Here is a 217,808-nt window from a genome sequence, read left to right as displayed (position 1 = left end):
CCTTAAAAAAATTAGTAAGAAGATTTCACAAAATTGAACTAACTCCTCCTTACCCAGGTTAATAAAATATTTGCATAATATTAAAAGAATGCTTAGTTTCAAAACACATTCTACATCGTAAGGTGCAACACAGATGACACTCAACAGAAGTGCTTTCAATCTTTTGGGTTACTGTCCTAATGATAAATGGATGCTGATAGCTGAACTTTCTAATGTTTTAATTAAGAATATCATTAAAACCAATAAGACTTTGTAGAGACCACTTCACTTGACTAATTTCTGCATTTCTTCCAAAGTCAGATTGATCCTGAATCCAGCAACATATAACAAAGCATTATACACTCTGATCCAGTGGCATTCAGCCCAGGAATGTAAAGATCATTTAATATCATAAAATGAACTAATGTAATATACCATATTAATAGATAAAGGAGGGGCACCTGGATGGCTCAGTTGGTTAAGTGTCTGCCTTCAGTTCAGGTCATGATCACGGTCCAGGGATTGAGTCCCACATCGGGCTCCCTGCTCAGTGAGGAGCTTGCTTCTCCCTCTCCTTTTGCCACTTCCCCTGCTTGTGTTCTCTCTGTCTCTCTCTCATTCTGTCAAATGTATAAATAAAATCTTTTTTAAAAATAGAATAAAGGGGGTGCCTGGGTGGCTCAGTGGGTTAAAGCCTCTGCCTTTGGCTCAGGTCATAATCCCAGGGTCCTGGGATCGAGCCCCGCATCGGGCTGTCTGCTCAGGGGGGAGCCTCATTCCTCCTCTCTCTTTCTCTCTGCCTGCCTCTCTGCCTACTTGTGATAAATAAAATCTTTTAAAAAAAATAGAATAAAGGATAAAACCACACAGTCATCTCAATAGATGCAGAAAAAGCATTTGACAAAATCCAATTCATAAAAATTCTCAAGAAGCTTAAAAAAGAAGATAACTTCTTCAATGTGAAAAAGGACATCTATGAGGGATGCCTGGGTGGCTCAATCAGTTAAGTGTCTCCTTCAGCTCAGGTCATGATCCCAGGACCCTGGGATTGAGGCCCACGTTGGGCTCCCTTCTCAGCAGAGAAGCTGCTTCTCTCTCTCCCCCTTGCTCATGCTTTCTCTCGCTATCTCTCTCTCTCTCAAATAAATAAATAAAATCTTTAAAATAAAAAAAGCACATCTATGAAAAATCTACAGCTGACATCATACTTTTTAAAAATTTCTATATAATTAACATACAGTGTTATATTAGTTTCAGGTATACAACATAGTGATTCAACAATTCCATATACTACTCAGTGCTCTTCACTGTAAGTGTATTCTTTATCCCCATCACCTATTCCACCCATCCCCCCACCCTTGTCCCTGGTCACCACCACTTTGTTCTCTGTACTTTAGAGTCTGAACTTTTTTGGTCTCTTTTTTCTGTGTTCATTTGTTTTGTTTCTTAAATTCCACATATGAGTGAAATAATGTGGTATTTTTCTTTGACTGACTTATTTCACTTAGCATTATACCCTCTAGATCCATCCATCCATGTTGCAAATTACAAGATTTCATTCTTTTTATGGCTGAGTAATATTCCATTGTGTATATATACGACATCTTCTTTATCCACTCATGTATCACTAGACACTTAGGTTGCTTCTAGGTTTGGGGTGTTGGAAAGAATACTACAACAAACATAGAGGGGCATATCTCTTTTTTAATTAGTGTTAACATCATCCTTAATGATGAAAAAATAATACAAGAATGTCAGCTCTTACAACTTCTATTCAACATTCTACTGGAGGTTCTAGCTTGTACAATCACAAGAAAAAGAAAGAAAAGGAAGAAGTAAAACCATCCTTATTTGCACATAACATGATTCTGTATGTGGAAGATCCTAAATGGATAGAAACAAATGCACACAAACCCCTATTAAAATTAATAAGCACGTTGAGCAAGGTTGGAGAATACAAGGTTAATATATGAAAAGAAATTGTATCTCTACATATAAGAATGAATAATCTTAAAATAAAAATAAGAAAACAATTCCACTCAGATTATTAAGAAGAATAAAATACTTATGAATAAATTTAGCAAAAGAAGTGCAAGACTTGTACCCTGAAAATTTCAAAACAATGCTGAGGGGAGTTAAATATGATTTAAATAAATGGAGAAACATTCCATGTTCAATGATTGGAACACTCAGTATTGTTCCGATGGCAGCTCCCCTCATGTTGGTCTATAGATTCAACTCAATTTCCATCAAAATTCCAGCAGGCTTTTTTGCAGAAATTGGCAAGCTATATCCAAAATGAATATGGAAATCCAAAAGACAGAATAGCCAAACAATTTTGAAAAAGAACAAAGTTGGGGAGTTTTCATTTCCTAATTGTAAAATTTAATATAAGCTCCAGTTATCAGGACAGTTTGATACTAACATCAGGGTAAATGCAGATCAATAGAAGAGATTTGAGAATTCAGAAATAAACCCTTATATTTATGACCAATTGATTTTTGACAAAGGCAGTTTGAGAGAAAAAGAGTCTTCAACAAATGGTACTGGGACAATTGGATATCAACATGCAAAATGATGAATGTAGACCCTTACCTCACACTATATGCAAAAATTAATTCAGAGACATCAGTGTAAGAGCTAACGCTGGAGCACCTGGCTGACTCAGTCAGTAGAACATGCAACTCTTGATCTCAGGGTCCTAAGTTCAAGCCTCATGTTGGGCACAGAGATTACTTTTTTTTTTTCAAGATTTTATTTATTTGAGAAAGAAAGAGCACAGCATGGGGAGGGGCAGAGGGAGAGGGAGGAGCAGCAGGGAGCCCAAGGCAGGACTCTATCCCAGGACCCTGGGATGGTGACCTAAGCCAAAGGCAGACCCTTAACCAACTGAGCCACCCAGGTGCCCCCAGAGATTACTAAGGAAGGAAGGAAGGAAGGAAGGAAGAAAGGAAAGAAAGAAAGAAAGAATTGAAAAAAGCTAAGGCTATAAACCTTAGGTTTATGTCAAAACCTTGGGTTATGCAAAGATTTTTTAGACACAATCCAAGAAGCATGAGCCAATTTAAAAAAAAAAAAGTAAATTGGACTTAAAATTCCAAATTTGGGAGTGAAACTGGGTGAAGGATAATGGGACTACTCTGCACTACCTTTGCAACTTGCTGTGAACCTTAAATTATTTCAAAATCTAAAATAAATATAAAAAACTCTCACTCAAAACACATCATTAAGAAAATGAAAAGATGAGCCACAGAATGGGAAAAAATGTTTGTAAATCACACATATGGCAAAAACTTATATCCCGAATATGCAAAGAACTTCTACAACTTAATGAGAAAACAATCCAATTTTTAAATAGGCAAAATATTTGAATAGATATTTCTCCAAAGATGTACAAAGGCTCGTAAGCACATGAAAAGATGCTTAATATCATTAGTCATTAGGGAAATGTACATTAAAACCACAATGAGAAACCACTTCCCGTCTACTAGGATGGCTATGGTCAGAAAGTGTCAAGTGTCAGCAAGGATGTGAAGAAAGAGAAATTTTCATACACTGCTGGTGGGAATATGAAGTGGTACAGCCACTTTGAAAAACAGTTTTGTAGTTTCTTTAAAAGTTAAATATAGATTTTTCATATAGAAATTCCATTCCTACATATGAACTCTAGAGAAATAAAACATGTTCACAGAAAGATACGTACATTAACGTTTGTAGCACCATTATTCATAATAGTCAAAATTAGGAAAAGCCCAGATGTTTATCAACTGGCAAAGGACTAAAGAAAATGTGGTATATCCACAATGGAACACCAACACTAATAAAAAAAGGAAAATACAGACACAAGCTACCACATGAATGAACTTCAAAAACACTATGCTAAATAAAAGAGGCCAAACACAAAAGACTAAGTGATATTTACATGGAATGTCCAGAAAAGGCAAATCCATAATGACAGAAAAGTAAATTCATGTTTGCCTTAGGGTTAAGGGGGAAAATGGGGTTTAGCAGTCAATAGATACGAAGAATCTTATTAGAGAGAAGAAAATGTCCTAAAACTGGATATGGTGATAGTTGTACATGCTGGGGAGGAAACCTCAATTTTCTTCTACCCAGTCTAAGAATTAAACTGACCTGAGACAGTGGGACACCTGGGGGGCTCAGTCAGTTAAGCGTCTGCCTCGGCTCAGGTCATGATCCCAGGGTCCTAGCTCAGCGAGGGTCCTGCTTCGCCCTCTGCCTGCCACTCCTCCTGCTTGTGCTCTCTCTGTCTCTCTCTGACAAATAAATAAATTAAATCTTTAAAAATAAATAGATAAATAAACTGACATGAGACATTAAGAGGAGAAAATCAAATTTCCTTGCATCTGTATGAGGAATCCAAACAGACATAACATACCAAAGAGAGTCAGAAAAAACGAGGTATATATGTCATCTGGAACTAAGGAGAAAGTTGTAAGGGTCTGGGACTTCAAAGAAAGCAATTCACAGGCAGATGAAAAAAGTAAATATTTGGTAAACAAATGTTTGCTGGGCCATTCAGAAACAATAGGACATAGGGAGGAATTTTAATAGGCTGCTGAATTCCTCCCTGTGTCCCACCCCTAGTTCATATTATATTGTAGTTATCATGGCGAAAGGTCCCTTGCTGGAGCAGGTCCTCTATCTAAACTCCTTTTAGACAATTGGAGGAAAGTCAAAGTTTCTTCTTGAGTGTTTTGAGTCTTGACTCTTTTTGACTTAAAATAATCTGCAGCCAAAGTGGTACATTTTGGGGTGGCCTGCCTTTGGTCCCTAACCAACTTGCTAAATCTAGATCTAAATAAAAATCATTGAATCGTATAAATAAAATGGGTGAATTTATGGTATGCAAATTATAACCTCAACAACGTTTTTTTTCCAAGGGAAAAAAGTCAGTTTGATCAAATTTGTATATTAATTTAGTATTGTTTTTCCTTACTATAAAATCAAGACTTATTTAGTATAGAAATTTTAGAAAATGTTAAGAAACAAAAAGAAAAAAAACTTAAACCACCCATCCTTCCACCTTCAGAAAACCACTGCTGTTGTAGCATAGATCCTAAGTTTTTTCTTTCTATAGGAATGTAAGCTGAAAAAAAAAAAAAAAAAAAAAAAAACCAACCCAAAATAGAAAACAAAAAACCCCTACTCCTTGCTCTGGACAGAATCTGGTAACCTTGTATACAATCCTTTCAAAAAGGTGCAGCTGAAATGTCAGACATGTGAAAGTAGAATGCGTGCTGGGTCTGGAGGCAGGAATGGAAAGAGCTGAACCACTCTGCATAAGGAAAGAGGGTGCCCTGGGAGGGAGAGTACCTAGAGACCCCCTAGCCTGAATCCCACCTCCCCCACCAAAACAAAACAAAACAAGAAACAGAGCCCCCCACAAGGACTCAAAACAAAACAAGAAACAGAGCCCCCCACAAGGACTCCTGTGCAGGTAATTTATTTGAGAGGGGGGGTCCCAGGGAACAGGACTGAGAAAAGGAAGGTGCAAATGCTAGTTAGTGTAAGGTGTATTGTCCCTGTGCGTCTGATTTGTCCAGAACCTCCTGGGCACCTTACAGAATGCCTCCCTAATTATTCCCATGGAGGAAGGGAAGCAGGGGCGTTTCCCCACAGCTCTGCACGCACACTATTTGAAGGTTGCCCCTGGGGATGCTGACGCCCACACTTTGGAGCTGTGCTCCGGCAAGCCAGATTTATCTGCAGCAGAAAGTGGAAAGACCCGCAGTACGCTCAAGGCAAAATTGTTCATAGGAGCTACCGAGGAAATGTCTGTTGCAATTGTTGCTGAAATCAGAAGTGGGATGAAGAAATGTGATTTGGGGCACCAGACTGAATCCAAGCACCATGGAAGGAGGTAGAACTACTGAATCCAAGCACCATGGAAGGAGGTAGAACTCCTTATATAAATAGTAGGAATCACCAGAGGCCTTATTTTAAAAACAGAAAAATAGAACTCCTTTTTTTTTAAATCTAAGATGCCACTGAATGTAAAATGTACCATTATTTTATGTACCGTTATGAAAGAAAAGACCCTGCCAATTACGTTATGACATGCCTTCAGTGGTAAGGTGCATTCTTATTTCGGAGATATGAAAATGTAAAAAGCTGCACATTTTAGGATTGACAAATTACAGACACAATTTAATACTATTTGCATTATTCTAATGTAAATGCCTCCCGCTCCATATACCTTTAATAGAGTCTGCTAAACACAGAACACTTTGTGCAGCCCCTTTTTTTGTGGAAATTAGGGGGAACTGCTGAATTTCACATCTGAATCAGTGTGAACAGAAGAGTGACAGGCTTTGGATACCAAGATAAGCACCACGAGAGGAAGCAAGAGCTTAGAAAGAGAGGGGGACCCTGAATTTCAGGAATCTGAAGAAGCTTTGAGAGTGACAGGGAGCAGAAGGCTAGCTGAGGACAAAGCACAAGCTCACAGCCTGTGACCTCTGCGCACGCACACGCGCGCACACACATGCGTGTACACACACACACACACACACACACTCTCCTGGGTGGGATAAGCAGGATACAACATTCTTCCTGGAAGCTCCCAACAGTCTTAATGGTTTACTAGAGGGAAAAACAACCCGAACTTGACAATGGCAAGACCTCCAGTATCTTGTAGGTCCCCTTTAGCTTGTGAAAGTTCTTTTGAAAACCTCCATTTTCCTTACCTCCCCCAACCCCCAACTCTATTAATCAGCCACCCCTCACATGCCCGAGGCAGCAGCTCTTTCTGCCCACGGTTTCTGTCTCCATGCTTTAAAAAGAAAAACCACCATTTGGCACCAAAGATGTTTCAAGAATTCTTTCTTGGTTGTTGGCTCTGGACCTTACCCCACCAAATCTCACCTATATTCCAAAACCAGTTCAAGAGCAGCACTGGATTTTCCTCAATTCACTGAATGAGAGTTTGAGCCAATCTTAACCAGATCTTAATAGACATTTTGTATTTTAAAACAAATTACAGGGGCGGAAAGAACCAAGATGCCCTTCAACGGACGAACGGATAAGGAAGATGCGGTCCGTATACACTATGGAGTATGATGCCTCCATCAGAAAGGGATGAATACCCAACTTTTGTAGCAACATGGACGGGACTGGAAGAGATTATGCTGAGTGAAATAAGTCAAGCAGAGAGAGTCAATGATCATATGGTTTCACTTATTTGTGGAGCATAACAAATAGCATGGAGGACAAGGGGAGATGGAGCGGAGAAGGGAGTTGGGGGAAATTGGAAGGGGAGGAGAACCATGAGAGACTATGGACTCTGAAAAACAACCTGAGGGGTGTGAAGGGGCGGGGGGTGGGAGGTTGGGGGAACCAGGTGGTGGGTATTGGAGAGGGCACGGATTGCATGGAGCACTGGGTGTGGTGCAAAAACAATGAATACTGTTTAAAAGAAATTTAAAAATTTAAAAAAAAAATTACAGGGGCGCCTGGGTGGCTCAGTGGGTTAAAGCCTCTGCCTTCGGCTCAGGTCGTGGTCCCAGGGTCCTGGGATCGAGCCCCGCATTGGGCTCTCTGCTCAGCGGGGAGCCTGCTTCCTCCTCTCTCTGTCTCTGCCTCTCTGCCTACTTGTCTGTCAAATAAGTAAATAAAATCTTTAAAAAAAAACAAATTACAAAACTGAGATAATATTAAAAAAGATATTTTATGTTCTTTTCCTCTTAATTATAGCATTGTTTTTCTTTTTTCTTTTTTGGGGGGTGTTGGCAGAGGGTGAGAGAGAGAGAATCCTAAGAGGTCTCCACGCCTAGCACAGAGCCTGGTGGGGGAGGGGGAGCTCCAGCTCTCGATCGCGTGACCCTGAGATCATGACCTGAACCAAAATCAGGAGTCGGTCACTTAACCAACTGAGCCACCAAGTGCCCCCTTAATTACATTATTTGGTCACATTTTTAATTGGCTAGAATCTGAAGTCAGTTTGCTACAGACTTGAGTCTTGGAAAAATAAATCTGATCACGCATTCATTATCTTATGTGTAAACCTTCTTTCAATAAAGTTGACATTCTTAAACTTCGTTATAATAAAATTAAAAAATGATGATTAAGAAAGTATATGATAAATAATCTGAGAACAGTTTGTTTTACAATCCCTGATCAGTTTCTCCTGGTCTTGTCAGGTTTAAGAACTGAAGAACTAAATGGTCCCCTTTTGTTTAAACTCCTTTGGTCTTATGTATCTTTTGACCCCAATAATATATTGTGGATATTTAGAAAGGTAGTAGGAAAGGATGAAATGAGAATGGGTTTTGGAGATGTGCAACCTTATTTTGAGTCTTATCCCATAATCCAAGACGTTCTCCATAACCAAACTACACTAGAAATATATGCTTTGGACATATAGCTCAGTTTCCATATAAACTGGAAATGAAAAGAAATGCCCACCTCATCAGGCATTTGTACGGATTAAATGAGATAAAAATCTCTCAGTGGTATTTGACCCTGTAATTGCCTGCTTCAATTATCACTGAAATCAGAAGCAGGATGAAGAAATGTGATACAGGCACAGACTTTTCCATGTACCTCCACCCACTTGAGCTCACACGTGGGCACACACAGATCTGTCAGAGAGAAACAGGGCGTTTTTTTCCCACTAAACCCAGCCTGCTCTAGGTCATTTTTCTTCCCCCTGCAGTGTATAAACTTTATCATTCACTCTAAAGGAATAGAAACATCACTGCTTTCCCACCACTCTTTCTGGCTCTTAGACATATGTTGCTTTTTCCCTATCTTTTCTCAACACATGGGCTTTATAATTGAATGAGAAAACATCAGGTCATAAAAGCCTGTTGTATTTTGCTTGTTTGTTTTCCAAATTTTAAACCCTTGATTTTGTTGCACTAAAGAAATCCAATTTAACCTGGTCCACAGAAAATAACAACTCACAGTTTGGAATTTTGGTAAATCTACTTATGATTGTTTCTGGACCCACAAAACCCTTATCGCAAAACAAAATCTCTATTCATGTCTGAAGACATACTCAAAATTCAGTCTTTGATTATTTTTCCCCCCAATTGATAATGTTTGCTCATGAATGGGCCCTCCCATGAGTGTGCCCTGTCTTTTATCTAGGACCTAATTTAAGCACATCTCACAGAGCTCAGTTCAGGAAATTAGAACATAAAAGCAGTCAAAGGTAGAGGAAATGATCAAATTTGAGGCAGGATGCCATGAAACTCCACCCACCCCAAAAGAGCTCCCCAACTGACCTATAAAGGAAGAACTTTCTCTTTCTGGCTCTTAGACTCCAAGGCGGTCTTCAAGATATTTTTTAGAATCATTAACTCTTTTTTGTTAAGCCCCTGAGCAAAAACGAAAACAACAAGTGGAGACATTTCCAGAAAGTTCTCAAACACCATATTCTGAATACAGCGCCTTTTAAGACCAGAGCCACACATCAGGCAGAGCCGGGCCTTCAAAGATGCCCTGCAAACATGAAGGATAGAAAGAAAACAAAGAAGGAAAGGAGGACATCTGGTTGGCTGGTTGGTGGAAGCCTTCATAGAAAAAAGTGCAATTTAAGCTAAGCTTTGAAAGGCAAGAATTTTAAAAGATAAATGTGAGGAAGAACTCTTTCCTCCTAGCATGTGAACCTGGATTTGCTGGAAGTTGTCTCTGAAGGTCAGAGTGCTAACAGAGGTAGCAGGTATGAGTCTTGGTCTGTAAACTGTGGTGGGTAAGAAATGCAACCTCATTTTCTATATTTTAATTCTTCTCCCAAGTTCTCACTGTGCTGCAGCAGCAGGAACTTACTTTCAGTAATTGGTGGATGCCCCTTTTACTCCACAGTTGTATCTAAGTTCCATAGGGTAAATAATACCAAGGTATCAGCGATGGGATGGGTATGGAATCTAGTCCTTGATCATTATCGAAAAATTCTGACATCTGCCAAGATGTCCGTCATCCTCTCAGTCCACAGAGTTGCTAGTGAGCAGGCCCTCACTCCTGTCCACAAATCCTTTTTAGGAGTATGCTTTCTCCAACTACATGGTTGGCTTTACTGGTTGCCGCTCCAGGATCCACACGATCCCCTTCCCTTATGAAGCAGACAGGTGACTGTGGTGAGACTGACATAAACCGCCACCTCTCCCGACAAGTTCCCCTGGTGGATCCTGATTGCCTCTGGCATAATCTCATCCTTCTTGTCTTGATGGCAATTCCTTAGTCACAGTGGCTATTTTCAGGGGTAAGCACATGACTGAGGTTGGTCCAGATGGAAACCCAGTTCTATTTCTTTATGACTGGGAAAGCCAAGTTCCCCTTCTGCACAGGCAGATGTGAAACCTGAAGCTGATACACACATTTTGCTCTTAGGCAGGAAGCCAGCCTGAGGGCACAGCACCCATAAGAGAATAGCAAGGAAGCTAGTGCCTAATCAAATCACTCCTACCTCTAAGCTTTATTACTGAACCAATAAAATCTACTTATTATTTAAATCAGTTTGAAGTGGATTTGTTATTACTTCCATATAAAAGCATTCTAATGAATCCAGGCTACTTTGGTGACACTCCTGGGTGCACTGAAAACATTCCAGTTTTCCTGGACGCACTGCGCTCAGAAAACTTTGAGAGGTTGTTCAGGTCTTACCTACTAGATATACCATATAACCATGTCTTTTTTACTGTCTTTCTGACTCCTAGGGCTCTACCCAGAAGAGGAAGAGGCATAGATCCTCTCTATTTCATATCTCTTAAAGACATCTGTGTGCAGATGGGGTTGGGGGTGTCAACTTGTACCCCTCCCTAAAACCCAGCCTGATGGGAAGTCAAGTTTCCATGATCTACTCAACAAGAAAGCTCTCACTAATTCCCCTCCCTTCTTTACCTCCTCCACTGCCCCAGGCCTCCTTCCCAAGTTGGGGAGGGAGAAGGACGGCTGGCTGTAGAAGGGGAGCCTGGCTCATCCTGTTCCTCTATACCAATTGTCCTTCTTCTGGATCCTCTTCCTTTTCTCAGTTGAACTGTTGGTGGGGTGGAAAGTGAAGGCTAAAGGATACTAGGACAAACCAGAAAGGAAAAGGGGAATCATCACAAGACAGTGTTTTCTGGCCAGAGGACGGTCTGGGCCATAAATCAATATCATATAAATGTTAACTTCCAAATGTATGTTTCAAACCCAGAACTCTCTCCTGAACCACAGACTCATATATTCAGCTCTCTACTCACCATTTCTACTCGGATGCCCATCAGACATCTCACCCTTGTCTAAAATGGAAACCATCCCTATCAGCTTCCTCCATTGATATTTGCCCCATAGCCCTGAACGTCCTCCGGACCACCATGTATGGTTGAAAACCTTGAGAGGCACCTTCTGTGGCATGGCCAAGGAAGACTCCTCCTAGAAACAGACCTTGTATGGCGCCCTCAGGCATCTCTGCTGTTCTGTCACCACTAAGCCCTGCCTTTCTGCCAACGTTCTCATTGTCCTTGTCCCCTTGGAACTCCGCCTACAGGGTCCTCGTGTCTAAGAGTGGCCTCTAAATCCAGCTTCTGCACGTGAACTTGCATACAACCACTGACTGACCAGGGTGCAGTCCCTAGCAAAAGAGAAATACAGGCCAATAGTGAAACTCTTACTGTTCAGCGTTGCCCAGTCTCATGTCTGTGTCAGCCCCACAGGGGTAGATTCTCATTTTGTGGGGGCCTGAGGCCTAGTCAATTGGAGCCTCTTTAAAAACGATACAACAGGGACGCCTAGGTGGCTCCGTCAGTTAAGTGCCTGCCTTCAGCTCGGGTCATGATCCCAGGGTCCTGGGATCGAGCCTCACATCGGGCTCCTTGCTCAGCGGGGAGCCTGCTTCTCCCTCTGCCTGCTGCTCCCCCTGCTTGTGATCTCCCTCTCGCCAAAAAACAAATAAAATCTTTAAAATAAAATAAAATAAATACAACGTTATGAACAAAAATCAAGTGCAAAGTGAATGTTTATTTAGAATAAGAGACAAAAGCAAATAGTAATTTTTAAAAGCCAAAAAAATACACAAATATATACAAATAAATATTTTCTGAAACCCCTACATAATATTTTTAAGTATTTTAGTATTAGTTAGGTGGTTTTTTTTTTTAAGATTTTATTTATTTATGACAGAGAGGGATGGCGAGAGAGGGAACACAAGCATGGGGTAGTTGCAGAGGGAGAAGCTGGAGCCCTACATGGGGCTCGATCTCAGAATGTTGGGACCATAAACCGAGCCGAAGGCAGATGCTTAACGACTAACAGGCACCTCTCATATTTGTTAGTTTTTAAATTGACATACTGTAAAACTAACTTTGCTTTGGTGTGCCCTTTATGAATTTTAGCAAATACAGATTGATGAAACTGCTAACAAAATTAAAATGTAAAACAGTTCATGACAACGACATTCCCTCATACTGCCCCTCTGTAGTCAAATCTATGCCTCAACCTCCATCCCCTGGAAAATACTGACTTGTTCATCTTCCATATAGTTTTATCTTCTCCAAAATATCATATGAATGGAATCAGACACCGTATAAATTTTTTAAACTGGGTTTTTCCATTCAACAAAATGCCTTTGTGATTCAACCAAGTTTTTGCATGTATCCATAGTTCAGATTTTTTACTGAATTCTCCCCCAAATTCTAATTCCCATCATAGTTAATGGCAACTCTATCTTTCTAGTTGTTCAAGCCAAAAACCTTTAAGTATCCCGTGAGTCTTCTTTTTCTCTCAACCCTTTACAACCAACATATATACTTCGCTTAAAATCTATCAGACCAAAAATTAAATGGAAGCCCATATTTTTCCAGCTCCTTTAATTGCTTCTATAGAATTCAACATACAGAATAAATCCTGTTTATAATCACAATGCCCCAAGTTAAAAAAAAAAAAAAAAAAAGGTAGAGGCTGTTATCCCCATTGCACAGAAGAGTAAACTGAGGTGCAGAAGAAACAAAAAATGGAAGATCAGGAAGAGAAATATTTTGCCTTAAGATCACGCACTATTCCCTGGTAGTGCCAGACCTCCCTGCTCCTTGTTCGATCCAGTGCTCTTTCCACAATGCCATAAGGTTCCACATAAACCAATACACTACTTACTAAACACCCCTGAGCTCCAAGGAAAAGAGAAAAATGAAGTTGAAGATAAAGAAACTAACTGAGCCCTTAGCAGAGGCACATAAGCCAACATCCACTGTGCTCTCCACAAAGATGGCAGGCACCATCCCTGCCCTCAAGAAATTAAGAAGTGGAGGGTTAGTCATTAGGCACCAACAATGTGGCAGGCATTGTACTAGGTGCTTGAGATACAAAGATGAACCAGACACAATAACCACTTTTAAGAAACTTGCTATCGGGGAGCCTGAGTGGCTCAGTGGGTTAAGCGGCCCCCTTCAGCTCAGGTCATGATCCCAGGGTCCTGGAATTAAGTCCTGCATCGGGATCCTTGCTCAGCGGGGAGCCTGTTTCTCCTCTGCCTCTGTCTGCTGCTCCCACTGCTTATGCTCTCTCTGTGTCAAATAAATCAATAAAATAAAATTAAAAAAAAAAAAAAGAAAGGAAAGAAGGAAGGGAAGGAGGGAGGAGGGGAGGGAGGGAGAGAGGAAGGAAGGAAGGAAGGAAGGAAGAAACAGACAGACAAACTCCACTATTTATAAAAGAAAAAAAATAGGGGCTGCAGGGTGGCTCAGTCAGTTAAGTATCTGCCAAGAAAGAAAGAAAAAGAGAAAGAAGAAAGAAAGAAAGAAAGAAAGAAAGACAAACTCCACTATTTATAAAAGAAAACAAATAGAGGCTCCAGGGTGGCTCAGTCAGTTAAGCATCTGCCTTAGCTTAGGTCATGATCCCAGGGTCCTGTGATGGAGCCCTCCCTGCTCTGTGGGGAGCCTCCTTCTCCCTCTGCTCTGCCATTCTCCCTGTTTATGCTCTCTCAAATAAATAAATAAAATCTTTTTTTAAAAGGGAAAAATAATTTAAAAATTATATATACATACATATATACATATATTTGAAAAATGTTGAAAGCAAAAAAAAGAGACACTGTATACTGGGTCTATACTATACCAAAATCATCCACTAATTCTGTAAGTTCAGCTTTTAAAATCGGTTTATTTGGGTTTTTAAAATAGGCAGGTTATTTGGCAATGTGGAATTGATGAAAAGCATTTGCTTAATTTTTCTTTACTTTTACAAGTTACCCTAATTTACTAGTGATCCTATAATGTGATATTATATATTATTATATGTCATATCATATTGTACTGTACTTGCAGTTACTCAAGTTATACCTTTCAGAGTTAAAATTATTTGTTCTGACAATCAGTGTCAGAAGTAACAACAGAAAACACAAAAAATGCTTCCTGATGATAACGGTAATAACAGGGGAGCCAACCAGCTAAGGCCAAACAGGGAACTCTTCCTGGAATTGGTGATTTTTAATCAGACATAAGGTAAGAGACTTGTTTTGGTAAGGAAAAAGGGGAAACAATTACTACATACTGTCCACTTCTCAAAAGTGTCATCACATATGCTTTGTTTTGTTTACAGTAAGAAGAGTAAGACTGGAGGGAAAAATTTGTGCTCAGTGAAAAACTGCATTGTCTTTTTTTTTTAAGATTTTATTTTATTTATTTATTTATTTATTTATCTATTTATCAGAGAGAGAGAGAGAGCACAAACAGGCAGAGTGGCAGGCAGAGGCAGAGAGAGAAGCAGACTTTCTGCTGAGCAAGGAGCCCGATGCGGGGCTCCATCCCAGGACTCTGGGATCCTGATGAGCCAAAGGCACCAGCTTAACCAACTGAGTCACCCAAGCATCCCTGCATTGTCTTTTATTGATATATAAATTCTATTATTTCCCAGTGTACAACACAATGATTTGATATATAATAAATATACTGTGAAACGATTGCCACAATATGTCTAATTAACATTTGTCACCATACATAGTTACAGAATTTTTTTGGTTGTGATGCGAACTTTTAGATCTACTTTCGGAGCAACCTCCAAATATGCAAAACAGAATTAATAGCGAGAGTGGTCATGACGCACATTACATCCCCAGGACTTATTTATAACTGGAAACTTGTATCTTTTGACTCTCTTCACTCATTTCACCATCCCACACACACCCCTTGCCCCTGCGGGCAATCCCTAGCCTATTCTCTGTACCTATCAGCTTGGTTGGTTTTGTTTTTTTTTTTCGATTCTACACATAAGTGAGATCATATGACATCTGCCTTTCTCTGTCTGACTTATTTTCCTTAGCATAATGCCCACGAGGTCCATCCATGTTGCAAATGCAAGATTTCATTCTTTTTTATGGCTGAGTAACTGTATGTACAGACCACTTTTTCTTTATCCACTCATCCATTGATGGATACTTAGGTTGCTTCCATATCAAACTGCACTGTCTTGGTTGTTTCTTTTTTTAAAGATTTTATCTATTTATTTGACAGAGAGAGAGAGAGCACAAGTTGGGGGAGCAGCAGACAGAGGGAGAAGTATGCTCCCCGCTGAGCAAGGAGCCCGATGTGGGACTCAGTCCGAGGACCCTGGGATCATGACCTGAGCTGAAGGCAGAGGCTTTAACCCACTGAGCCACCCAGGCGCCCCCAAACTGCACAGTCTTAAAGAGATTCCTTCAGTTGTCTGACTCCAGTTCCAAGGGAGCTATTTTACCACTCTAATGACTTGTACATAACTGATAGTAACACACAATAATTCTTATCTGGCATCAGCTCCATCCTGTTCAGTAGAAAAGAAATGGATTTCCCGGGCGCCTGGGTGGCTCAGTGGGTTAAGCCGCTGCCTTTGGCTCAGGTCATGATCTCGGGGTCCTGGGATCGAGTCCCGCATCGGGTTCTCTGCTCGGCGGAGATCCTGCTTCCCTCTCTCTCTCTCTCTCTGCCTGCCTCTCCATCTACTTGTGATCTCTCTCTGTCAAATAAATAAATAAAAAATCTTAAAAAAAAAAAAAAAAAGAAAGAAAGAAATGGATTTCCCTTCTCCCTTCTGGAAAAACCAATTTTGCTACCAGTTGCACATTTATTTCAAAAAATTTTTTAAAGGTTTTTTTATTTAACACGGAGATAGAGAGTACAAGTAGGCAGAGCAGCAGGCAGAGGGAGAGGGAGAAGCAGGCTCCCCGCTGAGCAGAGAGTCCGATGCGGGGCTGGATCCCAGGACCCCGAGATCATGACCCCAGCCGAAGGCAGCTGCTTAACCAACTGAGCCACCCAGGCGCCCCTATTTCAATATTCTTGATCTAAAAATGGCCTGTTCTTTGGATTCTTTTTTCAAACAGCTATAATCTCTGCTTTGGAGATTCCCTGGTTCCCCCATTGATGAGTAGAATAAAATCTTTAATGGGTGATTACCTTGATATCTGTATGAAAGTCCTGACTTTACCTTATTTAGAAAGTGATCTTTTGGGGCACTTGGATGGCTCAGAGGGTTAAGCCTCTGCCTTCAGCTCAGGTCATGATCTCAGGGTCCTGGGATCGAGCCCCACATCGGGCTCTCTGCTCAGCAGGGAGCCTGCTTCCCCCTCTCTCTCTGCCTGCCTCTCTGCCAACTTGTGATCTCTGTCTGTGTCAAATAAATAAATAAAATTTAAAAAGAAAGAAAGAAAGTGATCTTTTAAGACCATGAAAGGGAGACAGGCAACAGAAGAAGGTGAAAGAAACTCAGCAAAAGTGGAAGAGATAAAAGGAAAAAGATAAGACAGCTTTCTTGTAAAGTCTGAGGAAATAAAGTAGAAGTCAGGTCTTCTGAGGGAGTCAATCCGATCCAAACCTTTCTTTTTTCACATCTGTTGTTCTCTTGAGTTGGGGGCATTACTGTGTGCTGGGAGTATATAATTAAGAACAAAATCCCCCAATCCAGAAAATCTCTGCACAAAGGAAGAGAAAGAAAACAATTTTATGCTGAATAAGCATTAAACCAGAATGGGATAAATGTCCCAAGCAAGCCGCTAAGAGATTGCAAAAATGGAACGAAATTCCAACCCCTTCTATAGCCAAGCAGGTACAACCCATCACATATACATTCTCCAGAGAAACAATAGGGAGTCCTCAACTTTGAGGATGAGACAGCACCCTTTATTACACGTAGTTCATCTGAAATTCACGGGATAATTGGGGTGACCATCTGTGGCAGTTAACTGGTTTTATACAAAGAAAAAATAAACTTCCATTCTTATGACAGGCAGTAGTTTTGCAACAGGTAGCTGAACCCAGGCTCCTCCTGGTCCAAAGACACTGGGAGATAGGGACACTATTCCAAAGGGGGCCCAGATCCTTCAGAAAGTCATACTGGGGTCATAAAACCGGCCAAGTTTAACTTAGTTTTAAAACACTTTGCATATGCCTCAAAGAGACAAAGAAAGAATTTACAAGTTTTTTAAAGTAGATGCTCTAAGAAAAGGAAGGATGGAGAATGTCTCTTCCCCTATTTTTAACAGGGAGAAATAAGCCTTTGATTCTAAATGTGTCTTTGCTCTTCCATGTGTAAATTATGACTCAGGGTAGCCGCAGTATTGAACTGCACGGTTGGAGGTGTGAACAGTGCACTCCCCCAAACATGCAATGCCCAACCCCCAAAGGACAAGTCCAGTTCAGTCTCCTTGAGGCCTTCTGCTCCACGTAAGTGTACAGGAACGCTGTGTGTGTGTAGTGTCCAGAGAGAAAGAGAGACTCCAGCCCCCTTGGCATTTGTAGCTGAAGGATGCCTCCGTCCCCACCACGTTTGTGGTTCCTGGAAGGGTCACCATGGGAGCTCATGTCATGGATGCCCTGAGGAAAGTCTGAGGGACCCTTGGTTTGCTGCTACAGTCTAAAGGAGAGCGTTCCTGGAGAAAGGACAAGCTCGTGCGTCACTGTGACGTTCACTCAGCAGTTCTGAGATGACAGCTCCTCTGAGGCACCTCCTTCCCAAAACGCATGTTTGCCCCAGTAAGACCGAATGGGGAGGGGCACCCAGGTGGCTCAGTCGTTTGAGCATCTGTCTGACTCTCGGTTTCGGCTGGGGTCCTGATCTTGGGGTCATGATCTCAGAGTCTGGGATCCAACGCCCCCGTCAGGCTTTGTCCTGAGCGCAGAATCTGCTTGAGATCCTCTCCCTCCCTTTCCCCACCCCTGCTCCCTCTTTCCCTCTCTCAAATAAATAAAATCTTTAAAAAGGGGGTACCTGGGTGGCACAGTGGGTTAAGCAGCTGCCTTTGGCTCAGGTCATGATCCCAGGGTCCTGGGATGGAGTCCCGCATCGGGCACCTTGCTCAGCAGGGGAGTCTGTTTCTCCTTCTCTCTCTGCTGCTCCCCGTGCTTGTGCTCTCTTGCTCATGCTCTCTCTCTCAAATAAATAAAATCTCTAAAAAAATTTTTTATTTAAAAAAAACTTAAGAAAGAGAGAGGAAGGAAGGAAAGGAGGGAGAGAGGGAGGGAGGGAGGGAGGGGAAGAACTGAGTGAGGCCGGGTTCCAGCACTCGGCACCTCACAGACTGAGACGTCTGCCCTTCTCCTGCTCACTTTACCAGCACAGAGGCCAGCTCACTGGTTTCCTCTCCAGCCATGGTGGTTATTCTATAGCAGAGAACTGGAACTCCCAGTCTCCCCTGCCAAGTCTTAGGCTGGGCCATACACTTTCCCTCCTGCTAGACTCCCTACCTGTGAATGTTGGGAGAGAGAGGTTGGACTTTTAAAGGAAGAGGTTCCTGAGGTCCTCAGGTTTTCTACCTGCTCCTCAAAACCATGCACATTATGAAACTGGAAAGGCGGGAGGAGGTGGGGAATATGGTTCCACTATTTTCCTTGGACAACAGAGAAACTGAGTCACAATCCTGTAGTCATGAAAGGCCAATCCAGTGGTTTTTTCCAGTAATTTCTGCTACAGGTGATTCACAGCCTCCACTTACACGTCACAAAGCAGTGTGCTCTTAAAGTGTTGCCTCACCAGGCATCCAGCTGCGCTCAGAATTAACTGGCTTACAGGTCATGATCTCAGGGTCCTGGGATGAGCCCCACATCGGGCCCTCTGCTCAGCGGGGAGCCTGCTTCCTCCCTCTCTCTCTGTCTGCCTCTGATCTCTCTCTGTCAAATAAATAAATAAAATCTTTAAAAAAAATTAACTGGCTTAGAGCTGGAGAAGTAAGTTTTCTGTGTTCTCAGCACAAATTCAGGCTTGAAATTCAAGTTTACTTTTCCTTGGCAAGGAGGAAAAGAAATGGGGTAATTTTTAGAAAAAGGCTCTGAAAGCCTGAGACAGGTAATCAGATGAGTAACTAGTCCTAGTGACACACTGTCTCCCCCTCCCACCCTCCCTTTCTTAAGAACTCAAGACCGCTTCATCCCCAAATACCCCAAATTAGAATTCAAATAGCATTTAGTTGTTGTAGGGTTCTGAGTCCTTTTCTTAATCATCTTCCCTTGTCGTGGGACATTATGAGATTCCTAACAGTTCCCACTTTCTTAAAGGATAAAGGAAAAGTTCAAACTAAAATGGTAAGTACTGGGATTCTTCAACCGGCCGCAGCCATGTGAGTGTACCAGAGGACAACTGCCTTCGCTTTGAGCTGCTATGTTGAGCAAGGGGTGTGGGGATTTCCACTCAGTTTCACAGGAAATGACCTGAAGAGAAAGTTCTATTTGGATTCAGCAGCTCCACTGCCCATGACCCATCTTGGTTCATAAGTTTCATGGGCTCTGCTGACTCACTTCTCTATTTAAGATGTTTATGACCCAGGAAACATCTTACGCCATCAGAATCCATTTCCAGTTTGAAGGATGCCAAAGTTACAGAGCAACAGGGGAAAAGCTTAACTCCGTATGTGTGAGTTACAACACGAATGCCAGCAAAGCAGAGACAAGTTTCACCTTTTACAGGAATCCTTTCCTTCTCTGGCATTACCGGACACAGGTCCAAACTGAAGAGGGGACAGCTGACTGAGCCTTGATGGGATTATCAGGGGTGGTGGAGATGGGCTTCAAGTTTAAGGATCACATCCTTCCATTTGTCCAGTTACCAGCAGAGACTGAGTTCTGGCTGTGCTCTTCAGACTCTACTTTATAAACCAAAATGTCCATTTATTCATGGGTAAACACAGAGACACAATAAAACTGTCAAATATATTCACTTCCGAGTTTTTAAAAAAATCTATTTAAAAACCAAACCAGTGGTAATTGGGTGGCTCAGTCGGTTAAGTGTCTGCCTTTGGTTCAGGTCATGATCCTGGGGTCCTGGGTGGAGCCCCGCATCGGGCTCCCTGCTCAGAGGGGAATCTGCTTCTCCCTCTCCCTCTGCCCCTGCCCTCTCCCTACCCCCGCTTGTGCTCTCTTGTGTGCAGTCTCTAGCAAACAAATAAATAACATCTTTTAAAAAATAAAATAATAAATAAATAAACAAAACCAAGCCATTATAGGAAGTTTACTTCTGAGTTTCATACCCTATTGTCTTCTGTGCCTCCTCACAGAGCCTGTAAGCTCCTGGAGATCGGGACGTGTGTCCCTTTCATCTTTATATTCCCAGGGACCAGCACAGTGCCTGATACTTGGTAGACACTTAAATATTTTTAAATGTATGAGTAAATGAACAGAAACGATGTATGTAAAATCTCTTTACAAAGTATAAGGTACTGCATGAACAAACAATTACAATTATAAATAAGGACTGGAGTCATTACACTACAACAGACAAATGTATCCGCCTTCACATAGAAGCTATGGAAGCATGAAGGCAGATACTGGGAAGCAAGAGAAGATGCACATGTATAAAAGCAAGGTTAATGTTGGGATGCTTGGGTGGCTCAGTGGTTTGAGCGTCCAACTCTTGGTTTTGGAGTTGATCTTGGGGTGGTAAGATTGAATCCCTTCCTCTATCTCTGCCCCCCCCCCACTCTTTCTCTCTCAAATAAAAATAAATAAACCTTTTTTTAAAAAGCTAGATTGGGGTGCCTGGGTGGCTCAGTGGGTTAAGCCTCTGCCTTCGGCTCAGGTCATGATCTCAGGGTCCTGGGATCAAGCCCTGCGTCAGGTTCTCTGCTCCACAAGGAGCCTGCTTCCCTCTCTCTCTCTGCCTGCCCCTCTGCCTACTTGTGATCTCTGTCTGTCAAATGAATAAATAAATTTTAAAAAAAGAAGCTAAATATAAAGTTATCAAATTCCCCAGGCTGCTAAGTCACAGGAAGAAATATACCATGATAAATAAGCCCCTAATTCAGTAATCACAGCGCTGAGGGAGAGGAGCCAGTGACAGTCATAGTTCGGGGATGGGGAAAAGGTGCCCTGGCCACCATTGAGTCATGGCTCAGGAGGCACCATTACTTCAGCGGCAGCCATTAGTCACATCCATCTGCTTTGGGGGAGAAACATTCAGACCTGAAGCAGGACAACCGATGGGTAACAGAAAAGTACCACTTCTTTATTCACAGCATCCTGACTTCCTTTCAAGTATATGGTATCAGGGGCACCTGAGAGGCTCAGTCAGACAAGCAGCCAACACTTGATTTTGGCTCAGGTCATGATCTCAGGGCTGTGAGATCAAGCCCCATCAGACTCTAAGCCGGAGATGGAGCCTGCTTGAGATTCTCTCTCTCCTTCTCTCTGCCTCTCTCCCACCCACCCCTGCCCCCAACAACCACACTCCCTTTCTTAAAAAAAAAAAAAAATGGTATTAAAAAAAAAAAAAAAAACTTGGTTTTGGTGAAATACTGAGATAGGCCAGGAAAGATTTGGATAAACTAATCCTGACATCCTTTAGCAACAAAATCCCTTTCTTCCCACTAGAAGGAACAGTGTTCTTGCTTCTGGCCCAGCTTCCCTCCCCCAAAAGTTGCTCCTCCCCCGACTCAAAAAGGAAAAAAAAATCATACCTGTAACTATTTTTGTTTTTGTTTTGCTTTGTTTACCTTTAAATCACATGAATCTCAAAAAACATACAACCCAACAAAACTATCTGGGCAGAAAGTTTGGGGAGACTAGTCCTTGAGTATAGCCTTGGTGTGATTTAAAGTTAGGGGAGGAAGCAGGGAAAATCTTACTAGGGCAGCATATTTCAAAAAGTCACAAGTCCTCATGTCTTGGATTAGCTGAGACTCACAGACTCCCAGGCCACACCACAGCACTAGGAGAGAGATGCAACATCAGCAGAGAAGCATACAAAGGCATAACTGCGAGGAACTGGGAATACCGGTCGCCCTCCAGATAACACATTCTAAGGAAGGGTCCAACCACCACGCCATTGGACCGAAATCAGAACCACAGGAAATCCTCACTCACTCCGCCTGGCAATAAGTTTTTAAAAAATCTAAACCTAAATAGATACCACTCTGTTCAAAGTTCGGAACAGAGGGGGGGAAAGTCAGCAGGGAGACTAGTAAAACAAAACAAAGGAAACAGTAAAATAAGAGAAAGGGAAAAAGTATTCAAACCCATCTGAATAATTTTTTCTAGAGCTAGAAAAATATTATAGGAAATTGATGGGCATTTTAAGTGGAACTGAAGAAGATGTGAATGTATAGAAGTAGAAAAACAGAAGGAAAAAGACGAGCAAATTTTTGATAATTGTGGAAGATGGGTGATGGGTACTTGCACGTTTTATTATTTTTTCTAAGATTATCCATTTATGTGTCAGAGGGAGAGAGGCAGAGAGAAAGCAAAAGCAGGGGGAGCGGCAGGCAGAGGGAGAAGCAGGCTCCCCACTGAGCAGGGAGCCCGATGTGGCACTCGATCCCAGGACCCCGCGATTATGACCTGAACAGAAGGCAGACGCTTAACCCATTGAGCCATCCAGCATCCCCTTTGTGTTTTCTTTTTTGTTTTGTTCTGTTTTAAATTTATTAGAGATCATAAATTCTGCAAAACTATAGAACATTACTACATCTGCAAAAATACTAATTTCACTTCAATGAGTTTTATGAGTAAGAAAACATGGTTTTGAAAAATCCCATTTATAAGAGTAAGAAGGAGCATAGTGGAATAATCTAATTTAGGTACTAAGAGCAACTCAGACAAAAATGATAAAACTTATGAAGAGAAATAACGGAACCCTAAAACACATGGAGACATACCCATGAATAAGACTAAAACGCAGTCGGGACACCTGGGGACTCAGTTGGTTAAGCCGCTGCCTTAGGCTCAGGTCATGATCCCAGGGTCCTGGGATCAAGTCCCACATAGGGCTCCTTGCTCAGCAGGAGCCAGCTTCTCTCTCTGCCTCTGCCTGCCGCTCTGCCTGCTTGTGTTCTCCCTCTCTCTCTCTCTCTCTCTCTCTCTGACAAATAGATAAAGTCTTTAAAAAAAAAAAAAAGACTAAAACACAGTGACAAGGACAATGCTTTCCAAGTTCATATATAGATTTTATCCAATACCTGAGGTAGTACCATGTGAATGGGTATAGGTTAAAATTTCTCATTCATATACTTCTTTGCCATAACATTTCTTTTCAGTTCTTGAGCCTTATGTACTAACTTTATTTTTTAAATTTTTTGTTTTATGATGTTTTTGCATCTTTTGGGGGGCTTGCTGGCTGGGGAGAGTCTGCCCTTCAGGACTAGGTAATTGCTAAGTCAGTGAACAACTTTTTTTTTTTTTTTTTTTGACAGACAGAGACCATAAGCAGGCAGAGAGGCAGGCAGAGAGAGAGAGAAGGAAGCAGGGCTCCGCGTGGAGCAGAGAGCCCGATGCGGGGCCCGATCCCAGGACGCTGGGACCATGACCTGAGCCGAAGGCAGAGGCTTTAACCCACTGAGCCACCCAGGGACCCAGTGAACAACTTTCTGATGGGTCCCCCTCTCCTATAGAAAACAACCAATCCCGGGTGCCTGGGTGGCTCAGTGGGTTAAAGCCTCTGCCTTCGGCTCAGGTCATGATCTCAGGGTCCTGGGATCAAGTCCCGCATCAGCTCTCTGCTGAGCAAAGAGCCTGCTTCATCCTCTCTCTCTCTGCCTGCCTCTCAGCCTACTTGTGATCTCTGTCCGTCAAATAAATAAATAAATAAAAAGAAAACAACCAATCCCAAGCCCATGCCTCCAAACCAAGTCCTGTGTCTAGCTCTCACACACAAAGGCAGGATTTTCCCTGCCCTAAATCAACCCAGGGCCAGATATCAGACAAGCAGGGGTGGCCCTATGCCCTAAAGCCCACCTGATTTCCCTATACTGCGTGCCCTTCCTGGCTTTTCTGGGCCTTGCCTTTCCTTAGAAAGCAGAATAAAGGCCTGTGCCTTCCCTTGCTCTTTTCTGTCTCCTAGCACTGGGGCCTCCCCCTGTGGCCCTACATGGCATGGCAAGCCTGTAACTTCTTTTTTTTTAAATGTTCAGTTAGCCACTGTATAGTACATCATTAGTGTTTGATGTAGTGATCAACGATTCACTTCTTTTTTTTTTTTTTTAGATTTTATTTATTTATCAGAGAGAGAGAGAGGGAGAGAGAGCGAGCATAGGCAGACAGAATAGCAGGCAGAGGGAGAAGCAGGCTCCCTGCAGAGCAAGGAGCCCGATGTGGGACTCGATCCCAGGACACCGGGATCATGACCTGAGCTGAAGGCAGCTGCTTAACCAACTGAGCCACCCAGGCGTCCTCAACGATTCACTTCTAATGCCATCGTTCTTTCAAGGGCATTGGCCTCTGCGTATTTTCGCTCAGTCATTTATATAAATTAAGAGCTGGGCACACACCATCTCATTTTTCTGCATTCTTTGGTCATGATGTCTAGCTGCTTTGTTTTCTTTTAATGTCTAGTCTTTGTGTCAGAAGCAGCTGGTACTGCCAAAAATGTTGATTTCCAATGTCACAGCTTTGTGGAGCATATGACCCTTCCCCCGCCGCACCTGTGTGGGTTCAAGCACCTCCTTCCGCACAGGTGCACGTGCTCACTTGCTGACGCAAAGGACAGGCTTCGGGAGCCTGCAGTCCCTCGTTCACTCCACAGTGTCTTCCTGACCACTCTGCATGTGCGGGGCAGTGTGTTCACTTCAGGGGTGGGATACAAAGGCACCTGGGACCTGATCCCAGCCCTTAAAAGTGTCACAATGCAGCTGGGTGAGGAAAGCATTTTTATTTTTATTTTTTTTTTAAGATTTTATTTATTTATTTCACAGAGAGAGATCACAAGTAGGCAGAGAGGCAGGCAGAGAGAGAGATAGAGGAGGAAGCAGGTTCTCCAATGAGCAGAGAGCCCGATGCAGAACTCGATCCCAGGACCCTGAGATCATGACCTGAGCCGAAGGCAGAGGCTTAACCCACTGAGCCACCCAGGCGCCCGGAGGAAAGCATTTTTTTTTTAATTTTTTTTTTAAAGATTTTATTTATTTATTTGACAGAGAGAGATCACAAGTAGGCAGAGAGGCAGGCAGAGAGAGAGATAGAGGAGGAAGCAGGTTCTCTGCTGAGCAGAGAGCCCGATGTGGGACTCGATCCCAGGACCCTGAGATCATGACCTGAGCCGAAGGCAGAGGCTTAACCCACTGAGCCACCCAGGCGCCCGGAGGAAAGCATTTTTAAATTGTAATAAGTGTGAACTGAAGTTGTGGGGTCAGTTCTTTTGCTTTCGCATCCTTCTGAGGGTTCTCCCAGAGAGCGGTTCCACAGCCTTAAGGCTGATGCTGAAGCCCAAGCTGTCAAAGTGCCTATTTCTTTTTCCAGAAGAAGGAAAATGAGTTACTTAAATAAGAAGCAGGTGTTTTCTGAGAACGGGCAAAAGAAAACCGTCTATCCGAATAAAATCAAAATGGACTATAGGACTCTCTAGTCAATTAAATAAGTGAGGAAAAGGCAAAAAGAAAAAGATGAAAAGGCACTGGTGGCAGCTATGTGCACGTGCACACACAGTTCTGGAGGCCAGTGGACCAGACAAGAGGATGAGGGAGAGCGGACAGAGAAGATGGGGAAGGCCGTTCCCAGCAGGGGATTAATGATGGACTTACTATACAGTGGCTAACTGAACATTAGAACAAAAAAAAAAAGAAAAAAAAGTTATAGGCCTGCCATGCCATGTAGGGCCACAGGGGGAGGCCCCAGTGTCAGTCCGGAGACAGAAGGGAGCAAGAGGAAGAGGCAATGCCAAAATACGGTAACGTTTTTACCTTGGCCTCTGATGGCTCACACACCTCGCAACCATACACCTCTCACCAGAAGCTTCTCTTTGCTTTCGCTACAACCACGACGGCATCTTTCAATGGGATGGCCTGGGAGTTTTGCTTTAGTTAGTCCATTATTACACTAAAACTGGTGGGGAAATGAACCACTCTGTCAATCCCTGTCTCCCTCCTTTCTTTCTCCTCGGATTTACTTGTGAACTTATCCATGTTACAGCCCTTTAGGATTTGTATCGCAAACTTTCCCTTACCTATTGGTCTCCCCCAACAGACTGTGAGCTCCTGGGGTGCCAGAACTCTCCTTTTTCTGTGACTGTCTACGCAGATGTTGAAAAGAAGAGGACAGGACGTGAAGGACTCCAACCCCGCTTTCTCACAGGGTCCTCAGCAAACTCATGTTTTCAGGTTGCCTGCTTTTCTGCCTGCTTCACTGACACTTCACCCATCGTGTCATTAAGCTTTCTCCTTATTGGTAATCACGAAAGTACTACGGTATCTAAACGAGGTTTTAATTATTATAAGTAAAGACGTTGCTATTTCCATAGACTTAAAAGCCATGGGTCTGGCTGTTACTCCTGTTCATTTTTCTATAGGGTTGTTTGAATTTTCACTGATTCTTTTTTTTTTTAAGATTTTATTTATTTATTTGACAGACAGAGATCACAAGTAGGCAGAGAGGCAGGCAGAGAGAGAGGAGGAAGCAGGCTCCCTGCTGAGCAGAGAGCCCGATGCGGGGCTTGATCCCAGGACCCTGAGATCATGACCTGGGCTGAAGGCAGAGGCTTAACCCACTGAGCCACCCAGGTGCCCCAACTGATTCATTTTCCAAGACAACACTTAGTTAATCTATGAGCCTATTCATTAAAATTATGTTTAACCCATTAAAAGGACAGTTTCAGAGTCAGGTGGATCTGCATTTTAATTCCCAGCACTGGGTATTGGTCATCATCTCTAAAACAGGGATGAAAATAACACCTCCTCGCTCATAGCGATACACACAGAGATGCTATGAGTATGAATGAGAAAAGTAGCAGTGTACCTGGTCTTTAATCATAGGTGACATTTGATGTTTCCTATCATCATTATTATTAGAAATGAAAACAGTAATGGGACGCCTGTGTGGCTCAGTCAGTTAAGAGGCCCAATCTTGGTTTCAACTCAGGTCATTGTCTCAGGGTCCAGGGATCCAGCCCTGCCTAGGGCTCTGTGCTCAGTGGGGAGTCTGCTTCAGAATCTCTCTCTCCCGCTTCCTCTGCCCCCACACCAAAATAAATAAATAAATCTTAAAAAACAACAACAACAGTAACATAGTAATGGGAGATTATATTGCTATAGCATTCTTAAATGTTCTAAGTATTTTAACATCGTTTATAATCTTTATAATGATGCTGTAAGGTAGGTAGGACTTGCTGAAATAATGCCTCACATATTCCTTTTAGACTAAAAGAGTAAATTGAGTTGCAGGTGAGGTTTTTAGGTCAGACAGGAGAGAATATAAAGCCCAGGTAGATTAGGTGTAGGAGCTAATTCAAATCACACCTTGTAAAGATTTTATTTATTTATTTGACAGACAGAGATCACAAGTAGGCAGAGAGGCAGACAGAGGGAGAGGAAGCAGGCTCCCCGCTGAGCAGAGAGCCCGATAAGTGATGGAAAAACCCAATGCATAAGGCTAACCCTGAATGGACAGGGGTTTGCATAGTGTAGCCCAGATCTTCTTAAGCAATAGTACAAGCAATGTGGAAACTCCAAGTCCCTACTCCCTACCCCAAAGGTTTCTGCAAATTCCTAGAAGACACACATTCTCATGGTCGCTTCTTCCTCCAGTGAATTGGTACACAGCACAGTCTGTGGACCATCAAGGCATCTAACATGTGCTCTGCAATAAGGATATTGCTTTGACCCTGATAGAAATTTACTTCTGATACAATTTCTAAAATAAAACACTCAATACTCTTGCAAGACATAGTAAACATTATTGAAAATTTGTGTTGGACAGGGGCGCCTGGGTGGCTCAGTGGTAAAAGCCTCTGCCTTTGGCTCGGGTCATGATCCCAGAGTCCTGGGATCGAGCCCCACATCGGGCTCTCTGCTTAGCGGGGAGCCTGCTTCCTCCTCTCTCTCTCTCTACCTGCCTCTCTGCCTACTTGTGATCTCTGTCTGTCAAATAAATAAATAAAATCTTTAAAAAAAAAAATTTGTGTTGGGCAAAAGAATGAACTACATTGTGAAAATGGAAAAAAAATCTTCAAATTGTACATGGACACCCTTGTCCATTTTTGGGTCAGTCCGCAATCAGGAATTTTTTTCACTGGGTACTATATTCATGGCCCCCCAGATCCCATCCACACTCCATTTTGCCACCTCTTTTCTCATCTATCCCTCTGATCTCTCCTCTTTCCCAAGTCCCTTCCTGGATTAGTTCTATGAACTTCAAATTCTTATTCTGTTTTGCAGAACAATTTAGCTCCCCTCCGTCTCTTGCCCCCAAACTCAGGCTTACATCTACACTGACCAATCCACTGCATGCTCAGAACAAAACATTTTCATGTAACTAATGTTCTCAGAAGATTCCTTTGTGTGTTGGCCTCATTCTCTCAGTTGTGGTTATACAACACATTTTTTCCCCCTCCATTGCATCATCATTTAAAATTTCATAGAGTATCAACACACTTGTCTCCAAGTCCATCTGTAGTGCTCAAATGTTAACTGAGTCAGGGAACACATATTCTAGAGAATAAGGATGACAGCTCCAGATTACAGCACTCTTCAGGCTGAAAACAAAATCTGAGATCCCCAGACTATGTCTACTCATTACGGGAGCCTACCCAGCTAATTTCATCAAAGAATGCAGAACAGGAAGAAGTCAACCCCAGCAGAATGAAAAAACACACACTACCTATGCAGTGTTGTTTTATTTTTTTTAAATCTATTTTTCTGATCAGAATAGGTATTCATTGCCAAAAAACACACATCATAAAAATGTATAATGTAATCACTGATAATAATATGGCAAACACACACACACACACACACAATTTTCCAAGCAAAATTGGAATGAAACTGTAATAACCACTGCATTGTTTTTAATTAAAATGTAGAAATACATCTTAACTTACACATCTTAACTTTAAGGTTAAATGTTTTTATGATGTTTGTGCTTTGGAGGGAAGACTTAAACTACAAAGAACATTCTACTACAATTACTCCTTTAAGCCTGAAGCGTTATATCCAGATTATATCTAGACACATGCTGACTATATCATCATCACTGAGCTAAGGACACTTCTTTAATGAGCTGTGTTAGCCCGGAAAAACAATCCAGACCATTAAGGCATGGTAAAAGACCCACGTGCATTGTCATTTCTTTGAATCTCTTAAATACATCTCATTTGCTAACCTAGCTGAAACTAGGATCTACAATTGAGATGTAAGCCTTTTGCCAAATCTTCCCCTTCTGGGGTGCCTGGGTGGCTCGACTCTTGATTTCAGTTCAGGTCATGACCTCGGGAGCCCTGAGTGGGACTCTATGCTCCACGCAGAGCCTGCTGTCCCTCTCTCTCTGCTCCTTCCCCTACTTGTGTGTTCTCTCTCAAATAAATAATAAAATCTTTAAAAAAAAAATCCTCCCCTTCCTCATATGTACTGTTGTCTAAGTTGGATAGACACCTAGTTCACTGATTTTCAATCTTTCTTCCCTTCTAAGGCTATAAATAGCATCTAAGAGGTCTCTGTAAGAAACAAGTTTTGTTATATATTATTTTTTAACTGTATAATTTATATTATTATCTAATTTCCACTACAACTCATTCTTTGACCTTTGAAGTATTTTAGTGTATCTCCCTTACTTTATAAATACATCACACTAGGGAATTGTTTTGGCTATCTTTATTGTTATGAAATTTTGATTTTAATGCATCATGGTCAGAAAAGGTGATCTGGGGGTGCCTGGGTTGCTCAGTTAGGCATCCAACTCTTGATATCAGCTCAGGTCTGGATCTGAGTCATGAGTTCAAGCCCCACATTGGAGCCTACTTAAAAAAAAAAAAGAAAGAAAAAGTGATCTGTATGAGATCAGTAAGTTCAAGTCCAGCATGGAGCCTATTTAAAAAAGAAAAAAAGAGGGGCGCCTGGGTGGCTCAGTGGGTTAGGGCCTCTGGCTTCGGCTGGGGTCGTGATCCCAGGGTTCTGGGATCAAGCCCTACATCGAGCTCTCCACTCAGTGGGGGGAGCCTGCTTCCTCCTCTCTCTCTCTCTGCCTGCCTCTCTGCCTACTTGTGATGAAATAATAAATTTTTTTAAAAAATTAAAAAAAAAAAAAGAAAAAGTAAAGGTTATCTGTATGATATCCATTCTTTCATATTTATTAAGGCTTTTTGTAGTCTATACAGGTCAGGTGTCTTCTTGAAAAGAATGTGTACTCCCCAATTGCTGGATTCAAAGTTCTATGTATGTCTACTAAATCAAGCTTATTAATTATATTGTTTAAATCTTTTTTTTTTAAAGATTATTATTTATTTATTTGACAGACAGAGATCACAAGTAGGCAGAGAGGCAGGCAGAGACAGAGAGAGGAGGAAGCAGGCTTCCTGTGGAGCAGAGAGCCAGATGTGGGGCTCGATCCCAGGACCCTGGGATCATGACCTGAGCCGAAGGCAGAGGCTTTAACCCACTGAGCCACCCAGGCGCCCCTTGTTTAAATCTTCTATGTCATTATTAACTTGTGTCTAATTGAACTATCCATCTCTGAAAGACACCTTAAATTGTCCACACTTTCTTATAGAATTCTGTCAATTTTTGTTTTAGAAATTTTGAGGCTGTGATTAACAGGTACACACACATTCAGGATTGTTAAATTATTAGTGAATTTTTTAATATTTTATCACGTAATGACTCTCTTTAACAATGCTTTTTGCCTTAAAGTCTACTTTGAATGATATAAATGTAAATGGACCAGCTTTCTTTTGGTTTGTACTATATTGTATTTTTCTGTCCCTTTACTTTCATCCTTTCTATACTCTTATATTTTAGGTTTACCTGTTTTGCAATATATAGCTACATTTTGTGTTAGTTCATCTAGGAATCTCTCTATTTTAACCAATGAGTTTAACTCAGTTATCCTCTGAATGATCAGTGCTCTACCTGGATTTATTTGTACCATCTCATTTGGGACAATTTACCATGCATTTCTTCCTTTTCCCTCCTATTCTTTAGTTAGTGAATTATCCTTGGGCACCTGGATAATTCCTAAGAGGATACAAAACATTGGTTACCAATCACAGTTTTAATATACCTTTAACTTTATATATTATAGACTAACTATTAATTAACATGTTTAATAGAGTGTCCCTACGCCCTTGGGTGATGTGTTTTCTAAGGTACTCTGTACATCAGCTCTGTCACCTGCCTTCTGGTTTTCTGTCTGTAAGGAAATAGAAACTTATTGCTGTGGTTAAAGACTAACTAATCTAACTAAAGTAATTAATATGGATGATCAAAACTATAGAAGATATAGGAGATGCAATAAAAGAATATATAAATTTGAAAACAAATGGATATTATTTGTCTATATATCAAAGGAATTTCTATAGTTTACTAAGGTAGAAAATTCAGTAAGATACATGTATTTGTCTAACATGTTAGGATTAATTACATTTTAAAGCTAAAGGCAAAAGTTTTTTTTGTTTTTTTTTTTAAGATTTTTTTTTAAGATTTTATTTATTTTATTTGACAGAGATCACAAGTAGGAAGAGAGGCAGGCAGAGAGATAGAAAGAGGAAGAAGCAGGCTCGCCGCTGAGCAGAGAGCCCGATGTGGGGCTCGATCCCAGGACCCTGGGATCATGACCTGAGCTGAAGACAGAGGCTTTAACCCACTGAGCCACCCAGGCGCCCCTAAAGGCAAAAGTTTTAAATCTATTACCCATTTGTGTATTTGCATATGTGTAACCATATACATATGAAGACATATTAGTACTAAAGATGGATCTTTTAATCTGGTTTTTGTGCCTCTGTCACTCTCTTGAATCAGTCTTATCTCACTTCAATTTTTTTAAAGATTTTATTTATTTATTTATTTATTTATTAAAGATTTTATTTATTTATTTGATAGACAGAGATCACAAGTAGTCAGAGAGGCAGGCAGAGAGAGAGAAGAGGAAGCAGGCTCCCCGTGGAGCAGAGAGCCCGATGCGGGGCTCGATCCCAGGACCCTGGGATCGTGACCTGAGCCGAAGGCAAAGGCTTTAACCCGCTGAGCCACCCAGGCGCCCCAAGATTTTATTTATTTATTAGAGAGAGAGAGAAAGTGAGCAGAAGCAGGAAGGGGTGGAGAAGTAGACACACCACTGAGCAGGGAGCCTGACACAGGGCTCCATTCCAGGACACTGGGATCACAACCCAAGCTGAAGGTAGATGCCCAACTGACTGAGCCACCCAGCACCCCTATTTTTTTTTTTTAAGATTTTATTTATTTATTTGACAGAGAACGCAAGCCAGGGTAGCAGGGGAGGAAGAAGCAGGCTTCTGGGAACATGACCTCAGCCAAAAGCAGACGCTTAACTGACTAAGCCACCCAGGCACCCCCTTACCTCACTTCCAAAAAAAGCTTTCTGTTGTATAAATGTATGTCATCACTCTAAAGCAAAATGTTTCCTTGTATTTAAGTATCTATGATTATGCCTACATATAATAACAAATTTTCTCTGGTAATTTTCATTTCTTAAACACAAGGTTTACATTCAGAATAACAGAATTGTTAAGAGGCCTTTTAGGGACACCCTGGGTGGCTGTTAGTTAAGCATCTGACTCAGGTCACAATCTCAGGGTCATGGGATCCAGCCCTGCTTTGCGCTCAGTGCTAGGTGTGGAGCCTGCTTAAGATAGTCTCTCTTTCTCTCTCTCTCATTTGCTCTTCCTCTGCCCTTCCCCTGCTTGTGCTCATGAGTACTGTGGCTCTCACTCTCTCTAAAATAAATAAATAAATCTTTAAAAAGTGGGGGGTAGCCCTTTTATACCTAAATGCTTTGGGGAGTATCCCAGGTGGCTATAATTTTCCTACTTTATGAAAGGAGAAATACTAAAACCAATTAGGCATGTTTGGTATTCCTCATATCCTGATTAGCTCAAACTCCTGTATAAGCTGAACTTAAAATGTCCCAGAGATCTGCCCAAGGGATATACATGTTTGACAGGCCTTTCCTTTTATAATAACCTTTATTACAATAATCTCTAACTTTGGGCCTTCCTAACTATGCTAAACTGTTTGTATTGTAAATCAAAGACAGGATCGTGTTTTAGTGATGCTTATTTAAAAGTAGTAATCAGGTAAGTTCATTATCTTCTAAAATATTACTGCATTGTCTGCTTCCTTTATAATTATTAAATGCTATTCTAATCTAAATCTAGCTGCCTTACTTCCCCTCCCTGATAAAGAATAATTCTGATATTGTTCAAAAGCTCTTAAGCTCTAACTACCACCCAGTCCTGGTGTAACTGATACTATCCTGCACAACCCCGATATATTACCATTTGATGATGACTCATAACTTAAAAAGAATCAAGATATACTTTGTGCTAAACATGTTGTAACTTCTGAAATATTGTTCTGGAATCTTTTGCAATCACCATCCCATTCTTGCTAAAGAATTAAGGATTAAAGTCCATACTGTCTATGGATAAGGATTTAGTACTGCTTGAGATTTCAGCATTGATTGTGCAATCAGGAGTGTTCTGGGGCAGCTGCCTGGCTCAGTTGGTAGAACATCAGCTCTTGAACTCAACAGTTGTGAGTTTGATCAAGCCCCAAATTAGGCATGGAGCCTACTTTAAAAAAAAAAAAAAAGTTTTCTAACCTCCTTAGGCAATGCAAACAAAAACTGAAATTATTTTCCTATTGACAACACCCAAAGAAAAGTTTCCATTATTAAAGTTCACACTAAAGTTAACACCATAAACCTTACTATCATACAAAGAGCCCTTTCCAGCATTACCAGCATATTTTAAAGGCTATTGTTCAGATTTCTATATAAGAAGGACTATCTCAAATGTTAACACTGCCCTCAACGCAGGTGAGAGGGTGGGTAAGGGGAAAGGCATTTGCTTTGTAAAGGCTGTTTTGTACCGCTTGGTAATTCCAAAACTACTTCCAGGCTGCTATTATTTGAACCGAAGAAAATATAATAATAACCCAAATTACAGAGACAAAATTGGTTTAAACTGTATAAAAATATTAGTCAAAGGAATTTTTACCCAGGAGGCTCAAGAAGGAGTAAAATTTTACTTATTTTAATTATAATCTAGAAAACAAGAAGATCATTTGAACATTAACAAATGGATTTTTTTAATCAAGTCTTAATTTAAATTCTAGTTAATTAACATATATGGTAAAATTGGTTTCAGAAGTAGAATTTAGTGATTCATCACAAGTGTCCTCCTTTTTTTTTTTTTTTTAAAGATTTTATTTATTTATTTGTCATAGAGAGAGAAGCGAGAGTGAGCACAGGCAGACAGAGTGGCAGGCAGAGGCAGAGGGAGAAGCAGGCTCCCCGCCAAGCAAGGAGCCCGATGTGGGACTCGATCCCAGGACGCTGGGATCATGACCTGAGCCGAAGGCAGCTGCTTAACCAACTGAGCCACCCAGGCGTCCCACAAGTGTCCTCCTTAATACCCACCACCCATTTAATTCAGCTATCCAAATTATAACCCTTTAAGTACTTTTATCTTTAAGATTTTATTTATTTATTTGAGAAAGAGAGAGAGAGAGACCAAAGAGAACAAGAGAGAGAGTGCACCAGTGGGAGGGAGGAGCAGAGGAAGTGGGAGAAGCAGACTCCCAACTGAGCAGAGAGCCTGACATGGGGCTTGATCCCAGAACCGTGAGATCATGACCTGAGCTGAAAGCAGATGCTTAAGTGACTGAGCCACCCAGGCGCCCCAACCCTTTAAGTACTTTTAAATAATAGTTTCGAACTTTCATGCTTAGACTGAAACTTTCCTTAGTTCTAAGGTTTATACCAAGGCCTAATGACACTCAATTTACTTTTTTTTAATGTTCTGTTAGTCACCATACAGTACATCATTAGTTTTTGATATAGTGTCCCATGATTCATTGTTTGCATATAACACCCAGTGCTCCATGCAACCCGTGCCCTCCTTAATATCCAACACTGGTCTAACCTACCCCCACAACTTACATTTTTAAAAATCTCCATAAACTCTCATATGAAGTTGTTATAGAAAGACCCCATGAGGCTGGGCTTGACTCATCCTCTAACAGATTCCACCTGTAGTATGTTGTAATTGTTACATTAAAAAAAAAAAAAATCTCATACACATAGTCTGTATGTCCAACCTAAAAGCTATTTTTCTGAAAGGCTTTTCATCAGACATTTTTGTGCCTCCCTCACCCCAGCCACCCACATGATATACAACTAGGACACTAGATTAGAAGAGATACCAATAAAAGCCAGCCTTGGAACGACACTGGAAGTGACCATTTCAGGTACTTTTAACCTCACACAGAGTTCTCGAGCTGCAGGCCCACAGCCATGGACACATGCTACCCAGGGTCATGTAGGGATATCCAGACCCACTGCAGATGGACCCTGACATCCAGCTATAAGGACTCTGGAGAACAGACAACTTTCCTAAACAGACATCTACTGCCCAAGATTCTCTGGATCAAGAGCACCGGGTGCAGGGCTACCTTCTCCGAAGATTCTCACCCCCGATCTGACTACTGACTTGTACTTAAACTTCCATCTCATTTTGTTCATAGTCTGTCTGAAAATTCTGCCAGGATCTGAATTCTCCGTGGGTTGGTTTCTGTTTGATCTGTGCTGACAAGTCTTGTTCGGGGTGTTTCCTATACGTATTATGATTTTTTGCTGGAAGGTCACATTCATTAGAACTTTGTGGGAATTTTCAAGGCTTGTTTTGGAGAAACCTTCCTCCAGAGAAAATTTGTTTACTTCCTACCAGGGACCTGGGACACCACCAATCCAGGTAAATGTTAAATTAGCAGCATGTAGCCTTGTTATAAACATGTGGATAGTATGAACTCGGGCCACAAACTGGCGTAAGGACTGGCCCTTAGCCACATGCTCTCAGAGATGTTCTTTTCTCCAATCAGAACCACAGCAAGTCAGACAAGTTTCTCCTCTCTCTGCTTTTGAAGGTAAAAACTATTTTTCTAAGTCACCCTCCTTTGAGGGTAACTCTTCAGGGTTCCTAGTTTTAGGGAGTTTCCAATTTAACTCCAATTTGAGCCCAGAGCTTTGCTCCTCACCTCTATGTTACCTTCTTAAATCTAGAGCTCTAGGCCACCTGAGATGAGAAAATGATCTCAGGACAAATGATTTACCTCCTTATGCATGCATATTTTGTTCTGGCTTGAGAGCATTTCCTGGAGCAAGATGACTCATGTTTTAAAAGGTGCTTTGGATTTAACATCCTAGATGCATTGCAGCAAAATAATTTCTAAAATTTAGTCTGTCATATTGCCAAAAATAGAAATCTTTTTTTTTTCAATATTTTTTTTAAATTTTATTTATTTGACAGACAGAGATCACAAGTAGGCAGAGAGGCAGGCAGAGAGAGAGAGAGGAGGAAGCAGGCTCCCTGCCAAGCAGAAAGCCTGATACGGGGCTCGATCCCAGGACCCTGGGATCATGACCCGAGCTGAAGGCAGAGGCTTTAACCCACTGAGCCAACCAGGTGCCCCCCAAAATAGAAATCTCAAAATTCTATCTCTTCCTGGATATCTTATAAATTCAAAGCTTTCGTAGTGACCCATCCCTGCACTGTCATATCTAATTTTCCTCCAAAAATTAATGACCACTTCCCATCCATCTATTCACAACAAAGAAATTGAACATATACTCCCTCCTCTCTTGATCTTTCACACCCCAGTATAGCTCTTATTGATTCTAAGTTCTAAACATCTCTTAAATTTGTTTTCTTTTTCATTCTGGCTACTACTGCCTTTCATCATCTTTTCCGTGTTGCTGAAATAATCTACCATTTCCCTGCTTACCTCCCGCAAATGCATACTTGACACAGCTGCCAGCATAACCTATTTAAAATAAACATGCCCAGGGGCACCTGGGTGGCTCAGTGGGTTAAAGCCTCTGCCTTCGCTGGGATCATGATCCCGGCGTCCTGGGATCGAGCCCCGCATCGGGCTCTCTGCCTGGCAGGGAGCCTGCTTCCCTTCCTTCTCTACCTACCTCCCTGCCTACTTGTGATCCCTGTCTGTCAAATAAATAAATAAAATCTTTAATAAATAAATAAATGAAATAAAATTAACATAACCATGTCATTTGCACACTTAACCATCTTCAGTAACTCCCCACTGCCATCAAGACCGTTTCAGTTACTTACCATGGCTTGGAAGGTCCTTTATATAATCAGTCCCCCCTGTGCCGTAGTCACAAGAAATGATGCACCCTCTTCTGCTTCCTTGGCCACCTGTCAGCTCCTTTATCTTTCAGATACCAGGTCAAGACTCCTCCAGGAAACTTGGAAGCAAATTCTAACTGCACCTCTCGTTAGATCACTGCTGTGCTGACCTATTACTGCACTTGCCAGTGTACTGCCACATACAGTATATAACTTAGCTGTTGTCCCAATGGGACCACGAATTCCTTTCAAGGGCAGAGGACTTCTCTCTTTACCCACAGTACCTGCCACAGTGCCAATTACATGAGGTACCTAATATCTGTCAGATGAAAGAATGTTTTTTCATTTCTACACCTTTAAAATTGAGTCCTACTTTCTGCTGCCGCTAGAGTTCAGGCCCCTTCTTCCTTTATCCTCCTCCATGTCCTGCTCTAGGTTACCAACCTTCCTCATGTTACCTAAGTCCTCTCTAAAGCAGTTCTAATCATGTGTGGCTTAGCCTCAGAAACCTACTGCTGGTAGCGCCCGCCTCATTTCCCCTGCTGTCTCAGCAGCTCACAGCAATCCGGTAATTTCCTACAGTGACAGCTCCGCACCGCCCTTGTTACAAAAACAACTGGGACCTGGAGCAGGCAGTACCCAACCAGCCTCCATTCAAACTTCTCAGTCCCCACCTAAAGAAGCTTACCAGCATTAGACAGCTTTCCAGAACCAACTGTGGTCTGATGGTGCCGGTGATAGCTACAGGATCCCCATATTACCCAGTCCCTGCCCTCCCCATTTCAACTACATGGAAAACTCCACTTTACAGCAGTGGTGTCCTGGGAGCTGGGCGGCGGGGGGGACGATGCGAGGGGGGATCATTGTCTATAGAGAACTTTAAGCCAGTAATAAAACTGACAAAAGGTCTGCTTTTTATCTTCGTCATGAGCCAACAACCCTAAACAATGTCAGTTTTACTACTATTTTATTAGTAATTTTACTACATATGTTATCATATTTCTCCCTGCCAAGGCACACTGGCCCACCACCACCACTCCTGGGTGAGCCACGGCTATTCTGGCATCACCCCCTTTGGGAGCCGTTAACCACCCTGAAACAGAAATAATCACCTTTTCCTGAACACTTAATATCCATCTGAGTCTCCGACAAGGCCATAAGCACATTAAGGGGAGATTATCTTTAGCCCCTACTACAGACATTCATGAACACACTTACCCTCCTAGCCAGCTCCCCTTCAACAGTCTGCCTCAGCTGCCCAGTAAGGTCTTCTGTGAGGGGAACACGCCAAGTCCCAGTTCCTCTATGCTGCTAGGAGAAACAAACCATCATGCCTTACACTCACCCTCAGATCAAACTGACTGCATCCAGAATGTAATTTAAATTCCAAAGGCTGGCGTTTACAGAACATCATAATCTGGACCTCCTAATTCCTACTATAGTTGACCCTTGAACAATGTAGGGGTTAGGGGAACTGACACCTCACACCGTCAAAAATCGATGTGATGCCCCAAAAACTGAACTACTAATAGCCTACTAGTGATGGAAAGCCCTACTGGTAACATAATTAACATATATTTTTATATGATTTATATATTATATTCTTAAATTAAGCCAGAAAAAAAAATATTAAGAAAATCACAAAGAAAAAAAATACATTTATAGTACTGTACCGACAAAAAAAAAATCCACATTTATAAGTGGACCAGAGCAACTGTGTTGCTCAAGGGTCAAATGTATTTAATCTGTATACTCTTCTCATACCAAACTATTCATACTCAGTGTATTTTTGCCTATTACACCTAAGTATTTTTTGTATTATGGTACTTTGTAATTTACCTAACTGCTGAGTCCTAGAAAGAAATTTAAACAGTCCTGTTTTATTGGTGTATATGCAACAGACACCAGGTTCTCCTGAATTAAAACTAGGGACAGTTAATACAGAAAAGAGTAGAATACATTTTTATTATATAGAATTTTATTTTAAAAAAAAAACTTTATTCTCATAGAATACATTTTCACATTAGAGATTCCTACAGTGGGAAAATAACAATTTATTACTTACAGTTTTATTTTTGTAGACAGATTATTTTAGGACAAGTAAAATAAACAGATTTGAGGATTAATTCTTGGTTTAGAATCTACATTACTTTGATACATCTATGAGGGGACCTCTTCCCTACATGGAACTTCTCTATACTCAGAAGCTCTCCAGGCTCTTCTTTCCAGGATTTAGAAATTAATAATGTAAAATATCAGTATTTCCTAATTTTAAAGTTTCCCTTGGACATGTAACCATCAATAACTGGTACTGACTGAACAGAGAGGGAAATTTTCAAAAATTAAACACTAATTTTCTACAAAGTCTTTACTTACAAATTAACAGGCTTTCCCTTTCTCCATCATTCCAGGACAAAAGACAAAAGATCAGGTATTGATAGTAATAAAGCTGAATTCCCTTTAAGAATTTGATATGCTAACAGGCAAAAGCTCATACATAATGGTTAGTTATGCTATGAGTCTTGTGAGAAGCTGGAAGACAACCCCACAAATTCCGAACAAGAAACCCAGTCTCCAAATTTCTTGAATACAATTCCTCTTCAACCTTTTCATCAAAGACTAATTTCTAAAAATAACCAGGTGATTTCTAGAAGAGGTTTGTCTCACCAATGGACTTATCTGTTATTTCCTCCTTATTGTGAGCTGAATGGCATGATAGAGCAGAGGCAAAGAGGTGTACAATCAATTCTCAAGGTATTAAGTCAAAAAGGTCAGAGCTTCCACAGCATGGCAACAGCTTTGCAGATGCCCACGTCATGATAGTTGAAATAACAAAGCCCAGCAAAGGTTAAAGCCGAGAGTGCCAAAACGCCTGCCTTGACAGCTTTCTGCAAAGCATCCCCTCGAACGTAGTCAGTAACCACTTGTCCAAGGCCCCTAAAAAAAAAAACACAACACAGTGCAAAAGAAAAATCACAAGTCAGAAGACTATATGACTAACCTGACTGCAAAAAACTGTCAGGTTCAACATACAACTCATGGTAACAGGAATCCTAAACTAAATGAAGGAACCAAGAGTCTCCTAATAATACAATAAAGACATCTCTATTCTTTAGATGTAATTTTCCAGAGTTATTTGTATCAAAGATAGCAGTTAATTACCACTCTATTTACAAAATCTTGGGGTTTGAGTTTTTTTTTAAACTAAAACAAACGCTCAAGGGGCACCTGGCTGGCTCAGTCAGTGCAGCATGTAACTCCTGAGTTCAGGCTCATGAGTCTGAGCCCCAGATTGGGTGTAGAGATTACTAAAAAAAATAAATAAACTTTAAAATAAATGCTCTACAGAGTCTTCCATTAATTCAAAAAAAAATTTATGAAGCAGATATTGTGTATGAAAACCTGTTACAGATGTTGAAAGAACAGCAAAGACAGCATCTCTGCCCTGATGGGACAGATTCTAGTGAAGGAGGGGAAAAGGTTATGTTTTAAGTAGGGAGTAATCTAAGTAAGTAGTGACCTTATTTTACTATTAGTAACAGCTTATTGAGATGTAATTCACACGCCATGGAATTAACCCTTTTAAGTAATCTCTAAAGCCAATGTGGGGCTCAAAATCACAACCCTGAGATCAGGAGTCACACACTCCTCTGACTGAGCCAGCCAGTTGCCCGCAATTAACCCTTTCAAAGTGGCTTTTAGTATAAGCATGAAGTTGCACAACATCATCACTATTTAGTTCTAGAACATTTCATCACTCCAAAAGAAACCCCCTATCCATTAGTCCCTTACTCAACTAGTTTTCTGTCTCTACGGACTTGCCTACTCTACATTTTAGAGAAATCATACAATATGTGGCCTTTTGTATCAAGTTTCTTTCATTTCACATCTTCAAGGTTCACCTATGTTGTGGCAGGTATCAGTACTTCAACCTTTTGTGTGGCCAAATAATATTCCTTTGTAAGAAGCTATTCATCAGCTGATAGACATTTGGATTGTTTCTACTTTTTGGTTATTAGAACTATTCATCAGGAGATAGACATCTGGATTGTTTTCACTTTCTGGCTATTATAAACACTATGAATATTACGATGCAAATTCTCGTGTGAAGACATATATGTTCAACTTTGAGGGGTATACACCTGAGAGTGGCATCACGGAGTCATACGTACCTCTAACTTTTTGTTAGAACTGCCTAATTTTTCCAAAGTGGCTGTAACTTCTTACATTCCCACAAGAGACATATGAGGACTCCACCTTCTCAATATCCTTGAAACACCTGTTACTGTCCCTATTTTTGATGACAGCCATCCTAGTGAGTGTTAAGTAGTATCTCACTGTGGTTTGGATTTGGGGGTTTTTTGTCTGTTTTAGGGAGGGAGGGCGAGACACTCTTAAGTAGGTTCCATGCCCAGCGCAAAGCCCGACTCAGGGCTCAACCCCACAACCCCAAGATCATGACCTGAGCCCAAATCAAGAGTTGGATGTTTAACTATCTAGGCACCCACTGATTTGCATTTCTATAATAACAAATGACGTTGTGCATTTTTTCATGTGCTTATGAGCCATTTGTAAATCTTTTTTTTTTTTTTTTAAGATTTTATTTATTTATTTGACAGACAGAGACCACAAGCAGGCAGAGAGGCAGGCAGAGAGAGAGGAGGAAGCAGGCTCCCTGTTGAGCAGAGAGCCCCATGCGGGGCTCGATCCCAGGACTCTGGGATCACGACCTGAGCTGAAGGCAGAGGCTCTAACCCACTGAGCCACCCAGGCGCCCCAACCATTTGTAAATCTTTAGATAAATGTAATTTTACCTTTAAAAAGGTCACTGGCTATAGTATGGTAAATGGACAGTGCAGGAAGAAGGGAGGGGAGCAAAAACAGAAACAGAAAACCACTCAGGAGGCAAATAAAATGCCTTGGCAAGTACTGGCTTAACCTAGGCTGGTGAGAGGGGAGATGGTGTGAAGCGACAACTGAGGCAAGCTCTGTTCTGAGGAGAGAGCTAACAGCTGATGGACTAGATGTGAGATAAGACAAAAAGAAGTATCTAGAATAACTCTGAGGATTTTGGGCTTGAGCAACTAGATTTTACTGAGTTAGGGAAGAACAGGAAAGGAGGTGGCCTTCAGGAAAAATCAAGTGAGATATGGGGGAAAGACAGATTCTGGGCCATGATAAATTTGGGAGGACTATCAGACATCCAAGTGGACTGTGTTAGTTACACAAATGGAAATACAGGTCTGTAGATCAGGGATTGTGTTAGTTACACAAATGGAAATACAGGTCTGTAGATCAGGGAAAGAGGTCAGATCTGAGCTCACCTCAGGAAATAAAGGGAAATGAAGAAAGCGAGACTGAGCCCAGGCAGAGCTTTATTATTCAGAGGTCAGACAAGAGGAGGAGCAGGCATCAGGAACTGAGAAGGTACAGCTAGTGGGGCAGAGGAAAGTAGCATCCAGGAAGTCAAATGGAAATTATTTAAGGAAGGAATGGTCAATTAAGTTGAATGCCGCTAAGAGTTCAATTAACAGGAGGACGGAGGACAGCTGGATTTGGAAAAATAAAGGTTTTTGGGGGGACTTTGGTAAAAATGACTTCAGTTATGTAGTTGGGATGAAAGTCCAATTAATGTGGGTTAAGAGAGAATGGATGCTGAGGAATTATAGAAAATTACAGACAACTTTTTCAAGCCATGATGTGTGCGTGTGTGTATGTGTGTGGCAGAGAGAGAGGGAGGGAGGGAGGGAGGGAGAGAGAGCGAGCAAAGGGAGAATTAGTAAGGTAAGTGGAGGAGTATAAAATAAATGAAAAATAACAATACATTACTTTAGAATTACCTCTTATTTCTGACTTTTCATTGATTTAGATGGATCTCCTGCCAAGAACTACATATTAGAGAAAGCTCACTATACTTGTGATCTACATATGCAACAGGAATCCTTCACTTTGAAAGGTCTACCTGGTTAAAGGGTAATTCCCCAAGCCACCTTAGAATAGTAGGTAAGCAAAAGCCCCTTTAACACTAGCTACAAAATCATTCTGACAAGTCACTTAACCTCCCTGGGGTTCAGTTTCCACACCTGTAAAGTAACAGGGTTGGTTAAGACATTCCCATGTCCTTTCAGCTCTAGCAATACAAAAATGCTTCCCTTACCCACAATATCATAATGTCCTTGTAAAACAACATAAAATGAATCACTGAAAGAACAAAAGTTACTCACAAACTTTTCAGAAGGTTCATTAACTTAGAAAATCTAGCAAACTACACTGGATAAAATAAACAGAAACTAGAAATTCATTCATTCAATAAATATTTACTTAGTGCTATGTGTCAGGTATTGCTCTAGGGACTAACGACACATGAGCAAACAAAAAGTCAAAAATCTCTTGAGAAAGGGCAAGACTGAACTGTGGTGTCTCAGGACAAGTGGGTGATAAAACTACGATGAAATGCAAAGAAGTGATTAGTATAAAAATCAGGATAATGGTTCCTGGTAGGAGGACGCTGAGCAGTTATGACTGAGGCAGAACACAAGGAAGAAGCTTCTGCAGTTCTAGTTCTTGACCTGGGCAGTGTTATCCTTGTAATAATTCATTAAACCATTGATTTCAGTCTAGGGCTTCTTTGTATCTGTGCTTTCATTCTAACGAGGGGAGACAAGGAGTATAGAGAATAATAAATACATTATATAGTATATCAGAAGGTAATAAACAATACTGAGAAAAATAAAATCGGGGAGAGAGATAAGGAATGCTGGGAAGGACACCGCAATTGCAATAAGTGGTTACAGAAGGCTTCATTGAGAAGGTGACATTTCAGATGTGAAGGAAATGAGGAACAAGCCAAGTGTGTAATTAGAAAAAGAGGGTATTGGCCAGAAGCAAGAGTAAAAGTAAAGTTCTGTGGCCTGGCGTGTCCCTGGCATGTCTAAGAATAATCAAAGCCCGTGAAAATGTGGAAGAGAGTAGCTGGAGATGAGGGAAGAAACAGGCCAAATTATGTTGGGTCTGTAGACCACTGTAAGAATTCTTAGTTTGAGGGAGGTTAAGAGACTACAAAATATTTTGAGGAGGATGTTTGACCTGACTTCATACTTTAACAGGATCCCTGGGGCTGCTGCGTCAGGAACAGACAGAAGGAGGACCAGTTAGGGCACTACTATGGGAATCAAAGATGATGACCAGGTTTGGGGCATGAACAGTTAGAAGAATGGAAATGCCATTAACTCAGATGAGCCAGAGTGCTGGAGGAGGAGATTTGGGGGAGAGTAAGAACTTAGTTTTATAACACATTATATTCAAAACGCCTATTAGCTACGGAAGTGAAGACACTGAATAGGCAGGTGGACACATAAATTGGGCATATAAATATCTTACATGTGTTTTAAAGTTATCTACAGGTCTGAGTATCTCAACTTCTTCATATGCAGTAATGAGACAAGCTCACAGCTAATGAGCTGAGCAGACAACACTGACACTGAAGGGACTGCTGTACTTGCCAGTGACTGTGGAGAGTGAGGGCCGCGGCCAGGGAGTAGTCCATCGCAGAGCCAGGATTCAAATAAGCAGCTGGAATTAGGCCCAGGAGCAAAACACTGACAACCCTCTCACCAGTCCAGTGGAGAGATGCAGCCTTAGAACCAGCTGCGGAAAGGAGGAACCAGACTTGTAAGAGTTGAAACGGAGAATCACACCATCTCTCATATTCAATATTTGCGACAAAATAACCCAGCTGACAGGACAGCAAACAGCATGCATTTAAGACTCAGCTCTGAGCATAAAGAGAACAAGATAAAGAAGGTACTTGAGAAAGATGCTACCTCCCTTCTTTGAAATTCTTTAACGCAGGGTGCCTTGGTGCCTACATAGACTGATGAGAAGACTGACCCACTTTGTCGAGAGGCAAAAAGATGAATGAAGTACCTTTGCAGAATCACCAATCTCGAACTTTAGTACAATGGACAGATACCTTATGAATATATGTTAATTCCACCTGAGAAATTCCTTTACAAAATTACTTGAATTTATACCTCTAATCTTGAGAATTAGAAGTAAGGTAAAAATAAAAATCCTTCGAAAGCAAAATTAAGCCAGCCAATTCGAAAAATTCTGATACAAACTTTTAGGATTATGGTCCTTCTTCTGTCCCATTACTTATGAAGAGCCCAAAACAAATATGGAACACGAGAACTTCTTTTAAATAAGTGAAAAACGAAATGGGCATTAAACATTTCTTGGGGAGCCTCTATCCTTTTTTGGTTACAGACCCCTTTGGGACTCCAATGGAAGGATGGAGATGATTCTCCAGAAAAATGCACATGGACACACATAGTAAAAACTGTGTTTACGACTTCTGGGGCTTTCCTTCAGTGCACATACTCCAAACTAATTTACCCCACTCTGCTAAATTTAACTGAACTTAGCAAAGGAATGGAGAAAGAAACAAAAGCTTTCCAAAAATAAAATAATTCTAAAAAGCAGAAAAACTATACTTGCCTAATTTCTCATAACTCAGATGCAACTAAATGTAAGTTGTTGACTCAAGCATGAAGGTTAAGTCTTTATCTCTGCAAAATACAGATCTCTCCAGAGTTTAAAACTGGAAATAAGAGTTAACTCATTATTCACCTACAGATTTGCTATAATTCTGACCCCCAAAAATGCTATGTAATTTTAATATTGACCTAAATAAAAATAAGCCAGTCAATTACAGCTACAAATATGTATGACTTTTTAAATTATCTACTATTCCAAAATATTTGTATCTGGGTCCTCTCCATCAGCTAAAAAAGTAAGATTGCCTATATTGTACAGACTCTTCCTACAGAGCTACTTTCTTTTTAAAAAAAAAAATTGAAATTTTAATACTTAGATCAGAAGGTTCTCTATGAGTATAAATGGCATCATTCAACCAGGCTGGTATTGTCTAATAAAGGTGCAGGCTAGGGAGGTCTTCATCTGACAGAGCTGGACATAAGAGTTCTGTTCCACAGATAGGAAATCCTGCCAAAGGCATGAAAATTTGCCCAGATGAAGAGGGCAAGAGCCCAAAAAGCAACAGCAATGAAAAAAAAAAACATACAATAGTGGTTGGGTGATAGGTGAATATGCTGTGTTCTACACCATCCTGGGGCAGACTGGTCCTGAAGAAATGCTGAGACCTGAGCAGGTCTGACCACGGGGATTCGGACAAACAGAGCTGAGGAAAGAGACATTAGGGAGGTCATAAACACTTCTCCTTTAACAGGCCTTTCCTTTTTTTTTTTTTTAATTAACATATAATGTACTATTACTCCCAGGGGTACAGGTCTGTGAATCGTGAGGCTTACACAATTCACAGCACTTACCATAGCACATACCCTCCCCAATGTCCATAACCCATCCACCCTCTCCATACCCACTTCCCCCCAGCAACCCTCAGTTTGTTTTGTGAGATCAAGAGTCTCCTATGGTTTGTCTCCCTCCCGATCCCATCTTGTTTCATTTTTTCCTTCCCTACTCCCCAAACCCCCCACTTTGCCTCTCAAATTCCTCATATCAGGGAGATCATATTGATAATTGTCTTTCTCTGATTGACTTAGTTAGCTCAGCATAATAACCTCTAGTTCTATCCACGTCGTTGCAAATGGCAAGACTTCTTTTGATGGCTGCATAGTTTCTATATATATATCTCACATCTTCTTTATCCATTCATCTTAACAGGCCTTTCTGATAACCATAAGCAAACTACTAGAGCCCAAATAGGGGATGACATCTCATCAGCAAAATGAAGACAGTATTTCCCTGGGGAGCTATGAGTCATACTAAGTTGCCCCTCAAAGATTAAAAAATCAATGAACCACTTAAGTAAAAGGACTACACTTTTACTAATTTTATAAAGTATATTAAAGGGCGCCTGGGTGGCTCAGTGGGTTAAAGCCCCTGCCTTCGGCTCTGGTCATGATGGAGCTGCATCAGGCTCTTTGCTCAGCAGGGAGCCTGCTTCCCTTCCCCTCTCTCTGCCAGCCTTCCTGCCTACTTGTGACCTCTGTCTGTCAAATAAATAAATAAAAATTTATTTAAAAAGAAAGTATACTATAGCTCCTTCCTCTTTCCATGTGTTCATCTATTCATCCAACAAACATTCACTACATGTTAGAGTATGCTCTAGACTGGAGCAGGAGATAAAAAGACAGACTTTGTCCTCAAGGAATTCAGTCTAGGTTGGAAAGAACATCTATTACCATCTTCCTTTTCAAGATCAGTTTCTCGACATGTACTTTTTTGGGGGAGTGGGGAAGGCAGAGGGAGGACAGAAAGAATTTTAAACAGGTTTCACACCCAGCAAAGGCCCAACATAGGGCTGGATCTCATAACCCTGAGATCATGACTCCAGCCAAAAACAAGAGTTGGACACTCAGATGACTGAGCCACCCGGACGCCCCTCTTGAACTCATCCTTTTCCGTTCCCCTTTAGATTCTATCTCTTAGTTAAAAAATAGACCTAAGTTCACACAACTTCACCACTTACTAGCTGTGAAGTGATGAGCAATTAAGTTAATTAAACAGGCTCTCTAAGCCTCAATGTCCTCATCTGCAAGATGAAAACAGTAGCACTTACTTCATAATACTGTTGAAAATTAAAATACCCAAGGTGCTCACCATAATTCCCAAAATGTCATAAATACTCAATAGAAGGTAACTTCTCTCCTGTGTCTTTCACCTTTCCTTCCTTCCTGTTGGCCATTTCCCACTCACTGATGTAATTTATGTGACCCTTCCCTTGACCCTGTGTCCTCTAATGCCATGCACTCTTTCCCTGCTCCCTTTCTTCTCTTTCCAACTATGCTTCTTTAAAGTGTTGTCTAAATTACCTCCACTTCCTCACTTCCCTATGATTCTTCAACTCTGAAACTCATTTTATCTGCACTACAACTGCTTTGTTAAGTTGCCAATGGTCTCCGTGTGGTCACATTCAACAATTACTGTTCAGTCTTCCATCTTATTGGGCCTTTCCTCTCTTCTTTTCTGATGAACTCCCTTCTAGTCCCCCCTTTGATCCTCTGACATCCTATGTGAGTCTCCTCCTGCATCCACTCTTACATGTTTTCCCAACATTCTATCATCTGCCCACTGCTCTCCTCACATCCTCAGCCCACCCTTGGCCATTTTGAGCACCCAGCTTATACTACCTGTAAGCTGATGACGCCTCATTCTGTATCTGCAGCCCTTCTACGTCTCCAGTGTTTCAGAAGTTTAAGTGCCTGCTGGACCGCTCTCCTGAGATACCCTACATGGTCCTCAAACTCACCATGCCAAAAACTAAAACCATCCTTCAACTCACTCTTTATAGCAAACCTGTCTTCCATTTGTATGTTCCCCACTTTATTTAATGACATCCCAGCTACTCTTTACCTAAAAATCTGTGAGTCATATAAAACCACCCCACACCCCCCAACTGTCAATTGCCAGCTCATATTGATATATCTCCTTAACATTTCCTGAGACAATCTGCTCTTTTTTATACCATTTCCCAAGTTCAGGACCTCACAGTCCTTGCCTACACTACTACAACAATGTCCTATCTCATCTCCCTGACTTGTGTCTTAGCCCACTGCCATCTCCTATGATGGCCATGTGCCACAGTGTTACCCAAGGGGCCAATCGAAACTCAACTCTATGTCAAATCTTTCAATGATGCCCTTTACATCAGGTAAACCCATTCTCCTTATCAAGGAACGTTCTTCCTTGATTTGATTCCAGTTCACCTTTCCAGATTCAGCTCTCATTCCTCACCCTGAGCTTCATGCTCTAATCATATCTAGTTTCTCTCCTACCTCGCAGTCCCTACACCTTCATCATCACTTTTGCTCATCCCAGTAGTTAGTTCCCTAACCCCTGTGGCCTTCCTTATCCCCAAGAAACACACACTTCCTCCGGGAACCAAAACAGGGCAATTCTTTAAAAACACCAGCTAAATATGCTCCTCCTCTGGCGTGGCATAGCAATACATGTGCAGCACAAGACTTTTTGCTTTATGTTCGATTATGTTTACCTTTATGTTCGATTACCTTTACTTTACGTTCGATTACGTTCGATTGTGTTTCCCTATAAAAAGGAAAACTCTTCGAGAGCAGGAACTGTTATACAAATATGTATCCCATTCCTACCACGGTGCCTGGTTTAACACAAATGTCCAGTTCAATGATTATTGAAGTGATTTCCAGAACCCCCTCTCCACCAACTCCAGGGTAAATGGGCAAGGCCAGGCATTGAGGCTCAGAGCCTAACCCAATTTTCCGATGCGGGGTGGGCGCATTCTAAGGACAGTGAATGGGGAAAAATCAAAACAGAACATAAAAAGAACCCTTAAGAATAGCCTTAGCAGAACTGTAACTTCCAGGAGCTCTTTTCCAGATTACCCTATCCCCGTGTCGGCCCGGAGCGGGGCAGATACGTGCTCGGGAGGACATCTGGGCGCGGAGACACGGTGGTTATCGCTGTGGTGTAGACCCGGGCCAGATCCGCCAACAGGACGGTGGAGGGATTCCCTGCTCAAGAGGCCTCACCACCCCGCAAACAAATCCTCGCCGCACTCCCTTCCCCGGCTGGAGGTTGCCCTAAGAACCTCCCGCTGCCAGGACGCCTCACCTCGGCCTCCTTGGGCACCGCACAGGACACCCAGCCTCCAGAGACTCGCCATCGCTCTCCTGAAGCCTCAAGGTCACCCAGCAACCCGGAAGCAGTCCCTCGACAACTTCCCGCCCCGCTACGACTCAAGAAAACCGGGAGAAGGAAAATGCTGGGTGAACCGGAAGTTGGGCTCCGACGCGCGCCCGCCGCACATGCGCGCACACGCTCGTCGGAAGGCCGCGGCTGGAGGCAGACGATGGCGGAGCTGGGTGAGGCGGACGAAGCCGAGTTGCAGCGCCTGGTGGCGGCGGAACAACAGAAGGCGCAGTTCACTGCCCAGGTGCGGGGTCAAGGACCAGGGGGAATAGACAGGAGGGTGAGGCACAGGTTGAGTTTTCAGACTTTTTAGTCAGCCGGTGAAGTGACGGCCGCTAGGAAAGCTCTGCGACCTCACCACGGGTGGACTGCCCTGTGCTCGCTCCTGCCGCGCCGGGTTCTTCACGAACAGGCTCCAGCCTCTGGAGACCAGTCGTGCTCAGGCGCCCGCTGGGCACACCCAGCGTGGGGAAAGAGAAAATGTAAAGCAGAGAAAAAAGGTTCGGGCGAGGCAAGGGCACCGGAGCCTGGTTTGGCGGCGAGCGCTCTGGGCTTGGCCTTCCTAAGATCTGGGTTCTGATCCTGCCTCGCCCTTTACAGGCCGCGTGTGGGTTTTGGTTCTGCAGTCGTCTGCTGCCTCGCTGGACTGTCGAGGTCATACGCGATCATGTATTTGAAAACGACAAAGCAGTGGAACGTTCATGGAGAAGGGTGGGCTCTGAAGTAGTTTGGACTGTGGGTTAGATCAAGTGTTTGGGAGCCGTTTCGGCATGGTTCGAAACCCGGCGTGGACCCTGACTAGCAGCAGCACCACTAGCCGCGTGGCTAGTTGCTTCACCACGCCTCAGATGGAGATAGTCGTAAAGTACCGACGGACTGCTTAGCACCCAGTCTCAAAAGGAAGCCCTCAGTAAATGGTCCCCACCACCCCCCCCGCCTTGTGTGGAGGCGGGGGGCGGTGTTCGCGGACCATTAAGTAGCAAAAACGGTTTCTGTACCTCTGTGTGCCTTTCTATGGAGAGTGGATCCATGACCTTCATTGGATTCACAAATGTGTCCATGACCCCAAAAACTTGAGAACTTAAGAACTCGTCTGTAAGGCATAGGTTTGGAAGAACAGGAGAGCAGTTTGGGGAAAATTAATTGGTACCATACTTTCCCCGCTTACACTGGTGCAACTTGGAAATATAAAAGAAGATACTAACCCTGCCTGAAAATCTGGTCTGATTAAGGACTTAACACAATCGGAAAAAATAGACAATGGCCTCCAAGGAGGTTAAAAACTGGAACTATTTTGAAGAATGGGAAAATTCTTTAGGTAGGGCATTCCAGGAATACTAAGTCACATTGAGTATGCTGTGCGTGTACTTCACGGAAGCTTAACAGGTTGGTGGTTAAATAACGGGCTACCCTGAGCAGCTCACAGAGGAATTGTGCATGAAGCACAGGGGGGACTTGATGGAAAGTTATTTTTAGTTACTAAAGAGGAGAAAAACAGAAACGGAGAGGATTAAGGATTACTGCAGTGTAAGAACAAGGATCTGGGCCATACTGATGACAAATTAGGAAGTGAGGAAGAGGAGAGCCCAGGATTTGTTGATTTAAAGAATGAGGTGAGGGGCGCCTGGGTGGCTCAGTGGGTTAAGCCTCTGCCTTCCGCTCAGGTCATGATCTCCGGGTCCTGGGATTGAGCCCCGCATTGGGCTCTCTGCTCCGCAGGGAGGTTGCTTCCTCCTCTCTCTCTCTCTGCCTGCCTCTCTGTCTACTTGTGTTCTCTCTGTCAAATAAATAAACAAAACCTTAAAAAAAAAATGAGGTGAAAGAAAATGAGAAAAACAGGAAGGAAATAAAGTTGGCAGTTAGACCTATATGCAGACAGCAATGATTACTAATTTTCTTTCCTCTTAGGTACATCACTTCATGGAGCTGTGCTGGGATAAATGTGTGGAGAAGCCAGGGAATCGCCTAGACTCTCGTACTGAAAATTGTCTCTCTAGCTGTGTGGACCGCTTCATTGACACTACTCTTGCCATCACCAGTCGGTTTGCCCAAATTGTACAGAAAGGAGGGCAGTAGGCCGTCCCTTGGGAGACTAACAGAAGCAAAGGACTTGTTAAGCAGATTGAAGGGCCAGTGGGGGAAGATCGTCAGCCTGTTGTCAAGTGAACTTGAGGCTGTTACCAAGCCTATTGGTGCTAAAAAGTAACAGATCAAATGTTCAAAAAGTGAAATTTATTTATTTGGAATTCAGAAATTCCATGTTTTATCACAATTACTCAATAAATGTGAATTCTCCAACTTTTTTTTTTTTCTTAATCCCATTTTAGGATTTAATATAGAGATCTCTGATTGGCAGGAACACTAGAAATACGTTCCAAGACCAGTAGTGCAAATGAGAGATCTTGGGTTTTGAAGGGCCATCCTAAGCCATATTTAAGGGGGCTAGAAGAACCATCAAAGACAGCCCAAGGTATAGAAGTGAAATTGGGGTTGAGAAAGGTGAAGAACAGAAGACAGGTTTATTGCTTATACATGACCAAGAAAAAGTAAACACAGCAAAAAACAAAACAGGCAAGATGTGTATTCTTGGGAAAGAAATAGGCCTGCTAGTATGGGAAGAAGGGAAGGTCAAGACTGAAGTAGAATCAACAAACTGGAGATGCCTTATTCCACTGGCCCATCTTCCTGAGTCTGTGCTAGAATCAGTACTTTTATAGCACAGAAACAATGCTTTAAAAAAAAAGTGCTGAAAACTCCTTCCAACAAAGATTTCACCTATTCCAGGAACAAAGTAATTTGTCTTTAGGTTAAGAGGTAGTAATTACAGACTGTTTTCCCCACCTGGGGCCCCTACTAATCCCAAAGGTAAAAATATACACCATGGAACATTGACAATTGAGTACCAAAGTATTAATATTTCAAGTAAATATCCCCAAAGGTAGCACCTGCATATAATCAAGGGATAGGGAACCTCTAGCCAACCATGTATTTTATGACCAAACATTTTATTAGACATCTGTTCTGTAAAGAGAACAAATTTAGTAGTTAGAACTGTAAAATATTACCACCTCATGGAATGTTGTTAGTTATATTCTATTGCTGGTGTCTTACACTGTCATGCTACCATGAAGTATTTCTGTATCATACATGGGGAAAGTAAGGCCAGGGAGGTTAACTTACCTTTTCCAAACCTCATAACTAATTAGAGGCAGAACCAAGACCAAAATTCTGAGTTTTCAAGCTTTCTACTCAGCCCATGAAATGACAACCAGGAAAAGCAGCATGTCTCTTGATATTCTGTCATAATGAAAAAAATCACTTGTGTTCTGCCAGCCTTTTTTCAGTGCTATTTTGGTTTCTTAAGAATTAACAGTAGGGATCACAGTATATAGCAAAGGGAAATAATACGGTCTCTGCTTGGTGCTTTAATTGGAAGGCAGACTGGGAGGGAAGAAGCGGGTACATCCCTGAGAAGCCTGTTTTATTTTGGAACTGATTCAACCTAGTTTCAGGGAAAACCTAAAGTTCATTAATAGATTTAGAAATTAACAAGGAAGATAATATTTAAATGGCAGTTGCTACCCTGAATCCTGTTCAGAGCACCACTAGACAGCATGACTAATTCCTAATTTTACCCCATTTGGTTGAGGACTCACCCAAAACAACTGAAGAATTAATTTTGAACACAAGTTCATTTAGGCAATATACCACAATGGAAATAGAGAACCATTTACTAAACCAATAACCATGTTTAGGGGTATACTGAATGTAGCCACGGACCCTGTCCAGCAGGGAAATTTGATGGAAAACCCTAGTCTCGTAACAGCTGCCTAGGGATATAATCATAAAGGAAAAATGTTTTGCTCTTATACTCATTTTCTCATTAAATAAAAGACCACATCTATGAGGCCAAAATACAGAAAGATCAAAGCACCAAGGCTGAAGACAATAAAAGTTGTGGCACCTGCTATATAAACAGAGAACACGATGTTCCAACATTCTACACAGCACCAATTCCAATCCACTTCTTGATCCCAGCCCTTGCTTTCCCCAAATTCAGCATCCCAACTGGTGTACCCAGGTCATTATTGGGATTCAGCTTTCTGGGTCCTTTAATTTGCTGTATATGCACTCTACCCTAAATGTGATTAATTGCAAAAAATAATCTCTTCAAGAAAACTTCATAACAAAATACCAGATTCCCTATTAACAATCAGAGGATCAAGTTTAACAGGCCAAAACAGAAGACAAGAAGTCTGTCAGAACGTAGATAGATGGCACAGGATAGCTCTGACATCAGGGTCCCTGTGCTGGGCAAGAGAGTCACTGGCAAAACCCAAGGTAGAAGAGCTGTAAGTAACCATTCAGATGGGAAATGGAATAGCTCTCCTCCTCAGTCATCCTCTGAACTCTCTGCAGACCGTTCATCTGTAGCCACTTTCCAATTTGTGCGTTTGTTTGTCCTCTCCTGTATTTCATTGTTAACTATAGGGATATGGACTTCTTTCTCTCTCTTTTTTCTTTTGGTTTTCTTAGTGTCTCTTTCCTCACCTTCCTCAGAACTGCTGGATGCAGAATCATCCGACTGGGAAGTGTCACTTTCTGCATCCAAGAATAAAGCAGATTTTTTGAGAGACTTTTTCCTGGATTTTTTCTTGCGCTTATGCGGTTGTTTCCTTTTCCTGGTACTAGAAGCCCCAGTTTCTTCCGAGAACTCGCTTGAGGAATCTGCTGTTATATCTGTGGCTTCTTTTTTGCTTTTCTTCTGTTTTTTGTGTGACTTTTTTTTCTGCTTTTTTTTGTGAGATTTCTTTGACTTCTTGTGTTTGTGAGACTCGTGGGTAGATGGTTTTCCTTGGGGAGATGTTTTTTTTCCATTGGTGATATCTTGCTGATCACTACTAATAAAAAAGAGAAACTGCTTTACTATAGAAAATAAAAAGTGTATTTATATTTTAGTATTCTGCATTCTAGACAGAAAGTTGGGGTTAGGGGCACCTGAGTGGTTTAGTCGGTTAAGCATCTGCCTTCAGCTCAGGTCATGATCTGGGGTTCCTGGGACTGAGCCACACATCAGGCCCCTGCTCAGCAGGAAGTCAGCTTCTACCTCTGCCCCTCCCCCTGCTCATGCTCGCTCTCAAATACATAAACAAATCTTAAGAAAAAAAGTTGGTGGGGCACCTGGGTGGCTCAGTGGGTTAAAGCCTCTGCCTTCGGCTCAGGTCATGATCCCAGGGTCCTGGGATCGAGCCCCACATCGGGCTCTCTGCTCGGCAGGGAGCCTGCTTCCTCCTCTCTCTCTCTCTCTGCCTGCCTCTCTGCCTACTTGTGATCTCTGTCTGTCAAATAAATAAAATATTAAAAAAAAAAAAGTTGGGGTTAACATCTGAATTTTAACTAAAAGCTCTGACATAGGGTTACTATGAGACTTCTATCACTCAGAGTTGTTTCCTCATCTTGTTTTCTTAAAATGAAGACAAGAATTCTAATCTGCCAAACTGAGTTACTGCACGAAAAACTATTAAAAACCTAAATGCTATATATAAATGCAGAACGTCAATTAGGAAAAGGCAAAATACCAGTTATCTCCCAAATAAATTGCCTATTGTGTTTCTAGTTACATTTTAATGGCAAATGTTACCTCCTTTTTAAAATTAGGAACCCAATTTATAGTTGAGACTTGAAATTAATCTTATAGCTTCTAGCTTTTTTTTTTTTTTTTTCAGTAAGCCTATTTGCCTTACCTGTCTGTTTCAAATTCTTCAGGGTATAACTCTTTATAACCACTGTGACCCCATCTGTAAGATGACATATTTCATTACATGTATTACTAAAGCAATGCATATATTTTTGAAAATTTAAAGAAAATTAGACTTAATGCATGCAGACACAGACATGCACGCAGAGCAAAGAAAATAAAGATAAGGCAGAGCCAACCCCACCTTCAAGCTCAGTAACTTACTTGGCTACATTTTCTGTACTGCATGTTATCATTTCAGACACAAAGGAAACACTAAGGAACTCTTCTACTCTGCTCTTTACCTGTGAAGTACCTCTCCAAAAATAACTTGTAACAATGCTGTCTACAATGGGATAATGTTTTTTACATAGCAATTTTATTGAGGTATAATTCTGATACCATGAAATTCACCATTTTAAACTGTACAATTAAGTTGCTTTCAGTACACAGAGCTGTGCAACCATCACCACTATCTAATTTCAGAACATTTTCATCATCCAAAAAGGAACTCCATCCCTTAGCAGTCCCTCTCCATTCCTCCCTCTCCTGTAGCCCATGGCAACCACGAATCTAATTTCTGTCTCTGTGGATTTGCCTATTCTGGACATATCATAGAAATAGAATCGTACTAAGTGGTGCTTTGTGTCTGGCTTTTTTCACCTATTTCCAAGGCTCACCTATGTGGCAGCACTTATCAGTACTTTATTCCTTTCTCGTCAAATAACATTCCATTAGTTCCCCTCCACTCCCTTATCTGCAGTTTTGCTTTCTGGAAGCAGATCACCCTCCTCCTGCCACACGGTCAGAGGTCAGGAGTAGCCTAATGCTACATCAAAATGCCTACCTCATTCACCTCACTTCATCTCAACACGTAGGCATTTCATCATCTCACATCCTCACAAGAGTACAGTACAACTAAAATATTTGAGATAGGACATTCACATAGATTTTATTTTATTTTATAAAAAATCTATTTTTAGTTAATGTTACTCTCTTAGTGTTCCCAATTTAGAAATCAAACTTAATTATAGGTTATGTTTGTACAGAAAAAAACACAGTATTCAGTACTATTCACAGATTTAGGCAACCACTGGGGGTCCTGGAATGTATCCCCCATGGATAAGGGGGGAAATACTTTACCACATTTTGTTTATCCATTCATCAGTTGATAGACACTTGGATTTCTACTTTCTGGCCATTATGATAATTATGTTATGAACATTTATGTGCAAGTTTTTGTACAGATGATTAATTTGTAAAAGTACACATTCTCAGACCAAATAGTATTAATGGTCACATGAATTTTGTCACAAACCTGTCTGGCATATTAGCTTCATAATCATACAACTTCTTATTCCAGGATTTAGCCTTCAGAAAATCATCTTCCAGTGCCCCAGAAATTTCATTCTTTGGCCTCCAATAGTCTCTTTGACTTTCTTCATCAAAACCATCACTACGCATCCGGCTATAAGGAAAAACAGAAGAACTTTTATATTTAGAAGCAATCTGTGAGGTTCCTTTATGGATGTCATGCACAAAACCCACTGAACAAGCTAAGAGGAAAACAAAATCACCGATTCAGTGTTAAAAAAAAAAAAAAAGTAAAAAGACATGATCTGTTCTTCGCTCTAAGTCTGTATAGCTGTCCAGTGAAAATCTGACCATCACTACCCATCCTATTGCAGAATAAAGACAAAATAACTTATGGACTGTGGCATGCTATAGCTCACTTACTAATTGTCAAGTAGGAGGACACGGAAAGAGGGAAGTAGAGCATAATCACAGGTGGGGACATTTCAAACTAACCTAGAAATATATTCCCTTCCTTAAAAACCAGCAACTTGCTATAGTGAGGTCATAGTAATAGTAGGAGCAAGGCCTAACCCATGAGTAGGCTAGGGTAGAAAAATAGTTGAGAACCACCCTGTGCTTACAAGGTCCGCTAACAAGTCACTAAGCACGCTAATCAGTTATCAAAAATGTTCAAGGGCCTCCTACGTGCTGGACACCATTCTAGCTGCAGGGATGAGACAATCAGAACCCTTGCCCCTTAAGAGATTATGTTTTAAAGATTTATTAGACCATGAGAGATATCAATAATTCACTCTAAAAACAACATTTTGGGGATACCTGGGCGGCTCAGTCATTAAGTGTCTGTCTTTGGCTCAAGTCATGATCTCAGGGTCCTGGGATCAAGCCCCGCATCGGGCTCCCTGCTCAGCGGGAAGCCTGCTTCTCCCTTTCCCACTCCCCAGTTTGTGTTCCCTCCCTTGCTGTCTCTTTCTGTCAAATACATAAAATCTTTAAAAATAAATAAATTAAAATAAAATAAAAACAATATTTTGTCCCTGAAAATGTGGCTTGGAATTGAACAACCAATAGAAGACAAATTATCATCTGCACTAACTTTACATCTAAATCCTCAAAGGACCATCTTCAGCAAGAAAACGACTGCAAAGATATTTATTTTTATATTGAGACTCTGCCTTCTTTACCTTGGATACCCTGAATACTTTCTTGTCTAAAGCCCTTCACATATACAGTCAACCGCACTCCAAAGCCTGAGTACTACACAGGCACATTCACTCACTCTACATATCTATTAACTGCTCCCCTGGGTGACTTTAGAAATCAGCATTATTACTACAGTCATTTCTCATACACACAGCTCTACACTAACAGGCATATGAAGCCCGAGAAATATTCTCAATACTCAGATATTCCTATACCTCCACAAACAAGACAATTAAGCCTGCATTATCCTGCATATTCACACTGAATTATTAAAAAGGTACTCTAAAAGCTGTGTGACTTGGTGAACACAGGAAATAGAAGGGGTAAAGAAAAGCCTGAGAATCAAAGACTAATAGGGGAAAGGAGTAAATGATAGCTAAGTGACCGTAAGACAGCAACAGAGAATCTTAAAAGCCACCAGACAAGGTCAGAATACACAGAATCCTTAACTTTTAAAGTTATTCAAGGTAGAATTTTTAAATTCCCCATTGCAAATAAATGCTAAAAGTTAAACCATATGTATCATAGCCATTACCTTTATGCTTAGGTCTAGATTTATGAAAGAAGGAAGGTTTAAAGATTCACAGAACTGAACTCCTCTATCTTTAGCATACTAAAATGCTTTCGAAGTGAAACTTGATGGTTCTGAACAGGATCTGAATTATTTTGGTTCTTTTTTTTTTTAAGATTTTATTTATTTATTTGACAAACAGAGATCACACGTAGGCAGAGAGGCAGGCAGAGAGAAAGGAGGAAGCAGGCTCCCCACTGAACAGAGAGCCCGATGCGGGACTTGATCCCAGGATCCTGGGATCAAGATCCAAGCCGAAGGCAGAGGGCTTAACCCACTGAGCCACCCAGGCGCCCCTGAATTATTTTGGTTCTTAGAGCTCCAACTTCACCTTGAACTACTGGGTAACATTTTCCTTTTGGTCCCCCGGTAAGCATCTTCCATCTGTTTCTCCAGTTCTCTTATTTTCCACATATCTGATTCCTCCTGAATCTAGATTTTTTAAAAGAAAAGAAATATAATTACTAAAAAAACAGTATTTTATATCAAAAAAAAGTAACTAACAATACACTCTGCATTAATTATTGTATTACAGAATGGTTTATAATCAGGAATCTGGGGAACAAATTCAGGATTCTCTAGAGTAGCTCAACAATGCAACCCAGTGAATCTCAAGTATGTAGAATTCTGCAGCAACAGGAGAACTTTTTAACCCTGCAAAGACTCACTTATCACCTTATTAACTTTGCAACTATGCTGCAATTATCAAATGATAACCCTTTACGTTTAGTCACCAAATCCTTTGGATTTTATCTCCGAAATTCCTCATCTTCATCGCTGCTGTCACTGCTCTCACATGAACTCCTCATCATCTCTCACCTGGAGCACTGCAACTGCCTGAACGGTGTCTCTACTGTTTCATTCTATCTGCTCTCTCCTCCCCTACCCAGCTAACAAATCATCTTTCTACAATACAAATATAATCTTGTCACACCCTGCTTAAAAACATTTGATAGCTTCTTTACTATTTAGAGGAAAAGTCTAATCTCCAAGCATCACAATCCAATTCTGATTTACCACCTGAGCCTCACCTTCTCTCACTACACCCCCTCAGCATTCCCTCCTTTCCAGACACACAAGCTTTCTTGCCACACCCCAAGTGCTTTGTGCTCTTCTTTGTTGCCATATGAGTACATGATGCTCTGTCTAGAATGATCTTTTACACCTGGTAAATTTGAACCTGTTCATCAAGAACTAGTTCAAATATAGCAGCTCAAACACCCCTCGTTCTGTGAACCCTTTCCTAATTTCCCAAGGCCGATTTCACTGTTCCTTCCTCAGGGCACGGAAGCACCTTATATGTGTCTCTATTATAGGACTTACCACATTGATTGTAATTATCTGTTTTGTTCATCTTTGTATCTCCAAACTACCAAAATCATGCATGGCACACTGTATGACTCCAATAAATGTTAAGGAATAACTAGATTGTACCTCTCACCTTATTGTGAGCATCTGTATGCCGGATGACATTCCTCAGGAGGACTTTTCCCAATGGAACACGGGACATTCTTCAATCTGAAGTGAATCAATAAATAACATTTAATAACAATAATTTTCTTTCTTACCTTATCTTTTATTACAGTGTTATAAAGAAGCATGAGGTAAAGGAAAGATCACTGAACAAGAAGTCAGAGGTCCTGAGGGGTAGTTTTCCCTTCACCATTAAAAGAGGGAAACGCCTAGCTACCCTAATGTGCAGATGAATGCACAGTGACATGGTGGGCAACCAAATTCTTTCAAACTGCACAGAATTAAGTGCCTTCAAGAGCACCATTTTATTTAATCCTCAAAACAACCCCCATGTTTTATATGAGGCAAGTATCTTCATTTCTATTTTGTAGATGAAATTCCCTTAAGCCATAACTTGCCCCAGACCAGACAGCCCAAGGCAAACAAGATCCGGATTAGGGATCAACTTTCGAATCTCAAAATTAGTTTGTGATGGAGCAAATACCTAGATCTGACAATGGCAGGACCACAAATGTCAACATTTGACATCAAATGCAGAGACGCCCTAAGTATCTCCATTCAGGGGAATTCTTTCTGTTTTGTACAGAAGCCTCCAAAAAACAGATGACAAGGATATTCAGTGTGTAGCTAGCAGCTGTTTTGTGCAACCACCCCACCGCTCACTCACCCCTCGATCCTGAGGAAATCAGGCATCTTGCTAGTGTGAGACGAAGAACCACTCCATTACAAGATCTCCTCCGACCCAGGAAGCCAAGGAGTCAGGGCTCAAAGGCAGCTCTGCAGCTTCACCCGAGTCCTTCATGAAAATGCAGCCTTCCCACCGGTTATTCTGCCCTCACCCGTGGCCCAGGCCACGGCTGCCTTTCCCCCAGCCCGCACCGACAGGAAGATCTCTTTTCGGACCGAGGCCGGAGGCTGCGCCAGCGCGGAATCCCGACGGCCGGCTTAAGGGGGGCATGCCCCGTTCACGCTCTTCTGGGACGGACCCCGGGATTGGGCTTCGCTCTCTCGAAAGGATGGGGACGGTCTGGAAGGGTACAACCTTCGACTGGGCCCAAGAGACACCCAGAGTGCCCGAAAGGGGAGTGGGGGTGGGGGGTGGGGTTGAGGCTTCCAAGTGGAAGACGGAGAAAATACCCCAGTCTCTGTCACCGGGATCCCTGCCCCCCAGCGGCCACGGAGCTCCCGGTAACCTTCCCTCCAAACGCCCTCCCCATACAAATACACACAAACACACCCATACCGTGCGCCGCAGCTTCGCGTGGCGGGGATTTGGGGGGAGGAATCGGTCTGGGAGACGAGGGAGCGGGCTTCCCTTTCAGGCCGGAAGTCGTGCTCCGGAGAAACTCTTCCCACCCACAGGACCCAGAGACTCCCACCGGGAGGGTTTCCAGCATCCTCTAGAGATCAAAGGGTGCGGAAGGGAGGCGGGCGCCTTCCTGGAAAGGAAGTGGATCGGCCTCAGTTGAAAAGCAAGCCCAACACCAGGAGGGGGAGATTCCGGAACTGGATGTAAAAAGCCTTTCTTCCTGGAGCTTTCCGGACCCAATTAGACGTTGTACCCAGTCCGGTTACCCTGGTAACAGGCGTCGCGGTTTGTCAAGGAACCCAGAGAGGAGGTGGGTTCGCCGACCTCTGGGATGATTGTCCTTTCGTTAAGCTTCCCGTTTAGTTTAACCCTAATATCGTATTCGGGGAACCCAGACCTCCTCTTTTCCTCATTCTGTGGCTGCTGTGGGACGCGTCTCCAGTGGGAGAGGAGAGCGAGGGAGGTTATCTGTAGACACGGATATTATCATTCTCTTAGGGTTTACCAAGTGTCCCAGCCTCTCTGCATGAGCATACTTAATTCTCCCAATAACCCCACGAGATAGGTATTAGCGCCTTCACTTTGAGGAGAATAGACTGATACATAACTTCACTGCTCAAGGTCCCACACCTAGTACATGACAAAGCTAAGACTGGGATCTGGGCATTCTGGCTCCAGAATCCTTGCTTTTAACTCCGAAGCAAGGAGAAGTGTCCTGTGGCTCTCTGGCAGTTTTAGGACTGGATAGGCACTAGTCAGCCAATACCCGTATCCGAACAAGAGAATGGGTCACTAGGTAATCCCGACTTTAACTGACTACTCTCCCCTCGGTGCTGGTGAGAGTCCAGGCAGAGGTGAGGACTTGCCCGGGAAGACAACTTGAGAATTTAAGAAGGTGGATTAGATAATTAGAGAATAAGGTAAAGGAAAGTGGTGCTGAGCCACAGTGTTTTAGACACAGGTGCTAACTTCACCAAAACAACTCCTGACCTGTTTGTTCCTCCTCCTCGAAAAGAAGAGATGAATCATTAATTCCATAGACTTTTCCCCCCTTAAGTCCTATCTTTCCACAGACTCAAGAGGCCTATTTACCTTAATCATGGAGTCTTCCTCAAAGTGTCTGCTCACCCAAGTTACTCAGTTCTGGAACCTCCTAGACGATCTGGCTGAAAGTAATCCTGAGAGCTATGAGAAGTTCATTGAACAGCAGCTGAAAGAAGGGAAGCAGCTCTGTGCCACCCCAGAACCACAGCTCTGTCTACAAACCAGGATCCTAGTATGTGGTGTTGGTACCCAGGGATGGGAGGCCTTGAGTGAAAGAATCCTGGAATAATCAGAGAATCATTTATGTTTGGCTATTGCTACTTTAAGAAAACTTGAGGGGCACTGCCACTCTAAAGGGGGAGCGAAACATAGATGATGATGAAGGAGTAAGAATGGGAAATTCACATTTGATGTATTTTAGAGATCTCAAAGTCATTTTCTACTAGAACAAGAAAAAAGCAATGTAATGACTTAACAGAAACTCATAGAATTGGAGGTTTTTTCAAATAAAGAGAACTTGCTTGGCTGGGAGGTAAGGAAGTAGTGAAATAGGGTCATATTTACCCAGAATCTGCTTAAATCAGTGCCCCTTCCTTCCTCCCAGTTCCTCTGGGAGCAGCAATGGGATCTTCATGAAAACTCAGTAGCTTGGGGGAAATCAGGTAACAGTGTCATTTTCAAACACAGTTTTAATGCATGGAATGGCTTACTTGGAGCCTAAAATTCTCACTCTTCAAATTCTGTGATGAGTTACCATTAGGATTATTATAAAATGAAAAAAAAAACTAGGTTTTGAGATATGCAAAATTATTTGCTTTTTAGAAACCCAAGGAAAAAGTACTTTTTATTAACCTGAGTCAGTGGAAAAGGATCCCAGCTCCCCAGTCAATCACTCATCCAGTACCTCTAAGGGTTGGAACACCAGAAGATATGTCTGAGACATCAGGTACACAGAATTAAGGGAGAGAAAGCACATTTTAAAAACTTTATTGGGAATAATAATGATCAGATTTTACTTGGTAAAAGGCATTACAAGTAAAATATTTTATTTGGTTGTAATGTAGTTAATAATTAATAAGCATACCTTTATTTATATGAATTGAATGCTATTCTGTTTTTTCTAATAGTAACCCATATAAAATGCCAAGAAATGCCATAATTGGAAATGTGTGTATTTAGCACCATTGTGTTTATCTCTGAAAAATACAGGAGTAGAATTTATGCTTTCTAGTTTTATCCAGGATTATGACTTACTATATTACCTGACAATATCATTAGTGAAACAATTTATCTTCATTTCACATCCTCTGAATTACACACACAGATGTTTATACAGTCATCGATGTTGCCTACAATCCTGATGTTCTCCAGGCAGCAGAAAAGGACCAAGTAAAAAAAGATCAATTAATACGGATGGCCATGAAATGCATTGAGGAACAATTCCAGCTCACTCTCTCACACTCTTACAGTATCGCTAAATTTAGAATAAAAGGAAGCATTCAAAGGATGAAACAAAATCTGATGGGAATACAAGGTGACCCCACAGATTTAAGAGAGAAAATGAGAAAGGGTAAGTTAATGACTGTAAATGGAAATTCTAACTGATTTAAAATTGTTTTGCATCCTGAGTACATTTTGCAAACTAAAAATCTTGATTTAAAAAGATTAGAATCTTAAGATAGAAAAATATAAAGATTAGATATTAGAAATATTAACATGTCCTTAAAGATTTTTAAATCCTGCAAACTTTTTAACAAAGTTCTTTGGCTTAAGATTCTTTTTTTTTTTTAAGATTTTACTTATTTTATAAAAGAGATTTTATTTATGTATTTGAGAGAGAGAAACCACAGGGGGTAGGATTGGGGGGCAGGAGCAGAGAGGGAGAATCTCAAGCAGACTCCCCACTGATTATGGAGCCCAATGCAGGGCTCCATTTCACCATCCTGAGGTCATGACGTGAACTGAAATCAATAGTCAGATGCTTAACCTGACTGAGCCACCCAGGTGCCCCAGGTTTAAGATTCTTTTAGATTCCCACACCAAATTAGCTTCAGCTTTAGCTGCCATTTTGGCTAATGCCACATATATTACAGTTCATAGCCTGATGGCATTTTATGTTGTAGATTAATTTTGTGATTTCATCTCCCCCCATTTTTTTTTCCATAAGAACTAACCCTTGAACAGATAAGTAGTGCTGTGAGCAATCCAGATCACTTTCAGCTTTTATTGCCAAAAGGTGAAGTTTCAAGCAAAGCAAGGTGTCTGATTGAGGAGATTTCCAGCTCAGAGACCCAGGTAGAGATGAAGGAACCAGCCTATGAATTAAAAACTGTGGTTGACCAGAATGATAAACCTCTGGAAATTGAAATAAAAGTTGAATTACCTGGTATTGATTCCGTCTCTCTCTGTGATCTTAGTGTTTCTGAGGTAAGTCAATCAGGTAATACTGTAAACTTTGTCAACTTTCACTATATTATGCTGTAGTAAAAAAAAAAAAAAAAACACACCACAATCTCAGTGGTTTATAGCAGTTTGCTCAGGCTGTATGTCAGGTAGGCCTGCTCCATTCCAGGAGTCTTGCCCATTTCAAGATACAGGTAAGATACGCAATTCTCACAGAAGAGAGAAAACAGAAATGGCCAAGCCATGCAATGAATCTTAAAACTTGCTCTCAGGGACGCCTGGGTGGCTCAGTCAGTTAAGCCACTGCCTTCAGCTCAGGTCATGATCCCAGGAAGTCCCATGTGGGGTTCCTTGCTTAGCAGGGAGCCTGCTTCTCTCTCTGCCTCTGCCTGCTTGTGCTCTCTCTCGCTCTCTGACAAATAAATAAATACATAAAATCTTTAAAAAAAAAAAAAACTTCCTCTCGGACATAGTATATATCACTTTTACTCACATTCTATTGGCCAAATTTAAGGCACAAGTTCAAATACTACATCAACAGGGCTGGGAAGAATATACTCACAGGTAGTCACAGGAATTCAAATGGCAAGAATGTATAATCCTCTAACAGAAGAAAAGCAAAAAGTTGGCATAAGTCCTACAATCTACTACAGTCCACTCTCAAGGTCACAATTATTTGCTTCTTTCCCAAAAAAAGGCATCTCCAATCCTAGTATCAGCCTCTGAAATACAAGATTTTGCCATTATAATCTTCATCTCCTCTTGAACCACAGACATATGAGCTACAAAGACAGGTAATCTACTGCCATAGCCACACGCACCATACAATGTGGAACGGAAAGAGGATAAACATAATTAAGTCTCAGTTTGGAAATTAGGAAAATGAGAAGGACACAGCAGCTCTTGGTGCACAGCAGTTCTGAAATCCCATTAAGCAGATGTTGTCAGTGTCCCTTTCCTGGGGGTAGAGTCGTTCTTGGGTAGAGAACCAAGATTCCTTGATTACCTAGCCCCCTAGTTCCATTGTTTTCCATGACTTTCAGCTTCATTCTCTGGGTGGTGGTTCCCTTTATCTTACCCACACTGGCCACATCAGAAAAGAACATTGGAGAATATGTCATCCTTATGTGCTGAGCAGTTTACTCACCCTTTTACACACTTTTGGAATGTTGGGGGTCCAAAGGTCATTTTAAAATGTTTTAGTCAAGGCTGGTACCATTTTATTTCTTTGATTCCAATCAGTGCCATACCCCACAATTCTTTATTTGACATGTCCATTTTTCAATGGCCTGTCTTTTTTTACTTAATTGCTGTCATTTGAGCCAAACATAAGGATTAACTGGGCTCCACTTTAATCCAGTTAGAGGTTTTAACAAAGAGTATAATAATATGTAATTCAGTCTTTACTTCTAGGCTGTCTTAATCAGTCTTTGGAGGTAAGAAATAAATTCTCAATTTTTTACTGGTTTAAAATAAAAATTAGTTCCATTTCTCAGCCTTGAAGTCATAGAATTTCTGGGCTCTGTATTTTTTTTTTTAAGATTTTATTTATTTGACAGAGAGAGATCACAAGTAGGCAGAGAGGCAGGCAGAGAGAGAGAGGAGGAAGCAGGCTCCCTGCCTAGCAGAGAGCCCGATGTGGGACTTGATCCCAGAACTCTGAGATCATGACCTGAGCAGAGGCTTCACCCACTGAGCCACCCAGGTGCCCCTCTGTATCTTTCAATCCTACTTGCAAACTGGGAAATTCTTTTCTAAGCCCATCTCTTTTTGTAGTAGCTTATTAAATGTAGCCAATAGAAACAATGCATGTTGCCAATATTCTATTTTCATACTTTTGCTAAAGCCACACATTAATGGCATACAGTTACTTGTTTTTCAAATTACTGTGCTGGTTTTCCTAAGGGCTTTTATCGCTATAAAACATGGGTCACCATTTTTCCTATTGCCAATACATCTTCCTCGCTATTTGCTGGTCAGCCACAAAGTCAATGCCACATAATATAGGATGGCAACACCCGATATATGGCTTTCTATCAGTTAACTTTTGATGTATTGAGCAGCAGTAACAAAATCTCTCAAAACCTCAGGGAGTTACAACAGCAGCTGTACAAGCTCATTGCAAGTCACATGGCAGTGAGATCCTCCTCTTATGGGAAACGAGTGAATAACTGGGAATAATCCAGTACACATATTTTAACCAGGAAATACTTTCTACCTTCATCTTTTAAAATACTTTGGTTTGTTATTCTTAGGATGATTTATTGATTGAGGTCTCTGAGAAGTACAGATTACATCTGAATCTTCCAGAATTTGTGGATACTGAAATGACTACAGCCAAATTTATCAAAGAGAAAGCTACATTAATCGTCACAATGCCATTGGTGTAAGTCAAGAGCATCATTTGCTTTGGGTTTTCAGTGCTAAAGGCATGTGAATGAGAGGACCTTTATAATGGGTGAAGAGGTAGTGGTAAAGTTTACCTTAAATACTAGTATTTTCTAAGAATTCTTTTTGATGGAGTGAGATTCTCCAACTTATGTTTATCTTTTTTTTTTTTTAACTCAAATTTGGCTAGACAGAAACTCTTATAATGGTATTGCCATGATATACTTGTTTTGAAGCTATTTCTAATGGTCTTAAAGTAACAAATTGTCATTTGGGAAAATTCTGTTTCCAAGTAAATTGTGAAAATTCTTGGTTTACTGGTTGAAATTCTGGTTTACTTGGTTGTCTCTAGCAAATTTTTGCATCAGGAATAAGTCTCAAACTGTGTGAATTTTCTATTACCAAGAAGAACTGAAGCAGTGAAAGTTTCCTCCAGCTATGAATTTACAGGGCCAATGTAGTAGTATGCAAACCTATGCTTCTATGAACCTCTGTACTACTACAACAGTTCTGATGGGAGGAGTCCAAGTTACCAAGATCTTTTAATATCAAAGAAGAGACTTGTCTGTGGACTGGATACCACGATGCAGTTAACAATAACAGGATGTTATTGTACAGAAGATATAAAATACATCTAACCCTAAGAAAAAGGATGTGACTTTGGGACAAGTGCCTTTCTCCTATGAAAATAAAAGACAAAAGCGATATATTTACCAACTTTCATTCATCTGTCAGATGGTTGTTCAATACAAAGGTATTAACTTTGATGTTCACATCAAACTTTAAACATCCTTAATCATTTTTCCTAGATACAGTACAGCTTCCTTGTAATAGTTTCTAGTTCAACATAAGGTCTTTAAAGTCCTTATTAATTTCAAAGCTTTTTAACTTAGAAACTAATCTAGTATCTAGAATAGAAAGAATTGATATGTGATATTTAGAAGTATATGATGTCCTAAAGTTAACACAACTATTATATTCTCTTCCATCAAAAAAACTTGGAATGCTTTCACCTTACTTTCTCTTCTACAAAATCACTGTCAATACTTGTCCTACACACTCCCATACCTAACCACATCGAAGTGGTTCAATCTCTGCTCTGGCACTCTCGGCATTTGGGTGTTACTTTTGCCAGCAGCTTAGTGTTTGTATACTCATTAGTAAAATGTGTTTCAAAATCTAGCATGCTTAATTTTAAATTTACATGCTTATTTTCCAAAATATTTTACTTATTTCAATGGATTTTTATATTCATAAAAACTTCTCCTCCCTCTCCCCCAAAATGTAAAACTTTGCCCAGGAAGAACATTAATAGCTGTGGGGTAGTTTAATCTAAATCTTACCAAGTTTTTTTTCCTTCAAACTGAAAATTGAGGTGAATATTAATTATCCTCGATTTAGAGACTAGATTTTTCTAGAAGCTTGTTTTTTTTTTTTTTAAGGTTCAAGAGTGTGTGTGTGTGTGGGGGGGTGTGTAGAGAGAGAGAGGGAGCAGAAAGAGAGGCAGGAGAGGAGAAGCAAACACTCCCTATGCAGGGTTCAATCTTACCACTTAGAGATCATGACCTGAGCCAAAACCAACAGTCAGACACTCAACTGACTGAGCCACCCAAGTGCCCCTACAAACTTGGTTTTAGATCATTATCAGTAGTGATTATTTTCCCATGTATTCCAGGCTTTGTGTATTACTACGTGAGAAGTACTCCTTGCAACATATTCATACGATCTCTCAGGCCAGTTAACTTCTTTAACTCCTTTTCCAGACCATGCCTTGGGATACCATAACTTCACTCATAAACCTCAGGCTTGGTGTAAAGTATCTAACATGTCCAGACTATGCTTTCATCTCGCTGTGTGGCACCCTCCACCATGCGGTGCTTCAGTTAACTCCCTAAGCTTCAGGTATTAGATTACATCCTCCTAAACTCAGTCTTCTCTTTCACTAATTCTACATGCTTAAAATGCATTTCTATTAAGAGTGTACACATATACAGCTATCTCTGGCTTTAATGTGAAAAATAATTACCAACACATCAAAAATTAGACAAGACACACTGAAAACATATAGTTTAATTTTTAAATAATTTTAACCAAAATTTTTAACTTTTTTCAGTTCTGGTAAGAGAAATAGACTGAATCCAGATTTGGATTATACCCAGATTAATTTTTAACTCCAAATAATTTTTATTAGAAGACAACCTTTTATTTTCTTTCAAGGGAACAACAGAGCCATCAGCATTTGCCAAAAATGAATTATCTTTGAAGTTTCATGTATTTGAACCAGGTGTGGCTCACACCGCTGGTCCCTTCTGATTAGCTTGTTCCTCCTTCACAATCTTCAATTCAAGCTAACATTACTAATTACTGAAAAATCAATTTAATGTACTGTACTGTTTTCATAATACAGTAAGGGAAATATTCTGGAATATATGCAGTGTCACTTCTGCAGCATTTAATAAAGAACATTTAAAAATAGATTCAACACTGAAAGACCTAAGTTTCAGGGGACCGCTCCACATATATACAAGGAAACACTGGTCAGATTTATTTTAAATAATCATAAACAATTCCAAATAATTTATTAAAAACACATCAATGGAAAGTCTGGAATTGGGATAACGTGCCAAATTCATTTTTATTATCCTGAATATCACAATATCACCTCTTCCACTCCCCCTCCCCTAAGAAGAAAGGCAAATTGTAACAAAATGGAAAAAAATATTTAGGCTGATAAGGCAGCAAGCAACTTATTTTGTTTCTTTCCAATAGGCTTTTAGGACTTTCTTATTGTACATGAGACAACACCGAGTGGAAAAACACAGAACACTTTCTTTGTACACACTGAACATTTTTTACTTTATCCAAGTAGAAATGACCACTTTGCTTCTAATCTTTTAGCACTCCCAACTGCTTAGCAATCTCTCTCCCCCTCTTCCCTTCAGACAGGACTTGGTGATAAATGGACTTTGGCACATATCTCACTAGAAACCATATTTTACATATGTACACTTACTCCACAGTTTCTTGATAACAGATTTCCAAAGTCATTTGAGTAACAGATTCTGATAATTAAGTTCATTTGCAAGTAACCAACGGTTAATTATTGAGGAATAATTTCTACTTTCTGTTAAATTCTATAAGCATATTCTTTTATTTGGAGGTAATTTTAAATTCTCCCAAAATTACGCATGTAAGTTGTTTAAATAAATACCCACACAAATTCTTTTATAACAAGTGCCGGTTTATATTTATATCTTCATCTCAAGGGGCAAAACAACCATTTTGGGATTCATAGAAAAATAAACAAAGGACAGACAGCTGGTTGGAGAAGTCTAAGAGAATGTTAACTTTTAAAATTTCACTTATTTTTCTTGAAGTTCTCTACCCTTCCCATCCATAATAAACCAGGATCATCTAACAGAAAAATTTAGATTAGGGTTAAATTCCAAAATCAAGTTCAATTCAGAGCCTTTCTCCAAAGAGAATGGACTTCTCTTTTTTCCTTGACTTCTCTTTCTCTCAAATGAGCAAAACATTTGAGGCAATTAAACTTCAAAACCTCAAGGTTTCATCCAGATTACCTTTATGTATCTGTTTCAACAGGGAACCACAATTCTAGCTCTACATTTCCCAATGGAAGTACTTATCACCAAAAGGCCAGGCCACATATTCCCTTGACTAGGAATACACAGTTCAAAATCTGGTGTTCATTAAATGTGTACAATATGTGGGTGTAATTGGCATTTAAAAAATTCAGTAATGCCCATTACAAATAACTTATCTGGACAGACTCAAAAACAACTGGTTAACTTTAAAATAAAAAGAACCACCTGTGTAATAACATATTTATATCATGGTAAGAATGAACCATTGTGACCTGGGAGAGTCTAGAAATTCTTCGGTTAATTATAACAACATGGTGATAGGTTTTTCAAGGTACTTTCTAAACTCAGCAAGCCACTGGGCTCCAACTGCTCCATCCACAACCCGATGATCACAACTGAGTGTAACAGACATCATGCTAGCCACATCAAATCTAGGAAAAGATAAAAACAGTATTAGGTATGCTGAAAGCAATTACTAGCTTTTAGCCAGTAACCAACCCAAATGCCAGCTCCAACAGAGTGATATTATTTTCCACCTACTCTTTAAGTTCTATACACCAAAGAGCCATCTGGAACACGGGCTGGCAAACTACAGCCCACAGGCCAAATCCCGCCAAATGTAGGTATTCTGGAATTCATTTACGTATTGCTTACGTCTGCTTTCTCACTACAATATTTGCAACAGAGACCATGACTCAAAAAGCCTAAAATATTTACAACCTGCTCCAAGAAAAAGTATGCTCACCCCTGACCTATAGTACATAAGGCTTCTCATTTCAAATAGGATTAACTGCATACAGTAAAAGAAGGGTTGACACCCTGAAAAACTTCATTCTATACTTAAGCCTCACTGTACCTGAACCTCCAACAGGCTGTGCCAATAATTATAAAACCGAGACTCACACACAGGTATGATGTAAAAACAAAAACCACAACAACCACCAAAACCAAACAGGTATAATATAATGAAAATGAACTTACAACTCCCTCTTTATTTTGATACTTACCCTTTTTCATTATCTGCTGGAACCAGCCTATCTTCTGAAGCACCAACTGCCAAAATACATGCTTGAGGTGGGTTAATAATAGCAGAGAAGTTCTTAATTCCAAACATTCCTAAATTGGAGATTGTAAAAGTGCCACCCTAGAGGAAAAGAGATTAAAAATCATGTTAATTGCTTGTCAACATAAGCCAGGAAAAGAGAGACAAATGTTTTGTGGAAAGACCTTAAGATAATCTTTTTTTTTTTTTTTTTTTTTTTAGATTTTATTTATTTATTTGACAGAGATTGCAAGTAGGCAGAGAGGCAGGCAGAGAGAGAGGAGGAAGCAGGCTTCCCGCTGAGCAGAGAGCCCGATGCGGGGCTCAATCGCAGGACCCTAGGATCATGACCTTAGCCGAAGGCAGAGGCTTAACCCACTGAGCCACCCAGGTGCCCCAAGATAATCTTTAAGAAAGGCCTCTGAACTACCATAAAAAAAAAATTTAAAAAGGAAAGGAAGGGGTGCCTGGGTGGCTCAGTGGGTTAAAGCCCCTGCCTTCGGCTCAGGTCATGATCTTGGGGTCCTGGGATCAAGCCCTGCATTGGGCTCTCTGCTCAGTGGGGAGCCTGTTTCCCCCTCTCTCTGCCTGCCTCTGCCTACTTGTGATCTCTCTCTCTGTCAAATAAATAAATAAAATCTTTAAAAAAAAAAAAAAAGGAAAGGAAAGGAAAACAGTGAGTACAAGGTGACAGACATGACTTAGCTTGATTATGATCATCTCACAATGTATACATACAGCAAAACATCAAAACTATATACCCTGAATATATACAATTCTTATTTGCTATTTATACATCAATAAAGCTGAAAGGGGGAAAAAAAGGCAGGCCTTAATGGAACACACTTTAATGAAAATATATAACCATTACAGTATTAACATAAGTCATAAGTTTTGCAAACTGCTAGAAAATGTCTTTTCAGATTTTGAGAGGGTATTCATTTTTTCTGTATTTTCAGGGACATGTATCAGTAAGAATATAAGGCAGAATCAAAGGTGGAAAATGCAATAAAAGCATTATGCCACCCTTTATAAAAAGACTTTATTTATTTGACAGAGAGTGAAAGAGAGCATGAGCGGTGGGAAGGGGCAGAGGGAGGACAAGCAGACTCCCTGTTGAGCAGGGAGCCCGATGGAGGGATCTATCCCAGGACCCCAGGATCATGACATGAGTCCAAGACAGACCCTTAACCCACTGAGCCACCCAGGTGCCCAGCATTATGCCACCCTTAAATATAACATAATTCTTCATATTCAGAAAGGAAATAAATAATACCTACCTGGAACTCATGAGGCTGTAGTTTACCCTCTCGTGCTTTGGTTGCTAAAGAAACAACATCATTAGCAATGGCTTCCAGTCCTTTTATATGAGCATTAAATACGATTGGTGTAATGAGTCCTGCAGGGGTACTGACTGCTACACTGATATCCACAACATGGTTTCTATTTCAAAAGAAAAAAGAAAATTTCAGTAATCATCGCAATATTTATTAAGAGCTTATGTGTCAGATTAAACAAGAATACTGACATTTACCTCAGTTTGGGGTACTTTACAGCCAGAGGGATAGCTTTCCTGGTTTTTACATTTTGCTATGCCCTCTTAACCTAGACTTTTTAAAAATGAACAAGAAATGTGTCAGTAGTTTGGTTTCACATGTGCTCTAACTGCCTTGCACCCGCCTTGACTGACACACGGGTGCAGGTGGAGAAGGCCCAGCATTCGCCCGGCATTCATCGAGAATTACACAAAGAGAACTTCTTGAATTCTGAGGTGAAGTGAACTCAATGGAGCGGAGTCTGCAGGCAGACTCTGCGCAGACGGAAGGAAGAGTGGAGGGAGAGGACTGTGTTGTGGGAGAAACGGGAGAGCTCAGGACGTAGGGTGGTGGTGTCTCAACATAAAAGTAGGATTCCTGGGGCGCCTGGGTGGCTCAGTGGGTTAAGCCGCTGCCTTCGGCTCAGGTCATGATCCCAGGTCCTGGGTTCGAGCCCCACATCGGGCTTACTGCTCAGCAGGGAGCCTGCTTCCTCCTCTCTCTCTGCCTGTCTCTCTGCTTACTTGTGATTTCTCTCTGTCAAATAAATAAATAAAATCTTTAAAAAAAAAAAAAAAAAAAAAAAAGTAGGATTCCTAATCTGTATTATGCCAAGAGTACCTTTGCATCTTGGTCCCTCCTCAGAATACATATTTGTAACACAGAAAATAAAATACTTATTACCAAAAACAATTACTTAATTATTTAATTAAAATTAAAGTATTAAAGTAATTACTTAATTAAAATTAAAATTAAAGTATTGCTTTAATTTTACTTTACTTACATACTTTAGTTTACTTAATTAAAATTACAAAACAAATTAAAATTTACAAATTAAAATTAATTAAAATTAAAATTAAAATTACAAAACAAATTACAAAACAAATACAACTAAATATAAAAACAACTACATTGAGGGGTGCCTGGGTGGCTCAGTGGGTTAAGCCTCTGCCTTCGGCTCAGGTCATGATCTCAGGGTCCTGGGATCAAGCCCCGCATCAGGCTCTCTGCTCAGCAGGGAGCCTGCTTCCCCCTCTCCCTCTGCCTGCCTCTCTGCCTACTTGTGATCTCTGTCTGTCGGGTGAATAAATAAAATCTTAAAAAAAAAAAAAAAAAAAAAAACTACATTGAAATTCAATTACCAAACTATTCAAAAAACAAAATTACGATATATGTATTACCTCAATAACAAGATCTGGCAAGATCAAAAACACTCTTTTAAAAGATACCTGCAATAACTATAATCTGATATGAAAGTAAGTGATTTTTATTGGTCACCAGTACAAGTACTGTTAATAGTAACTCTTTGATTTGTTCTCTACATTTATAATGGGAAGAAATGCCAAATTTCAGTTAGAGGTTAGTGGAAAGGAATAATTATTTTCCCCTCATCCAAGTTCCCAAACTCTTAAATTGTATCCACAGCCTCCTTGGGGTTTGTGTTAGGACCCCTGCCAAAGTGTTCAGCAACTGAGAAGAAATTGTGTCCAGCTACTTCTGGACACAAGCCTTAGAATATTACGGGTACCAAATCCCTCAGTGTGCCCAAGCTGACCGGGAGCCGTGGGACTGTCATTTGTGAACACAAGGACCTGGATGAATAATTGTGTGTGACCCTTTAGCAGCTACCACAGCAGGGCTATGGCCAAGGTATCACAGCAAATACTGCTTTCTTCTCCTTTCCTTCTTTTTTTTTTTTTTAAATATTTATTTATTTGTCCAAGGGAGCACATAGCCGCAGGCAGAGCAGGTACAGGGAGAAGTAGGCTCCCCACTGAGCAAGGAACCTGATGCAGAACTCGATCCCAGGATCCTAGGATCCTGACCCCAGCCCAAAGCAGCCACTTAACTAACTGAGCCACCCAAGCATCCCAAATACTGCTTTTTTTAAAAAAAATTATTTTATTTATTTGACACAGAGAGAGAGATAGCAAGAGAGGGAACACAAGCAGGGGGAGCGGGAGAGGGAGAAGCAGGCCTCCCACCCAGCACGGAGCCCAATACAGGGCTTGATCCCAGGACCATCTGAGTGGAAGACAGATGCTTAACGACTGAGCCACTCAGGCATCCGCCAAATACAACTTTCCTTTAATGAGCCTATCACTCCAAAATCTTTCTCCTAGGAGAGTAAGCATGGTATTTCTTATTTTGCTCACCACTGAATATAGCAAACAATACATGGTCAATATTTGTTGAATGGCTATATGAATAAATGAATAAAGGGTATTTCACAGAACTTGCCCTATAACCTTGATCTACTCATCAAAGAAGTGTTTTCTTCAGATACTCATAAAAGGTTAAATATCGGGGTGCCTGGGTGGCTCAGTGGGTTAAAGCCTCTGCCTTCGGCTCAGGTCATGATCTCAGGGTCCTGGGATCCAGCCCCGCATCGGGCTCTCTGCTCAACAGGAGCCTGCTTCCTCCTCTTTCTCTCTGCCTGCCTCTCTGCCTACTTGTGATCTCTCTCTCTGTGTCAAAAAAAAAAAAAAAAAAAAAAAAAGTTCTCTGCAGGGTCCTGGGATTAAGTCCTGCATTGGGCTCTCTGCTCAGTGGGGAGCCTGCTTCTCCCTTTCCCACTCCCCCTTCTGTGTATGCTCTATCAAATTAAAAAAAAAAAAAATCTTTGCATGTTAATTAGGATCTTGAGATGAAATCATCCTGGGTTACCTGGATGGGCCCTAAATCCAGTGCCAAGTGACCTTGTAAGAGACAGAAGGGAAGAAGGCCATGTGAGTTTGGAGTCATGCAGCCACAAGCGAGTGAATGCCTGGAGCCACCAAAACTGGAAAAAGCAAGGGAAGCTTCTCCCCTAGAGCCTATGGAGGTTGTGTAGCCTTACTAATAGCTTGCTATTGGACTTCAGGCCTTCAGAACTAAGAATAAATTTTCATTTTAAGCCACCAATTTTATGGTTAGGCAACCATTAAGATCACTTTGGACAGTAGTCACAGCAATACTATATGTCTCGGTCATAAATAATATTTCCATAGGCATAAAATGTTAATACTGAATACTGATTTATCCAAAATTTGTGTTGTCATCGATTTGGTAGGAGAGAGTGTGTGAGTGTGTGTGAGTGTGTGTGTGTGTGTGTGTGTGTGTGTGTGTGTGTGTGTGTGTGTGTGTTTACGGTACAACAAAGCTAAATCTTAACCTTCTTTCATACTAAATTAGTTGACCAAGAAAATAAAAAATCCATAAAAGGCAACAAGAAATGTTATTTAGAAATATGAAGGTAGGGGTGCCTGGGTGGCTCAGTTGGTTATGTGTCTGACTCTTGATTTTGCGTCAGGTCATGATCTGAGGTTGGGAGATCGAGGCCCACACTGGGATCCACACTGGGCATGGAGCCTGCTTGAGATTCTCCTTCTCTCCCTCTCGCTTTGCCCTCCCTGCTTGTGCTGTCTCTCTAAAAATAAAATGAAATTAAATAAAATCTTTTTTTTTTTTTTTTTAAGATTTTACTTGTCAGAGAGAGAGAGCGCACGTGCATAAGTAGGGGGAGCAGCAGGTAGAGGGAGAATATACTGATTTGGATAAATCGGTATTCAGCCTCCCCACTGAGCAAGGCCCCTGGGATCATGACCTGAGCCGAAGGCAGACACTCAACTGACTGAGCCACCCGTGTGTCCCAAAGTGAAATAAAATCTTAAAAAAAAAAAAAAAAGTTGTGTTTGCCTCTTAGGAGTAAGACCTCAGATTAAAAGCTGCTTGGGGGGCACCTGGGTGGCTCAGTGGGTTAAGCCTCTGCCTTCGGCTCAGGTCATGATCTCAGGGTCCTGGGATTGAGCCCCGCATCGGGCTCTCTGCTCAGCGGGGAACCTGCTTCCTCCTCTCTCTCTCTGCCTGCCTCTCTGCCTACTTGTGATCTCTCTCTCTGTCAAATAAATAAATAAGATCTTTAAAAAAATAAATAAATAAAAATAAAAAATAAAAGCTGCATAGGTCACTGTAAGCCACAAAGCAATATTCTAATGTATATACTATTATCTTAATAGAAATTAAATTGACAATAATAATAATAATTAAAAATCTACACAGTAGAACCAGTTTAGGTGCAAGAGCCAGAATCTCAGTTCCAATCACAGTTTTGCTATTCACTAACATATTAATTCAGGAAAGTTATTTAACTCATTGAATCCTCAGTTTCTTCATCTGTAAAATGGGAGTGAAGGCCCCTAGTTCATGAGGGGGTCATAAGGATTAAAATGAGACAAGATGTGAAAAGACACTAAGCACCATGCCAGTCACATGCCACCATAATATTAACAAATGTTTCTTGGTTTTGTTTTCAATTTGCCTCTACTAACTGGTGAACAAAAACCATTTCAACCCTGCTTTGTAACAGTTGTTATCAACTTAATTATTCACATCTGTAAACTTATCTCCCTCTTCTAAATTCAAAGAATTTGTAGTTTTCACTAACTAAATTTAGCGTTATCTCATAGTTTTACCTTGTTTTCAAACTACTGAAGTCCTCTTCCCCCCTGTATTCCATTTCTCCTTATCCCCTATACTCCTAGTTAGACATGAGATAGCACAAGAAAACTGCTGATGGATATATACTGTCCCCAGCAGTATCTTACTTACTGTCTTATAACTGTGTCCAGCCAAGAAGAATTTGCTTCTGGAACTTTTAAACATGCCAAAGCTGAAGCTTTTATGATGAAGTCATTGACAGAAATTTTGCTTTTCCCTTCTAACATCTGCAAAGACAAGAAACCATTGTACTTTCTTAAACTCTCTTCCCAAAGACTGAAACTTATCATCTGGCAGGGGATGTTGGGAGAAGAAAACAAATGTCCTGAGGTGTAAAGGATGAAATGAAACTAAAAGTTGGTTCTTTCATCTTTTTTAATGTACACCTTTTCAGCTATAAGCTTCCTACTAACAAGCCCTCCTTTAGCTGAATACCTTAAGTTATGGTATGTTATATGTAAGTCATTTTCACTTATTTCAACAAAACCAAAAGCTGGTTCTTGAAAGGATCAACAAAATGATAAACATTTAGCTAGACTGACAAAGAAAAAATACTCAAATTCCTAAAATCAGAAATGAAGTACGACATTACCATGTACCCTACCAAAACAAAGAGGTTTGTAGGTAATGCTATGAAAAACTATATCCCACCAAAATTAGATAATTTAGATGAAATGGAAGATTCCTAGAAAGACACAAACTACCAAAACTGAATCAAAAAGGAACAGAACCCCTGAACTGATCTATAAAGAGAATGAATGGTAATTTAAAAACTAACCACACAGAACAGCCTAGACCCAGATGGCTTCCCCGAATGGTGAATTCTGCTGAACATTTGAAGAATATCAATTCTTCAAAAAATCTTCTGAAAAATAGAAGAGGGAACACTTCCCAACTCACCCTATGAGGTCAGTATTAACCCAATTTTAAAACCAGACCAAGATAACACAATAAAAACACAAAAAACAAAACAACCGAGAAAAAACAAAACTAGAGACAAACAACTCTTAAGAATATAGATGCAAAAATGCTCAAAAAAATTCTAGCAAACCAAATCTAGCAATATATGAAAAGGATTATTCACCATGACCAAACGGAAGCAAGGTTGGTTTAACATCTGAAAATCAATTCATGTAATAATGTTCTAATAGAAAAAGGACAAAAATCACATGACCATCTCAATAGACAAAGAAAAAGCATTTTACAGGGGTGCCTGGGTGGCTCAGTGGGTTGAGGCCTCTGCCTTCGGCTCAGGTCATGATCCCAGGGTCCTGGGACTGAGCCCCACATCAGGCTCTCTGCTCAGCGGGGAGCCTGCTTCCCCACCCACCCCACCGCCTGCCTCTCTGCCTACTTGTGATCTCTGTCAAATAAGTAAATGAAATCTTAAAAGAAAAGAAAAGAAATTAAGAAAAGATAAAGCATTTTACAAAACTCAACCACCATGTCATAAAAAGTAGGAATAGAAAGGAACTTCCTGAACCTGATGATAAAACAGATTTACAAAAGTTCCAAAACCATACTTCAGTGGTGAAAGACTCACTTCCTCTTAGATCAAGAAAAAGACAAGGATGTCCACTTTGCCACTTCTAGTCAACATTTTGCTAGATGTGCTAGCCAGAGAATTTGGGCAAGAAAAGGAAATAAAAGACATCCAAATTGGAAAAGAAAAAGCAAAATTATCTCTATTTGGAGATGACATGATTTTGTATACAGAAAATCTTAAGGAACACACTAAAGAAAATATAAGGTTGTAGGATACAAGATCAATATACAAAAATCAATGGTATTTCTATACAGTAACATTGAAAACTCTGAACAAAGAACAAAATACCTATGAACAAATTTAACAAAAGAAGTGCAAAATCTTATACTTGAAAAACTGCACAAATTATTGAGAGAAATTAAAGACCTAAATAAATGGAAAGGCACACCATATTCATGGAGGAGGAATGTTAAGAAGGAATACTCTCCAAATTGATCTACAGAGTCAATGAAATCCCTATCCCCATTGGAAATATCCAAATAGGCAAATCTAAGACAGAAAGTAGGTAAGTGTTATCCAGGGTTAGGGTGGAAGGGAGGATTGGGGTGGGGACTATGGCTAATGGGAGAATACTTTCATTTTGGGATGATGAAAATGTTCCAAAATTTGTTGTGGTGATGGTCACAAAACTCTGAATATATTAAAAGCCACTGAATCGGGGCGCCTGGGTGGCTCAGTGGGTTAAGCCGCTGCCTTCAGCTCAGGTCATGATCTCAGGGTCCTGGGATCGAGCCCCGCATCAGGCTCTCTGCTCAGCAGGGAGCCTGCTTCCTCCTCTCTCTCTGACTGCCTCTCTGCCTGCTTGTGATCTCTCTCTGTCAAATAAATAAATAAAATCTTTATAAAAGCCACTGAATCATAAACTAAATGGGCACATGGTACAATATGTAAAATATATCTAGATAAAACTTTAAATGAATAAAATAATACACGGGACATATTTTTCATGTCTAATTTTCAAATAAATGTATTAAAAAACATCTGTAACATTTTGCCAATAAATGCATGCTATCATCTCTAACCCTTATAGGCAGTTACTCTGTTAATCCTTTACTGCTTGACTCATGCAGCTAATATTTGAGTATTCTGCTCTAGGTATAGCATTCTAAAAGCCCTGGATATTGTGCAGAGAAAAAAATGGGTAAAAATTCCACTCTTAGGGACCTTATATTCTAAAGGAGTGGATAATAAATAAAGAAAACATATGGTATGTAAGATAATGTTAAATGATAAAAAGAAAAACAGGAAAAGAACTAAAGGGAAAACTGACCACTCACTCCACTCCTCTTCCCTTAATTTTCGAATAAGGTAACTAAGGAATCCAGAGAAGGTGATATTAAGTCAAATCCTTGAGGCAGTAAAGGAAGAAGCCAGGTGGATGCCAGCGACAAGTATTTCATGCAGAGGGAACAGTAAGTGCAAAGGGACTAAAGTAGAATATATAGGTGAAATGTCGAGGAACAAAAGACAACCACTGTTGTGAGCAAGAGTGAGCAAGTGGAAAAGTAGGCAACCCGAGAGGTTACAGATAACCTGTATAACACTGCGTACCATTGGCCCACCCCTCTCTCCCTCTCTTTAAAAAAAGTAAAATAAGAGGACACCATTTTCCAACATCAATTGGCATACTGTAACAAAAAACATAGGTAGAAATTTAAATGTTTAGTGGGGTTAAAAACAAGAACTTTAGAGTTTACAGAGTCGGAATTTTCAGACCTTTTACCTTATTAAGTTCTTTCCGTACCAACAAAACTTCTCCCATATTTACATCAATGGAAAGGTAATAATGAGGTATGGTTTGCTTAGACTGCATTAACCGCTGTGCAATAACCTGAAAACAAAGAGATCAAAACATCATTTAACTTAGCTCAGGTGAAGCTTTACCTAATGCAGGGCTCACTCTGCCCCTTTACCTTTCTCCCTGGTAATGGTCACCTCAAGCATTACAAGAACTGGAATATGGAACTGGCACATGTACCAGAACCCGGGCTCCTTCTAGGAGTATCCAATCAGAGCAATGTTTGTTTATCCCAAGTATGTAATCAGCCAAACCAAACATCTTAAACTAAGCATCTAAGATTCCCAACTAAAAAAAGTCTCTGCTAGCGCTTCAAACTGTAGATGCAATTGAACAATCAGAGTAAAGATGCCCCCCACAGCTCTGGTTGCAGATTCAGGGTAACACTCTTACACGACGAATGTTGCTGATGGGGACGTCTGTGAAGACACCTGTAGGAACGGGTGCCACTCCTGGAGCCGTGGCAGGCACAGCAGCTGCTGGAGCCTATAGGGGAAGTACAAAAGCTCTCAGTACCTGTGGCTCAATCCTGGCATATGCAACAGATGCAAGCTAGTGACTCTTACAGATGGCAAAGTAAATGTTAAAAGGCGTATAGAAAATAGGGATGCCTGGGTGGCTCAGTGAGCTGGGCATTTGCCTTTGGCTCAGGTCATGATCCCGGGCTCCTAGGACAGAGCTCCCTGCTCAAGGAGAGCCTGCTTCTCCCTCTGCCTGCCTCTCCCCCGCTTGTGCACATGCTCGCTCTCCCTCTCTCTCTGACAAATAAGTAAATAAATCTTAAAAAAATTTTTTAATAGAAGGATTATAGAAAATAGTTATTTCTATCCCAAGGGAACAAAAGGGACTCAGATTTGTACTGTGCTTATATAAGAAGTCTGCTTTCAATTTTTATACTTAGAATTGTGATGAAGTTTTAAGTATCATTTTTCTTTGTTCAATGATTAGTTCGTCAAAATAATTTTGTATTTGCAAAATTACCTTCAAGAAAAGCAATCAAAGCATTCTTAAATTGAAAGGATTAGAGATAAACATAAAACAAGATAATAATTTACTTCTATGAACAGTATTAAGAAAAAACAATGAAGAATCTCTCATTTACTTATTTATTTTAAAGATTTTATTTATTTATTTGACAGAGAAAGAGAGAAAGCAGGCATAAGCAGGGGGAGAGGGAGAGGGAGAGGCAGTCTCCCTGCTGAGCAAGAAGCCTGACTCAGGGCTTGATCCCAGGACTCTGGGATCATGATCTGAGCCAAAGGCAGACGCTCAACCAATTGAGCCACCCAGATACCCCAAATCTTTAATTTTAAAACAAACATCTAGGGGTGCCTGGGTGGCTCAGTCTGTTTAGCCTCTGCCTTTGGCTCAGGTCATGATCCCAGGGTCCTGGGATCGAGCCCTGCAATGGACTCCCTACTCACAGAGAGCCGCAGGGTGCCTATTCTCCCTCTTCTCCCCACTCAGGCTTTCTCTCTCTCCCTCCCTCTCTCTCAAATAAATAAATAAAGTCTTTTTAAAAATAAATAAATAAAGCAAACACCTAAGTAAATCATTTTCTTTCCTTTATCTTAACACTTTAACCAACCAAAAAAAAGTTGGCTGGCTATATGCATTTACTCCCTGTGTGGAATAATTAACTACATAAAAGTCAAACTCTAGTCAACCAACTTGTAAGCATGCACTTAAAAGTAGGACCTGAAGGAAGAGGAGAGGATCTGTTAGGAAAAATTTAGTACCACTACTGAAAAAAAAAACTGAATGCATGTCCATGTAGCATATCATCTTTCCTTTTGTATGCTGTGTGACAGCACATTCCTATCTAAAAATTGCTAGCCAGTGAAATTAGACGAAAGAAAACACAATTCTGGTTAAGCTATTCCAATCCTAAGTAATGTACGAAAGGGTCAAAGAGGTTAGACAGCACATTTTGTAGGAACAAACTACCAAAAGCAAAACAAAACAAAAAAGCCAAGTCTAACTCACAGGAGCAGCTTTAGTAGGCACAAAAGAGTCGATGTCCTTCTTGATGATTCTGCCTTCTGGTCCCGTGCCTGGAAGAGATGCATAAATATCACATGTGAGAGCAGACCGCTGGTTCCTCCAGGAGATCAACACTACGATCCTAAAGTGCAAGTTCCTAAGGGTTCTCCAAAAGCCCTCTGAAGGGGTCACCGCCTTACCCCTGCACCTGAACTCACCTTAAGACAGCAGCTCTTCTCAGTTTTTAATTATAATTCACAGAGTGCTCCCATTTGATCTGTACTGGTTCTTTTCAACTACAGCAAATATTCGTTGTTAAGTACTTCTCTTTTAAGAGTTTTACCGAAGCTGGACTTCATCTTTTCATGTTCTTTACTTTTAAATTGGAAAATACTGACATATGGATAATGCTAAGTACAGTTTATACTTCCCCAAGTCTGGCTGCCTCCTCTCTTAGTCACCTCTGAAAAACCCTTTCTGAACCTTGAAATGGATCTCATTTGGTTTCTAGATTCATCTGATCATGAAGATCTCCTTTTGTACAAAGTCAGCAGGTACAAAAACAATTGTTTCGGGCAAATTAGGCAAGTTAATTTTTTTCACCCCAAGATAGCTTCAGTAATTCAAGTGCAATGATCTCATCTTCAGAATCACTCCTTCCTTGTGTTGTCTCCATCATTTAGAGCTTTCTTGTAGTGGCCGAGGTTCTAACTGACCTGTGTCAGACACTGGGAATGACGTATGTGCAGGGAAAGATCTTCAAATCCTTCACACAAGGAAAGATCTTCAAATCCTCTCACGAAGGGGTTGCTTTTATTTTCACTTAATTCCTTCCTCTTCCCAACCACAACCAATCAGGTTTAACTTCAGACCCAAACAGATAATCCTGAACCTTAATTCTAAGGAGATTCAGAATTTAGTTATTAAAATACCTTTTACACTGGCCCACTTCTAGAAAAAATTTGGTCAAATTGATTCATCTTCCCCCAAGGCAGACTTTTAAAAGGAGTCTCGTTGTATGCAGTTCATCCCAACTCCTTTCCTTCATTATGAAAAACGAGTTGGCTACGATTGTGTTTATCCTCGCCCGGAGCTCTAGAACAGAGGTAGCAGTACCCCTATTAGATACCCCGCCTTTATAAACAACAGAAACCATGACCTCCCTTTACCACCAAGGCAGATCTGCCACAGGCCCTCGAGAGAAGGAAACCTGCAGTATCACCTGCCTTGGGTTGGGCTTTAGCCACCCAAAGGAATTTCCTACCAGGACTCAGCTGAAATCCATTAAGTCTTTTTGCCTACCTCACGAAGAAGGCACAACAGGCCATCATAAAGCAATATGGTTTAAAGGGAAGAACAGCAGAAAGAGTAAAAAATGTAGGGTTGTCGTCAAATATAAATTAAAAGACTAGAGTCACTTAATCTCTGCTGGTCTTTAGTCTCACCTTTAGTTTAAAGATACAGTATCAGCCCCTGCTCAAAGGAAGGTTGTGAGGATAAAATGGGATAGTGATGTGAAAGTACTTTGCTTCAAATAAACAGGAAACATCTAGGAGTAGCTATGAGACGAATCAAACTGATTATTAGGGTGTAGACTTTAAAACAGTTTCTCCCCAAATGATTACATTTTGGTCACATTTGCTAAGTCATCTGTCTCTGCAAGGAGGGCAGGGAGACTGGAGACTGAGTTTAACAACTCATGGCCAAGGATTTAAATAACCACTCTTCTGGGGTGACTGGGTGGCTTAGTGGGTTAGGCCTCTGCCTTCAGCTCAGGTCATGATCTCAGGGTCCTGGGATCCAGCGCCGCATCTGGGTCTCTGCTTAGCAGGGAGCCTGCTTCCTCTTCTCTCTCTGTGCCTGCCTCTCTGCCTACTTGTGATCTCTCGCTGTCAAATAAATAAAATCTTTAAATATGTGTGTGTGTGTGTGTGTGTGTACACAAAACCACTCTTCTTACAGAAACCTCCAAAAAAACTCTTTTATTTTATTTTTTTTAAATATTTATTTATTTATTTGACAGACAGAGATCACAAGTAGGCAGAGAGGCAGGCAGAGAGAGAGAGAGAGAGAGAGAGAGGAGGAAGCAGGCTCCCTGCGAGCAGAGAGCCCGATGTCGGGCTCGATCCCAGGACCCTGGGATCATGACCTGAGCCGAAGGCAGAGGCTTTAACCCACTGAGCCACCCAGGTGCCCCCAAAAAAACTCTTTTAAAAATAAGATTTGGGGGCGCCTGGGTGGCTCAGTGGGTTAAGCCGCTGCCTTCGGCTCAGGTCATGATCCCAGGTCCTGGGTTTGAGCCCCACATCGGGCTTACTGCTCAGCGGGGAGCCTGCTTCCTCCTCTCTCTCTGCCTGCTTCTCTGCTTACTTGTGATTTCTCTCTGTCAAATAAATAAAATCTTTAAAAATAAATAAATAAATAAGATTTGGAGCTTCTGGATTGGTGAACACATCAGCGTGCTAGGAGGGTGGTACTCCCCGAGAAGGCATGGAAGCTCTGCTCCCATCTCCCCTACAACCCTTGTCCTGTGCATCTCTTCTACTGACCACTCCTGTGTGGTATCCTTTACAATAAACTGGTAATGGTACACACAGTGCTTTCCTGAGTTGTGTGTGTCGTTCTAGTGAATTCGCACACTTGAAGCAGGGATCTTGGGAACTGCTGACTTACAGCCAGTGGGTCAGAAGTATGGGTGGTCCCCAGGACTTGCAACAGGCATCAGAAGTTGGGGCAGTCTGGGGTGCCTGGGTGGCTTGCTCATTAAGCGTCTGCCTGTGGTTCAGGTCATGACCCCAGGGTCCTGGGATCAAGCCCTGCCTCTGGCTCCCCGCTTAGTGGGAAGCCTGCTTCTCCCTCTCCCACTCCCCCAGCTTGTGTTTCGTGTTCCCTCTCTCACTGTCTCTCTCTAATAAATAAAATCTAAAGCAAACACAAAACAGAGGGGCAGTCTTGTGGGACTGAGTCCTTAATCCTGTGGAGCCCGATGTTAATTCTGGAGCGTTAGTGTCAGAACAAAATTCAAGTGCGACACCCAGGTGGTGGCAGAGAACTGAGTGTTGGTGTGGGAAAGACTATCTGGTGACAGAGATGGCGGTCAGAAAACACACAATCATTGATCCTCTCAACTCACTTATTCTAGACCGTTCCCTCCTACTGCAAAACTTCTTCAACCTCACCAAGACCCCCACTCCACTGCCTCGACTGCTCTCATCATCATTTTCCTATCATCTTCTCTTCTTCCTCACCCCGCTTACACTGTGGATAGTGGTTAAACTTATTCTCTGGCCAAACTCTAAAGTGTCTGTCTTCTCAATGCCAACATCAGAACAGCTTAATGCCGCTGGGGACAAAAAAGTGCACACACAGGGGTGCCCCCATAGCTGAGTCAATTAAGCATCTGACTTTCGATGTCAGCTCTGGGTTTATCTCAGAGTTGGGAGTTCAAGCCTTGCCTCATCCCTGCATGGAGCCTATTTAAAGAAAAAAAAAGTACACTTAGCTGACTGATTATACTCTAAATTCAGAGCCACAAACCTGAGGTAGGAATCTTTTTCCATTTCTTTGTGTCACCTTCAATTTCATTCATCGGTGTTTTACAGTTTTCAAAGAACGGATCTTTTACTTCTATAGTTAGGTTTATTCCTACATATCTTACAGTTTTTGGTATAACTGTAAATGGAATTGATTCCTTGATTTCTCTTTCTGCTGCATTATTATTGGTGTATAGAAATGCAACAGATTTCTGTATGTTGATATTGTATGCTGTGATGTTACTGAAATCATGTATCAGTTCTAGAAGAATTCTGGTGGAGTTTTTTGGGTTTTTTAGATAGAGAATCGTAACATCTGTAAATAGTGGCAGTTTTACTTCTTCCCTGCCAATGCGGGAATTGTTTTTATTTCTTTTTCTCTTTGTTGTCTGATCACTGAGGCTAGGACTTCCAATGGTGAGAATGGACATCGTGTCTTGTTCCTGACTGTAGAGGAAAAGCTCTCAGTTGTTCCCCACCAGAGATGATATGAGCTGTGGATTTTTCACGTATGGCCTTTTTTTTTTTTTTAAAGATTTTATTTATTTATTTGAGAGAGAGACAGTGAGAGAGAGCATGAGCGAGGAGAAGGTCAGAGAGAGAAGCGGACTCCCTGCGGAGCCAGGAGCCCGATGCGGGACTCGATTCCGGGACTCCAGGATCATGACCTGAGCCGAAGGCAGTCGTCCAACCAACTGAGCCACCCAGGCGTCCCACGTATGGACTTTTTGATGTTGAGGTATGTTTCCTCTACCCCTACTTCTTTGAGGGTTTAAAAAAAAATACTTTATTTATTTGACAGACAGAGATCACAAGTAGGCAGAGAGGCAGGCAGAGAGTAAGGAGGAAACAGGCTCCCCGCTGAGCAGGGAGCCCGATGCAGGTCTCGATTCCAGAACACTGGGATCATGACCTGAGCCGAAGGCAGAGGCTTTAACCCACTGAGCCACCCAGGCACCCCCAGAATGTGGAATATATCATGCCACTGCCTTCTGGCCTGCCAAATTTCTGTGGAGAAATCTTCAGCTAACCTTAGGGGTCTTTTCTTGTAAGTTAGGGACTTCTATTGTCTTGTTGCTTTTAGGACTTTTTTTTTTTTAATCACTATATTTTGCAAATTTAACTACAGTATGTCTTGGAATTGGCTGGCTTTTATTGATTTTCATGGGAGTTCTCTGTGTCTCCTGGATATGGATGTCTGTTTTGTTCCCCTGACTACAGAAGTTTTTAGCTATTATTTCCTCAAAACTTCTGCCCTTTTCTCCCTTCTTCTTCTTCAGGGACTCCTATGATATGAATGTTACTATGTTTGATTGAGGCACTGAGTTCCCTAAGTCCACACTTATGATCCATCATTCTTTTGTTCAGCTTCATTATTTTCCATAATTCTAACTTCTGTATCACTTTTTTTTTAAAGATTTTATTTATTTATTTGATAGAGAGAGAGATCACAAGTAGGCAGAGAAGCAGGCAGAGAGAGAGGAGGAAGCAGGCTCCCCGCTGAGCAGAGAGCCTGATGCGGGGCTCGATCCCAGGACCCTAGGATCATGACCTGAGCCGAAAGCAGAGGCTTTAACCCAATGAGCCACCCAGGCGCCCCTAACTTCTGTATCACTTACTCATCCTTCTGCTTCTTCTGTCCTAGTGGTCATTCCATCCACCTGGTTTTGAATCTCAGTTACTACATTTTTCATTTCTGCCTGATTGTTTTTTTAACTTTTACATCTGCAGTCAGGGTCTCCCTGATTTTTTTTTAAAATTATTTATTTATTTGACAGAGAAAAACAGAGAGAGAGAGAGAGGGAAAGGCAGCGAGAGAGGGAGAGGGAAAAGCAGACTTCCCGCCAAGCAAGGAGCCAGATGCGGGGTTCGATCCCAAGACCCTAAGATCATGACCTGACCCACCCACGTGCCCCATCCCTGATGTTTTCCACGCTTTTCTCAAGCCCAGCAAATCCTTACGATTGTGGTTTTAAATTCTCCATCAGGCATATTATTTATATCTGTTTTTATTTGTTTGTTTGTTTTAAAGATTTTATTTAACACAGAGAGAGAGATCACACAGAAAGGCAGGCGGGGGGGGGGGGGGGGCAGGCTCCCTGCTGAGCAGACAGGACCTTGAGATCATGACCTGAGCTGAACAGCAGAGGCTTAACCCACTGAGCCACGAGGGTGCCCCTGTATCTGTTTTGATTAGATCTCTGGCTGTGACCTTTTCTCGTTCTTTCTTTTGGGAGGAATTCCTCCATCTCTGCATTTTGTCTAGGTCTCTGTCTTGTGTGTGTTAGAAAAGCCTGTTATATTTCCTGCTCCAGAGAGTAGTGGCTTTAAGAAGAGGTCATACAGTGGCACTTCAAGGAGTGTCTCTAGTGTGCCGCATGCACTCTGCTGCTGTGTGTGTGTGTTGGCTGCTCTATCCATCAATCCTTGCCTGAAGTGTTTGGACCTTGGTCGGGGTATAGCGAGTTTCAACTAGGTGTGCTCTGATCCATTTGTTAAATGAGACCTGATGCTACCTGTTACTAGAACTGAACGTTTGCAGAACTCTATGGTCAGGAGATATGGTACGTGAGAGTATCTCTGCTGATCTTCTGAGGAAGGGACCTGTTGCACTGGTTCTTAGGTGCACTTGCCTGAGAAACGCAGTACCAGCAGAGCACAGGGGGATGGGACTTGGTGTAAGTGGGTTACACAGCAAGCGCTGGCACTGTGCTATTTACTGAAGTTGGTTTATGCTGAGGAGTAGGGGAGGGAAATGGCAGCGGCTGGCTCTTTTTCTTCCCATAGAGGTAACGCCACGTCTCAGAGATGCACTCCAAGAGCTAACAAGTGTCTCTCCATATGCCTTAGGAGATCCTCAGATCGCACCATTGGCCCTGGGGCTGCTTGCCTGCCTGCTGTCCAAGAACAGGGCACTGTTCTCAGGTGTCTATCCTAGCCAAGACTGTAGACCTCAAAACTCCAGTCTTTGAGCCCCGCTGGTTGCAAAAACTCATGAAAATCAGCCCCTCTCGTTTTTCCAGCCAATGGCTTTGGGAAAGTATTCCCCTGTATGTATCCCTGTGCACTCCGTTCTCTTGCCTCTCTTCACAACCACGGCTCCCCTCTGCAGTACCCATGGTGTTTCTCCCCCAAACCACATCTCCTTGCTTCCTACTGTCCTTAATGCTGCCTCTTCTCTCCGTCTGGTTGCTCAGTTTGTTCTATCAGTCCTCACGTTGATTTCTTGGATATTCAGAATGATCTGATGTATCTAGCTGTATTCAAGGGATAAGACAAGCCTAGGGTCCACCTACCACCATCTTAGCTCCTACCCTCCATAGCAAAGCTTTTTGAACAAATGTGCACAATGCTGTTTCCATTTCTCTATCCATTTTCTCCTTTTCAGTATGCCCAGACAGGCTTCCAGCACACCTCTGTCTTGAAATAACTGCTGTCAAGTCCCCATGTATCATCCTTGACTAAGTTCTGTTGATTCTGTCAAAAATGTATCTCGAAGCTCTCATTTCTTTCCATTTCCACTCTGACCATGCTTGTCTAAGTCACCACTTCGGTTCCAGCAACAGCATCTTAACAGCACCTTAATCTTGGCTTTCATTTAACGCATTTGCACAAAGCCGCCAAAATGATCTTTTTGTAAATCATTTTATGTCACTTCTTTGTTTTAATCCTTTAGTGGCCTCCTGCTGTGCTTTAAATAAAATTCAAATTCTACCATGACCTGTCAAGTCGTTGTTCTCACCCCTATGTTTCTTTCCAATCTCACCACCGCCTGCCACTAGACCCTCTGTTTGCTACGCTCCATTAACACTGGCCTCCTTTATGTTCCTCAAACATGGCAAACTCTCTCCCACTTCAGATTATGTAGTACTGGTCTCTCTGTCCCCAGTTCTTCACACGGCTGGTTCACAGCTGGCTCCTTCCCATCTTTCAGGTTGGATCAAGTGTTACCTCATCAGAAAGATCTTCCCCAACCACCATATCTAACAGCAGTCAGGCTGCACATACAGTCACACTGTCCCTCAACAGTGTATCACTTGGTTTATTCTCTCAACATTTGGATCATCCTAGGTAATCACACGTTATTTTCATTATTATAGCTAATACTTATATATGCTTTCTATTTTTTTTTTTAAGGTTCTATCCATTTATTTGATAGAGAGATCACAAGTAGGCAGAGAGGCAGGCAGAGAGAGAGAGGGAAGCAGGCTCCCCACCGAGCAGAGAGCCTGATGCGCAGGGCTCAATCCCAGGACCCTAAGATCATGACCTGAGCCGAAGGCAGAGGCTTTAACCACTGAGCCACCCAGGCGTCCCCATAATACTTGTATATGCTTTCTATGTACAGGCACTGTTTGTTAACTTAGTTCACCCTCACAACATAGAAGGCATTATTTTTATATACAAATGAAGAAACTGAGACATAAAAAGTCACACAGGTAGTGTACAGCAGAGCTGGGGTTCAAATCTGAGCATTCTAGCTCGAGCCATACTCTTAGCTACTATGCTGTACTCTCTGTTTAACTCTTTATTTTTCTTAACATAAGCATCTAAAATTGAAATCTTGTCTATCTTATGAACAAGTGCTGCACAGACAAGACTCAATGAATATTGGTTTAAATAATAGTAAATGAATCGCCTAACTCTAATTGCCTGACTTTGCCACTTATATCTTTGGTACAGCACCAGTGTTGCTAAGTATCTCATAAAAGATCCTTCTTCACCTGTCTAAAGTCTTTGGATATAATTATTAACCCTCCTCTATCCTTAAAATTTACTCTGAGTAAATTTACTCCTCTATCCTTAAAATTTACTCTGACTTACACTGCTGTCCCTAATGCTAGTCACATACACATAAAAAATGGCAATATGCCAGTGAAATAACATAAAGATGGAAAAAAGCATCTTCAAATATTGTTAAGAATCCTCTGAAGGCCAAAAAATTTACAATATTCTATTCTTATTCTTAGGGACTATCTTGCCTTCTAACCACAAAACAACAGACAACAGAGAGATGATAACCAGCACTGAGGGCCCACAGCTGGGCAGCTGGAGAAACCACCAGATTCAAATTGGAACCTTACTACTTAACAGAAAGCAAGACCCCTTAAGAGTATTTTCATATCCAAAAAAATGATGAATGATAATTCTTACTTCAAGAAATGTCATGCTAAATGTGGCAATTCAGTGACTAGCTCATAGCAGTAGCCATCAAACCAGGCTTCAGGATGAGTAATTTCCCCTTCTCCAAATAAGTATCCTAATCACCTTACATTACATTTCAGCTCAAAAACATTCATTTAAATGCCAGGTGATAATATTAATATGAACAGAACTACAACTTCTTAGTATCTATTATACTCTAAATATTGTCCTAAGCCCTTTGCCTGTTTTAATATACATTATTATTTCAGTTTCACAAATGGAAAAGCAGATGGTTTAAGTAATTCACCTACAGACATACACAAGTTAAGTAATTCACCTAAAGTCTTAACACACAGAAGATGATAAAGCCAGAAGTAAACCCCAGATGGTCTGATTCAAGACCTCATGCTCTTATCAGTAAGCTATACTTTCTCTTTGGGGAGAAAAAAATATGAATTAGATATTTTCCTTTGCCCTCAAGGAACTTCAGTTTTATATTTTTTCATTCGAAGTCTTTCAAATCACCCCAGGTTTCTGTTTTACGCTGCGCACTGCTGGATTCAGTCAGCCTTGCAGCAACAGAGATTTCTTATTACACAGTCAAGTCCAAAAACTCAACTCTGCTGAACAAGCACATTACACTTGCACTAAAAATTAAGCAGGTCCCATGAACTGAGGAAAAAAAAGGCTATCCACATTATATAAGCGGATCCTAGATAAGCTAAACACGGCACATTAAGTTTCCCTACCTGTGGTGGCAACAAAGGAGATTACTTCCCTCCTTCATCCTTTTCTGCACCATTCCAAATAAAATGACTATACAGACTTATCCTTTCTGGACTTAAGAACAAATCTCAAGTAAATTTTATGTTTACAACCCCATTCCGTAGAGACGAACTTACCTTTTACTTGTGTAAGATCAATCCCTTTCTCTGCTGCCAGTTTCTTTGCAAGTGGGCTAACAAACAACCTTCCCTTAGGTCCAGCAGGAGCAGCTGGGCGGGTGGCTGAAGGTGTAGGCGCTACAGGTTGGGGAGTTGGAGGAACAGGGGCCACCTTTTGAGAAAAGTTACAAACTGTTAATTTACCACTAAAGACTGGTCTGAGAGATGAAGAGCTTACATTTATTAAGAAATCAAAATAACTTCTATCTTATGCTTATTTTTCCTACTTAACCAACATAATATAGCATATGAAGAGTAATTATGTCAAAGAACCATGTTCTCTTACTCCCTGATAACATGGAGAAACATAGGATTTAACACTGCTAATCAGTATGTAATATCCTTATAGACTTTCTTTACTTTCATCTCTTGCTGTGCCTTCATTCTCATTCTCTTTCATGACCAACATGATTTTGTTTTTACTTAACCTCATTTCAAAATAATAAATTACGCTGGAAGTTCCATGTTGAAAGTACCTTAAGTAACTACTACTGGCCACCTCCCCACAAATGTAGGGAAGTCAGAAATCAAGTTTTCTCTGACAGAAATGTGTACTTCGTCTAAACTCACATGATTCTAACACCTACAGAAGCCTCATCACAGAGCTATCTCAGCCTGGGGTGCATACAGTACATTATAGGTATACAGCATATACTGTATAGCATATAACGACAAGACTAGCATCTATGCAAAACAAGCCATGTGATGTCAAGGTTCTAATATATTATAAAAATAAGCTTGACCCAGCATAAGTGAATACCAAGAGTACTGACAGTAACAAAGATTAACTGACCCTCCGACAATATGAGTTTGAACTACACAGGCCCACTGACACATGGATTTTTTACAGCACAGTACTATAAACGTATTTTCTCTCCCTTACAATTTTAATAACATTTTCTCTATTGTGGTTTAAGAAAACAGCATATAATATGTATCATATACATATACTATACAAAATATGTGTTAATTGACTGTCTACTGTCTACATGGTCAGTAAGGCTTCCAGCCACCAGTAGGCTTATTAGTTAAATATGGGCGGAATCCAAGGTTATACACAGATTTTCAAGTGCGCAGAGTTGGTGTCCCAGACCCTATGTTGTTCATGAACAACTGTATACAGTAACGTCCATATGCATATCTATACCTAAAGCAAAAAAAAGAGCATGTCACCTCGGCTTTGTTCTTAGCAGGACTCAAGACAGCAGGGAGAAAAAAAAAGCTTCAAGGATCCAACAACTGACTATTAGGGGGAATGGTGCACTGCCACATACCTCCACAAAAGCGATCTTTTTTTTTTTTTTAAAGGTTTTTAAAAATATTTTAAGTAATCTCTACACCCAACATGGGGCTCAGACTCATAATCCCAGGTCAAGAGTTGTAGCCTCTACCAACTGAGCCAGCCAGGCGCCCCTAACCATCTCATTTATAGAATCTTGAGAGCTGGAAGGAACTTAGAATATCATCCAACCTAATCCCTCAATTTAGAGATGAATAAGGTAAGTGTTACCTCAATTCTAGAAGCATACCTACCGGAGGTGGGGTAGATGGTGGTGCTTGTGGTTTTAAATCAGTTACTTCAGTTGGCCTATAGTCAGCAAATGCTGGTATATCTTCCTCTTTTTCTACAATGATACAAAGTGGGGTTCCTAAAGGGACATCTCTTGTGCCTTCAGGGATCAGGATTTTTGCCAGGTAACCCTCTTCCTGTACTTCAAAACCTTAAATAGAAAGAAAAAAACATTATGGAATTTAAAGGACTCTACTATCCCACCAAAGCACAGTTTTAAGTAAAAAACTCTTCTAACTAGCTATATAACTTTTTGTGAGTTAACGTCTCTATGTCTCAACTTCTTTAGCTACAAAGTGGGGGTTACAATAATACCTACCTCACAGTAATGTTATAAAAATTATTAATTTTCAAGTACTTAGAAACAGTACCTGGGACAAAGTAAATACTAAATAAACAACTGTTAAATAAAACTATGAGAGACTTAGACAGTAGTTAGTTCTAAACATTTTCTTAAAAACATCTTTAAGGGAAGCTGCTATGTAGACCCATAAGACTCCAAGATGACATCAACTGTACCAATATGGCATCAGCTGTACTTTTAAAAATCAGAACCACATGGATGTTAAATTAAGGGAGCTACTAAAATTGACAGTGATATGGGATTATGCCCTTAAAAGTATCTCTGGAGTTTTTCAAAGAGGTTATATTTGGTATTCAACTAAATATTTCAGTGTGAAGAAACATGGCATTACCAGGGTTTCTACAGTGTTAGAGAGAAGAGAACTCAAACATGAAGTGTTACAAAAGTAAAACTAAAAGATAATGCAGAGAACCATTTTTGCCTTGCAGACCTCTTGGCTTTTTGTGTTGTGCCCCTCCCTGACAAAATTATCTTTGATGAAAACTTCGGTTTTCCAGTTAAGAATTAATATCCAATAAAAGAAGTTAAAAAAAAAAAAAGACTCCAAGGCCACAAGAGAGTTTAAAGAATTTGACAAAGGCAACGCTTCTCCAGTGACTATCAGAGTCTCTAGAATACCATCTCTATAGCAATTCCAGTATCCAAGTTAAAAGGGAAAGCAGATCTATTGTTACCAAGGGGTTCTGTTTGTTTCTAAGAAACAGAATCCTTTCTTCTAATAAAATCTTTTGGTTGGAACACAATATGTGAAAAGATAAAAAGGAGTTGCCCTGGTGGAAGTTGGGGAGAGGGGCAGGGAAAGCAGAGTCCTGTTCACTAAGTCTCCTTTGCCTCACGGTACCATCAAGGAATCATGAGGTTTGAAGAACACAATCTAAAAGCCACCACTGCGGAGGATGCTCAGAATCACCCACCGCACCTTGGGGACTAGACAGGAAACAAATAGATCTACTAATATCTATAAATATTAACACAAATAATAGGTGGGCTTTGTTCTGAGCATAAAAATGAATCAGAAAGGGAATATATGGAAATGGAATATGCTGTGTGAACAGGTATATACATATTTTATCAGTCACTCTCAACTATGAAAACAATCCAAACCCTGGTTTCGGTTTTCCCTCAAAGTCATCTTAAATTCTTTGTTATTTTCCTGCCTAGAAAGGAATTTTCTCCTGTTTCCTTTTCTCCTCCCTTGCCCACTTTAAAGAACAGCAGGGCTGAAATAGCTTCTCAGTAACACAGTAAGACTAAGAAGCAAACTCTAGATAAAAATCATCTCTAAGTTGACATATCTTTGATTCATTAAGAGTGCAGTGTGGCATTGACAAATTCCACTACATACACTTCTGTCATGACAGAGTCTATTCCAGGAAATGAATCCCCAAAATTAAAATTTTTCATGTTATCACTCACTCATTATAGGATAGGACGGCAATCCTCTTCCCTCATTGGAAAACTCAGTGCCTCAACCATTAAGAGCTGAAGAAATCTCACCTATAGTGGCCTTGTCAGTCTCTATCTCTGCCAATAAATCTCCTTCACTTAGCTTCTCACCCACTTTTTTTTCCCATCTCTGAACTGTGCCCATGGTCATGGTGGGAGAGAGGGCAGGAAGAACCACCTGTAGAAACAAACACATATTATTGCCTAATACTACAAAGCCTTGGACACAGTGGCACTTAGCTTCAATAGTTTTATGGAATGATAGTGACTCTGGCGATCCAAATTCCCATCTGCCTGATGCCCTCATAAGAGCAAAAGATCCGTGCCTCAATAGTGCTCTACCATTTGAATCACCCTCCAAATCCTAAGATTTACAATATCAGTGATACTTTGACCCGCCCCCCCCAACCAACATTAAAAGCAAGGGGTTAACTAGGAATGATTTCTTTCTAGATTGTCAAAATTAATTCCTCAATTACATATCTAAGCAGAGCATCTTTTCATCTTTTTTATCGCTTAGATTAAGCTAGAATTTTTCATTTTCACAGAATGATCTTGGTTTAGACTATTCCATTAAAATTTTGCTGTGTTCTGTATTAGCATCTATCTTTTCACTCAGAGGAAACGGCATTTCTCCTAAACTTCCCAGATACCTTTCCAAGATAAAAAGATTATGTAAAATTATACACCAACAAACTGGACAACCTAGAAGAAATGGATAAATTACTAAAACATATAACCTTCCAAAACTAAATCAGGAAGAAACTGAAAATTTGAACAGACTGATCAATGAAATGGAATCAGTAATCAAAAACTCCCCACAAACAAAAGTCCAGGACCAGATGGCTTCCCAGGTGAATTCCACCAAACATCTGAAGAGTAGTCAATAAGAGAACGAAAAGTTCTAAATTCATTCTACAAAACCAACCCTGATACCTAAACCACCAATAACAAATTTAAACAAACTACAGGCCAATGTCTCTGATAAACATAGATGCAAAAATCCTTAACAAAATATTAGCAAACTGGATCTAACAATACATTTAAAAAATTCACCACAATCAAGGGACTTATTCCAGGGATGCCAGAGTGGTTTAATATTCACAAATCAATGTGATATACCACATTAATAAGAGAAAAGATAAAAAAACAAATGATCATTTCAATAGATGCAAAAAAAGCATCTGACAAAGTACAACATCCATAAACGATTAAAAACTCTCAACCAAGTGGGCATAGAGGGAACATACTGAACAAAATAAAGGCCTTATACGATCTACAGCTAATATCACACTCAGTGGTGGGAAACTGAGAGCTTTCTCTCTAAGATCAGGAATAAGGGTATCCATTCTCACCACTTTCATTCAATATAGTATTGGAAGTCCTGGTCACAAGCAATCAGACAAGAAAAAAAAAAAAGGCACCCAAATTGGTAAGAAAAAAGTAAAATTTTAACAATTGCAAGAAAAATAAAGGAAAGAGTCCCTTCCATCCCAATAAGATCTGAACATCAGACTGGCTGATTTCAATGAAACATTGCTTTGCTACTCATATGGCTTGTGTGTCCACTGAATTTGGATGCTTACCCAGTTATTATGGGTTTTGTTTGCTATCTTCTCAGTTTTTTATATCAGTTAGCAAGAGGATTATTCTGAGAGAAAATCATTTCAATTAATGTCTTGGGAAAGAGAGGAAAAACAAGAAAAACATAACTCTACTTAGAAAATATTTTTTAAATGTTTTTCTTGTTCAGAATTTGTCATCTCCATCTACTACTTCAAAACCAGTGGAGCCAATAATCTCTATACAGATCTTAAGACATAATTAAAATACAACTGTAACGCTTGCACACAAAGCCACAGACATAAAATGGGAGAGAAAGGAAGTGTGTCTTATGTACTAAGAGAAGAGTTTACTGAACAGGATGAAACAAATGTGTGACCTGAACACCACACAAGACTTCACAAGTGGCTATTAAAAGACCAGGGAGAAGAATATTATGCCCCAAAAGGAAAATGATTCCTATACAGCAATTTCTACAAATAAACTAAGTGAAAGAAAAGTTTTAGTCTTAATCCTTTAGAAAAAGGCCAGTTGCTTTTTACCAATTTCCAATATCCAAAACACGAATATACATGGGATAACCATAATACCTAAAAAACCACTGTAGTTTCTTAGAAAGGGATTTATTTAACAGAACCAACTGCGATTATATTTATTGCCTTCAACTCTTTAGTCTATTCTACACACTTTGTCGCCAGTTTCCTCATTTATTAATATTATGGAACTAGTTCATGTGCTCTTTTTTTTTTTTTTTTAAGATTTTATTTATTTATTTGACAGAGAGATAGAGAGAGCCAGAGAGCACAAGCTGAGTGAACAGCAGAGGGGGAGGGAGAGGCAGACTCCCCGCTATGCAGGGAGCCCAATGCGGGGCTCGATCCCAGGACACTGCGATCATGACCTGAGCCAAAGTCAGACGCTTACCGACTGAATCACCAGGCACCCCTAGTTCACTCACTCATAAAAAATAAACATCACATGTCAAAGGAAAACACCAACTGGGGACTTTTATTCAATGGACAATACTACAGGCCACTAAACACTCTCTACTACAAGGAGTAGGTATTAGTACAAATCATCCTCCAAACCTAATACAATGTTATTGAATGAGAAATGCCAAGCATTATCCTACCTACTCTACTCAGGCTGAGAAAGTTTAAAGGAATGTCCAAGTTCAAACACCTAGAAATAATGACTAGGAATAAAACTGTCAATTTTAATGTTTAAATCCCTATTTACTTCTTTTTTTTACTCTCTATTTACTTTCAAATGACAAGAGCTAGCCATATTTAATGCCAGCTTCCAGGATGTAATGGCCATATATGAAAAATAACGAATAATAAACTTTCTAGAGCGAACACCCAGGGGCTGAGCCTCACCTGCATGTGAGTGGGATATGAGCTACCGGGAGCCTGAGCAGAAGGTGTAGGTGGAGAAGCAGGGGCAGCAGGGGTTGGTGCTGTAGCTGCCTGTGGGGTAGGTGCTGCTGAGGAATCCAATGTGTAATTTTTAAAGGCCTCAATATCCTCAGGCCTATGGAAGAGAAAGAATGTGTAAGTACAGGAGCTTATAAAGCAGATTTAGCACCCACAACAGTAGTCTCAGAAGCCTATAACTCCTCCTTTCTCAATCCTAGGTCAAAACACTCCACTAAGCACCTAAGTTCCACAAATTACCAAGGCACTACTCACTTTTCAACTGTGATACAGATGATCGCTCCAACTGGAACATCTCTGGTACCTTCAGCAACCAGTATCTTTGCCATGTAACACTCCTCCAGGCTCTCAAACCCAACAGTGGCTTTATCAGTTTCAACCTTTTAACACAAAGCAGCAGCTTAGGCTTAATGCTACCAGTATGAAATTTATTAGACTGTGCCTGGAATCACACAGTTCAACAGTCATGTGAAGACAAAGCCTCTATTAATAGACCTGAAAGGAATTAGTTAAAAATCAGCCTGGCTAGCTGCTGACAACTTACCTAACCAACCTTCTCTAATATCAAGTTGTAAAAAACATCTAAGTTTCTCAAGCAAAAGGGATAATTACCTATCTGAAAAGCTAACAGTCAGTTGAGCTAAGCCAGTTCCTTCTAACTCGTTTCCATGTTTTAAATAACTTACCTCTGCAATTAGTTCACCCTCATTGATTTTTTCCCCTTCCTTTTTTTCCCAACGGGCTATGGTGCCTGCCTGCATTGTGGGGGAAAGAGAGGGCAACGGAACCTGGGGGAGAAAAAGGAGAAACACTACATTTAGAAAACGCTATCTCTCAGTCTGGCTTAATGCTTCATTCAATTGTATTCAATGCACAGAGTGTACTGAGTCCCGTCCCACGCCGGGCACTGGGGATAGAAAGGGAGTTCCTGCCACCAGCTCTGCAGTGACAGGGTTCCTACTCCACAGTCCCGTGGAACTGGCAGAGCACATAACTCAGCAGACATTCCACAAATAGCCTCAGGTTTGGAGCTTATTTCTATGGAATAGATCAAGAGACGGGAGCCTGGAACTCTTCCTTCAATGGAATAAATACATCAGGAGAGGTAAAAAAAAGCTCAAGAGCCACAGCAAGGCTGGGTTTTGGAGAAGAGACAAAAGACATACACTGGGAACGGGTTGGAAGATCACTGAAGCCTCAGAGGGAGGATTCCGAGGCCAAGAAGTCTGCCCTGAAGGACAAACGGGGTCCCGCGAAGGGCAGGACTGGGGCTCACCTTCTGATGCGGGGGCAGGCTATACCAGCGGCGGCTGGACGATCCCAAAAGCTGCAGCAGGAGGCGATCCCTCTGTGTGTCCCTCGAGCTGGGGCTCCAGCCGCAGAGTGCCCGGACCCTGCCATACCCCATGGTCCCACTACTGCAACAAGCCGGACCCGCACCAGCCCGCGGAGCCAAGCACGGAGCTCCCGGGTCCTCCCGCAAGGCCGCCCACCGAACCCCGAACCCCGCCCTTGGGGCCGCATTCTGGGCCCGTCGAGCACAGACGCGCCACATAATGCCAGCAATCCCCACACCCCAAAACCAACGCCGTCTCCGGAGTGACCTCTCCAAGAGCAGTGTGCCGTTGCCGTCAGCCGCGCCGCACGGCCGCACATTGTCGTAAAATAGGCTCCGAGGATTCACCGCACCCCTCCCCAGCCCAGAAATGGGTGGAACGTCCGCTTTTCCTCCAGGGAGTAGGGGAAAGGGTGGCCGGCAGCGAGTGGGGTAAACTATTTTCCACCCACAGGGGCAGGGGCGTTCCAGCGGAGCCAATGCAGGCGCAAGTTTGGGAAAAATAAGACGCGGAGAGGATTTAAGGTAGAGGGGTCCTAGGAGAGGCATTTCGGGGGTCCCCAAGTTTTGAGAAAAGCCGGGAAGGGAGCCGGAGGCCCAGGGCAGGGTCACGGAGCTGTCGGACGGGATCTGGGCGTTCTGGTGATGTGCAGACCGCCCCTGCCGACCCAGCCGTGGCCACGTTGGGGGCCTCGCTCCGCGTAACCCGCATTAAGTTACAAAGGCTTAATTTCGGGTTTGTAGCATAACCGGAAATCAGAGTGAACAGGTTTTCCAGCCAAATGGTGTGAGGGGCAGCCAAGCCGAAGATTCATTCCTCCATTAAGGTGTGCTGTAGCAGGACTAAGCATTTATGCTGTGTATGAAGATACAAGTTTTCAAAACAGATTTACGTTTCTGACTTACTATAGAATGCCCTTAAATCGCAAAAAGCTTTATTATGCTTGAAATACTTCGTACAAAATAGTTTGGTATACCGTCCGGTAAATACTGGAAGTTGAAGCATGTCATTTGAATTAATAAATGAGAAGTTATCTACATTTGTTAGGTATACTTCTATTGTAGGGTTATCATGCTACAAGCGAAAAATACCTCATTTCTGGGCCGAGGGTGGCATTAGATTAGGAAGAAGCACGTGCTGTATTTATATCTCTAAGTCCCCATTGTACAGATGGTCAGAACACGAAGAACACAAGAAATAGGAAAAACCAACATGTGAAAATATGTTCAACCTTGCTAGTAATTAAACATTTGGAAAACTGAAACAGCCAGGAGGCACTATTTCATACCTACTAAAGTAGTAAGCTTTTTTTAAAAGGCAAAAATACCCAGTATTGAGATTGCAGTGCAGTAATAAATTATGAAAATGTTTTGGTGATTTTGAATTGACCAGGATACCTTACTACTTCCACTGTACTGGAATTTAATAACTGGATCTAAATCAGCCTTTGTATGATACTGTCTTCAGTTTGCTGATCACTTCCGTAGGTAGGATTGCTTAAACCTGGGTTTGTTATTTTTCAGTGCATAGCTGGTTTTTATTTGAATATACTTTTGACAGGTGTAGTTAAATCACAGGAGGGCACAGCTCAAACAGTCCAGGGTGTAAGTTTACCCCAGAGGTGTGGTAGGAATTCTTAAGGTTTTCAGGCCTGAGAGAATAGGTCTGAACTCCCCTGAACAGATTGGATAACAGAAGTCAAGGAAAAGGAAGGCTCAAGACTCTAGGGTTTGAAGTAGAGAAACGTGTAGAATGGTGACAACCAATAGGAAGTGGGTAGATGGAAAGAGGAATTACTGGGTATGAAAGTTCTTTACATGCTTAATTTTAACATAATGACCTAATTAAAATGGCTTGTAATTAATAGTTGAAAATATGTAATTCCAAGTCAAGTAAAAGCTCAGGACTAAAAACATAAATATATAAAACGTTTAAATTGAAGTGATACATGAAGCTGACCTAAGTCTTAGGAAGGCAGCTTTCAAATTAATTTGGAAATTCTGGTTCTGAGTACAGCTTGTACTCAGGTTTTTATTTGTTTGCACATTTATATGATTTCAAAAGAAGTGCTAAATCAGTGAATTTTCTTTGACAATAACAATGTGTTTTGTGCTTACATTTGAAATGCCAATGGTAAAATATCTATAGTCATAAAGTAATCCTTATCTCTGCTCCCCAGGTAATGAGTAAATACGCTACCAGGGAGATCACTTGAGGAAATTGACTTGCACTAAATGTAAATGGCTTTGCTGATTAATTTCAGTCGATAAACACAAGTGAAAACGATTCAGTATTTAGTTTGCAAACTCCATTTTATTCATGGTTTGTTTCTGCTTTTTTTAAAATTAGTTCACAAATCTGGTACATACAGGCAGTTAAAACTGGTTATCACTTTGATAATCAGAAGCCTCTGGTATAACACAGTCTTCATGAAAACAAAACAGGGAGAATGCATGGTGGTAATCTCTATGAAAGCAATGGTTGCAAACATCCATGTTTCTAAGAAAATATAACTTTACATATATATTTTAAGCAAGCTATACCTCTTACATAAATTCAGACAATAGGAGTGTGCAATCATAATGCTTATTTTATGGAAAAAATGAAAATTATTATAATTATGACATAAATGCTCTTAAGTAATTAGAGTCCTCTTGGATTGGATGTAAACATAAAGATATTTTCCCTAATTTACAGCCATCCTGGTCAAAAAGAGCTGAAATGTTAATCAGTAAGTAGGAAAGCCATTAACTAAGTTTAATCCAAATTCTTTAGGTACAAATTGTAAAGTGTTCCAATTCCAGCTAATTTAGGGAACTGAGTGAGAATAGTCATCAGTTTTTAAATGACGACTTTTGAAGGAATTGAGCTTTTTCTAAGCTAGTTTTTGTGAGAGGATCTTTTTTTTTTAATCTCATAGGTTTAGAGGTTATTTTATGAACTCCAAACATTCTAGTTCCTCAGTTTTTTAAAAGGAAGAGAATTTCAGTGTTTGGATGGACTATCCCACACAAATGTCACCTGGGGACAATCCTTGGAATAAGTCAAGAGGCTTCAAGGACAACCAAAGTGTAACAAACAGGAATCGATTTAAACCCGAAGGAATCAATGCACACACTTCTCGGACGGTTCGTGTCTTTAGAAACTGGAATGGGGAGTACCAACACACTCTACACAAAAATTACTGGAGCGACATCCTGTAATGGGGGTGTTTAGTTATTACCCGTGGCATATGAGATTAATGAGCTAAAGGGGAAAAAACTATCTCATTTTCTCCCCTGAACTCAACTTCAGCTTTCTGTGGAGGCACTGAGGCCATGCAGCTCCTCTTCCAAAGGACAGAGATATAAAAGCCAAATAAGGTAGAGGACTTTGAAATTTTTCTCTCATTTAATTTTCTCTGAAAAGCTAAATTCTACATAATGGTGAGAATGTTTGCTCAAAGAAAACTGACAAGTAAAAACTAACTTAAGAGACAAATATTTAAGATAAATTGTACTGGAAATACAGTAACGAATTTTGGCCTAATAACCCTCATGCTGTCTAGCATGTCTAGCAAAACACTAAAATTCATGCAACAGAGAAATTGGTGACATGAGGACCTTTCCTCCAGACTTCCGGGGTGGGGTGGGGGGTGAAGGTTCAGAATATCCTGTTTTCTTCTGTTTGCTTTCGTAATGAATTATTCTTGCTTTTGACTGACTTTCCCAGTCACTTCCAATGAGAAATTCTTCAGTAGGAGATCAAGTAAACTTACTGAAAGATATCAGATATCTTTTGAGCTCCTTCTGTATGCTAGAGGAGCAATCAAAGAGATTACATAAAACTACCTCCACTACCAAAATGGCAGGTAGAATTAGAACCAGGAATCAGTTGTCATTAATATACTTGTAATAAAATAAAGCTTGTTCTGAAACCACAAGGGTAAGAAGAGAAGAGCCTTATAAAAGCTACTGGGTTCTCTAGAAAATGGATACAGTATATAGAATGTGAGAACATATAGAACTCACACTCGAGTTATAAAAATAGACATGGTTCTCAGACAAAAACAAATGAGTACAAAAGAATTCTCCAAACATGAACTATTTTAAAAGACACATTTATATAAAACAACAAAATGTCATTTTAGAGCTCCAATGAGTAGTCTGTTGAAACAGCTGGAAAACGGAGATGAACTAGAGACAGACAGGTCAAGAACCCAGAACTGACTTGTCTGACTCTCCTGGTTGGCAGTGTACATTGGTCACAGGCCGACTGCTTTTGGGAATGAGTATTTGTGTGTGTGTGTGTGTGTGCATATATATGTATATACATACATACATATATATATATATATATGGCTGATTAGTTGATGGTGCTTGGTAAATGACTGAGAAAACCCAAGTTATTAAGTCATCTCTGGAAGTTTAACTCTTTTCTCTTAGCTTCTACACTTGACAGTGTTGCACGTGAGAAAAGATTCTAGGGTTTTTTTAACCCAGAATCAACCCTGCCATTCACAACTCATGCTCCATGCCCCATGGCCTATTGTGCCCTAAAGGATCAACCTAGACTAAATACATAATCGAAAATAACTTGAAATGAAGAGGGGCAGACCAGTAACTCATGCTCAGTACTCATAAATTACAAACACTGAAATGAACGGTCTCCTTTTGACTGCAACGGAGACACCATGAGTTAAAGGAAGTCATGAGAGAAAGAAAGTCAAGGAAATATGGGTAGCAGCACCTTTCCATACCCGCCTAGATTTTTAAGGAGACTTTAACTCCTTATTCCTTTCAAACACAAAGTTCGTCAGTTGGAAGGGGGAAAAAATGGCTCTACGGTGGAAGAGTCCCCAGAGAAAACTAGCAGTACATGAAATGTGCCCTCTGTGGGCTAAAGGACAAGTTGCAGAACCAGTTAAGACACAAGAGGCAACCCAAGGTCTTACTTCATCATGGTTTTAGCGAAGTATAGCACAACATGGGCAGCCCTTTTTCCATCCAATCAACAATTCAGCACCATCCATGCCCGGTCCAAAAACTTCCTGAAGAGTGGGCTTTCATCTTTGGTACCACCTCAGGAGTTCCTCTTGGTTTGCAATAGCTGCAAAGAAGCAAAAAAGCTGGTACCTTTGCCTTGTCTGTGAGTACAAATGCTGGGACTCTGATTGCTGCAACCATTGAGGCCAATTAAAGTAATACTGTAACACACAGGAGTGATGCATCCAATTCCCAGTTTCCAGATAATAGCAGCCATGCCCCGACAGGAGCGGGATCGTCCATTCCCACTGGTTAAGGCCTTCGGTTTGTTGTCCTCAGAGTAGAATAAAACACTGTGTTCCCACGGACAAGGAACTCCAGATGAACCCATGGTCTACAGGTGGACAGGGATTTTAAGTACCACATAAGCCAGGCACAGAAACAGTACTGGCCTGGGGCTGTCACACTTGGAGAAGCTTCTTTTTTGGCAGCACAAACTAGAAACTTCTTTGTGTATTCTGGTTTTAGTCCTCTTTCCTGAGTGAAACAGCCAGGGGGTGCCAAGTTCCATGAGCTCCCAATCCAATACTCAGCATTAATTCTCTCCATGGTCTTCTTCCACCCAGGCGACAATTTTCCCTTCCCACCCAGGGATGGCATCATCGTCGTGAAAAACCTAGAGGAAGAAAAAAAAGCCAAGACAGGGAATCGGTCTAGACGGCTGCTGCTGATAAAACTAAGACCTCGGCACAGAGGATAAAGAACATACAGAGGAAAGCCTTAAGTTAGAGTCTACGTCCCTTTTGTTTCGTCCCTAAAGTTATACCTAAACTTAAAAATGTATACAAATGCATACATATATATATAATATATATATATAAAATATTTTTAACATATGTTATTGTATTTTGTATAATAGATTATGTGCATAATATATAATACAACATATACTATATCCTATATTATTATATATTATTAAAATTACAAAAAAAATTTAAAAAATAAAATAAAATTACATAACATTCTTATATGATACATATATAGTTTTTTTAATCTATGAAATGGTAAAAGCATCTCTAACCTTGCTTTGTTTATAGAGTTTGATTAGGATTAATAAATTACTAACCATACAGCACTTTAGGGTGCTTAGGAGAAAGCAGTAGTATATGTATTACAAAAATGAGAAAGGGTAAAATTTTGGTCCCAGGTATCGTAAAGAAAGGGTTAGAAAGAAAACCAAAAGAACAGGCAGTTCTTTTTATTCATTCATTCAGTTTTCTAAGCCACTAATAGAACAGGGCTATTAAAGCATTTCAGTGTGGAAATAATTATGAAATAAAACATTGGCTTTAATCACAATGTGATTATGTAAGAACCCAGAACTCTCTTCCCTATATTTGGCAGATGGATTATAAAGAGAAGCGTAGGCTAAGAAAACAGTCAAGGAGTTGAGAATAAGCAGACATGACTTTCCAGAAGTTACTCATTTTAATTATCTGAGAAACTGCCATCCCGATATACAGTTCCACATATTCATGCCTGTTTGTTTATCTTGCTCAACACAGGAAGCAGAAAAGTTTCTAAGATTTAGCTACAGACAGAGAAGGGACCCCTTCAAGCCAAGCTTCCATTCAAGCTTAGGTCCTTTTATTTTCACTAACAAAACTTTCTTTTTAAAATAAAGCATTCTGTCCCAGTTTGTCAAAGCGATTAAGTCCTTGAACCGAGGAAGCTGCCAGATCCTTGTGCATTCCCTGACCACATCCGTCTAGGGTAATCAGATGGGCCTGAGGCTCTGGGAAACTCCTCTGACCTGGGGAGGGAACTCGGGTACTGGTCGCAGAGGAGGCGGCTCTGGGGTTCAGGAACCAGCAGTAATACCACCCAGCTCCCCAGGGATTCTGTACCTCCTCTTTGACAGTGCCAAACTCAGGATCCAGCGCTTTGAAGTGGTAGCGGTGATTTCCCTCCCGGTCAATAGCTGCTTTAAAATCCTTTAGTGTCACCTCCCCCAACCTGCAACAAAAGGCGAGAGCACTGAGACTGCTTCTCATTAGGCTGGGAAGATGAGATGTTACCTTTAAAGCCAGGCCCCTGCCAAAGACTCTCCAGGCAGAAATGACATGGCCTTGTTAGGTCCCCACCCCTGGGAACCCAGACAATTCTATAGCAGAGGTTAGGGAGCCACCAAGAGGGAAGAAGAATAGCATTACGGACGGGGTGCTCTGAAAATTTAAAACAGATGTTTGTGTTCCAGCAGCAGCCAGATCGCTTTTGTCTGTTTTACTCTGGAAATCAGACACCATAAGATCTCTGAAATCTAATTGGCTGAACTATCAATATGTCTAAGTTCTCTTGATTTCCTTCTTTGCAACGATATTCCAACTCTCTAGGCTGGTAGAGTTAAGTCAGACATCACCATCTTCATCTTTCTAGCTTCAGAAAGCTCCCTGTTAGCCCAGACCAACTAAGCAAACTCTCCCAGGAGAGGGACAACCTATTACCTCTCTCAGCTGTTGGTTCCAGAGCTTAAAAAGTCTTCCTTTCAAAGCCATTTATTTACCTTACAAGGGAGTATAAAGGTATGTTTGAAGGTTTTTAACATGAATTCTCAATTGCTTAGATGCAATCCTCAAACAGGACCGAGATAGATGAGTAACAGCCCTGGAGGGCCAGGCTGCAACCCACGGCTACCAACGGGAAGTGTTTTGAACCCTTACAAAATGATTTTTCCTAACTCGGAACAAAATTGTGCATCAGGATTGGAAGCCCTATTACTGCGTCTATACTTTGCAGCAGATCATGACTTGTCCCTTACAACGCCACTGGTTAGCGGTGACACTGTAAGTAGGATCCCAATCTGTATTCTTCCTACACCATACTGTTCCTCAAACACCTCTCAGCTCGTTCAGTGGGAGGTAACCCGAGTCCGCCTCCTGTCACTACTTTGTCCTTTCAAAAAGTGAAAGAGAAACCGCGATCCTGGAATCTCACCTCTTTGGTATGTTGACCATGAAGGGTGTGAGTGACCGGTCAGTGAAATAGAGCACTTTCGTGCAGGTGCTGCTGACAGCCGGGGAGCTCTGTGAGTGAGGCAACCCTGCAGTCAGAGAGAGACGCCGAGGTCAGAGCTTGCTCCCAACGCCGCCTCATTCCCAGTCATTCGAAGTGTTCCAGGAGCACGAAGCTGCCTGGGGTCACAGCGCAGCCTCCACACCATTGCAAAACACCAGCCACGTCCGTGGGGTGTGATCCACGGGAAGTCACCCCTAGGGCGACGAAGCCAGGAGGAGGTGCTTTGGGCACGGACACTATCATGAGGCCACCACTTCTCACCCATTCCAGGTACTTCTCCCAGGGAACAACGAGGGTCCCGACAGGCAGTGAGTGTTGCTCAGAGACAAAAGAGGTCAAAGAAGCCAGGCAAGATCTCAACTAAGGGAGAAGGGACACAGCGCAGGAGGCGCAGACATTGCCAACTTGTAGACAGTGTAGAGAACGCCCACGCAATTCATGGAGAGACGTGAGCAGGAGCAAGAACCACAGAGCAAAGCGACCTTAGAAACTCAGATCCCAAGGGACTTCATGCTTCGTTGAGAAAGGTACAAAACCTATCTCATCCCTTAGCTACACAGGATCTGTATGTGTTGGTCCCATGGTTTGTTTGGTTTTTATTTTTTTAAGATTTTATTTATTCATTTGACAAAGAGAGAAAGAAAGCACACAAGCACAACCAGAGGGAGAGGCAGGCAGAAGGAGAGGGAGAAGCAGGATTCCCACAGAGCAGGGAGCCCGATGCGGGGCTGGACCTGGGACCCTGGGATTGTAACCTGAGCCAAAATTAAGAGTCAGCCGCTTAACCGACTGAGCCACCCAGGCCAGGTGCCCCGGTCCCATGGTTTTTAACTCAAATTCCTTGGTCTGCATCTTCTCTATGCTTTATACAGGTACTTATTAAAAAGTTTAATTAAGGAGTACTTATGATAATGCCTTTAATAGGAGAAAAGACTAATTAGAAATTTTTATCATAAGAACCAAAAAACAGGGGCGCCTGTGTGGCTCAGTGGGTTAGGGCCTCTGCCTTCGGCTCAGGTCATGATCCCAGAATCCCGGGATCGAGCCCCGCATCGGGCTCTCTACTCCGCAGAGGGCCTGCTTCCTCCTCTCTCTCTGTCTGCCTCCCTGCCTACTTGTGATCTCTCTCTCTGTCAAATGAATAAATAAAATCTTTAAAAAAGAAAAAAAAGAACCAAAAAACAGTAATTACTGTACCTTAAAATCTGATTTGTTATATTAAAATCTCCATTGCCATCCTATCTCCGTATATTTTCTTAACTTATTCTAGGTATTTCAGCATCCTTGTCATATGAGTTTACTCTCAAGTAGATACTGATTGACTCATAACAGTATTTTTCTTGCTTTTGTGGATGTCTTATAACTTCTTACTGAATATTAGACATCATGTATATGATGGTAGAGAGTGACTTACCAAATATTTATGTTTAGAAATAGGACCACTGCTCGTTCTGCCAGGCCACAGTACTAGGGACAGTTAATCTGGACTGCAATTGAGCTGGGATTGGGATTTTTGTTCAGGTTACCTTTGGGGCACCACCATCTTCAAATCCCTGTAGAGTTATGTTTAGGAGCTGGATTGCTGGAGGGTTTTTCTTCAATGTTCCTCCATCTTCAGCTTTAGACTTTACTTGTGAGCCTGTGCCCAAGTCAATCTCTCTACACTTGTGCCTTCCCACAGCAAGCTGGTGTTGCTTCTTACCCAGTGCTTGGACATCCAGCGGCTGGCAACGAGGGGAGCTTCTCTGTGGTCATGACCCAACCTCAGTCTTGAGGGTGGGGCATTAGCAATGGTCCTACTCTTCTTCCCCCAAGGGTAGGCAACCTCTAAGATATGAGCCCAAGACAGTGTCCTACCAGTCTCCCAGGCACAGACAGTTCTTTTTTCCTTTTTCCTTCCCTTGCCAAAATAGGTCTTCACCTTTGCCTGGGACAAGGAGGGAGAAGAAAACTGATTCGCTGCCCTTCCCTACTGGCTTAAGGCTTTTGTTCCTTAAAGAAGAATGCTTCACGCTTTTCCTTTCGTGGCAGCTGCTCGGGCCTCCACCACCAAGATAGGCTCTCCCTAGACTCTGTCCCCACAGCCAGTATTTTTCATAAGCACCCAATGGAGGTCCATAAAGAGCCTCCAAGTGGGTGCAGACTCCCCTTGCTTCTGTGGCCCCGAGGGTTCCTATCCTCTCTGCTTAGCCTTGAGCAATTACAATCCTAGCCCATTTCTTCCCTATTGGTATGGTGGCGCCATCTTCCTCCCACAAGTGCACCAGGGCTTGCATCCAGTCTCTCCTGGAGGCACGTCTTTGTCCTCAGGCTAGTTGGTTGCTCTATGATCTCGTCTCTCATGGATTCAAGAAAGTGAAAGTGATGATTTCTTTTAGATTACTCAACTTTGTCTTATTGTTAGGGAAGGAGCCTTCTATATCCTAGGCAGAGGTTAGAAATTATTTTTCTTAACTTACTTTTTAAATTTATTTTTATTTTTACTTATTTGGGGGGGCAAAAAGGTGATTTTTATTAAAACATGGGGAGCAGAAAGAGCTACCTAACTTACTTCTTAAAAATAGAGGTAAAATTCACATAACACAAAACTCACCATTTTAACCATTCAAAGTGTATAATTCAGAGGCATTTAGTATGTTGAGTGTTATGTCACTGTAACTACTATCTAGTTGTAGAACATCTTATTATCCCAAAAGGAAACTTCAAACTCATTAAGCAGTCCCTCCTTCCTAATCTTGGCATCTGTCTGATGTACTCACTGGCTGTTTCTCTGGATCTGCCTATTCTGGGCATTTCATATAAAAGGATTCATGAAGTTTATACACTTTTGCGTCTGGCATCGTTCGCTTAGCGTTTTCAAGGTTCATCCACGTTGTAGCATGTATCAGTGCATTGTTTCTTTTTACGGCTGGATAATATTCCATCGTATGCACATGCCAGAATTCGTTTAAACATTCATTGGGTGATGGATGAACATTTGGGTTGTTTCCACGTTCTGGCTATTGTGAATAATGCTAGGTACATGTGTGTGCAAGTTTGTTTTTTTTTTTTTTAAATACCTGTTTTTAATTCTTTGACTATAGACCTAGGAATGGAATTACTGGATCATAGAGTAATTCTGTATTTAAGTTTCTGAGGAACCACTAAACTGTATTCCACAGCAGGTGTACCATTTGACATCCCCACCAGCAATGTCTGGGACCTCCCCCTCAACAACATTTATTTTCCATTCCTTTAGAACTAGGGTATCTCACTGTGGTTTTGATGTACGTTCCCTAATGACTCTTGGTTTTACACATCTTTTCATGTGCGGACTGGCTATTTGTTTATCTTTGGAGAAACGCTTATTCAAGCCCTTTGCCTGTTTATTCCTGGATTTCTTTGTCTTTTGTTGTCAGTCTGTAAGAGTTCTTTGTATGTTCTCTATTCTACAGCCTTATCAGATATATGATTTTTCAAGTATTTTCTCCTATGGCCTTTGTCTTTTCACTTTCTTCATAGTGTCCTTTGATGCAAAATTTTTTAATTTTGATGAAGTCCCAATTTCCCTATTTTTTCTTCTTCTTTTTTTTTTAAAGATTTTATTTATTTGATAGAGAGAGATCACAAGCAGGCAGAGAGGCAGGCAGAGAGAGAGGGGGAAGCAGGCTCCCCGCTGAGCAGAGAGCCCAATGCGGGGCTCGATCCCAGGACCCCGAGATCATGACCTGAGCTGAAGGCAGAAGCTCAACCCACTGAGCCATCCAGGTGCCCCTCCCTATTTTTTCTTCTACTGCTCATGCTGTGCTTTGTTTTTTGTTGCTGACTGAGAATCCAAGGTCATGAATATTTTCCATGTCTTCTTCTAAGAATTTTACAGCCTTAGCTCTTACATTTACCTCAATGATCCATTTTTAATTTTTATACATGGTGTGAGGTAGGGGTCCATCTCTACGCTCTACATCTCTACATGTGGATATACTGTTGTCCAGCACCATTTGTTGAAGAGACTATCTGCTGGTCTAATGACCACAGATATATAGGTTTTTTCTTAACTCTCAATTCTATTCCGCTAATCTACTGTATTACTTTATTTTTTTAAGATTTTATTTTTATTTATTTGAGAGAGACAGAGAGCACCAAAGGGGTGGGGGGCAGAGGGAGAGGGAAAAGCAGACTCTCCACTGAGCAGGGAGCCCAACACAGGGCTCCATCCCAGGACCCTGGGATAAGACCTGAGCCAGAGGCAGACGCTTAACCGACTGAGCCACCCAGGGACCACTCTACTGTATTACTTCTTAAATCCAAAACAATTATTATTGCTTTCCCTTAAGAGTAAAAGGCAAAAAAAGAAGTGGATTCAGAGAAAAGATTACTCTTTCAGGAGATCTGGGTGTGATGAAATGGAGAAAGACAGGGCATAAGCCGGAGGGGAATAATTGGAAGGTATTTTGAGACTATAAACATTCGCCTTGCACCTCTCAACTGCCACACACTATGCCATGTTATTTGCACATAATATTTCACTTAATGCTCATAATCCTTCAAAATTATCTCCATTTCATGAACAAGGAAAGTAAAATTCATATATATTAATTAACTCCCTTGTCCATGATCACACACTCTACTGAGAGCCAAAACTACACCCCCAGATCTGTTTGATTCCATACTCTGTATTTTTCCCACTCTATTTTGTGTCCAGTTTTGGACAAAAGGTTTGAAGTGCCATTCTGCCTATAGGGAGATATCTAGTTGTCATTCAAAAATACAGCCCTGGGGCACCTGGATGGCTCAGTGGGTTAAAGCCTCTGCCTTCAGCTCAGATCATGATCCCAGGGTCCTGGGATTGAGCCCTGCATCTGGCTCCCTGCTCAGTGGGGAGCCTGCTTCCCCTCCTCTCTCTCTGTCTGCCTCTCTGCCTGATTGTGATCTCTGTCTGTCAAATAAATAAATAAAATCTTTTAAAAAAAAATACAGCCCTGAAACTCAGAAAAGGGCTGGGGTTAGAGATTATAAATTTTAAAATAATCAGCACATAAGAACAGCTGAAGGCATGGGAGTGGAAGGGATCGCCTAAAGAAAACATGAAAAGGCCTCGGTCTAGATCTCCCATGGATCCCAGGACAGATCAACATTCAAGGGTTGGAGAAAGAAGAGAAGAGAAGGAGGTGGTGGCGAGTTCACTGGACTGCACCTCTGAAGAGGGCAAGCACCTCGTCCATCCTGTTCATCTCTTTATCTCCTGGGTCTAAAATGGGCACTGCATAATGGATGTTTAATAAATATTTGTTGAATGAATAATTGGTTGGTACTGAAGTTAAAGAGGAAAAATATGTGCAGAAGGAAACTATTCAAGAACAGTCAGTGAGGGCTCCTGGATGGCTTGGGGGGTTAAAGTCTCTGCCTTTGGCTCAGGTCATGATTCCAGGGTCCTGGGATCGAGCCCCACATCGGGCTCTCTGCTCAGCAGGGAGCCTGCTTCCCCCCTCTCTCTCTCTGCCTGCCTCTCTGCCAACTTGTGATCTCTGTCAAATAAATAAATAAAATCTTTAAAAAAAAAAAAAGAAGAACAGTCAGTGATTTTTAGAAGTCAATAGAAGACAAGGTTTGAAAAGTAACCACTTTGATTAAGGCCAAGAAGGTCAACAGTGATCCAACAAAAAGAACACTAAATAAGTGGATTTGCTGAGTAAAAGCTGACTGGTGGCTTGAGTAGTGAATGGGAAGAAAGGAAGGAAAAAGATCCCATGTAGACTATTTTTTCAAGGTTTTATGTGGGGGAATAAGAAAAAAAGTCAGTATGTAGGAGGCTAACGGGTTACACAAGCTTTTGTATTTTCAGGAGAGAGATCTTGTAACTGTGAATACATAAATTAGATTAACTCCCTATATTAAGCAGCTATGAATACTTGCAGTATTTAGGATAAGTACAGCAAATACATAAAAGGATTTTTCCAGGAAGGAAGGAATTTATTAGATTTTTAAAGAAGAATTTCCAAATATTTAGAATTATCTGCATTGGCAACTTATATTAACCTAAAAAAGTCCTGAAGGGGATGACAAAATAAAAGGCCTCTTAAGAAAATAGAAATGAGGGACATCTGGGTGGCTCAGTTGGTTGAACTGAGCCTTTGGCTCAGGTCATGATCCCAGGGTCCCGGGATCGAGTCTAGCATCGGGATCCTTGCTCAGCAGGGAGCCTGCCGCTCCCTCTCCCTCCTCCAGCCGCTCCCCCTGCTTGAGCACACACACTCTTTCTCTCTCTCTCTGACAAATAAATAAATGAATAAATAAAATCTTAAAAAAAAACAGAAATGAGGGGTGCCTGGGTGGCTCAGTGGGTTAAGCCACTGCCTTCATCTCAGGTCATGATCCCAGGGTCCTGGGATCGAGCCCCGCATCAGGCTTTCTGCTCCGCAGGAAGCCTGCCTCCACCTCTCTCTCTGCCTGCCTCTCTGCCTACTTATGATCTCTGTCAAATAAATAAATAAAATCTTTAAAAAAAAAAAAACAGAAATGACTGTTTCAAAACAATGCTAAAAAAGAAATTGAAACTAATTCTGGTACCAATATAATTTTTTTTTTTTTTAAGATTGTATTTATTTGTCAGAGAGAGAGGGAGAGAGAGCGAGCACAGGCAGACAGAATGGCAGGCAGAGGCAGAGGGAGAAGCAGGCTCCCCACCAAGCAAGGAGCCCGATGTGGGACTCGATCCCAGGACGCTGGGATCATGACCTGAGCCGAAGGCAGCTGCTTAACCAACTGAGCCACCCAGGCGTCCCTATAATTTTTTATTCCCAGTGTAAATCCCTCATTCAAGAAGAAAAGGTATCTGGGGGCTCACATATTATTTTATTTGCCCTACAAAAAATATTTTATCTTTCTTATTGTGCCAATATCTTAAGTGTCTTACTTTAGATTTTGTTTATTAATGCAGCTTTCAAAACTGTATATGTGGGGCACCTGGGTGGCTCAGTGGGTTAAGCCGCTGCCTTCAGCTCAGGTCATGATCTCAGGGTCCTGGGATCGAGTCCCGCATCGGGCTCTCTGCTCAGCAGGGAGCCTGCTTCCCTCTCTCTCTCTGCCTGCCTCTCTGTCTGTCAAATAAATAAATAAAATCTTAAAAAAAAAAAAAACTGTATATGTAACAAACAGCCTTTTACTATTTGGTTTTTGTAGATTATTATGTATTTTTAGATTAGGCCTGGGTAAACCATAAAAGACAAAATGTAGATATTATTAAAGAAAAAGGTAACATACACGATAAAAGAGAAATTACCAGGCAGGGTAGGTTTCCAGCATGTTTGAAGGAACAGGGAAAGGAATGTAAGGAGAGGGCATAGAGCAGATTAAATTACTTCTTCAGCGTGGCCACTAGATGGCGCAAGTCTTTTGAAAGACCCAAGCCCCCAGTTTTAAGGAAAATCTCCAAAGAAATTAAATTTTTGCCTTCAGGAAGAACTGGAAATTTTCTGTACTATTTGGGACTGTAGGGTGGTTTGTGTATGTTTTTGTTGTTTTATATTCTGCCGTGTTCGGTGTAAATATTTTGATATTGTATATTTTCCAAAGATATTTTGGAAATATCTTTGGAATATCCTGAGTCAGGAGCAACCTGCATGTGCTAAACGTTACTTGGGGTAATGGTGCTGATGATGGCCGGTAAGTGTCTTCACATCCTAGAAGTAACTCCATTCAAGTATTCCTACAGAAATATGTAAGAGTGAAGTACCACAGGAAAAATTCTACTCTCAAAATGTCAGTAGCAAGAAAAGTACTAAATTTCTGATCTAATAAGCTAGGAGCCCTTATTGAGCAGTAATGAGTACTTACTTGAATTAGGGGGCCAGGACTCCCGGTATTCACTACCTGCTTGAGTTCTGGGTGACTTGCCCCGAACCTGAGGAGTCACACAAAAAATACCAAGAGTTCTCATCAGCAGGAGAATTTATCCAAGAAATTTAAATCATAAAAATGTACCTGAAATACATACTTTTCTACCCCATCTTTCACACTATATAAAATTGGACAATATATTCTAATAAGAATGATGTACATTTATAAAAGGCTCTCTAGTCTCCAGTGTAGTTTCCCATATATTTCCGCATCCAATGCCAACCTCATTCAGGGGAGAAGAAAGGCAAGGAAGCAGTAGAGAGAGACTCCTGTGGGCTCAAGAACCACACTTCCTTAAACCCTTATGCAATTTCTAGGAGCAAGAGTTATCACGAACGCCTTTCCTGATGCAGAGTCGGCTCCACTTAGAGGAAAACCTTTGACATGTCTGTTGGCAAAGCTGTCATCTCAACTAAACTTGATAGAACGAAGTTCATTGGTGCTGGCCCAAGAGAACTGGCCCAGAAAGAGGATTACCTTTCTGTCCGGCTTCTTCTGGGTCTCCATGGCGTGCAAGCGCTCCATCAGGCTGGAGAGGCCCTGCTCCAGGCTGTCGATGGTGTGATGCTGAGGGTCGTGGCCGCTGAAGCTGCCGCGCAGGCTGCGGAGCGCATCGCGAACGAGCTGCAGGTCGCTGGTCTGGGGGCAGAAGGGAGGTGCTGCTGAGCTGGCGCGGCCGCAGGACTAACCACATCCCCATCGCTGAGCTCAACACCGTACAGCAGAGGCTCCCAGGCTGGATCTTTTGTTTTCGAGGGAGGAGGTATGAATGCTAAGAAATTTTCCTTCACAGAAGTGGACCTATTGTTTGCCCATTAATTATTCACGGCAGACAGCAAGAGTCTCGCATCCTCTGCGCTCATCAGATGCAGGAATTAGGGAACTGGGGTACAAAAGGCCCGGGGGTGCTAGCGATGGTTAGGCCACTGTTCCGGTTTTAGCTGGAAGTGGGGTCTGCACGCAAATCCCAAGAACCTACCCCTTTGTGAGTGATGGAAGCAGCTCCTTTTCCTGCCACTGGAAGGAGAAAACCATTGCTCTGAGAGTTGTGACTGTTGTAGCTGGTCACCTACGACAGCAAGAAATGACGCTTGTTGTAAGGGAGAATTCCAAACCGAGGTGTCCTCATCTTTCTTACTCACACTTACCACTTCCTGACACAGTATACCATTGTCTGTCTGTTCATGTCGCTCTCAATTAGAATTTAACCCTCATGAGTGCAAAGACCTTTTTCTCCTTTCATTCCCTGCTGTAACCCCGGTACTTGATACCTGGTTGGCACTGCTGAATGAGGAATGAGCAAAACGGAAGCCTCGGCCGGGGGACCCCCAACCTTGCCTCAGCCTGGCCATGGGCAGGCCTGAGAAGGCTGCTTCAGCACCTCCTGACTTCACTTCAGTGAGGAAAAGAATAAGAACAAAGACTAATATTTTGGAGCCTGACTTTGTGCCAAGTGGACTATTTTCCAGATGAGTCATTTCTTTTTTTTTTCTGATGAGTCTTCTTTCTTTTTTTTTTTTTCAATAGGTCTTATTTCTAAAGCTCAGAAGTGAAGCAAATTAAGGTCACACAATGGCAACAAGTATGAAAAACTGGAATTTGAAACTAGATTTTCTTTGCCTGGAAGCTGCGTTCTTATTTTTAAATTTTTTAAGTTTTATTTATTTAAGTATTCTTGATACCCAATGTGGGGCTCGAACTCAAGACCCTGAGATCAAGATATATTGCTTGCACATTGCTGTGACTGAGCCAGCCAGAAGCCCCTGGACCCTGCACTCTAAACCCCCTCACCAAATAGCCTCTTTGACCCTACAGATGTGGGAGGGGGGCCCGAAGGGGCAGGTTACCTCATCTGCCTCTCTTTTCATACAGTGAGCCAAAAGGACGTCTTTCTGTTCCAGCTCCCGCTCTAGGTCCACCTGCAAGGAAGAGACGACATCAGAAAAAGCTGTCTTCGGGCTGGAGGGACAGGAAGTCAGTGGGGGCCTCTACTCCCACCTGCTGGTAACTGGCTTCAGAGAGCTTCCGGAGGGCTTCTTCCAGCTTGGCCTGGTGCTGCTGGAGGAGGCGCTCCTTCTGCCCCAGCTCCTTCTGCAACAGAGACAGAGCTTTCAGGTGGGTGCTAAGCCAAGCGCGCTGAACAGCTCACCGCTGGCCGGGTCAGTTCCACCTGAGCAAAGGAGAGGCTCAAGGGGAAGAGTCCTTTCCTCAAGCCACACAGGAAGACATTCCACACCGTAGTGATCTGACACAGTACAGCGGGTTCTTGGAACAGTAAGGCGGAAGGGAACTAGCATTTGTAGGAGGACCGCCACATGGCACGCACGCAGGTTAGACATAAAGGTTGAGATGGAAGTTTGCAGATAACGAGCTCTGTACTCCTTCTCGTAGACATGCTATCTGTTCTTCAGGGTTACGGAATCAAAGGCACCCAGAAGAGGTCCTTGCAGAAAGCAGCAATGAGAACAGAGTATTCAGAGCTCTTTGAACAACAGCAACAACAGACTATCCATAAAAGGTCAAATGGGAATCATTTCCAAACTGATACACATTCTTACTTTATACTCTCCCAAGAGCCTGTTCCGCTCCTCTAGCTTCCTCTGCAGGTCCACCTGCAAGAAGGAAAAGAAAGAATTAACCGGCACAGAGGTATTGTCTGCCACGCCCGGTAGGAAGCCAACCACACCTTAACCAGAGCTGATGCTGGCTGCGAGGGCACAGAGCACAGAGAGCACACGGCTATGGTGAAAACACACAGCTGCTCTCCGTTTCTTTAGTAAGATAATCAAATGGTAGCACCACGGTTTTGTCTCTGTCTCAGCGTGCTCAGAATTGAAGGGCTCGAGGCCAGGGAGGTGTGGGCTTTCAGCCGAGGGCAGAGATGACTCTAACAGGAAGTAAGACTAATTGCAGACACGGAGGACGGAGGACGGGCGTCTCAGAAATAAGCTAAGAGGTCAGGATGGCAGATCAAACAGGACTTCATGTATCCTATTTTGCTCCTGGGGCTCCGTGAGGTCAGAGTTCATTCATGCAGCTCACATTCTGGTTGTGCAGCTCATCTTTGTCCATATTCGCCCTCAGCAGTTCTTGTTTGAGCTGAAGAACAGAGGTGTCCTGTTGGGTCAACCTCTGCTGCAAGGCGTCCTGGGGAACAAAAGCTCACTCATTACTGTGGTCCCAATCAATCAGTCAGCCAGTCATCACTACAAGTTTTAAACCCTTACTGCGTATCCAGCATTAGTTCAGGCAAACTAGGAGATGGAAAGAATATGAGGTCTTGCTATAAGGAGATGAGCAGGGATTCTTCTGTCCCTCTCCCGGATGCTAGCACCTAAAGAAAAGTCCTATCCACTGTCCTACCTAGCTGACTGAAACCCGCTTTCTCCTCCACCTATTACTCACCCCTACCCTCCACTGCCTTCCTGCCAGCATGATGCCAGAGAGAGAGTCGGTGGCCTTTGGGATCCAACAGACCAAGATTCAAATTACCAGTCTATTGCTTGCCTTCATGATGGCGACCATGGACAAGGCTCTCTTTTTCCTCTCACCCTGGCTTTCTCATCTGTATCTAGGCTATATAAATACTGAGTCTAGATAAGCTCTTTTTCCTTCTCCTTCTCTGCCAAATCCCCATCTCCTAGAGGGCTGGGCCCTACTTCTGCCTGCCACCCCGGTCAGAGAGAATCCCTGGAATCCCTCTCAGCCTGCTCCCATTGCTTTCCAATGCCTAGTCTAGACCAGGACTGGGATTGTATTTCCATGCTCAGAACTCCTCTTGGACTTATGTTTCTCTTCCCAGTATCCTATGATCTTACCAGCTTCAGGGTGCTGTCTCTCAGCTTAGACACTCTTGGTTCCTACCATGCCTAAGAACTGTGGGATGTACACACTTAAAAAGATCGGCTAGAACACACTTTTCCAACCATGGTGACCTCACATGGAACTCGGGACTGGAGCTGCACTGCAGTGTGTTTGCCTTGATTTTCCTCTCTTTACAGAATGCAAAGAAAAATGGGGTGGGCTCTGGAGAAGGTGAGGGTCCGTTCATAAGTATGCTGTCAGCCATGGCAGTATGCGCCAAAGGTTGTCCAAGATGCGCTTGGCATCAGCAGTTCAGAGAACATTTCCCAAAGTGTTAGTAAGTGTTGCATGGGAGAAAAGGCACTTCTGTGGTTAATAATTCCAAACTTTTTATGGCAGACTTTCTCAGGTCCTCTAGTATGGGACTCTTCCAGCCTACAGGGCCTTTCTCAAACTCATCTGAGCATGGAACGCTTTGTTTTCTGACATATCTCAAAGGATCAAGGCTATGAAATATACTCTGACTCTGACAAACGCTGAGGAGCTGTGCTCCAGTCTGCCCGTGAACAGGAGTGCAGGGAAGAGGGGAAGACAGCAGCTTAAGAACATCCTTTCACGTTTCTAGGTGTTTATGCAACAGATGCATTCCCACGGGAGAAAAGCAACATATATTCAAAACTGCTAGCTAGATCACTGTATTAGCAAAAGACTGGAGATAACCTAAAAGACCATCAACAGGAACTGATTACATGATCATATAAATATATACTGGCATACTATTCAGCCATAAAAAAGATCTAGGAAGGTTTTTATGTACTGAAATAGAATGATCTCCAAGATATGCTACTAAGTGAAAAAAGAGCAACATGTGAAGCTGTATGTATAATACACTATTATTGGGGGAAAAAATCATATACACGCATATTTATTGATAACTGTAAGTTACCTCCAGGAAAGAGAACTAAGTGACTGAGTGGGGGGAGGGGACAGGGCTGGAAGACAGACTTTTCAGGGATGATCTTTTCACACCATCTTCACTTCAAGCCATTAAATACTATTACCTACTCAAACACTAAGTAAATTACAATGTTTAAGAGGACATTCTACTTTAGAACTGAAGAAAACTATAAAAACTGGTTGTTTTTACATATAAAAACTGTGAGGGTGGCACAGAGGGAAGGGACAGCGTAACAAGTCGTAACCGTCAGAAATTAGCCTCAGCAAAACACTGGTGTTTTTCCCAACATATCTCACTTTTCATCCACAAAGTGATACTTCCTAGTATCACTCCACCTGCCCAAGGCTCCTGCAAATGTATACAAGACCCCAGACCCAATTATCCTCCTCCCACCCACGCTCTGTAGTAGACAGGTTTACTGGGTAGAGTTTATTTAAAGGGTTAAATGTCTTCCTTTTTACCTTTATCCCCTGTAAGTTTCTGGCTTCTTGTTTACATTTCAGCAGCTCCTTCTGCAAACCAAATATAGTTAGATCAGATGGCGGCATCTGGGTTGCATCAGAAGCATTACCTCATTCTGTCAGTAGGAACACAAAACTCAGAGAGCCATTCCATGAACAACTAACCCTCTCCTGAGGCAGAAAGCAGATCTGGTCCAGTAAACAGTAAAGGCGGCCTCACAGAGACAAGAACGAGACCCATCCCATCCTTCCCTGTGCTACCCAGGCCCAAATGCGGGTAGAGAAAAGCGTCTTGTCAAGAAAGATACCACACATTCCCACAGACTCTCATTCCTACAGTTAGCCCTCTTCACTAACAGGAAAACCTAATCATGATAATCTAGGTCTCCCTTACTGAAACACACAATCATATCTTCACGTGCCTATCCCCAGTGTCATGTGTTCCACAAAGGGATAGAGTCCTTCGGATTCTCCAAGTGGGCATTATTCTTTATAAACCAAACAAAGACACATTTAGCCCAATAATGAAATACTAATTATCCATCCCTTACAATAGATTAAAGACACGCATATAATTGTCACTAGGGAAGATTTTAGGAGAGGAACACCCATACTGAAGACCCTGCTCTCTTCTTTCCTATGGCATCACATTAAGAGTTTGGAATTAACATATCTAAAATAGGAAATTCCTAACATGGGCTCCACAGATGGACTCGAAAGTAATTCTATTAAAAATTCAAGTCAGTGAGTGCGTGAGCACATACTTGTGCATATCCTGGAGAGTGCTAATGGCTTTAGTCATATAGCTATGACTCCAAAAAAGTTAAAACCCATTGAACTAGAAGCATTCTGGGAAGAAGTCTTTATAAAGGACCATACTAGACTATGATTAATATTACTGTATCATGTATTTGAAAGTTGATAAGATAATAAATGTTGAAAGTTCTCATTAAAAGAAAAAAATGTGTAACTCTGTGTGGTGGTGGATGTTAACTACATTTATAATGGTGATCATTTCATAATATATACACATATCAAATGTTATACACCTGAAATTAATATAGTATAAATTATTTAAAAATTATCTTAAAAAGACCATACTGAGGGCACCTGGGTGACTCGTCAGTTAAGCATCTGCCTTTGGCTCAGGTCATGATTTCAGGGTCCTGGGCTCCAGCCCCTAGTCAGGTTCTCTGCTCAGTAGAGAGTCTGCTTTTCGCTCTCCCTCTGACCCACCCCCCACCTCGTGCTCTCATTCACATTCCCTCTCTCTCAAGTAAATGAACTAAAAACTTAAAAAAAAAAAAAAAAGAAAATGACCATATTGATATTAGACCCATTTTTAATTAAAAAAGAAAAATTATGAAACATTGAAAACACAAAGAGAGGTGGAACCAATGACATAGATACCTATTACCACCAAGACTCAAAAGACATTACATTTTTGCCATATTCAGGACATATCTCTCTCTTTCAATCAAAGATCTAAAACAGACACAGCCAAAGTGCTAAGTCTGCATCCCGTCCCTCATACCTGTCACTGTTCTGACGCTGGTGTGTGATATTCCCATAATTTTTTTCAAAGGGAAAAAGGCACGTGTTCTGACATACCTTTAGGTCCTGATTCTCCTCCATACTCTGATCCAGACGACTCTGGATTATAATCTAAATATAAGGCACAAAGAGATGTCTATGCAGCTACGCCGTGAGATTCAGAGGTCATTCATTCAGCAAGTATTTACTGGGTACCTTTTCCAATGATAGCCTCCTACCTGAATACAGAGAACAGGAAACAGCCCCTCCCCTTTGGGGGAAGCACAAGCGGGGGGAGGGGAAAGGAAAGGACTGTGGATGAAATTCAGACAAGTGCCTGTGTACTAGGTACAGGGGCTCAGAGGAAAAGCAAAGGGATGATAAAATGACTCTTGCCTTGGAGGTAAATTTTATTGTTGCTGTTTTATAGAAAATGAATTAGAGGAGGACAGGAGAGGAATCAGGAAAACCAGCTGGAAGGCTGCTAGCATACTGGATGGAGGACTGAATTAAGGTCGTGGTTTTGCGAAAGGAGAGAAGTGGATGAAAATAATTTAAAGGGGAATGGGCAGAGCTGGGTGACCTACCGGACACAGAGGGAAGGGCCAGAAGGATGCAAGGATGATGTTCAGTTTTGGGTATCTGGTGGGGGTGGGTAGCGATCAGAAACATAGTGCAAAGGGACAAGTAGTTTTGGTGGTGGAGAGAGAAAAGCCGTTTAATTTAGGACTCAAGGTAGTGAGATGCTTATGGGACCCGGAAGTGGAGATGATGGGCTGTGGTTACATGCCGCACATGCCAGCCTACAGCTCCGCAGGGAGAGCCGAGCTAGAAATCAGTATCTGAGAAACAGGGTGGGAAGTGTATGACGCCAGGGAGGCAGATAACACCGCCCAAGTGAACAGATCCGACAGCAGGGGCCCCCAGGGGAACTCTGAGGAGGTTCAAAGGGAACTTGAATGTGAGCTCTGTGAGGGTGGGGTCGTAGGTCTGCTTTGTCCTCACCGTATCTCCAGTACCAGGAAGCTGTGCCAGGCATAGCTGGCGCTCAGTAAATTTGTTGATGAGGAGAGGGAGGGAGAATGGAAGAAACAGTCAAAAATACATGAGGAAAACAGGAGAGGTGGGGTCAGGGAAGAGAACATTTCAAGAAGGTGAGGACAACAGAGTCAAAAGCTAAAAGCAAATCAAACACATAAACCGGTTTATCTGGAGTCCAGTCACAGACAAGGAACTCACCAGTTGTTCCTCAGGATTGACTCCTGGTTCAAGGAGGGCCAGGGGCCTCTCCTGTTCATCTTCGGGTAAGGATCCATTGAGCAGTAAGGCCTGAAAAATCACAGAAACAGAAAGAAACCTGACTCCCATCAGATGATGGAGTCCAGAGTTGACCTTGCTAAGCTTAGCCTAAACTGAAATCACAACTGAGCTTCCCGTGGAAATCTCCTTGGTAATTTTTGGTCCTTTGATACCTCGAATTTTTTATCTTGGGTCTCTTAGGAGTTCCTTTTATCGGGCCCACACTTAGGACCCTTTCATCTTCCGGGATGTGCCTGAATCCTTCACTCCAAGGCTCCGTGGCCCCAGCTGCTCAAACTGAATTCTACTACCTAGAAAGTGAACTAAAAGCAGTAAGAATTGCCTTTCCTTAGAGAAGGTTACCACAATGAATTATTTAAAACACATTTAGGGGCGCCTGGCTGGCTCAGTCTGTAGAGCGTGCGACTCTGGATCTCAGGGTTGTGTGTTTGAGCCCCAGGATAGGTGTAGAGATTACTGAGAAAGAAAAAAATCTTAAAAAAAAAAAAAATACAGGGACGCCTGGGTGGCTCAGTTGGTTAAGCAGCTGCCTTCGGCTCGGGTCATGATCCTAGCGTCCTGGAATCAAGTCCCGCATCGGGCTCCTTGCTCATCAGGGAGCCTGCTTCTCCCTCTGCCTCTGCCTGCCATTCTGTCTGCCTGTGCTTGCTCTCTCTCCCTCTCTCTCTGACAAATAAATAAATAAAATCTTTAAAAAAAAAAAAAAAAAACATTTAGAGCACTGACTTGGGTTTGTTGGATTTCTGTTTGTTTTAATAACTCTGAATTTTTACTCCCTAGGGCAACCTGTATAGAACAAGAAGGAAAACCTATTGAGAGATGTCCTCCTCATTTCGCTCCCCACACCAGGCTTTGCTTTAACAGAGTGTGTGGGGGGTGGGGGAGGCACACTTACCCTGAAGCTAAGGAAGCACAGACCCTAGGGCCCTTCACAGGCACTGACCATCCCAAAGCCCCGCTCTAATATTGTACAGCTGAACAACACGGGTTTGCACTGCACAGGTCCACTGATATAAATTTTTTTTTTTTTTTTTACAAAATACATTACAGTTCTGAAAGCATATTTTCTCCTCCTTATGATTTTAACATTTGCTATTCTCTAGTTTACTTTAAGAGCACGGTATGTAATACCGGCAACAGTCAAAACAGGGGTTAATCAACTCTTTATGTTTTCAGTAAACCTACGGTCAACAGTAGGCTGTTAGTAGTTAAGTTCTGGGGAAAACTCATATACAGATTTTCAACTGTGCAGGCAGTTGGTGCCCCTAGTCACCTCCCCCACAAGTTGTCCAAAGATCAACTGTACTCATAATCTGTAACCTTATTCCTCAAGAAGACCCCCAAAACTGTATTCTTTAGCACTCAAAAAACCTGAACTGCTCATGCAGGTAGGATTATGAGACCTATCAGCTCAGTGGAAGATTTAAGAGTGCGTCCCCTTTTTATATTTCAATTCTGTCCCAATTCAATCAAGAGTTACAGAGGTTATGGGGAGCCTGGGTGGCTCAGTGGGTTAAAGCCTCTGCCTTCAGCTCAGGTCCTGATCCCAGGGTCCTGGGATCGAGCCCTGCACCGGGCTTTCTGCTCAGCAGGGAGCCTGCTTCCTCCTCTCTCTCTGCCTGCCTCTCTGCCTACTTGTGATCTCTGTCTATGAAATAAATAAATAAAATCTTAAAAAAAAAAGAGTTACAGAGGTTAAATCCCATTTCAGTAAATGTAACACTAATTACATCACAAATGCTGGTATACAAAAACTGTTTAAAATCAGCCACTGGTTGGTCTATCAAGCACTAACTAATTATAAAATATTAGTAAATCAAATGAATTTGGCTATCCCCTGGAGCGTGGCAAGAGGTATAAGACAAGTATGACACCACAGGGAGCTAAGGGAGAGCAACATCATAGACACATTAACTCTGTTAGTGGCAAAGTGTTCAGTGGGCTCTAACTGAGGTACGCTAATAAGTCATCAATCCTGGTCGTGGCTTAGCACGCAACTCCCTCACCACTGAAAGAGTTAAGGAGCCCAGTGGATGCTGTGAGCCCCATTGTATTCTATAATGGAACTGAATTCTCATTGTGATCATGTGGCTGTGAATTAAAGCAACTCTGTTTGCAGGGAATATTAGGGTGCTGACTTTCTGCCTGTCAAATCTCTTCTCTTTCTGTCTAATCTGCCATCGGATTTCTCCCAAACTGAAAAATGCAAACTAAACCGAAAGCCAAACGGATGGATATCTGTGTTCATATACTGCGAACCATCCTGGGAAAGAGCTGGTTGGGTGTAATCCCAAAGTTAGCACACATTAATTAAACCAGTCCTTGGTGGAGTGGCAGATAAGAGATCTCAAAGGCAGACATTTAAAAAATAACAAAGCCAATGGGGAAAAATCAACAACTCTCCTTGGGAATGTTTAGGCAGTAAACATTCCTCCAACCCTTCTCAGCTCCAGCGGCATACATTATGCAAACTGTTTCTCCCCAGCACCAATCTCCTTCTTTCTTCCGGCACCCTTTGTGTCCCCACCCTGCTGCTGGCTGGCTGGGAGCACGCCCTCCACCACCTACCGGCTGCCAGAGCCACTCACATAATGTGGGCTTTGTTTACGTATCCATAAATATCTGACAATTCAGAAGCAGGGCCGTTCCCAGCACGAACAGAAAGGAATATTCCTAGGCAATTTCAGGGTCATCAGCACATGACAAGGGAGCCTCCAAGTTCATATTCCTTTGCCCAAAAACAGGGACAGATGCACAAAGACAGAGGATTGGCGGGGGGGGGGGGGGGGGGGGGGGTCACTCAGGGTAGGAACTAAGTCAAGTGGGTCAGTGGGCCTCAGGGGGAGAATTGCCGAGCTGGCACGAAGGTATAGAAAAGACTGAAGGGCTTTGTTGCTCGAGGAAAACCTGTTACCTGATCATTATGGCTTGGCAACCTCTTGCAAACGCATTAGGAGGGAGCTAAATCCCTCAGCTAGACTCAGATGGAGAACTGCCGCATTATTGGCCCTTGTGCTCTTCCTGCGAGAGAATTCCTAGGAACAAATTCTAGACTGTTCCCACTGCCAATCTCTGGCGAAGGCCCACGACTGCAGGTCCGTAGCTGTGGACAGGTGAAACCCGCCTATAAGCAAAGAGCCAGAAGAAGGGTTGGGTAATGGCTCCCAGGCTTGCAGAAATCCCAACAGCTGTGCAGTCAGCGAGAGTCCGCAAGGTCCATTTGGGAGCACCCATACAGAAAGAATTTTCTGCTCTTCGAGTACTACTCTGTCTAAACTCCCCATTCAACTCTGACGTCATACGAAACTGAAAAATGATTTTCGACTGATCCTCGTGACTTAAAAATAAGCATCAGTCGGTGACTGAGAATAAACCACATGGCAAAGAGCTACCTGTAATCCTGATATCATTTTCTTTGCTTCCTCCATTTCTTTTTCCAAATGTTCTTGTTGCTCCAACAGCTGTTCCTCCCATGAGGTCTCCAGGTAAGTTCTGGGGCTGCCCGGGCGCCAGTCTCGGGAGAACGGAGAGTCTGTCTCCTCTGCAAAATGAAAGGAGGGAGTACAGTTCATGCTGAAGAAGAGTTTCCAGCGGAAAGCGTTCACAGTCCCCTGCGTTCACGGGTTCAGGTCACCTGCCTTCCGAGCCTGTCCGCAAGATGCAAACGGGACTATCCACCAGGTGGGGCTGCGAGATATAAGGAACTGGGCTATGAACTCGGGCTCCCGAGGCTGGGGAAACAGATCCCCCGCAGAACCTTTAAGAAGTAATAAGATTCCCTCCTGGGGAGTCTTGGTATGGGACACACAGACCCTACTCTTAATTCTCTGGAACTGGCGTCCCTGAAGCTAGATTCTGCCAGGTACAAAGACAGGAGCTGCCAGTCGCAGTGAAAAACAAATTCTCGTTGGTTGCTGTGGAGCTTCAGAGGGGAGCCTCCAAGTTCATATTCCTTTGCCCGAAGCCCCCTTCACCTAGGACGCTGTGTGAGTCACACAGGAACCAAACTAATGAGAGCACACGTGCACAAAGTATTCAATCTCGCTCCGTGGGTTCATTTTATTTTCCTACGTTTACGGTCTCTTTGCTCTTATTTCCTTGTCTGTCTATTTTATCCCATCTAATTGTGTGCTCGGCTATTAAAAATGCATTCCGGAATTCAGAAGAGTATAAACTCTCCGAGTAAGTGTCTTCATTCATAAGCGTGAATGTAATAAGGATAATTCCTCTGGGTTGCTGTGAAGATTGAATGAGCTGAGCCATGAGCAGGGCTCTGCAGTGCCTGACCCAGAGCTCTCACTCAGTAAATGCTCTCCCTCCCCAAGGCCCCAGGGGTGTCTGGATCAGTCACAGGACTGACTCTTCGGTGCTAATTCCACGGCTAGAGGCAAGAATTTAAGCCCGGTTTTCCTTCTGAGGGTTTCAGTTTCACTACAACCCTTACAGATGAATAAAACTCTACTGAAATCACATGCTTTGCTTCTTGTATGCTTCCCTCTATGTTTACGTGAGAAAAAGGAGAGCCTGAAACAGAGGAAGTCTAAACAAAGGGGAACCTTTGTGGTCCCTTCTGTGGCTGTCACACCAGCGTCTAATGTAGTCCCGGTCTTTATACTCTCACAGACGCCTCAGCTCATACTGTATATTCCTGGTTCAAATGTAAGTCAAGGACTTACTGAAATTATTTCTGTAACAGAGGGATAATAAAAACTGTTTACTTGAATAAGGCTTTGGATTGCCCCAAAGTCATATCCTAATTCACAGGCAGCCGGCAGAGGAATGGCCCATCTACATTGTTGTAAGATTTTTGACGGTTACGACATCCAAAGTGCTGTTCTGCAAGAGGATAACCACGTTCATTGTCTCAAAGTCATCAGAGCCCCTAGAGCTGACCCAGCACGCACAGACTACGGAGAGGGAGAAGGCCAGGGAGTTTACAGGTAGATAATCAGGACCCCCAAACACTTCAAGACGAGGGCTGGTCCTTGAGCCAACCCAGGCACGCTGACAGATAGTACCTGTTCTGTTCTCTATTCCTTCAGCGGGAATCATCACAAAATCTGCCTTCTCCTCCGACTGAGTTATAATGGATTCGCTCTTTGCACTGTGGATAGGACTGGGTGAAGTCAGGCTGTGATGGAAGGAAAAGGAAGAGAAACAATTATTACGAACAATATTTTTTTTTAAGATTTATTTATTTGGGGGCGCCTGGGTGGCTCAGTGGGTTGAGCCGCTGCCTTCGGCTCGGGTCATGATCCCGGGTCCTGGGTTCGAGCCCCGCATCGGGCTTTCTGCTCGGCGGGGAGCCTGCTTCCTCCTCTCTCTCTGCCTGCCTCTCTGCTTACTTGTGATTTCTCTCTGTCAAATAAATAAATAAAATCTTTAAAGAAAAAAAAAAGATTTATTTATTTGGGAGAGGGAGCGCAGTGGGGAGGGAGAGAAAGTCTGAAGCAAACTCTGTGCTCGGTGTGGACCTTGACGCAGGGTTCGATCTCATGACCCTGAGATCACGATCTGAGCCAAAACCAAGAGTTGGATGCTTAACTGACTGGGCCATCCAGGTGCCCCTGAGGAGTTGTTTAGAAGCCTACTGTCATAATTTATCCCAGAGACATGTTCTGATTATCTTACTCCTACTGTCTAACATAGTCCCCAGCCACAGTAGGAACAAACATTTGTTGAATGAGCACAGGATGAACTTACTGAATGAATGAAATGAATGCTAAGTGAATGACCCAGTCTTAGGAAGTCTTTTCCACAGCAAGGCTGCCTTGAAGCCTAATTCACAAAGCACAGATTTACCAGGATGGGTAATCTAGCATCTTAAAGAATGTCAAGTTTTATTTTGTTTGCTCTTTTTTTTTTTTTTTTTTAAACTTACCACCACCACCTGCTCTACCACCATTCCTGGGCCCAGATTCAAATACTGATATAGTGTGTGTCTTAGTAGCTTTGGGAGCTGGAAGGAAAATCTACTCAAAGAAACAAGCATCACCAGCAGAGTAACATGGCAGATCAGCTCTAGGCTGATCTCAAAAGAGGGGACAATGCTGAGGGTAATTCACGGTGAGAAACTGCTGGGACTGTGGACAGTTGCCAGGCTGGGCAAAAAGGCAATGACACATCAACAAGGACAAGAAGTGACAAGAAAAGGGGGAATCAGAAGGAAAAGGGGAAAAGACCTGATAGGGAAAGGGAAAGGTTTACTTGATTGGACCACCAAAGAGTTATTCAGATCCTGCTAATTATCATCAGAAATCTCTTTGCAAATTATCTTTGCAAATTATCATCAGAAATCTCTCAACAATTCTTAAGTTCTGCTACAACTATTAGCCTCGGAGGGAACCGCTGAGATTTTCAGGGAAGATGAATTTCAAAGTTGCAAAACAACAGCAACTCCTCAAGACAAGATGGGAATGTGAGGCTGACATTTCCATCTGACAGGGAAAAGGAATCTGAAGGGCCTTTCTTCTTTGCACCGCACCTTGAGAACATCAGCTCTGAAACAATCTCAGGGGCTGTGGGGTCTCCAGGCCCGGCCCCCTCTCAGGAATTCTTTCCAAATCCATCACCCAGACAACAGTGAAAGTGTCTAAGACTCACTGACCCACTTAATGCGCCCCTGAAGTCACCCAGGCTAATCCTCACAGCCTCGATCAGGAGTTAACGTTTTGTCTTCCTAGAAACCAGGAAAAACAAGAGCTGAGCACAAGGGGTTATATTCGGAGATTTCAAAAACCTTGAAAGCAGTTTGAGGACTAGTGTCTCTTCCTCTTCGTTGTCCAAGTTTAAGGGCTTTGGTGGGAATGACCTCAACCACTAATACATTCTCATCCTTATTAGAACCTTAGAAAACAATTTACAGTTTTTTGCTTCAAATTAAGGAAAGTCACTTAACCCTATCTATAGATCCATAACCTTAGTAGACAAGGGGTAGAAAGGTGGCAAGAAGCAGTATGTAGAAAAGATAATTGCTGATCCATCTTTCACCACTTAGGCCATCTGATTTCCAGGCCAACAGGAAGTAACTGTGGGGAGGGCATTAGTGTAAGGGCAGTCTGTCCTCATAACAGATTTATGAGTATTCAGGCCTCTGCATTCCCTTCCTACAGAAATGGGGACCCCTTGCAGAAAGAGGCCTGTATTAGCTGCTCCTCTTTGAGAAATGATAAAATGACACTTCCTTAGCTGACAAGGTGCTATGGTTGACACGTTCCACTGCCTGCATTTGGCTGGACCACAGTGGGTATGTGTGAGACGCAGGGGGGTGGGGGTGGGAAGAGGAGTGTGAACCCAGGATGCTGGAAAACTGCTTGCCCGAAAGCAGAGACGCATGCTCAGCTCCACCTCCCCCCTCTTAAGTAAGTTGTCTCCCATATAAGGGCAGAAGGAGGCGGATGTCTGCATACCCAACCCCACCGGGGGAGTGGCAGCACAGCCAAAGGAAAACAACATTTCTTTCTTGAATTTGAGGCTGCCAGCGAGTGAGGCCACAGAGAGGTAAGACCATGAAACTAGGTGGCCAAGTCAAAAGAGAAGGACCCGTGGAAGAAAAACCCTGAGACTCAGGTCAGAGCAGCAATCTTGCTACATCCCCAAGAAGAACCTCCGGGAGGAGGACGGGGCATTCAGTCAACTGCTTCAGGTCACAGAAAAGTATTTTAATGCTAATTAGTTAGGTGGCTTGGGCTCTTCCCGATGAGCTCAGAACCCCGACTTTGTAAACAAGTAATGCCCCACCTGCCATCATAATCCCCTCAAATCAGGGAACTGACTACAAATAAGATTTGGCTGATTGATTTCTTAATTCCCACAGGTCTGACATCTCTCCAGTCTTAGGGTCAGACAAACGATCCAGCAGCAAAGTCCAAATCAGAGTAAAATCAATTTTTAGAAAATGGGTAATGGGTGGTAAGAAAGCGTCCTGTTTACTCCTGAAGTGCCCTCCCACAGCAGAGACAGGACAAGGTGAAGGGCCGCTCCTCCCGCCCCTATGCTGGCTCCAGTTTCCTAAACCCAGTGTATTTTGTACTGATAATCCCAGACCAGCAGCCTGTCCTTCGCAGTACAGCGCCCCCACCCATCCCGGTCCGTCTCTGGCCAAGAGCATCCTCCGGTCCTGGCCCTGCGCCCGCCCGTGCCCCCCGCCTTACCCCCACGCCTCCAAAGCCAAAGTGGCTTCTGCTCACCATTTCACTTGCGTCCCTCCCATGGTCCCCCTCCTGGCTGCGGCTTCAGCGAGCCCGTTTCCCCGGGTGAAGCGGGAGGCTGGGAGTCACGGCGCTCCCGAATTCGGGCATGTCTCCCCGCGCTGGGGCCCGCAGAACCACTCCACGGGCAGGCCGGCTACCAGAGCCGCTGGCCCCGACCGCGGGAGAGAGTCGGAAGGGCAGAGAGGCGGGCGTCTCCGCCCCGGGGTCGGGGATGCTCCCGGGACTGAGGCGCGCGGTCCCGGCCGCTCAGACGCCGCAGCAGCCCGGCCTGGGCGGAAGCCGCCTCCCCTCGTAGGCTGCGGGTCCCTGGCGGCGGCATCGCGGCGTCTGCGGCCGCGCGGCTCCGGGCGTGCCCCCGGGCGCGGGCATCTCACCCCATCGCCCGCGCGGGGCAGCGCTGCCCGCGGCTCCCGCTGCGCTGTCGGTCCCGGCGGCGAGCGTGCGGGCGCCCCCGGCTCCAAGCCGCCTCCTGCCCCTCCCGCGCCTCCCGCCCCTCCCCTCGCCGCCCCCGCTTCCAGGCTGTCAGCGCCGCGGGCAGCGCGGGGCTCGGACCCGGCACGGGCGGGGCGGGCTGGGAGGCCGAGCGGGAGCCCTGCGCTCGGGCAGGGGCGGGGCCGCGGACGCCGAGCCCCGGGGAGGGGTGGGCACCCCGGGGCTGGAAACGCCCTTTCCGCACCGACCCCTCCCTTCGCGACGGCGGCGGTCGGGGCCGGTGTCACCCGGCTCCTCCTCGGAGCGGGGGCCTGGCCTGGAGGAGACGCAGGGTCGCGCCCGCAAACCCTCCGAACGCAGTTCTCCTCCAGCCTTCCCCCAGGCGTTGCATGTGTTCTCGTTTCCCAACTAAGGATCATTTTGCGTGGACACAGTAGGAGGCCGGCCCGAGGTCTACGGAGCAACAGGCGGCCAGGAGCGGGGGGACACCTTTCCCCGTTCACAGTCACATCGCGAGGTCTTCCGGCCTTCATGGGTCACTGAGCCATGAGGTGACCTCCCCTGAGGAAGGGGGGTGGGCGGGCAGAATGTTCCAGAGCCTCCTGGGTCCCGGGAGCTTACTGTGGAAAACCCAACTGACCCAGCATCCCAAAGATGTGAGACGTCAGCTTAGAAGAAAATGACAAAAAAGCAGGAAGGAGCGACAGACCGGAAATGAGACTCATTACCTGACCCCTCTCCCAGAAAAACGGTCACTGCCCACTGCAGCCCGATTTCCAGGAGGTCCCTAATTGGCACTGTGTCACAGCCCCTACCCCAGTCTGAGTTCTCCTGCCAGAAAGGAAGGAAGCAGGTGTTCTCAGGAAGACATCCAGACTTCTCTCCTCTAGCACTCGCTCTCTCTAGCGCTCTCTGTCTGTCTCTGTCTGGCTCTCTCTCACTTTAACTCTGGCAGGCACAAAAAAGTGAAAGGCCTGTAGCCATGCAGGAAGCAACAGATCTCATTATAAATGAAATGTCCTTTGACTCTGTACCCAGTGATAGCCTAAGCGGTAAGCAAGGAAGAAATGGTTCAGATTCTCATTACTAGCACACCTACTGCCCAATGGGTACAGGGTTTCCTTCTGGGGTGATGAAAATGTCTTTGAACTGGACAGAGGTGATGATCACACAACATTATGAAGATACTAAATGCCACTGAATGGCACACTTTAAAATGATTAGTGGCTAATTTTATATTATGTGAATTTTATAAATAAAAAAGCAATTTACTAAATGTAAAAATTAAAGTATTAATATACTGATACAGTTATCAGTATATTAAAATGCTGGAAAGAATTCCATGTGACTGCAACAAATTAAATGGTCTATCAATCTAAGATGAAATTTTATGTGGAAAAGAAACAGTAAGAAAGAAAATAAATGCACTTAAAATACATATAAGACAAAGAACAATTAGACTTAACTAGAACAGACTACACTGGGCTGGGTAGGAGAGAAAAGGTCATAAGAGCATAAATTAAAAATGATTCAGCAATGAAATGAAGTTAGTAAATAAGTTGACATGATCTGGGATGTATTTTTAGGAGCACGATTTACATGAGCCAGGAAAGTCATCTTTTTCTGCCACTACACTTGGCACTGATCAGGCTTTATTAGAGCAGTGTGTCCTGTTTTGGTCTTTGCACTTGGCTCTAAGTGCTACAGATGGCCGTTCTGCTAGAGTCACAAACATCTTAGCCCACACCAATGCATACTAATCTGCCACAATTCCGGCCCTATAAATGCAAGCTGAAAGCATCCTAATGTTCTCAGACAACTCTGCTCAGTTTTTCCTCCTGTTACACGCTTGCTAGAACCTTCTCAGGCCACACTTAGCGTTCAGCTCAGGCACAGAGGCAGTACATGGAACCAGCTGTCAGAAACCCTGGCCACTGAGACCAAACCAGGGGCTGGGCCCTCCGGGCTGCCAGTCATGCCCCCCTGTGGACAAAGCTGAGCACTGGCACTCAGCTCCGCACAACGCTTCCCTGTGTGGGAAACTTCCCCACTCGCCACCCTCCCTACCTTCCAGCCAGCACAAAACTGCAAAGCAGCGAAGACAACCCCTTTAAAGTCAAAACATAAACTGACGGGAAGAGAAAAGAGCGAGGAGCCTTCCTGCCTGTCGTGTTGCTACTTGAAGCTGAAAACTCTGAGATGTGCCCCTCCTGCCCCCAGGACCATCGTGCTAAGGAGCACGGTTACCTGGAGCAGCTGGACTCGGACGGGGACCTCTGCTGCCCTTCGTACTGCTGCACCAGGGCCCGCACGCTCCAGTACGGATTCTCGATCTCCTCGTCCATGCTGCTGTTCCTAAAGTCGGAGGGGACCAGCAAAGAAGAGGGTGTCAGTCCTTCAGGTCAACTCAGCGAGAACTGAGAGATGGCCACTCTCAGAGCACGAAGGGGAGAAAGAGGAGGAAGGCCAAGCCCCTGCCTTAAAGACACCGGACACCCAGGAGGGAATCAGACCTAAACACACTATTTGCACCAGGCTCTGCAACACCCGGGTCCTGCCCTCCCCCAGCAGACATACAACCCCCAAAATGTTTCCTGCCATGGGTCTTCAGGACAAGCTGGCTTGAGTATACATTCTAGAGAGACACTCCCCCAGATGACTTGGAACACTGCTCCCACATATCTCCCCATGAAGAAAACACACTGTGCCAAAGGTATATATTTAACATCCTGGGCACCAGGACAAAAAATTACAAATATGATTTTTACTTTCTTCTAACTGCAAAGTAAACATCTCTTTTGATAGGGCTTTTCTGTCTTGGAACGTCCTCTCTGACCCCACACTCCACGCTCTTTTCTGCAATGTGGGGCTGTTTAGGTGACACGTCCATCTATCGGACGATATCATTTGCCACAAATATCAGAGAGGAACAAGATCCCGTCCCCAGATTTTGACCCTTACCTCTGTCTGTATCGAAAGACATCCCGTCCTGACCGTGACATGTCATGACACACGTCAGCCAGAGCAGCCGCTGCTCCCTGGGCCACAGCAGTGGCACAGTGTGGCTGGTGACTCTGCAGAGGGACTCTGGGGTCCCTTCCTTGGCTCACCGTCCTGTTGGAGCCAGGTTTGAAATGAGCTGCCAAGGCAAGGACCAGCCTCATGATAGACTTCAGGTTTCCTTCCACAATATCTGAGGGACAGAACAGACCCAGAGGTCCTAAGAGGGAGGCAGAGGGTTCATTCATTTAATACATATTTGCTAGTGACACAAGTCTCTTTGTCCTCACAGAGCCACGTTCAACAGGATGACAGAACGTTTAAAAGCAATCATAATGAAGTACGGTAATGTGTTATGGTGGAAGAACAGGATACTCTGGGAGCACAAAGTAAAGGCATCTTGTCCAGCCTGAGGTCTCAGGGAAGGACTCCTAGAGGAAGTGAATTTTAAACTGAGACTTGATTGACAAATAGTGGGTTCGTCAGGTGAAGGAGGAGAAGGAGAAGTGTATTCCAAGAAAAGGGAACAGCAAGTGTAAAGGTCTAGAGGTGAGAGAGAGCACGACCCACAAGAGCTATGCTGTCCAATATGGGGGCCACTGGCCACATGAGGCTACCGAGCGCTTAGAGGGTAGATTCTGAATTGAAATGTGCTCCAAGGGTAGTACCTCACACAACAAAAGTCAGACTGAAACATATCTCATTAGACTTAGCACAAAAAATAGAAGGCACACTATCTCCTTCATAGCTGTTACATTGATTACATGTTGCACTGATAATATTTTGGATATACTGGGTTAAATAAAATGTTTTCTTAAAATTCATTTCTCCCATTTCCTTTTTATTTTAAATGTAGCTATTGGGATCTTTTCAGTTTTATGTAGGAGACTTGTGTTATATTTCTGCAGCACAGCACTGTGGCAGAGGAAACTGAAAACAGCACAGCGGGGTGAGGGGCTCGGAGTGCAGGGGTGCAGGTGAAGGGTGAGGCCGCAGTGGGAGAAATCAGAGGCCGGGTCAGAAAGGGCATGGCAAGCCCCAGGATGGACTTTGAATTTTCTCCTAAGGACCCGCACGTGCAGAGCAATAGCATGAGCTTATGTATTCTCAGAATTCTCAGAAACATCATTTTGGCTGCAGTGTGGAGAGCGGTGGGGAGGGAGACAAAACTCGAGGCAATGAGACTAATTAGGAAGCTGCTGCACTTCTCCAGGTAAACGACAATTATGTCCTCAATGGCAGTATTCCCTCAAAATAGCTAACTTTAATGGGCCAGATCCCCAAGCCCACCCCTCAGGGGGACCAGAACAGAGATATTACAGCACTCTAAATTTTGCCCTAGAAAGAAAACGCACGCAAAAAAACAATGTGATTGGGGCGCCTGGGTGGCTCAGTGGGTTAAAGCCTCTGCCTTCGGCTCAGGTCATGATCCCGGGGTTCTGGGATCGAGCCCCACATCGGGCTCTCTGCTCAGCGGGAAGCCTGCTTCCTCCTCTCTCTCTCTCTCCCTGCCTCTCTGCCTACTTGTGATCTCTGTCTGTCAAATAAATAAATAAAATCTTTAAATAAATATTAAAAAAAAAACAATGTGATAGATCTGGTGAAAGTTAAAGTAAGGAAATGGGTAAAACTCCTATTTTTTTAGTTTCATAGCACTGCAAATATGCAAAGCTTGGAAAATGATTGATTGATACCTCCTACAGGGCGCTCTCAATGGTTAAGTGTCTGCCCCACCTGAATGATCCCAACACAGAAAACACCAATAATCCAACATGGAAGGAAGGCTCCCTACAGCCCTCATTCTCATCAGAGCCACAGGCAATCAGACCCAGAAACTGAAGCTGAAACAGACCCAGACCTACAAGCAATTCTAGAGAAACAGTGGGAGGGCCAGGGAGCCTGGGCTCTCTGACCACCGAAACGATTGCTTCCTTGCAGCTGGGCTCAATATGGACTGAGGAAGTGTCCTTTTGGGGTTCTGCAGCTATAAGACAGGCTATGTACAGAGGTCCCAGAGCCCCTTTTCATCTTGCCTGAAATATTCTGCAATATCCCAAAAATTAAAAGCTATAAACTATTTTTCTTCTGGAAAACTGGATGGGAAAATCTATAGCTATTATGATTTGAAATAATTCTTGAGCATAAAACCCAAGGAACTTGAAAAACATAATCTGTCTTTATTTTTGATTACTTAAATGAGACACTGTAAAGTTAATATCCCAATCTTGTCATTGCTACTGTATTTTCTTCACACATACACTCAAGCAGACCTTTATTCAATTAAAATGAATAGAGAATGTCTATCTCCATCCAGGTTTTCAAAGCACTCAGATTTTGATGATCCCCCTGTCCCAAGAGGGTAACTCTTTATGGATAAATGATATGATGCCATGGGCCTAATGCTATTCCAGTCTACTCAGAAGCCTTGGCTATACAATGGATGGTTCTTCTGAACCTCATAATCACTGGGTAAAGCTGAGTGTACTCATCCCCCAAAGATGTGATGGGCCGCTGACCTTTAGCCGAAGTCTGGTGCATGCGAATCTTTTTGGAGGCCACAAACTGGAGCACTTTCTCCACATTATTCTTCATCTCCTGTTGGTTACTGGGAGCCAGCTGTACCCCCTTCAGTTTTTCTCCTGCTGTTAGAAGAGAGAAAACATACGAAAGCTATAGGGAGGAACACTATCAAAGTTTCCTAACAGCCAGATACCAACAAAGGGAATATTTGATGGAAACGCTAAGATTACATATAAATATGCAAGTGCGTTAAGCCTTGGTGTTGATCATTTGGATGCGGAATAAGAAAGGAAGAGCCTTTTGGAGGGTCTTCAAATTTTCAAAGCTATATGCAGGGGCCTGGGAAATGACCGTGTGTATGCTTCCTCATTCAACAAATCCTCACTGAGCACCCACCGCATGCCTGGCATTGTTGTGGGCACCAGTGAAACAGCCATGAACGACATGGACAGAGTCCCTTCCATTGCAGACCTTCTATCTCCAGGGATGACAGAGGACCAAGTGAACCAGTACATGTTTAATATAATTTCAGGCAGTGGTAGGTGCTGTGAGGAAAAACGAAGAAAAGCAACATCATGGTCTCCCTGATAGTCTATGTGGGCAGAAACCTGAATAAAGTAAGAGATGTTAGGATTTGAGGAGGAAGCATTCCAGACTGAAGAACCACAGGTACAAACACCAGGGTGGGGAGGGGGGCACCTGGGTGGCTCAGTGGGTTAAAGCCTCTGCCTTCGGTTCAGGTCATGATCCCAGAGTCCTGGGATCGAGCCCCACATTGGGCTCTCTGCTCAGCAGGAAGCCTGCTTCCTCCTCTCTCTCTGCCTGCCTCTCTGTCTACTTGTGATCTCTGTCTGTCAAATAAATAAATAAATAAAATCTTAAAAAAACAAAAAACAAACCTCACACCAGGGTGGGAATGAGCTCAGCTTATCTGAGGAACAGCAGTGGCTGGAGTGGAGAGAGAAAGGGGAGTCAAATCCTAGGAGAAGGTCGACAGGTAAGCAAAGCCAGGTCATTTAGGGTCTGTAGATTAATAATCTGTGTTTTTTTTTTTAAAGATTTTATTTATTCATTTGACAGAGAGAGATCACAAGTAGGCAGAGAGGCAGGCAGAGAGAGAGGAAGAAGCAGGCTCCCCACTGAGCAGAGAGCCCGATGCGGGGCTCAATCCCAGGACCCTGAGATCATGACCTGAGCCAAAGGCAGCGGCTTAACCCGCTGAGCCACCCAGGCGCCCCAATAATCTGTGTTTTAAAAGAGGACTCTTGGGGCGCCTGGGTGGCTCAGTGGGTTAAGCCGCTGCCTTCGGCTCAGGTCATGATCCCAGGTCCTGGGTTCGAGCCCCGCATCAGGCTTTCTGCTCAGCAGGGAGCCTGCCTCCTCCTCTCTCTCTGCCTGCCTCTCTGCCTACTTGTGATTTCTCTCTGTCAAATAAATAAATAAAATCTTTAAAAAAAAAAAAAAAAAAAGAGGACTCTATATGGATCAGCTTATGTAGAGAGGAAATGGGGAGATTTGTTAGAAAATGAAACTAGTCAAGGCAAGGGTTAATGATGTTTTGGGCTTGACTGGAAAAGGCTGACAGGTGAAAAGTCAGGTATCGGGTAAATTTTTAATGTAAAGCAGATAGCACATGTGAAGGACTGGGTACGATATAGGAAGAAAAGAGAATAATTAAGGACAACTTCCACAGCTGGGTCAATGGTACCATCCTGTGTTACTTCAGAAGAAATCTGGAGGAGAGAGGAACTGGTAGGGAGAAGGATAGCCCAAGTTCTGATTAGGGCATGTGCAGTTAGAGCTGCATTTCAGACATTCGGGGCGCCATGTTGAACGTGAAGTTGATATTCATGTCTCGAACTCAAAGACAAGTTTAGAGCTAAAGTTACGGATGTGGGAGGAGATCACTTGGGGACAGAGAAAACACAAGGGCTAGGGACTGAATACGGAGGACTTCAACACTTAGAGGTCATGAAGGAGAAAAGCCAACAGGGCGAACCAGGGGAGCCAGTGAGGAAGGAGGGTCCTAGAACCCAAGTAAAGATGGTGACTGGAGGAGGAGGGACAAACTGTACCAGGTTCTGCTAAACTGAATAAAATGGGGGCTGAGGCCAAGCCACCAGATTTGATAAGGCAAAGGTTGTGACCTGGACAAAAGTAGTTTCAGTGGAGGAAAGGATCAAAAGCTCGAAGACGGCATGTTAAAGAAAGAATGGGGACTAAGGTAGTGAATTCAGCAAGTCTTTCCATATACCAAAGTCACAATAAAATGCAGCATTTAAGAATCGGGGTTTTGGGAAACCAAGAATACATATTCATATTGTTTCCATATGCATAAAACATCTCTGGAAAGAAATGCAAGAAATTGCTAACACTGGTTGCTTCCAGAAAGAACACATCACTGGTGCGGCTGGAAAAAAGGCTTTTACATCCTTTTGTGGCTTCTGCATTTTCTATCTGATTATATTTTCAAGTATAATCAATTCAAATCAGTGAAAATGAGGGCTTAAAATGAACTTTGGAATTAAAATAGATCTAGTTTTTTACCTCTCCTTTCCCACGGTACAGTTACATGGCCTTGGAAAGTCGCCTAGCCTTTCTGAACCTCATAAATGAGTAAGGCGGTAGTACTCATCTCATCTCCACGGCATAAATCATCTGAAGTAGCTTAGTACAATCCTCGATACATTCAAAGTGCTCAATGAATTTATTTATTCATTTTTATAAATCTTCTAAGCTTAGTTTCCTGAAAATGGGGATGACAGTATCTGCTTCTCAAGGGTTGATAATTAAATGAAATAAGATAAAAAGTGTTCAATAATGGCAGCTCTAACTATTACCATCATTATTATTATAAAGGAGTGCCCTGATGAATCCATGAGCTGGCCCACGGAGGTAGCAAACCGGGCTCTTTCCATGCCATGTGCAAGCCCGCATCTCTCAAGGACTAAGCAAGGTCAGCTGATTAAAAGAACAATAAAGGGGCACCTGGGTGGCTCAGTGGGTTAAAGCCTCTGCCTTCGGCTCAGGTCATGATCCCAGAGTCCTGGGATCGAGCCCCGCATCGGGCTCTCTGCTCCACGGGGAGCCTGCTTCCCCCTTCTCTCTCTGCCTGCCTCTCTGCCTACTTGTGATCTCTGTCTGTCAAATGAATAAATTAAAAAAAAAAAAAAAAAAAAAAGAACAATAAATGCCAGAGGGCCTCTTATGTGCCAGGCACTTGGGTAGGAGTTGTGGAAACAGAAAAAAAAAAAAAAAAATTACACTGTACCTGCTCTTAAAGAGCTCAGTCTATAGGGGAGAGCCAGGAAAACAGTTACTGCTCAGCGAATGGCAATACTGTCATGATAACAGCTGTGGACAAATGCTGTGGACACAGGGTATGCTCTCCTCCAGTAAGAGAGGCTAGCAACAGCTCCAGGGCTCCCTGAGGACGAGGCTTTTCATGGGACGATATGGGATTGTCAAGGAGGGCTCCTTTTGCTGGCAAACCCTCCTTCTTTTGGCCTGACTACTATTTTCTTTTCCAGCCTTGGTTTGGACATCAGTTCTTCTGGCAAGCCATCCCTGAACCCTAGGACTGGATTGGGTGCCTCCATCCACCCATGTGCTCCTCTCTGTCTTTACCCCATCAGAGTCCAAAGTACATGAATGGAATTGCATTCCCTTTCCAGTGTTTCCAACTAGATTGGGACACTCCTGAGAGCACAGACTGTGCTCACAATCACATTGCCGGAGCATAATACGGTGCCCAGCACACAGAGTTTGCTGACTCATAAATAAATGAATTAACGTTGGGCAAGTATGTTAAACCTTCCATACTTCCATTTCCGTATATTACAAAGCAGCGGCAAACTGCTCTGAAGGGCATGTGGAGGATAAAGAAGGCATGTTCTGGCATCAGAGCCCAGGGCCAACTGACCAACGATTTCGATGAGATACGCCAGGATCACCCCATCCCGAAGATCCTGTCGCAGGTCCTGCACCGGCTTCACTGCTGGCCTCTTCTTGAGCTGTGCGTTCACCCAGGCCACGTAAGCCTGCAGCTGTTGCTGGAAAAATCAAAGAGATAAGAGAAAGTTCGCACATTATTGTTCTCCTTCGCCCCGTGCCTTCTAAAGCAGTATTTGAGAACGGGCTCTGGGGGGAAATCCATGTCCAGAGGGAGGAGGAAGTTTCAAGGAAAAAAAGAGGATGGTGAGACAGGGAGCATGTTCTAAAAATTTCTGGTTTTATGCTAATCTTCAGGGAAAGCTAACCGCTGACTTGCTGGCAGGATAGACACTGATAAGCAGATGAGTGTTTCAATGACAATGACTCCTGCTTTCCTTGTATATTCTCTGTTGACCAGGAATGAGGCCCAGCCAGAAGCAGAGCCAGTTTTGGGTGTAATCACTGCTGTCAGCAGCACAGTGCTTCACAGGAATAATCACTTGTGTTTCGAATGCACAATGGACAGTGATACTCAGAAGACTGGTCTTGGGGAACCAGGAATAAACAGCAAACCTGCTCAGAACCACCTCTCCCATCGCTCTTCACAATGAGACTTAACTGAAATCATCTCAGGGTCAACCCAAGATTTATTCTTCTGAGCCCATAATCCTGGGATTGCTACAGTTAGTGTTAATCCATACTTTATACTGTCAAAGAGGATCTAGTTGCTTAAAACCTGCACAAAGAAGGAAAAGAAAAGGCTTTGGAGAGCAGTAGCCTGAAGACTTGGGTAGGGGGGATGGAGAACTTTCATTTATTGTGAGACTAAGCCAGCCAGTATCATCGGAAGCCTGATGGGCCCAGATAGGGACCTATAACCCATCCCAGCCCTTGGATAACCTGACATATTCCATTTTCTCCCTTACACAAAGCTCGCAGTCAGGGGTCTATTCCAACTACGCATTTGTTCTGAAGATGGGCACTAAGTATCAAAAGAGCACATAACAACATCCCAGAAGCAGCATCAGCTCTGTCTGGTTTCTGCAGAAACCAAAGACCCCGAACCTAAAAATCAGATTCAAGGGCTAATGGGTATTAAGTTACAGTCTGGTTAAAGAACACTTGATTTCTAAGCCGCAAGTACCTCATCAATGAAATGATGTTGGAAAGTACTCACTGCCTGCTTCCTGAGCTTAAATGAAATCTTCAGTATTTTCTCTGTGTCGATTTGTGGGAATGAATGAAGTCTTTGTAAGACAGCACTAAGGCAATAATCTATCAGCTGCTGACAAACTGCAGGAAGTGCCCTATCAGTGGGGGGCGGGTGGGGAGGGGGAGGAATCCAATACCTACCTGAACTGTACACCAGTTTTGGTGTTTGATGTGTGTTTTATTGTATTAATGAATGTACCTGAAACAGGACCTGCCACACAGCTGATGTCATTATTATTCTCATCATTATCACCATCTAAGTAATTCTCGCAAAAGCACTGAAGGGTCAGTGTCCTCTCCGTTCTCTGGATGAAGTTCAGAGAAGTTATGTAACTTCCCCAAAGTCCCCAGCTAGGACGGAGCAGACATGGCATTGAAACACAGTAAGTGCGGTCCAAGCATTGACCAAGGACTTTGTGCTGCCCAGCTCAGTCCACACCTTCTGCCTGATATGGGCCAGGCTCCCGCCCAGACTCTACTCCCGCTCTCCTACTCCGCTGCCACAGCACTGTGGGAGGCAGACCAAGCAGGCAAAGGGCGCCTCTGCAGTAAACCACTCTGCTCTGGGGAAAAGGAGTTAAGACTGAAAAAGGCATTAAGGGTAACAGCTGGGATCTCACCACCTGGGTCACATATAAAACTAACCAAAACAACACCCAATAGGAACCAGGACAGTCTCTTCAACCACAAACAGTGCTGGGAAAACTGGACAGCCACATGTGGAAGCACGAAACTGGACCATTCTCTTACACCACACACGAGATAAATTCAAAGTGGATGAAAGACCTAAATGTGAGACAGGAATCCATCAAAATCCTAGAGGAGAACACAGGCAGCAACCTTTTCAACCTCGGCTGCATCAACTTCTTGCTAGATACATCTCCAAAGGCAAGGGAAACAAAAGCAAAAGTGAACTGCTGGGATTTCATCAAGATAAAATGCTTCTGCACTGGGGCGCCTGGGTGGCTCAGTCGTTAAGCATCTGCCTTCGGCTCAGGTCATGATCCCAGGGTCCTGGGATCTAGTCCCACACCAGGCTCCCTGCTCTACAGGAAGCCTGCTTCTCCCTCTCCACTCCTGCTTGTGTTCCCTGTCTCGCTTTGTCTCTCTCTGTCAAATAAATAAATACAATATTTAAAAAAAAAAAAAAAAAAAAGCTCCTGCACAGCAAAAGAAGGCATCAACAAAACTAAAAGGCAACCTACAGAATGGGAGAACTTATTTGCAAATGACATATCAGATAAAGGGTTAGCATCTAAGATCTATAAAGAACTTCTCAAACTTAACACACAAAAAACAAATAATTCAATCAAGAAATGAGCAGAAGACATGAATAGACATTTCTCCAAAGAAGACATACAAATGGCCAACAGACACATGAAAAAAATGCTAAACATCACTTCGCATCAAGGAAATACAAATCAAAACCACAATGAGATACTTCCCCACACCAGTCAGAATGGCTAAAATGATCAAGTCAGGAAACAATAGATGTTGGCAAGGATGTGGAGAAAGGGAAACCCTCTTACACTGTTGGTGGGAACGCAAGCTGGTATCAGTCACTCTAGAGAACAGTATGGAGGTTCCTCAGGAAGATAAAAAATAGAGCTACCCTAAGACCCAGCAATTGTACTACTAGGTATTTACCCCAAAGATACAAATGTAGTGATCCGAAGGGGCACGTGCACCTCAGTGTTCATAGCAATGTCCACAATAGCCAAACTGTGTTAAGAGCCAAGATGGCCACGGACAGACAAATGGCTAAAGAAGATGTGGTGTGTGTATACAAGAGAATATTACTCAGCCATCAGAAAGGATGAATACTTACCGTTTATATCAACATGAATGGAATTGGAGGGTATTATGCTGAGTGAAGTAAGTCAATCAGAGAAAGACAATTATCATATGGTTTCACTCATATGTGGAATACAAGAAACAGCACACAGGATCATAGGGGAAGGGAGGGAAAACTGAACAGGAAATCATCAGAGAGAGACAAATCATGAGAGACTCTTTTTTTTTTTTTTAAGATTTTTTATTTATTTATTTGACAGAGAGAGATCACAAGCAGGCAGAGAGGCAGGCAGAGAGAGAGGAGGAAGCAGGCTCCCCGCCGAGCAGAAAGCCCGATGCGGGGCTCGATCCCAGGACTCCGAGATCATGACCCGAGCCGAAGGCAGCGGCTTAACCCACTGAGCCACCCAGGCGCCCCTCATGAGAGACTCTTAACTGTAAGAAACAAACTGAGTGTTGCTGGAGGGGAGCTGGGTGGGGGGATGGGGTAACCGGGTGATGGGCAGGAAGGAGGGCACGTGATGGGATGAGCAATGGGTGTAACACACAACTGATGAATTACTGAACTCAACATTTGAAGCTAACAATGTACTGTACGTTGGCTAACTGAATTTAAATAATAATTTTAAAAAACCCTCCTAACCAATCTCCCTGTGCCTAATGTCATCTTCAACAGACCCGCCACACATTCCTGCTTCAGATCCTTCACTGGCCTCTCTTTTTTTTTTTTTTTTTAATTTTTATTTATTTATTTGACAGAGAGAGAGAGAGATCACAAGTAGGCAGAGAGGCAGGCAGAGAGAGTGGGAAAGCAGGTTCCCCGCTGAGCAGAGAGCCCGATGTGGGGCTCGATCCCAGGACCCTGAGATCATGACCTGAGCCGAAGGCAGAGGCCCAACCCACTGAGCCACTCAGGCGCCCCTTGGCTGGCCTCTCAACAAGATAAAACCCAACCTCCCTAGCTGCATTCAGTTTCATGTGCCGGCTGCTACCTCTCCTCCAGCTTTACTCACCACACTCCCACCTGCCTGCCCCATTTCAGTTCATCCAAACCACGCGCACTGCCCCAAATGCACTGAGCCATCCAGCCACTCTCCCTCCCTAAGCTTGGTGCCTCCTCTTAAGGCTCAGCTCGGGCATCACCTTCTCCAGGAAGCCTTCCCTGACTCCCCACACACTTCAGCTCTGGTCTCGTTGAGGATGTCCTATGTCACACAGGGCTCTGAGAGCACCAGCCCAACCTGGGCCCATAATTTGGGGCTTCGGGAGGGGTGGCAACAGAGACAGTGAGCTCAAAGGAGCTCAGGTCTGAACCATGCTCTGTGCAGGGAGTGACAACAGTTCGGGATTATTGGACTCTAGATTGACAGGGGCATGACAAATATTTGAGTCGGTGAATCATCTGTCACATTTCGTCAGGCTGAGACTTAAAGCGACTGCAAAAGTTAATAACGCAGGGGCAGACGAGAACAAATGGTCCACGTTAGGCCAAGATCATTTCTACTTGAGTAACCACAGGCTTCGGTTGGCTATTGAATAGAAGTCCTGTCTGATGCAAAACTGATCAGAGGTTCTAACAGTACTTTTCAAGCACATTAATCTCCGCTCTGGTCTTTCAACAAAAGAGGATTCTACAGCATGAATGATAATAATAGTCACCACTGTTCTCAACACCCACTCTATGTCAATAATTATGCTAGGTCCCTCATTCATGCATTCATTTATTTATTTAGTAAATTCTATACCCAATTTGGGGCTGGAACCCACAACCCCAAGATCAAGAGCCACACGCTCAGCTGACAGGGCCGGCCAAGTGCCCCTCTGCTAGGTCCCGGGAACACATTTTTCCTAATGCTAACCTGCCAGGGAGGTTTTACTTTTGCTAATTGGAGTCTGAGACTCCAAAAAGGTGAAATAACTTGTTCCAGGTCATGCAAACAGCAAACACCGTGACTATGATTCGAACTCCCAAGCCAATGTTCTTTTCACCAGACCACACTATTGCCTAAATAAATGCATCCTTGAGGTTTCAGTGACTCTCCCTCAAACTCTCAGAATGGAAGGCACCGTAGTCGAAACCAGTTTCTCCTCCGCATCCAGTGCTTGGGTCTCTCGAGTAATAATCTAAAGAAGCAGCTATCTACTACTCCAAGCATGTCCCCCAGGCCAGCAGCATCCACATCACCTGGGACTCTCAGGCTCCAGCCCAGGCCTACTCAATGAGGACCCATACTTTAAACAGATCTCCTCGGGACTCATAGGCACATTGAAAATTGAGCAGCACTGTTCCCATCCCTGGCTGTGCATCAAGATCACAACGGAAGATCTTAAAAAACACAGACATGTAGACATTACCCCATCAAATTCTCTCGAGGGGGTTTAACTTAGAAAGCTTTTTTCCCCCCAAGTTCCCTCATATGATTCTTGTAGAGCCAAACTGAGTCTTCTAGCAAAACACTCCAGTTCCCTTGACCAAGGGGTTTCTTACACCCTGATTATCCATCAGAAGCACCAGTAAAGCTTCTTAAAAATACTAATGTCTGGGGCCCACTACACACCAGTCAGAATTTCTGAGAGTAGGGCCCAGGCACATCAGTATTCCTTGAGTGCTCCTACATACATCCAGAGTTTTGAGCCAAGGTCAACATCCCTTACATAAAATGGTTTCAAGTACTATTGCTCTCTGGCCTAAATCTCTCTGACACCAAGACATCTAGAACCTAACATAATACTCTGGGTATAAAAGGAGACATGAAGATTCCTCATTCTAGACATTTCTCTCATCTTTTTCTTCTTCCTTGGCCACCAGAAAACACTGTTGACCCACACTAGGGGCTTATTCAAAACCCCTATTATTTTTTTTAAAGATTTTATTTGAGAGAGAGAGAGAGCGAGCGAGAACGAGTACAAGAGGGGGTAGGGTCAGAGGGAGAAGCAGACTCCCCAGTGAACAGGGAGCCCAATGTGGGACTAGATCCTGGGACTCCAGGATCATGACCTGAGTCAAAGGCAGTTGCTTAACCGACTGAGCCACCCAGATGCCCATTTTTATTTTATTAACCGTTCTTTTCAAAATAATTCCATACTTACATGAAAGTAACAAAAATGGTACATAGAGTTTCCCAATACCCATCATTCCCTAGCTTCCCCAAATGTTTATATCCTACAGTACGATAGTGTAAGATCAGAACACGTCATTCATACTAACATAATACCATTAACTAATTTCCAGACCTTATTCAAATTTCACCAAATTGTCCCACTGTCCTTTTACTGTCCAAGATCTCACACTACGTTGAGCCATCCTGTCTGTCTTGTTGGTCTCCTCCAATCTGGGACAGTTGCTAAGTCTTTCTCTGTCCTTCATGATCTTGACAATTTTGAATATTGCCCAGTTATTCTGTACAGTGTCCCTCAGTTTGGGTTTGTCTGCGGTTTCTTACTGATTAAATTCAAATTATGGATTTGGGGCAAGAATAACATATAAGTCATACTGCACCCTTCCCACTGCGCCATATCAACAGGCACATGATGCCAATACATCACAATACAAAATTAATTGTGATCAAATGGTTAAGGTAGGGTCTGCCAGGTTTCCCTACTCTAAAGTTGCCATATTCCCCTTGTAATTGGTAAGTATCCTGTGGGAAAATGGAAATATCCTTTTTCTCATCATCACCTTATCTGTCCATTGTAAATTGAACATCGATTTTTCATTCCTGAAAAATCATTGAGTTTTCCTGATTGATTACTATGACGTTCCCCAAATGATGATTTTCTAATTCCACCATTTCTTCTACAAGTAGTAATTGGAATTCCTAATATGAGGAGCTCTCCCTTCCCCCTCCCCCAATAACTTATTTATGTCAGTATGAGCTCATGGGCATTTATTTCACTTATATTTACTTTTTTTTTAAAGATTTTATTTATTTATTTGACAGACAGAGATCACAAGTAGGCAGAGAGGCAGGCAGAGAGAGAGGGGGAAGCAGGCTCCCCGCTGAGCAGAGAGCCAGATGCGGGGCTCCATCCCAGGACCCTGGGATCATGACCTGAGCTGAAGGCAGAGGCTTTAACTCACTGAGCCACCCAGGTGCCCCACTTATATTTACCCATTATGTTAATCCATTACTATCATTATTTATTTTGTTACTCAAATTGGGATGAATGTTGGCTTCTGTATCCTTTTCATACGCTCCATTTACTTTTTAAGAAACTGCAGTAAAAATAAATAAACTGTGGTTAAAAAAACACATAACATAAAATTTGTCATCTGAACTCTTCTTGAGTGTATAGTTCAGTAATGTTTAGTATATTCACACTGTTGTGCATTGAATCTACAGATCTTTCTCATGTCGCACAATTGAAACCCTGTATCCACTAAACAACAAATTCGATTTCCCCCTCCTCTCAGGCCCTGACAACCACCATTCTATTTTCTGTTTCTATGAATTTGAATAGTTTAGATAACTCAAATACAGGGAAACATACAGTACTTGTCGTTTTGCGATTGGCTTATTTCACTTAGCATAATGTCCGCAAGGTTCATCCATGTCATTTCATGTGTGTGAAATTCCTTTCTTTTTCAGACCGAATAATATCCAAAAGTAAGTTTACACCACATATTGATTATCCAGTCATCTGTTGGTGAACACATGGATTGATTCCACCTCTTGGCTCTGGTGAATACTGCTGCTAAGAACATGAGTGTGCAACACTGATCGCCAAGACCCCACTTTCAATCCTTTTGGACACAGACCCAGAAGTAGGACTGCTGGATCATACAGCCTGATCATGTTTCTTGAACACTTCCTTACTTTCTGGCATCAGAAAATATTCTACACTCCTCATCTTGTACTTCTCTGCCCAGCTCTGGAATCAGCTATTTCTCAAAAGAACTCCAGTTCTTTCTACTAGAGAATAGCTTTTAGAAACCAGATTTTGGGCATGAGTTGTGCTCATTGTTACTGGGGTAACATTCTTGACCCTCAGAGTAGCATAGTAGGAAACAGGTGTATGTACACACACACACACACACACACATCTATATCTACTTATCTTGACAAAGAGACATACCAGGAATCATACCATGAATTATACTGATCTGTCCTCTAACCCAACCCTCAGAATTCACTCCTTCCTGTCCCTTTTCTTTATTATAACTCCTTTCTCCCAGTGAGAAACCTGACTCTTACTCTCCACTATAAATTTGCTAATTAATGTTCGCTCAATTCTAGAGAACACATAAAATAGCGTTAGACTTGCTAACTCTTACCTTGTGAAAGATTACTTTACTAACCATAATATAGTATTTATGCATAGTTCTTTTTGTCTTTAGTCTTACAGTATTAGTCAAAATACTGATTCGAAAGTCACTTAGGTTCCTTCTTCTCCACCCCCACTGGTGTGGTTCTGTTCTCCATTTGTAGTATAGTTTGGTTTGTTTCTTAGTATCAGTAGTCCATTGTGATTCTCCCCACATTTAGGATGATCAGGTGAAAGATTAACAGGATTCCCTAAGTCAGAGCTATATAAAAACATCTAGTCAGGAAGGTGTCACCGCCCCTCCCCCATTCTCTCTACTCTACCCCATCCTCTCCATTCTTTCCACCTCCTCCGACTCATCCAATTCGACCAACGCATGAGTTCCCCTTTCTCCTTTCCCTCTTTTGTGAAAAACTGCAGGGCATTGCTCTTCTCTTTGCACTTGTGCTTTTCACCTCGTTTCACTTAACATAGTCTGGAAATCACTCCATACTCATTTAGAGATTTTTCCTTCTTCATTTTTACAGCTACTGTAGTACTCCATTCTGTGGAAGTGCCATAATTCATTTACCCCTTTTCTATATGTGGACATTGAGGGTTTTTCCAATGCTTTGCAATTACAAACAATGCTGCCATGAGTGACCCTACGCATGTGTATTTTCATGTTGATACAGGTCTACCTTCAGGGTAGATTCCAAGTAGGACTGCCGGATCAAAAGGCAAGTCGGTGGATAATTTTATCAGATATTGTCAAATGCCCTGCCAAAAGGGTAGCATCTGTTTACATTACCAAAGGAACGCATGAGAGCGTACTTCTCCACAGCCTCACCAAACAGAATGTTGTCGTACTTTCAACTCTTGCCACTGTGATGAGAAATTGTGTATTTTAGTGTTATTTTAATTTTCAGTTCTTTATGAGTTTAAACCTGTTTTTGCAGGAGTGCCTGGGTGGCTCAGTCAGTTTAAGCAGCTGCCTTCAGCTCAGGTCATGATCTCAGGTCCTGGGATAGAGCCCCATGTCAGGCTCCCCGCTCAGTGGGGAGCCTGCTTCTCCCTCTCCCTCTGCCTCACCCCTCCATGCTCTCTCTTTCAAAGGAATACATGAAATCTTTAAAAAAAAAACAAAAAACAAAAAACTTTTTTTTGTAGGTTTAATAATCCATTTTACATCATTTACCTTTTATCACTTTTTCATATCTAAATGAATTGTCTTTTTCTCATTTTTCTATCAGAGTTTTTGGTCCTATTTTTTTGCATTTTTAAGAATTCTTTATATCCTAGGACTGTTACCCTTTTGTCTTCGACATGTGTTGCAGATATTTCTTAGTTGTCTTTGACTTTTACGTTGTCTTTTTGGCCATGGAAGAGTTTCTACTTGTATATAATCACATTTATTGATCGTTTACTATACTGCGTCTGAATTCTGAGTCATGGTTAGAAAGCCTTTCCCTTCACTGAGAGGAAAGAAGAATCACCAGGTTTTTTTTCTAGTTCTTAGATGGTTTCATTTTTTACATTCAGATCCCTGACCCATTTGGAGTCTATTCTTGTGTATGATATGAGAAATAAATCCAAATCCTCTTTTTCCAAACAGCTACCTAGTTGTTCTAGCACCATTTCTTAAAACCTCCCTCTTTACCCTGGTGGTCTGAGATGTTACCTTTATCATATACTAAATTTCCATAAGTCCTTGAGTCTATTTATGGGCTTTGCCTCCTACATCACTCATATATTTGTTTATTCATGCATAACGTTTTAATTACAGAGGCTTTACAGTGCATTTTAATGCCCAGGAAAGCTAGTCCCTGGCTCATGAAAATTTCCTTTTTTAGTGTTCTCTCTTTTTTTTTTTTAAAGATTTTATTTATTTATTTGACAGACAGAGATCACAAGTAGGCAGAGAGGCAGGGAGAGAGAGAGAGAGAGAGAGAGGAGGAAGCAGGTTCCCCACTGAGCAGAGAGCCCGATGTGGGGCTCGATCCCAGAACCCTGGGATCATGACCTGAGCTGAAGGCAGAGGCTTTACCCCACTGAGCCACCCAGGCGCCCCTTTTAGTGTTCTCTTGACTAATTCTTGCATATTTATTTCTTCAAATGTATCTTGTTATTTTTACCTGACCTCCTAAAAAAGTCTGTTGGCATCTTTATTGGGATTATATTACATTTATAAATTAATTTAGGGAAACCTGTCACCTTTACGGTGTGAAATCATCCAACTCAAGAATAGGGGATGTCGTTCCCTTTGTTCGAATGTGTCCTCCAGGAGTGTTTTAAAGTTTTCCTCCTGTAAGTTTTATACATTTCTCTTTAGGTTCATTTCTAAGTATTCAATCTTCCTTATTGCAATTGCAAATGAGTTTTCCTCTATCATTATGGTCTCTAATTGGCTACTTTTTGGGTATATAAAGCTATTGATTTCAGCATGTTAATTTTACATCCTGTTACCTTATCTTTTATTGTTTGAGTTTTATCACTAATTCTCTTCAATTTCCAGGATTATTATTATATCTGCAAAAATAAATAGTTTTATTTCATTACTAAGCCTTGTGCCTCTAAATGACTTCTCTAGTCTAATTGTGCTAATACCTCTGACACAAAGTAGAATAGAGAGTGGGCATCCTGCCCTTGTTTCTAGACTTAGAGAAACCCTGACAGTGTTTCCCAATTTAGAAAGTTACTGGTTTTCGGACTAAGGTATATATATTTTATCATGTTAAGTATATCCATCGCCTTATTTTCTTGACTGTTCTATGAGGAATGGATGTTGAATTTCAGTAAAATGTCTGTCAGCCTTTATTGAGATAATCCTAAGATTACTTTTCTTAATACCTATTAATATGGTATATGATACTAGTGGATTTCCTAATAACGAACCAACCTTGCATTTTTGGAATGAAACTCACCTGATGGTAGTGAATTATATGTTTAAAGTGGTGTTGCAGGGGCGCCTGGGTGGCTCAGTGGGTTAAAGCCTCTGCCTTTGGCTCAGGTCAGAGGTCAGGTCAGATCCCAGGGTCCTGGGATTGAGCCCCGCAGTGGGCTCTCTGTTCAGTGGGGAGCCTGCTTCCCCCTCTCTCTCTGCCTGCCTTTCTGCCTACTTGTGATCTCTCTGTCAAATTAAAAAAAAAAATCTTTAAATTAAAAAAAAAAAAGTGGTGAGGGCACCTGGGTGGCTCTGTGGGTTAAAGCCTCTGCCTTCGGCTCAGGTCATGATCCTGGGATCCTGGGATCGAGCCCCACTTCAGGCTCTCTGCTCAGCATGGAGCCTGCTTCCTCCTCTCTCTGCCTGCCTCTCTGCCTACTTGTGATCTCTGTCTGTCAAATAAATAAATAAAATCTTTAAAAAAAAATAGTGGTGTTGGATTCTATTTATTGGTGTTATGTGAATACTATATGTATGGTACTTCTTTGCGCGTACTCATAAATATTACTCTATAGTTCCCCTTTTTGCACTCTCTTTATCATGTTTAGGCATCAATATTATATTTGCTTTTTTAAGAAAAGATTTTATTTATTTATGATAGAGAGAGAGAGTGAGAGAGAGGGCATGAGCTGGAGAGGGAGAGCAGGCACCCCACTGAGTAAGGAGCCCGATATGGGGCTCGATCCCAGGATGCTGGGATCATGACCTGAGTCAAAGGCAGATGCTTAGTGACTGAGCCACCCAGCCACCCTATATTTCTTTTTAAAAAGGAGTAGGAAGTTTCTCTTCCTTTTCAATGCTCTGAAATAATAAAAAGAGCACTGGAACTATCCAGTAATATGCAGCAGCTTGGTTGAAATCCTCTGTGAAATATTCTGGAACTAGAACTGTTTTGAGAAAGCTTCTTAATAGGATTCTCTTTCTTCCACAGAAATTGATCTGTTTAAATTTTCCATCTCTTTCAGCATTTCCCTAGGAAATTATCCATTTCAAGTTTTAAAAAGTATTTGCAAAGACCTATAAAGACTCTTACAATTTTTTGTTTCAATGTTTACTTCTCCGTTGTCACTTCTTATTTTGTATATCTGTGCTTTCTCCCTTTTTCCTCTTCATTGTGTTAGCCAGCAATTTGTCTGTTTTGATAAGTTTTTCAAGATGTCTTAGAAACAAAATAGTTTCAAGAGTTGTTGCTTTCCAGCCAAAGTTCCTCTAAAATCATGATACCTAGAACCAAACACAATACTCTGGGGGTAAAACCAGACTCTCAGTTTCTTCATTAAAAATTTCATTAAGGGGCGCCTGGGTGGCTCAGTGGGTTGAGCCGCTGCCTTCGGCTCAGGTCATGATCCCAGGTCCTGGGTTCAAGCCCCGCATCGGGCTTTCTGCTCAGCAGGGAGCCTGCTTCCTCCTCTCTCTCTGCCTGCCTCTCTGCCTACTTGTGATTTCTCTCTGTCAAATAAATAAATAAAAAATCTTTAAAAAAAAAATTTTTTTTTCATTAAAAAGGGACGCCTGGGTGGCTCAGTTGGTTAAGCGGCTGCCTTCGGCTCCAGTCATGATCCCAGCGTCCTGGGATCGAGTCCCACATTGGGCTCCTTGCTCGGCAGGGAGCCTGCTTCTCCTTCTGCCTCTGCCTGCCACTCTGTCTGCCTGTGCTCCCTCTCTCTCTCTCTGACAAATAAATAAATAAAATCTTAAAAAAATTTTTTTTCATTAAAAATGTTCACTTTCTTTCCTCCTCCCTCTCCCTCTTTCTCCCTTTCCTCCACCTTTTTTCTTTCTTTTTTTTTCTTACCACCTTACATTGTTGATTCACACAGTACTGTCAACCAAAACGCCTAGATAATTTTTAACACATTCTGCTGTTAAACCAATCTCTTCCATCTTCATTCTTGTAAAACTAGTCTTCTTGTTCCATATTTACCTGTAACAAATTTCTCTTGTTAAATCCCATCTCATAAGATCCTTCTAGATGGTATCATTTATGCACTCATTTATTCAAATCAACCAACATTGCTAGGAATTGTGCCAAGCCCTGTGCTGGGAGGGATATAATTAGCTATGATACAAAGTAATTATAGTGGCAATAGAGAAATATTAACAAATGCTATCTGTGCACAGAAGGAGCAACAGGATGGAAGGATGTACGGGTCAGGGAAGCGTCTAGAGAAAAGGAAACATTCCTCTGTTTCCCTAAGGATGTCTGCTAGTTAGAGAAGGGGAGAAGGGCATCCTAGGGAAAGGTGGCAAAAAAGAAAAGAAAAGAAAGAAAGAAAGAGCAGTGAAAGCATATGGTATCCAGGAGGCACAGCAGCTACAAATCCGTGTGTGGGCAGAGCCTTCAGTGGCCGGTGATGATGGTAGAGAAATAGGTCAGCACAAGACCTATCCACGCTTAGACTTAAAGCTCAAAGACCTTCAATGGCAATGTGTGACATTTTGAAACAGGAGGGTACAACAGTGAGACCTCCATCCTAGAAAGGTCACTCTGGACACACAGTAGAACACGGGATAGAACGAGGCGCATTCAGATTCAGAGAACCAATGAGGAGTCCAGGCAATAATTCAAGTGAGAGATTATAAGGACCTGAACTGAAGCAGTATAATTAGAAAAGGACAAATTCCAGAAACAAGGCAGGTGGTTGATGGGATAAAAGCAGTGACAAAAAGAGAAGAAACAAAAAAGTTGTATCTGAGGGAAAGACTTGCTTTCACGGAGATGGAGAATATGTGAAGAGCACAGAGTTCAGTTTTGAACAAGAGTCTGAGCGATCAGATTCTTTACTCTTTACACAAGAGTGAAGATGTTCTATAGCCATTTGGCAAAATACAGGGGCTAGAGCACAAGAGATGGGGGCTGGGTGGCAGATGCCTGTTTGAGGGTATCTGTGGGTGACAGGTGTAGGCCAGGTGCAAATAAGACAGTAACTACCATCTACTGAGTGCTTACTACCTGCCAGGACTGTGCTAAGCACTTCACCATATCCTTTCGTAGGTATATAAAAATAAATATAATGCATATTTTAATTTATATATATGCAATATATTTTTAACATTTATTTACTTATTTAAACCCCCCTAATGTGTGCGCGTGCAAGCGCACACACATACACGCACACACACACTGATCCTGTGAGGATCTACTATTCCCATTTTATAGATGTGGAAACCAAGGTTTGAGAACAACATGCCCAGGGTCACAGAGCTGGTAAGAGGTAGGAAAGGGATTTGAATTCAGTGCTGAGCCCCAAATCCTGGGATCTTACGACACCCCAAAAAGTAAGGTAAATTAAAAAAGTAATTTGGCAAAAAAGGGAGTTGGGAGAGAGGTCACTGAAGGAAAAGAAGAAAATGAAAATGTCCTGACTGCCAATTCTTTTTTAAAGATTTATTTATCTATTTGACAGAGAAATCACAAGCAGGCAGAGATGCAGGCAGAGAGGGAGAGTGGGGGAAGCAGCCTCCCCACTGAGCAGAGACCCCTATGAGGGGCTCCATCCCAGGACTCTGGGATCATGACCTGAGCTGAAGGCAGCGGCTTTACCCACTGAGCCACGCAGGTGCCCCTTGACTGCCAATTTTTGCCAGCCATTGAATGAGGCAGTTTTTATGCATTATCTCCTTTAATTCTCATGCCCAATCATTAAATCTGTATTATTAGCCGCATTTCTTATAGAAAAACTTGCTGAAGACCACAGCATTGATAAATGGTAAAAAAAAGGGATTTGAAACCACTCCATCTTAGTCTAAATATAGTGAGATCAGCAAAAAATAAAATTATTGGGGCACCTGGCCAGCTCAGTCAGGAGAGCATGCAACTCTTGATCTCAGCGATGTGAGCTTAAGCCCCACATTGGGCACAGAGATTCCTTAAAAAGTAATAAATAAATAATTTAAAAATAATTAGAATAGGCAATCGGATGGATAGAAAAAGAATCAGGAGAAAGTGTGGGAATCCGAGGATGACAGAATTTTAAGACGAGTGGTCGGTAAAGTCAAACACTGTCAAAAAGTCAGGCTAAGGACTGGAAGGCCCATTTCATTTAATAATTAACAGGTTTTGGTGACCTTTTTGAGAACAGATACTGTAGAGTGATGGATTAAAAGTCAGAGGGCAGCTAACCCAGAAGACACCAGGAAGCAGGTAAACAGAGGCAGTGAGAGGAGAATGGATATTAGCTGGAGGGGAAGGTGAAATAGGGAGCCAGGGTTTTCTAGGAAGAGAGGACATCTGGAGGCCAAGATGAGGGGTAGGTGAAGGAGAAACAGACACAAGGGGAGGGTGTGAATGATGTGGCAAGTTTCAGAGGAGAAGACGAGGGCCACTTCCTCCTCTGATCATGAGGAGGCAGGAGAAGTCACTTTTTTTTTTAAGATTTGATTTATTTATTTGACGGAGAGATGGCGAGAGAGGGAGCAGAAGCTGGCAGAGCAGGAGAGGGAAAAGCAGGCTTCCTGCTGAGCAGGGAGCCCAACCAGGCGCCTGAGAAGGTCCTTTTGTGGGTAAGTCTGGAGATGGGGGAAAAGTGCAAGTTGAACTAAGGTCAGTTGCTCCTCGGTGAGTCACATACAGAAACTACACCAGGTGGAACTGTCATACAAAGAAAACTTTATCTGTAGCAGACAAGGAGATCACGGGGAGCAATTTCCAAAGCTGCAACTCCCTGAGCAAGGGAGGATGTGTTCTTTTTATTTAGGGTTAGGATGAGTATTAAGAAAGAGGAGCCTGGAGCGCCTGGGTGGCTCAGTCCTTAAGGGTCTGCCTTGCACTCAGGTCATGATCCCGGGGTCCTCAGGTGGAGCCCCGCATCAGGCTCCCCGCGCAATGGGAAACCTACTTCTCCCTCTCCCACTCCCCCTGCTTGTGTTCCCTCTCTCCCTGTCTCTCTGTCAAATAAATAAAAATCTTAAAAAAAAAAAAAAGAAAGAAAGAAAGAAAGAAAAAGAAAAAAAGGAAGGAAGGACGAAAGGAAGAAAGAAAGAAAGAAAGAAAGAAAGAAAGAAAGAAAGAAAGAAAGAAAGAAAGAAAGAGGAGCCCTGCCATGGTGTGTAGGGAGGCATAGGTTCACACATGCACCTTAAGGTGATGTGCCCAGACGTGTGTTGTGCTCTTCCCTGGGCAGAGATTTTAGCACCATAATGAGGTGATGGTGACTGTCAGTCATTCCATGAGCAGGCAGGAGTCAGGGGTTAAACTCAAACTGGTCTGGGGTTAAACTCAAACTGGTCTGGGCAGTCTGGGCAGTTATTGCTCCAGGGGTAGAGTTTCGGTTTACACCCAGGGGGTCTTGTCTGAGTTAAGAGATAAACTGGAAAGAAGAGCTCCGGGGCGGGGCGGGGAGGGCTGATCACAAGCTTTGTGATCACTGATCGATCACAAAGATCAGTGGGTATAAGCAGAACAGTAAAGGTCAAGTCCTGAGATCTAGCTGCTAACCAGGGCAGTGGCAAGGAGCCCACATCCAATCGTCCCTCTTCACTACTGAAGTCATCCGGCTTGCCCGTTGACAATGAGAGGGACAAACAGAATGATGGAGGCTTTGGGAAGGGACACTGCGGGATGCTGGAAGTACAGGGAATGCTAATAAATATGCCCTGGCGACACCAAGGACTCAGCCAGGGCTGCAAACCATGATTTTGTCACTGAATCCACGAGCGAGGTTGCGGGTCTCCTCTGGACCTGCGGGGCAGGGAAGCAGGGATGGGCTCATGCAGGACTGGCAGCGGTTGGAGGGGGCCAGCGATCCCCAGGACGCAGGAGGTGGGGAAGGCGGTGAGAGTATATTTGAAGTGACTGATGGTGGAATCTGCACCCGCGACAAGAAGTCAAAGGAGCGCTGATAAACTGAAAGGATAGAGAAGACAGAGGAGGGGAGAGCCTGAGGAGGCTGGAAGTAAGTTTGATGGAACGGAGGAATGAGGACATGGGGGTTTTGAGCAGAGAGTGGAGTCTCGGAGTTCAAGATGTCAAGGGCAACATGATTCTGTGGCATAAGTTCCAGAATGTGGCCTTGCTGTGGTGGCACAGAGGGGACAGTCACCGCAGAGAGGATGGGAGGCTAGACTATCTTCTTTACGGATCCTGAAGTCAGTCTGGGAGAGCGGTAGGTATTAAAATGGTGAGGACAGGGGTGCCTGGGTGGCTCAGTCATTAAGTGTCTGCCTTCGGCTCAGGTCATGATCTCAGGGTCCTGGGACTGAGCCACACATCAGGCTCCCTGCTCAGCAGGAACCCTGTTTCTTCCTCTCCCACTCCCCCTGCTTGTGTTCCCTCTCTCATTATGTCTCTCTGCCAAGTAAATAAAATCTTTAAAATAAAGTAAAATAAACAAAACAAAATAAAATGCTGAGGACAGTTCCTATTCTACCCAGATTCACGACATTTAAAAAACCGATAAACACGCAATCATTGATATCATGGATGAAATCACTGATAAAATATTTTGATTGAAGAAGGGCCTTTGTCATGTCGCTGCTATGTCTGCAGGAGACAGAGACTCCTGAATGGCATCTCACTAAGGGACCAGAGACTCAGAATGGAGGGGGGCTACTCTCATTCGCAGGTTGGGGTGCCCTGGCTTTAGGACCCCACCCACCTAAGGAGTCTGATCTGGGGAGCCCAGCACTAAACCAAACCCCCTCTTTGACCTGAAGGCACCTGTACCTCACACCCAAGGGAATGGCCAGACCCTGTTCCTGCTGTAAATGACTACCGCTGGCTCAGAAGAAATGGATTTAAAGTACTAAGCAGACATTCACGGGGACCAGCCACACCACCACTTCCCCCACGAAGATGTTTATCTTTAAAGAGGCCTGTAGTGCAAGCCTAGGCCCTCAGTAGCTCTGCTGCTTGGTTTTAAAATTTACTAGAGCTACCTCAGCAGCAGATGAAAGACCATATGCTTTTGCAAGAGGCTGTTACTCTCTCGGGGTTGGACTAGTAGTTTTATTTTTCTCTCTCTTCCTCCTCCTCCTCCCTTACTCTCTGGGGGTTGTAGTAGTTTTCTTCTTCTTCTTCTTCTTCTTCTTCTTCTCCTCCTCCTCCTCCTCCTCCTTCTTTTTTTGGCCCCAGTGTCTTTTCTCAAATTGTAACCCATGTGAAAGGCAGATCTGTAAATTGGAGACAAGCTTTCCTGGTTAGGGCCAGCGTGGGATTTAGAGCCTAGCTCACCCACCTTCTTTTTCCCTATCCCCAAACCACGACCCCAGCGACATGAAATAACTTCTTAAGGGCTTCTTGCAGCAGGTGTGGGAAAAAAACCATTGAACTGTTTACTTCTAGCACTATCGCTTTATCGGTCAATTATTCAGTGAAGACAAGAAGCAATAGGTTTGGCAAAATGAAAATATCTGGAATATTAGGATATACTTCTTGAATATGCCCCTAGTGCTCTTGTTCCATTTTCAACAACAGCTGGAGAATCACAGCAGGACAACAGGTTCAAGTCGGGGCCACGGGGTTAGGTACAGCTGAGAGCTCTTGGGGTAGCGTCTGCAGACACAGTGTAGGCCCTAGGACTCGGCTGCTATGATATCGTAGCATCAAACAGATCACTGGCCCGATGGAGTTGATTGTTCAAGTCCAGCCAGTCTCTGGAATTTTGGTTCTGGCCATCAGGAAGAGAATCTGTCTGCTTCTCCCTACCCATCTCTTTTTGACAAAGTTTTAAGATATAAAACCTAGATGATGCCATAGGCCATGCTGCCCACCTGCGAGAGAAAAGCCACATGGAGTGAAAGGGAATAAAGCCACCCCAGAAAGTACCAGTGATGAGTGGCAAAGAGCAGAGGGAGGGAGACTACAAGCGTGCAGCTCCCGATTCTCACGGAGACTCTGCTCCATTCTTGCCTTTCATATGGTTTAATTTTTCAGCCTTTCCTTGGATTCCACGAGTCAGTAAATTCCACTTTCTACTTCTGCTTGCTCAGGCTGGGTTCCTGGCCCAGCACTTGCCACCGAACTAGCAAGACAATCAAACACACAGCATCAGTGACAGCACAGAACTGATCTTGATCCAGAATTAAGATCTCCAACTTTTTCTGGGGAAGCTAGGGAGATCCCTGTGTCATCCAGCAGCCTAGAAAGATGGGGCTTTTGTGACCATCCTTTGAGTCAGGCATCGGGGGGGAAAGAAAAGTGGATGCGGCCACAGGGAAAGCTGGCTGAGCAGGGTTTTGGCTTGATGAGAGTGCATGGCCGTAGAGTTGTGCAAATGGTGGTAACACCAAGGAGTGGTGTGGGGAGCTCTCAGCAACTCCGCAATCTCCATCAGCCTCCTCCAAGCCACCCCCAATAACCCCACAAAAGAAGTTAAAACTCTTCCAAGCATTGACAATTCCATCCACTGTCTTCACTGCAGCAGGAAGCTTGACCCTGAAACCTCTCTTGTGCCAAAGGTAACTATCTTTCTGTTTCTCTTTGGAACCTGCCCTTCCTATCAAACAAGTATGCAAACCCGGCCTCTCCTCCCTATCTCCTCTAAGCCTCAAGGTCAAAGAGACTTCCTGCCGGGGACTTGTTCCCTTAGAGTCAGAGTCGCAAAGGGCATTTACTGGGCTTCATCAGGCAATCTGTGATCTACTGTTCCTAGTGCAGAAAGCATCCCAAACTGAGCCCTGCAGTCCCCTGCTGGCAAGCAGGAAAGACAAACAAGAAAAGCAGTGGGGGCTCTGGGGGTGTGCTGGAGTTCAGGAGGAGACCTGACTGGCTCTGGAAGGCAATCAGCTTCCCAGTGAAACCAGATTCCTGTATGGGACCGAGACCCTTCAGCAGCAGAAGATGAGGGGGTGGGGAGACGCTGCTGAGAACCTGAGGGGAAAGCAGGAGGTTTGGAAAGCTTGTTATTACTGGCCTGAATTCTGCCAGTAAGAGAATGTAAGATGGTCTAGCCTTTCTATTAACTCTTTCAGGCCTTTACTGAGCCAGGAAAGGCGACTTATTCATTGAGCCTGGTGGCTAATTAGGTAAAAAATCCCCTCATGGGGGGAGGACACAAGTAAAAATATTACATTTTTTATTCCTGTCTGAGCAGTGTTCTTCAAACTAGTGTTGAGCCCAGTGGTCAAAGGACGATATACCACAAAGTGAAAAGCTGAAGACTTTCTGAAAGATTTCATCTCCTAGCCTTATTTTAAAATTCCTACTAGAGGGGCGCCTGGATAGCTCAGTGGGTTAAGCCTCTGCCTTTGGCTCAGGTCATGATCTCAGGCTCCTAGGATCGAGTCCTGCATCGGGCTCTCTGCTCGAAAGGGAGCCTGCTTCCTCCCCTCTCTCTCTCTGTGCCTGCCTCTCTGCCTACTTGTGATCTCTCTCTGTCAAATAAATAAAATCTTTAAAAATAAATAAATAAAATAAAATTCCGACTAGTTACACGTTCCACAAACACTCTGTTCCTTCAGAAGTACCTCATTAGGTAAGTGCTCAATAAATGCATGAGAATGAACGACTGAGCCTTCACTACAGATGAGTGTCCCCTATCCTAGGAACAGAGCATGGAGCCCACTCTTAAGGCCTTTGGGATTGGTTCCCTATCCCTTTACCATATCTGCCCATTGAAGGTCATGTTCATGACTACTTCAGTGGGATTTGGTTTGGGGATAAGACATAAGGAAATATATTTAGTCAAGTGTCGTTTTGAGACTTTGCTTCCTGCACCCTACACGAGGCCAGTCATGGCCAACGAAGCATTTCCAGTGCTTCCCAGTCTCTCTGAAGTGCCTGGGGGTGTGGCACCTGGCCAACAGTGCCCCATAAAGGCTCCACACGCCTGGTCAGCCCATCACTCACCATGAGGCACATAAAGCTGCCTGAGAGCTTGCTGCCAGGGAGCATCTGTTTAGCTGGCATGGACTCCTGTGGGAACAAAGCCAATGGGCCTGGGCGAGGAGAGGAGGAATCAGTCAGGATAAAAAAAAAAAGAAAAAAAGGTTAGGGAGTATAGTGCTTTGTTACATTAAAGAATTAACAGGCCTTTTAATTTCTACAGCAAAGCACAGAGGAATTCATTGTGGAAACGTCTGAAAACCTCTGGTTGGCCCCATGTTGCAAATCCTACTTCATGGAAGGCACGGGGCACTGAGGAGTGATGTCTGCTGCAGCTGCTCCAACCTGCCAATCCTCTTCGTCACTCATTCTATGTCCCCCTCATTCTATGTCCTCCTCATGGGGGGATGACACCAGACAAAGGCTCTTCCTGTATTTCTCAGGGACTGCCAGGCAGATGAATCTCCACGTGGGGTCTAACTTTCTACTGTTTTCCTTGGAGGGAAACAGTAGGGAAAGACCTTCAGGTTATATGTTTCAAAAATTAAGGCTCAGACAACTCCCTTCCTGTTGACCAACCTTTTAATAAATCATTCCCATAACTTTCAGTCCCTCGGGCCATTTATACCACAGCCAAGCTCCAGTTCACTCTGTCTGACAAACAAAATTTCTGTATCGTCACAATTTCCCCAAGTTCAATACTCTGAACACTTACTTTAAGTTCACTGACCTGTGAGCTTCACTAGGGAACAGACTCTATGTTATTTGACTTCTATTTCCAGAGCCTGGCCTGGTGTCTGGTAAACATAGTAATTCAGTAAATGCCTGTAGAATGAGAGCTCCCATGCATGTTTACCACACTGGCAGGAAAAAGTCTGGCCTCAGTGAGCAGACAGGTTGGGAAATATTTGGTGCTTTTCAGGATATCATTAAGTAGAAGATATCCCTGTGATCTCCCATGAACACTACCTCTTTAGGATGCTTACTATAGTAAGCATCCTATTATGGTTTTCAAGATTTTTTTTTTCAGTATACCTACAAATCTTTCCCTATAAATTCCTTGGAAGCAGGAACCAGGCATGTTTCAATTATTTTATCCATCCCCTCACCCAATAAATGAACTAAATGACTGAATGAATGAATGTTTATTGGCCAAACCATATTAGAGTCTTGGGGCTATCAAAACCTTTTAACACATTCACCAAAGTCTTTTTTAAAGAACGTCAGCCCCCAGAAAAACACTTGTAGAAATTTATGTTGGCACATCAACCAAAGACAACGTTCATAGGACAACATCAATATCAAGTAGCAGAGAAAACAAATAAATAGCTTTGAGGCGCAGGCAGAATGGGGAAAATGTGAACTGTAGATAGCCTGGCCAGGCTCAGAGCACAGGAGACAGGGGATGGCAGCCAGGGTAGGCTACAGAATGTGGTGGTAGCCAAAATTTGTGGGTAACTCACAATGCAGATCAACCATGTCAATGAAAGGAACTGCATTGACAACACTGGCACAGATCGATTCTGTGGGTAATTTGTCAGGTGTGTTCAAGACAAGGCTTTAGCCAGGGAATGCGGTAGAAGAAAATCGTCATGCATACTGGCAAATGGCCTGAGAACAGGGCCAACAATGGGTAGAGGGAAGCCTTGATTCAGAGGGTAGGGTTTCTCTCTGCTGCAGGGTTCCCTTATAATTAACCAATTAGAGCCATAGCTTCATTTCCTGAGGCAGTTTTCTCTGCCACACAGAATGAGGTCACAGCCCTAGCCACACAGATCTATAAAGCATCTGGGAGATGTAGAATGGCTTCAGATATGCTTGGATCATTCCCCAGAGATGATTGGACACATGTGTGGTATTCTTAGCCTCAGAGCTTCTCAGAGGAATCAAAGTGTATTCTGACACCAGCTTTTAAGTCCCTATTTACATCCTTATCACATGACTCTAACAAAGAGATAGAATATTACTAGATCTATCAAGCAGCCCCAGAAGCTGGAATAAATCAATCAGGGCTCCATCAACTCTGAAATAACAAATCATAGCAGTATTCAGAACCACTAGATATGATACTCTAAGTGAAAAGAATTATTTAATATAATTTATTTTGTATGTGAAAGAATTATTTCAACTCCAGGGGCCATTGGGATTTAACATATTACTATTAGTAGTACTGAGATGATGTCAGTTTCTCAGAGAAATCAGAAGAACCTATTGGTTATGAGAGTTCCCATCTACACATAGAAGGGGTGGATTGTACATAAGCCTAGAAGGGGGTGGAGGGAAGCATACAGGATGGGCAGAAAAAGCAAACATGAGAGAGGGACAAGGGGCTTTACTGCATTATTCTAGATGAGTTCATTATAAAGTTGTGTGCGTTGTTTTGATGAAGAGACTTTGTTACTGCTACAAACAGAAAATTCTCCCACTATCTTTTCCCCTTATGTCTTACCTAGAATGGGAGATCAGGGGATATTTATGGAAGAACTAAAGCATGAAAAAGACAGCCAAGCCTTTTGGCTCTTTGGTTGAGAGGTCTGGAAGTGCAAAGGAACAGAAGGCAAAGGCTAGGGTTGGCTGTGCTGATTTCCTCCGCCTAATAAGACAGTGGGTCCTGACACACAGGAGCTGAGTTAAAAAGTGGGGAGGCCACAGAAGGACCTAAGAAGCTTCTGCCACAATCGGCGGATGAGTCAGACGGTATGAAGCTTGAGACCATAGGAGGCCACGAGTTGAGAGAAGAGGAAGCAGAATACTGGTAGCACTCAAAGAGGTGGCTTTGCCTCCACGGTGTTTCATCTCTCATTTACAGCTCTTCTGCAACAATCCCCTTACATGTGTTCAGGGAGGGCTGATGCAAAATGACCAGCCCTGCAGTGTAGGCAGGATACAAGCCCCGCCCTTCAGTGAAGGTTGTGACACCCCTCAGCCAAAGGAAAATTCCAACTCTGTTGATTAGGTGGGAACCGCATCTCTGCAGTTTTCCTGTCAGGAACCAGGCTGGGGCACAGGGGCCAGGGCTGGGAAGGTTCTGAGACAGGTCATCTGACGAGCTTCTTAATTAGAAACAGGAATTGAGGAAAAAGCATACAATGCAGCGGCAAAGAAAATCTTACACACACATTCATGAGAAGGGTTACCTCTGGGACACAGGCTAGGACTGGAGGGGTGGCCAAAGGTACGCAGTCTTGCCTGTAATGTTCATATTAAGAGACTGTATTCCTGCGCTGTTTAACTAAAAACTGATCTTCAAAAAGTCTTATATTTAACAAGGGAACAGAGGGAGAGGTGGAAAGAAAAAGAAAAAGGAAGAAAAGATGAAAGACACAACCAACAGCCTAGGTCTCCTTGCAAAGGTCTTCCTGGATGCTGGAATCAGGCCACCCAGAGGGGTGGGGCTTGGAAGCAATGGAAGACACACGGAGCAAATCACAAGGTGGGAGGGTAGGGTCCTAAACCAGAATTTCCTGGATCACAGGAGAAGGGAATGGAAGACACAACGGAATTCTGAGAGAAAACAGTGAAAAGAAAAAAGACCCCCAGGGAGTCCAAGCCCATACCGCCTGTCAGATTTAGGGTCCAGTTCCCCACTCTCACACAGAAAGGAGCAAATGCTGACTCCCAGGAAGGGCCCGGGAACTCAAGCAACCTCTCTCCTCTTAGGTCTTGTCTACCAACCATGCCCTTGGTTGTGAAGAAATCTACTGCCCGGAAAATGGAAAGAGGTATGAACACGAAGAGAGCACTACATGTGGACCACCTACTCACCCTGCCCTGTCTCAAACTTTCCACCAATGCAGTTCCACCCCACCCCTAACTTGGCCCACCCAGTTGGCTCCTGAAATAGAATGGGCCTTCCTGCCATACATGCAGGGGCTTCCCTGGGGATTTTCTCAGGGACAATCCCGGGAAAGGGTGGAGACCACCTCTTCTGGAAGGAGATGACCTCTGAGTCTGTGGTCCTATCTGCTAGGCTCAGGTAAGCCCCCAGGAAGGGCATCGCTCAGCTTAGCCCGAGGTTTTCTCCCGGCTTTCTCCCGGTTAGCAATCTCGTCTGCACGGTACCCACCACCCTGGCCCCTTAGGGCTCTGCGGACCAAGTGATCTGGGGTCCCCCTGAGGATGGGGGCGGAGAACCCCTTCCAGAGATTAGGCGGGAGGCGCTGGGGGAGGGGAGCTGGGAGTGGGAGGAGCAGACAGTTACCTCATTGAAGCCCTCCTGCAGGACGTCCAGTAAGTTCCCCCGGGTCAGGCAGGCTAGCATTGTTCCTGCGGGGGCTCCCCGGGCGGGGTCTCCAGGCCAGGCAGCGGCCGCCGCCGCCGCCTCCTCCCTCCGCACACAAAGACTCTCCGCTCAGCTCATTGGGATCTCTCCGGAGTCCCGCAGGCCACTTACTGGAAACCTAGACCCGAGCCAAACTAGCGCCTTCCACTGGGCATGCTCGCACCCGGCCTCAGCCGGAGGGCCCCGGCGCTGTTGCGGTTCCTATAGAAACAGCTGGGCGCGCAAAGGGTGGAGGGGCGCTGGCTGGCAGCCCCGGGCCAGGCGTGCGTAAGGGGGAGCACCGCGGGCGCGCGGGCGGGCTGGTGTGTGCGCGCACCGCACACACACACACACACACACACACACACACACACACCGCACACACACACACACACACTCTCTCTCTCTCTCTGTGCAACACACATACACCAGGCTGGGGGCGGGCGGGCGTGTGTGCCTACACTGCAGACACATACACACCAGTGCGCGCGCCCTGCGAACATCCACACACGTGAGCGCACACACATACTCTTTGACACACCGGCGGGCGTGCCGGCGTGTGCCTGAGCTTGCAATCACACACGAGTTCACAAACCAGGCCTGCAGGCAGGCTTGCTGGCGTGAGCGCGCGCTCTACACACGCATACACGCGCGCGCGCGCGCACACACACACACACACACACACACACACACACACGTTCTGCGGATTTAAGGCCAAACGCTCCACCACAAAATGGGTGGGAAGGGGACTGAATCAGGATTTTTTCCCCCCAGACTAGATGAAAACAGCAACCTTTTCCCATAAGAGGCTTGGACAGTGAGATTGAACTAAAGAAGGGGGAAGCAGAAAGGACAGGGAAAGAGAGAGAACCAGCCAGAAAGGTGGGGGAGGATAGAGGGAACTTTAGTTATTAATGGTATTAGAACACATTTAACAGAAATAATAGGAAAGAAATACCACTAGATCACAACATAATCATCAAGGGTAAGCCAAGGATCACCAAGGTTTTACACAAAAAATATGTATTTCTCTTAAAAATAACTGCGAAGGGGTGCCTGGGTGGCTTAGTTGGTTGAGTTATGACTCTTTTTTTTTTTTTTTAAAGATTTTATTTATTCATTTGACAGAGAGAGATCACAAGTAGGCAGAGAGGCAGGCAGAGAGAGAGGAAGAAGCAGGCTTCTGAGCAGAGAGCCCGATGCGGGGCTCGATCCCAGGACCCCGAGATCATGACCTGAGCCGAAGGCAGTGGCCCAACCGGCTGAGCCACCCAGGCGCCCCAGTTATGACTCTTGATTTAAGCTCAGGTTGGGGTTAGGGTTAGAGTTAGGTCATGGTCCTAGGATAGAGACCCCACAACTGGCTCTCTGCTCAGCGGGAAGCCTGCTTCTCCCTCTCCCACTCCCCCTGCTTGTGTTCTCTCTCGGGCTGTGTTTCTCTTGGTATAAAAACAAAAAAACCTTTAAAAAATATAAAAATAAAAGAAATAAATCTCTAAAATAATCGAATGAACAAAAAACTAACTGCTACAATGTAAAGCCCATATTTTTAGTGAGCTTTAAATGAATTAAATAGGTTTTAATTCAAATAAACACTACAGTTGGGGGGGGATGGGCTAAATGGGTGATGGGTATTAAGGAGGGCATTTGTTTTGATGAATGCTGGGTGTTATATGTAAGTAAAGAATCACTAAATTCTCCTGAAACCAATTTTACACTATATGTTAACTAAAATTTAAATAAAAACTTGAAAAATAAAATAAATACTACAAAAATATCCTGGAACTTTTGAAAGAGTTAGGAAAAAGCTTCCCCAGATGAAACAGAAAGCTATTCCCCTCTGTTTCTAGTTATTCAAGTCACAGCCTTGATTATTTATTTTTAGGAATACTAGTCATTTGTACTCTTGGTGCACATTCTTGTTTCTATAGGAAACTGGAAGCTGAAAGAATACCCGTATATTACACCTCATGATTCCAGATGGAGGGGACGGCTTGACGGAATGGTAAGGCTCAAGAGAAGGTCAGGGCCTTGCCCAAGGACACAGCTGGTCAGTGACAAAGGCAGCTTGATGATCTAGGACTCTACACTTAACAATTTTGCAGAAGGCCCAAATTCCTTCCACATATACCTACTGGTAACTTAGCAGGAAGAGTCAGAAATGGTTCTTTTCAACCTCATGACCTCCTCAGATCCTCAGCTCACTAGACAAAAAGAAAATCCCTAGGGAGCATCCAGAACTAGCAACATCTTGCCTGAAGGTCTAAAGCTGCTAAACACAAGGATACTTCTGAGAAGGACACACTTCCCACTCTACCTCCTACCCCCTACCACAGCAGGCAGGAAGCAGAAGGCCCACAGAGGTGTTAAGTGGCTGCTGCTGATTGAATGCTGTGTATTCCATCCTGGCAAAGGCAGGGGAAAAGCCATGGCACCAAATCAAACTGAACCTGATCAGCCCATGAGTCAGAAGAGAACAGTCCTGGGGTGCCTGGGTGGCTCAGTCATTGAGCTGTCTACCTTTGGCTCAGGTCATGACCCCAGGGTCCTGGAATTGAGCCCTGCATCGGGCTTCCTGTGCAGCCAGAAGCCTGCTTCTCCCTCTGCCATTAAAAAAAAGAAGAAGGGACGCCTGGGTGGCTCAGTTGGTTGAGCAGCTGCCTTCGGCTCAGGTCATGATCCCAGCGTCCTGGGATCGAGTCCCACATCGGGCTCCTTGCTCGTCGGGGAGCCTGCTTCTCCCTCTGCCTCTGCCTACCACTCTGTCTGCCTGTGCTCATGCGCTCTCTCTCTCTCTCTCTCGAATAAATAAATAAAATCTTTAAAAAAAAAAAAAAGAAGAAGAAGAAGAGCACGGTCCTTCATAACTAACGGGGGAATTTAGCTCCCAGGAATTCCCATTGCCATGACTACAGCTCATGGTGTAATACCATCAGGTGAGTCACCAACCCATGTTCATGCAACAAGGCCCTTTTATTTATTTTTTTTTTTAAGATTTTATTTATTTATTTGACAGAGAGAGATCACAAGCAGGCAGAGAGGCAGGCAGAGAGAGAGGAGGAAGCAGGCTCCCTGCTGAGCAGAGAGCCCGATTCGGAGCTCGATCCCAGGACCCTGAGATCATGACCTGAGCCGAAGGCAGCGGCTTAACCCACTGAGCCACCCAGGCGCCCCCAACAAGGCCCTTTTAAAACAGAAGCATGAAACATCTAACAAAATAAAATTGCATGTAACACATCCACATGCATAGTGATGCAAAACCAAAACACTCAGTTGGTGAGTCCCTGGATAGAGGATTCTGGTTGGTTGCTGGCCCAACATGCTTAGGACAGAGGAGAAAATACTGAAACATCAGAGGGAGGTCCTGCTGATACTTATATGGCAAAAGGTCACTGTTTCTCAAGGAACAAATCCTTTATCAACATAAGACCTGTGAGCTCAATATTCCTAGGAAAAGATTCATTAAATCACTGGATTTAAAGCTAAAAAAAAAAAAAAAGATATTTGACACACATGGAGGAATGAAGACTAGGATTGCTATTTACAGTCACTCAGCAAATCAATATGAGAGCTAAGATCTGAACCAAAGCCCTTGATGCTCGGCCCTATGCTGTTTGCCCTGCATCTCACAGCACGCTGGAGGAATTAGAGGGAACCGTGGCGAACAGATACAAGATTTGTTATAGGGCATATGGCCCACAATTGCGCTATCCCCCAGAAGTCTGTAATTATATCAACCACATATTCCACAGTAATGCTATGCCATAGGATTTTCTGTGATGGAGAAAGTATTCTATCTGTGCCATCTAATCCACTGGCCACTAGCCACACGTGATTAGTAAGCACTTAAAATGTGGCTGATGGGGCGCCTGGGTGGCTCAGTGGGTTAAGCCGCTGCCTTCGGCTCAGGTCATGATCTCAGGGTCCTGGGATCGAGTCCCACATCGGGCTCTCTGCTCAGCAAGAAGCCTGCTTCCCTCTCTCTCTCTCTCTGCCTGCCTCTCCGTCTGCTTGTGATCTCTCTCTGTCAAATAAATTAAAAAAAAAAAAAAATGTGGCTGATGCAAAGGCGGGACTAAAATTTAAATAGCATTTAATTTTAATTCACTTAAATTGAGATGATTTCATCTCATCTCATATATTTCATAATATTCTGTGCCATTTTCCCCACACAACTATTGAAATGTTCCAAAAATTATAATATTTTCACATATAGTCTGCCTCTCCCACTTGGAAAAAGCACAAAATTCCTGTTGGAGCATATAATCTCTAGGGGTTTTTTTTTTTGCTCAGAAGATGTGCTCACCATATTTATCATGGTCTCCCTTACCACGTAGCTCAGGTGAAGAACGAAGCGTTAGTTCTAAGCAGCACTAACATTTACTGTTCCCTCCATCTGCCCCATCTTGCTCTGCTGTCATATCAGCCTAAGAGCTGGGAGGGTAAGTAGGTTAGCTTAAAAGAATCAGGAATAACTAGGACAATGATCTGTACCCTGTAGAGCTAGGACATGGGGAAACTGCGAGCCAGTCCAGGTAGCCGGAACCACTCCCACCACTGCTGCCTTGTCATTCACTCGGCCTATGAGGAGAGGCAAAGGGTCCAAACTAGCTACTCTGTGTATCTCTGCCATGCTACCTGATTTCTGAAATCAGACCAGACCTCCTCCGTCCTGTATTATTTTAACAATAATGGCACGGATACTTCCCTCACCAACTAAAAGCTACCAAATATCTATAGATAACCATAATAATAGGAAAATTGAACTTCTACTACGTGCCAAGCCCTATACTAAGCACTTACATATATTAGCTCATTTGATGGTCACAATTACCATAAACAGTAGTGTTGGGTCCATGGTCAAAGGAGCGAAACTGATACAAAGCGAAGGTCAAGCAAAGCTTTATTTCGTGCCAAACATCGAGAATCAAACTGACCGGCCAGGGCCATCTCTTGCAAAGAGGCGACCCCTTTCTGCCTTACAGATTAGCTTTTAAGGGCAAAGGCCATGTGGTTGAGCCTGGCCAAGCACAGGTGGCCAATGAGATTGTAACACACAGAGAAAGCTGCATAGTCATTCGAGGTCACGCATAAGTGACCAATTGAATTACAATTTACCCTATAGTAGACATTTGAACCAGCCTATCACCTTGGTCACCAAAAGGCACCCAAAGGGCGGGGCCCATACTCCTTGGTAGCTAGGGAGACAGTACGTGCCCCCACTGATTGAATACCTCCACCTGGCCTGACCCACCCTTGTATTTGGGCTTTGTTAGCTGGTACTGGTTTCCGGGACTTGTTTTTAAGTAAGTTCTCTGAGGGGGGGGGGGGGGGCAGTGTCAGGATGGAGCTGCTCTGGCTAAATAGGCCCTTACATGTAGGGGGTTTTTATTATCCCCATTTTACAGATGAAGAAAGAGAGATCTGGCAGATGAGTAATTAGCTCCAGGTCCTATCGCTGCTAAGTGGTGAAGCTGAAGTCCAGGGGTTTTTTGTTTTGTTTTGTTTTTCTTTTTAAGATTTTATTTATTTATTTGACAGAGAGACAGAGAGAGAGGAAATACAAGTAGGGGGAGTAGAAGAGAGAGAAGCAGGCTCCCTGCTGAGCAGGGAGCCCATGCAGGGCTTGATCCCACAAATGAGCCACCCAGGGCCCTAAAGTCCAAGTTCTTAATCATTACACAACACTTTTATACAATGCTTGAGACATAGAAGGTACTCAGTAAATGTTCTTAGTTGAATGCATGAATGAATGAGTGGAGGAAACTGGCAAACTCATTCATCACTTCTATTAATAAAGATAATAATATGATGGCCTAAGTAAGACTACGAGCTTTATTTATTTTTTTTTAAAAGATTTTATTTATTTATTTGACAGACAGAGATCACAAGCAGGCAGAGAGGCAGGCAGAGAGAGAGAGAGGAGGAAGCAGGCTCCCTGCGGAGCAGAGAGCCCGATGTGGGGCTCGATCCCAGGACCCTGGGATCATGACCTGAGCTGAAGGCAGAGGCTTTAACCCACTGAGCCACCCAGGCGCCCCAGACTATGAGCTTTAAACAGAACTGTCATTCAGTGAAAATATTGACTGTGACTTCTCCCTGTATGGAAATGTGTGAAATCCACACCTGTGTCAATTTAATACATCTATTGTGGGCAATCATTAATGACTACAAAGAAGCAGAAAGGCAGTCTGAATAAACAGATAATTAAAATTATCAATGGAAATGTTTTAAATGACTCTGAAATAATTTCTTAATCTTTTTCTGTTTTCACACACTGGCGAGTTTCTTGGCAGTAACATAAGTTTATGATTTCTACTGCATTTATCTTCAGACACATCAGCATAAATGCCCACAAAAGAGCTCGCATCTATCAGCAAAGCCCCCCTCACCCCACCAGTGTGGTGGCTCCTTTCTTGGCTTTTCTGCCAGCTTACACTCCTTAATCTTACTTAGACAATGCATTCATCTTCCTGCTCAAATGGTCAAGTGTTTTCAAACACTCCTTTTTCCTGTCAGATATAAATTCTTCGTGCCCCACTCTTAAGGCCCTCCCCCAAATTGTCTATGCTCAGATTAGCAGACCCCTCTCTGTCTCACGTGTTTCCAGGGCTCATTTTTTTTTTTTAATTTTTATTTATTTATTTGACAGAGATGACAAGTAGGCAGAGAGGCAGGCAGAGAGAGGAAGGGAAGCAGGCTCCCTGCTCAGAAGAGAGCCCGCTGCGGGGCTCGATCCCAGGATCCCGGGATCATGACCTGAGCCGAAGGCAGAGGCTTTAACCCACTGAGCCACCCAGGTGCCCCTCCAGGGCTCATTTTTACCCCCATGCCTTCACGACTGTCCTTCAGCCTAGAAGGTCCCACACTTCTGCCACTCAGATCTTTACTACGTCTAGTTCAAGTTCTGCTTCCTCACAAAACTCCTCTGACCACTTTTGGTTTTCTGAAAATCAAGGCAGCTCAGATCTTAATCTGTCTCGAATACTCAAATCCTAGATAACCCATGGTTCATTCCTGTCCTTTTTTCAGGTTTCTGCTCTAATATCACTTTTACCTGTTCAGCCTTCCTTGATCGCCCTATTTAAAATGACAATACCCAGGGAACCTGGGTGTCTCAGTTGGTTAAGCATCTGGCTTTTGATTTCAGCTCAGGTCTTAATCCTGGGGTTGTGAGTTCAAGCCCTGCACTGGGCTTCACACTGGGTGTAGAGCCTACTTAAAAAACAATAAATAAATAAAAGTAAATACATAAAATGATAGCACCCCTTCACCTAGGCACTCCCAAACCTCTTTGCCTAACTTTTTTAAATTTTTCTTCCCAGCATTCATCACTGTCTTGTATTGTCTGTATTTACTTGCTTGCTTATTGTCAGTGTCTCCCTGCCCAGGATGTAAGGTCCACGAGAGCAGGGAATTTGTATGTTTTGTTACTGGTTTATCTCCAGAAAAAAAAAAAAATGTTTCCTGGCACATAGTAGATGCTCAGTAAATCTTGGCTGAATGAATGAGTATTCCTCTTTTTATAATTCAAAGGTCACAACATGTTCTATAGTATATCACTTAGCATATAAGTATAGTTAATTTAGAAGTATGAATCTTAGTCTCTTTCAGTGTATTTCCAAGACAAATATAAATAATTTCTGGTATCCTTCTATATTTTCATCCCCTTCATCGACGTCTTTTTTCATTGAACATTCGCTAAATATCTTGAGTTCCTATTATATGTCATTATATGCCAGTTCCCATTCTTTTAGCAAAAAACTTAAGGAACTCACAGTTATACATATATAAATATACCAAGAGGCAAGAAACAAGACTGAAAGACAGAATAGTAAAAGGAAGACTAGTAAAACTGAGAATCCAATATTAGTAGGTGGGGACAGAGTGTACAGGGTGAGTGTGACAGACTGAGTGGGAAGAAAAAGGGAAAAAGAGACAGAATGGTAAGAGCCTAGAGTGGGATGTTGCCAAAGTAATCACCAGATGCTAGTGCTTAATATACACTGTACTTAAGCAGATATGCAAATACATTCTACATGAATTTTTGAAATTCACATCTCAAAATTATCCACTGGTTATCCTAAAGGTAAAAATTAGATTAAGACTAGCGACATCTGGTGGATATTTTGGAAGTGTCTCTTAAATTTCTTTACTATGTAAACACTACACAAGTCCTCACACCTCTGGATTGCCATTCATGTTAGGGCTCCTAACTAGCTGGTTACTAACCACACTATCATGAAATAATCTTTCTGCAGGACCTAAGGTCTCATTGCAAGAGGCAGCCTGATTTCTACCAAGAACCCTTCTATCTCTCAGCTGATGACCCTCTGCCTTCTGGAAGATGTATATGTAATTTGACACCAGGATTCTTCTTTTTTTTTTTTTTTTTAATTTATTTATTTGACAGAGAGAAATCACAAGTAGGCAGAGAGGCAGGCAGAGAGAGAGGAGGAAGCAGGCTCCCTGCTGAGCAGAGAGCCCGATGTGGGGCTCGAACCCAGGACCTGGGATCATGACCCGAGCCGAAGGCAGCGGCTTAACCCACTGAGCCACCCAGGCGCCCCAGGATTCTTCTTTTAAAAGGTAACTTATTACTTAAAATATTCACGTTCTTTGACCTATGGATTCCACTTCTGGAAACCAACCCTAAGAAAAAAGTCTTAAATGAGGAAATCAATTTGTTACTTACAATGGGGGAGGGGAACCTAAAAGTCCAATAAACAGAAAAATTGTCAAGAAAAATATGCTTACCAGACATTTGTAACCATAATAAAACATTTTTGAAAGATTTATTTATTATTTATTTGAGGGAGACAGTGAGCATAAGGAGGGAGAGGGATAGAAGCAGACTCCCCACTGAGTGTGGAGCCTAATGTAGGGCTAGAGCTCATGACCCTGAGATCATGACTTGAGCCAAAGCCAAGAGTAGGATGTTTAACAGACTGAGCCACCCTGACACCCCTTGACTCTTGCTTTTTTTTAAAACTAAGTTTGTTAATATGAAATTGTTAAAATATTTGTTTTAGGGGTGCCTGGGTAGTTCAGTCGGGTTAAGCATAGGGCTCCCTGCTTCTCCCTCTCCCTTGGCCCTTCCCTGCTGCTCAAGCTCTCTCCCTCTCTCTGTCTCTCTCTCTCAAATAAACAAAATCTTTAAAAATAAATAAATAAATAAAATCATGGTTTGCAATATTTCCCAAATGCTCTATAATTAGCATGCATTATTTCTATAAGACATTATTTAAATCTTTCAAACTGCTTACATTCTGATTAATTGCCATAATTTTTCAACTTCTCCCTGATTTTATTAATAATGAATCAAGGGAGCTAGAATTTCTACAAGAAGGGGAAGCAAGAAAAGAAAGCAAATATATGACATTTTTGTTTCAGGATCTGAGTCTTGATGGAGAAATCCCCCAGTTGTTGAACTGTACCAAAATTCCATTAATGTCATCACACTCCTTTCAACAGTACACCAGAAACTTACAGAGGGCTCTGCTGGCATCAGGGAGTCACAGAGTCTCCTAACCACTTGAGTCCCCATCTTCAGAGTCCCTAGAAAAGCCGGATCAGGGCCACCTTAAAATAGGAAGAGGGACAATGTACAAAAATACTGGACAAGAAAAAAAATTCCAAAGCTAAACCAATCTACTAGTGTCAGGCCCCTGCCCCGAATCTATCAATTTATGTCATCTACAAGTTTCAGAAATGGGACCCTGGTCAGAAGGAAATCCAGCCAAAGATATTATAACCACAACAGGGCTATCCCAGGAGTATTTTAAAAACTAGCCACTTAGGGGCACCTGGGTGGCTCAGTGGGTTAAAGCCTCTGCCTTCGGCTCGGGTCATGATCCCAGGGACTTAGGATCGAGCCCCGCGTCGGACTCTCTGCTCAGCGGGGAGCCTGCTTCCTCCTCTCTCTCTCTGCCTGCTTCTCTGCCTACTTGTAATCTCTGTCAAATAAAATAAATAAAATCTTTAAAAACAAAAACAAACAAACAAACAAAAAAAAAACCCTAGCCACTTAGACTTAACAGTAATAAAGGAAAGACCAATGCTTCCCTATCAGTCAAGCAAGAATGCATTTTCCCTCCTCCCTAAGACAATCAGTCAATGACCACAGTAAGAATTCTGAAGACAAGACAAATAAATACTGGGAGCTCTGCTTATGGCATGCACTTCCATTCATCCTCAGGAATTCCATTTTAACCTAGAAGGGCTGTATTGATATTTTAAAGCAGAAATTTTTACGTAGCACTTTAAGTGTACAAAGTGTTATCACCTACATCATTGAATTTGACCATCATAGTAAACAACCGTTGGAAATAAAGTTCACGGTATTCCGTCCCAGCTAATAGTAAACAGGCTAGGGAGTTACTTCGCCAGTTAGTAGCAGAAGAAGTTTTCTAGCCACTTCTTCCAAGTCGACTTGCACTAGGTCTGTGCCAGACAACAGGCCGGGAAAATGATGATAATAATGATAATGATGATAACGGCAGCTTATATTCGACTACACACTATGTACAGTTCCAAGTGTTTTAAATACTCACAAACGTTCTATGAAGTCGATACTATGATTACCAACTATTTTGTGCTGTGATTCCATTTTCACGAAGTACTGTGTTCGTCTTAAGGAATCGCCCCTCTAAGGGATAAATCAAGGGGCATCGGTATTTGGGGAGGCTGGCATACAGACTGAAAGGGCACGTCCCCAAGCTCTGAAGGTCTGAATCAGGAACTGCACCCTAAGAACCTGTAAGGCTCAGAACCTGAAACTTCCGCCTCCTTCTTTCCAGCGACACCCCCACCCCCACCCCTCCGTGTGTCCCCCTTTTTGATCTGGACGCTCAATCAGTGGTAAGTATATTTTCCAGGCACGTCCCCTCTACCCTCCCCCCCGACACACACACATTTCGGTACCTACCTCTTAAATCCTCGGTGCGTCTGGCTGAGCATCTCTGTCCCCCGCCCTTCCGAGCTCGGCCTCCTCCTGATACAGCGTCGCCGCTGCGTTCCCGATGCCATGGTGACGCGAGGCCGGCCCCCGCCCGGCCCCGCCCACCTCCCCGCCAGCGCGAGCCAGCCCTGGACAACATAGGCCCCGCCCTCTGCCCGGCTGGCTCCGCCTCCTAAAGGCCCAGACCGCCTCCCCAGCAGGCCTTGACCCTGCCTCCTGCCTCCTTGACCCGCCTCCTGCGGGCCGACTCGGCCCCCCAAAAGCCGGGACTGGCCCAGGGAACTCCGCCTCCTGCAGATGCGAACCCGCCTCCTGGGCGTCCAAACCACAACCCCTTTCCGCCCCAGCCAAAGCCAGCAGGGTCGGGCGCGAAGTGTCCGGATCTCCTGGTTGCCCTCAGGCTGAGCGAGACCTGCTTCTCTGACGTAGAGCCGGCAGACCCCCACCCCGGAAAACGGACCAGGCACGTTCCTTCTGCGATTTATTGATCCTAGCGGCTCCGCACCTGCGAGAGCCCACAGTCCAGCCAAGGGGAGTTTCCGGGCCGTGCGGTGCTGTCAGGGACTTGAAGTACTGGTAACCCATGGTCAGCCTCAGCCCCTGGGCTCGTTTGTCTGTCTGGCTTCTGGCAACCTTGACCCCAACCACCGAAGGAACTGCCCAAGCCAGCTCTGGGGGCTGTGCACAAGAATCGGAATGCTTTCCCAGAGCACCTCTCCTTCTTCAGCTTGGGCGTTTAAGGTGTGTAGAAGAGACGCCCTTAAATTAATCCCAACAAAACCAGCTCAAGTGCTGGGGCAACCTGTCCTAATCAGCACTTTTCTTGAAAGCAGGAACCAAGGTAGGGGCCAACAGACTTCCGGCAGCTCATCCTAGCCCCCGTCATTTTGTGGAACTCCATCCACCCCTGGCTAGCCCCAATACAACTCCAAGCTAATGGTGGCAAAGAAGACAATAGGCCTAGGGAAGGGGGCAAGACTGGGGGCACTCGCAAGGGCTCTGGAGTTCTTGAAAACGGCGCAGCCATCGCTGGGCTGCCAGCCACTTCCCCAGGGCAGATTCTCCCCATGGGTGAAGGGATGGAAACAGGTCCGACCTCCCCAGCGCTCACACTAGGGTCCCGTTCTTGCTGTCATAGCGCGGTGTGGCCTGGGGAAAGCGGAGAGTGGCGTACTGAGTAGCATTTTCTGACTGCAGGTGTTTGACCTCCCAAGCAGAGCGCGGCTGGGTAGAGCTGCACACTTGAATGTCTGCGTAATGCAAGCTGCTCTCCTTCAGCCTGAGGCCTTGACTCGGCTCCTGAACCGCCGGCTTCTCTAACACCTGTTCGTAAATAGGTCCTCTTGTGTCATGGGCCTGCAAGAGACGGACAGCATTAAGGGACATTCTTGGCTTGCTTTTGCCCCTCCCCCACAAAGCAGGGCTGGTGATTCTGATGTCGCTTGGCTTCTTGGAGGGGCAGACCAACAAGTTCTGGTTCAAGATAACTGAGATGTGTGACAGGGTGTAAAAGCTGAGTCCTCAGGTCCCCCATCGGAGCAACCCCCTGGAAGGGGCAGAAGCCGGTCATTACCTTTACACCATTCTGCCTCCGCTGCTCCTGCTGCTGCTGCTGCTGCTGCTGCTGCTTCGGGGCCCGTCTTGCTTGGCTTCCTGAGAGCAAGAAACCCACCTTAAGTTCATTCTCTCTTCCTTGTCTCTACTGAGATTGCCCTCTTCAAATCTCAAACTATTATGGTGGGCTTCTAACTAATCTCCTGCCTCGGCTCGCACCTCTTTCACTGCTGCCCTTCCCACATCCAGACTCCTGTCATGCTCTGCCCATAAGATCGTCCATCCTCATTTTTCACCGGCGCCTAACACAGTGCAGCAGGTACATGCTGAGAGCCCATTATATGCCAAGCTGTGTGGCACGTTCTGGGGCTAGGAGGAGGAGCAAGCTATTTCCTCTGCCTCAGGGAGCTTACAGTCTACTATACAGACTATTACTACAGTGCTTAGCCACACCAAACAGTCACTCAGTCAACTCAGCCCCTTGTTTCCTCTTTCTCTTTCTTCCTTTCTTCCCCCTTCTTTTCTCTTCTCTCCTTCTTTCCTTCCTTCCTTTTTCTTTCTTTCTTTCTTTCTTTCTTTCTCTTTCTGTTCTTTCTTCTACATGGGGTAACGCCACTACCCACCTTTTTCTTCTCTGCTCCTCTTCCAGCTTGAGGACTTGCTACTGTTCCTTCGACATTGGTGTTTTCTCCCATTCTCCTACCGTACGAGTGTGAATCTTACAGCACTAGTAGATGGCATCGCATTTACTTGTTTATGTGTAAATAAGTCTCTTAAACTTGATTTTGAGCTCTTCGAGGACTGAGACCGTGTGTCCTTGTGCCTCTCTGCCTCCTTGGGACCCAGCAGAGTGCCCCACATACACTGTACGTGCTCAGTTAATTTTTGCTGGGTGAATGAAAGAACGCACAACCAACCTCGCCACTCTAAGATAATGGAAAGGATGAGACCCAGCGTTTCAGAGCTGGTCTGGAAACCCTGAAGATTTTCTCTGGTGTACTATCTCCCTTTACCCCTTCCAAGGCTACTTCTCTTTTGCATTCTTATGCCCTTTCCAAAGACACTGGTTCTAGCGTCTTCTCTTCTCTAATTCAACCACTCCGAGCCCCCATCCCCAACACCCAGTTACCCGTTTTCTTTTTCCTCTGGGAAGTTGATGGGCACCTCCTGTGAAAAGAAACACAGATCACCCACGTGTAAGAGTCCTGGCCTCAATCTTCTCACCTTCTTCATTTGTTCTGTGGTCTTCTTAACATTCTAGGATGACCCTCTCACTTCCCTCAAAGATTCACCCTAAGTCAGCCTGAAAACATTTATCAAGGGTACCACATCTCTCCCACAAGGATGGTTCTGGAAGGTGGAGTGGTACAACTGACATAACCAAACCCAAAATACAGCCTCAGGCAACCAGGCACAGCATGCCAGGGATATAGCTGGGTTGAGGGCTATTCTGGGATTGTCTAACAGGCTAATCCCAGCAGAGGATGAGGGAAACCCGCCAAATAATGGGATATTCCTGGATTCAGAGACCCTCTTGATGCTGCTTCAGTGCTTTTTTTTTTTTTTCGGGGTCTCTGCCAACATGGGGTTCTCACTCTGGGAGTCACAGAAGCTGCCACAACGAGGGCTAACAAGTTAGGACCCCTCAAAGCCCTTTTCTAGCAGGTGATCTCCCTCCCTGCTTCCCTGTCCTTGTTTTTAATTAACAGAGAAAGTGAGAGATATTTAACCTTTAACACACACAGCACGGGGAGCTCTGAATTTGGTGAGTGACTCAGCTACCTTGTCCTCGCTGCAGGACAGACCTCATTTCTGAGCTGTAGGACAGACTCATTTAGGAACCTCTGGGGTCCCCGGTGGAGCCAGTGTGTCTACGTGATTGTCAACTGTGTGATGGCCAGAGAAAAACACTTGTCTGAGGAAATAGGCTGAATAGTTTGGGGCTTACTCTGGATGCTTTTTCTTGCTAGTACATTTCCAAACTCTCACCGGAGCCAACCCTGTCTGTGTGACTTCTGTCTCCATAAGGAAATTTCCTCCTTTTGCTAACTGAAAAAGAGAGAGAGAGAGAGAGAAGGAAACTTCTAGATCATGTCTATTTTACTACTGTGGAAAAATCATGATTTTCCCACGTGTATTTGACAAAGGCTTGTGTTTTGGTTTGATTTTTAGTTTTAATGCAGCTTGCTGAGTTGAGAGCAGATAGAATCACCATCTGAAGTTTAGAGGTGGTTCAGAAGAAAAGCTGTGAAACCACTTCTAGGTCTTTCTACTCCTTCTACTTCCACATTTCCTTTTCTTTCTGTCTTTCTTTCTCCCTCCTTCCCTCTCTCCCTCTTCCTTCCTTCTTTTCTTTTCTCTTTCTTTCTCTCTCTCTCTTCCTTCCTTTCTTTTTTCTTTACCTCACTCAAGTCATAGCCTTATCCTAGCTTCTAATTTCTTGGCCCTTTTCGCCACTGTTCTACTTACTTCTACTTAAATGGATGAAGAGAACGTAAATTCTAACGCAACAGATTTGGGCGGCCCTATGTTAGTGAATGGAGCCTGATCCCAAGTCAGATGCTATACAATGCCTGGACACAACCTAAATGGAGTATTCTGGTAGACTCATAGTCGATAGGATTTGATTTTTAGCTCAGAATTCAGAAAACAAGACGGGCACTTTCCTATATTGATAGTATGAATAAAAATTGGCTCAATTTTCCTGGAATGCAATTGACAAGAAGTATAAGGAAGCTTAAACATAAAGTGTGTACCCTCTGATGTAGCCATTCCGCATCGTAAGAAATAAGCAGACACAAATATGGATGCTCGTTGCAGGATTATTTACAATTGCAAAGAATAGGAAACACCCTCTACGTCCAGTATCGGGAACTGACTAATGAAGGACATCTCCACTAAAGGGACCATTGTACATCCATTTAAGAAACATGTTGGAAGAACATCTAATAGCATGGAAAATCTTACTCTTTAAGTTAATAAAAGGATAATAAGGCATGTTTTGGGATAAAAGCTATGCACCTAGGTATTTCAAACGGATTATACGAGGTGACCTTTCCGAGTCATTGGCTGTGTAGGGTAGGGTGGCCTGAGCCAGAGGTTCTGTGCTGAGATGCTTCAAAGCCTTGTTGAAAATGTTTGGATTCCCATGAAGGCCCTCAGTTTATCAGTTTATCAGGAACGGGGGTGAGGGGCTTCACCGTGTATAAAATCAGGATTGCTGATAAAAGATAAGGCTTTGAAAGCTTGGAGTCCTGCACCTGCGCATGGTCATCCCGGATCAGCTTTACTGGGAGTCCTCATCAGATGGAACTGTCAGTCTGGCTGTGACTCTCAGCCAGCTCTGTTGTGGGGGGAACACGGAGCATTGCTGTACACTCTGTACACTCGTAGATGTGTTGTTTCCTTTGTGGCCTGGATAAATGTAACTATGAGGTACATCCAAAAAAAAGGGGGAGATTACATGGAAATAGACTAAAATGTTCTCATCATTTATGGTTGCTATAAATATATTTAGAATATTTTTTTATTTTTTTAAAATATTTTATTTATTTATTTGACAGAGAGAGATCACAAGCAGGCAGAGAGGCAGGCAGAGAGAGAGGGGGAAGCAAGCTCTCTGCTGAGCAGAGAGCCCGATGCGGGGCTCAATCCCAGGACCCTGAGATCATGACTTGAGCCGAAACCAAGAGTCGAACACTTAACTAACTGAGCCACCCAGGCACCCCTTGTCCTACTATTTATTTTAAGAAGGAAAAAAAGTGTTTTGGTTGGAATATTGGGGGTAGTATTGCTAGCCAGGCTCTAGAGTCAGACAGACTAGCTGTATGACCAGCAAGTTTTTAGCTTCCTCAGGCTTTCATTTTCTTATTAATAAAACGAGGATAACAGTAGAACCTAAACCCAATGAACTACTGGAGGTATTATGTAAAAAAAAATGTAAAATACTCATTTAGGTGCCTGACATATAATGAGCATCAGTAAAAGCTGACTGCTATCATTACAACACCACTAGAGGAAGAACTTACCAAAAATGAAGACTATGAAAACTTGGAACAAAGGAAGTGAAAGAACCTGTAACACCCTTTCTGCAGAAATTCTTGGATGTCGGGGTGCCTGGCTGGCTCAGTTGGAAATCTCTTGATTTCGGCTCAGGTGATGATCTCAGGGTCATGGAGTCAAGCCCCCCATCAGGCTCCCCATTCAGTGAGGTCTGCTTTCCCTCCACCCTTCCCCTATCTCTTTCTCTCTCTCTCTCTCTCAAATAAATCTTTAAAAAAAAAATTCTTAGATATCCCTAAGTGTCCTATGTCTATGGGACATCTCAGAGTTTAAAAAAGTACCCCCGCATCCTGATAACATTCTGAGAATCTCATTATTGTTTCCATTTCACAGATGGGCCAACTGAGGACCTAGAGTTTTGGTTTCTTACTCAAGAAGGCAGGAGCCAAATTTCCCATTATCACTATGTCCTCTGCACCTGTCATTATACCTGGCACATATAGGCGTTCAATAAAATATTTGTTTAATAAACGAACAAGTAGTAAGAACAGGACTGGAATCCAATGTACCTATTCCAAATCACATGGGCTTTTCAATGTACCTTATCTATTTCTCTAAATATAAGGATGATTTTTTTCATGAGCAAGACATCCTCAAGACTGACCCAGGCATGGAAGGTATAGATAAGAAAACAGCGAACAAGATAAAACCAGGTGGGGGGTTTAGAGTGATTTACACTTCTGGGAAGGAGGTAAAACACTACAAATAAATTATTGTGAGGCTTTCACATATCCTCTGCTCTTCAAATCTATGATCTGAACAACATAGGTCATGTTATCTATATTGTATACATGAGGAAAAAGAGAAGTTACAGGACTTGCCTAAGGGCACACAGTAAGTAAATGTGGAAGCTGTATTCAAATAGTCCTTGGGCGTTCTCCGTCACCCCACTCCTGCCCTTTTAAATGACATTGCTCCAAAGTCGATTTGCTTGATTTGGGAGGCAATATTATGTAATGGTTAAAAGCACAGGCTCTGAAGTCCGAAGGGCCTGGGTTGGAATGTTCGTTTGCTTGCTCACTGGCCATGTGACCTGGGACAAGTTAACTTCCCTGAGCCTCAGCTTCTCAGCTGTTTGAAACAGGACTCGTAAGGCCACCTCCCTCATAGCATCGTTGGGAAGAGATTGTTTGAAAAGTGCCGGGAGGGTAGTGAGCTCTGCTAGAACGATGATTATCCTCCGGGGAAGAAAGGAAAGGAGAGGAAGACGAGAGAACCCATGCCAATTCACCATTCTGGCCCCTCCACAGTCAGCAGGCTTGGCTGTGTTTTCTGAGGCTTTCTGAAAGGAGGGAAGACAGAAAGAGGTAATGCTCTGGTGGGGCACCCGGAGATGTGCCAGGCAGAGGGAGGCGGCAGTGGGAGGGTGGTCGAGAACTATCAGCAGGCTTTCTCTTACTCCCTGGGCCTCCATGTCCACCTACAGAGACGTTCCCCTGAACCCCCAGCCCCTACTCACCAGCTTCCCGTGCAGCAGAGCTGGTTTCCCATGGTGCTCTGTCTCTGAGGGAGCCCAGCTGTTTTCTACGTGTAGAGGCTGGTGCATTTCCTGGTTCCTGGTTCAGCTTTCAATAGCAGCTCCCAGGGAGTCTCTGTCAGTGTCAGGTTTCAACCTAGCAGGTTGGACTTTGGAAGCCACCTGCTGGAGTGAGTCCCAGGTGACTTGTTCCCAAGCCAAAGGGTAGAGGAACACACATGGGCTCCAGGTGAGAACCATCTCACCTTCGGGATTTGGAGCTGCTTTGATGAAGCCATGAACTTTGAGCTTCAGGCTTCAGTGAAAAGAAACGTGAGATAGAAAAGAGCTCTGGGTTTCCTTAGGAAGTGTTTTCTCTACTACCTCACAGTCATTGAAATATGTCCTCTATAATGGAATGAAGAGTCTTACCTTGTGTTTCCCCAGCACTACTCAGGCTTAATGGAGTTTCACTTTCAACATGACCAGTATCAGTTTCTTATTATCCCTGTCTAAAATCTGGGTTTGAATACTGGAGTCTCTTGGCAACTTAAATTTGGGGACATGGATTCCTTTTATATTCTCCCTTGCTTTTGGAATTAATGTAGGCAAATCACTTTTATCTACGAGGGTGAGAGGACTCAACTCATTGCCTAATCCCCTTTCTGGTAAAAAATCATATGATTCTACAATTGGAATGGCCTCAGCACTTCCTGACCACTTACTTCCTCATGCCCAGTACAGAACCATGGAAGCTCCACTCCCACAATCCACCTTCTCCTTCCAGCCACCCAACTTCAGACTCATTCCACTCTCTCCAACGAGTAAGCTGCAGATGAGCAAATTCCTCTGTAGAAACTATGGGCTCTGGGAGAATCTGTGAAACCTGCTGGGCTCACATGGGAAGCTTTCACTAAGTCCTAGCTACTGTTACTGCTTCTTGTTCTCAGCTACCTGCTGGACGGCAAAGCATCTTACTTTACTATTTTGTGCTGGATCATCTCACTAGCCTCTTGCTGCCTGGTTATGCTTCTCCCCAGCAATTCCTTCTGTATTATACCATTAACTGTATTCTTTTCATCCTGATAACCCAAACATCCTAGCCTGGCACTCAAAGCCCTCCGCAATCTGGTTCCTTTTCAGCCACTTTCTCTAATATAAAGGAAAACACCAAAGAGATTTTATGAACAAAACTCCAGGGTGCCTGGGTGTCTCAGGGGTTTAAGCCTCTGCCTTCGGCTCAGGTCATGATCTCAGGGTCCTGGGATCGAGCCCCGCATCGGGCTCTCTGCTCAGCAGGAAGCAGCTCTCTGCTTCCCCCTCTCTCTCTGCCTGCCTCTCTGCCTACTTGTGATCTCTCTCTCTCTCTCTCTCTCTCTCTAATAAATAAATAAATAAATAAACCTTAAAAAAAGAAAGAAAGAAAGAAAGAAAGAAACTCCAAAGCAATCAACAGTGTATTGTGGTACCCAGAAAGCCTGATCCATCTTAAGCAGCATTAATGGAATTCTAGAGTGATAAGCAAGGGTATTGATGATTCCAGTAAAGTCTGTTCCAGTCAGCCTGTGATTGAAATAATAATTTTACATCTACATGTTGAATTTCAAGTTACATTGTCAAAAGGCAGTGTGTTCAAGAGAAAGTTGTCTAAGCGATAAGTGGTTTGGAAAGTCCTAGGGGCACCTGGCTGGCTCAGTCAATAGAGCATGCAACTCTTGATCTTGGGGTCATGAGTTTGAGCCCCACATTGGGTGTAGAGATTACGTAAATAAATAAATAAATAAATAAACAAACTAAAAAAAAAAAAGTCCTATAGAATATGGTTAAAAGAATTAGATATGTTTACTTAGGAAAGAGAAGCCTTAAGGGGATGGGATGGTTAATTTAAAAAGTCTTCAAGGGACTCCCAAGTGAAAGAAGGATTGCATTGATTTTCTGGACATAACTAGACCAGTGAGCAAAGGTTACTAAAGTGAAGATTTGGAGTTAACAGAAGGAAGAATTTGTAAGAAATACATCCAAAAAGTTCTGATGAAGAACTGCCAACAAGAACTTAGGAAGTTCTAAGTTCTCTGTCACTTAAAATGTCCTAAGAGGAAGTTGACTAATAGTTGTAAAAGAATTTGAGTGGTGTGGGGATTTGGACTAAATGAGAAGTTTCAATTTTTTTTTTCTATCTAAGGAAACCTCTCTTTGAAATAAAGCTCGCATAAAAATAACAATTCCAAAATAGATCAATGGAAGTTTTTCTGGTTGAAGTCCGAAGAGGAGCCTTTCTAGTTTCTTTTTCTTCTCAGTTAGATTAAGGTTCTTGAGAGTAGACAATAAAAGATCATGGTTTTTTAAAATCTGTGTTTAGGGGTCCCTGGGTGGCTCAGGGGGTTAAAGCCTCTGCCTTTGGCTCAGGTCAAGATCCCAGGGTCCTGGAATCGAGCCCTGAATTGGGCTCTCTGCTCAGCAGGGAGCCTGCTTCCCTTCTTCTCTCTCTCTGCCTGCCTCTCTGCCTACTTGTGATCTGTGTCTGTCAAAAAAATAAATAAAATTGGGGCGCCTACGTGGCTCGGTGGGTTAAAGCCTCTGCCTTCAACTCCAGTCATGATCCCAGAGTCCTGGGATCGAGCCCCGCATCGGGCTCTATGCTCAGCAGGGAGCCTGCTTCCTCCTCTATCTCTCTGTGCCTGCCTCTCTGCCTACTGTGATCTCTGTCTGTCAAATAAATAAAATCTTTAAAAAAAAAATAAATAAATAAAATCTTTAAAAATAAATAAATAAATAAATTAAATCTATGTTTATAATGTATATCCACCATAGTGTATTGCTTGGGGGTTGAGAAACATTTGTTGAATGAATGGATGAACAAACGAATATATTCATTGTTATTTCTCTGAGGCATGCTTTCATTTTTAATAAATGTTAATGCTTTAACCAAGAAGTGAATTCACTGAGTGAGGGCTCTTATCTTGGGAATCCGCAAATCCCTAAGGAGGGGTGTATGAGTGGAACTCAAGAGCTGTGTGAACCTATTCAAACGGTAAGGCAAATTTGATAGCATGTGTATTTTTTCTGGTAAGAGAACCTATTCCTTTTGCTAGGTTTTTCAACCGGGTCTGTAACCTAAGGTTCAGAATCAACCACTTTAATGGAAGAATTTCAGATGTCCACCACAACTATAAAACACATAGTTGGGGGCAAGGAGGTCTTCTGACACTCCTCAAATCAGACACGTGCATGAACGACACAGTAACCGAGGAGTCAGACAACCACGCTTTCCTGAACACACCATGTCCCTAGTATTAATACTCTGCTTTCAATTGGGATGCCTAGGTGGCTCAGTCAGTTAAGCGTCTGCCTTCAGCTCAGGTCATGATCTCAGGGTCCTGGGATCGAGTCCCTCATGGGGCTTCTTGCTCCGTGGGGAGTCTGCTTCTTCCTCTGCCAGCTGCTCACCTTGCTTGTGCTCACTCACAATCTCTCTCTGACATTTAAAAGAAAAAAAAAAAAAACTCTGCTTCCAAAGGAGGGCTCCCTGGCCATCATCACCACACAAATAGCCCTGGTCCCCCTGCATTTAGTCTTAAACTGGGTGGGTGATTCAGGAATTCCTCTCTTTGGCATGTTCCAAGATTAGAAACAAATGCTTTCTGTCATGGGCCTCCCGTAGGTACAGGTTGGAGCCACTGTGTGGTTTGGTGACAATGGCAGAGGCTTCGAGTCTGTGCCCTGTGTATGCATACCCTATCGCTCAGAATTGGAGACCATTTTCAGTGGACAGACCTTACTCTGGGAAAACAGGGCTTTAGGCAACTCTCTCCAGCCTAAAACTGTTTTCCCAACCCCTACCCAAAACAGGCCAGACAGGCTGGAGACCCTTGTTTTTGTGTCTCTAATCGCCAGCTCAGACAGTGCCCTCTGGGCTGTTGGGATGGCATATCCCTTTTCCCTCCCAGGATCACTCTCTCTTTTGTAGCATTGTGAGAAAGTTCCGGCTAGGAATTTGATCTGGAGCCAGTGTCAGCTTCCGGGTATGATCTCAGCACCCGAGTGTGAGCTCAGGGTGCCGTGACGTTGGGCCCATCTAACTGAGGAGCTTGTTGTCTAGCTGGCTATGAGCCGCTCCCTCCCTGCCCATCCCATCGTCCAGGCCACAGAACAGGGAGCAGCACAAACAAGGCCCTGAGATTCGGGTTTATTCACCCCTACCCAGAACTAAACCAAAGGCTATGACATGTCTCAAGGGACCAAACCATACATTGTGGGCCATGCACTTTGCCCTGCCCCCAAGGACGCTGCTACCTCTGCGGTGGTGGCCAGCTGCTCATATCACCGTGGAGGTAGAAAGGGGTTCGCCGCAAGCCAGCTCCACGGCACTCAGGGCTCAACTCCAGTGGCCTCCTCCTCTTCCTCGGGATCAGGAGGTGCGGGGAGCAGGGAGATGTAGACCTCATTGACCTCTGTGTCCAAGTGTCGGCCGCCCCGCGGTGCCTCCAGATTAAGGATGCCATCATGGGAGAGAGCGGCGCGGACCCGCCAAGGGTCCACATCAGCAGGCAAGACATAGGTGCGGCAGAACTCTCGGGACACGAAGCCGTGGCGGTCCAGGCGCTGGGGGTGCCGGGCAGACACCTCCAGCAGGTTGTCCACAGTCCTCACGGTCACCTCATCTGGGGTGAAGTGGCTCACATCCAGAAACGCCTGAAACTTGCCCTCACTGAGCCTGAGCTCAGAGGCCCCTGCCCTGCTGCCCTCCCCAGCTGCGGTGGCCCGGGGCCGGACATAGTAGCCATGGTAGAGGGTGGGGGCCAGGATCTCTTCTGGCAGAAGGCCTGAGGGGCAGAGAGAGAAGACAAGAGGCAGGTTGCGGGAGAATGAGGTGGGAACAGGGTGAAGTGAGGAGATGAGGAGATAAGGACGTGGGAGAGCAGCTGGGGAGGCAAGAGAAGTAGGAAAAGGAGGCAGGGGCACACAGCGGCTACAAGGTGGCAGCTGGAAAAGAGGGGACCGAGATAGAGAATGAGATGGGGCTGGAGGAGGGCAAACCAAACAGGGGCCAGGTGGACAGAAGGGGAACAAGAAGGCACAGCAAGGGGGACAGGGGCGGGTATCTGAGCCTTGCCAGCGAGGCATCTGCACCGAGGTCAGTAGGAAGGGGACAGAGCCCTGCTTGGCGCGGGCGGAGGGGGAGTCTGGGGTGGGAGATGGCTCGCCCCAGGAGTTCAGTTAAGCCCAGAGTGGGGTGGAGGCCAGTACCGTTGGGAGGTCAGCCCGGAATTTCAGGAGGTGGGGGTGGGAGGCAAGGGGGTGGCGTCTGTGCCATACCTTCTCCGAAGCGCTGCTCACCCAGGCGGCTGGGGTTGGCAAATTCGTACTCGGTGGTGGCCGGGTGGGCATGTGGCACCGAGCGGCCCGACATGGTTGCAGAGGCGTCCGCGGCCCTGGTCCGAGGTGCAGCCCCAACGGAGCAGCGACCCCTCCAGCTGCCTGGAGAGCCAGGGCTCGGTCGGAGGTGGGGGCGGGGTCTACACCACCCAAAATAGTGCGGAGCCTGCGGGGGAGGGGCGGGGAGCAGGGCCCCTGAGCGCCAGCGACAAATGTGTGACCAGCGCCGCCTGGACCCCCGTGCCCTCCCCTGCACACCCTTCAGCTGTCGTGGGCGGCCTGAGGGGACAGCTGGGGATCCTGGCTGGGCAGCGAGCTGGGGAGGGGAGGCTGGTGCCAGAGGCCCTGAAGAGGCCTAAGCGAGTCCCTTACAGTTTGCACTATTTTCTATGCCTCCTCCAGCCTCCCTCCTCCCGGGCACCCTGCACCCTCCTTCATAAAGCTCTCCTGGTTTTAACGTTCTGCGCTCTGTGTAGGATAAAAGATGCAAGAAACTTTCCCACCCTCTCTTTGGGGTGGGGTGAAGTCTTCTGCCCAGATTCATGTTAGGGTCATCTCCTGGACTACCGTCAACCTGGAGCATCACAGGGATGCCTGGCACTGACTTGTTGGTGCTCAATGCTCTCCTCCAGGGACCCACAAAGAGTTAATGTCCCTGGGGCTTGGCCTAGGAAGATTCCAGTTCCTGCCCAGGCCCAAGATAGTTGCTGGCCCAATTCCCCTGGCAGCTAGGCTGGAGAGGAGGAGGAGGGGCCCACCACCCGCCTGCTTGGGATTCCTGACTCTGTTCCAGCTCCAGAGCAGAGGCTGGTTGGGGGGGGGGGTGTTGGGGGGGCTGCCACTGGGTGTGGATGGAAAGCTAATGAAACAAGACCAGGACAAGTCACCAGCCAGCTCAGACGTGTTTGTATTTCTCTTTTCTTAGCTCAGTGAGTACTGGGTATGTGTCACACTGCCAAATCCCCGATCACAAGTCTCCATGAACGGGCGGTGAGCTGGGATAATAAAACTCCTGACATCACCATTCCAGAAGCTTCAGAAGACTGCGTATATAAGGGGCTGGCTGTAGCTGCAGCTGAAGGAGCTGACCAGCCAGCTGACCCCCTCCGCTCACCTAGCCACCATGGACATCGCCATCCACCACCCCTGGATCCGCCGCCCCTTCTTTCCCTTCCACTCTCCCAGCCGTCTCTTTGACCAGTTCTTTGGAGAGCACCTGTTGGAGTCTGATCTCTTCCCAGCTTCTACTTCCCTGAGCCCCTTCTACCTTCGGCCACCCTCCTTCCTGCGGGCACCCAGCTGGATTGACACCGGGCTCTCAGAGGTAAGTCTCTGCCAGGGCAGGAGAGCTCTTCCTGGAACCTCTTGGAAACATATCCATCTGCTCTCCTTTTTCTCCCTGCTTAAATCTGGCTATGTCTCAGTGTCTTAGGCACTTGCACGTCCACCAGTGAAGACAGACTAGGCCACTGGTCCTTTCCCCCAGTTACCTGTTTGTACTGGAGGCTGCACTGAATCCTACTGACTGCATTTTTTCCATATGCTGTGAAGATCGTCCTCTATCCCCTAGCTTCTAAGTAGGGTGCCCCTTTCTGGTTCGGTTCATAAAGATCGACAGAGAAAGAGCTGCCTTCAGACTCCTTTGCTCACCTCTTCTAATATCTCATACCCCTGACAAATGTTAGCATCTCAAGTTTCAGAGTCAGGAAACGGTCCTGCCTCGTTCTGAGCTTTTTATCTCCACTGCATGGAGCAGGAGACAGCAAACACTATTTACTTTCTTTCTATGCCTTCATCTATGATTTTCCAGGTTTCTCAGAGCTGTGATAGGGCACTGACCTGGGTTTAAACCTAATGAGTAAAGAATGTAGGTCCAGTCTTGGGACCCCCCACTTGTCCCAAGAGGGTGGGAGAGTGGGGTGAACAGATAAGGTTGACAGAGATGTCACAGAGCACACTCTGGTTTAAAAATATTCAAGTGTGAGTAAACAGGAGCTGAGTGAGCAAGGGCTTTGGAAGGACAATCAGGGCCAGCAGAACATTCCAGATTGGGTGGGTGGGAAACCTGGCAGAGGCCTGAGTAAGAAGAAGGGGCCTTTGTCTCACAGACAAATGACAAGGCCAGGCATTGGGTCAGAGAGGCAGCAGAAGCCATGCCCAGACCTCTCCTTGTGATTGCTCCCCTGGGTGGCCAGTCTTCTCTCCTGTCCCTGTAAATAAAGTTTGGGTCTGATGACCATGCAGTATGGCTTGGGTACCACTGTGGTGGCTCCCGTGAACCAGAGAACCATGTTTATTCAAAAAGGGACTTTTAGCCAAAAACAGGAGGATAAACCCCCTGGACAGAAGGCAAGTCTACAGAATGAAGAGACTGCACTAAGGTCATCCACGTTCCTACCATATTTTCTCCTTCCCCTTCCCCTCCACCATGCTATTTCTAGATGCGCCTGGAGAAGGACAGATTCTCTGTCAACCTGGATGTGAAGCACTTCTCCCCAGAGGAACTCAAGGTCAAGGTGTTGGGAGACGTGATTGAGGTGCACGGCAAACATGAAGAGCGTCAGGTGTGTAGCTTGTTTTCTCTTCTGCTCATTCATCCAGTGCGTATCATACAGCGGACACTCCCATCAGCCCCTGAGCCTGGTGACTTTCTAGTCGTAAGCCATTATTAGGGTCTGGGACAGGGATAGACCTGCTGTTGTGTTTGGGCCAGAGAAGTCGAGTTTTGCTCTTTGTTTTGATTCGATTGCCTTAGATGGGATACATGGGATGTTTATTTTCCATTTAAGCCAGTGGTTTTTGGCCACCTTAGAATCACTAGGGGAATGAAAAAAGAAAAAGTCCCAGTGCTTAGACATATCCCGGACCAATTAAATCAGAATTTCTTAAGGGGTGGGCTCCAGGCATCAGCAGTTCTAAAAGCTCCCTGGGTAATTCTAATGTCCATTCAAAGTTGAGGACCACTGATTTAGGAATCGTGGTTGTTGGACACCTGGTTACTTTACATAATTAAATGAATTGTGTATAACCTGAAGGCTCTTGACTTTGGGACTTTGCTTTTAGAAGTTCCAGAATCCTCTCATCTTTAGCTCATCTAAAAGGCTGAACTACTTGATTTGCCTAAGTTTCAGACCTGCACTCAGGAGCTAAAACCCTGGAGCCCATGTGGAAATCAGTTAATTGAGAGCTATCTGCATAAATGCTTGAGAGTTAGCTGGTGTAAAGGTAGGGTATAAAGTTTTAGCAAAATTCTACAGAATGAATTCTAGAGAATTCTAGAAGCAGGTCGTTTTTAGCAGAATTCTAGAAAATGAGGAAAGGCTTCTCTTTAGTTTCTGGGTGCGTTTTTATTTTTATTTTTTTTTTAAGACTTTATTTATTTATTTGACAGAGAGAAATCACAAGTAAGCAGAGAGGCAGGCAGAGAGAGAGGAGGAAGCAGGCTCCCTGCTGAGCAGAAAGCCCGATGTGGGGCTCGAACCCAGGACCTGGGATCATGACCTGAGCCGAAGGCAGCGGCCTAACCCACTGAGCCACCCAGGCGCCCCTCTGGGTGCGTTTTTAAATGAGTCTGCTTACCGATTATTGATAATTCAGATACTCATGTATCAAACAGCATAATTTGAGGTCCTCGGGCTGTTTCAGTTTTGCTTATGTGATTTAAGTTTGGGTCATAGTCCCCTTGGGTGAAGTGTTGTTGTTGTTTTTAGCAGCAGTCTTTTTGGTCTGAGACATTCTGGGACATTCTTGAGGAGTGAAGACCGTTTCTGGGCTTCCCTGGGGACTCAGATCTTCAATGCTGAATAATATTCCAGATCCTGTAGGCCTGACACTGATCTAAACCTTTGGGAAACACCCCTAAAAATTGCCATGCCTCAGTTTGGGGAGATTGGCAGTTTTCACTGTTTCAGATTTCTCAGGCTCTCATTGGTTGGAGTGACCACCTAGGCAATTTGATCTTAGCCCCAAACAGAACAGCTGTTGGGTTTTCCTCTTGTTGCAATGGTGTATGGACACACCTAAGGGGAAGGAGGATGTCTGAGTTCTGAAGTGGTGTGTTATTTCCTGTTCTTATCTCTCTTTTTCCTCATTCTCTTGGATTAGGATGAACATGGTTTCATCTCCCGGGAGTTCCACAGGAAATACCGGATCCCAGCTGATGTGGACCCTCTTGCCATTACTTCATCCCTGTCGACTGACGGGGTCCTCACTGTGAATGGACCAAGGAAGCAGGCCTCTGGCCCTGAGCGCACCATTCCCATCACCCGTGAAGAGAAGCCTGCTGTCACTGCAGCCCCCAAGAAGTAGACGCCCTTTCTCTAACTGCATTTTTTAAAAGACGAAAATTTCCCCACCGGTGAATGAAAATCTTGTGATTAGTGCTGAAGCTTATTAATGCTAAGGGCAGGCCCAAATTATTAAGCTAATAAAATACCATTCAGCAACAGATAACTGTCTTGTGTTTGAATGTTCTGTGTTTTAAAAAAAATTTCTTTTTAAAGATTTTATTTATTTATTTGACAGAGAGAGAGAGATCACATGTGGACAGAGAGGCAGGCAGAGAGAGAGAGGGAGAAGGAGGCTCCCTGCTGAGCAGAGAGCCCAATGCGGGGCTCGATCCCAGGACCCCGAGATCATGACCTGAGCTGAAGGCAGAGGCTTAACCCACTGAGCCACTCAGGCACCCCGTTCTGTGTTTTTTTAAAGTAAATGTACCAAACAATACAGAGCCATTAAATCAGCGCATTATGACTGTGAGGACCCTGGGGATATTATAGTCAGAATGGCTATCTCCACTACTTACTAATAGTATAAATTTAGTAAGTCACTTAACCTTTCCAGTCCTTAGGTATTACATTTATAACATGTGGCACTGATGTGTACACTTGTTATGATGAGTAAATTAAGGAGAAAACATAGGTAAAGCCCAAGGAATATCAGTTCCTCCCTCTCCTCTTTCTTTGATTTTGGCCCTTGCTTCCAACAACAAATCTGAATGAACTCTGGATAACAAAGCCTAAAAGGCCTTAGTGTGTTTCTGCAATTAATCCCGTTGCCAGGCAGGAGGTGGTGCCCCCAGAGTTGATGTCTTCCTACTGATAAGCAATGCCTGCAGCTGATTTACAAGAGCAAAAAACATGACTTGGGTGATTATCACCAAATAAGCCTTTTAGTTCTAATCTCTAAATTACTTAGCAAATACCTTTCAGAAGTAAGACTGGGAAGGGGTACCTGGGCTGGCTTACTTGGTGGAGTATGGGACTCTTGATCTTGGGGTCCCGAGGTTGAGGCCCATGTAGGGTGTAGAGCTCAATAAATAAGTAAACTGAAATATTAAAGAGAAAGAAAAGAAGGACTAAGATGGCAAACATCCAATTTAATGACCCTCCCCCTAAAAAAATTAAGTTTCAGATCATAATTAATAATTGCTCAATAAGTGATTCTATTATTTAGCGAACACAAAGACATATTATTCTACAAAAACACCCACATTCCACTTGTGGGGCCAGACAAAACTTGACTCAATTAATGAAAAATAGCCCTGGTGTAGGTTATCCAGTATAAATGTTCACAGATAACTCCTATTTTTCTACAGAAGTTTCTACCTAATCTCTGATTTCTTATGAGGATGGACCATGAGCTAAAGTGAGATTCTTGCCTTCACAAAGCCTACAGATTGGGGATTGGCCACACTTTTAAAATATTCTAGGGGCGCCTGGGTGGCTCAGTGGGTTAAGCCGCTGCCTTCGGCTCAGGTCATGATCTCGGGGTCCTGGGATCAAGGCCCGCATCGGGCTCTCTGCTCAGCAGGGAGCCTGCTAACCTCTCTCTCTCTCTGCCTGCCTCTCCGTCTACTTGTGATCTCTCTCTGTCAAATAAATAAATAAAATCTTTAAAAAAAAAAAATTCTACATGAGGGGAACCTTGGTGGCTTAGTCGGTTAAGCGTCCGACTCTTAACCTTAGGTCAGGTCAGATCTTGTGAGTTGGAGCCCCATGTTGGGTTCCACACTGGGCATGGAGCCTACTTTAAAAAAAATTATAATATTCTACACTAAATAGTTGCCAAACTTTTTCATGATGTAGGGGTGTGGAACTAGGACAATATGAATTGCAAATCTATAGAGGTTCAAAAAGTTTTCTCCTTAAAACAAAACAAAACAAAACAACTTCCTAATAGCCAGAAATGCTGTATACTAGACAGAAGTCAGATTTCTCTAAATTTAACGGCTAATTTTTGTGGCTCTGTAGCAGATAGTCTTAGCCTAACCAACCTATTTACCACCTTCAGTCTTGCCAACAGCTCCCCAGACTGGTTTAGGTGTCACCATATTCTTCCCAACCATGTGCTTCAGGAAAGTGAATCCAAGCTCCAGCCGCAGGCAAGCTATCTTGATTAGTCCAATCATGGAAATTCTCTTTTCCCTGTAATGACTAGGACCAAGACCCAATTGTGGCTATTGAGACAGGAGGGAAGTTTGCTGAAGATGCTTCTAGAAAAAGTTATTAGTTTTTATTTATTTTTTTAGGGTTTATTTATTTGAGAAAGAAAGTGCATGTGCTCATTTTAGTGAATTACCATTTATTGACTTAGTCTTAAATAAATAATACTTTGACTATTAGATCTTCATATTCATGTTTTTGACAAATTTGTTCAGAATGTGCAGGGTCACTTTTTGGTGTAGTTTTTTTTTTTTTTTTTTTTTTTAAAGATTTATTTATTTATTTATTTGTCAGAGAGAGCGAGGGAGAGAGAGCGAGCACAGGCAGACAGAATGGCAGGCAGAGGGAGAAGCAGGTTCCCTGACGAGCAAGGAGCCCGATGTGGGACTTGATCCCAGGACGCCGAGATCATGACCCGAGCCGAAGGCAGCTGTTTAACCAACTGAGCCACCCAGGCGTCCCTTTTTGGTGTAGTTTTATTGAACTCAGTTAGACTACTTCTTTATTGTTAGTCTTTCCCAGATCACATCTTTTGCTATGGCTACTCATTGTTATTAGCGTAGGACTTCTCTATTCTACTCCAGTATATTTAAGGATTTTTCTTTCAGTTTTTTTTTTTAAAGATTTTTATTTATTTATTTGTCAGAGAGAGAGCGAGAGAGAGAGAGAGAGAGCACAGGCAGACAGAGTGGCAGGCAGAGGCAGAGGGAGAAGCAGGCTCCCCACAGAACAAGGAGCCCGATGTGGGACTCGATCCCAGGACGCTGGGATCATGACCTGAGCCGAAGGCAGCTGCTTAACCAACTGAGCCACCCAGGTGTCCCTTCCTTTCAGTTTTATAACTAGTTCATCCATAATTCTACTTCATCCCTTATATCTGAATTATGGCAGGCAATTCTAACTACCATTTATTTATTTATTTTTTTTAATATTAGCTAACATTTATTGAGCACTATGTGGTAGGCACTGTGGTAAGTGCGTTGATTTTTTTTTTAACTATCAATTTTTTAAATAGAATAATTCTAAGAAAGGCCCACAGGAAATATCATCTTCAACGGGGAAAAACTGAAAGCTTTTTCTCTAAGGTCAGGAACACGACAGGGATGGACACTCTCACCACTGTTGTTCAATATAGTACTTAAAGTCCCAGACTCAGCAGTCAGACAACAAAAAGAAAGAAAAGGCAACCAAATTCGCAAAGAAGAAGTCAAACTTTCACTCTTCGTAGATGACATAATAGTCTAGGTTAAAAAAAAAAACAACCCAAAGACTCCATCAAATATTGCTAGAACTGATAAAGGAATTGAGCAAAGTTGCAGGATATAAAATCAACGCACCAAAGTCTGTTGTGTTTCTATACACTAACAACGAAGCAGCAGAAAGAGAAATCAAGGAATTGATCCCATTTACAATTGCAACAAAAACCATTAAGATATCTAGGAATAAACCAAACCAAAGAGGTGAAAGATCTGTACTCTGAAAACTCTAGAACACTTATGAAAGAAATCAAGGAAGACAAAAATAAATGGAAAACATCCCATACACATGGATTGGAAGAACAAGTACTGTTAAAATGTCGATGCTACCAAAAGCAATTTACACATTCAATACCATCCATATCAAACTACACCAGCAGTTTTCACACAGTTGGAACAAACACTCCTAAAATTTGTATGGAATCAAAAAAGACCCTGAATAGTCAAAGTAAAGTTGAAAAAGAAAATCAAAGCTGATGGCATCACAATTCTGGACTTTAAACTCTGCTACAAAGCTGTAGTCATCAAGACAGTATGGTACCGACACAGAAACAGACACATAGGTCAATGGAACAGAATAGAGAACCCAGAAATGGACCCTCAACTCTGTGGTCAACTCATCTTTGACAAAGCAGGAAAGAATGTCCACTGAAGAAAAGACAGTCTCTTCAACAAATGGTGTTGGGAAAATTGGACAACTACATGGAGAAGAATGAAACTGGACCATTTCCTTACACCATACATAAAATTGATGAAAGACCTAAATGTGAGACAGGAATCCATCAAAATCCTATAGGAGAACACAGGCAGCAATCTCTTTAACCTTGGCCACTGCAACATCTTGCTAGACATGTCTCCAAAGGCAAGGGAAACAAAAGAAAAAATGAACTATTGGGACTTCATCAAGATAAAAAGCTTCTGCACAGCAAAGGAAACAATCAACAAAAGTAAAAGGCAACCTAAGGAAAGGGAAAAGATATTTGCAAATGTCTTATCAGATAAAGGGCTAGTATCCAAGATCTATAAAGAACTTATCAAATTCAGCACCCAAAAAACAAAAAAATCCAGTTAAGAAATGGGCAGAAGACATGCAAACACATTCCTCCAAAGAAGACATACAAATGGCCAACAGACACATGAAAAAATAGATTGCTTCCAAGCAGCTACACCATTTCACATTCCCACCAGTAGTGTATGAGGGTTCTAATTTCCCCACATTTTACCAACACTTAATATTATCATCTGTCTTTTTGGTTAGAACCATCCTAGTGGGTATCTAACTGAATTCTTATCAGTTTACATGACTTAGGAGGTTGATGGTATCATTGGTTTATACGACTTAGCAAGGTGAAGAAGGGGAATGCATCTAGTAAGAAGAAACAGCATAAAGTGCCTAAAGTGGTGACTTATTCAGGTTTGGTTGGGGCACAATTTCCAGAGGCAAATAACTCAGTTCCTCAAGCCCTAAATAAAGTTGAATTTCTTCTAAACCCAAATCTCACTAAGACGCTTGATAGCAGAAATGTGAATGGCTTGCCAAAGACAACATTGATCAAGCCACAAGGCCTCGGTATCCCAGCACCTTGTAGGCCCTCTTTAGCATATGAAAGTTCCATTGAAACCTCCCTTCCCCTCACCTTCCCCCAACCGCAAAGTACTTAACCGGCCATCTCTCACAACCCGGGGCAGCCTCTCTTCCTGCCCATGGGTCCTGTCCCCGTGCTTTAATAAACCACCATTTTGCACCAAAGGTGTCTCAAGAATTCTTTCTTGGTCATTGGCTCCGGACCTCAGCCCACCGAACCTCACCTAGGTTCTAGAACTTCATCAGTATGAGGCCAGTACTGCCCTGATACCAAAGCCAGAGAAAGATATTACAAGAAAGGAAAAATAGAGACTAATACTTCTCCTGAATATTGATGCTAAAATCAACAGCATGCTAGCAAACTGAATTTAGCAGCATATTAAGAGGATACATTACAACCAGATGAGATTTATTGCTGGAATTCAAAGCTGATTCAACATTAAAAATCAATGTAATATACCATATTAACAGAACAAAGGGGGAAAAATGATAATCTCAAATGATGCAGAACAAACATTTGACAGAATTCAGTATCTTCTCATGACAAAAACACTCAACTAGAAATAGAAGGAAATTACCTCAAGAAAATAAAGACCATATATGAAAAACTCACAGCTGACATCATACTAGGTGATGAAGTTCTAGAACCTAGGTGAGGTTCGGTGGGCTGAGGTCCGGAGCCGGTGACCAAGAAAGAATTCTTGAGACATCTTTGGTGCAAAATGGTGGTTTATTAAAGCACGGGGACAGGACCCATGGGCAGGAAGACCTGCTGCCCTGGATTGTGAGGGATGGCAGGTTATGTACCTTGCGGTTGGGGGAAGGTGAGGGGAAGGGAGGTTTCAATGGAACTTTCATATGCTAGAGAGGGCCTACAAGGTGCAGGGATACCGGAGGCCTTGCCCCTGTGGCTTGATCAATGTCAAGATAGTTGGGAGATTCTTGGTGGGGTGTCACAATCCTGCTACCAATTGTCTTTGTTAGTGAGATTTAGGTTTAGAAGAGATTTAACTATATTTACATTTCCTTCTATCTCAGCCTCCTTCAATTTCGTTTATGGTGGGGAGGGAGACATTAGGGCTTGAGGAACTGAGTTATTTGCCTCTGGCTATTGATTTGTAAACCAAGGGAGACTCCTGTCTTGCAGGATTGTGATCTCTGCAAGTCAACTATTTGTTTATCGTTTTTGGCAGTCAGGGGTGCCTGAGGAATGCTACACATATGAGGGGGAGATGGAGAAGGGGTGCTAGGTGCCAGCTTTTGCTTTGTCCTCAGCCAGCCTCCTGCTCCCTCATCACTAGGTGGTGAAGATTGAAAGCTTTTCCTTAGGGGCGCACGGGTGGCTCAGTCGGTCAAGCATCTGCCTGAGGCTCAAGTCATGATCCCAGAGTCCTGGGATCCCTGTTGGGTAGGAAGCCGGCTTCTCCTCTCCCACTCACTCCCCCTGCTTGTGTTCCCTCTCTGTCTCTCTCTGACAAATAAATAGATAGAGTCTTTTAACAGGAAAAAAAAAAGCTTTTCCTTAAATACCAGGATCAATACAGGAATGTTCACTTTCACCACTTCTATTTAATATATTATTGGCAGTTCTAGCCAGGGAAATTAGGCAAGAAAAAGAAAAGCGTCCAAATTAGAAAGGAAGTAATGAAATTATCTCTGTTTACAGATGACATGTGGAGAACCCTAGTGATTACACAAAAAACTCTCTAGGGCTAATAAAGAAACACACCAAAGTTGCAGGATTCAAGACCACCACACAGAAGTCAGCTACATTTCTCTATGCTAATAAGGAATAATCCCAAAAGGAAATTAAGAAAACAAATCTACAATAGCATCAAAAAATACTGTGGAAAAAACTAAAGAGGCAAAAGACTTATACACTAAAAACAATAAAACATGCCTGAAAGAACTTAAAGACACAAATAAATGGAAATCCATTACTTGTTCATGGACTAGAAGACTTAATATGGTCATGATATCAGTACTACCTAAAGCAATCTACAGGGGCACCTGGGTGGCTCAGTGGGTTAAGCCTCTGCTTTATGCAGCTAATAATACAGATTTAATGATTGGGTATGAGAATTAGAGGAGATAATGCATTAAAAACTGCCTCATTCGGGGTGCCTGGGTGGCTCAGTGGGTTAAAGCCTCTGCCTTCGGCTCAGTCTTGATCCCAGGGTTCTGGGATCGAGCCCCGCAGCGGGCTCTCTGCTCAGTAGGGAGCCTGCTTCCCCCTTCTCTCTGCCTGCCTCTCTGCCTACTTGTGATCTCTGTCTGTCAAATAAATAAATAAAATCTTAAAAAAAAAAAAAAAAACAACTGCCTCATTCAATGGCTGACAAGAATTGGCAGTCAAGGGGCACCTGGGTGGCTCAGTGGGTAAAACCTCTGCCTTCAGCTCAGGTCATGATCCCAGGGTCCTGGGATTGAGCCCTGCATCGGGCTCTCTGTTCCGTGGGGAGCCTGCTTCCCCCTCTCTCTGCCTGCCTCTCTGCCTACTTGTGATCTCTCTCTCTGTCAAATAAATAAATAAAATCTTAAAAAAAAAATCTAAAGCAATCTACAGATTCACTTCAACCCCTATAAGAATCTCAATGTTTTCCAGAAATAGAAAAATTCACCCTAAAATTCATATGGAATCTCAAGGGATCCTGAATAGCCAAAATTATCGTGGTTTTTTTTTTTTTTTAAGATTTTATTTATTTGTTTGACAGAGATCACAAGTAGGCAGAGAGGCAGGTGGGGGTGGGGGGAAGCAGGCTCCCAGCTAAGCAGAGAGTCTGATGCGGGGCTTGATCCCAGGACCTGAGCTGAAGGCAGAGGCTTTAACTCACTGAGCCACCCAGGTACCCCATGAATAGCCAAAATAATCTTTAAAAAGAAAAGCAAAGTTGGGAGACTCATATTTCTTAATTTCAAAACTTATTACAAACTACAGTAGTAAAAAAAACAGTGGGGTATTGGCATAAAAACAGATATATAGACCAATGGAATAAAATACAAAGGCCAGAAATAAACCATTGTGTATATGGTTAAATGATGTTTAGCAAAGATACCAAGTCCATTCAATGGGAGAAAGTGCAGTCTTTTCAACAAATGATGCTGAGAAAACTGGATATCCAGTTTTCTGAATATGCAAAAAAAATGAAGCTGGACCCTTACCTTACACCATATAAAAAGTTAATTCCAAAAGGATCAAAGACTTAATTATAAGAGCAATAAATGTAGACTCTTTGAAGAAAACACATGGGAAAAATTCATAATATTGACTTTGGCAAGGACTGCTTGGATATGACACCAAAAGTTTAGGCAACAATAGATAAAAGAGATAAACCGGTCTTCATCAAAACTGAAAACTTTCATGCATCAAAGGGCACTGTTGAAAGAGTGAAAGTAGAATCCACAGAATGGGAGAAAATATTTACAAATCCTGTATCTGACTAGGAATTAATATCCAGAATATACAAGGCACTCCTACAACAAAAGGGCAAACGACCAATTCAGAAATGGCAAAGGAGGGACGCCTGGGTGGCTCAGTTGGTTGGACAACTGCTTTTGGCTCAGGTCATGATCTCGGAGTCTCGGGATCGAGTCCCGCATCGGGCTCCCAGCTCCACGGGGAGTCTGCTTCTCCTTCTGACCTTCTCCTCACTCATGCTCTCTCTCATTGCCTCTCTCTCTCACTCAAATAAATAAATAAAATCTTAAAAAAAAAAAGAAATGGCAAAGTATTTGAATAAATGTTTCTCCAAAGATATACAAATAGCTAAAAAGCACATGAAGATGCTCAAGATCACTAGCCAGTAGGGAGGTGGAAATCTAAACCACAACAGTATCATTCTGCACCTGCTAGGATGGTTACTATAAAAACAAAAAACAAAGTAAGTGTCAGTAAGGATGTGAAAACTTAGAATCCTTGTGCATTGCTGGTGGCAATGTAAAAAAAAAAAAAAAAAAAAAAAGTGGAAAACAGATGAGCATCTCCAAACTGTTAAAGACAGAATGACCGGGTATATTCCCCAAAAAACTGAAAGTGGGGACTCAAACAGATACTTGTACATCAATGTTCATAACAGCATTGCTCGCAACAGACAAAAGGTGAAAACACAAGGATCCATTAACAGATGAATGGAGCAGCAAAATGCAGTAAATACACAATGGAATATTATTCAGTCTTAAAAGGAATATATCCAGGGCACCTGGGTGGCTCAGCAGGTTGAAGCCTCTGCCTTCGGCTCGGGTCATGATCTCAGGGTCCTGGGATCGAGCCCCGCATCGGGCTCTCTGCTCAGCAGGGAGCCTGCTTCCCTCCTCTCTCTCTGCCTGCCTCTCTACTTGTGATCTCTCTGTCAAATAAATAAAAATTAAAAAAAAAAAAAGGAATATATCCTATAATATGGATGAAACTTGAAAACATGCTAACAAAATAAACCAGACACAAAAGGACAAATAGGACATGAATCACCCTAGAACAGCGGTTATTAGTAGAATAGTGGTTACTAGGAGAAGGGGGAATGAGAAGTCTGTTTAATTGGTACAGAGCTTCAGTTTGGGATAATGATAAAGTTCTAGAAATAGTGCTAATAATTGTACAACTCTGTGAATATACTTAATGCCACTGAATTGTACACTTAAAAATAGTTAAAATGTGGGGGGGGGGGGCACCTGGCTGGCTCAGGTGAGTAAGAGCGTGTGACTCTTGATCTCAGGGTTGTAAGCTCAAGTCCCAAGTTGGGCAACTGACTCTTGATTTTGGCTCAGGTTGTGACTTCAGGGTTGTGGGATTGAGCCCCACCTCAGGCTCTATGCTCAGTATGGAATCTCCTTTCTCTCCTCTCCCTCAACTCCTCCCAAATAAATAAATAAAATCTTAAAAATTAACAAAGAAATCTTTTTTAAAAAAATCATTAAAATGGTAAGTTTAGGGGCGCCTGGGTGGCTCAGTGGGTTAAGCCTCTGCCTTCAGCTCAGGTCATGATCCCAGGGTCCTGGGATCGATCCCCGAGTCGGGCTCTCTGCTCCGCAGGGAGCCTGCCTCCACCTCTCTCTCTGCCTGCCCCTCTGCCTACTTTTGATCTGTCTGTCAAATAAATAAATAAATAAATAAAAATAAAATAAAATCTTTAAAAAAAACGGTAAGTTTATGCTATATATGTTTTACTACAATTTTAAAAATATCCTGGACAGACAGGAAATAAAATAGGATATGTAACATATAAACTTAAAATACGTGCCAATAAAATAGTGTTCCTATTTCAAGAGCATGTATTAACGAATTACTACAATTAGTAAGAGACAATAACTCAAATTCTTTTTTTAAAGAGATTTATTTATTTATTTATTAAAAGATTTTATTTATTTATTTGACAGACAGAGATCACAAGCAGACAGAGAGGCAGGCAGAGAGAGAGGAAGGGAAGCAGGCTCCCCGCTGAGCAGAGAGCCCGATGCGGGACTCGATCCCAGGACCCTGAGATCATGACCTGAGCCGAAGGCAGCGGTCTAACCCACTGAGCCACCCAGGTGCCCCAGATTTATTTATTTACCTGAGAGAGAGCACGCATGCACACATGAGTGGGCAGAGCAGAGGGAGAGAGCATCTAGGGGGGCCTCACTGCTGACCATGGAGCCTGATGTGGGGCTCAGTCTCATGACTCTGAGATCATGACCTGAGCTGAAATCAAGAGTTAGATGCTTAACTGACTGAGCCACTCAGGTGTCCCAATCACTCAAACTCTGCAGTTGATCTAACAATGCAGCGCTGTTTCCACCAATACCCTAATGGTATCTTTCTGTGAAACTGGACAAGGTGATCCTAAAATTTATATAAAACAGCAACTGGTTAAAAATAGCTCAAGACACTCTTGAAGAAAAACAACGTAAAAGTATCTCATTTATTAGATATTAAGATTATAAAATTATCATAATTACAATAGTGAGGTAATTAAGGCATTGTGTTAAGATAGCATATGTAATGACAGACCAATGGAATGTTTTAGAGAGCCTGGAAACAGGCCTAAGTACACAGACAGTTGATTTATAGTAAAAATGGTGTTCAAGAGCAGTGGAGAAAGTAGTGTTTTCAATAATTAATGCTAGGAAAACTGGATAGTCATACAGAAAAGAAAAAAGAAACTCAGTTACTACCTAATACACAACATAAATCACGTATCTGTGTCTGTAACATAAAATAGTGAAAGTTTGCGAGGAAATACATGGGAAACATCTCCCATCTATTATATTGTCATAATAAACAGGAGAGAAAATAAAAAAGGAAAATATTGGTAACTTTAAACCTGTTGGGGCACCTAGATGGCTCAGATGTTAAGCATCTGCCTTCAGCCCAGGTCATGATCCTGGGGGTCCTGGGATGGAGCCCCACATTGGGCTCCCTGCTCAGTAGGAAGCCAGCTTCTCCTTCTTCCACTCCCTCTGCTTGTGTTCCCTCTCTCACTCTCTCTGTCAAATAAATAAATAAAATCTTAAAAAATTTTTTTTAAACTTGTTAAAATTTAGACTGTTCCTCCCTGTGTTCACTAACCCCAAACTATTCCCAATCCTGTCTCAATTCCTACCAGTTCCCCACTTTGAAAGACCCAACTTAAACAGAGCCCTTACCCCAAATCTCTAAAAATACCCTAATTCCCCCTTCCCTTTTAAAGATTGTATTTATTTATGGCCGAGAGAGATAGTGAGAGAAGGAACACAAGCACAGGGGAGCTGCAGAGGAAGAAGCAGGCTCCCCGATGAGCAGGGAGCCCGATATGGGGCTTGATCCCAGGACTCTGGGATGATGATCTGAGCAGAGGAAAGGTAGACGCTCAACTGACTGAGCGACCCAGGTGCCCCGTATCCCCACCCTTTTCCAAAAAAAGGTTTATTCATTGATGCGGGGGCAAGCACAAGCCAGGGGAAGGGCAGAGGGAGAAGTAGACTCCCCACGGAGTGGGGAGCCTGAGGTGGGGGGGCTCAATCCCAGGCCCCTGAGATCATGACCTGAGGCTCTATCCCAGGACCCTGGGATCATGACCTGAGCTGAAGGCAGAGGCTTAACCAACTGAGTCAGCCAGGCGCCCTAACATCCCCCTTCTGAATTCTCACCAAGATTGTATTAAGTTGATGTGCTTCCTTGCTACAGGTATAAGAACTCAGTTTTGTTTGATAAACAGGTTTCCTTGATGGTCTTTGTGGGTGAATAAAAAATTGACAGTCCTTCCCTTTTTAAGATATATATTGAAATCTTTATAGAAGAAAGGGTTTAACATCTGAGATCTGCTCCAAAATTAATTAAAGAAATAGAGAAATTATGTAGGGATAGTTAAGAGCAATCATAAATTGTTGAAGGTGTGTAGTGGTATATGGGAATTCATTATATTACTCTAATTTTATGTTTTAAATCCACTATAATAATTATAAAAACTTATTTTTCTCTTTTTTTTTTGTCCTAGGAGGGCATGTTCATTAAGGTCACAAAAGAGTTACAATATCTGACTGTGACTGCCAGGCTCACACCCAGGAAGCACCTAGCCAATGATAACCGAACTCACACTGGATTTTGGAGTTCCACCTTGGATGGAAGGTAGGGAGGGGCAAAGTAGTAGCAGATTTGAACTAATTCTTTTTAATCTCCTCCTACTACAACCTTGTAATGTAGAACTAAGAGCAGATATTAACTTAAATCTGACATTTAAGTCTTGATTAAAACAAAAAAGAGGGTAGGGAATATTTTTCTGTGCTTTCTTTATTCAGAGAGTGAAACTGTTATAGTCAGCTAGATTCTTAGTTGTGCTTAGAATGTGCTCCCTCCTACAATTTACTCTGGAAAAATGAAGCTTCTTATTCTTTCTTAGAACCGTGGACCCTGAAATTGGCAGTTACTACGATTCCACATACATGCGGAGTGATGCCCAGTTTGAGGCTCTGAGTAGCTGGTCATGTAAGTTGACTTTTCTGTGCATTTGTACCGAGGAGGATCCAGTTCCGGTTGATGTCCTGGAAACCAGTGAGGCTCTCTCTTAAATCCTGAGGAAAGAGAGAAGAGAAGGAAAGACAAGTGGAATCAGTCAAGAACAAGGACCCTTAGTAACTGGTCTTGCTCTTATTTCTGAGGTAAAATTTCCAAGTCTAATGAGTCCTGTAAAAATTGAGAAAGAAGAATCAGGGGCACCAGGGGCTCAGTTGGTTAAGAGTCTGCCTTTGGTTCAGGTCATGATCCCTGGGTCCTGGGATCAACTCCTGCATTGGGCTCCCTGCTCTGTGGGGAAGCTTCTTCTCCCTCTCCCCCTGCCTGCCGCTCCCCCTGCATGTGCACATGCTCTCTCTGTCAAATAAATAAATAAAATCTTTAAAAAAAGAGAAAAATCATTACTTATTCACTCATTCAATTTACTTCTATTTGAGCTCCTTCCATGTTCCAGGCACTGAGCTATGTCCTGAGAATATAAAGATTGAAAAGAACAGTCCACCTACTATGAGTTGAAAGTGGCATTTTGTTGTTGTAGCTTGAATCATATGTTGTTTCAAAGTAGTGTCCAAACTGGAAAGAAAAAGTAATCAGTTAAAAATATAGGAGTCTAGGGGCACCTGGGTGGCTCAGTAGGTTAAAGCTTCTGCCTTCGGCTCAGGTCATGATCCCGGGGTCCTGGGATCGAGTCCCGCATCGGGCTCTCTGCTCAGCAGGGAGCCTGCTTCCTCCTCTCTCTCTGCCTGCCTCTCTGCCTACTTGTGATCTCTGTCAAATAAATAAATAAAATCTTAAAAAAAATATATAGGAGTCTACACTTAATGATGGGAAATAAAGGACACAATGACATGAATTTTAACAGACTCTGTCATATTTTGGATTAACTAGAGGTCTATATGTTGTTCGTCTACAGTCTATTAACTTTCATATCCTTTGTTTACTTGTTTGTTAGGAGACACTTAAGGGCAAAATGCAGATAAATTACAAGTCTAGGTAGGCAGCCTGAGTCAGAAGACATATATGTAAAAGGGTACTGCTCATACTTTTACTACTTTGCTATTCTACTTGATAGTAAAATAAGACAGCCAGTCTAGCAAAGACTGCTGTCCACCCCCAACCACCTCACTGAACAGAGAAGCCCGAGAGGTCTCAGCATGGAAGTTATTAGATTCCTACCTCTAAAATGGCCAGTGGCATTTCTTTTGCTAAGGGAAGGAAACAGAAGAGAACGTTAGATTACCTGGGAAGGCAAGGGTTTGGGCTTCACAATATTCCTTAGGTCATATCTTTCCTGATTCCAGTTTCCCATCAGGGTACAGTTTGAATAGGCATTCTCATTAGTGGTACATCTCCATCCATACTGGAAAAACTTGGATGTATCATTCCAATCTGTCCAAACTTCCGCATGGCCATCTGCATTAATGAGGCTGCCATAGTGTGGGTTTGCTAGGAAATAGGCAAGGTGCTGTCTCTGCAAAAAGGTGAGAACAGAAAAGCTAGTTGCAAAAACTAAGAACAGAAAAGGCATTCATCCCTTTCTCACCCTTGGCCAAGTATAACATAAGCCCATCTTACTAAGGATCTAGGCTTTCTTCCCAATATAATAGTGGTTCTGCTTCTTCTCCCCTGGCCCATGAATCCTACTCAATCAAAAGTAGCACATGGCTATGTACAGTAAATGCCACCCCCCAAAAGACAGGAAAACCTCAGTATCCCAATACTATATGGAAAACTAGTTGTATGTTCAGGAAATTTTGAGATGTAGGAGTTTAAGGACTAAGGATATTGCTATAGTCAAAGAGAATAGGGAAAAGTGAAAGTTGGATAAGTAGATAACACAACAAAGGGTCAATAAATGAGTTTCCTTCTTTCTGGACTCAGCTCAAATGCCACTTCTTACATGGTATCTTCCAAGTTAACTTCTTTCCTTTGTCTCACATAGCATGGAATCTTTATACCTTTAGCTTTCTATCATATGTTAGAATTCTTCAAGTACGTGTTGAATCTCCTATGTTGAACTGCACATCCCTTGAGGACAGGCCCTGGTCTTATTATCATACCCTCTCCTTCTGCCAGCTCTCCCAATCAATGGTGCTTTGCACATATCAGGTGACCAATGTCTGAATTTCAATCTTTTGTAAGGAATCAAAAGCCTAGCCATTTTTATTTTGGGCCAAAAATGACTGTGCTCCCTTGGCTTGGGGGCAAGACAATACCTTCACTGGAGAAGAGCATTTTGATGCTGAGTGGCTTGTGTTGTTTGAGGAATTTGTAGGAAAGTGACAGAAAGTATTATTCAGCTGTTCCATTTTCTTTAAAGGAAGAGGTATCATCAAACTTGGCTTTCCCGTTCTCCAAGCAAATGAGGAATATAGGTCACACCGATCACCATGGCCGGGAGGCCATGATTTGGAAGTCACCACCCACCTAGCCACCTTTCCACAGGTAGGGACAAAGTCAATACTGTAGCCCTCATACCATGTACCTTTGTGAAGAGAGATGTGTGCACTGATGTCAACAAATAGCATGATGACTAAAGAGTAATTCCTGCAAAGTCTGACAAGCCTAGTACTCACACTGCAGACCAAGGTGACACCTTCCTTGGGGCTGTAAAGACAGGCATCACCATCCACTCAGTTGCCCAAGCCCAAAACATGAGGCTCATCTTTAACTCTGAATTCTCTTTCAATGCCTTATGTCTATCCAAACTCTAGGTCTTACTGATTTTTGAATTAGACCACTACCCTCCAACCCCACTGCCAATTTCCAGTTTAGATCACTACCAGCTTTTGTCAACATTCTTGGTGTAGTTGCCTCTCTGATCTCTGTGCCATCAGCCTTGGTCTTCTCCAATCCTTTTTCTATAGGAAAGAAGAATAGTGTGAAAATGAAAATCTAATTGTGCTATCTTCCTATTTAAAAGCTGGCCACTGCTACAATAAGACTCAGGCTGTTAAAATGGCTTACGATGTTCTTTATGACCTGGCTCCTGCTTAAGTCTTCCTTCTCCTCTGTTACCTACTCTCCCTCCAACTACATTTCAGCCAAACTCAACTCTTCTGTTTCTCCATCAAGCATCTGCAAATACTGTTCCTCCTGCCTCTTCACTTATCTTTACCCAGGTCAGGTGTACACTCCCTTTCCCCCCTTAAACTTTTTTTTTTTAAGATTTTATTTATTTGAGAGAGAGAGAGAGAACAAGCAGGGGGAGCAGCAGGCAGAGGGAAGGGAGAAGCAGATGCCTCCCTGAGCAGGGAGCCTGATGCAGAGTTCATCCCAGGACGCTGGGATCATGACCTGAGCAGAAGGCAGACTCTTAAGTGACCTAGTCCCCCAGAATTCAGGTTCACTTTATTTAGGGAATCTTTCCACTTCCTCCCAGAAGTTGGTGAGGTTCTAAATTCTTCTGTGCCCTACAGCACCCTGAATGACTCCTCATAGCACCTCATCCCGTTGTGCCAGAATTGCCTCTTTTGCTGTGCAGTCTCCATCACACTTTAAGTTCAGGCCACATCTTATTCATCCATGTACTTAGCCGCCCTCACAGTGGCCTCACACACAACGGGCACTCAATATTTCCTGAATGAATAAAAGGTAGGAGATAGAAGCACCTGGAGAAATCCCGAGCAGCAGAGACAATGGACAGTAGCCATTTCAGACGCGAGGAGGCTACCCTCTGTGACAGCAACAAGCGGGACGCAGCCCAACCTCTCGACTTCAGCCCCACCCTGTTCCTTTCACTCAGAACTCGCCTCTCCCGGGGTCTGTCCCTGTGCGGTAGTGACTGCTTGTGACCTCACGCAGGTGTGACGAAATCGCTCGCGGCAGTCGTCGGGCAAAAAGGCGTTTATTTTAACACTCCTGAAGGTGTGAAGGAGTGAGGGGACAGAGTGATCGATGTCTCGCGTTCGCTCTCATGCCTATTTCCCCCTCTGAAGCCGCAACACCAGTTTCTCAAGACAACTGGACGCTGTCGGTGCATCATCAATCAGCGACGCAGGAAGAAGAGGCGCGCAGGGTCCCCCACGGAGGAAGTGACGTAAGAAACTGGCGCCTCCGAGGACGCGAGCGAGGAGCTGGTTGAGGCCATGGCCCCTCGGCGCCTCCTGTTGGTTGGGGAGGGTAATTTCTCCTTCGCCGCCGCTCTGAGCGAGACCCTGGATGCGTGCACCCGTGTAACCGCCACCTGCCTCCAGCGCTCGGCCGACGTGGCCGGGAATCCGGTGGCCCGGGAGAATCTGCAGCGCCTGCGCGAGCGAGGTAGCGAGGCCAACCCCTCCGCGCAGCAGCCCCCCGCCCCGCCCCGCTGCTGGCGCGGCCCGAACTGGAAAGGGAGGGGAAGTGTAGGTTGCTTTTGAGCGTCCGGTTCCCTGAAAACCGGCTGTGGGCTTGGACCGGGGTTGTCTTGCACGGTCCAAGTTAGGGAGGGATTCAGGTTTTGAGACACCCATCTGTCTATATTTCGTGCCAGGTACTGAGGTGCGTTTTGGTGTGGACTGCACCCAGCTGGCAGATGCCTTCAAACCGCAGCATAGGGAGTTTGATCGAATTTATTTTAATTTTCCGCACTGTGGACGAAAAGCTGGAGTAGCTAAGAACCGGGAACTGCTTGCCAAGTTTTTCCAGAGGTGAGGAAATGAGACCACTCACAAGTAAAATGTTTAAGATAGACCTTGCATAGTTACTGCACTCACACATTTTAGTCTGGGAAATAAGGCATACGTGTTTAAGTTACTGTGATAGGTTGAGAGAGCCTATGAAGCTCCAGAGGAACCCATAATCTAGTTGGGAAGGCAGACATGGAACCCTAAATGTTAAATAAAAGTACAAATAGTGTGTAAGCTTTTGGGCGTGTTAAAGAAGGATCACTCACCTATTTGGGATAATGCAGAATAATGGTAGCCAGAATAATCTAATGGCCAAAAGCATGGATTCAAAATCCCCACCCACCACTTATAGTTGGGTGATTTGGGGTAAGCTTATTTGGTCCTTACTTGCTTTTGCTTCTTTATCCATAAACTGAGGATATTTACAGTAACTACCTCAAATTAATGTGAACCTAAAAGAGTGCTTTAGGGACACCTGGGTCACCCAGTTGTTGGGCATCTGCCTTCTGCTCAGGTCATGGTCCCAGGATCCAGCCCCACATGGGGCTCCCTGCTCAGTGGAGACCCTGCTTCTCCCTCTCCCACTCCCCTTGCTTGTGTTCCCTCTCTCGCTGTGTCTCTCTCTGTCAAATAAATAAAATCTTAAAAAACCAAAACAAACCAACCCAGTGCTTTCCACTATTATACCAAAACACGTGGTACTCTTGGAGGTCTCTAGAGGCCATTGTTGTCAAGAAACTTTTCACACAGCCAAGGTTTTAAGTTAGTATTTGAAATACAGAATTTTAATAGGAAGGGAGTGAAAAGATCAGCTTTCTAAACTGGGAAGAACAGCCCAGTCAGTGAATCATGTATAGGAACTTGGCAGACACTGACCTTTCTATGACATTAGATGAACAATGCAGTTACAAAGCCAGATAATACCCTGGTCAGCCACTAGTATCAGTTATGAGTTTTGAACACAGAATTTACATTCTTACTTCTTCCTCTGCCTGTTTGAAATCTATAGACCTTTGTAAATAGATACGATTGGATTTTAATTATTTCACAGCCGAAGTAGGTATATACAATTTTCTTCTTATGGTAACTTCAACTTATTTCTGATCAACGGCTAATGTGCTCCTCTCCCTGTTAGCTGTAAGGATGTTCTTGCAAATGAAGGAGAAGTCCATGTGGCGTTGTGCAGAGGACAAGGTGGGACTCCTGCTGATAAGCCCAGGAGAGAATGGCACGACAGCTGGCAAGTGGTTGCCATGGCAGCTCTGGGGGGGTTCATTTTAAGTGACGTGCATCCCTTCGGCTGTGAGGCTGTGCCAGGGTACAAGTGCACTGGATATAGGTGAGTAATAACAGACATTTAAGCCTTTCTCATCTCTTATACTAATAATGAAAAAAATCTTAGGCCAACTTTCCCCTACCAATTTCCTGCTTTGGTCTCTAAAAATACTTGCTTTTAAAAATAATGACAATAGGGGCGTCCGGGTGGCTCAGTGGATTAAGCCGCTGCCTTCGGCTCAGGTCATGATCTCAGGGTCCTGGGATCAAGTCCCGCATCGGGCTCTCTGCTCGGCAGGGAGCCTGCTTCCTCCTCTCTCTCTCTCTGCCTGCCTCTCTGCCTACTTGTGATCTCTCTGTCAAATAAATAAATAAAATCTTAAAAAAAAATAATAATGACAATAAATTAATTAATTAAGAAAATGACAGACTCCATACTTGGTGACTCTTTGGCCAGGAGTCAAGATAAGCCCTTTCATGTAGAAGGCGCTTTGAACCATATCTTCACCCGGAGCTTACCCTTTGAAGGTTCACAACCCAGAATCTTCAGGATCAAACTGGGTGACCGGTGGTTTTCCTTTCCAGAACCAGAAGCACTTGTAGGAAAGTTGAACAGGTAACCTGCTGCTTTACCAGAAATTACTTCTATCTCTAGCTGTATCCTGATTGGCTTGATGCCAACCGTGTATTGAATGGATGCTATATCAATTGTTAATGATGTTGGTGCTATGAATACTTGTCAGTCTGGCCTTACACAAGCCTTTTTAGAATTAAAATTTGTCTGTTATATCATACAAATCGTGGCTGTCAGAGTTCTGAAACACATGATATCTGTTTCTGGTAGGTAATTTTTTAAATTTGCTTTTAGGATCATTTTAAGGAAAATTCTTTTCTATATTCTTTGTGCTTTTAATTCTAGATCCATTATAATCATTTATTATTTGAAGTTAAAAAGTTATTTTTGTGTGTGTTTAAACAGAGATTTCCTAGCAGCGCCTTCATGTCATCCTATCAAAACCATTAATGAGAAACTCATTGCTGAATTGGGCAAAGCTTTCCCTCTGAAGAGGCTGAAGTGTTCCTTCCCTTTGCTGCCAGAGGGAAGCCCTAGTGTTCTCACTTCCTGGAACTGTGACAGTTTGTCAGCTGCCTTTTGGATTAGTCTCTGTGAAGATAACTCAAATTCTGAGTCCCTGACTAGTGGGACAACACAAGACATGGAGGACTTCCTGGAGTTATTTTCAGAATTTAGCCTTCTTAAGGATTCTGGAAGAGACAGGAAGCAAGAAGCTCATGAAGAAATCTGTGGCCAAACCAAGGTCTGCCTTAGACCTTCTCTCCTAGTTCATGTTCAGGCTGTCATCCAAGCACCAGACTTCCTCCCAGGTTCCCTGCACGTCCTCAGCGGACCTGTCTTTCAGAAGTGCCACATCTTGCCTTTCACAATGCCGGCATTCCATGAGACTTTATTTATCCTTGGGTTTAATAAAAATCTGAAGGATAGTTATCTTCAGTCACTACTGGATCACCTGAAGGGCACTCTCGATAGCCTTCTGAACCAGACATTGTTGGAGGGCTCTAAGCTGAGCAGTTCAGTGGAATTTGTCTTTCAACCAAATGGAAACGATTATATTATTAATGTGAAGTCTCATAATTTTGGCTCAGATTGTGCCAAGGATCTGATTATTGGGTCTGTCGCTACATCTGCTACAAGCATTGTACACAAGGACCAGTGTTTTATGTTTGTGTCTGTGAACTTGGACCTACTAGCCATGCTTGTCTGGGGTATCTCTGACTGGAGGATGTTGTGGACCTTTGACCACCGTTTCCTGAAGCATTTTGTTCCTGGGAAAATAGAATCCTTTAAAAGCTATTCCCTGTATCCCCCATGCTATGTGCATGATATTAGTTTTTGGTTAGATGAGAAGAAAGAATTTGATGAACTAGAGTTTCACACAGTGGCCCGAGCAGTGTCCCAGGACACTGTCATATCCATACAATTCCTTAGTAGTTTCCAGCATCCAGAGACTCAACAGGTCAGTCTCTGCTATAGACTGACTTACCAGACATGTGACAAGGCCCTCACCCAGCAGCAGGTGGCATCAATGCAGTCCCAGTTTAGGAAGGAGATTCAGCAAAGGCTACATGTAACACCTCGGTAGTTTAGTAAATTTGCTAAATTTACTAGTAAATTTACCGTGTGGGTATGGGTGCAGGTGCAGATTAAAAAGACCAATTTGGGTGTGCGTGGGTGGCTCAGTCGGTTAAGCCTCTGCTTTCGGCTCAGGTCATTGTCTCAGGGTCCTGGGATGGAGCCCCGCATCAGGCTCCCTGCTCAGCAGGGAGTCTGCTTCTCTCTCCCTCTGCCCATCCCCCCTGCTTGTGTGCACTTCCTCTCTCTCTCTCTCTCTCTCTCAAATAAAATCTTAAAAAGAAAAGAAAAGACCCAATTTGTAACTTGTAGTCCTTTCTGGACTGTGTTTTTTTGTGAAATCTTTACCTTGTGACTCTAGCCAATGTTGGTTGATGCTAAAGAAACTTGGGGCTCTATCACTTAAACTCATAGACTATAATGTGATTGGTGACCTTTGATGTTGTACCGTATTTTCTTGAGTCATGGCTAGGAAAACTAACAAAACAGTATCTTGTACTTTAGATGCTTTACTCGTGAAGATGCAATTGAACTTCAGTGTCCTATTTATATTTTTTCCTTACTGCCAATTCCTCTTCTTTAACCCAATATGTATTATCTCACTAAGTCAACTTACGAGAGTGGTTTTTGGAGTCAGACCAATATTTATTAGCTTGGGTAAGTTGAAAGTGCTCGATAATTGGTATTGGTATCATCATGATAACATTTATTCCATGGGTGACTACTGTTGAAGTCATGGAACTAATTAATGTCAGATTTAGAGTTCACACTTGGGTTTGTCTGACTCTAAAGCCCATGTTCCTTCTCCCATTGTTACTTCTTCACAGTCTTCACTAGTAACCTCTCCGCTGTGATTAAACTTTGGTCTCCTAG

The 217,808-nt window shown here is 43.1% G+C and overlaps 11 protein-coding genes and 1 long non-coding RNA gene across 27 annotated transcripts; 5 read left to right on the top strand and 7 right to left on the bottom strand.

Annotated features, from left to right (window-relative positions):
• Positions 1 to 39,417: 39,417 nt before the first annotated feature.
• Positions 39,418 to 50,252, bottom strand: SDHD (succinate dehydrogenase complex subunit D). The gene is made up of 4 exons (XM_047747514.1): positions 50,095 to 50,252; positions 46,547 to 46,663; positions 44,964 to 45,108; positions 39,418 to 40,398 (listed from the first exon to the last, which is right to left on the bottom strand). Exons 1-4 carry the CDS (start codon positions 50,144 to 50,146, stop codon positions 40,233 to 40,235), a joined length of 480 nt encoding a protein of 159 aa, XP_047603470.1. The 5' UTR covers positions 50,147 to 50,252; the 3' UTR covers positions 39,418 to 40,232.
• Positions 50,253 to 50,260: 8 nt separating this feature from the next.
• On the top strand, positions 50,261 to 52,470 carry TIMM8B (translocase of inner mitochondrial membrane 8 homolog B). Its single transcript, XM_047747515.1, has 2 exons — positions 50,261 to 50,416; positions 52,081 to 52,470. The coding sequence occupies exons 1-2, from the start codon at positions 50,333 to 50,335 to the stop codon at positions 52,246 to 52,248; spliced, it is 252 nt and encodes an 83-aa protein (XP_047603471.1). The 5' UTR covers positions 50,261 to 50,332; the 3' UTR covers positions 52,249 to 52,470.
• Positions 52,471 to 53,156: 686 nt separating this feature from the next.
• NKAPD1 (NKAP domain containing 1) lies at positions 53,157 to 61,871 on the bottom strand. Of its 6 annotated transcripts, none has more exons than XM_047747509.1 (7): positions 61,714 to 61,871; positions 61,138 to 61,167; positions 60,439 to 60,515; positions 59,329 to 59,429; positions 57,228 to 57,377; positions 55,917 to 55,970; positions 53,157 to 55,073 (listed from the first exon to the last, which is right to left on the bottom strand). In XM_047747509.1, the coding sequence occupies exons 3-7, from the start codon at positions 60,505 to 60,507 to the stop codon at positions 54,566 to 54,568; spliced, it is 882 nt and encodes a 293-aa protein (XP_047603465.1). In that variant the 5' UTR covers positions 60,508 to 60,515; positions 61,138 to 61,167; positions 61,714 to 61,871; the 3' UTR covers positions 53,157 to 54,565. The 6 variants fall into 6 exon arrangements, with proteins under 6 accessions (XP_047603465.1, XP_047603466.1, XP_047603462.1 ...); XM_047747510.1 differs by having other exon boundaries at positions 61,138 to 61,146; XM_047747506.1 differs by having other exon boundaries at positions 61,138 to 61,266; positions 61,714 to 61,798.
• A 66-nt stretch (positions 61,872 to 61,937) lies between these two features.
• On the top strand, positions 61,938 to 68,424 carry PIH1D2 (PIH1 domain containing 2). 3 transcript variants are annotated; one of them, XM_047747502.1, is made up of 7 exons: positions 61,938 to 62,089; positions 62,853 to 63,055; positions 63,646 to 63,769; positions 64,148 to 64,393; positions 64,991 to 65,250; positions 67,482 to 67,612; positions 67,967 to 68,424. In XM_047747502.1, the coding sequence occupies exons 2-7, from the start codon at positions 62,879 to 62,881 to the stop codon at positions 67,986 to 67,988; spliced, it is 960 nt and encodes a 319-aa protein (XP_047603458.1). In that variant the 5' UTR covers positions 61,938 to 62,089; positions 62,853 to 62,878; the 3' UTR covers positions 67,989 to 68,424. The 3 variants fall into 3 exon arrangements, with proteins under 3 accessions (XP_047603458.1, XP_047603461.1, XP_047603459.1); XM_047747503.1 differs by lacking the exon at positions 61,938 to 62,089 and adding an exon at positions 62,103 to 62,575; XM_047747505.1 differs by having other exon boundaries at positions 61,944 to 62,089; positions 62,837 to 63,055; positions 67,482 to 68,424.
• A 1,230-nt stretch (positions 68,425 to 69,654) lies between these two features.
• DLAT (dihydrolipoamide S-acetyltransferase) lies at positions 69,655 to 101,490 on the bottom strand. The gene is made up of 14 exons (XM_047747496.1): positions 100,880 to 101,490; positions 100,290 to 100,391; positions 99,859 to 99,983; positions 99,547 to 99,700; positions 96,656 to 96,782; positions 94,758 to 94,945; positions 93,183 to 93,336; positions 83,606 to 83,673; positions 82,013 to 82,105; positions 81,545 to 81,652; positions 78,387 to 78,502; positions 73,542 to 73,704; positions 72,227 to 72,363; positions 69,655 to 71,650 (listed from the first exon to the last, which is right to left on the bottom strand). The coding sequence occupies exons 1-14, from the start codon at positions 101,486 to 101,488 to the stop codon at positions 71,521 to 71,523; spliced, it is 2,274 nt and encodes a 757-aa protein (XP_047603452.1). The 5' UTR covers positions 101,489 to 101,490; the 3' UTR covers positions 69,655 to 71,520.
• Positions 101,491 to 103,233: 1,743 nt separating this feature from the next.
• On the bottom strand, positions 103,234 to 179,539 carry DIXDC1 (DIX domain containing 1). Of its 6 annotated transcripts, XM_047747484.1 has the most exons (22): positions 179,174 to 179,539; positions 177,737 to 177,828; positions 164,010 to 164,075; positions 143,018 to 143,147; positions 139,092 to 139,217; positions 136,537 to 136,768; positions 135,823 to 135,930; positions 129,949 to 130,061; positions 128,323 to 128,471; positions 124,850 to 124,939; positions 123,689 to 123,742; positions 122,078 to 122,128; positions 119,897 to 120,001; positions 119,413 to 119,466; positions 118,853 to 118,945; positions 118,702 to 118,773; positions 117,834 to 117,923; positions 117,332 to 117,493; positions 116,792 to 116,858; positions 108,899 to 109,004; positions 107,812 to 107,920; positions 103,234 to 106,580 (listed from the first exon to the last, which is right to left on the bottom strand). In XM_047747484.1, exons 1-22 carry the CDS (start codon positions 179,343 to 179,345, stop codon positions 106,500 to 106,502), a joined length of 2,322 nt encoding a protein of 773 aa, XP_047603440.1. In that variant the 5' UTR covers positions 179,346 to 179,539; the 3' UTR covers positions 103,234 to 106,499. The 6 variants fall into 6 exon arrangements, with proteins under 6 accessions (XP_047603440.1, XP_047603441.1, XP_047603444.1 ...); XM_047747485.1 differs by lacking the exon at positions 164,010 to 164,075 and having other exon boundaries at positions 136,537 to 136,795; XM_047747488.1 differs by lacking the exons at positions 164,010 to 164,075; positions 177,737 to 177,828; positions 179,174 to 179,539 and adding an exon at positions 168,187 to 168,407.
• Positions 167,850 to 176,646, top strand: LOC125110329 (uncharacterized). The gene is made up of 3 exons (XR_007130565.1): positions 167,850 to 167,961; positions 170,178 to 170,251; positions 176,508 to 176,646. It is a non-coding gene; the product is annotated as an uncharacterized LOC125110329 (long non-coding RNA).
• A 135-nt stretch (positions 179,540 to 179,674) lies between the features above and the next one.
• On the bottom strand, positions 179,675 to 187,528 carry C10H11orf52 (chromosome 10 C11orf52 homolog). Its single transcript, XM_047747494.1, has 5 exons — positions 186,711 to 187,528; positions 186,282 to 186,594; positions 181,890 to 181,927; positions 180,780 to 180,859; positions 179,675 to 180,562 (listed from the first exon to the last, which is right to left on the bottom strand). Exons 2-5 carry the CDS (start codon positions 186,311 to 186,313, stop codon positions 180,314 to 180,316), a joined length of 399 nt encoding a protein of 132 aa, XP_047603450.1. The 5' UTR covers positions 186,314 to 186,594; positions 186,711 to 187,528; the 3' UTR covers positions 179,675 to 180,313.
• A 2,920-nt stretch (positions 187,529 to 190,448) lies between these two features.
• HSPB2 (heat shock protein family B (small) member 2) lies at positions 190,449 to 192,024 on the bottom strand. Its single transcript, XM_047747492.1, has 2 exons — positions 191,595 to 192,024; positions 190,449 to 191,101 (listed from the first exon to the last, which is right to left on the bottom strand). The coding sequence occupies exons 1-2, from the start codon at positions 191,686 to 191,688 to the stop codon at positions 190,647 to 190,649; spliced, it is 549 nt and encodes a 182-aa protein (XP_047603448.1). The 5' UTR covers positions 191,689 to 192,024; the 3' UTR covers positions 190,449 to 190,646.
• Positions 192,025 to 192,662: 638 nt separating this feature from the next.
• CRYAB (crystallin alpha B) lies at positions 192,663 to 196,101 on the top strand. The gene is made up of 3 exons (XM_047747493.1): positions 192,663 to 192,978; positions 194,096 to 194,218; positions 195,759 to 196,101. Exons 1-3 carry the CDS (start codon positions 192,778 to 192,780, stop codon positions 195,960 to 195,962), a joined length of 528 nt encoding a protein of 175 aa, XP_047603449.1. The 5' UTR covers positions 192,663 to 192,777; the 3' UTR covers positions 195,963 to 196,101.
• Positions 196,102 to 208,663: 12,562 nt separating this feature from the next.
• On the bottom strand, positions 208,664 to 212,865 carry CFAP68 (cilia and flagella associated protein 68). Of its 3 annotated transcripts, none has more exons than XM_047691238.1 (4): positions 212,513 to 212,865; positions 210,142 to 210,372; positions 209,408 to 209,474; positions 208,664 to 208,960 (listed from the first exon to the last, which is right to left on the bottom strand). In XM_047691238.1, exons 1-4 carry the CDS (start codon positions 212,552 to 212,554, stop codon positions 208,785 to 208,787), a joined length of 516 nt encoding a protein of 171 aa, XP_047547194.1. In that variant the 5' UTR covers positions 212,555 to 212,865; the 3' UTR covers positions 208,664 to 208,784. The 3 variants fall into 3 exon arrangements, with proteins under 3 accessions (XP_047547194.1, XP_047547193.1, XP_047547195.1); XM_047691237.1 differs by lacking the exon at positions 212,513 to 212,865 and adding an exon at positions 211,118 to 211,654; XM_047691239.1 differs by lacking the exon at positions 209,408 to 209,474 and having other exon boundaries at positions 212,513 to 212,649.
• A 23-nt stretch (positions 212,866 to 212,888) lies between these two features.
• FDXACB1 (ferredoxin-fold anticodon binding domain containing 1) lies at positions 212,889 to 217,153 on the top strand. Of its 2 annotated transcripts, XM_047691235.1 has the most exons (5): positions 212,889 to 213,161; positions 213,373 to 213,529; positions 214,644 to 214,847; positions 215,241 to 215,399; positions 215,763 to 217,153. In XM_047691235.1, exons 1-5 carry the CDS (start codon positions 212,990 to 212,992, stop codon positions 216,943 to 216,945), a joined length of 1,875 nt encoding a protein of 624 aa, XP_047547191.1. In that variant the 5' UTR covers positions 212,889 to 212,989; the 3' UTR covers positions 216,946 to 217,153. The 2 variants fall into 2 exon arrangements, with proteins under 2 accessions (XP_047547191.1, XP_047547192.1); XM_047691236.1 differs by lacking the exon at positions 215,241 to 215,399.
• The last annotated feature ends 655 nt before the right edge of the window (positions 217,154 to 217,808 follow it).

This window comes from Lutra lutra, chromosome 10 (genome assembly GCF_902655055.1).
Source record: "Lutra lutra chromosome 10, mLutLut1.2, whole genome shotgun sequence".
Classification (NCBI taxonomy): domain Eukaryota; kingdom Metazoa; phylum Chordata; class Mammalia; order Carnivora; family Mustelidae; genus Lutra; species Lutra lutra.
Note: the sequence above shows the minus strand (reverse complement) of the source record. Positions and strands in the feature narration are given on the sequence as shown.

What these genes read in the sequence shown, in the direction of transcription:
- CFAP68 (XM_047691237.1), bottom strand. Translation starts at nt 211,429, where the DNA reads ATGCTATTTGTTGACATCAGTGCACACATCTCTCTTCACAAAGGTACA. An exon ending in CCAAACCCTTGCCTTCCCAG is followed by an intron (nt 209,475 to 210,141) that starts GTAATCTAACGT and finishes TTTTCTTTCCAG; the next exon opens with TTTGGACACTACTTTGAAAC. An exon ending in AATGCCACTTTCAACTCATA is followed by an intron (nt 208,961 to 209,407) that starts GTAGGTGGACTG and finishes CTCTTTCCTCAG; the next exon opens with GATTTAAGAGAGAGCCTCAC.
- C10H11orf52 (XM_047747494.1), bottom strand. Translation starts at nt 186,313, where the DNA reads ATGGGAAACCAGCTCTGCTGCACGGGAAGCTG. An exon ending in CTCTGCTGCACGGGAAGCTG is followed by an intron (nt 181,928 to 186,281) that starts GTGAGTAGGGGC and finishes TTCTTTTCACAG; the next exon opens with GAGGTGCCCATCAACTTCCC. An exon ending in GGAGGCAGAATGGTGTAAAG is followed by an intron (nt 180,563 to 180,779) that starts GTAATGACCGGC and finishes CGTCTCTTGCAG; the next exon opens with GCCCATGACACAAGAGGACC.
- NKAPD1 (XM_047747509.1), bottom strand. Translation starts at nt 60,507, where the DNA reads ATGTCCCGTGTTCCATTGGGAAAAGTCCTCCTGAGGAATGTCATCCGG. An exon ending in ATACAGATGCTCACAATAAG is followed by an intron (nt 59,430 to 60,438) that starts GTGAGAGGTACA and finishes TAAAAAATCTAG; the next exon opens with ATTCAGGAGGAATCAGATAT. An exon ending in GAAGAATTTGAAACAGACAG is followed by an intron (nt 55,074 to 55,916) that starts GTAAGGCAAATA and finishes CTTTTTTATTAG; the next exon opens with TAGTGATCAGCAAGATATCA.
- FDXACB1 (XM_047691235.1), top strand. Translation starts at nt 212,990, where the DNA reads ATGGCCCCTCGGCGCCTCCTGTTGGTTGGGGAGGGTAATTTCTCCTTC. An exon ending in GCAGCGCCTGCGCGAGCGAG is followed by an intron (nt 213,162 to 213,372) that starts GTAGCGAGGCCA and finishes ATTTCGTGCCAG; the next exon opens with GTACTGAGGTGCGTTTTGGT. An exon ending in CTTGTAGGAAAGTTGAACAG is followed by an intron (nt 215,400 to 215,762) that starts GTAACCTGCTGC and finishes GTGTTTAAACAG; the next exon opens with AGATTTCCTAGCAGCGCCTT.
- PIH1D2 (XM_047747502.1), top strand. Translation starts at nt 62,879, where the DNA reads ATGGAGTCTTCCTCAAAGTGTCTGCTCACCCAAGTTACTCAGTTCTGG. An exon ending in AGATATGTCTGAGACATCAG is followed by an intron (nt 63,770 to 64,147) that starts GTACACAGAATT and finishes TTACACACACAG; the next exon opens with ATGTTTATACAGTCATCGAT. An exon ending in GTGATCTTAGTGTTTCTGAG is followed by an intron (nt 65,251 to 67,481) that starts GTAAGTCAATCA and finishes TGTTATTCTTAG; the next exon opens with GATGATTTATTGATTGAGGT.
- CRYAB (XM_047747493.1), top strand. Translation starts at nt 192,778, where the DNA reads ATGGACATCGCCATCCACCACCCCTGGATCCGCCGCCCCTTCTTTCCC. An exon ending in TTGACACCGGGCTCTCAGAG is followed by an intron (nt 192,979 to 194,095) that starts GTAAGTCTCTGC and finishes TGCTATTTCTAG; the next exon opens with ATGCGCCTGGAGAAGGACAG. An exon ending in GCAAACATGAAGAGCGTCAG is followed by an intron (nt 194,219 to 195,758) that starts GTGTGTAGCTTG and finishes CTCTTGGATTAG; the next exon opens with GATGAACATGGTTTCATCTC.
- TIMM8B (XM_047747515.1), top strand. Translation starts at nt 50,333, where the DNA reads ATGGCGGAGCTGGGTGAGGCGGACGAAGCCGAGTTGCAGCGCCTGGTG. An exon ending in AGGCGCAGTTCACTGCCCAG is followed by an intron (nt 50,417 to 52,080) that starts GTGCGGGGTCAA and finishes CTTTCCTCTTAG; the next exon opens with GTACATCACTTCATGGAGCT.
- HSPB2 (XM_047747492.1), bottom strand. Translation starts at nt 191,688, where the DNA reads ATGTCGGGCCGCTCGGTGCCACATGCCCACCCGGCCACCACCGAGTAC. An exon ending in TGAGCAGCGCTTCGGAGAAG is followed by an intron (nt 191,102 to 191,594) that starts GTATGGCACAGA and finishes TCTGCCCCTCAG; the next exon opens with GCCTTCTGCCAGAAGAGATC.
- DLAT (XM_047747496.1), bottom strand. Translation starts at nt 101,488, where the DNA reads ATGCCTCTCCTAGGACCCCTCTACCTTAAATCCTCTCCGCGTCTTATT. An exon ending in ATCTGTATCACAGTTGAAAA is followed by an intron (nt 99,701 to 99,858) that starts GTGAGTAGTGCC and finishes TCTCTTCCATAG; the next exon opens with GCCTGAGGATATTGAGGCCT. An exon ending in TACAGCCTCATGAGTTCCAG is followed by an intron (nt 72,364 to 73,541) that starts GTAGGTATTATT and finishes CTTTTCCTCTAG; the next exon opens with GGTGGCACTTTTACAATCTC.
- DIXDC1 (XM_047747484.1), bottom strand. Translation starts at nt 179,345, where the DNA reads ATGTTGTCCAGGGCTGGCTCGCGCTGGCGGGGAGGTGGGCGGGGCCGG. An exon ending in GAAACTTACAGGGGATAAAG is followed by an intron (nt 120,002 to 122,077) that starts GTAAAAAGGAAG and finishes TTTGTTCCCCAG; the next exon opens with GACGCCTTGCAGCAGAGGTT. An exon ending in CTTCCATCACTCACAAAGGG is followed by an intron (nt 117,494 to 117,833) that starts GTAGGTTCTTGG and finishes TTCTGCCCCCAG; the next exon opens with ACCAGCGACCTGCAGCTCGT.
- SDHD (XM_047747514.1), bottom strand. Translation starts at nt 50,146, where the DNA reads ATGGCGAGTCTCTGGAGGCTGGGTGTCCTGTGCGGTGCCCAAGGAGGC. An exon ending in CGGTGCCCAAGGAGGCCGAG is followed by an intron (nt 46,664 to 50,094) that starts GTGAGGCGTCCT and finishes CTCTTTCCTCAG; the next exon opens with CTCTGTTTGTCCGAATCCCC. An exon ending in CTCACTCTCCACAGTCACTG is followed by an intron (nt 40,399 to 44,963) that starts GCAAGTACAGCA and finishes TTTTTTTTTTAG; the next exon opens with GGGCCTTGGACAAGTGGTTA.